This window comes from Dromaius novaehollandiae, chromosome 2, assembly GCF_036370855.1.
Source record: "Dromaius novaehollandiae isolate bDroNov1 chromosome 2, bDroNov1.hap1, whole genome shotgun sequence".
In the NCBI taxonomy this organism is placed as follows: domain Eukaryota; kingdom Metazoa; phylum Chordata; class Aves; order Casuariiformes; family Dromaiidae; genus Dromaius; species Dromaius novaehollandiae.
Window position 1 is genome coordinate 14,959,866 of NC_088099.1, and position 252,847 is coordinate 15,212,712.

Genomic DNA, 252,847 nt, shown 5'->3' on the forward strand with positions numbered 1-252,847 from the left:
CAAACTCCGACCACTGATTTCGAAAAATAAAACTCACAGGAATCCTATGAGCAAAACCCTTTTTCAAAAGCACCATTTAAAAACCTTAAAAATAATTGCTTATGTTCCACTCCAACCACACGATATTAAGCTCTGTCCATTAAGCAGTTTCTAAAGAGATTTTGATAGGAAGACTTATTATGAATACCTTGACTAATAAAAAAACCCTGTATATATTTATCTTTACATTAGTCTGTCTCTTTCAACAGGAAATGTTACACAAATATGATTACCAGGCACCGAGGTTTTTTAACTTCTAAAATACAAAAAGGAGGGGACAAGCTGTGGGGAGGAAAATGCAAGCATTGTAGAACTCAACAGACCTCCCGTCCCAGAGAGATTTATTTATTGGAAATTATGGTGAGAGGAAAAAGACTAAATAACTTTAAGTCCCTAGTTATTATGTCACATGTACAATATAGCCACAATCTGCTGTTTTGTAAACTGAGCTGTCACACACTTATTACTTTAAAGCTGCAGCTTTTCAGGGTCCTCTGACAGCCAGTGGTCCCAGCTCTCAGCCTGATTCATGACTGGCTCCGAGACAGAGGAAGTTCGCGTCTGCTATAATCTAAACACTTTGCAAATGGAGCATTGGAACAGTGGTGAAAGAAGAAAATAGCCTAAACCCTATAACCCAGACAAGAATCCTACAGAGCTTCTGGGGAGAAGAGAAAGGAAATAAGTACAACAGCAGAGACTGCAACATCAGCAAATGTATTCATTTGATTTTATTTCAAACTATCAGACTTTCAGGCAGAGGGAAGAAGTTGGTTTTAAGCCACTTAGCTGAAAGGCAGTGAAAATTAGTCTTTGTCAAAATATGGAAAATATGTCCCAGACGTGTACTTCTGCAACATCTGTATTTTCCATTTCAAGTGTAAAGACAACAAGGTGGGTTCTGGGAGAATTTCTCCTTCTCCCCCTCCTCCTATCCCTAAGTATTGTGTCTAGTCCTTAAATTCAAACCAGTGGATAGTTATAAAGCATTACAATTGCACTGGGCTGAATATCTGCTGTTTCAGAGGCATCATGCAGGCAGCAAAAGGAAGGTATATTCCTGGGCTGTGATAATGTACAGCTATAATGAGAAAATGAAATCAAGACATCTACTGCTTATTCTTTCTTAAAGGAGACAGATATTGAAATCCAGGAGAAAAATGTTAAAAAAAAAAGGCCTCTAATTAATTAAATAAGGCTAATACACTATTACCTTGGAATTCAACTCCCATTTTGCGCTAATTACAATCCTCCCACAGTGCAAATCTTCCCTGTCCCCAGTACACGTGTGGTACCTGTGCTCCGTTCTCTCTTCCCCCTCCTAAACTATTTGCACAGAGCAGCTGTCATCAAAAGACTCTGCTAGGGTATAAAGGAGGCCTTCAATCCATCCCTTCACCTCCTAGTCTGACCAAGTATAGAACATGCTTATTTTAATTATTTATATGTGCTTTAACTTAGGATTATATGTAGCCTCAAGATAGCATTCCAGCTACAAGTTTCTCTCAAATGTCAGGAAAAAATACATTTCTAGATAAAAGCTTGGTAAATCTGGCCTACCAGTCCTCATGGCAATATAAATCAAATGTATTTTTGTAGTTTGTGTCCAGTGAGTTATGGCTCACTTCTTCTTTAGCATTCATTATATAGACAGTAACACAATACAACAGGAATCGTTGTCAAAGGGAAGAATTTGTGAGAAAAAGTAGTAGTATAATTTGCACACATTCTGTGCAGAAACGTACAATGGTGAAGATTTTGGCAACTTACTTCAAATGCTTATAGCATCCATAATATTTGCCTTTCAGTAATGATTTATGGACAGCTAGAATTAACATGCATTACTTGGAATCTGCAGAAGAATCTATATCATGGTTCACAGTCTTCAGAAGGCTGGATGCCTTAAAGCAGAGCTAGGGAGAATATGGAGAGCAGGCTCAGAAAGTATCTACAAACTTGTGCCAGCATTGTTGCCTTTGTCATCAAGCGATGGAAAGGCTTTTCTAGTTAAACTGCAGTAATTAAATCTCCCTGCTCTCATTAAAAAAATACAACTGTCTCCTGTTGGTCTGAGGAATTGCACCAAGTGAATGTAAATTTTAATTTCATGGTGCAAGTGTTAAATTATTGCCATCTAAGCTGTCTGCCAATGTTACATGAAATCCCACCACATTTTAATAACTCTCCTTTTGTTTTGGATGGAAATACCATATGTGTTATGATTTGGATGTTTTTTTATGTGCAATTAGAGCCCTGAGAACCACAACAACGTAACCACATTCAATTCACCTAATTGGACTGAAACTATCATTTCTGAAATAGTTTGTGTTCCTTTGTGTGCCTGTGTGTGTGCGCACACATGCATATAAAATGAAACTTATTTTCTCCTCCATTCTTTGTTAAAATATAAGAGAAACTCCTGCCAATTTAAATGTAACATATAGCTGCGTATTATATATTCATCTCAGAATCAACTGTTGGAACATGCATTAATAAAAATCAGTCCTTCTAAGCCCCATATTTCCTTCCTTCTAATTTCTTCATTATATCCTTAGTGCTAAAACTATACTAGCATGGATTTGTTATTCATCTCCTCTCTTTGCATTGCATTGGGTGACATTTTTCAGATTGCCAGATTGTATAGTTACACAGAATAGAACCACTCTCTTCCATGTAGAAAAAAACCACTGATTTTTCTTTCAGGAGTTCAGAATTAAAGACAAACTTGACATTGTTCACAAGATCACATGACTGTAACTTGCATTAACAAAGAGCTGATATATTCACAGAAATAGAGTTAATAGATTTCATTCTAAAATGACCTTTGTGATCAACATTTCTGCATTACTGAGATACTTCCCATATTTGTATCATTTCAACTAACAAGTAAGACATGGAGCATCCTAAAGAGCAAACTGAAACCATTTTAGCTGGCTTAGCTCAGCATTTTTAATAGCATTACTATGAATGCTGTATATACCAGTTTCTCATCCTGAGCTGAATGAGCCAGTTCTTGCAGCAAAGACTTATTTCACTCCCTCTGTCTACTCAGTAAGTGGCCTGTGCTAACACTCCAAACAATGACAATAGCTAATGCTATGCTTATGGTTATGTATCAGTATGGAAATTATCTTCTCACAATTAGTAGCCTGAGTCCTTCCATATGAACTCAGGAATAATTTTTAGCTGGTAGATTTTTCTAGCATTTTATCAGAAACTCTGTCCATTAAACTGTGACTAGAAGTGGTAGACAGTTTTCAAAGAGAAATTTTTACTCAACAAAACTGTCTTTTTTGCTAAACAAGTGTTCTTAAGAGAAACACCAATAAAATCAGATCTCAGCACCTTGTTTTTACTTATAAATCCAGTAAAAACAATTAAAAGTGGTAACCACACTGAGATGCTTTTAATATAAATGTTTTTAAGATACTTATAAGTTTATATAAAGAAACTGAACAATCTGGGAAAAGTGATCAGGTACATCTCAAATGCTTATGAAACCAGCAATTTCTGTTTAGACATTTTCTGCAAAAGGAGGTTTTCATTTCTCTCCTTATCCATAGTGCTCCAGAGTAAGTCCACTAAGGTACATTAGATAATGCAAGACTAACCGTACTCCTATGTGGCCAGAGACATGATCCCTTCTCTGTGGTGGCACCAGCCACCACTGGTCAAGAAGGTACTCGATGTATTTGTGTCATACTGTGCCTGAATAAGTAGGCCTATTCTCTTAGCTGTGCAGAGATGCTCTGACTCCACAAAATAAGCACTGACCCAAGAGCCACTGAGGTAAAAACTAGAAAAGGCAGAGAAATGTCTTTAAGAATGTTGTTAAGAAACCATTAATGTCATTAATGTCGTTAAGCAACAAACTTCTTGAAGTTTGTGAATTGTGTTCAGTGAGCTAAGAATTGCAAAGCTAACCAAAATTATGTTCCCAAATCCTGTTTCAGCACCTGAACTTCCATCAGAATCTGTGTATTAGGCACACTGATGAGATTTGATGATCAAAAATTAGCACGTAAAAGAAATGCAGCTTTGACACTCATTGGCAGGGCCTTATTGATCCTGCAATGAGGTGAAATTAAGCCCAAGTACCTTCCTATTGTCTTCAGTGGAAAAACAATGCTAATGATATTAATACATTCTATTAATACATTCTTCATTCTTTTCCTTCAGTATTTCCCATGTAAACTCAAGCATATTCTACCACCACTATTTATTGTCTTGCTCTTTATTTGCAGTGCTTTGTGACAGTTTTCCAAATCTTTTGATTCAACCTTATTGGGAGAGTAGATATTAATGTGCATTACAATGCCAGCCCACAGTGACCAGAACAATTTCTTTACCAAAGAGACTGAGGGCATTTCTAGGAAATTTTAATCATGCGCATTGCAGTAACTAAAGGAAACTAGATTCTGCATTTACTTTTTGCTTCAGTCTGGCAGAAAATATTATCTCTATCTATATATCACAGTATACCAACTGGAATTTGTAAAGGGAAACTATCAATTTTAGAAATATATATCCTATTTATAGTATATATTTAAAAATACAAAGAAAATTTTTAAGTTTTTACATTAAACAAACTAGCTTCTTAGGTTAAATGGCTCAGAACCAGCAATAACTGTGAACTCTCATGTATAGCCTGAGAACTTGTGTGATCATAACACATATTACAAAAAAGTTTACAGTTGAAGGCCTAATCTTGTAAACAAGCCTTGTTTATACAAGAAGACAATAGGACTCTTCTTTTGTTTAATGATTTACATGGTCAGAGGCTGAGATCATTATTTTTGAAAAGTGATGATGGGAATACACAGTAAGTACTCTTGTGAAGTTTTTACAATGAAACCTGTAAATAAAGCCCATGACTGAAATACATCATGTCTCCAAAGAAACAATTATGATGTATTGTTCTTGAACAACAACGTTGAATGTTTTATCATCAGCTGTTTACATAAGTCATAATAATGTATCAAAATATAGTATGCACATTTTTATGATTGTTTTAAGTGCATAGAGGGGAATTGCCACAGTCTAGCATCATAAACTTTGTAAACCTTTCTTGAAGATTACTTTTTTATCCCCATCCTCTTCTGCTCAAACAAAAATGTGAAGGAAACAGAAAACACAAATAAAACTGAATTAAAATGGTCCCATGTGTCCAGCTAAAACAAAAGACAGGAAATTCTTAAAAGTGTCGTTATAAAGTGAAAGATGCCTTTAAATATGGCTTCCTAGTGTCCCAGGTTTATTTAGTCACAATTATTTCCCTATCAATATTTTCTTAGTTTATGCACACAAAAGGCATTGATCTAAGTGCCAAGACACATTCTGAATCTAAAATTTGGAAGACAAGCCATGTCAGCGTGAGCTTCTACTTCAACATTAGAGGCAGGAATGGATGCAATCCTTAGACTTCAGTTCCTGGAAGGTTCATTATTTAATTTCTAATCTTTAGCAATATTCCACTGTGGAGATTGAGGTCCAGATTCAGCTTTCAGGAATTATGAGGGAACTCTAGCGGTGCCAGGAGGACAAATGGCACTGTAGCTCCACGGAGTGTGCTGAGCACTTTCCAACAGGTATGCAGGACTCTGGACCTTGTTACCCATAGTGAGATCCAAAAAGCAGCCAAGGTGCTTACAGACCCAGGCAACGCAACATCAACCAAATTTCAGGCATCTGGCCCACAAAGTAGAATCCAAGCCCAAGATCAGATATTTATTACCTACATAGAACATATCATAGCTTAAGTATCTCAGAGGACTGACTCCAAGAAAACAGACATTAAGTGTACGAGTATCTAGCTCTAACTCACTAAACTAAAGCTGGAATGATGCCACTTTATGGAGTTTAGGCACTCAGTGTCACAGCTGAAAACCACGTCTGCTTCTGTCCATTCAGAATCCACAGGCCGTTCAGCAGCTTTCCTTCAAACATGACCACTGACGAAGTTAAGAGGTGCTAATGCTAATTTGGATTATTCCTAGTTCTACCAGTTTATGGAAAATAGATATAAAAGCTGTGTGGGGCAAAGATAAATGTCAGAATCCAGCTTGCTCCATACAGATTCTTTCTTTCATTTCTTTATCCCCATGAATCTTATATTCACTTTTGTAGCTGGAGTGACACAACTCCAATACAGGTGTGTAGGCTAGCCTGGGATCCAGTGGGTAAGAGACGCCAGCTCAGAAACGAGAGTTTTAAATACCTGAGGTCAAAGAAAAGTAAAAAGAAGTTTTCTACTTCCTAAATGATTGCACTAATCATGAGGCCACTAAAACATCTTCACCTGACTTTACCTGTGTTTCAAAAATAAAATATCCACGATCCCATTCTGAGGGGATACCAGTTTTACTGGCAAGTACTATGTGGGTCTGAACACACTTTCCAGGTCTGAGCTATAAGGGAGCCACATCACTTATCTTCAGGATTTCCAGGGTGCTTATGTCAGGCTGAGGTACCTATCTGGTTAGCCTTGGACATTTCTGAGAATGGCCAGACACAGAACATCAGGTGTCTTGGAAGGGCTTCAGAGAAAATAGGGAAGCCCATGACATTTAAATGACAGCACACTGACAGGCAGTCAATGAATACAAGTTTTTGGAGTCACAATTTCAACATAGGCACCTTAAACCTTTCTGTGTCCAGTTTTAGGTAAGTGTTTTAGATAGGTATTTTTCTTGACCCTAATCTGTTGCTGATTTTTGAGATGGAAAAGTGTAAAGATACATCTCCCACTTCTGATGTTGCTTCTGTATTGCTAATGAAGAGGTAAGTAATTACAATTAAATTCTGCGCTAAATGAACGCAGCTACAGCTCAAAATCTGTTCCAGTGCCAAAAAGGTACAATTTTTTACATGGAACACATCTGATTCCTTGATAAAGAAAGATTTTCTGACATGCATCATTCGCTTTAAAGTTTATTAATTTATTTCTCATGCAGTTGCATTCTTAAGGCAAAAAGATCAAAAGCATAGATAGGTTCAGAGCACAAGCCGTAAAATAGTTAGATTTCAAGATGATTGACAATATTTGAATCATGTTCTGACAAACTATATAAAAAAGAAGGATTCTTCAGCTGACTCTTTTAAAATAATTTCTACCACAGGACTAGACATATCCTATGGCAAAGTTGAGGGTGTGAGCTCTATGCAGCTATTCAGCTACCATCGTGTCTCATACAGCAGGAGCACACAGCCCACACTAAATATAGCTTCTTTTTCTCCCCTCCACTAAATCCAGTTCCATGGGCCTACAACTACTCTTTCATCCCAGTTCAGTTCCTATCCACTCTACCTCTTGTGGATGCCTTTCCCCAGCCATACAATTTCCTGATAGTTCACCAGAAAGGTTATTGGGCAACAGAAATCCCACTCAAAAGAGTGAAGTCTGCATACTGTGTTAAACTGCATACCATATGGTTCCTACATGACGGCAGCTTTCTTGATCTAGAACTTCCTTCTTAATTATTAAAAGCTGTATAATCTGTCAAGACATGTAACAGATAATGAGCAAAACTGTTTTTCCTGTGCCCAGCACTTGGTGGGATGCTTGCAGAGCATGTTATTTCCACATAAAAAAGAATTAGTTTGTCATCTTAGATGAACCAGTTGATCACTCTGCCTGCTGAGATCTTTCACAATTGTATACTTTATTTTCTTGTGGGGAAAAAAAACCTTTCATGATAAACTAGAATTCGTCATTAATTTAGTGATGAGTGCATCATATTGTTCTATAGAATTTTATAGGATCGTTCAAAAGGTTACACGGTTCTTAACATTCTATATCAAAACCTATCGTGTTTTTTAATAATTTCTATAAGACCCTTTTGGTGTTATGTGTCTTACAAGATATAAATCTTCCCTTTTGGCTTCTCTCCTTTTACAGCATATAAGTCTTTCCTAGCAACACCAAAGCAAGACAATATCAAACTTAATGTCAGAACATTTCCCTCATTTAAATTTACCCAGATATTAATTTCCTCTCTATTCTTGGTGTTTACATGCACCAAATATTTGAAGACGGTTATCATGTTCCTTCTTATGCATCACTTAGTTAACCTACAGTATACATATTTTACTCCTTTAATCTTTCTTCATAAATCAGTTTCTCTATCCCCCTTAATTATGCATGTTAGTCCTCTCTGAACTCACTCCAATATAAAAACTTTTGTTTAGTCTTTCATTTTGACTATTTAAACTGTTTTGCTTTCAAAAGTCTATAATTTTAAATGTATTTAGGCTGACAATGATGATGCCAAAAGTAATACAATAAAATATGATACAATAATAATAATAATTCCTGAATTCCATAAGATTAAGGATATAGCAAATATACCCCACTAAAGCTAATGTACATTGCAAGTTACTCCCCTTTTTCCCTTGCATTTTATGTTGGTGTCTACTATTCTTCCTAAGCTCAATGCTTAGAGCACAACTGGCCTATTTTAGGTTGCTGCTTCAGGATGAGATGAATCACATTGACTATACTGACTGACAATGAAGAGAGTCCATGATATCCAGAACCTAAGAGCTCAGATGAACCTACACCATTTGATGTCTACGTATGTAGACATTTATATTTAGTCAGATGAATCTCACCCTCATGTCTTCATACATCACATTACTTGAAAAGCTGTAGGAGAACAAAAGCAGGCCTACTATTCCATAACAGAAAATAGTTCTTCATCCAAATCAGACTAGCCAGAGTACTGCATTTATCTGGGGAACCTCCAAGGCTTTCAGTGTAAGGTGTAGCTTTGTGTCTGACTCTGCAGTCTAGACAATGCCGAGATGTGAAAGTTCTCAGTAACTGGAGATCAAGACCCCCTAGGCATTAGATCATTCTCTCAAGGAACAGGGTACTTGAAAAGTTAGCATCAGAGTCAAAATTTACACAGAGACACATATACACAATATAATTAGAAGATTAAGGTAAAATTAAGACACTGCCTTTGGGAAAGTCTGTCTCTTAATTGGCAGAAAGATGATTAAACCTGCCACGTCAGATACTTTTGCTAAATTGAAGATCCTAGGAAAACAAACTCCTGTTTATAATTCTCATCATCTTAGCTCATAAAGAAGAGCCTGTAAACTGGTGAATATCTTGTCAAAAACACTGTGATCAAAAAGCATGTGGCTTTTAATCAGTTCCTCCAAAAATCTGAAGGTAGGTTTTCCGTCTTAAGTTAACATACTGTTTCTTAGGGAAATATTTATTTCCCACTAGCTTATGTCAAATATTTTATTCCTAACCAATGAGTATAGGACTTCTAATTGGAAGTGAACTACAAACCACTTACAGATGTGTTGTAATGAGTGAATATCCATTACTTGCAGTTAGCAGAGCTGCCTCATTCTGACCTCAGCTGTTTGAAAGCTCGTTTTCTGGGTTACGCTTCCTGGAAGCACAGGCAAACTGCAGAAGTTGCCAAACAACCATAAGACTAGAAATAATACTACCACTTTCTTGGAGTTCTGGGTCAATATCATGCTTTCTTGCTGGAGCTTTTGAAATAACACAATGAATTTCTGAGGCAACTTCAGCAACATAGTGGAATATGTGTGGGACATGCCTACAAACAGCAGGGAGTCAGCCCAGCAAGGGGTGGTGGGCCATATTTTGCTGGTAAGATATCCTGACATTCAGATTTCCTTGTTATTTCTTTTGTTGGACTTAAGATTAGTCCACTATTCTAACAGTAGTGATTCAGTCAGCTGCCTGACTGACATGTGAGCTACTGCCTCTATCTTCTTTCTTTTCATTTTTAACATATGAAGATGTTTATTACATAAATGACAGCAAGTCAGACCATTGAAATAAAATAAAATAAAGTAAAATAAAATAAAATAAAATACCAGTAACTACATACATTATTTTCAGTGTTATAAGAACTTTTGTAAATAGAATTTGTTTGGAAAAAAATAATATATTTTGAATTATTTTCTTGTGTTTCTTTTCCATTTCCCCACTTTAAATCTGAAACAGAAGGGGAAAAAAAGGCAGCAGGATTGAAAGAGACAGACGAAAATAAAAATCATAACCGTCAAGTATTCACAAGACCCTGAAAGTTTCAAAAAATTTCACGAAAACATTCTAGCTGTAAGTTAGCTTTGCAATATTCTTTCTCCCACATTTTCAGAACTGAACGATTTTCGATCATCTCAGTTGTTTTCAGCTGAGTTCCCAGTTTCAAATACTTTAAAGATGCTCAGTTTCCCTCCTGCATTCCTTTATCTACAGTTAGATTCTTCATTCTAGTGTCACAGTGAGAGTCATGCTCTGCCCCAGTGTCAACACCATCCTAAAGGATGGGTCTGTGGCCACATTTGAAGTGTCCCCACTGCCAACACACAAAACACCCTACACTGTACATTTTACACCATGCGGGGAATCTGACTACGTAGAGAAAACCTGGAGACCACAATCCTTTTCAGCAACCCTACTGCAAACTATTTGGTTTCCTCTGCACTGGGAAGATGTCTATCACCACTTGAAAAAAACACCACTTGGGATTCTAGGTATGGTGGGGACAAACCAATGAATTGGGTCAAATACATTCAGTGAATATGAGAGGACAGCAAACAAAGTTTGCAAAAACTTCTGTATTTCCCATTATCTGCTGTGACAACACACAGCAATTAAAAAAACCAGCATGTCTGTATGGCATTCAGGTAGAGGTTTAAAAAGAAAATAAACTGACCTTCAGAGTCAGGCAGTGGTTTTCTTTGCTTACTTTTCTACAAAAGCATAAGCAGCTGTGTATATGTAAAAAATGAAGCTTTTAAAGAGTTACTAATTATCTTCATAAAATTTGTACTTTGGAGTGAAAAGGTAGTAAAAGTAAAAGCAGGCTTTGGTTTTGAACAGGGCAAAGCTAGCAGCTTACAGCTTGAGCTTGTAGTGAGCAATGACAGTGTGTATTAGGGAGAATAAGATGAGGTAAAAATACATGTTGAGCATACATTAAGTACACTCAGGACTGCCTTCCAACTAATTCTAAGTGTTTAAGAATAGTAAATGGTTTGTAGTGATGCAGAAAGAAGTATTAGAAGAACAAGACTCTTAAAAGAATAAAACAAAGAAAAAACAGGTAAGGAGGAAGGCTAAGAATCAGGTAGGGAGAGAGAAATAAGGAAAGATTTCACAAAAGATTATGACAATTACAAAAAATGCTTTCAAAAAAACAAGGACAAAGGTCACTGAAGAACACAGTAGGACCACAAGAGGATTTCTTTAAGAAACAAGGCAGAAATTGCTGGAAAATTTAAACAAATTCTTTGCATAGCTATTCAAAAAGAAGAATTACACGCAGCTAACACAGCTGTATGCACACAGGTATAGCCTTCCTGCGGCAGAGAGAAGAAGGAAACACCGAAGTAAACAGAGATTGTACCTGAAATATTATAGATGGCAATTTTAGCATATCTCAGATGAAACAGAGCCTCAGTATTAAGGTATAGGCACTTCACAAGTCACAGAAAGGGACAAAAACAGCACCACTTGTCACCAGAGTAATTTACATCACTTCAGCACTCAGGTAACTTTTCTCCTATGCAAAAAGTTACTTTGAAATACACTGGTCTGCTCACAGAAGAGACAGCAATAGGATTAGGCCCATAACAATCTGGAGGAAAGGAAGGTTTAGCGGATTTAAAGGAAAGCTGGAGGAATGCTTACATGAGGGAGCTCTGCAAGGAGGGGCCCGTGTAACCCTTCTCACAGTATGTCTCTAAAGAAACTGTGTTGGACTTACAGAATACTGTGCATTTCTGACCATAATTTATAGAAATACATACTTATAAGAATGATGTATTATGAAAGCAATAAAGCATCCCTAATTCAGTAAATTATGGAGTAATGGATATTGCAACAAGAGTGAGAGAATCTTCTAATGAAAACCAGAACTTTCAGCTCTGAACAAAAATAATGAGCTCTTCTGGACTACATTCTTATTTAAACTCCTACAAGTAACCACCATTCTACATTAAAGGTCTGTCATATTTTAAGCTAAATCTTTGAAGAACTTCAGTAACTTCAGTCTAAAAAATTCAAAACACAGACACATATTTTCAGCCAAAACAAAGCCAGAGACAGCAGTAATTTTAATTCTCTTTATTAAGTATTGTTTTGGTCATGAGAGTATGTGTAAAATGGATGTGGTTGTAGCCACAAAGGCCTAGGGATATATGGGGTTTACAGGGTGAACAAGGGCTGACAAAGGGTTCACATGTCTAAAAGTTTGTGTTTTCTTCCAGCAGCACATGAGCTTTGGATACCCCTCCCTCCTCTGCACCTCCGCAGAAGGGCCAGTCTCCGTAGTCCTGGGCAAGAGAAGTCAGCTCTGCGCTCTGGACTAAGACAGGCCAGAAGCAGCACGTGCATATTTGCCTTCCGTTTGTTCCCTGAGCATCTGATCATTGTCTCTTCTGGGAGAGGACAGCCAGGCTGGCTGGACTTATCTCCCAGACTGGAGGTGACGTACAAGCTACACATTGGTGCACACAGCCAAAAGAAGCTCTATTTATGGAGTGAGATGGCAAGGCGCTGTCTGGAAAGTACCTGCAATCTGGGAGGTGGGAAACTGGCTCAGGTTGTTTGATTTCACCTCTGTTCAAAGAAACAGGGCTTTGAACTTTCTTATGAATAGAGTTGCTTCAAAGATAGATGACTCCACCATCAATCTTTCCAACAGAGGAATAATCCAAACTTCCAAACTTTTGACCAGATTTTTTTATTAGGAGCTGTCAGAAAACAAAGGATAAAGTAGTGATTACGAAGAACTGCCAGAATATTAAGTGATATGAGGTCTACTGGCCTATGTGTATTATATGGATCAGTTTTAAGACCTGTTTCTCTTGACACTTGTTAAATTCTTGATGTTGACCAATATAACTTGCAAACACAATAGCGGCAAAGCAAATACATACGTTGGCATAACTCTGTATCTTATGTACACTCAGATACCAAAAGTATGCATGTCTATTCTACAAAATAAAATAGTGATAAATACAGTCAGTGTGTGTCTACAAACAGGCATTATTAAGAGGAAACATTGTCAAAGCAATCAGAATATTTATAAAAAGCCATTACCAACAAAAAAAAGTCAACACTTCTACCACCAGAGCCAGCTGATAGAAGGTAACAAAATATCAAAAGAGCACACCAAATTAGCATTTCCCTTTTCAGCCTTTTGGCAAGTTAGTCAATCTGTAAAGGATGGCTGTATATCTAAAAACTACAGCAACAAGAACTAACAAGACAGGGGTCTGACATCAGACTAAGCACACGTAAAGCTGGCCAAAATATTCAGGTGAAGCATTTCTTACTGAGAAACTGTCTGAAACAAAATTAAATTAAAAACTAAAGCTATCAAATGATCCATTTTGGTATTTCTGATGCACTTTATTTTTTCAAGACAGATTCACAAATGGTCTTAAACAACATTTTAGAAAATTAAGAAGAAAAAGTGGTTCCCTCCTTCACTTAGTATATCCCAGGAGGACTCATTCAACAGGCCAAATGCCCACATATTGCTTGGAGGTAAATCTTGTAGTCATTTCCTTCATCCTAAGACTACGCTGTTCTCAAGAGTAAATTTTTCTGTACCTCACCCACTGAAGCTGATCCTTTTCATACAAATAACTAATGGAGCTAGGAGATAATATATGTACAATAGCTTGAATACTCACCTGACTGAGACTTGGCTTTCTTCCACAGTACAACTAGTATTTTCTTTTCTATAGAGTGTTACAACTTCCGCACAAGGACTGAAGGACATCCTCAGGACTCACTGTCTATTGCAGGAACAATGAGAAAGAAAGAAGATCTCAGTATAACTCACCCAAACCCTATGTGAATGGCCTCATTAGCAGACTGAGACACTATTAGCTCTTACTTCTCTTCTGGTTAGTGAACTTTGCTTTACCCTTCCCACCACCCCCTTAAACATCACCACTGTTGTGAAATTGTCTTTGCTTTTACGTAGAATTTCACTTGCAGGTTTTTTTTTAATTTGAAAAAAAAAAAGGAGAGGAAAAGGCATTCTGATTTAACATGTAAATAGTTTATGCAACTGTCAATGAAAAGAAAAAAAAGGTATTTATGGAGGACTGAGGTCTTTATCTTGTGTCTCATGTCCGTTTCTTCATCTTTTTTATTCTTCTTGTTCTATTAAAGGTTTTAGTGGAGACACTATGAACATAAAATGTATATGTTGCATAAGAGCAGAGACAAAGATTTGTTCAATTAGAAAGCTGCTTCTTAACTCACATGTTAACTGAGGTGTTCCAAGTACCTCTTCACAAACTGTCTACTGAAAGGGAAAGCTGAAACTGCAAGACGGTTTGCACCAGTTAGTGGGATTTTTTTTTTTCCATTAGTTTAAAAGCTTTCTACCTGCCTAATTGTGGTAATTACTACCACTTGTGGGACACAGCAGAGAAGCCATGATTTCCTCTGTCACCCAGTGGTCACCAAATGCGTGTGGGAGAGCAAAGACTAGAAGGATATCTGTGATCCTGACCCATTCTCATTATCTGTTTCCATTTTAAGTAACATCAGTACAGATTTTTATATTATGTGAATGAATATTTAAAGTGAAATTATAGTATTCAGTGGCAAATTACAACTGGATGTGACCAAGAGAAGATTAAGCCCATCATTTTGCTTAAGAGCTCAGATGTTTGGAGTAATTGGATGATAGCTGTAGGGCATCCTTTTGGTCTATAATTAGGTCATTTCTTTCTCCCCTCACGGTGTGTATAATTACAAATTAATTTGAAATCCCACTGTGAGTAAAGAAAATCAGTTTAATATAATAGAAGTGAAAGAGCCACAGGATATTATTTTTTAAAAGATTTTTAGTGTTTATGCCAAAATACTCAGCTTGGCCCAAAGTCATATCCCTATGGACTGACTGCAAGGCTCACATTTGGTTTCTTTCTTAACTTTTATACATGCATGGATAAATTTTCTCACTTAAATGACACTTCATAGCACCACACTTTTGACATTGTTCTAGTATCTGTCAGCAGGTGTCAACAGCACAAGAAGCTAGGGCAAAAAATGAAAACCAATTGTGAGGACACATAGGCAGATCTAAATAATCTGATCTAGTCAACCATTTTATTTTTAGTTCTGCCACTATTTGGTTATTATTAAAATACATCTTTCTGCTTTTACCCTGAAAGTGTTAAACGTTGCGCAGCCCTAGCTAGCATAACATACCTGCTCCTGTGCGCTACGGGAGCTCAGCCTTTTCATCTCCTCATGGAGATATGCTGTGGGCAAGTTCTGCTTCCCTTCCCTTATCACAACACTGTGGTTGGATGCATCAGACCTCCGGCCTGCCTCAATGCTGATACAGGTAAAGACATGCACTTCTGACAAATGGATAACCCCAACCAAAGCTTTAGAGACGGTGTTTTGACTTGCTGAACTTCCTGTTCCACTCAAGGGACATGCATGTTTTCATTTCTCCCCAGGAATCTTTAAAGAGGTCGGTGAGAGGGTCCCAGGTGTGATCTAAGCCCCGGTGATGTCAACAGCGAGCTGAGGCGCTGTGCTGGGCGGGCAGACAGGGAGAAGAGCAGAAGAAAAGACTGTCAGTACAGAAAACAAGGTTATCGAGATGTGATCATATTTGTAGGTGTATTGTAAAAAACTGTAGAACATCCCGTGCCATTAACATGGTAAGATTAGATTTCTGGGGAAAAAACAAAAAAAAAGAAAAGAAAGAAAGAAAAAAAGAGAAAAGAAAAAAAGGAACTGCTTAGATATAAGTTCCAAAGTTCATGCTTGATGGCATAGCTGTAAAGCTAAGATGTGCTGGGACATGTAGAAAAATGAGGAGGTGTTAAAAATCTACCAAGCTTCTGAGTTTTAAAAAGCAGTTCAAAGTTCTAGTCTTAGATTATTCACATCATGACCTCCAGGCCTATTTGTGATGCCATAAAAACTGAATTCAGGAAGGAAGGAAGAGATTATCAAAAAGGAAAGAACTTCTTTTTAATCTAATAATGTCTTGATAGCAATAATCTTTTTAATGTCTTGATAGCAATAATCTTTTACATAAAAAAAATTCATTTGAGGATCTCAAAGTGGTTTTTAGATAAAATAAAGTCTTGGCAATGTAGTAAAAAGCTGGAGCAATTAGCTAGAAATAAAGGCAGAGAAAGAGACCTGGATGTATTTATTGCTCTCAGGAGAGCTATCAGTCAATCAGGTAGCCTAGTCCTCTAGTCCTGAAAAAAAGTAGCCATGATGACAGCATACATCAATCAAAATATTTCCAGAGTAGTAATGTCATTGGATAATTTTTGAAACCAGAAGTAATTTAAAATTTCCACATGAAACTGAATAAATAAAACACTTGATTTTGATGTTTTCATCAGAAAATATAGAAATATCAAAAAAATACCATTTAAAACTCTGGGTTTTTTCAACTAAATCCAATTCACTGCTTGGAAAATATTTCATTAGAAAATTTTCAACCTCCTCTACTTAACTCCTAGGCCAGAAGGTACGCATGAAAGTTATATGGAAAGCATATATACAGGTGGATAAAAGACTTTTTTCTTGCTGCAATAATAAATACATCATCTTAGTAAAAATAAGATTTTATGTCTACCATACAAATAATACACTTCAGTGCTTAATCATGTATAAAGAACAGTTAAAACTGTACAGATCTAATACCTATAGATATCCACTTAGGCTGATAAGACTTAGTTGTAAATCATTCTGATCGGCGGAGGCTGGAGGCTGTCACTGAGAATTCTTATCCAAAAATAAATACAAGTCCCAAAGTAGAATAATTATTGGATAGTTTAAACTTAATTTCTTAAGAATTTTTTAATCTCTATAAACCACAATTTTAAAAAATGGGTGGTCTCAAATTAGCTGGTAGACAATAGAGTTTAAATTATGTGAGTAGTGAGTTAACTCATTTCCCTCTAAGCCTTTACAATTCTTTGTTTGGTATGTAAATAATTCACAACATTTTATTTACACCAGATCAGTGGGAAATAGAAACCCATAATATATTTTTATTTCTTTTCTTACAATTCTCTGTGCCGCAATGCTAACAACAATAAATATTCTATTGACATATGCATTTATAAGACAGCAAAACATTTATTCCTACTGTAAAGTTGGCCTATAATCACACTCTTGTTCCGGAATATACTAGTGCACTTAGAGCAACTAAATCCCACTCACAGCTTACCCACACTCCGCCCCTCAGGATGCTACTAGAGCAGTGCAACACATTCACCTCAAACCTCAAAACCACTTGAATAAAGTTTTGGTTTGATGTGTTCCTGACCCTCAGGCCATGCTTGCAACAGTTCGTGAATACAACTTGAGGTTTTGTATGCATCTGGGAAGTCTGCGGTCTCTCAACTCTTAAAGTTTCCCAGGTGGTATTTTTTCCACTTCCTTCCACCTTTGCTTGGTTCAGATGCCTGGGGAAAAAGGATGACGATGGTAATTTAGAAATATAGGCCCTAAAAATGTTCTCATGTGGTAAGGAGTGAGAGGACGTTAGGAAAAAAAAAGAGTTGAATGGAGATGGCAATTCCACTCACATAAAATGTGAAATACGTTACATTTCCGTGTCCCACATTAGAGTTAAAAACTCTTATGAACATTTTTCCTGAAACAGAGTATTGTGGTGGATAGCTATTTTCTTTTCAAGATCAGATAGTCAGTGAATGGAGGTGGTCTAAAAGTGTGGGAGGCCAGCTACTAGTCCCTGATCTGCTTGAGATGAATGAGTATCTTTAGTGCACATTAATCTGAATCAGGACTTCTTTCATTCAGGGCACTACCCTAACCACCACCTACAAAGACTGGGCATTGGTCCTTGTTTCACTGGAATCTGCGCTGTTCTGAGGCAGATTTTCTATGGCATTTCAGAATTTCCAGTTCAATAAACTACTCACAGAATTAAACCAGATTTTAAGAGAGTGACCGTGATTTTCTAACTTATAAGTCAAGAGAGTCACCTATATCATGGAATCCTGAAACCTCAGTAAATGTTTGACTCCGTATTCAGGAGCAGAACAGGACTTATTAGTCTAGCACCAAACATGCTAGAGGTCATAACACTTTCCTAGGACATAGAAAATGTGAGTTTAAACCCTTATCAGCAGGACTAACTGAATCCAGCACTCCTCGATCCTAGCACCAGCAGGTAAAGCAAGAGCATTTGTTCCTCTCTTGGCATTCTGACATTTTTCCCTTCTGCTTTTCCTTCTAGTGCCTGAATTTAAATATTTTTCATTGAGCTACATGGTTAGTTCCTAGAGCACTTTATTTTCAGTTTTACATTTCATTAAGGAAATGTTATTCTTTTTCAGTAACATGCCATTCAGTTTTGCCACAGGCCCCTTGGTGCAATGCCTCACTACTCCTTACACACAGAAGAATCCTTGCATGTTTCAGTATCTGGTCTACTCGTAAGGATACTGAAGGTAGATAATCCAGAAGAGTTGTGTGTATGAGGGCAGTGTAGCCTCAGAATTGAGGCATTTTTGATAGAGTAAATTTCAGATAACATAAATCTAATTTCAGATAAAGCTACCATTCTTGACCATGTTGCATAAAATTAATACTCAGTCTTTGCCCTGAGGTAAAATTGCAGGTGTATTTTGCCAAGACCTACCACCCTAGCTTTATTTATTAAAGTGTGAATCAAAATTGACACCCACCCTGAACTCTGCCACCTTCCTCCAGGCTTAGAACTATCAGAGTAGTTTTCATAAGCAGAGAAATGGCATTCGAGTATTTGCCAAGAGGAACACTTCCCTGTCTTATATATATATGACGTAATTATTTTACAGACAACAGCTTCTATGCTCCTTGCTTCACTGTAGAAAGGAGTAGTAGAGTATCTAGACATTCTTGCCTTTCAACTATAATAATCAGGTTTTGACTTCAAGCAGAACTGAGTTTAGTTTCCAGATCTTGTGGCTGCAAATGAACGTACATCAGCTGTCATCCTGGGATTAGGCAGGGTTTGGGATGCAGCTAAAACTTAATGAAAATTTGTCTGCAGACTTGCTGAAAAATAAGCATGTTCTTAAGCTCTGTAAAGAAGAAAACACACACACACACACACAAAAAAGCTTACTAGAAAGCAGGCTGGACTGAGTTGACCACTGCTGTTTAATGAGGTCACATTCATAGCCTTAAACTCAGAAGTGACCGTCCTGTCTGACCTCAAATATAACAGAGACCATAGAATTTCACCCAGGAATTTCTGTCTCTCGCTCAGTAGCTCAGAGCTGAGTTGACATGGATCTTTTGCAAAAGCTTGCAGTCTCTATTGAAGGCTATGGGTAGTTTATTCCTCTTCACTGGCAACCTTACAGGTAATATTGCATATAAGAGGGTGTCACATTTCCAAGGTTACTCAATCACTGACAAGAAAATCCATTTAAGGGACAAAACTATCTTGAACAAACAGGCCTTTAATCTCTTGCATTAGCTTCACTGACGGTGATTTTATTCTGGGTTCCTGAGGAAAAGAGGCTTCTATAATAGCACTGTCTGCATACAAATGTCTGTTTAATGACTTTTGAACCCATTAGCTGACCATAGGATGGCAATCCCAAAGAAATGTGTTTCCCAGAAATGGGTAGCTAGATATAAAGAGTCTACTAGTGTCCTCACTGAGGACTCAAATATTAGACACTATAAAATTGACAAAGATGCCATAAATGTTCCAACCACCAAAAATCTTCATCTAAAGACTGCAATTTAGTTGGCATCACAGAACCACTAACCTACCAAATGTGTCAAGAGAGAATTTATCACCTTCCTTCTGAAGAACCTAGGAAAAGTGGATCACCACCCAAGGATGCTGATGATCCAGCTCATCTTGGCTGAGTCCTTTGGTCACTGAGCTACTAGACAGGTTGGCTTTGTTTTCCTTCCAGCTTTGTGAATCTGATCCTTCTTTTCCTTTATTTTTCCTCCAACTCTCCAAAAAATGTTTCACTTTTCAGTAAATGGAAGTATCCTGCTGAACAAAATATTTTTTTCAGTATTTTGTTTTGGTGCAGAAAAGATAAAAAACTGTAAGCTTGATTCCATCTCAACTGTCTTTTGTCTTTATGGTTCAGCCACTGGCCCAAAAACAATCATTAGCTGTACGGCTGTAGCTCACTAAAGGTACATTCTCATGTCCCCTGTGAAGCTGAACACTAAACAAGTGTCATGGAGTGACAATCCCTTCCTGAAAAAGTTTCAGAGAATAAAGAAAATTTATCATATGCAGAAATGAAAGCATATAGAGGTAAACTGGTGAATGAAAGGCCAGTTATGGAAGAACAGGAGTAAGGAGAGGGTCTTCTAAGTCCAGCTGCACCCTATGACCCTATAACTTGCATGCTTAGTGGTGGTATAGTGTGATACACTCCATAAGGGTTTATTTCAGCTAAACCAGACAGTGTGTGGCTCTAACGGGCAAAATTCATTCTGCAACAGCAGGAATGGATTTGGAAGATGAAAGGCCAAATGCTTGAAAGTCAGCGGTGTGGAAACCAAACACTAGGAGGAATTGTGCTGTTTACAAGGACAGACTGTATACTGAACTGTAGAGAATTATAAGTAGGATAGTAAAAATATCAAAAGGATTCTGACTAAATAAAAATCATCAAGATAAGACTCTTCCACATTTATTCACACTTCGTGAAAGAAAGTCAAACCTATAGAGCCCAAGTAGGTGGCATCATGGGGCTTGCCCTCCATGTCCCCTCTCTCCCAATGCAAAACTTGTAGATATAATGGAAACTGGAAATAGTACTCTTTTTTCATGTGAGATGATCCATTCTATAGGCCTATATCAAAGGTTTGAGATTTTAATGGGTAATCAGCCAGCCTAAGACATTCCCTCGAGGTGCCTGCATATTTTGATTATAGAGGAACTCAAAACTACAGCTCTGCTGCTCAGGTTGAGCTATCTGTGTCTACTACATTATATTATTAGACATATATTTTATATTAATTTATACCTTGGGGAATAACATAACATTATTTCCAACCTTGAAGAAATCACCTGTCTCTTTATATTGACATCAGGTGAGGATCCTACAGCCACATACTAAAAGTTTCCCCACATGCACACACTCACCATAAGAAAAGGTCTTGTTTAGGGAACACGTAAATGGTGACAAGAATGGTCACATGGAGGCCTTCCACAGCTGCAGTATTGCCAGCTCTTGGCATTCATGATTAAAATTTTAAAAAGATCATGAAAATAGACATCATTCTTATTTGTCTTCTGTTGGACTCTTTTTTTTCAATTTTTCCTCTGTCACTATGAGAACTATGTGACTTTGAATTGTTTAAAAGTGAACACAGTGATTTTCGCTCAATCACATTACTCCAGTATACGATGTTTTAAAAAAACCATCAAATACTGCAAGCCTCACAAACAAGATTGTACCAGCTGGCAACACGGGTGAATGAACCATTCTCCTTAGTTTCCTTGGGTAGACCAAACACAGTGACATGAGCAACTATTCCACTGAAACTCTATCTAGAGGCAGAGTCAAAAGGAATGACTATAAAGCGTAACCTGTGGCCTGTCCTGACTAAGCTTCTTTAGATATCTGGTTTTGTCAGTTGATATCTTCCTCTTCTGTGAACATAGTCCGTATACAGGCGACCTTCTGCAAAGACAGGCCTATCTGTATTATATATCTTCACAGATAGTCAGATAGCCAAACACAAACCAGCTGCAAAACAAATAGCTATTGCAATATTATGCTCAAGCTAGTAAGTCTGGTTCAGAAGAAGGACATAACAGCTCAGGCTCAGCACCTGCCTTACATGTCTATTTGGTTTTAGATCATCCAACTCACTGAGAATGCAGAAAAGGGGGCATGTGTCCATCCATGAATGACCACTGATGAGTAGCCCAGGGTACCACTTCCTGGCCACCTTCCCCGGCCATCTTCAGAATTTCATGGCTGATTTGCTCACTTTTCTTGTGCTTTTCTTGTGTCCTCACTCTTGCTGGCCTATGTGCCTGCCCTGCTTTCTCATCCATTCCCTCAGAAATGGAGTCCAGCCCTGTGCTGTTGTGTACCATTCTATCTTCTAGTTCAACCTGCACCACTTCCTTAACATTGTTAAAATGATCTATTTTAACATAGATCTGTCCTAGCCCAAAGAGCCTTGGTCATCATCCAAGAAAGGTGCACAGGCTCCATAAAAAACACATACAGTTCAAGATCTCAAGTACACTATGGCTGAGATCCAAACAAGGGATTAGAGCAGGACTTCCATGAAATCTAAGAGGCTATTTCCAACACTGAAGTTGTCACAGCTCCTAGATACTTGCTGTACTTAAATTAGGAGGTATGTAGACTTTTACCATAAAAATTCCCCAGATGCCTAGAATTCTGATTTTCTATGTGCATATAACCTCCTAAGCCCTCACAGCCAAAGGAGCCAAGGTCAGAGTGCTGCCTAAGCCCTTAATCCACAAACTAGGAATTCCTCTGCTTATGACCTAAAACACACTGGAGCATGTTTGGCAGACAATGAAGTAAATGAAGTAATTTTTTTTTTTGAATATGACCAGAGCAAAAGTGCACACACACACACACACCTTCTTATTCACTATTTCAGGGGTACAAATGCTTATCATAGAAAACCAGCTTCAGTTTATCTGAGGACACTCAGCTCCACATTTCCCCTTTCTAAAAGTCTGTCCTAACTTTCAAGCTATATAGGCAGAGAGAAGCACACCCAAAGCCCTCCTGCTGAAGATTTCCCATCTTCCCATCTCTTCTATTCCCATCTCCTCTATTTTATTCTTAAAAAGAAGCAGCATGATCTCAGTTGCATCTTCAAAAGAAAATTTACAGAAGCTCACCTGCAGGAAATGTTTCCTGGCTGTGAACTCTTCACAAGAGAAAACACTTTTTCATAGTACTAAGCAAAAGTCCTAAAATTCAGATAGCGCTGGTATGTAAAACACTCATTACTATTTCTTTGTTACTAAATTAAGTGTTCTTGATTCATAGTTCTTTTTTTAGGCATATATTTCTCCCATTTGGAGGAGCCCAGCTGCAGATGCTAGGCTTTGCAACAGTCAGCATTTTGGTGCCCACATCCTTGGCCAGAGGCTATAAACTCAAGCTTTCAGAAGTGAAATGGCTGTCCCCATTTCTTGGAAGCCTTTTGAAACACTGTAAAGGGGCCCAATTTCTCAAAAACCTACATTCAGTCCCTAGATTTGAGCTTCTTTCTCAGTTTAAATGTTTTGAAATGGATGCTGATAAATTTAAAAATACAGGCCTTATGTCCACACATATTCTTATAGCATTTGTTTGACCCTGATCAATCCATTTCTTTAAGGCAAATATTTTTTTTTCCTTTGGTTAAAGGAAAAATTAATCTTGTGTAAAACAGGTATCCCATTATTAGTAGAATACCCAGAAATGATGTGTGTGTGCATTTGCTAAACATTATGTGTTGATTCCTGGTCTGAAGTTAAAAGTATCATGGAAGACTTTGGATCTAAATATTAGAAAAAAATCTTATTTCACAGGTGTAGTAGACATTGAACTTAGTAATTTGGGAAACAATTCTAGTATAAGCTTTTCCTGTTTTAAATGAAAGCTTTATTTACTGAGCATCTTGTGGTGAGCTTGGCTATTTTGTGTCATCACCTCTAGAAAGATCATTCCATACTTATTAAATCACATGTGATGGTTTGAAACTTTAGACCTCTGAAGAGTGGAAAATTTTAAGCACACTGGGTCCTGAAGGCAGTTTTTCCTACAGGAAAGGCAAAAAAAATACAGAGGTGAAAACAAGTCATGACAGGCTATGCATGGACAATGCTAATAGACTCTGCCTTTGACTCCATACATTTTCTGGAATTAGTTTCGCCTTCATTTCCCAGTCTCTTTTATTTTTTTTTTTTTTTTTTGGGGGGGGGGTATTTGCAAGTGGTATATTTTTTTCTACATTATTAAAACTCTGCCAAAATTATCTGATATCTGACTTTTTAAAAATGTTTTCTGGGCAGTTGTTAATACCTGTGTACATATAAATCCTATCCAAAAGCTGCCAGAGTGTCTCTGCAGATACATCTGACAAGGGCTAGCCCATACAGTAAATAGTCTGTTGTTGATTTGAGAAAGTAGGCACACTTAAGATTAGATATTTTGCCTTCCTCTCAGAACTCCCATATAGGCATATGCACAATTATGCTTCAAAGTCCTTAGTCACAGGGCCCCATTGACTCCAGAGAGGATGCTGATGGTGGGTGGTGCATATCGACATGCTTCTCGAGCTGCAGCAAGTCCACTGAAGACGTTACTGCATCAAGCCCACAGCTGCTGCTCTTCCCCAGCATACTGAGGGAAATGAAATCTCCCAGTATAGTCACTTCCTAACCTGCCAAAATGATCTTGCTTAGCCTAGCCGTTTTTAAAAGTGGTAGTGCTATTTCTAGAACCACCTTAGAGCACAAATATGCTAGCCAAAGCTGAAGAGACGGTATCCTCAGGTATAGAGATGATGATGCTTGAAAGACATGGAGGCATTAACATCTTAAAGCAGTTGAGCTGTAGTGAGAACAACATATTGGACTGCAGCTGGAGAGTCTGCAACCACACTGATAAATAGCTGCACCTCCTTATGGAAATATTTAAAACCACTCAATTTTAAAATAATCCTAATGACCTGTGATTCCTCCTGGGGACTGCTGTGCAATTTAATTGTGGTTATATGCGACTGGCACTGATTAGGGCTGCTGGTGTGTGGTAATATCTGTTTGTTTGTGAGGTGGTGTGGAGTGGTGGTGGTAATTCAGCCTGATGTCTAGCCAAAATAACATTAATCCCACAAATATGGAAGAAAAACAACATTTGGAGAATAGTTTTAAAATAGACAAGATAGCCATTTTCTGGAGGGAGCGCAATAAACAGGAGAAGATCTGGAAGAGTGGAATATGAAAAAAGGCAATCTGGTCAAGCCATTTAATTCATAGAAGAATATAGTCTCAGTTGGCTGAGAGAAGCCAGAGAAGGGAGAAAACACAGCAGATTTAGGAGGAAATAGAAGTGAAACAGGTGACAGAAGCAGAAGTCTTGGGAACAGTGTGATCAAGCAAGCCTGCTGTCCTCCAACTTACAGTGCACTGACCAGAGAGGTTACTGTCTCCAGTGCCTTCCCACAACTGCTTGTTAGCCCTACAGACCTGCTGGCTGAAATGACTTTATCACCACACCCTAACCTATCTCAGTCAAAATGAATAAAATCAGCAAAAATAGTTCTTTGCTAATTGGACTTCTTTTGACTATTTCAGTCCTGTTCACAAAAGCAGTTCACCTTCTAATTTGGAAAAGGCTAACATTCCAGAAATAGTAAGATAATAAGGGCAGTTACCTTGTTATTTGGTGTAAATGCAACCACACAATGACATGTGCCTAATCACAACTAACATCACTGAGCAGATATCCAGCTGAACCTACCTAGTGAGATGTGGCTGTGCAGTGCCTTCCAGAAGCATAGCCAGGTGGTTACACCGAATTGGCCAGGGACACAGTTCTTCATGCAACTGCTCAAAAGCAAAGGCAGATGGGTCTGGAACACAAGTCATTTTGCTAATATCCACTTCTGTAAAGGAAGGCATATGCAGAGAAAGAAGAGTGGTCCAGAAATCCTGACAGGTCTTCAGGGAGGATGAGAAAAAGGAAAAGTCACATTATGTAAATCTTCCTTCCCATACTCCTCTTTAAGCATTCATTACAGACCACTTTTGCAGATGGGATTTGAGGCTAGACAGACCTTTCACATGAGCAGGATGGCAGGCTTTGATGTTCTTTAGGGTCTGTATGCACACATACAAAAATGATCAGCCATAGCAAAGTGGGCAACATCCGCAGGCTCCTCATAACTACATGACCATAAGTGCTTCCACTGAGTTTCCACGCTATTTTCCTGATAACATAAAAAAATACTTTGCTTTTATAATGATTTCTGAGAATGCTTTTAACAATGAAAACCAGACTTTAACAATCGTTTGGGCAGCCAGAAGAGGATCAAAAACCTGGACAGCTGGATGAAGCTCCAAAAATTAATAAAACCATGTATGTATTCCAACATTGTCAGACAAGCAGAGGCAGTGGGAAGACACCAAAACTATCCGTGATACACAATACAATTCATAAGGGAAGTTAACATGGTAACACCTTTGAGCAGGTGAGGGTGACATACTTCCTAGCATTGCTTTTACTGCCTGCACCTCTGAATTCTGTAGCTATGGCCATTCCTCCTAAAGACTGGCAGTGTCATCAGCCATCAACACACATAACTCATATAGGCATAGAGCAGCAATGCATTAGCTATCTTCTTTCTCCACCAAGGTATTCTATGGAATAGGTGTGAGCTTTGGCTTTCACAGATCACAAAACAGTAATTTTTCAATTAGAGTCCCCTGTTTACCCTTTCCCAGCTTACTAATTCTTCAACATTTCAGTTGAGATCCACCAAAGTGTTTGTAGCTAAATATATTTCGACTCTTTGGAGGAGTAAGGATTTACACCAAACAAGCAAACACTCAGCTGCTCTCCAAATGTTACTTTCACTGGCATTATAAAGAAGTAAAAGAACAGTAGCAAGAGAATGCAAACATAAGAATACAATTAAATCAGCAGAAATCACTGCTGAAAGAGGGATACAAGTGTTGCCTATAAATATATCAGAGTGTAAAGCTCCAGAAAAGGAGACCAGTATCAGGTCTCTCCAAGTGCTGACAGATATCAGCTGGTGGGCTGTTCTGGGATGGTTTAAAACATTACCAAATCCAGCTGTCCACACACTCCTCCCACCACCCTCCATGTTACCTGCAGGGTCACCCTGTCTGTGTCCACCCTTCGGCAGTTCCAGTTCGGAGCCTAGCACAGTAGCATTAATACACTTCCAGCATGCAGTTCACACTGTACACTAGCCTGTGTACCGGAGTGGCCAAGGCACAAGTATGCTTTCTACAACATAAGGTGTGTGTACAGGGCTCACCTGGAAAGAGTGAGGCGGACATCTAGCTGCAGCTGTCTAAACCATAGCAGCAAACTCCAGATATTTGTCACTTCCACCAAAGCCTTTTGTTATGAGCACAAGGGGAAAAAGAAGCCCTGTTTGCACCCGTTAGTTTTCATTTTCTTGAGGCTTCATGCACAGGTCACATTCTTCCTCTGTTTTACTTTTGTTGGGCTGAGCAGGAGGAGCCTATCCCCATTAACACCTACTTGGCCTCATGAGCATCAGGCTTCTTGTTGAGAGGAGATTAGAAGAAAGTATTTAGGGAACTGTAGCCTCCACACTAAAGAATGTAAAACTAGGTACTTAAGATTCATTGAGTCTAACTATATGGACATCAAAGGAGTAAAGGTCTTTAGCTAATAAAAGTTAGCAACCTCTAAACATGATTTAAAAGCTCAGTTTAATGACTTTGGGTTATATCCCATGACAGAGTTAGGTCCCAAAAGTTTTAGGTGACTGGTCTCCAGAGTGGACTCTGCAGGTCTGAGTTAGGTGCCACAGCTTCAAAACGGGACCCAAAAGAGCAGGTCAGTGGGAAACAACCTGGAGCAGCTGCACCCCAGGAGGAACTGAGGGGTGGATTTCTCTGTGCTGGAGGTGCAGAGTCCAGAGTTATCCTCTCCTAAACCGAGTATTTTTCTTGGAAGGAACAGAGCAAGATTACTCTTGTCCTTTTAAAATCATAACAGAAGCATAAACATTTCCTATTTAAAAGTTTAGTGGTTGCCATCTTCACATAAGAGGTGAGGGTCAAAGCCTGTGTGAGGGTGCTAGATTACAGCACACAGATGCTAAGAGAATGCTTAGACCCCAAGGTAGTGGAGGAAGATGGAAATGTTTTTGATAGAAGATTTTTTTTTATAGTGGTTCATGTTAGAAGCAGCTAAAAGTCTGACTGCTAAGTAATTGGTTCTGGTGGAGACATACTAGTGAGAAAGTGCAATTCAGGCAGTCAAAGGTGAATGATATGTCTCTGCAATATATTACATGGCTCTCATCACTTTATGTGATATATGTGTGAATAATTACTAAACTTGAGGGTGCTATGTTTAGGTTATAAACAGGGGATTTGATTTCTGTTATATAATATCTAAGTGCAGATACATATCAGTTGCACCAAAAATCACTAGTGTATGATAAAATGGTGTACTGCTGTACAAAAATACATAAATTGGAAAAATTAAGAATGCAACATGTAGCATCCCAAAGTGAAAGGCAAGTGGGTCAAGTCAGCTCTTTTTTTCCTCTCTTTGTCAGTGTAGCTGAGAATACAGTTAAATCAGTCAAGAATCTTCTTTTTCCTCCTCTTTTTCTGACAGAGGCTTTCACTCTCCCCTCTGAAGGAAACTAAACTCAGAGAACTTTACAGGCTTTTCTATTGACTCTGTAAATAATCTTGACTCTACGGATTATGCTCAAGCAGCTGTGGGGAACACAAAAGCTTTCCCTAGAACACAGGAAAAAGAATACTGATGCAGCCTGGGGCAGATTTTTTTCTTCCCAGCTCTCAAGTGATTTTTAAGAGCCAGCCTGTCTGGAAAACGATGAATTTGTTTGTAGGAAAGGTAAACACTGCCAAAATCAACAAGTTCCTTCCTTAGGGGGCTGTAGAGCAAATTGGTCTGCAGATTAAGACAGTTCAGTCAAGTCATGTTCGGGATGACACGAACCCTTCCGGCTGCCTAGCTTTTACCCTAGAAAATATGAAGAGAAGTGATAAATCTCTTCTGGAGGAATTATACAGTGTAAGCTCAAAAAAATGAAGTAAATTAAAATTGATCTCCCCTGTAAATATCCTGGTACAGGGTTGGGATTTTTTTTTTTTTTTTAATTGAGAAGGCTGGTAGGTTTACTAGTGGTTTCCTTTGCACTGGGTCAGATAGGCTCTGTCTTGACTTGCTAGACTGGTATTGGTGAAGGATTTAATGGTGATTAAAGCTGTGTAAAATGATCTCATATGTTGTCACCTGCCAAAGAGATTTCAGTGGGTGAAGCTTAACCCTATTCACAAGTCATTTTTCCAACCTAAGCCAGGAAATGTGTTAAGCAAGCAGAGCCACAGTGTCTTAGAGAGTTGTATCTTGTCTTCATCAATGTATTTGTGCGCAGAACAAAGTAAGATGGGAGAAACACAGCATTTTACAGTCTGCTTTGCACTTTCCCAGCACTTTTTCTATTAAAAGCATTAAAGAATTAAGAATAACTTTTTCTTAATCATGATGAAAACATGAAAGCATTCATCATTCTCATCTCATAGATCAAGAAACAGAGGGAAATAGAAACTCAGTGCTGGTACCAATCCTGATGCCGTAAGTCACAAGAAAATTTTATCTGAAACAGTAAAATGGGAAGGTAAGACAAAGTTTTCAAATTTATCTACTAAACTGAGGTGCCTAAAACTTCAGCAAGCAGTTCTGAACACTTTGGCTTGCTGTAGCTGACATGGCCAGGTCATGCACAGTTCAGTTGGACTTTATTGGCATGACAACATCTTCACACACAGCTACAGGAAATCAGCAATACAGCTGGGAGGGAACCCAGGTCTCCTGACTAGCAATTCTGTGTATTAATGACAATGCTCTGCTTCCTAGTCCTTACATCCTCACAGCATTTTTCAACCATTAACTAATGTGTCAGTTAGGTTTGTTTGAGATGGAGATGCAACAAGCAAGCTCAAAATGGAAAGCATTTAGGGCCACCATTTCAGTGGGAAAAGGTTAACTAACTCTAATTAAATCCCACAGAGCCTATCTGCTCAGAAACCACCACATTTTAAAAGCTACGAGGGTTAGCATCTCATTAATGGGGAGGTTGGTTGCTATAAGGTTTCTATGTAAAGATTTTTTTGATACATATTTGTGCTGGAAATGAGCATAGGGAATATTTTATTTAAAAGTCTTTGTCAGAAAGGCTGATAAACTGCTGTGTATACGAAACCTGAATCACAGCACTTACCCTCTCACTATGACCTAAATTAATGTGGCTCTGCAAACCCTTTTTCTTTTTTTTGGCTGGATCAGTGCATGAGACCCTACAAGCTGAGTCACATAACTGGAGGGAACACGCAGGTACATCAGGTCATAAGACAGATATGTTCTGTCTTATGACAAAGCTGTTGCCCTTGCTAGTACTAGGAGTGAAACTTCAGTCCTGCTTTCAGTGAAGGCAGTGATACACTACAGCAGAGCCCCTTGCCATAGGTCTCCTGCTGCCCCAACTCTCCAACCTGCGCCAGGAGCCTGACATAGCTGCTGAGCACCAGCAAGAAGACATACCAGGGAAATGCCTTGATTGCATGAGACATGGATGCCACAGCCTCAGCTCGGTGAGGATGGACTTTGCCTGTCCCAGCCTTGCTTGCCAGGGGTGCCAAATGTGGACCTGTCTTATAACAATGATCATGAGTTATTCTGCCTTTTTGCTGAGCATAAACTTCTTGATATTAAACCATCACAGGACCTCTGCCGACAATGTTTTCCATTTAGCACTGGCAGAGAGAAAAGAGTTTTCACATGCCTGCTATACACAGAGCTGGTAAAACCTTGCCTATTCTTGGAAATATCCAATAATCATCTCTTTGTCAGTGGACAACAACAATGGAGTGCTATTTAGGCAGTGAGTGACTGAATAAAAAGCATTAATCAGTTAAATAGAGGCCAAGGGAAATATATACCTTGTACATGACTCCAAGCCAAGGAAGAGAAAAAACTTATGTCAGATGGAAGGAAAAAAACAAGCAATGTATGTGTTCTTAGCAATTCAGAAATATAACTCACTACTCTACCCACTGAAGGGTAAATTTATAGAATCTCTTGTGGACAGATAAGGATTCATTTCTAATATAGCCATGGGTTAATAACTTCAGTTTGCTTCTCATGTAACTTAAGAGCAGCAATAGGCATCATTGTTGTTATCACCACAGGGTGGTAACACAATTCAGTGAATACCAAAGAAAAATATTTAAAATGTCAAAACATAAGCCTAACTGAATAAAAAGTCAAAGTGTAAGCCCAGCCCAGAGAATGGAAAAGTACTGGATAAAACATTGGAAAATATACTGCAGGGAACAATCCCACTTTGGCAGTGGGATAGATTAAATGACCTAATACAACTTTTCCATCCCTAATTTATATGATTCCATGATTCAACAAAAACAAACTGTGAAAGTAAAAGCTAAAGCCAACTATAACCTGGCTACCATATTTTATAAATGTATATATACACATTTCTATAGGTATTTAAAATAGTGACTCTCTTGGCACTAGTACTACGGGAGATATATGCAGACTGTCAAATTTCCTCTTAAAACATTCATCTGCCTGCCAGGCTGAAAAGATGCCAGCAGCCTAAAAGATAGACCTAAGAATAACCCTGAAGAAACTCTGAAAAGAAGTAATCACTAAAACTAAAAATGTCAATTATGTTGACTGCTATGGGCTAAAACTACAGTTTCACTGTGAAAATGAAGTCGAAGACAAAAAAAAAAAAAAAAAGAAAACAGGAACAGCAGTAAGGCTGGGTCCTCTATTTGAATGGCTCTGTTAGAAAATGGATGCTCTTAGGCACTTAGCATTCTTTAATAGCTCATGCTTCTCCTCTGTGTGGAAATGGGAACACTGCTCAGTATTGTAGGAAAGTCCTTACACTGCATTGTTTATAAATACACAGTTTGAACTGCTACAAATAAATATCAACATCCAAACTCACACTGAATGAATAGGCTGAACAGAAGAAATAGTATTCAATTCTTCCGTTTATTGGGTATATACAAATCACCAAAAAATTAATAAAAGAATGGAATGTATCCAAGGCCCCTCTTCCCTCTTTTTTTTAATGATCTTCCTGAAAGGAAATCACTACTCACAAAAGACTGGAAAGTGAGATCTATATATTTAGGTTCTCTTAGCTTAGTATAAAAGTAGCCCAAATGCGAATGTGCAGTAACAAAGATCATCCTGTTTTCTGAGGAGAAAAATACTAAGACTTTCAAATGTGCTTCCATATGCAGATAATCCTGTGACCACAGAGGTTCCCATGGTTGTAAATAATTTGAGACCACCTGGACATCTGTCTAATAGTGGCAGCAGCCCCAGGAAATAAGTTTTTTTTAAAAAAAAAAACAAAAAAAACTACCTCTCTTACTTGAGTCCCCTGGTACACATCTGTAGCTCTGAGGCTAATCAGTTAGCCTCCAAAGAAGAATGGATGGCTCTGTTCTGGAGTACCAGTTTCAGTGCCTTTCCAAACAGTGGAAGAGCCTTGTCATCCTGCCTTAAATGAGGAACAAGCCTCACCGCCGAGGAGGACAAAAAATATGGTTTATACGAATAAGTTATTAAAGGAACAATTGTAAAAGAAAAGATCCATCCCTATTTTAGGAATATTTGTTCCAGCTGAGAAAAAAATAGCTACTGTGAATTTTTTTCCACAACTGTGAGCTTCCTATTATTAATGATAGGTTTTTTTCCTCAAAGGAAAAAAAAAAACTTAAAGTGTTGAGAAAAGTAAGTGCTGGACAGACCATATCCAAGGCGATGATTACCACTGAAGCTGGATAAAACTAATTTACCTGGCAAGACTGCTCAGCAGTTTCCTTTTGGTAGAACAGAAACACTGGGTCCATAAAACTGCAGGCTTCTTCATCTGCTTTTAAACCCTTTTAAAACTACTTTATTCATTACCCTCCCACTTCTCACATCTGCTCTAGCCTTTATTTTACAGCAGATGTTAACATCACAGCAGTCAAATTCTGACAGAATCTCACGACACAACTTGTGACTTAAGAATGTTTTCGAAAGCCTGTGAGAGATTTAGGAACCAATATTACTGATTTGGAGTGAGATTTGGGCTCTCAGGACAAGATCTGCGAGTTGTTTTAGAGAATGTCTGTTCTGAAATTCAGAGTTCCTACTGTTCTCCCCTGGCTAGCAGCTGCACTGGAGACCACCGTCCCAGGTAGCACAGGATGCAGTAGTGGCCCACAAGACCAACAGAAGTCCTGGGTAGGAATTTGATGCTGGAGATAGCAAAGTTCTAGCTAGTCTCATAATTTACAGTTAGTCTGGTTTGTCTGTCTCCAACCTGCTGCATTTATCTAGTTGTGGTAACAGTTTTGGGTTGCAAATATGTCAATACTACAAGTTATTCCCAGCTTTGCAAGTTCAGACTTCTACTTGACATTCACAGACCCCAGATAGTATTTAACTTGTGCAGTTCCTTTGTACACATCATGAATCAGTGTGTAACAAAGGCACCTCCCCAACGAGTCGGCAGCCATTTAGGAGAGAAATGCCCCACAAGGCTGAGTCAGAGGACATTTGTGGTGTTTAGCTCTAACTCACAAGGTGAGCAAAGCCCCAAGCTCCATTTGGGATTCAGAAATATGAACTTTTCAGAGCTAGGGACCTAAGCCTTCCACACAAAAATGGAGAGAAAGAAAAGAAAGGTAGAATAAAAAATCCTCCCATATAGTGTTATGGTTAGAGAACTTAAAGATCCACACTCATACCCTTCCTTTGCCTGCTTGAGTCTGAGCCCAAACTTCTTTAAGCATGTTCTGTTAAGTATCTGGGGACAATGTTTCTCAATTCCTTAGATCTTTCACTTTCTGTTAATTAAACAGCCTGCACTTTAGGGCAGAGAGAGAAAACAAGGATTTAAGTGAAGGAAGGAGCTGAAGGGAAAAAACACCTTCTAAATTGCTAAGCAGTTAAAACATTTTTTCCTGAGAAGCAGGAGACCTGGAGTCAAAATAAAAGTTGGATGCACCTAGCTTTCCAGGACAAAGCTCTCTAACCAGGGCATTCTCCTCCACCTGACAGATACTAAAAAATGTGTGGGAAGTTAGAGCTTGGACTGAGCACATCTACCAAGCAGGCAAAAAAGGATGCATTTAAAGATGAGCTACATGGACCGAAGTACTACTGCAAGGATTTAAATGCATCTATACACCAGAAGCAAAACCACAGGGGATTTTACTAGTGACGCACAATCAAGAGGGCATTTGGTCTTTGGATCTGAGAAGAAAGGGACTGGTGACAAGGATCTATATTTTAGTCACAAGTGTTCAGGGCTTCTTTGCAAAATGAGCCTTCAAGTACCCAGGTTCTTTTCAAGTAAGACACGGTGCTTCTGAACATATCTTCGCTATGCAGCAAAATATTGTACAGGCACATCCCAATGAGCACTAGACCTGTAAGTGCTATAGTTGTGTTAACTGAGTCTGAGGGTTTTCAGCCCCAAGAGCACTGGACTCTGTGGATGTTCCAGCCTGGGTCAACATGACCCAAATTCTGATTTCTGTTTACGGCAGCTAATTGCTACTTTTGTTGCCTAAATCTAAAATTTAACCCTCAGGCACCTCTTGATTACATCTCACTCCATGGTTTTTACATTCATATTGAAAATTTTGTCTGCAGTCCTTCTTCAGTCTCCGATAACCATCTTTCCTTTAAGTTGATTATGGTTATTCGGTGCAGTACAAAGCTAGTCCGAGTAACTTCCACAGGAAATTTGGAGGAATATGCAACTCTTGCAAAGAAGAGATTTGGTGAAAATGGAGAAAGCTGTCAGTGTTGTAATATCTTGTCTCAAACAAAATGTTTTCATTTTTTAATCCTTAAACTTAATTTCTTAAAAAATATTAATAAAAAAAATACCAACACTGAAGTGATTTTTTACCTTAAGAAAAAGGGGAGAGTTTGGTTCCAAATTTTTGAAATTATGAAATATTCTAAAGAATGGAATGTCAACTTTCCCCTAACTTATGGTAATATGTAATTTAGGCCCCTAACTGCAGTGTACTATCTGGTTTTATGGGGTCTGCCCAGATAGCCTAGATTCCTTGGTCTGAATCTGCAAATGTTTTTTACCCATGCTCAACTTTCCTACTGTGTGTGGTCCCACTGAAATCAATAGGACCCCTCACAGTAGTTAAATTAAACACGAGTGCGAGTGTTTGCAAGGTCATAGCCTGAGACTGCATATTCCCAAGGAAAGACACATGTCGCTTGGGAAGGGGAAGGTTCTCTAAACCACCACACACACCTATCTTTCTGTGTAAGTAATGCAAATAAAAATAACAGTGTCACATTTTCAAGGTGAAACTCAAGGTTTGGAGGCTTCCTTACATGATGCCAAGAATCATAATAAGTCAAGAACTTTCGAATAGGCAATGAGTGTTTCAAATTATTCTCTTATTTTCTTAAGTTGACTGTACAGGCATATTTTACATGGCTCTTAATTTATTATCCTTCATCATAAGGAATGTTACTGGAGAAATATAGCATTATGGAATATTGCTGAACTTATTATTAAATCTAATCATGGTAAATGGGTTTCCTTTCTGAAATTGTATGGTCCTGGCTGTCTTTCTCCAAGGTACTTGGATAACTAGCAGTTTCATTCTTCATAGATTGCAAGCTCTAGTAATTATGTTACAAAAGGATCTTTAAAATACGGGGCCTCCAGTGTGTTAGCACTGCTTCTCCTGGGGAGGGAATAACGAGTGAAGTGAGAGAGCACACTGCTGCTAAGAAATTCCAATATTTCAACCTTTTATGTTCATCTGAAGTGAGACAAAAGATAGCAATAGCAGAGCACTTTTATAGAATGATTGGTATAAAAAATTCTGTCCCTTTCTTTTATTGTTTGGGTTTAAAATAGCATCAATTTTAAAGCATTCATCCATTTAATTTTACCACTGGAAAGAAAAATCACACAATCACTCAAAATCAACTTTAATGCGAAGTAATGACTGGTCCCAAACCTCATATTATACCGAGGAAAATTCTGCAGTCCAGTAACAGCTGCCAGATGCGATTTAGAGCCAGAACAACAGCTTTTCCTCAGCAATGTACATGGAGATATCGCCAAAGTGTGTGGGATAGTGCACAGTGCTCGACAGGAGCAGACTGCACGTCACTTCAGCAGTGAGCTGCATGCAGCTAGAGAACGGGAAAGCAGGAGGATAAGGACAAAAATAAATACCTGTGCCCTAGCTTGCCTCAGTACAATCCTGAGAACGTAAATCAACTGCATTGCAGCCATTTTTTAGGATTTTTGCTTCCTTCCGCCACCAGGCTAGAGCAGCAGCTTATGCAAGTGTGTCTTAGGTCCGCACTGAGGGAGAAGGGAGAGCAGGGACAGCCATAAGGGCCAGCCACTAACAAAAGCACTTCCAAAAGTCCCCATGAAATATTATCTCTCCCAGGCAGCTGTTCAATACCCCATGATGTGTGTAAGGCACTGCTTTCCTGCCAGCCTCCTCGACTTTACAGCACACTCACCTCAGCTTACTTTACTTTATTAGATTGTGAATTAAAAAGCATTATTCTCTTTGCTGAGCAGACAGCCTCCCTTACCAGTGACTCACTGCTGCTCTCGCAACCGTTAGGTACCCTCAGCAACACCCAGGCCAGAATTTGTCTCAATATACCAAGTAGTGTCAAGAGCCTGGGAATGTAGTCTGATCTGCTAAATCCAAGCATAATTCTTCTTCTTATGTGTATATAGGTACTAAATAGATAGCAGATCACTTCTGGAGATGGCAAAGCTATATTGTCCCCCACTTTGGTTGGAAATTTCTTTAGCCTGCTTGCATGGAAGGTTGCTGTTTCGTGATGTTGTGACTGTCAGGGGTTTAAAGACAAAAGAAAAAAAAAATCTTAGATGTCCCTCCTGGTCAAGAGCAAGCCCCTCGCACCAGACCAGAGCCCCTCATCTGATCATGAACTGATATACCTGAGCACAGCACGCAGAAAATCGTAAGTTCTGCAGGAAACAAATTGCATCAACAGTTGTCAATCTGCTGCTCTTTTAACAAAATAATTAAAGCGAAACAAACTCTTCCATGTGAGTAAGATGAATATACAATTAAGATCCATGAGGAATAATTTAAATAAAGTTTGCAATAATTTTCTGGTGTTTGGATTAGTCAGTCCAAATAAAACTTCCTTATTCACAGCCTTAAATCTAGGAAGGAACTGAAGGCCTTTTCCACAAGGCTCACTCTCCCATCTAACTGGAGTTTAGAGAATGGGTTCAACAGATCTCAGAGAAAATTTTATTGCTAACCTTTTTGCATAGGAAGTGTCATTAAAAGGCCAAAACTACAAACTTTCCTGTAAGTAGCCTTTCTTTTATTGACTTTAATGCAGATCGAGTTCATTCACAGAGCTGAAAATAGAAGGCAATTCCCTGATTAGTCAAGCTAAAACTCTCTGAATTATTAAACAATTGTTTAGCCAAGATCCAAGACCACCTATGAGTCCAGCAGAAGCTCACAAATTGCTTGGAGGAAGAGCATATCATGGAGATCTGTGACCTCCTTCGACATTTACAGTACAGTAACAATCATATGGTAATACTTACTGGTAATGGGGAAAATGAGTCTCCTGAAAAACAGAGGCAGTACAGCAACTTCTCTTGCCTCAGCTTCAGCTGCCTGCCATCTCATGGGGTCAGAAAGGAGTCCTCATTTCTGCCACAGCCCAGATGAGTATAGAGAGATACATACCAACTTCACCACACAAGTCAAATCGTTAACCAAAAGATGACTGTAATGAATGTCAGGAAGAACAAATCTGGGTCAAGATAGCTGGATCTCACACTTGCTGGCTACCTACTCAGAAATAATTTTCTCTGTATGTTAGTTATTTGCTCAAATGGGGCTTGTAAGAGCCTTGATTTGACTCAGCCTCCCCGCAATGATGTCTCGCTTGCTAGGTCAAATCATGTAGCCGCTGAAATCAATGGGAACACAGTCTGTGATTTCAAATGGGAGCAAAGTCTGAGTTACTGTATACTATACTATATATATATATAAAAATATATAGTTACTATGTAGGAGACTATTCCCTACAAATGAAAAAAGTCTTACCATTAATAAAAATGAAAACAACTAAAATGAGCTACAACTGTTATTTTCTTTGTGAAATGACTATTTTTTCCTCTGAAGAACAGCCTACCATACAATTACCTTCACCTGTTTTTTACAAGTTAAATGTTACTCTATTTCCCCATTAAAGTTAAGACCAAACATTACACCAGCTCCTGAAAAACCTACATCAAGGTCTTGATGAGTTAGCATATTAGGTGAGTTGATTTAGGTTTCCAAAGAGTTTCTGCTGAGTCTTCAGGCTCTTTTAGGGTTGCATTTACCGAAAAGTTATTCCTTTCCTGTTTGGGTTTGGAACCCCATGCAGTAAGACAGAAGGAATGCTGTATTTGCCATGATATATGACATATAAATGTACCTTCATTTATATCTTAAACTCAGAGTGCCTTTCTCTTCCATTACCCTCAAAAATGTTTATAGATTCATTTGTTTACATATGTCTTCCCCTTCTTTTGAAAAAGTGTGCCTTTCTTTCTCCATTCCACTACTTGATGGGTTCTCCATTAGCTTTCACACATGAATTCTAAGTGTCTTACCTATTTTTATAAGACTATGGAACATCACGTGAACTTTTTATTTTTATGTATACCATTTTCATTCGTTAGTAGATATTGGTTATATGTTCATTATCTTCTTATGAAACCTAAGTTGTTTTACCTCACTTTGCTCACATAAAAGCACTGCAATTTCTGCAATAAGCTTCACTGAAGCAAAAGATTGTGTCTGTGCCACCCCAAATAAGTCTGCAGAAGAGTTCCAGCAGAGTACCCTATTTTCTAGCTTCAATCTTCATTAACAAATTTATTTTGCTTCCTTGCTTTCCCTCTCCCATTCTCGACGCATGCCTTGCTTGCCTCCACAAACAAACCTAGCTCACATCAGGTTCACTTGTAGTTTTTGCCTCCTGAGCACGCTTCATGGATTTCATGCTGTTTTCTCCTGCTCTGTCTGAAATCTTTTCCCATTTCATGTTTTAATAGTGCCTGGCTCTTACAGAAGTTCTGCATGGCGGAGTCCTTCTCTCAGAGGGATTGTACCTCTGGATCTTTAAAAGCACAACAGTGGAAAGGAAAGCTGCAAGTCCTGCTATTGAGAAGCTGCATACAAAGTGCAACCTAAATAAGAATCACCCTCCTCTGGTAGAGTTCTGCATTTCTGCCAAGGCAGAGATATCAGTACAGCCCATTTCACCTAGTCTAACCAACCTGCTGTGCCTGGTCATTAGGCTGTTCGATCCAGCCCACTCCACTCATACCTAAATGTTTCATGGTAGACTGTTTCTTCACACAGAGATATAAATAATGATCAACTGTCCAGCTATTAGCATCTCAGTCCCCATAGTGTTAATATAGAATAGATACCACAGAAAAAAGGTTGTTCTTTTTCTTTTCATTCAACAACAAACCATCACTGCAGGAACACCCCAATTCCTTTTAGCCTCAGAACTTAATTTCTTATTCACCCCATGTTCCTCAATAAATATGTTCATTTGGAGTGCTAGTTTCATCCAACTAATGCCCAACTGCTGCTGAGTTAATCAAACAGAAGCAGCAAGGAGGCAAAGACAGAGAACAGAACTGCCACTTACATGCTTTCCAGCCAGCAATGGGCAGGCACCCAGAAAGTTCACAGCCTTGCTTCAGAAAAACAGCCCAAAATTAGATCTTTATCCAGACCATGTTTCTGCCGCTCTGCCTGAAAAATTTAGAGAGGGTAAAACTCTTGAGTAATGAGACTTTATATCAGTATTTTGGAAAAAGAGAAACAAAACAAACAAAAAAAACCAGCTACCCCCAACAAGGGGATACAGAGAAGCATGTTTTTATAGGCTTCTCCCTTGTGCCTCCCTTCCTTCCCGTCATCTCCACCAAAGTTTCAAATGATTCTGTTAGACGTAGAACAAGGAGAACAGGCATTTTCCACAGAAATGGAATGGTTCTTAGGGAACTGATGATTCACTGACCCAAAATGTGTCACAGAAGCATCTCTTGCTGGTTGAAATTCTGTCAGACTGTGAACACATTTCTTCTGGAAGGACTGAGGCTTCCTGGGGCTCTGCTGGGGCCCTCAGGGCCTCGAGGGTTACAGTGTTCAAGCAGCCCTTTCAAACTCATGACAGAGCTTTCATATTCCCAGCTGATTCTCCATCCTGCCCAATTTCTAGCACTGTTTAGAGCAGAAATGAAATGGGCAAGATTTCATTCAACAATTGCCAGAGTCAGATGCAGCTTAAAGAGGCAACCTCAAATAGTGTTGCTGTCAGTGCTGTGGAAAGTGCCTCCTTCACAAGAATCTTTTTTTGTTTTAATTATGTGTCTTCCAAAGAGACCTTGAATGAAATTTCCAGCTTCCTCTGAACCATAAATTCCAATTTATAGTCATCTCTGGCTAAAGTTGATTCATAGACAAATGAAAAATCAGTCTGTTCTAATTAAGTGATCAAGGCTGACCCTCCCCATTTCTCACCCATTTCTATTCAGTCCTATGCAAGACAGAGCAGAAAATTTAATTCTAGATGTTGGAGACCAGCAAACTGAATAGCTGTTAAAGAAATCAAGCAGACCTCTTAAAGTAATACATTTTCCTTCCATCATACAAAATCCTATGCAATGGAGACCTGTTAAACAAATACATGAGGAAGTTAGTCTCCAGAGCACCCAGCACAATGGATGAAAGAACACTGCTAAATGAATCTATTTTCAGTATATCAAACCAAAACATATTTCATATAACATGAGAGCCTGCTTAAATGAATATCACTCACTCAGAGAGCTGCTAAAGTATTTTGGTGCAATGTGGATACATATTTAACAGATTTATACCTCAGATGTAATAACCCTTCAGAGATTTACCATGTTTATAGCTTCAAAATCAGGCCATAAGACTACTGACTACTAATAGGGACTTTATTGATGTCTTTTCCTGTGCAGAAGAAAAACTGTATAATACACTGATATTGACTTTCACAGCTCTGTCTACTCTATGTAAGTGCTTCTTTTTTTTTTCTTTTTTTTTTAAGGGGACTTTTGACTTCATTGTATTTCCTGTACAAAGTCAGCAGAGCTGTCACCAAAGGGACTTTGAAAAGTCAAAAGGTTATTTGAAAAAGAAACCAAAACTCCATTCAAGAAGTTCATTTTCCTCCTTTTTTCTGAATGAAATTGTCTAGGATAAAAGCATGATTCTAGTGTGGGCAGGACCTTGCTCTCCAAGTAGTCACAATTGTCAAAATTTCATTTAAGAAATACTATTTATTTTCTCAAAAGCACATTTCCACCTGAAACATATTTAGTGGGTTTGGGTTACCTCTACAATAGAGCTTACTAGTTTTATAAAATGTGAGATTTACAATTTCCCTAAACATCCCTACCATGTGCAAAATACTTTGTATCAGTCAGGGACCAATATATCAGTTAACATACCATCCTCTCCAAATTATGTGCATATCTTTTCTGAAAAAGGTTCTTGAAAATAGAGATTCCCTGAGGAGGTGCCCTCTCAGACCTGTTGGAGGACTAAATTCAGATCCTCTCCTGGAAATTCCCCATCACAATCGTTTGTGGAACCAGTCATACGAATTAAAAAAATGTGTATGTCAGGTCAACTGACCTCTACTGTTGAGAAAGAATGAAAGGGAAAAGCAGCCTCTTAATTAGTAAGGCTCCAAATCATTTACAAGTTCATAAATCAATGGCAATCATCCAGAAGTCAATAGGGAACCAGGCACTATAAGAGAATTAGCAAACTTGCTCCCTTCAGCTGCCAGTCTTAAACAGCTCCTATCACACATTTTGCACCAGCATTCAGGTATGAAGCATATTGCATGATCCAGTTTGGAAATCCCAGGGGTGTGGATAACTATAACATTAGAGATGCCTTTAATATATTCATATTAATCATTATTTCACCTAATTTTGCCACAATTAGAGGACACAGAAGTCTTCAAAAGGGACATCTCTCCCATACAAAAATTCATATCCTGAAAAAAAGAACACAAACACAATTTACGTCAGAAAGCAAAAATGGAAATATTCTCACAGGAAGGAATTCCCTTGGGGGGGAAACAAGGAAAAAAACCCTCTACTTCCTGGTTTTTATCTGAAGTTTGTAGTCTAGTCTTCCTCACCCCCCACCTCTGGCCTTTCTATGTGCAGAAAATGAAACAGAGAAGATTCTTCCATCCTGGTGGTAAAAACATAAACAACAAAGTTAAACGTTTTCCATAGCAAGTGAAATAGCAAGGCTTGTTCATATGGGCAGTTAAAGAATTCTTTTTTGTTTGTTTGTTTACAAATACTGATTTTGAAAAAAAAAAAAGAATTTTCTTTCAGAAAATCACTTCCACAGAAAATTCCTGCTCAGCCCTGTTAAGTACAACTTACCCGGATTCTTTAAAAAGATTATATAAATTGCATGAGAAGGTGCCACAAATTACTTTGTCCATGACATTGGAATACAAAATGTCTTACTATCTCTCTGTAGTGTCTAGAAGTACATTCTTGACATAGAGGGGAGATGGAATTGAAAATAAGAAGAGAATTCCTTGTAAAGATCTTTGGGAACTACTGATACCATGAGACAATGTTTCCTGGATGTACTGACATAAAATTTTCTAGAAGGGTGAAATATCCTATTTTGGCACTGTCATAACTTTTTCCTCACAAAATGTTGAATTTTCAGAAAAATACATGGGATTTTATAGCATGTTTGAATTTTACTGAAAAAGAAAATGGGTGGGGTGAGTGTTTCCAGAGCAGCTCTTTAAAGAGTAAAAATGGTTGGCAGAAGTTCAATTCTAAAAGACTATTGCTTGTCCCTTTGGGACACGCATCTACCACTACAGAAGCAAACACTTTCCAGATCTGATCTGGGAAAGCAGTAAAAGCTCATCACAGTGAGAATAATCTGACTTTGCTCCCAAAGAGAGAAAACACAGATTCACCAAGCTATACACCACCTGGAAGGGCTTTACAGGTCACACTTCAAATACATTCAAGGGAAGAAGAGTTTACTTTCTTTTTGCCTCCAAGAAACTCATTATTAAAACTAGCTCTGTTTGCGGGATTCATTGTACCTATACCAGTCAACAGAGTCTAGACAAAGCGACTTTTGTGTTGTGAAGGTATTAGGTATGCTGTTAGAGGAGGGTACTAAGCAGACGCCATCCGTGCAACAGAGCTCTTCACCCAGCTGATGGCATTTCATTGTTTTCCCCTCTGGGCACAAAAGCAATACACCAGCACCCTAGGCAACAACTCTATGAGATGAGATATAAGGGAGCTTTAGAAGGTGTGGTGAGATTTTCCAGCTGGAAGTCGCTTTTTCTGCCTCTTGCATGTGCACTTATAGCCAACGTGTGAATTTGTCATCAAGCTCTAACAAATTGCTATTTGTTTTGCAGAGTGCCTATGTCATCCCCTGAAGGAATGAGCAGAGTGCAGAGCAGGAGGCATTGCAGCTGGCCATGGCAACCCCCACTGACAGACATGAGACAACTGCTAGGATTTAACACCCCTTCTCTCCCCCCACAAGCTGATCTTGCATTAAAAAGTTGCAGCCTGCTCTCTCCCCGTGCTCTGGTCCCCTCATTCAGTTTTGCACATATTGTAACCTCACTTTCAGGATTATGCAGGAGAGACTCCATGTTTACAGAAAATGCAGTCGCTCAGTCCCGGCAGACAGTCTAGCAGTATACTCTACTCAGAAAGAGTCTAAGAGGTTGTATAAATTCTCTCAGGTAGGATCATCCTGCATGTGATAGAACTGCACTACTGTCCCAACAGCCACACTAATAAATGCCAGTTATTTTTTCTTTATAAGGCAGTATTAAGAGATTGTATTACATACGTGGCAGGGAAGTTACCATTTTTTCAGTGTCTCAAACTATGATAGGAGTAATCTCCATAGGTGCAGCGAATGATGATATACAAGTAACTTAAAACAGGAAATTTCCATGTTGTTTCAGAAAGATCACTGGAAATGCTTTCCCTAGCTAAAAGAGTACAGGCTGCTCAAGATATATACATATATATATATGTGTATGTTTGCCTTCTATATTCCAGAAGCATGCACCATAGGTAGGAACTCATTCTGTCCTCTGCTTTTTACCATTCAGCTGGCAGCCAGCTCAATAACCCTCCTCTCCTTTTACTCCTCCCCTTCCCCTTCCCCTTCCCGTTCTCCTCCTTCTCCTTCTCCCTCCTACTGTCCACTTTTTTGTTTGTCTGAAATCCAATTCAGAACACATATTTCCCTAAGAAACCTCACCATCTTTTCAGCTGAAGGAGAAGTTTATCATGGAGAAGTGGACAACTTGAGGGACTGGTAAGCAGGCTATCTTTCCATTTTTGAATCACCAACTGCTAGCCTGTTTATATGAGCTATGGTTGAGAAATTTCTCTGGTGACTCTTTTATGTCCCAGTCCAGTTTATAATGGCCAGATCTCCAGATCTCAATGCCTCATATGCTATAAATTTTCCACCAGATTCAAAATATATACCAAAAATGAAGTAAGTGGTGCTTTTCCCTCTCATTTCTCATCAGAACTGCAGACCAAGCACTTACATTACAGGGGCCATGGGTCAAAATGCTCTGAAAGGGCCCTCCTTAATATTGCAAGTTCTGGGGAAAAAAAAGTAGAGGGTGGTCTTTGCTACTTAGCATTTTAGAAAAGGGAAAAATTCATTGGTAAAAATAAAAATTTTTCAGTGTGAGTTTCCTAGTGCTCAGTATAAGCTGAAATTAGTGAATGACACTATAAATAGTAACTTATGTTTACCAACTGTGATTACCACTGAAAAGGTAAAGGAATAAGTCATTTTCTGCTGCACAAGAAAAAGTCCCATATATGCTTTACATTAAGATTTTATCAGCCAAAATAATGCAGCAGCTCATTTCAATGATTTTCTTAGTGATCCTGAAATATAACAGTGGCTCTGTATAACAAAATTTAAATCTTATGTACTGCCCTAAGTCTCTAATAACAGCCTCCCTTCTCCCAAGGTGCCACATCATCAAGTCTCAGGATAGAGAACATGTCCTACCTCAGCTTTTTGGATCACTAGGAAGTTGTACAAGTAGATACAGGAATTCTGAATCTCAGCTCTCGGTTACATTTGTGCAAAATGGATATATTATGGGCAAACTCAGCCACATATTTTGAGAATATTCTTCATGGCAGTTTTTATCCAGAAAGATTTCCAGCAATGGGGAAATCTTATCTGAGCAACAAAAATGATCCAAAAGAAACCACAAGGTAAATAAGCAGCTTTCTTCCTGTTGTCCAGGAACATCTGTGACTCCTTCGAGATGGGCAGCATTCTCAGCAGTGAGTAGCTAACTGACCTAGCAGTGTAAATACTCTGGGTACCGGTAAGCTGAACCTCATGATTAAGGAACAGACAAGCGTAATACATAGCCTGTCTTCTCCTCTGATTAAGCTCTCTACTACAGCTCTGTTTCATATTCCACACTAGAAGAAGGGAGAAGAAAAATGTCATTCTGCCAGGTAAATATTTTTCATGTTTCTCCTGAGAAGAAACTAACTGCTAAAATGCACAGAGGTGTAATTGAGTTCTGTCATCTGCCTTTAACGTGGCTATTTTTCTCTCCTAATCTTGGCCGTCTTTTTTTCTTCACAGCAGACAGTGAGAACTTGCCTTGGGACAAGATCAGCTTCAAGTCTCTGCGTTTTTGGAGGATAAGAATGAGCAATAAGGCAGAGTTTAGATCACTGGCTACTGTGGGCTAAATCTTCCAGTTGAAAACCAGAGCAGGGCTTTGTCTGGTTGTAGGACTCAAAGGGAAGAGGAATAAACAAGTGGATGTGCTACATAGGTTAAGAGACAGGACTACCCTCAGATGAGAGCCGGAGTACTGACCAGCTGCACCGGCAGCCAAAGGGCATCACTGCCGCCACTGGAGTGCACCCCTTTGGAGGCAGGGGAGAGAGCAGAGGAGGGCTTCAAGTTCACTTCCTATAAGGTCAGGTGAGAGACAGCAAAGATCTTGAGGCTATACCCAAGATCTCCTCCTAATGAACCAGGGCATCTGGTTTGCATCTTGCATTTTACAGATTCTCCAAACGAAGGAGAAAGATTTCTGCCTTAGGGCTCCTTCCTCAGTTATACAAAATGAATCATGGTTTTATGCAAGAAAAAAGTTACTTCTTGTCAGAAAAAAAAAATAATAAATTTCAGAGATTCAACACATGCAATGTGTGGACTTTGTGACTATTAAAATAAAATAAAAATCCAGAGAGCACATTGTTTCTTGAGTCATTTAAATTCAGTGCCATTTGCTGGATCTTTGCTCTTAAACCTCCATGAAGCATTGTAAAGATGGAAAGTGTTCTACCTTCCCACCTTTGTGCCTTCAGGTTCATCCTCCTTCCCTCACTATTATTACTCTTTGGTTTGGAGCCTTTTTTTTCTCCTCTCCTCCTTCTTCAGCTCCCCACCTCGCCACTCGCTTTCAGCCCTGTGCACTGATCTCTATTCCTCTCAACCCTTCATATGTACTTCCATTTGTTTCCCCGCTTTCCTGCCTTCTCTGTTCCACTCCATGTATCTCACCTGTGCTCCCTTGCTCCAGCAGTTTTACCTGCTGGATTAGAACATTAGCTAACAGAGCTATATTTCATGCTGGGTGTAGCAAATATTATGTCTTCAGAGAGCCCAGGGCTTCGGCTATATGTACAGGCTTGAACTGTCTGTGTACACTTTTGTTCTGGTATACAGTAAGTGGAAAATAAATTAAAAAGGAGTAATTATAATGTGTTGAGGAAACAATTAGATGTGAAATGAAGACAAAGTATGGAAGGAACAGACAGGAATGGAAGATCTGGACATCAGAAAGGAAAATAAAAATACATTTTAGAAGACTGTCTTCAGACAGTGGTAAAAGGAGAGCAAAAAAACCAAATTGGTCATAAGGAAGAAAAAAGAGACAGAAAAAAAGGTTATAATGGAAAACAATCTTTTGAGAACAAGAGAAAAATGAACAAAGGAGAGGTGTCTCAGAAAAGTGCTCCAAATAATATCACTGTAATACCATAGGAATACTCAGCCACCTCAAATTAAGCAACCTGGCACAGACCCGGGTGTCAAAATGACAGTACCTAGAGAAAAATGCTGGGAATCTTTGGTGTACAGGATTAGACCAAATGGAGATGGGGGATGGAAGGATAAAAATATTTGTACACGAATAAGAAGGCAGAAAGGGAAGCCCATATCTCTGAGTCAGCATAGAGATCCAGGCCTGGGATTGATTTTATGAGACAATAAATCTTGAATTTGTCAGAAGTGATTCTAAGAAAGTGACAGGTTTTCTTCCTGTTAGTGACTTTTGGGGGCAAACTGCTGCAAAATTAGTTTCAGAAGAGCTGTCCTAGCAGCCACTGTACAACAGTAGCTGCTTAACCAACACTCATTGAAATCAGATGTTTTTCCACTGGCTTTCACAGGAACTGTATTGGACCCTATAAGAAAGTAATTTGTGGTAATGGTAGTACTGCTGATTGAGTATTTTGCAGGGAAACTGCTTTTTTAGAAAATGGTGATTCATCAGAACAGACTCTTTCTGCAGCAACATTGAATATTGAAAACATGGAGTTTCCTGGATGAAAAAGAGAAAAATCTTAATAGGTCATCGGTTAAGACAAGTGACCACTCATGTCACTTATCCAGGCTCAAATTTTGCCCAAACCATTTAAAACAAGTCATGTACATCCTCTTACTCACCGGATCAGGAACTTGAACCTTCATTTCCTACATTTACGTATGCCCAGCTGACAGTGCCTAGAATACACAAATATGCATATGTGAAAGAACAGCCAACTTTTTTGTCAGCTGCAGGTCAGGAAGAGTGAATGAAGAAAAAGGAAAAGAGATAGATAACCTATGGCTGTATCTGGGCAGATTTCAGGGGTTAGTACAGCAGGAAACTCTTGCTGCGCTGGAATTGCCTGAATTGTCAGTGTGGCTGAAGTTTTTGGGTATTAACAACTTTCTCAAATGTTGTGCTGTTCCTGTTTCAAACCATATGCTTATATGGTCACATCTTTGTCATGAGAGGTAATGCTCTCAAGACGCTTTGTGTTTCTTCCCTTCTCTGATTTATCTTGGCAGGAATACCAAAACCACCTCATTACGAATATTTTGCTAATTCTCATTTTCCATTGAACATATATCTTTGGACTTTTTCCTATCATATGAAAGCATGCATGCAAACTAACAGCATTTCTTGCTGGAGAGAAGAATATCACAAAACAAGATAATCTTCTCTAATGACTAAGCTGCCCGACCTTGTGATTGCAGTAGTGCCAGGAGCAGGGCTGTTTTTTAAAGATACATTTACTCATCTTTTCACTGGAGTGTTATGGAGGAGGACAGAAGTAACAACCTAGAGGAGGAAGCTCTCTGTTTACCTACCATCAAGAAGGCACAGCAGGCTTTCCCACAATGTTTTGTAATCCTGACCTTGGAGGATCACCTCTAGATACAGTAGGTCAGTTCAGTCTCAGTGCTCATTAACTCCATGACCTCTTGGCTCCGACAATACTTACAGAGGACTTATTGTAACAACATGCAAAACAGATCAAAAGCCCCCTTCACTTCTCCAGCTTCAGCTGAACTGTCACCAAAAGGCTGCCATTTCTCAGTAGACCAGGCGAGACAAAATATGAAAGGTAAGAGATTTAAGGCTCTTTAACTCGTATAAGGCTGGTGCTGTGAGTACTTCCCGTGGGGGACTGAGCCCTCAGGTGCTCACTGGTCTGAGTGTGAAAGGACTGCACTATTCACCAGTAGGGTCACTCCTAAATGTAAATGTACCTCTTGGAGCTGAGGGCACCTCTGCAGCTTATCTCTAGCCAAAGCTCCTTTCCAAGGCTTGAGAATGTCATGAAGCCCTTCTTGAGAGGACCCATTAGTTAAAATTTACACATTTTTAACTGCAAAATATCCTCTCATTACATAACTTGGTAACATTTGACTTGCTCATTTGCCCTCTTTGAAAGAATGGGAAGGTGCGAAGCGTGCGGACGCTCTGACTACAGCAAAGAGAGAGTCCTTGACAAGCATACAGTGGCTTATCCCATCCCCATCATAAAAAAATCTGTAAATCAAATCGTGTGCCTTAGCTCGGAAAAGCTATCCTCATTTTTTTTTTTTAATGACTGATATTTGACCAATGCTGTTGTCCTGCCAACCCACTTCTCCTTATTCAGTAATAAACTCTTCACAGCATTTTCATTTAGCAGGAATACAGTCTGGATAAAATTTAGGAGTTCATTTTGAATGGAAATGCTTGTGAACACATCACTTAATTTTTTTCCTTTTTTAAATACACACACCTACAATTATGACAAGTAAAAGATGAGAATTATCAACCTCAACCTCATTTTGAATTAAATTGGCTTTAGTTTGGGTAAAAACAGTTTGGGCTTCAGGTTTATTATATGACACAGATGATGGTGTCACTGGGGGGAAGTGACAGAATTGGGGGGGGGAATACAACACCCTCTCAGCTCCAATGTTAAATACATTCTTGATGAGTCAGTTAAATTCTTTTGATTTATATCCATCATATACATCCATGCTGGACCACCCAAACTTAAATTAGTTTATATAATACTGTATGTGCATGAACATGGGTTTGCAAAAAAAACATGCCATGGACTGCGGATATTTTTCCTAATCCACATCCAAGATTTTCTATGGGTGACATATTCTGTCTTCCATTGACTGAAACCAAATATGGAACCTAAGCTTTCCAAAACTCTTAATGTGGTCTGAATTTCAAGACTCAAGCCAGTTCTGATATTGACTGATCTTGAGGGAAACTCACCTCCCTTTAAAGAATTATGTCAAATTTTGTCAAATTATTGACAAATTGTCAAAGAGCAAGGAATGGCACTGAAGTTCGGATGCAGATATATCACCTCCTCCCCACCAAAAGCAATAATTTCTGGAAAATTTTACAAACCAATTCTCCAAAAGTACTACATGTTCCCTATAACTGTTCTCCAAAAAGACATACATATATATATATATAGGAGAATGATGATATTTCCTTTACCACTTGACATGGTTCGTGCACTATGGTTCAAGTTTTGCACTACTAGAAATTAGTGCTACTGTACCAAGTTCATTTTACACCAGCAAAGAACTTTGGCCAAGCCCATCTCAGAATCTTGAGTCCTGATCAAACCTTCTCCTGCTGTTAGAGAAATATATTTTTCTACATAAGTACACACACATGGTGCCATATAAAAATAGCATTGCTTGTTATCCAGTACAGAAGGAGTTAAGCCAGGATAAAAATATACTATTTGAATCAGAGAAGTATTTTTGGAGACAAGACAACTTTGGAAAGGGGAAAACTTGCTTGGTTTTTGTTTAAACTAAAACCAGTGTTGTATTGACATGTCTGGATTAGGTTTTCAGTGCATTTTCCAACCTGTTGGACACTTTCCACAAATTATAAAAAGACACCACAAACAGAAGTGAGGAGAAAGAGAATGTTACTTTTGTGCACAAATTTCTCCCCAGAGTTTTATAAAGAGGGTCTGTGTGCGTTTTTGTGTAAAGATACAGGACAAATTTATTACAACAGAAAGGAGCAGTAAAAGTAAATTTATTATCATTTTTATCATTCCTGGCAGTTCTTCCAGCAGACAGCCTGGATCCTTGAATTGTGTAAGCCTTTTCTGTGGCTCAGAGCTTCCACATCTGAGCAGGTTTGGAAACTGAAATTTACTGCTCTTGTCAAAGTGGTCTAAAAGAATCAGTCACCTCCTCTAGAACACGCCATGTTCCTGCACACAAAACCTTAGCAAGAGAGGGCTGGGAGGGATTCTTTTCCAGAGCAAAATAAATTTCTTTTCCTGATGAGTTTAACTGAAAATGAGTAAGTTGGTGTGATTTTTTTTTCAAATACCAATTGCGTTTCCTTGGATCGAAGATTCTTTTCCTATCTGTTATTATCCCTAGAACATATTCACTCAGTGTCACTGACATAACAGCTCAATGCTTGAGAACATGTGCTGGGAGATAACAGAATCTGCACAGAGAGCAGAATCCTCTGAGTCAGTCGTTGCTCCAGAAGCAGCAAGCCCAGCGATGCACACTGTGGTCACACAGCATTCCTACAATATCTTCTTCACTCTTGAAACAAGCCAGTCACCCACTAAGAGCTGAAGAAACAGCTTCAGTTGTTGGTATGAGAAAGTTCAGGAAAAAAAAATAGTATTTTTCCATTTCAGTTAGAATTCCTCATCTGATTTGCAGGCATTTTTAGGTCTAATCCTGACAGGTCTAATGCCAACCATGTAACAGTGGGTACAGCAGCTCATACAACTGCGTTTTTATGGAGTTCAGGAGAAAGAAGCTTCAGTAATAGGGCTAAAGCATATTCTTATTAGAAGAGAATATCTGTCTAAAATCAGAATGTTATTCTGTCACATACCTTAGGCTTCAGCGTGCTTTTCCATTGACTTCAGTTATGACTGGGTGGTGCACAAACCTAGCATCCTGACAGTTCATCCAATTATTATCATTCATATTGACCAGATTGTGCCCTTTCATTTGGAATATAAGATTTACTTGCTTCTTACTGTTAAGCAACATGGTTCCTTATCAGCTTCAGTGTTCCTGAATAATCACAAAGGTTTGTCCAGCAGAGCCTGAACAATCCCATCTCACAGCTTCTCGGAATGACATAAGACATTTATTGCCATTGACATTCCCTCCAGTCTGTGCCCCTCTGAGCCGCAGTCAATGAATACTGCCACCTGGGACTTCAGTCACCTCACAGAGTAACTTTAGAGGAGATAAAAAAGTACCCAAAAAGATCAGTCAGTTACTCCAACCCTTCCAAATGAAACAGGAGCCCTCATTTTGCCTTTTGTAATTATGCCCAGCATTGTAACACCCCAAGCTGGTTGCCTATTTGCCCTAGATGTTATGTAAACACCATAAATAGCAACCCCATGCCCAAAAGTTCATACAATCTCTCCTTCCCCTGCACACACACCTGGGACCTTAGCTCTGGGGATGCTTTCTCTAGAGCTTTCCCTGCTGTTTCAAGTGATCACCACTTTTCTGACATCAGGCTCTGTGCAATCCCTTATTAGACTCACTGGTCATCATAGCTTACAAGGTGTCTGATAAGGTATTTTTACATTACTGGTTTCAGTAACTCTGTTACGGCCAAAATGGCCTGCATTCCTCCCTAGATGGGGAGGCAGGCCTCTGTGCTTGGAGGCTGCCAGTGGATTTCCCTTGCTGCTCAGATTCGAGATTCAGTCCATAGCTGAGAACAGAGATGTCAGATGATGCTTCAAAAAGGTGAATTCTCAGACAAGGGGTTCTGCAAGGAAGAAAATGAGCATAAGTAATGTCTGACAATTCCAGAATTTACCGTAAACTCCTGAGCTCAAGCAGTGCCTTTCCATTGGCTTCAATGATCTTTGAATTTGGCTATTTACAAAATGTATTAATGCAAGTTTCATTATGGTATTCTGCAGATTTCTTACAAAAAAGAAATGTATAGAAATGAATTGCTTCTTGATTCTTGACCAATACTATTTCTTTGCAGTCTGTGAATGCAACCATAATTTTACACTCTTTTTTCAAGTTCTCTCTGAAGTCAGAAACCATTAGTTTTGCAGATGTCCTAAATCACCAAGAATTAATTAAACTCTAAATTTTCAAAACAAACACTACCAGAGCTGACTGAGCAACACAAGTAAAACACTTAGCAAGATGACACTGAAACTACTCTACTCATGCAATAGAGAGATGAGGCTTGCAAGAAGATAGAAATGCATCAGGGAAGCCTAGATATTAACATCGTTCCTATTCACAGTATTTTGATTCCAGCCACGGAGCCACTAAGGTCACAGTGACCTTCTGGATTCATAGCAATCACCAGCTTCAGAAAGCATTGGTTTGATTTTTCTCGCTTCTAGTCACTGATTCACTTTCCCTGGGGATGAAAATGAAGACATAGTGCAGTACTTATCTGCAGTGTAATACTTAACTACAACAAATTAGACCTCCATTCATTTCCCTGCACCTGATAAGAATCCTGGGTTTGGTGGGCCTTGGGATGAAGTTTTGGGGCAACAGGGCACTCCCCTGACAGGAGTGTGAGACTCAGACTGAGGCTGAGCTTGACAATTTTGACGCACTTTTTACTGCTTCTTCAGCATACATCCTTTGGTAACAAATTCTGTGCCCGTGAAGAAAGAAAAAAATCAAAAAGCAACAATGTCTGAATCAAAGATTAAGAAAGTTCACGCGCAATTTCATGACATTCCGTCATACCTGTCACCACAGTTGCATGCTAATGGGTGCACTAGCTGGCAAATAATTCATTCTAATAATTTTATGTGAGCATTTGTAAGGTCTTTAGAACAACTTAAAGTCTCGACCAAATTCGGGCAACAGACAAAATTGCCAAATTTGAAGGATTTTTACTAGCACTTCATGCATGGAAGGAAAGAAATCCCCCCTTCCTCCAACTTGCTGAAAACATTCAGGGAGAATCCTCATTCCTCTAACTAATTGCTATTTTTGTCAGAAATGTAAGCGTTTGTCATGGCACATCATAAATTACTGATAACATATCACCAGTGAACATTTGTAAGTGAGATAAATGCAAAAAGTATTTATACTGCTTCCAGACCAATTAACACCCTGCCACCCTTCACCACCCAAGTTTGCTGGTATTTGAGTTATTTACAAACTGAAGCTGCTTGTCTTTAAATAATCTTTGCTTTTGTATGGTATTATTATCCCAGGCATATCGCAGAATTCAAAATCTCAGTCAGTTATGAAATTCTCCCCTTGGCTCCCTCAAAAGGGGCCCTTGTTGATCTGCAAAGTACATCAGCAGCCAGCGCCCACAGTTGCTCTGTGGAAAGACGTGACTCATGCCCAATTCATTCATTTAAAATTCTCTCCAGCTCAATAACTCCTGGCAGTCATTTCAGCCCATTCTCTGGGTGACAGAAACACACACTGTTTTAGCTGGATGTTCTCTCTCCCTCATTAAATGGAGGAGCTGGATTATCATTACATTCCTATCAATCAGGTACCTTTCACCAAAGTTTATAAATGAGCCAAGAAAGAAATGTGGGTTTATTTATTTAACACTGAAAAGCAATACATTGTTTTTACTGGAGTAATGTTGTTTTATACCAGCTGACCACTCAGCCCTTATATAGTAATTTATTGGAAATGAGGGTATTTTAAGGCACAGTTTCAGTAAGTTCCTATAACTCAATTTCTGAACTGTTCTAACCTGGAGTAACTGAAATCAATCCTTGAAACTGTGTTCCAAGAGATCGTCATTCCCTAGCAACCCACCAATCGAGGTTGCCTGATACTGCTTTTTAGAAAGCTACATCTGCCTTCTCCAGCAGCCATACTGCCTCTTACAATTTCTTTAATTAAAAATTAATTAAAAATAAAAATTAATTAAAAGCCTTCTTTCACAGTATTCTCCTGCGAAATGCCACTTTTTCTTGATGGGCTTTACTGTTGTAGCACAGCTGATCTTTGGCTCTGGAAGAATTGAATCCATGTCCATAAGATTACATATTCGATTGTCCTGAAAAGTCCCCTGGAGATAAAGGCAGCGTGGACTAGCCAGGAACGGGAGATGGAATGAACCATGTTTCCCTTATCCCCACTCACGTTCTGTCACTACCAGCCTGCAAAATTGCACACTGGTCCAAGGGACATCTGAATCTGGCATCTGAAGATGGGGGGGACATCTGACTAGAGAGAGAAGGGTAAGCTAGAGCCTTTAGATCTGATCCAGCTCCCGGTGTAACCATTTTTCTATTGTGCTCACAATTCATATTTAATTAATTCAAAACCATTCTACCACCTACCTTCTACTGTAGTGAAATGCCTTAACTTACCATCACTTTGTAGATAGAGAAATATATAAAGATAGCATTCGTCCAAATGGCATGCCTTTAAATTTTCACAGCCTTTGAGAGAGTGTGTCCTAAAGTACCTTCTCAGATCCAGGGACAGAGAATGTTTTGACACTAATTTGAATATATTAATAACAACATTACTAAGGCCATGGAAAAAATACATAAGCTGCAGTTTTATTGTGCATGCTATTTTCCAATGCATCTGCTCATCAGTCTGCTAAAATATTTTAATGGCCCAGGCAAATGTCAAGTCCAAGACTTGAAACGTAAGACTTTTTTTTTTTTGGTAAGACCTGCATATTTTTACATTAAAAATAATAGAAATGGATATTTAGACAGAGTAATGGGTAGCTTTGTCCTTTTTTTAAAACTATTTTTCAGAGCCAGCTAATGACTCAATCCTGTTTCAGTTATAGTGAAATTAGCCAATTCTACCTACAGGTAATTTAGCAGAATTTGTCCCTTCCAATTTGTTTCCAACATTACACAAAAGCATTCCATCTTTATTTACTTGGGCAAACTTGAATGTATCATGAACTGTTTTTAAACTCCCTCTCCAGCATATCATTTGAATTTGAGGCCCACTAGCACATCAAGTTCCTCAGCCTTAATGTCACAGGACTTTCTGTACGGAAACCAGTAAAGAAAGAGGAAGATCATTGCTCATGCATATCATATGCTGCACAACTTCTAGCAACATCTCACAGGTCTGAGTAGTGCTTCTGCAGGTTACAGATTTACAAATTAGAAAGTGACAGAGGGAAACTTCAGACATCTAGTGTGAAGATTCACACAAAGAACCACCTCCTATTCTTTCTCCTTAGACTGAAACTTTCACGCCTCCCATCCATTGCAGACTGAGCAATGAAAATCTGTCTTCATCCACTGTATTTTTAGTCGTAATCTGTCTTCACCCACTGCATTTTTATGCACTAACAGAGAAATACATTATCCTGTAGTATCGAGTCAGGAACAAAAAATCAAATTAGAAAATATATACATGATATAGAGAACACCAGCTTTTTGCCAGATTAGTTTTGTGGTCTTCAGTAGAGAATTGAAGATTTCTAATATCAAGCACTCTTTTCATTCAAAGAGATTTAAATTTCAGATCCTGCTTTGCTAAATCACTTCCAGCCGTTACACCAAGGGAGGTGGCTATGTCTTTTGCTCTTGCACAGATTCTTTCAGTGCTGTGAACGCTTACTGCATAGTGCAGCAGTACATCTGACCCAAAGTACTTTCGGTATATGGACACTACATTGCTGCCTTTGGGCTGATTTCTCCTTAAGAGATAAGCAAGGCAAGCAAAGATCTCTCCACTGTCATCTCCTAAACTGTCAGACAGACTGAAAATATACAGCATTTACAATTGTCTCTTATATTTTATCATTTTGCTTTCATAGCATACATCTATGCCTTTATGATGAAACAAAATCATCACTTTTTTTCACTTCACTTTTCTCTCTGTCGCTCATTTTCTTATCAGAAATGCCAGATCCAACTCATTATAAATATTTTGCTAATAAACTTTCCACAGAATATTTATCTCATCCTGTTTTGATTCCTCATTCACAACACAGTCATGGTGAAAGAGTTGGTCAAAATCCTTGTAATTACAATGCGTCCCAGCCACTCAGGATGGACCTATATCCCTACAAATTACTAACCACCACAGCTAGCAGAACACGCATCTCACCTGCAGCCACATTTAGCGTAGCCAACTGCTTGAACATGATTTTGACAATTTGTCAGCCACAAGTTTTTTGTTTGTTTGTTTGTTTGTTTGTTTTGATTTGATTTGAGGCAATATTTGGAAACAACTAACTAAGGTAGGCTCAAGTGAGAGCAGAATTCACACAAAATTTTTGCAAAACTACTTTTTCAAAATTTGGGTATCAGCCCTCTCAGTACATTTTAGCAGGGATTCAGCACACACACTTATAACCACCCAGGAGCTGGATGTTTCACCTAAGCTAGTCATCTCTTCTCACTGGGTTTCCTATGAAAACATAGTCAGTCTACCTTAGACCTACAGTTCAATACCAGATTTTGCATTCTTCCTGAGACTTACAGCAAAATCAGGGGAGATATCTGGTGGCTTACACGGCACCTATAGTTCAAACTCCCAATAAAGTAAATGTGAGCTGGAACTCAGCCCTGTTTACTGGTGAAGGGAAATAGGCATTTAAATTCCAGGGCTGCCTTTTAAAAGGGCCATTTTCTGTGTACTCTGGTTTTCACATTGTCATATCGGAAACCACACTGCTAAAAGACACATCTTTAAAAGAAAAGTCTTTTCTTAATAGATACTTTTAAAAGATACACAGCAATGCACCTTCAGAGTGCAAGAAATCCGTGCTCTGGATACAACCCAATAACATTACATAGCAACAGCATTATCTGAGTCATGCAGTTGTCTACAGCTACCCAGTTCAGCCAGAACAGTTTCCCATCTACGCAAGAGTCACCCTGGAGATCCATTCATGACATTCACATGGTGACAATAGTATTACACATCAGGGTATGGTTCAGGTAGAAGTAATACAGAATCAGTAATTCACTCTGGAAGTGTTTTCCATTAAGCCCTGGCTTCCTAATTGTTTCTCAAAAATATATATCATTCATTGCTCAGATAAGTGTGTAGATTTTTGCTTGGTATTGCACAGGTGTTAACACTGACTGAGAATCAGAGCATTTCTAATTAGGAAATCCTAATCTGTGGGGTGATTTCAATTCTTATTGATTTGAGTTTAATTTGCCTTCTTTTAGCACAAGACCGGCATGCAGCTTGGGTGCTGGTGCGTTCTGAAAGACAGGGAAGAAAAATCAGTAGTGAGTGTGTATTGTTCCTCTGTACTTTCTCAAGGATGAACTCACATAGATTGTTTGGAGGAAGGTTAATGAATTTAGATCAGTGTTTACAGCAGCTGCCAGCAGATGGGGAGAGGCTGGGGGGAGCAATCTGCCCGAGGTCCTTAGAGGAGCAGGAAAGCACACGCTGAGAATTCTGCCTTTTTGACAGGTCAAGCAAAGTGCAATTTATGAGATCAATAAACAGACCTGCCATTATTATGGATTAACCAGGCTTTTCTTCATTTAGAGACTTCTACAGTAATGGAGGAAATACATAGGATTCTTGGACCTTCTGAAATAGGTAGTCTTAGGGGGAAATAGAGAAAGGGAGAAAAATGGAGACAGTCAACATAGGGAATTACATGACTGTTTTTCAAACATGACAAATACCTAAAAGAGGATTTATTTAGATCCTCTCTTAAATTCTCTGTAAATTTCCATTTATAAGTGTCAATTAAGCTTGGAGACCTAGTCCTGAGAATTAGAATTTTTTAGCCAAAATGCTTTATGTATGCTCTACTACATCTTTCCCAAGTGTCAGCGAATGGTCCGAGTGCTGATAACTCATTAGTGCTCTTGCAGCAAGTGTTTGAAGACCAGATACAAGAGACAGCATAGCAAGATTCTTAAACTTTCCTGGAAATGTTTGTTTAAGCAGTGGAGTGTGATATCACAGACATGCACATAAAACATTAAAGACATTAAATATGCTCATAAGCATATTTAACTTTGTGACTGCTATATTTAAAGGAGTATAGAGTTCACAGATACCCAGTGCAAAGAGCCACATGATTGCTTCCTTGACCTGTGAGAAAGTGTGAATAGAAGACAATGAGAAGTTTCAGGTGCTCAAGGCCAAAATGCATCCAGCAATAGATTTCTGTGCATTTGTCCTCTGAATCAAATATGTCAGCATAGATACCCCAAAAAGACCCAGAATGTCCCCTTTCAATGCATGACACTTCAGTGATATCTACCAATACCTCCAGAAATAAGCAAACAACCAAAAAGTGGAGGGCAGTAGAGCCTCTTCAGAGAGCTATATAAACATATAAATATGAAGTTTCACCATTTTTCCGATATTAAACTCATTCATCACCACAAAGTTGCTAATATGACCAGCCCACAAAAAAATTAATGGAAGCTCTGTTTTTTTATGCTTGGAGAAACAAACTTTTCCTGTTTTCTCACAGCCTCTCCATTAAGATCTCTCCTACCTAAAACTTTGACACGTTTCAGCCTATACAGCTCTGCACTGCAATGAATGAGTAGGCCTTCATGCATCTTTATTTTTTATGGTGCAGTGCCCTTCCTCAGGCCTCCTGTTGTCTGTTTGGGACCTGGCTGCAAACAGCACACCCAGTCAGAGGTGAAATCAGGCTACTTGGCAAGCACAGGATATGGTAGCACTGAAATTAAGGGGTCTGAAGCAATAGCAGTGTTGAGCAGCCAAATGATGAACACATAGCAAAATCTGCTATAGTATGTGATAGCATGATGATAATATTCACAGTAATAGAGAGGTTATCTTCCCTGAGAAGTAGCATATAGCCTGGTGAAACCACTTACCACTGAAACTGTAAACTTAACGACCTATCTTTTGCTCTGTTTGTGTAACACTAAGCATCACAGAGCACCAGCTCTGTGTGAGGTTTCTAAGTGCTACCATAATACCAACAATAAAGAATCCTATTACTTAACCTCTTATTTCCACATGAGAAACATATTCCCATACGAAAAAAATAATGCTGTCTTGTTTGGAGCAAAGCAAAACAATTTAGATTTGGAGAATAGGTATTATCAGCACAAGCAGAATAAAACAAAAGCAATGTTAAGAAAAGCAATTTTTCACAGCTCTTTCATCAGACCAGAATCCAAAACATCATTGCTTTTAAAATGGTTGCTAGATTGTACAAGGCATGAAACTCATGGAATTATTTGATTAAAAATGTGACAAAAAGGGAAGTATTTTCTTGTGACGATTTTGATTCAAGCAAAAAAAAAACCTTTTTGTCAAAAAAAACTTGAAATCTTCTAAATCATATCCTAGGACTAAATAGTGTGTGTATGTATAAATATAGAAGTGTGTGTGTGTGTGTGCGTGTGCGTGTGTGCGTATAAAAATAAAATAAACTATATTCCTCACTTTAATAACCTCTAAAAGTTAAAACCCCAAATTTGAATGTTTGTCCATGCATTCTGTGTTCCAAGGTTCTTGTCTATGTGTATTTATGGGGGGAATCCTACTACCTGAAAAATAAGAGAAAGAGAGAAAAACAACATGTAAATATCAGTAAACATTTTGAGACCTATTTTAACTAACTATTTTGTGTGGCCAAAATGCTAATTATTTGTTTGTCGTTTGTCTGAAAATGAAAATTAATACGTTACTTAATGAAATAAATTGCAGTTTCAAAAAAGACTAAGATCACACACACCATCTGGCTTATCTTGTTCAGGTATACTATTCATCCAGTTTTATCCAGATTTCAGTGGGAGATCAGATGCTATCATAACCTGAGAGAGTTCAAATAAGAGTATATAAGCATTTATGCATTTGCATCCTTGCACAGGTATGGTAGCTATCTTGTGGCCTATGCATTTTTTTTATTTTTGCCCCTTCTCCTGTGGTAGGGCTTCCACAAATAAAAAAACAAGAAAATACATATGCAGCCAGATGATTTTAAGATGTGTTTTGTTTAGTTTCCTTGCTATGTTCACTACACTAGGCATGTGGACTACTACAAACATCAGTAGATGTTGGAAGGAGGTTTCCAAGGTTTCAGCCAGGTGTCCTACTTTTATACTTCCTACTCAAGTACAATCCACAGGTCCCTACCTTCACACACTCCTATTCCCATACCTGAAATTTCAGGTAACTAGCTCCCTTGTCTACTGCAATATCCATGTGTCCCATTTTTCCCCATAGAAAACCTCTACTTCAGTGCCCAGTCTCATGTTCTTTAACTCCCCATCACAACACACATTCTTCTACTCTCTCAGTCCCAACCACAGTATCCTAGTCTTCATAACTCCTCTGGGAAGGACAAATCTGGTTCAAGATTGACCATGCAGAACAAAGGAGACTGAGGAGGACTGTATCCCCAAATCAGGTAGAGTTCATCCTTATTTAGACAGTCATCCAGTGTTGGAGGTGTGATGGCAGTACACCTAGGCAGATTTGTGGTATCTTTAATCTTACATTGATATTGTAGTGATGATATGGTGGCATGAGTCTGAGGGTAAGCTGATCACCAAGTAAAGGTGTACATTCCCAGAGGCTACCACATGTTCGTTTTGATTATCAAGCAACACTACAGCCGGCTCCTATGTATTCTACATCATACTATGTTTGTGATGTGTTACACACTTTGCAAAGTCTAGTTTACAGACACAGGGTGGCTTTAAGTCAGCTCATCTTCCTTCACCTCAGCTGAAAATTCTGTGTTACACCACTTAGGGTCTGCCCATAATACATTCACAGCAACGATATACCTGTACAGATATTTAAAGTAACTTTGGTCTTGGCACAAAATTAATATGGTAAAATAGTACTCAGCTGTGTTGCCATAATTAGTAATGGAATAGGTGGCTAGTAATAAAAGCCACCTACAAAACTGGTAGGTACTTGAGCTATTTGCCTAGCATGAGTCCCAGGTCACTACACCTGCTGCAAGTATCTAAGCCAGCTATTCACTACAAGGGAGACAGATCCTACATGATGCACAGTCTGGAAGCTTACTATACCATAGAAAAATGTGGGACATGTTCTACTCTGCAAGATACTCCTGGGGAAAAAGATATTAAGAGGAGTGTAATAAGAAAAAAAAATGTCATCACAATTAGCATCAGTCTCATTATAAGCATAGAAGACTTACTTAGCTTGCAGTTACAAAAGCTCAACTTTAAAGGTATTTTCTATAAATTCTACCTGTCAGTTCACTCAACAGTAGGCTCAAGTGTAGCTACAGCAAGTTACAGTGTTACTTTAAAGGCAGGAAGGGGATGTGAGGAAGAAACCTGAAGCCTTTTTTAAAAAGTGATGTAGGCTAAATTATGCCATATTTGTGATGGTACATTATATCTTTCTGGTTTGTTGGGAGTTTTTTCCCCATCTCTTCTATAGAGTTATTTTTAACGTTGAGTCACTTGCACATCACGTTGCTTCAAGTGCAGAAATATGATCTCCCAATTATAAGTGTTTTCCCAAGTGGTAGATATCATTGCTATTAGTTATTCATGCATGTGTTTTACAAGGTTTTGTCAGAGGCCAAGGGCTACAGGCCTATTTGTTCCTTACAGTATAAAGCCAAAATTCTTCTATGAATGAGCTTATAACATAATTTAAAGGGCTTGTGAATGGTGAAGAGACAGTGGTTGGTGTGAAAGGAATTTGCCTAGCCTTCATCTATTTGTTTCAAAGAACAGCACTGCCTGTCTAATAGACTCTTTTATTACCTATTTATGCTGTTACTTCAAACTACCTTCCAAAATTCATTTCAACGGTGTACTTTCACCAGTTTGCATATTTTGGAAGGGAAGAAATATGAGAAGAAGAATCTGTGGGACCTTAAGGCAGCCAGGAATCTTGTCAGATCCAAAATTTGCTGGTCCAAGTAGTCTTGCAGCATTTAGATGCTAATGAACAGGAAATACCTAGTTGTCACAGACTGCTGTGCTACTAGAGCAGCCATCATGAAAAAAGTCTAGTTACTATCTAGTTAGATAGCAAAAAGGTCTGACAGTTAGAAGACTAGAGTCCTATTCCTTGCTTTTCCACTATTCTTTCACTCAACACTTTGTTTCAGCATTTTGAAAATGAAATGTTTCAGCTTCAGCATTTGAAATGCCTTTTTGTTTTATAATTAAGCTACATTTTTAAAAGGATTGAAAAAGCATGGGGAAAAACTGTCAGAGTGTTTCATTTAATCCAAAATACTTTTCTCCAGCTGAAGTTTCTTCATTTTAGTGAAGAGGTATAAAAATTTATTATCCAAACAAAAAATCAGTTTTTAATTAATATAAATAAATGTGGAACTGGTATTAACTAAATGAAGAGGAATGCAAGTAGGCAACAATTTCTTTGAGTTAAAGAATAAAACCAAAATATATTTTTTTTAAGTTTGTTACATAATTCATACTCTACGACACCTGCAGATACTATGCCTGCAGTCTACTACATCTGCAGATAAACATACATACATTTACATGGATAAAGAGGCTGAGGACTGCACTCATTGCTCTACTTTTATGCACTTATAGAAGCTATTATGAATGAAGTTTTCCATCTCATGAGTTTTTTTTTCAATGTTTTCCCATTAGTATTGCAATCTACAACTATGGATGGTCTGCTTCTTTAATACTTACAATCTTTCTACCATGAAAAAAAAAATATGAGATTAAAAGGAGTTCATCACCAGCAGAGGAGGATATTCCTCCTGGTTTCCTCTTTTTTAGGCATAGAAAAGTTAGCCTTTCAGTTTAAAAAGCTGCATGATAAGACTCCTTGATACCAATATAAGCATCTCTGGAGTGAGATTCTCCTATCTGAGGAAAGGTACCCAAATCAGGTCATCTGAATTAGCTTCCACTGACTATAGAGAAGCCTAGATAATAAACTGTGAACTCTTGGAAAGCAAAGCTGAGATTAAATTAATTGTTTCTCTTGCTGTGTAATGTTTGTCTTCAGCACAATGAAAATAATCATGAGATTTAGGCAGCAAAATCCTGTCATTTTCTCCAGATGTTTGACTTCCTGGGCTAAAAGGTGTTGCCAAAAGTTAATCAAAGTATTTATTACTGAAGCTCTGGGCTTTTTTTTTTATTTACACAGTTATTGTCAACAACTGGTTTCCTAGGCTGTAAATTTATATTAAACTATTCCTTTTATTGTTATGTTTGATTCTTAAGTGTAATATTTTTCTACGGCTTCAAGAATTCAAGAAGTAATACCAACTCTCTTGTCACAAACATAAAAGTTTGTCTCCTTTTACAAATTCTCCGTGAGATGCTCTGTATGATGCAGCTTCCAAGGGCAAAGAAATAAACAAAAAACATTCTCTTAACACACCACCTTAAACCATAAACATTTCCCTCATACTTTCTTTTAAAGGCTGAATATTCCTAGTCTTACTTAGATCAGCTGTCCTGTTCTGCATTACCTCTCTGTCTTACTCCACTTAGAAAAAACTGCTGCACTCATTGAATTATTTAGAATTCCATCCAGATCTGTCCTCTATACCTACAACATTATTACATAATTAGAAAATGATTTAGCAACAGGCTGTGAGTAGAAAAAAATCAATAGACCTTGATAATAAGATCTGTCCTACATGTTCCTAATCAATTATTCAAAAACAATGTATATTACAGTAGGTGCTGCACATATTACTAGTCTTGCAAGCCTATGTTTTGTATTACTATTTTACTAATAAGGTCTTGTGAGGAAGGGTGAACTCGGTTTAGACTATCGTTCATCTTAATTTCATATCCTGCCACGTTCCTAAGCAGGGCCAGAAGGGCATGAAGCTTTTGTGAAATAATAAACTATTCCTTACTCTGAATGTTGATAATATTATCTCTAATTCACTGATAGAGCATCTGCTTTCTGCCTCATTAATCACAAACATTAAAATGCTATAAGCCCTGTTCTTTAATCTTAAAGAAACAATATTTAGCTTATATTGGTTTTATGTTTCTAACAGGCTCTGCTCTGCCTACCATAATGGCAGAATTTTTTTTCCCTTCATGTCCTCATAATTCAGTATATCTATGTACAGTTCAGTGATCTATACAAAGTAATTTCTCACTCTTCTTTTGATACGTTGCCTTGTGATCAGATTATTTCACTTTTGAAGAAACAAATTCCATTGCCATGCAGATAAGACAGATTCTCTGTGATAATCATTTTCCTTTTGTTTTGGTTTGTTAAATCTTTTAATATACAAAAAAGAGAACACCTGAGGTAACAATATGCCATTTAGATCTTGACCTGTGCTGGGTGCACCGTGACTGCATTGCCTCAAGAGAAACAACAGCAGGAGGTAGTTCTGAAACCTCAGCCTGAAAGTCACGTTTGGTTCTGTTTTGCTCTGGTCAACCCAGTAATGAAGATTTTACAATTAGAGGTTGATTAGCAATTTTTGTGAGCCCCAAGATAATTCATCTTCCTCTGTTAAATCAAAAGAAAGTAAAGGAATGTAATCAGCAGGGCAGACAGATGCTATCATGAGTAGGAAGAGAAGAGACTCTGTTAACTGTTCAGTACCTTTTTCTCTCCATTCTTCTCTATTAATGCATTTTTTTCAGTTACACTCGAACAATATAGAACTTCATGTTAAATAAATCATGTGTGATATCTGATAAAGAAATAACAGAGAGCATGACATGGATCTGAATAAATGGTAGTGCTTATTTAGGTGCTTAATTTGCTTTACAAAGATTTTAGTATGCGGAATCTGAAGCTGATATTCCTTTTCAGAACAATATTTTTAAAGCTTCCTTAGAAGGTCAGTGATAGGAATTTTGAAATGCCATCAAATATCCATTAATTTAAGTTGTAATCCAATATGCAGAAGTATTTGATTACTTAACTGAAAGCTCTAACTACCATGAGAGTCATGCTGTCAGTGATCACCTCCTACTTCTATGAGGCCTATGTCTTTTACAAGGAAAGACAAATTATGAAAAAGGTGAGCAGCTGGAGAATGAAACTACTCCATTTTTTGTCTTTTCTTAAACTATGTTTTTTCACGTTTGTTTTGATGTCAATGCTTTGGTTGCAAAGATACACCATAAAGATATGGGTTTTCTGGAGTGATTTTGCAAATAATGGCACCCAGAAGAAATGGCATGAAACAGGGGGCAAGGTTAACTCTGAGAACCAATGAAAGACTGAATAAGTTGCCTACAGAAATAGCCCTATCATCATAGATGCCAATATCAAGCAATTAGAAAATCTTGTGATTAACAATGCATGTTTTGGGGTGGTTTAATAGCAATCACATTTTATTTGTGTTCTCAGTCATTAGCACAGATTTGAATGAATCTTTCAAACTTTCTCCGCAAGAGAGCTGGCAATGATGGCTAGAAACAGGCTTTGCTAATGAGATCTGCAATTCAGCATCTGGCACAGGGGTTTATGAAAAACACCAAATACTGAGCATCTGGCAATAAAAACCATACGAATATACAACCCAACCTGCATAAAGCTGTTCTGCAACTGACCAAAGTTGATGCCTTAACAAAAAAGAACACCACGATCAGAACGATCATTCTCATGGAGTCATTCTCACATGCTCCAAGTTTTATAGTTAACTGTTAATTTGTCTGAATCAACTCTGTTCTGTCGTTTTGGCTGAAATAAAAAACTGACCTCATTCTTTATGATCATCAGTGTTCATATCACAGCTTGCAAAGTTCACAGCAGCACGGATGTCAATAACTACAGCTGATTAACAACTTTTAGAGGCCATCTTCCTTGAGCTCTAATCTTTCATTTTGAATTCTGGTCCTCCTGATGAAGTAATTAGGAACTTTCTATAGTCAGTGATTTACTAGCCAGCAACAAGCTCCTAAAGTAATTAAAGATGACTGGGGAAGGCTAAGTCATTTTTTCAATGCAAACTGTTCTGCTCCTGAGAGTTGATTCAATCTCAGGAGCTGAATCAGAGGAAGAATTCAGACTGAGTTAAATGCATATTTATTTGGCCATATAATGTATTAGACATGACCACAGTCATACATATATGGAATATTGCATCAAATATGAATTCAAAATAATGCTCACACAATCCACAGAGTGATAAACAAGCTTTGTTTCTGTAGTATAACGGTAACCAGGACCTGACACGCCATTGATGGTAAAGGAAATTCTGTTTAAGTTCAGATTTTTGTCCTGTGGCCAGTACCGAGCTTTATATGATGCTGAGATAAACTGCTATAGTATAGCCTCTCATGTGTGCTGTAACTTCAGAATTGCTGTTTCCATGCGTGGACAGACTGAACAGGCTTTCAAATGGGCTTGATAGCATTCCTGAAGCTTTTCAGCAGTGAGCATACAAATGACATAGCAGTGCACTGCGGCAAACAGTCTAAATTTAGATGGGCTAGCTAAAACAGATAGCACATTATTGTATAGCACTACGTGGCCAAATGAGTTGTCTCGTAATGAGGCTCTTTTTTCCTTTCCTTTTCCTTTGCTTTTTCCTTTTCTTTTTTGTGGAACGCAAATAAGGAAGATTAGTTTTACCCCAAGTACAGAAGTTAGAGTTTGATTCATTCTGTTGGACAAAAGAAGTTCCTTGGACACATGGTCTAAACTAATTTTAAGTTGCAGCACTACCAAGCATGCAGCTGATGCTCATTTCAACCTCAGATTCTTTAAGCCAGGCACCAGGCATCTTGTTATATCTTTGGTCTTTCTGTCTTCTGTTTACATCTCTGTCTTTATAGCTTGGCATTTGAACCTCACAGTGTCATTTGTGCTTGGAGGAGGATGACAGTAACACCTGTCCACAAGCTGAGAGATCCTGGTCTAGTTGACAATTCCCACCCTATTTTGGCACTCTCATCCCTGAGTTACACCCAAAAAGAATTAGTACATGAACAACTGCAGGGATCTTGAACAGATTTTGATTCACTGCTTAAACATTAATCTGGATCTGGAGCCCACAGCACAACTGAGATAACACTTTTAAAATTGCTGAGTGCTTTAACCTTGGCCAGTGATATGGAAAAGATAGTGGAAATAACTTTTGTTGATAACTGATTTTGATTATCATTCTCTCCAGCCAAGTACCTAAACTGCTGGGGACAAGAATGGTTTGCAACATGGGGAAATCATTTTTCAATTAATTATAAGGCCAAAGATTAAAGGAGTTGATGTAAATATTTGACTGAGGCCATTTAGAAAACCCCAAGGTATCTCTGAAACCAATAGCTGCATATCACAAAATCAAAACTGTGGAGTGCAATTGATTTGCTTCTGGAACAATTCCCAGCCCTGCCTTGCATAACAAATAGGTGTAGTTAATAGTTCCATGTTTGCAAAATGCTTTATAGTTTAGGATTGCAAAGTAAAAATGAATTAGCCTTTCCAGTAACCCAAAAAAGTGAGTGATTGTCAGGCCTATAGGTACTGAGAGATTGAGTGGCTTACCCAAAAGAATTTATAAGGAATGGAAGAAGAGCCTGAAGAAAAGTCTGATTTGTGGCAATCAAGCATGGACTTTTAATGTACGGTCTTTCTCCTCCAGTAAATGTAAAGACATACTCTTTTAAAAATTGTAATGTAGTCTAAAACTATTTCCACTCCTTTAGGCCTTCCGTTAGCCAACATTTGGGAATGCCTCTAAAAGCACTGGCTTCAACTGTAAAATGTAGGAACAGGAAGGCAGGATTACATGTCCAGAGTTTTCTTCTAGAGTTGTTTGGCCACATTATCCTCGTGCCACCTGCAGCAAGTCGCTCCTTTCTCACACAATAAAGTTGTCTTTTGCAGACAGAGACACTGCCAGTACTCCACACTGGAGGAGTGCAAACGAGCTCTGACCCAAATCCTGTTCATCCACACCAGTATGCTCAAGCTAATCAACACATCCCCTCGGCACTGCTTTAGGAGTAAGGCTTAACTCTGTGCAAATGTGAGCACATAGTTTCTAGTTCAGAGATGAGCAAGAAGCAGGGTCTGCATAGCTGTGTGGTACCTCCACATTGGATGACCACATGAGGCGGCATTAACAGGAGGAGGGACAAGAGTCCCCATATCATCCTTTTAAGTCTTCAGCAGGACATACCCAAAGTTTGCTCTGTCCTTTAACCAGTGCTTTTTGCATCTCAAACCTTTCTTCTCTCCCTTTCATTTTCTTTTCAAACAGTAAACCAACGGACCATCAAAGAACTGCTTAAGACCCAGAACCAGTATCTTTGGAATCATAATTACTTTCAAATTCTTTATTAAGTAATGCTGAATTGTACATGTCTATAAATGTAAGATCATGAAGAGAGAAGCTCCTGCTGCAATTTGTATTTCCAGATTTCTGCAAAGCTATCATTATCTCACAGAACATTTCATATTGCAACAAATATTTCTGGCTCATTGATGTTTCTGGAACAAGAACGAACACGTAGGTGTTGTGAAAGTCTCTCTGTGTTTTGTTCAACTAACAAAGAAATGTGTCCTCTTACTGAAATCTCTGTCTCACGGCTGGACAAATAGTGCTTGTGCTCCAAACATTGCAACAGCTGGAATCCTGCATTATTTTTGTCTCCACCAGCCCTGCAAACCAAAACCAAACCAACACTGAGGCTCCTCCTGGCTAAACTACCTAGGGTTATGCTAAGCTATTCTCAATACAGAGCTGACAATCAGTAGTTCCCAAATGCCGATAATACCAGCAATAAAAAGAGTGACAGTAACAGTAATAATAATAATTATAGTAATAATGATATAGCTACATACCTCAAGCTGCATTTAGAATAGCTTAAATACAATAAAACTGATTAAACCAGATTCAGCATGTCATAGTGATGCATCCGCCCAGGAAATTCAGAAACACTTAGCTCACTGCAAAGCAAAGAGAAAACAATGAAAACACTTGCAACAGATTCTTATTAATGTGATATTTATGGGACAGTTGCTTAAACTGGAAAAAAAGAAGCCAGAAAGTGGTGATTATTTTTCTTTAAAAAAAATGCTGTTTTTCAGTAAGTACAAATTCTGACACTGAAAAGTTCAGCAAAAGCTATAATCCTGTAATAATCACAGAAATGGGACATGGAAATAAATTGGCCAAGCTAAGGGAAAGCCTCAGCCAGTGTAAATCAGCAAAGTTACATTGTCTTCAATGGTATTATATCAAATTACACTTACCAAGCATTTGGCCAAAAGAGAGCAAGAAGGAAAGAAAATGCAGTTATATTTACAGGGAAGGCAGAAAGCTAAAGCAAGACAATTAAAAAATACTGAATAGGATATATAAAGCCAGAAAAGTCATAATTATTTCAGACTGGAGGAGGATAATATTCTAGGATAAAAGTTATGAAAACAGATTTTAATTATGTATGATACCTAGGACTGGTGGGCAGAATTCAGATTCTCATTTTGGCTATCAAAGTGTGAGTGAAGACATTCACTGAGAAAAGTCGTCTGGTCCTTTCACTTGTATATACATAGATTATTAACCAAATGAATCAATTGATCTATTTCTTTACCTTTCTGCATTCAAGCCTGTGCTTCTGGCCCCCATGAATCTCAGGTTCTATTCTTGCCAACAAAGGTTCAGTAGTAACAAAAATACAAGAAAAACAAACTCTACTATTAAGCTACTTACTCAAACACTATCAAGACGTAATATCTCTTAAGCTCGAAAGACAGCTGGCTTCCTGAGAATGTTTTTGTCAACAACAATTTTCAAAAGATTGCACATTCATTTAATTATTTTATTACAACACTTTCAGAGTGAGATTTATGTCATCTGACCTTCAATATCTAACATGTAAATACTACCAGTTTATACATCTAGCTTCCAGAGTGTCCCACCCAGCTTCTGTCAGTCCAGAAGATTGTGGGTCTTCTACAAATCCTTTGCAATATCAGTCAGCCTAATGTGGAAGTCTCAGATACCCTAGGGCATCTAAAACAGCACTTGAAGCCTGCGTTTAGCAAACCAAACTAGTCAAACCTATGGTCAGATCCAGCTTGAGGATTCAGCCACATACAGGCAGGGTTGTGTATGTGAGCTGGGTATTGAAGCCTCTGTGTTGGCCTGGGGAAGGGAAGAGGGAGACATCTAGTACTGTTTGATATGCCAGAGGATACCCAAAGATTTCCATAGAGGCATGTCAGAGTGTCTCCTCAAGGAAACCAGCCTCATTTTTGGAGAAGCACCTGGAAGTCAGGCAGAACATCTCATTTCTCTGAAAGGCCCTAAGATGCCAGTCACTGGTGCCTAAATCCCGACTTGAGCCCATACAGTTACTGGACACGTGAGAGCACTTCAGCTGACAAAGTATAGGTGTCTACCTTGTGGTGTGACAAATAGTCCGCAACAGTCCATTCACATTACAGGTAAACACACACAGACACCTAAATTTAAGTGTCTGAACCTACAAGATTATTCTCATCCTACACTCAATGGAGAAAACCTATATAGCAAATGGAGAAAAACAGGCACTACTCAATAGCAGTTATCTGATCTCCCTTAGACCATAAAGTAGCATTAAAATGAACATTTTTCAAGCAGAAACATTTTTATGGGAAATTCTACTCAGTGAAAAAACAGTATTTTCTTTTCAATTCAGAATGGAGCCACATTTCAAATTCTCAAGCCCCTTTCCAAAATGGACCTCCTATCTTAAATGTTCAATGCTGAATACATTATTTGATCAGTCCTCTTTTGTCTTCAATTTCCCTTTGATAAAGATGAGGGCCTTACCTCCTCAAAGGTCTGTACTGGTCGAGAAGGAACAGACTCAAAGGGAGCAGAGCAGAAATGACTAGATATATACTACTCTTCACAAAATGTTTATAAATATTCTTTGATTTGAAGCCTAAAAGAACTGTTGTTCCTGTTGTTTCCTTGTGCGCCTCCACAAACATTAGACATAGGTTTCATTTTCCTGGACACATCTTTCAATTCTCCTAGTATCTGTAAGAAAGAAAGAATGTGTTTTCATAGGTAATGGGCTGGTACTGTGAGAGCGAAGTCACTAAGGAAGATTGAAGAGCACAAACACTATGGCTCAGGAAAATATATTTCCACTTAGATGTGACTGGATAGCCTATTTGTCTGGTTTTTTTCCTCCTAAGATATCAGATTCTTTACTGTGTCTGAATGCTTTGGATCACAATACGTTTTAGCATTAAAAATGAAGAGTCTCTGCATCTGACTTTTCCTCTGTGACTTTCCCTGCCCTCTGTTCACTTCTCTCATCTCCGTTCCACATCTTCCCCCAGACCAAACCCTACCTAATGGAGCCTCATTTTTCAAACACTGCCTGCAGAAATATGTTTCTCGCTGAAGGTGAACGGGAGCCAAGTGCAAGTCCTGTACACAAACAATGGCATAAAGGCAAAATTCACCCATTTTGTGATGCACATGCCTCTCACACAACCCTAGCAGCAGCAAGTGGCAGTTCCCCATCCTCCTTATGCTGACATGAACATTTGAACAACACAAAGCTGGTGGGAGTTTTTCAGCACTGCGGAAGACTGGTGCCCAAGGCTTGTTTCCGTTTCACTCTCCTGGTCAGTGCCGCAGACACTCATCCTGCCTTTCACAGCAGTGGCACTCGATTCTGCTTTTACACCACTGATCTGCTTGGCCCCTTTTGCCTGTTCTCCTCCAGACCAGCACTCCTCCGCACAGAAGCCAGTACCACCGCCTGAGAACTGAGCTTGCCTGAGACTCTGATGGGCGGCTGGACCCGAGCATGGCAGGGGACCCCTGCACCTTCCCTAACAGAGTCTGGGGGAGACTCCCAAGTCTGCTCTTGTCTCATGGTTCCTTTGCATCACACTATAGGACTTAAAGATTTTATTGCATAATAAGCAATCAGGCCATTGAACAAGCTTCATCCTGAGTCTAACTCTGTATGATTCTGCAAGGCTAGTTAAGACTACAGGTGGTTTGCCTAAGCAAAAGAAAGAGAATAAAAAGAGAAAAAGATTCACTCCTTTCTTATTTTTTAATCTGCTTTGAATTGCTGTTATACCTTGTACCCTGCATATTTTTTCCTCCTGTCACCACTTCTTCCTAGTACTTTGTATCCCTCATAAAATGTAGAGGCTTAGTACCTGCACCCTCCAGGCTGTTAAGGTGAGCGGAGCTGACTCCTGTTGTTGTGGTTACGCACTTGAATAGAAAATCATGAGTAAGGCTTTCTTGTAAATTTATTTGTACTTCCTGCTTTCAGCCTTGGCTGATACCCAGAAATACAGAGATGTACGAGAAAATGAAAAAAAAAAAGTCATGTTTAAGGAAAAGGAAAAGTTCCTTTTCTGTATTAAAAAAAAAAAGCTGTCTGGCATTATTATCATATTTTATTTCCTTTTCAAAATGTTAAGGATCTACTTTTTGGCAGTTAGCTTGTTTTTCTCCCAGGACACACCACAAACCAGGAGTAATGAAATGAATGATTTGGAGCGCAGTGGTACTGAGAAGTGGCAGCCCCAGACCAGAACCCATTTGGGCAAGATAATGTAGAAACTGTTTCAAACACTCCTCACCTCAAAGAGCATATAATCTAAGGACTATCAAGGAGCAATGTAGCCAGATCTATTTCAGCTGCTGTTTTAGCCCATCCAGCCCAGAGTAGCACAGTACATCTTTCTGACAATAATTGCCAATTTTTAATCATTTAAAAGTTGCGGAGAAGACCTGAGGTGCCAGGACCATTCCCAGTCTGAAGCCAGCTGCACTGTGAAGGGCAACACACATCAGAAGAGCCACTCTCCATCTCATGGCACAGAGTACACACGAGACCGGATGGTGGTAATGGATGGAGCTTAATAGAGAGCCAGACTGATTAAATCCAACTGCTGCTCTTCTGCTTTAATTTATACCCCAAGCAAATTAAGTATGTGGCCTATTATCTTTGATAGGAGCTTCATACAATTTGACCATCAGGTAGTTAGTTTATCCTTTTAAAAAGTGGACAACTACAGAATTTATCAGCACTTAACCTCAGAGTTGCGGAGGATGCAAGGAGAGCTGAGCAGAAGGCAGTGCAAACAGCCTGAATGTCCTCTTGTACCGGAAATATTACTGCCAACGTCCAGAGAAACTTTTTCCTGGCCTAGTGTAAGGACTAATATTTCTTTCTCATTGCAGAGCTCACTGGCAGTAAAACCAAGAAGAGACAAACTGACTGGGCTCTGCTGAAGAGTCATCTAACAAGACACTACAGGCTAGAAAGAGAAGCTCTGCCAAACTTTTACTAAACTATAGGCATTTCATTTTCCATCATTCATCTAATGGTCTGTGTCATCATTCTTAAAGCTATTTCTTTTCTTTTTATATTTTTATTTTTTATTGTTTATTTTTATTACTTTTACTGTCTTCTTACTAATGAGAACTTTATTAATCATATTTTCAGTCACATTGTTTTCCTTCTGGGACTAGCCTGAGATAAGCTATTTCTTCTTAGTCTCAGGAGACTGTTTGTGTACTTCTCATTAATTTAATATATAGGAGCAAAACCAATTTTTGTCATTTTCGTAATTTTGTCTTTTCTGATTAGCAGCTTCTGTGTTCCTGTGTATTTCCTATGCCACTCACACCTTCTTCTATAACTGCCTAAGTCCTTCTTTTAAAATCCATTAATCTAAATTTATTATATAAAAAAATACACTGGAGCCCACTGGATACTTCATTTTTCTCTGTTAGTCTGATTTTTTTGCTAAATTGATATTGAATAAAGACAAGAGGAAGCATGAGATAGTTAGACTCAGTCCCAAATAACACATTATGGCATGCATTATGGGACTTATACTTGAAAAAGTTTCTTCACTACATTAATAGAACTCATTATCTCTCTAGGAATTCAGTGTGCTTTATTGCACTAAGAAGAACAAAGTGCATAGAAATAAACATGAATAGTGAAAGAACTGCAACAATAAATATAGACAAAACATACACTTGTCTAAAAACTGAGACCTTACGTCATCATAGGACTGGTCAAGAAGCAACAAACTCAAAAAGAGCAGAGCGGTTAAGGACAGAGTTGACTTGATACATATTATCTTTTACAAAATGTTTATAAATAGTCTGCAGTTTCAAGTCTAGAACTGTTGTGGTTATGGCGTCTGACACTTGCATATCAAGGGAACAGCCCTCCACCTGGTAATTCTTGCACCAACTCCACAATGTCTGTCTGACTTCAAGCATTTTTAGAACACCTACTCTTAATTTTAAAACACTTCTATTGACAGATAATCTGTCACAACTCACTCACCGTTGGCCCAATGTTTACTTACTCTCACTGTCAAAATTTGCAGTTCATTCCTTGTTGTTTCATCCATCTTTGAATTTAATGAAAATTTCTTACCTTTATCTTTCTTCTCACCACTGGGATTAGATTAGGCCTTTTTTTTCTGTACTGAAGTCTACCACTGGATTTCTCCTCCTTCATGAAGATATTGGTTGAATGTGATCAAATCAGAGGCCACCTCTGTTGAACACCCCAAGCAATTCACAGACCTAATCCTTCAGGCAGATGATTGTTCCTGTAGCACTTTTAATTCCATCTTGCTAATATCCTTTCTAAAACATAGATACAGGAACAGGATTCAGTATTATGGCAGTGATGCTACACATTGTATTTGCAGAATACCATTCCTTGCTCCTGCCTAACTTTCCCTAGTCTCATCCAGGGATAATTTTTTCCTCATAGCATCATGGTAAAAACTCATGTTCAGACAGCTCTTACCATAGTCTGGAAGGCCTTTCTTACATTCCAGAGCATTGTCTGACATACTGTAAAACTGACCTGTGTTTCTTCTTCCCAGATGTGTGGCTTTCCATTTGGCAGTATTTAAAGGAATTTTTTCAGTGTTTCTTTGCCAAATAATCCACACTGATCTGCATTATTTATTTATCCTATTAATAACTTTTCTACTAGTCTTTGTGATATATACATCCTACCAGCATTTATTTTACACTTCCTTTCATATCACTGACAGAAGTATTAAATAATATTTGGCCAAGAAGCACACCTCAGAATAATGAATTCCCATACGTAACACTTGGAGATCTATCAGCAAATCACTTTTTTATTTCATTTGCAGAGTACTGTATTATGCTATTCATTCTTTTCTTCTTGACAGTTTCCATACTTCTGTGTACTTTCTACGTCACTTTCACCTTCTTTTGTAGTTGGATGAACCTATAAATAATTTTTATTGGAAAGCCAGGAGTCGAAAAATATAGTGGGGTGCAGTGAATATTTTAGGATGCTATGCACTTTGTTATTTTGTTAAAGGGATGGGTAGGAGTACCTATCTAATATATATTTTTACAGTTTCTCAAAACTTCCAGACTTAAAATAGATCTGAAAGTCTTGTAGGACTCGTGAAATATCTGTCAAGATAAAGTGTGTCCAATCTACTTAACATAAGACCCTAATCTGTGCCTAGTAACCACTATTTCTAATAAGCCTTCAGAATCAATGCACAGATAGTACCTATGAGGGGAGGGAGATCCTGACTAAATTAGGAGCTGGATTTCTCTGAAGCTTTGTATCTAGATTAAACTAGCTGTCCAGGCTCCCTAGGCAAGGAAGGAGAGATGTGTCCCTTCAGACCATTTGAGATATCCTACTTTAGATAATAATTTTAGGACAGCATTAACCATCTACTGAAGGCAACTATGTCCCTCTGTAGAAGAAGCCTAGATGACTAGCTTATATTAAATACATAATTGCTTTAAAAGTGGAGAGAGGAATGCAGGTGTAAGTGCTTGAACTTCGAGGGATGGAAACTGCTAATGACTTTCAAAGGATTCCATCTCTTTATTATATAAAGGATACATATATGTACATAGGTGCTCACAGGCTCCACTAAGCACTTCACTAGAACATACATGCAAGTGAGACGCTTATGTTAGACATGACATTTGCTTTAATCAGATATCCCTGCAATCTGATGAAATAGATTTTGCAATGTCCTACTTTTCATAAAATCTTGTTAATTACATTAATTTTGTTATCACATTTTAATACTACGTATATTATTTTCCAGAATAGCCTTTCTCCAGTTTTGCCAACGACCAGTGACTTGTCTCTCATTACTCATCTCTGAAGAGCAGCATGTTTTATCAGTTTCTGAGGGATTCCTGAAGTTCCCTAGTATTCCAAGATCTGTGAACAAATGAAACAAAATGTTCAGAGACAGAGAACCTCCTCAGTCTGACTCCTTTGGCACTCAAGGGTGCCAGTCCTGTTAATTTTAGAAAAATATTTAACTTCCATGGTTTATGTTTATGATCCTCCCTATCTGCTGGCTCAATAGAAAGTATTTCCTTAATGCTTTATCATAGGAATACATCATCCTGCTTTTCTCCAGGAACAGATCAAAAAATATTTGTTGAACACTTCCTTTGCTGTGTTGTGATTACTACTCTTATCTCGTGTCAGACTGATACCATTGTTGAACTGCTGTTTGTTCCTGACACATTTAAGGAATTCTTTACTTCTTTTAACCCTTCCAGCCACAGGTTTTCATTGATACCTTAAGCATCCCTGATTAGTTGTCTGCACCTACAGTGATATTTATTAGCCTTTACTAATAAGTACACATATTTTTTTAACCTGCCCTCTAAACTAGAATATTTTGACCTGTTGGATCTCTTTAACTGAAGAGATCTTATTGGATGGGCAGATAAATGACAATTTGGGGAACCCCTACTACCAGGAGAAGCAAGAGCAGAAAGCAGTAGAATGGCCAAAACCACTGAAATGGGCAGGAGGGGCCTGTGCTGTAATTCCACTCCTGTGCAATTTTGTGTAAGACCCAGACTGGCTGGGGTCTCTGTTGCCTTTCTGACAGAAGTTCTTTGTGGCTAGGATTCTCCCTCCAACTTTATAGCATACCTAGTATAACAACAGTTTAAGTTTCATTGCAATAGAAAACATAAATAGTGCAAAAATACAGGAGTCTTGCTCCTGAGTCTCCCTTAGTTTCTTCCTGCAGCTTTATACCATCTCTTTCCTGCAGTCCTGTATACTACATCCCTGTTGTCCTTTTATTTTTCAATCAGAATTTATTTATTTATTTTCTTTCTTTCTTCTTCTTTTTTTTCTTTTTGCCATGGCTGAAGCAGGTCAGAACATTCACTTTCTATTCACAACACTGAATCAGAAGTTTGTAAAGCTCCTACTGTTTATTTTTCTTAAATCAGGTTTCACTGTTATAACAAGCTGGTGCAACGCTGAGAAACACAACCAGTCAGCAGTTGCCATTTCAGTTTCTCCCTTTCAGTTTCTCACAGCTGCTTGGATGTCAATCAAAAACACTTGTTATGAATAGATTTGATGCCTGCAGAGGTTAACAAATCCAGAGCCCAGGATGTAAGCCTAAGATCCAAGTGGAAGGATATAATACATGGACGCCAGTTTGACAAAACACGATAAGGAGTAGACATCCACCAACCACCTCTGCCCCCTCCCCCAACCATAAATTTGGGGAGAAACCACATATGTCGCACTCTTCCATATCTCAGCATATCACCATTGTCAAACAGAAAAATGAATCCTCTATGAGAGTCCCATATGTCTGTAACCTTTCTGAAGCCAGAAAATGCCAAGAAGACCAAGATTTACAGCCCAGTTTCTAATACAAATACAGATGAGTCCCCCATTCTTTCTACTGTGTAGGATTGCAGGAGACTCTAACTTGCATATCCCAAAGGTGAAAGAAAATGTAGATCTATTTTATAGGACTGAATTATAAACAACAAATTCTAACCTTTCCCAAGGATTTGTTTCTCCTGCTAACACTCTTAGTCTGGCTTAAAAATTATATCACTTTTTGAAAACTCCCATATTCAGTGGACCAAACAGAGCAAGAAACCCAGTGTAGGTGGATTACAGAGGAGGACTAAGAGGTTTTTCATGTTTCTAAAACTTAAAAAAATATACTATTTTCTAAAAATCCTGAATACTTTGAAGTTTCAAATATATTAAGAATAAGCTAAATCAAGTGAAATTATTGTACATCCATCTCTGAGGGGAGCAGCCCACACTTCCTTTAGTTAATGGAGACAAAAAAAACACCTCTAGAGAGTAATTCGGGTTATCCTGAAAGGGAAGTCAAAGACCATGTTTGCCTCCAGTGAGTACTAAGGCAGTTCAGGACACTTCCTTTAGTTAATGGAGACAAAAAAAACACCTCTAGAGAGTAATTCGGGTTATCCTGAAAGGGAAGTCAAAGACCATGTTTGCCTCCAGTGAGTACTAAGGCAGTTCAGGATAACTAACTCAGAGAGGTACATCTACATCCATGCAAGCAGATGCATCTAGCATTAGCATTGGCATTAGCATTACCCTACCCTGTTTTTCCAACTTTCCACAACTGTCATCCTCTTTGTTTCCCTATCTTCCCTCTTCCACATTTCTAGCTACCTTACGAATAAGCCAGGTCCCAAAACAAAACCATACGGTTTAGCTTCAGCCTCTTCTCTGGGTGGTGCCCCTTCCATCCCACAGCTTTCCCCAGCTTTTCATCCCTCGTGTCATCCCCCCACCTAAGCTGGAGTCACCTCCACCAGCTATTGTCTACGGTGAGGAGGAGGACAATACAGAGCAGTAGCCCCATAAGCAGCAGTTGGTGTCACACAGATATTCTTCTTCCCATCCACAGCACAAATGTGTTCACACCTGCTTGCTGAACTGTTTTTACTGAACTGAATTCAGTAAACTACTGTACAAGCAATTTGTTCTAGCAATTGCAAGGGACTAGAGGGGGGTAAAAACAGCCAAAAAATTGTCTTGTACCATTTTAAATGAAAAACACGTATAGAGAGAATTTCTCAATCCAGTCAGGAAAAGTTAGCATTTGCCATCATTAAGGCCTCAAAAAGATGAAAAAATAGAAACCAGTCCTTAACAAAAAGGTACTTTTAAAGTATTAGACCAGGAGCTGTCTAGGTTGAATGTAGGTACAGACTCCCAAGGACACTTCCCCAACTTCTATGACTGCTTATTTAATAAGCTTCTCTTTAACACACGTCCTGTTTTATTTGACTGTAAAAGTGTCTGAAGAGTTGGCACTAATTTTGGCTAAAATGACCTCACTTTCTCTGTATAAGAAACTTCTTCACTGCTTATAACTTTCCTGAACTTCAACACATCACCCAATATTTTCCATGCTAGCACTATTCATTCATATGCATTTTGAGGGGAGAGGAGGGAGAGCAAGAGAGGAGGAGGGAGGGAAAAGCGAAGACCTCTCAGCCAGAGCTATGTAGCAATTTCCTTGAATGAAGTTAAGAGAAAAACAAATTATTTTTCCCAAGTCAAAATGCTCATACAACTGTTTCCTTGACAAATGTTTGTGCTTCTGTACTTTGAAGCAGTGCCTGGAAGTTTGCAAGAGGAGGAGGGACGCAAATGTCATGCAGACCTGCTATCCCTGTGAATATGTGGCAATATTAGGTGTCTTTCTAAAAACACAGTAGTCACACACTCAAAAATGCTTTTTTTAAACCATAGAAGAAAGAATATTATAAAGTTCTGCTCGATTCTGTCCTGCACTACAGTCTAGGGCTTGAGGTAAAAGCAGGGCTGCTCCTACAGCTGCTATTCCGTCTGTGGATGCTGCTGTTACTCTTTGCAGGGAAGTAGTCTGCCCCAGACTCCTGCTTCTCACCTCCATCATACCCACACAGACACCCAGGCGACATGGAACTCTTCAGAACGGTTGTTGTTAACTAAGCAGCAATGGAGTGCTAGAAGAAGATGAAAGGATGATGACTTAGGACTGGATGGAGGTGTACTCAAAAAAAGCAACTGTTAAATGTTGCTGCTGATCATGATTTTGAACCCAAGACCAAAGCAAAAATGTTGTTATTGGTAGTAATCACATAGAAACCTCCTGCTATGGGTACATCTTATTCCCACATGATGCCTGGTCCAGATGATAATAAACTCCTGGTAGGCCAATTGCTGGTGAAAGGTTTACCAGTTTGATCTGTGTTGCCAAACTGTATGTCCCAGACCTTCCAGTGACCAACAGACTAGTTATGGAATTTCTATTTCAGGTTGCCTATTCAATCTCAATTAGCTGCCCTGCATATATGTCTGAGGACATAGTCTTGAATGATATGCTTTCATAACTTATTTTCCATTCAGTGGATGAATCAGCACTATAAATGAGGCAATATTTTCTTTTTCTTCTCAGCATTCGTGCTGCAGTTCTAAGCCTCATTTACTGGGAACTACCCAAACCTTGCACTGAAGATAAAGTTAGTCATTATCTTATGAGCTTTTCTACGGGCATGTCCGCACCACACAGTGAAGGGTGGTGTAAAGACTCTTCAGAGAGTGCTACCTGAGCCAGTTCTGGAACGAGAAGCTGTGTTGCCACATCAGCAGGATGCTGCAACTGAACTAATTAACTTCGCTGGAGCCACAGCTAATTAGTATGGGTGCAGCACTGTGTCAACATGGCTTTTTTACTTTTTGATACCTGCATGGCTACACAGTGTGGACATTTCGGCCTGCTCACAGCTAGCTGGAGGAGCTTTGCGCCACACTCCATTGTGGTATAAACATGCCCAGTGACACTCATCACCAAAATATCCAAGTGAGACATTAATGCACACAGTGGCAAAGCACTGTTGAGCCTGTATCCACCACACTTTTAACTAAATTTTTAGAAACACTGGCTAACTTTTTGTGATTGCTCCTTTGCTCCCACAAATAAACCTAAAGGCACTTCTTTAAAAAAAACAGGACAAATTTCAAGTGCCTACCCTAAGCCATTCTGGAGACCAAAGAACAAATTAAAACATTTTCAGAAGTGACAAAGCAAATTTTTAATGGACTACACTTTCACTAAAAAAAAAAAGCTCTCTGTTTCCACAAGTTTTTTTTTTCTTTTTTTCCCCCAGGGAGATTAATTTAGCATCCAAAAACTTTAAATATATTTCCTTCTGGAGGGAAGTTGGGGTTTCGAGGACTGGAGTGAATGATGCTAGCTTTAACTATAACCCTATAATTTGTGACAACACAATAAAAGCAAATATATGAGAATATCAATCACCAGAGAGAATGCCTGCACTTTGGAATTTAGTTTTTATATGGCAGATATAGTGTGAATAACAGATAGACTGTGTCTATTCCATATACTACCAAAACATATAAGAGTTTTTCTATTAGAGACACAGATTAGTCATGAGCCAGCAGGTTTGAGAAACACAAAGAGGTAAATTACAAAGCAACGTGCAGGGATTTAGCTGCACGACTCCCATTAACATCAATGGGATTTAACTGTGTGACTCCCTGTGCACCACTTTGCAAATTTATCCTAAATTGACTAGCGTGGTAATTCCTGGACAGCATGCAGTGGGGAAGTGACTGCTTCTGTAAACACAAGGGAACAGTCGACGCTCAAACGTCTCCATGTTACAGTAAACAAAGAACATTCAAAGAAACATTTTGCTCCCTACATCACAGGAGGATGGGATATAAAGACACTCACTCAGAACTCCAGCTCCATTGGGGAATCCAGTTCCAGAAATGCAATTTTGGGGAAAAAAAAAAAAAAAAAAAAAGGTCTATTAATGTGCTCTCTTGCTGCCAGATTTCAGACCTGCCAAGCCTAAAAAGTCTGATCCACTGGTACCACATAATAAATTAGGTAGCAAACAAGAGCAGTTTCATATTCCCTCTACTACGATGGGCTGAGAGATGTAAAAGAACATCTGATTTAACTTTGACATTGCCTTTCCTGAAAAATGATTTTGGATTTGAGGATAAGTTTTTTCTTATTTGTTTTCTTCTAAAAAAGGTTTACCCCTTTGCTTCCCTCTGCTTTCATAAACATTCTTTCATTCTTTCATTTTTAGGTAGCTAGAGGTCTTGCTCACATTTTATTATCTTTGTATATTAGTTTGAACTGTGGTGTTCCTGGCTGAACAAAAGAGCACAGATCTCATTCGTACTGTGTATTTCCCAGAGCAGAGCACATACGTTAAATGGATACATGGATCATAGTATGCAGGACAGCAAATACAAGCATGCAGGTGCTGTTCATTCATGGGAGGAAGGAGACAGTTCAGGGACTATTCGGAGAAACGTTTTGTAAGAAGTCACGATAGAAACAAAAATTATATGTCTCTTTCTTCTAACTAAACAGTTACTTTTAGATTTTCAGAACTACCTTTAGTTTTCTGTTCTAGAGAAACAAAACCGTATGTCCTTGTCTTTTCCTTCACCTGCAGTGATGATCGGGACAAAAGTCTTCCAGCTGTTTCATTTCTCAAGTTTTATGTTCTCCAAGTGTTCAACACTAGCTGGATTTTTCAGGTATTGTCCTGTCTGGCTGTGGGAGAGGCCCAATAGCTTTCAAAACTGTGGAAGGCCTATTGACACGATGAGTGCTGTCATGCAGGTAGATGCCCAAAGTGTCATAGGAATGTTTTCATATCCATCTGTGCAAAATCAAAGTTCATATGAAGATCCCGCCTCTGCAACTGTAAGTAGGACGTGACCATAGCAGCCACTCAGTTTAGTCCCAGTCCATAGAAGACAGTTCCTGCTGCAAGATGGTCTTTTCCCTTAGGTGAAAGTGGGAACTGAGGGTCAAAGTCTGAGCTGTTATAAGTCAGCATAGATTCACTAATGCTAAACCAGTCACTATCACCCACATAGCTGGTCCTGTCTCTTTCAGAGGCATCCATGACCTGTGCCTTTGTGCCACCAGAGTGCAGTTCTGAACTGCCATCCTGGAAATGTTCCCATCAGCCCCATGTTTGACTTGCAGCTTATGTCAACTCACTGTGATGAAATCCACCCAAACACCGTTGTCAGCCTGACTATATCACCTTTTGAAACCATCCCTCTAGTTTAAACTCCTTTGGGCAAATCTTGGTCCCAGTTAACTCTAGCACATACAGCTCTTAAAAGCTACTTCCTCAAGAAAGGAAAACCTTGGTAACTGAGGAGTCAAGAAGCCAAAATTACTCAGTATGGAAAAAGCCCTCCTTTGCACTGAAATTGTGGAAAAAAAGGAAAAAGTAGATTTTGTTCCATTTTTTCAAATAGATTTTAAGGGGTTTTAAGTTATATTTTTGAGTATATGCCATTTTGTTTCAATATGTACCCCGTTAATTTGTTGCTAGGCAGCACCCAGGCATTTCAAATAAAAATCAAGTCAGCACCTACTTTCTCTGAGGGAATCTGGATTCCTCTTTTCTCTCTCCAGCCTTTCTCTGTCTTTGTTGTGGTACAGAAAGAATATGAAGGAAATAAAGAAGGCTGAGGGAGGCGGATATTCATCTCTTTCATGTGCATTTCTGACTACTCCACTTGACTTGTCAGAGCTTTTCAATGGATCTAACTCGCTTCCAATTCAAACCCATTTTTCTGGTCACCAATACAATGTACAGTAAAGCTGCCTCATTCCCCCTGTCTCACAGAGCTTTCATCACCAGGTCAATCAGACCATCACCATCGGGCAATACCATTTCTGCCTCTTCCAGCTGTTTCCTTCTCCCACAGAAAAAAATATTTGATGGGATATTGTCCTTTCTAAGCAACTGCTTTGCCTGGAAGTATTTAACTGCCTCTACCATAGTCAGGATGTGAAAAGGAACATTTAGGGCACATAAAAACAAATTGTTCCAAAAATTAAAGAGGAAGAGAAATGAATCGTTCTGGGCTGAGAGTCTGAATGAGGCAGGTGACAAAATAGAGCTTTTCAGCTGTCAAACTCTAATGTATTAATCTCTACAGCATCATGATATTTGGTATATGCTACAGTTCTGCACTGCGTAGGAAGTCAGATTAAATAGCTATAATACCCTTAAAATGTAAAAACTAAAAGGGAGAAAAAGGTATTAAAAAGACTTTGAATATCAAAATGATTGCTGCATACTTTGTGGTATGCAAATATTCTTTTCTTCTGAGGAAGGAAAAGAGAATGTGAAGTAGCTGACATCTACCCATCCTTTAAAATACAACTGGGCTGATTTCTGGCAAGGACATGTTTTACACAATGTGATCCAGTTGTGCTGTTCTACTGTATATGTAAATACTGTTGCTGCCAGTGACTATGCTTCTGAATAGGTAATCTGACAAAAGTTAGTTGGAAGAGATATTTCTGTTTTTGGAGAGAGAATACTGTAAATAAACAACAGGAGCGTATCCAGTACTCTACAATGTTTATTATAAGACAGCAGATTCAATTTTGTTACTTCCCAAAGGCAGGATTCTTAAGGTCAAACCTTCCTGAAGAAAGTAGCTGAAGATTTTTTTTCAAATTTCTTTCCCTCTACTTACGCAGCATCAATATCACTGGCATAAATTTCATTTTATACAGAGCTTGATGAGCACTTCTGAACTATGCTGGGTACTTTCTAACATCCTTAGTGTCAAGCAGTACGCCTGCATGAGAGGAGAAGAGGAACCTCACAAGACAATGTTGTAGACCTGTTGTACAAATTTGACAACAAAAGGAGAAGATATGGAGAGATTAGAAGCAAAGCTAAGTTATTCTTCTTGGCTTATTCTTTTTGGTAATTTATTATTATTACCATTTGTATTACGCTAGTCTCTAAAAGCCCCAGTAAGGACCTGGCCTATCCTGCAATATTGCATCTTGGGTGCAATATTAAGACAGGTGAAGCCATAAACCCCCAAAAGATGGGGCTGGAATTGTGAGATAAAACATATAGTTATCAAAAGCCACAAACAGTCACACACATGTAAGTCATGTCTAAGTATGCCTCATTACTAGCCTGTTACATAAATTTTATAGACCTCTCCACTATCATTCAGTCTATTAAATTAATTGTTTGAACAAGAAGCTCCCATTTGAACAAGAAGCTTCCAATCCCATACCAGATTTTTCTAGTCCTTAAATATTCGCTGAGTTCCGGTCCACTGGAATGAGTGAAAAAAGCTGGTAAAGGACAGTCATGGATGGCATCAGCTTCCTTCCATACTCTCCATTCAGTCTCTCTCTGAGTCTGGGGGAAGATCAGCAGGTATATATTTCCTCCCTGTATTATCTAAGGATTCTCATTTTCATCTTCCCATTTGAGGAGTAATGAATACTTTTGTATCACTTAGCTCCTCTATTAGCACTGAATCTCCTGAGCCCCTTTAAAGTGGATTCTCAGATTAAAATCAGCTGTCCTCATGGTCTCTTCATTCAAAATGCACTGAAAAGCTCTGAGAGGGAACTGTATGTTGGGTAATTATCCTGATATCTCAGCATGGTGAAAGGATACACACATCTCTTTCATGTCTGTGTTGTTCTAAGGGGTTAGCAGTTCAAGACTGCTAGCTCTGATTCAGATACTAAAAGCAAATCTGTCCCAGACCTGCTGTTTTTCAAAAATGCTCTGAAAAAGATCAGTGTATTTTTGTTATTACAGCATCACTGGGAAAAATAAATAGAAACAAAAGCAGTCCATCCACCACTCAAAGTACTACTCCTGCTGGCAGAATACTCCTTTGCCCCAAGCGTTTTCCTTCCCCAATGAAAACACTCCCGCTGATACTGGAATGACCTGTACAAATCTCTGCAGTGACTTCTGCTGATGAACCATAATTGTCTCTGTGTGTGTGTGTGTGTGTGTGTGTGTGTGTGTGTGTGTGTGTGTGTGTGTACACTCGTGTGTGTGTACATACGTACGCACTTTGACCTTATTTTCCAGTCTGAAATTCATGGCGCGAGAGGTGGATATTTAATCATTCCCACGATTTTCTAGAAATCCATGCTGATTTCTGCTGGCAGCAAGCCCCTCTACAGGCACTTCATCTGGCCCAGAACATATAGGCAAGTATACTGAATGGCAAGCTCCATTATAATCAGCTTTTTAATTAAAGCCCTGGTTCCCACATTCATGTGGTTATAAAAGACATTGGTTTATTTATCCATTTATTCTTCTATGTTGGCTATTTCTAGTCTTCATGCAAAGAAAAAATAGCAGGAAAAAACTGAAAATGTGATTACAAGAGGTTCAAAAACATAAATATGAAAATCACCTACATAATTCTGCTGGAAGTATTCTTTGAAATGTTTGAATTAGTTTTTTTATACTGAAACAATTAGCTAGTTATACTGAAGAGGTCATTCAGCAGCCAGTCTATGATGTCTTAATGCTTGGGGCTGGAAGCTATGTAGAAAACTTTATGGAGGTGACAGCAACCTGGAACATCTTATACTCAATTGTCTACAAGTGAGAGAATTCCTGAATCTCATCTGTGTTCAGCATCTCATTAAATAATGGTATTTATTATTTGCACCTATATTTATCTCAAACAGCCCCCTTTCTTCTTTGTCTTGACTTAGTAAACCTTTCCTGTGTAAGAAATACAGCTAAGACTAGTCCCAGAAGAACAAGACATACAAAAAATTAGTCTATCATGCTATCAGATTCATGTTTTGTTCCTTGATCCGTATGGCAGAGAACTCGCACTTTTTGTCTGTAGAGGTGGTTTATAGTTAATGAGTCCTTTCTCACTATCTGACTGGCATCGGCTAAAAGAGAAACTGGTTTCCAACAGCTTCCTCCTCTCTAAGTCCTCTCTTTTTTCCCCATTCCCTCCACCAGCGCTTATTGTCACAATTAATTGAATCATTTCCAAAAAAAGCAAAGCCAAAAGGCCCCAGCAGGAACTGAATTCAAAACAGCAGCGAGTGCTCAGGTCCCTGAGGCCTCACCGCTGTCCCAGCAGCTTCCCAGCCTTGCAGGTCCTGCTACCATGGGAGAGCGCCTGGGACCTTCCCATCATACCTGCAGCAGAGAGGCCAGCGCTGGGCTGGCACAAGGGAAATATTATGCATTTGGGCACCTTTTCTGTACTCTAGCATTTATATACAAGAGTGTGTCAATATTACCCTTTTTAGGTCAGGGTCTTCCACTTTGATACGTTCTCAATAAGATGATCTGAAATAAAAACAAACAAAAACCCAACATTTCTTCGACCTTCAAATCAGCATGGCATACAGACCCATTTCACTGCTTCATCATTCTCTCAGTGTCCTGACCAAGGAATTTGAGGTGGTTAGGCAAAACCATTGAATTCAAAACTTAGACGTCTGTGGCTGTAACAAATGTCTTACCTGACAGAAGGATTCAGTCACAAAGTTTTCTTCATTTTGTCTAAGATGGTATCAAAATAGAGCACCTAAGTAATGCAAGAGCAATTTTAGCCCATTAAGTCTGAAAACAAGTTAGCATGTAGACCTGAAACTTTTGTAAATAGAAATGGTGTCCACAAATGTGCCCAACAGCAGGACCTCATTCCCACTCATTAATCCTTCCTTAAATTAACATCACTCAGCAATGTCAAATCTAGGTCTGAATGTGATTGACAGGAACCAAGACCAAATATTATTTTCCAGACTTCCAGAAGTTTCATTCTTTGGGAAGGAATGCTTCCTGGAATGATAATATCTAAAAATCTTAAATGTCTAAATTAACTAGCATTCATCAGAGTGCTGCCAGTAATGAGGATGGATAAGAGGCACATACATAGACACATGCACACAAGAGACACATGCAATGCTCACTTCTTACAGATTTCAGCTGTCTTTTCCTTGTAATTGGGAGCTGGAGATTGAAAGCTTCTTTACCCTTCACCTTAAAAAGAAAGCAACCCAGAAAAAAAAAAAAAAAAAAAGAGGAGGAAATTTCCAGTAAAAATGAAGAGAAAACATTCTTCACCTCAACACCAGCCTTGTTCGTTTGCCAAAACTTGTTCCCTTTGCAATGTAGAGTGCTGATCAGAGAGAAGCAGAGGATGGACAATGACTGAACTTTTCATTTAGATTTGTTAGGGGTTTTATATACTGAACTAATTGGGTTATTAAAAATACTATTACTGTCCAAAACATCTACAAGTAATAAATATTAATTCAGTTAATGAAATATGGCTGCATAGAATGAGGGGAAGTATTTCACAGAAAGGAGATTATTTTCTGAACCTGCCACTTTGCTTTGAATATGGTGGTATAAAACTCTTGCTGTTTATGGACATATAAACTGAATACTTAGTTAACACTTCTTTGAGCTGGTTTAGCAATAAAAGTACACAGAGATACCTTCTTACACTTCTTCTCATAGGTATCTAATCCACTGGCCTATTTTTTCAAAAATACTGGCATCTAAAAACAGCATTTATTTTTAAAATATAATTTCAAAAACCAGAACTGAAGTTCTACAGCCAGACACAGAAGAGATACAGCATGGCATAACCCCATCTTTGCACTGTTTAATCTTATGAATTTGTTTAAGGATGTATCTGCTTTCAAAAGTGAGGAGGACAGCCTGTTATAAAACTGAGAAACTATTTTATCTCTTACATAATAAGACTACCGTGAAATATTGTACACCATGTGTGATGACAGTTTTTGGTGAGACATAGAGATTTGTTGAACTGAAATTCAGATAAAACATTATAAATTTGCCAGTTTGTAAATTTGCGATAAGAACAAGAACTAAGGATTAAAAACAGTGGTCATTATTGTCGATAGATTCTAATCTTCCATCATTGATTTAAACATTCTTTTATCATAATTATGGTGATCTCTCACCAAGGACTTAGAAAATTTCCTCTTTTTCAGTTCCTGGAGTCTTTCAGTAGTACCATGAGACTCCAAAACAAGGAATTCTGTATGTAGTTTGTAAAAACTTATTTGGCAAGCATCTTTCAGTAGCAGGAAATAACTGTTAGCCGATAGCAGATAATCAAAATGCCTAGTGTTCTGGTCACAGAAATTACTATGGTATTCATCAGGTAGGAGAAAAATAACTGATTTGTTTTAGTAACTATGCCAAAACAGTTGATACTGTAAAGTCTGAAGGAGCATACACTGTATGCATAGCTTTTATTTTCCTGGAAAAGTTACAATCAGATAAAATACATTCATTGGCTTTAAATCTCAGAGAAAGCTATCCAAGACAGTCATTGTAAATCTATCATTCAGTGATGTCTGTTATATTTCACTGAGCCTTTGATTTTCATTTCTGTATACAGCTTCAGGTGGAGACATTTTGGCTAGCATTAATGTGATAACATTAATAGCCTCCTTGCACCATTTTCTGACTTCCTAACAAAGTAATTTATTACTTAACTTCAGGAAGTTATAACACGAAGAACAAACTTGTAGGCTACAATCCATTAAAGCTGTGTACAATTGTTTGGATTTCTCAAATCATGGGTTGAGTATCCAAACTAAGGGAAAAAGATGACATCCTAGCTGCCTGAAACAAAAGAACTTTTGTAATTAGAATGAGGTTGGAATTCTCAGCATTGAAATTGCAGATCCGTGTGCTCTTCATGGAATTTCAATGCAGTAAAATAATAGAGGATACAGTAGGAGGATAAGCCAGGAAGGAATGTGACTGACTGACGCCCATAATAATAAAATGATAAATAATAATGCACTGAATATGCTGACATATTCCTATGTGCCCTCTTCAGTGCCCTCTATGCTACCTCCAGCAGAAAAGATGGCCAAAAGCTATGATGTACAGGATACTAGTAGCCAAGTATTTACGTCCTGTGCTGTTGATGGAACTTTTGAGCTGCCTCCACTGCTTTGAGACAAGCTTTGACAGATGCAAGCCACAGCTGTACACAGAAGTGCTGCTACTGAGCTTGGAAATTTTTCTAACACAGTTTCTGCCAGCTTCAAAAAAACAAGGTTCATTTATGGAAAAGAAAAATCATCTGTGCCTCACAACATACTCGTGCTGGACTGTCAAGTTTTCTTCCATCAGCTTTCTCTATATTCTACCAGTTGCAAACTAGTATCTAGAAAACCTAACCTCCCTGCCAGGGTTACACCACCAAGCTTCATAAGAGAAAGACAGATTCCTTGCACTGCAAACTGTCATATTTTGCAATTGCTAATTTATGACTCTCTTGGGTATGTTGCGGCAATTCTTCCAGCCCATATTTACCTAATTTAGCACTCCTTACTTAAGCAAATGCTCAGTTCTACTCCCACTAGGACTCCTGCCTGAGAAAAGAGGTCTGAACAGGTCCTAGCAGAAAAGAATTAATAATAAGGTAAATCCCACAATGGTGGAAAGGCTACATTCCATATACACTAAAACTAAATCAGCTGAAAACTACTTCAGCATATTACACTTGAGGGGGTTTCATGTGTGAACTTGAAAAGCTGCCTTACAGTGGTCAGAAATATGTTTTGAGATGTCAACTTTATGAAGTAACAGAATTATGTGAAATCATGGCTGGAACACTAAAGCAGATAAGAATACCCTTGAACTTGGCTAACTTCATCCCAAACAATCCCAGCTGGTTTTACTGCTCCAGAACTATTGTAAAATGTATATTTTCAAAAGTCTTCAATTAGGGAAAATTCCAGCTAGAAAATGAGTTTTGCATTTCAAGAAGTTTAAATCTTCTTGTGGTGATCCTGGTCTCTTCAAATGAAGAAATGCTCAGCATATTTAAATCTAAGAGAGAAGATAATCATGGAACTGCTAAATTTTAAGTTCATTTTTAGCTAGTCGACAGTTTTCAAAGCTCATTTTTACTAGGACATTTGTAAAAAAAAAAAAAAAGGACTTTCAAAAGAAAGCCAAGGAAGACTAATTGTATTTTAATTAACTTAGTTCTGCCCCTTTGAGAAAGTTATAAATAGAGAAAGTTATGGATTTATTTTTTAATTATAAGATTGAAGTCAAAAATTTGGTCAATTCTGCAGAAATACTGGAAAGTTTAAGCAAACAGAATTTCCATGAAATAGTCACCCTTTATTATAATCTTAAATCTCAACAGGTTATAAACAGACAACAGATACAGACTTCGCCAAAAAAAACTTAAAAGGTGTGCCATCAAATTTCAAATCTAACAAAGGTGTCTTTTGCAAGGAACTCTTCCTATAGTAGCCTCTATCATGAGGCAAGTGGCATAGGCTGCAAAACTATGTAGTGGCTTGTTTTACATGATTTTGATTTAAAAGACCGCACTGTCTCAGACCCCCAGACTCTGAATGATTTCACATGGACTCAAGGCTGCCTGGTCCTCTAATAACTAGCAGGTGCCTGCAAAAGGCTAGAAAATTATTTCTCACGCTTGTGTTACCATTAACTCCATCTCAGGATATGAGTAAGACAGTAACATGGAGGCAAACTAAAGAGAGGTAAGAGGAACGATGCAGAGCAAACAGCCCTGGAGAAACAGGTTCCTGGTTTTGAAGACAAAACATCTAGGCTACAGTTTACATTTTATTGCCACTTAAATCAACTTCTCTGAGCAAAAGGCTAGAAAGTATCCCACTGTGACATTGGTATAAAGTGAAAGGACGTTCCTGAGGAAAATGACAGACACTCAAGCTTTCTCAGAGGCTTTGCTTTCATCTTATTATCCTCCTAATTTTAAAATAAATCTTTATAATGAGAAAAATTAAAGAAGGAGTATCACAGCCGATTTGAGCTGCATGGTAAATGCTTTTGATCATAGGACTAATGGCATTTGGCACAGGTTAAAGAAGTGATGTCTCTCCTGGATCCAAATAGTAGCGTCCCACCCTGGATACAACTAGAAGTGGATCACACTCCAACTGTTTATGATAGCTCATCACAGTCTCAGGAAGTCAGACTGAAAAAGAAATCTCCTCCCTTCAAAACTTCTCCTCTAAATATATTGGCTATTGTCTTCAAACAGAAGCAAAGATTTGACTTAAAATGAACAAATGCTGCCAGTTACTTTTATGATGAAAAATGAATGTTGAAAACCACCTGTATATCTATAGCCACTATCTACATAGGTTCAAATTATGCAATGCTTATTTTTTGTGAGTTTTCTTCTCAGGGAATGAAGTAAGTTGCCATTCAGTTAACTAAGGCAGAATCACAACCACTTAGTGTTAAATGACAGAGCTGGCTAGGGTCTTCTCCACATTTTACTAGCCTTTCCTTGCTCTTCCTCTCAATTCCACTCGTGGCCTTTTTGCTCTTATATAAAAAGCAGCCAGAATGAAGCCCCACCAAAATCCATATTTTTGCATGATTCTTTTCTAAGGAATTGGGTTTCAGCAATTTTCCACAGGGACAAGGTTTTAATACTGCCTGTCTTTCTGAGGATGGACACTCTGACAGGAGGGTCGATAATGAGCTGGCTGCATGCCCACCCTCTCTGGGTGGCGAGAGGCAGGAATGCTAAGTAAACATACACCCTGCAGTGTGATGAATGTGATATAAAGATAAGCCCAGCCAGTCAAGTAAGCAGAAACTTGGGTTTGCAGGATTTAAGTTGGTGTCAGAATCTTGTCCTTGCTCAAAAGTACTCAAATGTCAATCCACTAAAAACAGACTAACACTGAGTGCAGCAGTGTGAGCTGTCTGCTTAAGAATACAAAACTGTAGAATTTCAAAATGTATTTTAATCTCATAGGCATAGAGACAACTCATTTATTAAAAGCAGAGCTGTCATGATTACCTGCCAACAAATCCAAATTTTTACTTTCCTAAGGGGTCCAGCAGCTTTTGGCATATACGGAAAGAGCCATTTTAAATCCTGCTTCCAGTGACTGCCAGACATCCCCTGTCCCAGGTGTTAATTCCACCCTTTGGTATTAGAAGGCGTCGGTTATCAGCATGTGCCAGTGGTTCTGTCCTCTGTGCTTCACCCCAAAGCTGCAAGACCACTGTGGCTCCTCTATCAATAGCATAAAACTGCAGGCATGAAGTATCCAAACAGTATGACCATCAGTGACAACAGTATCAAGGAACATATTTATATTGTGATTCTAATGTGGAAGCCCTAGTTACATGACCACGTTACTGCCTATCGGTAGCAACTGTCTCTACACATATTCTTAATACATAAGAATAATGAAATTTAGCATAGGTCCTGGCAAGTTAGGCTAAGCCAAATCATCTCACATATACCAGAGGTTCAAATTGTACAGACTGTTTAGACTGTATTAATGTCAGCTAATGCATAAGTTTGTTAAGCCACATCAACTTCATCATGAGCCTTAAAACCTCAAATAATGATCATGTGAAGAACGCTACTCCCTCACAATATTTAACACTATATTCATAAAGGCCTCATTCAGATACATTTCATAATGGTAACCAGAAGCTTGTTCTCTGATTACTCCCAGACTTTTTCAAGGCTCTTCAAGGTGTGAGATATGATAGGCAGCAACGGATGGCAGAATCAGTCTCGGTTTGATAGATAAACTGACCACATACACCAACATTACAGGTCTGCTCCAAAGCTATTGTAAAAAGAGAGCTGGATTTGCCTGCAGTGTGACAGACCTTAGCTTTTATACCTGTGAGCATGAAACTTTCTGCTCCATGCATCACTGTCCCTGTGTTTCTCCCTCTCATCAGAAGCTGCTGAGAGCACTGCCAATCCGCACTGTTAGTCAATGTTCATCAAGCAGCGGTCTGACCTTTTTTACCTTTTCCCTCCCTCAGGGAGCGTCCTCTGCCCCCATATAAAGAAATACAGGAGCCCAAAGGACATAAAAAACGAAAAGATCTTTATTGCCCACAGAAGAGCAGACATCAGCCTCACAAAGTGATCACCTCACTTTGATCAAGTTTCATGCACCACTTACAGATCCCTAAAGCCAGAGTGTGTTTCTGACCCTGATCTCTTTACGATTACTCAGCAGCACACAGTTTTATCCAGCAATGGTCAAGAGGACAACACGTTTGCCCATTTTCCCCAGCTTGGGCTTGCTGCCTTTATTGATTATTATCAGCTGTAAAGCCTGTGAATTGTGGGTGCTCCGGGGGTTTTCTTGACAGCTAACTAAGCCTGAGGCAAACACAGACTCATGCAGCTCCAAACAATCCTACCTGGGTTTCCTCCTCCTCCCCCTCTCCACCATGCACTGCATTTAATGGTAATTGTTTATGATAAGGAGATTGTAATTAGGAACATGCACCAGCACAAGTGTCCAGCATTTCATATGCCAAGCATGTGCCACCAGAGCAGTCAAGATACCTCCAAAGATTCTTTTAAAATTTATGATTTTCTTACAGCAGATAAAGAATCCCTTCCCCCTATGCACACATACATTTATGCAGCTTAACTCCATTTTCTTGTGACAGCTGATTCAAACACAGCCCAAGTTACTAACGCTGCATTAACAGAGTTGTTGGTTCTTTCTAGGAAAGTAGGAGACAAATCTCACAAAAACCAGCACAGTGGGCTTTTAAAATGGCAGTCAAGCAGAGAAATTTGGTGCTAAGCATACACATAGACAGCTAGCCAATGTCTCATTCCCAGCCCAACGTTCATCTGTAGAGAGAGCGTGAGAAGCTTGCTTTTCCTGTGTATTTGCTGTTCGCGCTGTACAGATTTCAGAATATAAGAGAATATAATATCCTGTACAAAGGATTTCACAATATAAGAGGAAGGTGTGTAGATTGTATAGCTCCCTCACAAGTACACACAGCTCCTGCGCAATCCACATAGACCCAGAGAAGACACCACTCCAGTGAGAATGGGCGGTTTGGGTTTGTAAAAGACAGCAGTGGGAATGGCAGTTTGAGTCTTACATTAACACTCTTTCTTTAAAAGTTGCTTATTCATTCAAGCAATCAACATGTTGATTCATTTCTGTTTGGCTAGAGGTAACGTCTGTACTCTCCCATGCATTCAAGTTTCAACCAAACTGGAGTGCAAGTTAGGATTCTTCACCTCTGGCTGACTGTCTTACACAGCTGTCAAGACAGCAGCAGGCTTACTCTTCAGGTAAATGAGAGATCTGTATTGCTATGGCACAGTTCCTGCTAATCATCTTATCTGATACGCCCATAATTAAGACCCACCAAAGAAGAAATATATACCATGCCCACAATTAACATACTCTGCTAATTGAGTTTCCTTGCAAAACAATGAGCTTCTAGGAAAAATGGGGGGGGAAAATCCTGTATGTACTTAATGGAATTAATGCCTCAACCTTTTTGGATATAACTACATACATAAAGAACAAAACCATTCCAGTCACATATTTTTACTAGATTTAGAGACTATTCCTGAGCTACATGCACTTGTATAAACATTTTTTACAGTGAAGATTGATCTGAGAGATGAATAGTCATCCAAATTAATCCTCTTCCTGAAATGGAGATACAACCGCCATTCAGAATATGATGGATTTCACAACAAATTATTACATAGTTACAACTTTAAAGTTTTTTCATTCTACTTAACTAAATGGAGCTCAGTAAATGGAAGTGACTGAGAACCTCAGACAGGCTATGCATTACCCAGCCTCTATCTACCAATGTATTCCATATCATAAAGAGCAGCCTACTCCTAAGAGTCTAAAAATGCCAAGAAACCTTTCAGCATGCCCTTAAGATCAAGAAGCTTTCGATAAGTCAGGTCCAAAATAAAAGACGTAGAGCCTGGGAAGGTTTCTGGGTAGTGTTACCCCTTGTGACTGCAGTGGCTTCCAAAAACTCAGGGTCGTGCATATGACAGTTAAGAGACAAGGCTAGTGTTGCAGGCTTTAAACTTCGAAGCATTTCTATTCCATTACAAAATCTGTAAAATCAAGCTGTGAACTCTTTGTCTTTCTCTACGTACACAGTCAGCATATACAATCTGAGATGGTGAACACCTGCCCCTCACATGCTAGACCAGGAGACTGCTACTATTTTTGTTGCTTGCTTCCATAAAGGAACTCTGATTTTCGCCAGAAGAGGTGAAAAACAGATTTGTTCCCCCAGAACAAGAACAAAATTACATCCACTTTCTTGCCCTCACTTTCCTCTTCCACAGAGCATAGTCTCAGAGCCTTTATTTCCCATCAAGAACCAGTAAAGCTGTCGCAGATAATGAGATCAGCCCTGAGATGTGAAAATGCTTTACCATTTTGTGAATGATTTGACCAGAGTCCTAACGGCAATATCTGAAAGACTTGGTGAGCACTGTTCTATATATTATTATCTTTCCACCTTCTTCTCCAGCAGTGAGACATGACAGAAGAGAAGAATTTGCAATGAGGCTTCAGATGATATGCTGTAGTAGGCAAGCAGCTGCTATTCAGCTGACTTTTCACCACACAAAGCTTGTGAGTTTGGAAAAATGCTGAATCTACAGAAATACATCAGGACTATATTTATTAATTTCATGATGATCACTTTTTCCTGTCTAGAAATACTACTTATTTCATCAACCAATTACTCTGCTCCAATAACATATTCATTTATCAGGATATCAGAAAATACATGAACTTGATGAAAGTTGTGAAAAAAAATTTATTTCACTTAGATACCACTCAAAACAGTGGTAAGAGGTATATTAAACTTACACTGCAATTCATCAGAATAACAGCTGTTGGAATCAACACAAAAGTTCTCTCCAATTTGCATGCAGAACGTATGCTTAAAGCACAGAGTGAATTGATCATCTTGCAGTGGAGGGTTTAAGGACTGAATTGAAGTACATCAAGTATATCATGATGGAGGAAAACAAAGAGCACCTAGGCACAGATTTGTCCCACCCAATTTTAGACACTTAAATGATATATCTAAAATAAAAGCTCAATTACCCACAACTTGCTTTTCTAAGCAAGGAAAAAGCCAGAAACCAATTCTGTCCCAATCTGAGTTCACTTCGGCTGCTAAAGGCACCTGTGTTTTGCAAGGACCAGATCTCTAATTTAGACACGTTGTTAAGTGTTTGGAAACTAGCAGGATGAATCTGGGCTACAATGAACCTCATGTACAAACTTTACAAAACTACTCCATTCACTATGGCTTTTCTGCTGTGCAGATCACAAAAGAAAGATTGAGTCCACATCACCCCTGCTCCAGTCTCTGTCTTTTTTTCAACTTCCTAGGCATTAGCAGCAATTAGCCCTTACCTCTTCACAGAGTAGAGCTATGGTTCCCTGTTTCTTCCCTCTTTGCACTAAGATAAGAGTGATGACCAATCCAGCTCTTCCAACAGATTATGTTTCATCTGGTCAGTCAATACAGGTTTGCCTTTCTTAGGAGAAAAAATCAATCTTAGCTATTACGAGAAGTACTGTTCTAAGGCATGATCAACAGCATTAAATATGAGAAGCAACCCTAATGTTTAGATTGCTTTTCAATTATGAAAGATTATGACCTTTTCCTGAGATACCTTTGCAATGGAAGCATTTGCAGCAGACCTTTGAAATTCAGCAGAGAAAGCCCTTGAGCTAAAGTAGTGCTTTCCCCGTCTTATGAAATTCCATTCAGTTTTAGCTGCAATCTCAACTGTTAAAAAATAAAAAAATCACATTTCCTTTCTTTCTCTTACATTCCCCAGAACATAAGAACAGCTGCACTGAGTCAGACTAAAGGTCCCCCTAGCTCAGTTTCCTGTCTCTGACTGTGGCCAGTAGCAGATGTTTAGGGAGAATGTATAAAATATAGGGCATACATACAATGATACTTCCCTGTAAACCTCCCAGCTTCTGGCAGTCAGCAGTTTAGGGACTTCCTGAGCCTAATTTATAGCCCACCATTCTGTATATATGATTAGATTATATATTCCCTATGTGCATTACTTTGCATTTATCAATATGAATTTTGTCTGCCCAGTCATTCAGTATCATCAGAGCAGTCTTTAGACTCCATTTTAGCTTTTTATGACTCTGAACGATTCTGTATTGTCACCAGTCTTTTTCACCTAACACTTCATCCCTTTTTCCACATTGTTTAGGAATATCCTGAATGGCACAAGTTCCAGAACAAGTCCTGTGATACCCCAGCAGTAATCCCATTCCATTCTGAAAAAAGACCATTTACTTCTGCTCTTAACTTTTTTGATACTTTTCATCCCATGACAGCTTTATTCCCTTAAGAACCTTTAGTGAGGACTCCTGATAAAGCTTTTTGGACACCTAAGTACACAATATCAACCAGGGCAACTCTATCCACATGACCCTTTACTGCCTCAACAAACTAATGGATATGGGAGGAGACACTTTTCTCTTCAAAAGCTGTGGTGACTCTTTCCCATTGGATCATATGCATCTGTTTGTGTACTCATTCTCTTATATATTATTGTTCATATCAGTTTTTCCTAGCAAGGAAAACAGACTTACTGGAACTCTGGAATCTATTTTAGACACTGCTGTCATGTTTGCACCCTCCATTCCGCTAGCACAGAGGTCAAGGTAGAGATAGCTTATATACTACTGTAGTGTCCACACATTCCTTATTTAACTTCTTAAGAAGTTGTGGGTGAACAGTTCTGAAAGTTTGCTACTATTCTTTGTATTGCTGTATACTAAAACATTTCCTATTAATACATGATTTTGAGATAGTTCCTCCAAGTCATCCCACATAAAAAAGCCATTGCTGTAAAAGAATCTCCCTACCTTGTCCCAAAGATAACCCTAATGCAAAAAAATTTTCCTAGCTGGGATTTCTGCTACTAGTCTGATTTTCTTCTGTTATTGAAGTGTGCCAAGGTTGTTAGGGTCACAAAGATGACTAAGGGATTGGACCATCTCTCACACGAGGAGAGGCTGAGATAGCTGGGATTGTTTAGCCTGGACAGGAGGAGGCTCAGAGGGATCTTAACCATGTGTATAAATACCTGATGGGAGCAAGTAAAGAGGATGGGGCCAGACTCTTCTCAGTGGTGCCCAGTGATAGGATGAGAGGCAATGGGCACAAACTGAAACACAGGAAGTTCTGTCTGAACATAAGAAAAAACCTCTTCCTGTGAGGGTGGTTGAACACTAGAACAAATTGTCTGGAGAGGCTGTGGAGTCTCCATCTTTGGAGACTGGGCAATCTGCTCTAGATGATCCTGCTTGAGCAGGGGGATTGGACCAGATGATCTGCAGAGGTCCGTTCTGACCCTAGCTATTCTGTGATTCTATGTAGTTCTTTTTGTTTCTTTTCAAGTCTTTTTTGGTAGATGAGATACGTTTATTCTAAGTATGTAAAGTTATCTTTTATGTAAGCAGTCTATTTATCCTTTCGGCTGTCCCTTTTTATAAGCTGCCCTAATTTTATGTAGTTTTCCTTTTGGAATTTATATGATACTGGATTTTTTTAATTTTTCACTACTAATAATTTATTGAATTTTAGTACATTAGAGTAGTGTTACAGTTTTGCTCTTTAGAATACTATTTTGTAGTAGATCCCCAAGCCTGCACAAGACTAAATCAGGAATTACCTATTCTCATAATCACTCTCAAGTTTTGGGTTAGATAGTTAATATAAGAGCCCCAAAGTATATTTTTCTCACTTCAAGTTAGGATTTTTTAATGCATGGGAATTCTGCATCACTTGTTGATAGTTAGATTATTTATTTTGTTTGATTCTAAGCTTTCCAACAAACATCAAAAACAAAATTCAATGAGTCTGTTCTCTTTTTGTTGCTTCCAAGTATGATTTTCTCAATTTCTGTTATATCTTTTTCCTTAAGAACTGAGAGTTTTAATCACTTTACATTAGATTAAAAATCTTCTTGAACTCTGTGCTTATCTATTCTATCAGCTTTTCCCCAGTTCTTAAATTGAAAGCTCCCCTGTAACTCTTTTAATATATATTATTAGAAACATTAAAAATAGACTAAGGAGAATTCTTAGTCATCAGGTTATTCCCTCTGCTCTAGGATATTTCTGTTTGTCTAACCTGTTCTTGAAGATTTCCAACAATGGAGAGCTAACGTTTCTTCCCAGGAAGTCTATTCAAGTCTATTCACCTCTTTTATCAGCAGAAAACATCTCTTAATATCTAACTAGAAACTTCCTTGCTGAAACTTTCTTCTTGCTTAACTACTATGGACTTGGAGAAAGGAGAAAAGATAGTATGAAAAGAAAAGTATGTCTTTCAAATACTTGAAGACTGTTACCATGTATCCAGCCGCAGTCTATTCCTTTTAACACCCATAATCCATTTTTTTCCACAGGCAATGTCTGTCTTGTGCATAGTCAGTCTCCTGCTCTCCTCTGGATCCTCAACAGTTGGTCCAAAGTGAGCAGGACAGCAGACTGCACTCACGCCTCCACCTGAAGATTTACCTAGGCGAAGTAAAGCCAAGACTCTGCGTGCCCTATAAACTTCTATGGTATATCTCGCTCCCAAAATTACCACTGGATTTAGGAGCACTAACTCTGAAGGGAATTTAGAAGCTTTTCAACATCATTCTGAAACATACACTCTGCACTTTCTAAGTCAATTACAAATTGAACAGAACTTTTTCAAATTCTGCTTAATTAGGGGATCAAAAAACAGGGATGTCAGTTCTTTCAGCTACAAATAATGTTCATAAACTAACAGCTGCTGCTTATACCCCTTTCACACTACAAAATGACCCCAGCCATAGGATTCAAGAAATACCTGCACAACTGTTTTGTGTTAGAAAGCAGCTGGAGGATGAAAGCATCTTTGGTTTAAGCATGGCTGGCCTGTTTAATTCTGCTGCCTGATCAGTCTGCAAAGGACTATAAATTCTCTCTTTTCACCGATACAACCTCTGGACACTGATGATAAGGTATCTGCCAAACAAAGAGACCCCCTTTGGCATCTCTTGCAGTGGAGACAAGACTTCAGTATAATAAATAAAGGGGATCTCTTTATTCAGACTACTGAGCAGAGGCACTACCTGCAGTCCTCCCAGGATCTTTCATTTCTAGACCAAACAGTGCAGACAGCACTGTAGCTAGCAAGCTCACGCTTAATCTCCACTTTCATGCGTTAGCATTCCACCTTTTAAAATGGAATTCAAGCACCCTTGTGCACAATACACCCATGACTGCAGTCAGCACAGGAGAAGAAATGAATATTTAGAACCATGTCAGTAAGTCCCATTAAAATTCTTCATCTATCATTCAATATTTTCAGCTTAGTATATATCCTCGTATTGGAAAGTGTCTTTGTATGCAGAAATTGTCTAGGCAAAGCTGGATGTTTCAGAAAATTAACAGAGATATGAAGCAGCTGAAAATCTTGATTTAAGGAGCACATGATTAGTTTTGGCAACGAAAACAAATGAAGGTTTCTGGCAGAAATAGGGGCAGCTGTGACTGGCTTTAGATTTAGAAGAGGAAGACCTCCCCATGCACACATACCCACATGTTCTACATCTCATATCTGAAAAGAGATATATTAGCCTGAGAGCGCTACTAAAATGAGTAACTGTTGAATTTATAAAGTCTAAATGTACACAAAAGCAATCAGGCACTTATTTACTAAAGTAACATCAATGCAGATAAGTCAACAAATAAGCACTTTCCACCAGTAGGCATGCTGAAAACTATGCGAGTCCTTGCAACATTAAGCTCAGAGCAGAAATAATTTGCACCTAAGGCCTGCGTTTTATTCAGCTACCATCTCTGACCCAGACCCTCAGTCTTGGCTGATGCCAATCAGCTCTCAGCTTTGTACAGCAGACATATAGCTGGTTATGAATTTTATTTTGTTCTGCACCAGCATTTTCTGTCACAGAAGGAAGACAACGTCAACACTTAGGCAGGGATAGGCAAGAGAAAAGACTTTTTTCTTGAGAAGGGGCTGGCCTGCCCTAAGTCCTTAAATTTACCAGAGTATGGGGAGGTTAAAGCTGCAATCCTAAATGGAGGTAGGATCAGGAAACCCATGGGTTCACTTGGAAGCCAAATAACACTTTGTAACAAAACCGTTGTTGTTAGCTAGAAGTTATTTCTGCAACTAGAAATTTCCTAGGTACAGATTTCACTGGCAAGCAAGGGAGAGGTTAGCTGTATAATCCATTTGTCAATGATTCCTTATGCCCAGGCGTCTGACTGGAGCTGTTGGGCAGTTTGTTTCCTGGTGTTCAAAAATTACAGAAGAGTCTTCAAAAATTCAGAGAAGCATTCAAAATGCAAGCTGCATGAAGAGCTGCCCAAACTTTCCCTTACTAGGCACTGCAAAATCAGAATTGACAAATAAGTTTTGACTATAGAATTAAGAATATAGTTCTCTGTGTTTAGCTTTATCCTCTTCACCTGACTGAAATAAAAAATCTTGGCCACCTAAATCTTCATCCATAATATCTGAGTTAATCATATGGCACAAATTATCCTTCCAACCCAACCCCAGCTCTGTGCAAAAGAAAACAGGATGGGAAACAGAAACTGCATTGTTCCTGATTTTGGTGTGTTTGAGAGCTGTGAAGGAAGATCAGCTTTTGCATGCACAATCTAAACCACATATTTTTTTCTCAAAATATTAATTAAAAAATAAAATTATTATGTGAGTTGCTGAGGCTCCTAAAGTTTTGTCAGCGTGATAACCCTACCTGAGCATACAGCGTAAAAATGTCAGAAACATTGTTGCTCCAAATGATGATCGGCTCAGAAATTCCCATGTTTATATATTATCTGCTGCAACTGTCAAAACACTGGGTTACTGAAGGTTTTGACAAAAGTTTGCAGATGATTGTTTTGCGTTTACTACTCACCTATGTTTAGCTATTTGAGAGAGAGGCTTCAGCAACAGCCAGCAGTGAGCCATTCGTGAGCAGTCCACCTGTGCAATACATACACTCCACGCACTTCAGACACGTTAGATTAGTGTGTGTACCAAACACACCTCAGCTCCACGGTTCATGCACCAAGCCCATCCTGCACCAGTGAGCTCCTGGGCTGCGGCATCGTGTGCTGCCGCTGCAGCACTTACCCCCTCCCCACCCCACCAGTGCTGGTGGCCCCGTAGCCTGTCACCCCTGAGCTGGACACTAGCTGAAATATAGCTACTATGTGCATGTGCCTCTTCTTGACGTTTTTAGTGGCTGTCTTAGGCAACATCACAGCTTCTGTAGGTCCCATACCAAATCACACAGCCTCCCTTGTATAGGCATGGGCATGTATATGGGGAATCCAGGTACCTAATTAGAAGCTGGGAATTCATACAGTGCAGCGAGAGAAATATTGCAGGATGCTTACGGATTTAGCTTAGTGTCAACATTCAGAGTAATTCTATAGGGCTTAACATTTCATCTATCTTTGATATTAAATGTGCAGTAATCTGATTGTCTAATTGCTCAAACAGGTGGCACAGAACAACTGCACCGTTCATTAAAATCACTTCAGAGCCCCGAGCTTAGAAAATATTCCACTCAACACTGCTTCTTCTTCAGTGAAATCCAAGTAGCTGAGACACAAATACACTGCAAATTCAAAAGTACAATACGTGTTAATGTGTATTTGATACATTGATTTCTTTTAACCTTAACCATTACCAAACAAACACTAGAGTTAATTATTTATATTATAATATTTTCAGAACAGTAGAGACAAAAACTTAACTATTCATACATTCCATCCCCTTTTTTCTATGAAAAACTTCCAATCTGAATTTTCATTTCTTATACAATATTGTCAAGGAGAAATTAATTGCATTAATTCCATAGTTCTTGAACTAAGAAATCTAACTTTGATTTCTAAGATATAGCAGCTTCCTGATTAATTTCATTTGAGAACTTTCTTCCCTGAAAAAGAACCTCAGGCAAAGTTATATGTAACTACATATTTTGCCTTTTTTTTTGATAAATTTCTCAGGAAAGTCTGCATCCTTATAGCACTATTTTTTTTAGCACTTTCAAAGTAATTAATGAAGTCAAAAAGTCTCTCATGACATCACATTCCAGCCATGTTAAAACCTCCTGCTTTAATGTCCACTTTCTGAGCCTGGAGTAAATAAATGAAACTTAGTTTAGTTCAGTGAAATAAATTAGTGCAAGAAAAATAAGGTCTATCATGTGCTTCATTCTCTAGTCTTACACATTTTAATGAAACATCATGCTGGTGGTGTATCTCTCCCAAGATAAATATAACACTGTTTTATACAACTGCAAAAACATTAAAATAAAGTGAGAAGGGAAAATCTGGCTTTTTGCCAATTTCAAACAGAGCAGAAATATGTTATTCTCATACACTGCAGGTTTACAAATTTTGCTGTGAGCAAAACACATTTTTGCTGCATCCTTCCCTAAGTAATTTTCCCAGGATAGAATATGGTTCTTCCTTGAAGAATCTTTCTTTGCAAAAAAATGCTAGGACTTTTTTTTCTTATTAAAAGCAGTTTTGTGGATTACATTACAATGAAATACCCTCTCCTAACCACCTAATTATTCCAGCATCTATAGAAATCAGAGACAGGTAGTGGCAGAGTAACAGTTCTAAATTCTTCCCTAAAGGTTTCTTTCCGCCGTGCTTCCTGAGCCTGCTGGAGCGCATGCTAGCCAAGTTGCTCAGAGACATTCACCTGAGGAAGCCAGAAGACTCTTCCTTTTGAACTAAAAATCAGTGAACAAATCATCATTCATTTTAATGGAATATAAAAAATCCCTGAAACATCTTTCTCAAGTAGAAGATATTTATTTGCAGCGCCTTGTCCAAACTGTTATGTTATTCTTTAGCAATGCTGAGACTAGCTCCACGGTATGGAAAAAGAAAAGAAAAACAAAAACTTCTGTCACACAACAGTTCATCCACTGCAACTGGAGCACATCGTGAAGCAGGCCAGCTCTGCACCATTCCTTATACAAAGTAAGGAGCAGATGTTTTTCTCCAGTCCTATGTGAGGGACAGGAGAAAAGAGCTTCATGCTACGGTGGGATGTCTGTACTGCAGGTAGTTGTCATCTTCCAGCTAGCTACTTCAGAGAGCTCTAGCAGCACAGGCCTGGCAGCACAGAGCTCAGCATGGGCTGCAAAACCCCACAAAAACAAAATGGAAGTGCTAAGAAATAAAGCAAATACTCAGTTAATTAGCCCAAACAGAGCTTTCTCAGCTGGCATGGCCAAAGTGCTACTGGTCCTTGAGCTATGTCCCTTAAAGCTGCTAAGGAATGTCTTAATTTATAGACCATGTCCTTAGCGGCCTTCAAAAGCCCTTTTTCTTTTCTGTTCCCCCCTAATTGGATGCAGACCAACAAGGCACTGCTTTTGATTTATTTTTGTGTATGAAGCTGGCAAAATCATGTATGTCCAGCAAGCAGATTATTCCTATATAGCTCTTTCATTCCAGGGCAATGGGAGGTTTTTCTGTTTCTTCATCCACATGCTGGAAGAATTGTTTCCTTTGCTTTTTGTTTAGACCATATGAATTAAAAGCAATCAGGTCTCATGCCTGTGGGTTAAAAAGTTCACCAATATACCATATTTTGCTGTGCATAAAGCACTTCTCAGGTGCAGAGAGAGAGCAGGGAGGGAAAGGGGGCACCTTCCTCTGAAATAGCTTCTATGGAGGCTGAATCCAAGGCCTGGTAAATCTGTGGCTTAATCTGTTATAGTAAATCAGATGCTTTTATATTTAGTCCTTCTCAGTGCACAGACAAAAATAAAGGAAAAATCTAATACAGTAGAGGTAAATAAAGCTTTTAAATTGTTCTCAGCAGAGCCAAGATGATAAACCTGCTGCATTAAAAAAAAAAAAAAAAAAAAAAAAAATCAGTGATGCTTCCCCAAGTGGTCACTAAAAAATAGTGCATGTTAATGTATTTCATCAGATGAATAAACATAAGGAAAGTGTGGCTAAAGAAAGTGTTGAAGCCCCAGGGCTCCAAAGCTAACATTAATTCATGGTTGTCCCAAAACTAATCAGTGCTAGTACAGGAGGATGGAACTTGTAACAGCATTGAAAGGTGAGCTATGACTTCTGCTTGGGCACTGAAGGCGCACGCCCCTCAGCGGAGGATGTGTTAGGGATATTTAAGTGTCCTTTTTCTGATTTGTGACCCCTCTGAGGGTTATTTTTACCTAATTCTACCACCAATACCTGATTTCAAAGGCCTGATCTCAGCCGAACACAGCTGGATGTGCCTAGGCATTCACAAATATGATGATCTTAAATTCACACTGAGACCACCAGAACTGCAGGCATTCATCTATACAGTCAGAGGAGCTGGCAAAGTTATAAGTAGAGGCCATAACAGACTCATACACGCTGTACAGTCAGCTCAGAGGGGGATATTTAACACACCCACATCAGTGGGTTACACATGTCCTGGTGACTTCAGTCTGACTCTGCACTTACCTGGGAGGTCACCCACGTAGGTCCAATAGTATCAGAACTAATGTTTAAAACCCATGATTGGCCAGGACTTTTTTTTACCTTTTATATGGCAGAAAACTAGACATGCTTCATGCGCATATTCAATCCCAGAAGTAAATCCTTTAAGATGTAGTGTTGCTGAAAATTTCTGTTAAATATACTTTGGCAGACTGGATGTGCAGTCTCTATGTATTCTATGAACTTCCCCCACCAAACAAATCATGCTTTCCAACTAATGGAGAAGTGACAATATGTCACACAGAGTGCATTGAAATATGTGAAAAACTATAAGATGTGTACATGGTCAAATGCAAAATCTAGTATCAAATGTAGCATTTAGGTTGCTCAATCAACCACTCAGGTCAGGAAATTCCAGGAGTTAATGGGCCATAGTCCTCTCTTCTGTAACTCTATTGAAGCTGTTTTGCATTCCCAGAACTCACTGACATAACACATATGAAGGATTTCTATTCAATTTAATTTGTTAATGTTTGTGTTATTTAATCCATGCTTGAGACTACTAGGAGGTTCCATAAGGATACATTGACATGGTGGTAAAACTGAACTAAATTCATCCTGGGTATATAACCTTTGTGTGAAATAATCTTTGAACCTGAAATCAAGACAGAGTGGTCCAAAGACCAGTGAAATACCTGACAGCTCAGGAATTAAGTTAATTTTCTCTCTCTCCAACAGATTTCTGTGTGTGACCTTTGGCAAGTCACCTAAACTTGCAAGTAATATTCACATATTCATATAGTCATATATTTAATACACAACCACTTCATTTCAGCTTGAGCTGTTTTATTTCCTTCTGTTAGGACAATGAAACAAGCCAGGTTTGAAGTTGGCATCAGTCATTTTTTATTTATTTGAACACTTATTTTTAAATCACATCAAAAGGAGCATACATTTTTCACTGTCATAACAGAAGTAGCCACTATAATGCTTAATGAAAATTCAAAACAGACTCACTAGTCATGGAAAATGTCAACTTGAAAGGACTTTTAGGGAGGCAAGACTGACTTAAATAGGATTAGAACAGAAGTTTGAACTCGTGAAGGAAATTTGGACGATTATCCTATTGACTTCACTGTTGTCAGGGTGTCACCTAGCACTAGTGTTGTGTTAGTTGTGATTGCTATATTGCATTTTCAGCTTGGTCAGGAATAAATACATTTAAATTTTATGAAAAATATTGAAAGAAATGAAAATTTTCCTATCAGTCTTTTTCACTGATTTCTTTTCAGGAAATAAGACAAGAAGAACTTTGCTGCTTTTTTTTCTCCTCCATTGCAAAAGGTGAGCAGGGAGTGCTTAACTGTTTTTAGAGTTTTTGAATTTAAAATGTATTTAAATGAAAAAAATATAAAATATGTACTTATTTATTTGTAAAACACTTTATAGTTTTCTCTTTCGTTCCCTAGTGAAAAAAGCTGAGTGAGCTCTATTTAAACTAGTCCGTGTCTGCACCACTTAAAGACACTCCTCTAAAATTGCAAATACTTTGGTGCTGAAAGATACTGGCAGGGCTAGAAAGTTATAGGCACCACAGCACAATTCCAAGCTGAGTTATATCACAAATACATTTGTCCTAACATTTTTTTAATTTTTATGTTCATGTTTCTTGGTGGTAAAGCATGGCATATTCCTCCATATGCAGACCTTGGATGAGGTCTTCTAGGAGGTAAAACATATGTGTGGATTTCTTAGTGTAGGCTCTCACTTCCCTAAAATACAGAATACACTTTTTAGGCTTAGAGCTTACATAATGCCTTTGATATGTACTCACAGCTCCCTTGAGTTTTGCTGTAATGTTATGAAATGCATGTCTTTACAGAGGGGGGGAAGTTACAGGGGTTTAAAAATGTGCCACACAACCATCTCCTGAAATACGGCAAAACTTTGACATCCTATTTATTTTGTATACTGGGATAGCCAAAATATGCATATACCACCCCTCTTATACATGTGTATATCATAGATCTAATTATAGATACTCCCTCTTCCTTTTTATAGGCTATTTCTATTGTACTGTAAACACAGAATTAAAAATGGTGTATAATAAATGGAAAAATATCACCTATGTTTCTCAGCCCTGAAGTATGAAGTTTCAGAGATGTCAGATTTCACATTCTGTTTGTGCTTAGAGAGATACTCTCATCTTTAGAATTGTCAACATCTGGCTAAATAAATATGAAGAGCATTTGCAAGGCTGTCATGCATAAAAATAGCTGGTTAAACTCTGTCTTGCAAGAAAGTAACTGGTGAAATACTCTGTCCCCCCATTTTATTAGTAAAACAGGACTGTCTTCACTGGAAATTTCATGTACACTCTGTAACTGAGAAAAAAAGCAGGAAGGAAGGCTCTTTGTTGCTCTGCAGATCCAAGTCACCGCAACAAAGTGCCACAAATCCAAACAATGCTCCTGAGTGCTACATTTTATATAGGAATCTCTAATTTAGCTGACAGATGTGAAAAAGTACATGTAGCCAGAAAGCTCCCTAGTGACGATACGAGCGGATGAAAAAGAGCACATGTATTCCAGCATAGGTCAGCATTCATTTGTGCTTGAAATTAAAAACTATATTCCAGGAAAAAAATGTATGCCATCATTAATCAAATGAACTTGATAAGCATCGAGAAGAGGCCCTTGCTCATCCATAAAAGATGAGCTGTAAATAAAATTGTTGTAATCAAGTTTTGGAATCATTTGGTACATGAAGCAACTTGAACTTGACCTTTTACCTCTCCCTTTACTTTTTTATTTCTTTCTAGGAACATGTGCTATGCTGTGGGTTCACTGAAGATGTCCCCGGACTGCCCCGCTCGCAGGTACCTTCGTTAGCTGCTACTGCTGCTCCTTCTGCAGACACTGACAGCCGTGATGAAGCAAGTCCTCCCGGCTCAGAGGCACGCTGTTGCCCACTCGTTCCCCATGTCTGACTTGCAGTGGTCTCAGAAAAGGCTGTCTTCTGTAGCCACAAAGGAAAAGGCTAAGTCACAGCATTGGGAATAGGGACCAGAACACAGGATTTCTTCTTCCGCAAGGAAGCCACCTCCTCTGTGGCTGGCAGAGGTAAATAGCCATTGTACGCAGATCTCCACGGAAAGGATGTGGGGTCCCTGGAAATTCCTCTTAAAGCACTGGGATATAAAAGCTTATACCACGTGTAAATCACAAATAAGAAAGCTCCAAATTGCCTGGATATATGGAGAAGTGATAAGTGTCAAGCTATTCCTGACAGATTCAGACATATCAATGTCAGAGAAAAACTTCAGCTTCTCAAATTTTCTGTAGCTAAAACTACAGTCAAACCAGAAATAAGTATGCATAGTTACCAAGATGAGAGTTGACTTATTTAGTCCCCCAAATTGTCTTGCTTTGAATTAAAAATGCTTTCGGAGAAATAAAAAGAGCTAACATATTTCTGTATTTTTAATTTAATAAAATAACAGTATTCACATATTGTGACATTCTTGTAGACTGGCTTTTCATTTGCTCTTTTTTGGTTCTTTAATTATAAGATACATGGCAGGCTCTGAGACTTTCACTATAATACACCACCTCTCAGAGACAAACATGTTAATTGGCACACATTTCTAGCTTGTGCAATGTGTCTAGCCAGCTCCCAAAGCAGATGAATGCAATTTCACACACCTCAGGTTTGAGTAAAAATACGAAAGCCATAGTGGAGGGTATTCACAAAGGCCATCTTTGGCCTCAGGGGCTAATGTCCTTATGCAATGTCTCCTGGCTACTGCTTTGAAATACCCGCTGCTGGAGCCTCTCTCTCTGCCAAGCACAGGGACAGCTTAGGAATCAAAAACCCCAAGGCTAAATTGGCTGTTGTGAATACCCCACTTCTAAACCTGCAGGACTTTTTCATTAAGAGATTAAAGTGCAGGTGGGCTGTGCACTTATCATATGCTCACAGACTGATCTGCTGATGTTGCCTCCAAACCCTTCCCTTCTGCTGCCAGTGCTCCTCTCGCCAGGCTCCGTGCAAGTAGCTACAAAATCCACGTGAAACTAGCCTGAGATGCTACCTGGGTTCAAATGGGAGTACCCAACAACCCACAGCCCTACTTAAGGTCTGCAGGATTAGCAAATACCACAAATCTAAAACTATTCATAGAAAATGTCATGCATAATGTATACATAGATCCAGTGAATGCTCTAACAGATTGTGCCTGGGTTGCACACAGAGGACAGACCCAGGCTAGTACTTCCGGCAGTGTGTTTCAGCATTGACATTTTGCATATACATACAGTGACTCCACAGTGATAGGCATACTCTCTGTAGCATGAATATGAAATAAAGCAGTTTTTGGTGGAAAATGCCTATGTTTCCAAAAGTATTCATGTACTGAAATACTCTTGCCAACTAAGCAGAGCTAATTCAGAATATAAATTTATGCTTCTCCTGGATCTCAGTTCATGAGTTCTGCAAAGAAAGGGTTATGGCTTCCATAGAAAGCAGCAGTCCAGAAATTGTTCCACGTAGGGAAAACCCTGACTTTCCTTCTCACTCCCAGTTGAATTAAGGGAGTTTTATAACTATGGGTATCTTAAAATGTGAGGGCGATAGAGGCTGAAAGTAAAGATATTTAGTTAACAGATTACTCTCTCCAGAGGATCCCAGTCTTTTACTATTTCCATCCATCTCCACCAGAAAGGAGTTTCACATCCAGTGAAGAGCAATAAATCTTATGATCATAACAAGAACAAAGGGAATGAACTTAGTCTAAAAGCCATCCAAAGCAATACGCAAAATGCATTCTTCAGAGACAACAGGAATATCCGTATGGACATAATCCACAATTCACTGTGCCAGAAGTCTGACAACTAAGGATAGGAGGAAAAGACATGTGCAAGAGTTCAGACCACATTTATGAAGAAAAGTTCTGAAAATGTGACAGCAATGACTCTTATGCAATATCTCCATTCCCTTATTTTCTGTCATATAGGCCAGTACTATTTGCAGCAAAATGGACAAAAACAGTCTTATCTCATTCAGCATCTGTTTGATGGTTGCATAATAAAGAGTCACTTCAGTCCATATGTTATTCTAACATCCAGGTGAGCAACACTATTAATTGTTTAGCACCTAAATAAAATCTGGAAGAGGAAAAATCTAATTTTTTAGACCTACTTTGTGAAAGCTAATGTGAATAGAAGTATTTCATACCACCTTCTACTTTCTCTGAAAAGATTAAGAAAATATAAAATTCCCCAGAAATGCCCAGAGATATAAGACCAGCTCTGACAACCTTACCCATTGGACAGCCATGGACTAAGGGACTACTCAACACAAGTACATATTGCAGGTTCTACCTTTATAAAAAGTTAATGGAAAATTGGATCATTTTATTCACACTTTGTGAAATGCAGAAATGGTAAATAGTAAAAGCAAAAATTTTTTTAAACATGTCTGTGTTTCACACTGTTGGTTAACACCAGAAGAAGTTAACACTGGTAAAATTATTTATTTTTATAAGAGTATGGCGTCCTAGGCTCATTTGAGCTGTGACTTTTGGCTTAAGTTGATTAACCTTCTTATTTCTATTGCATTCCTTCTCACTGCCACATCCAAATCCAGTTTTCAAGAGGATGCCAAGTCCTTGTTGAAAACAGTCTTTTATAATACACTAGCCAATAGACTGGAAATAGACTGGGTTCATATGGGAATAATCAATCGCAGTTTACATTTAGGCCATTCAGCACATTTAATACTCACACACACACACACATCACATATAAAAAGATATATGCTATTAAAAGCATTGTTTTGACACAATACAAGAAGTTATAGATTTGAAGTATTCTAGGTCATTTGGACACATCTTTCTTCCATTAATTTTAATGGAAGAGATGGACCAGATTCATAGTTGGCTCACAGTGATACAACTTCACAGAAGTCAGTTGAACTGTATTGATTTACTTCTAGTAGAAATCAGGGTGTATATCTCCCAGAAGAGAATTGATTTGTGAATAAAAATGATACTATGCTGGAAAAATTCAAAAGTACTATTTTTTGGTGAAAACATATTTGTCAGAAACTCTGAGTTACATCCTTTCTTTTAAATGTCACATTCTTACTGGGTCTCATCATGCATGATCACTAACTTACTTAATTCCCTTTCAAACAGAAGAAGTTTCACAAATAGGGGCTGCTAAATAAGCACACAATTAGCAAGCTAACTTTTTTAAAAGATTTCTGAGAACATTTATATCCTCAGAAAAAGTTGCTGTTGCAAACCAAACTTTCCTCAGAAATGAGTTAATTTATCAAAACAAGCATGTTTCAGTAACATCAAATTACACTAACATTGTAAGTGTTAAATGACTTTTAATGCACTTTATATTTTATACTTTATAAAATATACTACAGCATAAAATAAAGACATCAAAATCAAAATGAAAGGTCTTTGCTTCACTAAAAGAGATTCTTTTCTAAATACATCGTTCCACATGCATAAACATGCTGGAGCATAAGGTATTTCTTAAGATATATAGCTCTTAACATAAATAGCTGGTGTAAATTTCAAAGAATTTCACTAGGAATGACTTAGGACTAGCTACCCAGATAATGTGTTTTACTGTGCTCCATATTTATGCTAATGAGTTTTAAATTCAAGAAATGATGCAAGCCATCAACAAGTCTATACTCTAGTATTGGCTGTAAATTTTTGTCCTAAGAGAAGATGATGCGTAACCACACAAAGCTACGCTAAATGAAATGTAAATGCCAAATCTAACATGGGAATATAAACAAGAGTTAAATGATCCACCATTGTCACCCTTTTTCTTGTTTTCTTCTTTACATAGCATGCTTAATAAAAAGTGATCAGTTAAAAATTAAAAAAAAAAAAAATCTGATCTTCACACTGTGAGGACAGTTTGTTAAATCACATGAGTCTCCGAGAATGACCTACACATTCTTTCTGGATTCAAGGCAAACCAATTTTTACAAATCCCTCCTGCACCAAATCAAGAATGTAACATGAAGATTTTTGAGCAAAGGGAGAAAACTACATTCTTGTAGTCCCAACTTTGGGACTGGCTGAGGTGGAAGATAAAGAACTAATCCATCTATGGTGCCCTCTAGGCATGTACCTATGACAACAGCCCCAGACACATGTATACTGAAAACATAGTACAACATACACAAAGAACAGTGCTTAAGATACAACCCCTTCACAGTCAAGGTTTAAAAATATTCCTAATGAACCTCCCTACTCAAAAATCCCTAATCTCATCCATGGAACTATTTTACCCCACTGTATCTAAATCTGCCCTAAGACTTACCAAGACCTGGATGTGTCTTCTTCTCCAGGCTTTAATATCACCTCTGGTCTCCTCTCATAATATAACAATACAGGATTGATGGCTAAAAACTAAGAATGTAAAGACTTATGGCAGCACGTGCAACGATACAGTATATATTAGTATTGTAGTAAGCTAGTATGATTTTAGGAAACAGAATGTAAGTGCATAGCTTTTTATTTCCTTCTGAAAACGAAGTAATACGAATTGGAAAGAATTACAGGCTTTTACAAGGTTAAATGCAACATAGTTTGAAAAGAAGTCATATTTCTATCCCTTTTCTGTTACTGGAGATTCCCCTCTCTCCTACCGTGTTTATCAGACCTATCCACTAGATTACCTTTGACAACGCTCTCTTTCTAGTTACTCACTCTGGTTACTCCAGTCAGGTTGTATCTTCATCCTGATAATCCCTTTTGCTCCTCATTTGCAGGGTGTTAAAGTATGCAAATGCTCAACTCTCCTGTCCATATAGCTGATCCCATCAACCAGCAGTTACTCATTTCCATTCTGTGCTCACTAATCCTTGGGTTTGACCTTCAGGTTCCTTGTAGCACTTCTGACCCAGTCTAGAGTATTTCAATTGCAAAATTTGTTTTTTGTGAGACAACTAATAGTCCTGCCAGTGGAAGTTTTTTAGCACACCACAGAGTGTAGCTTTGCCACCTTTTTATACTGCTCATTTTCTGCATTTATACTTGTGGACAGGCTATGAAATTAATACATGAACTACCCCTGATGCATTTCAACTGTTTACTATATAGGCCAATTTTTCTGTGGCATGCTGGGCACCTTTCAGACACTCTAGGAACATCCAAAGGCATTGGTCAACAACAGGTAGGGAGAATCGCAACTGAAAGGTATAATGAATGCTGTGACTGAGGCCCTGTTGTGTATGCAAGTAGGAAAATACAGCAAGCAGTTCACCAAAAATGTCATGCAGTGGCACTAGACCATTCACGTAAGGCCCACTCACATGCGTTCAAACCTACACGAATAGCTGGTCTCAACTATCAGGCACCACAATATGCAGTGGAAGGTGCTCTCACCAGACAGCCTACCACTGCTGTATGAATGCTTCCCCACGCTTGTCAAGTGGGCTGGGTTCTTGGGTAAGTATTTTGGCACTGACAGACAATCCTCCAACTGCTGGTGCTAGCTGTGATCTTCCTATGAAATCCAGCACACCCAACACGGCCAGAAAAAAAAAGAAAGAGTTTAAGACAATGGGATTTCCAAATTCTGATTTACCTGTACCTGTAGTTTACCACCAGAGAGAACCAGCACATATATTAACTGCACAGAGTAATACCGTCCAGTTCTGAAGAGCTTCTTGAACATGGAATCGAGTTCACCTGTGACAATACAGGGAGTATGTGCACAAAACTTCAGCCATTTACGTGCTTTGTTCACATATGATCGTGTTATAGTCACAATTCTATTATATTAATATTAATCTATTATACAAATATTACTATACTAAAGATATGTCTCATCTTTTTTACTGACCTGCTGCAATAATAAGCTACTATTTTGGAAGACCATGAATGTCTTTTTTTTGCCATAGCCTATGAATTTTAACGCCGAAAATAGAGAGATGCACCAAAAATTTCAGTGACTTCCTAGCAACAACATTACAGTGGTTCATCTGGCATGCCAATGGCAAAACATTGCTGATTTCAAAATTATTTGCATGGAAATATAGGATCATAGAAGAAATAAGTTGTAAGGGACCTCTGAAGGTCATCTGGTCCAATCCCTGCTCAAAACAGAGCGAACTTTGAAGTTATACTCAAAGTCATTATTAGATTAGATTGCATTGTAAATGCCATCCACGGGACTGTGTCTTATTGCACAATACGCAATGCCTATGTAGCTAGAGGCAATTTTTAAAAAATGAAACAGACCCTGGGCACTGATGAACTATTAGACAATCCACACATTCAAGAAAGCACTCTTGTGAGTACTACAGGCCGAACATCAATGAAATTAAGGGAAACAGGAATGCTTAAAATGGTCACCCCCATATCCCACGTGTCAGTTTTAATAAGTAGTCAGCCTTTTGTATTTGCTGTTTTGTCGACCTTGAAATTCTACAGACATATTGTGCCAATGTGTTGAAGGTTTCCAAAATGTCTAGGTGTGAGATTGTCTTTTTCTTTTTTTTTTTTTTTTTTTTTTTTAATGCTTCCAGCAACAGTAGGTGGGAAATCTTTCTGGAATATCATGCCTGATTATATTGGGTAAAGACTGATTTCTTTGCCAGATAAAATATAAATGTAAATATAAATCTGTGTGTAAGCTGATCTGGAGACAAGAGGTATTACTTAATTGGCTTGTGCTGATGACTTGCATTTGTGATATTTTAATAAAACATCATAGCACAGTTCTGACTTTTCATCTCCTTAGTTAAGTGGAGAATAGCACATGCTTTAACAAACATAGACTTTTTTTTACTTACAAATCTATCCATGTAAGAATTTGCAAACAACACAGTAAGATATTTTGACTGCTAATAACATGTTGGAGAGCTTTGCAAGCTGTAAAATAAAAGGGGCAAAGAAAGGGGAAAAAAAGCCTGAAGGCTGCCTCAGCAAGAGTACTTTTAGCCTATAGTTGTGGTCTTCTTATTTTCCTTTCCTTTCCTACATTTTACTGTATGTTCTGGCAGTGAGCAGTGATTGTCTTCTGCAGTGGCTGGAGCCATCTCTTTCCCTGTTTCAGAGGACCTTTGTTATCTTTTGCACTGTGAAGAAGGTCCCTCTGGGGAAAAGGGCATTGAGAGGTTATGAATTTGGCACTGAAAAAACATCGTAGAGCAAAGTCGCAATATTGGGATACTGCTAGGACACTCATTAATCTCATCTCATTATAACTGCTTGCGATATTTCATATTCACCCAGCCTTGCAACCATTTCCTGAATTATTTGCTTTTAACACCTTGCTCCTTTCTTTGTGTACCTCCAGCACTCCCACTTCTTAGCTCATCAGCCATGAACTCCTCACCTTTGCCTTTAAGAGCCATCTCCTACTAGCTCCCATGGACTATCAAAATGTTGCCTGCATCTTAAATTCACAAACAAGCATTTTCATGTTTCAGGCCCCTGACGGGCGAGGCAGCTGATGCACTGAGATCACTGGCACACACGCGGCTCTGCATTGCCTTGTTGTTTCCTTGTGCTTCCTCTGGCTGTGAAGGACCTACCTACCTGTTGTGTCTGCTCATATTTAAAAGTTGCAAGCTGCATGATGAAGGATTTTCTTCCTTCCAGCTTGTACAGCACATAGCACCATCGGGTCAGAGACCATTGCTAATGTAATAATAACATACAACCAAGGGGTAACGGGTAAATATATGCTCACAAGAAGTCAATAAATTTAATGCCTATTGCCTATGCTCTTCCGTATAAATAATGAAAATCACTTAAGACAGTAAAACTCACCTTCAATATTTATCAATAAAATTTAAAGAACTGATAGGATTGTCACTTGGTTGTTCACATTCCCCTGAATCAAAAATAACTACTCGTTATGAACACTTTGATGAAACCAACCAATTGTTAATTTATAGGGTTGTCTGACTTTGAATGAATTGGTGTACAGGAATGCTTAAAAAATAGAAGTGTTGCAGAAATACTGTACATAAAATCTTTATTTACATAACTGTGTCCTTTATAGGGGATGTGTAATATATTTTGGTATTCTCTGATTTATTGCTGTTCATTTAAATGAACACTTGCTGAATTCTGAAGAACCTTCTTCTGACATACAGCATTTCTTTCCTAGTCCTTAAATACATGCACATTCACACAAAAATGCATTGAACAAGACAGATGTATTAACATTTGTTAGCAGGTCAAAATAAGACATTATCAAGGATACAGTGTTGTCTCTGACCTGCTAACACTTAAGCAAGCTGCAGCAGCCTTGTATAATTCAGACTGTAATATGCTTTACTTAACCTTTGTTAACTAACATGAATAAACAGCTTTCCCTTTTAGTAAGGACAAAGGATGGTATTTCAAAAGGGTTTATGTGAGCTGAGAGTAAGGATGTGTACACAGTCAAATCCTACATTTGACTACTGAACTCATTCTTTCCCTTTTCCACCCAAATCCTTGTGGAAACAACAACAAAACAGAAAAAAAAATGTCTGAACAGAAACTAAGTTAAAATATTTTCTGCAATAAAAACAAAAAAATGGAAAGCATCTTTTCCCATTTGTACAACGTGTTCCCTGGGAGACAAAATGAAACACCTAAATGCACTTTGTCAAGAAAGACCAAGGAAATGAGCGACTAGGCTCACCAGTCCATTGCAAGATAATTTCCACTGCCTTATCCACTGGAACCAACCACTGCAGCATACGCTATGATAGCCAAACTACAGCTTCTGCTTATGGGATTTGAAGCCAGACTTTCCTGAAGAGTCCTCAGCAGAGAATGCTCCTGCCATAGGGCGATCAAGTACTCCGGGTTACTTCTCAGAGTACTCTGAAATCCAGGTACCTGTCCTCGTCGCTGTGCTACAGTATAATTCATCTTCTAGGTCTGTTTCAGTGATGATTTAAGCACATTGCGAGCAGTGAAGCACCTTCCTTGGGAGGGGCTGTCAGAGCTCAGCCCCACGGGGGCCAAGTCATTCATTTTAGAGGAAATATCACTCGGTTCAAACCCACTATTTGCCTAGCGCAGGTCTCTTCCCCTCTGGATTCAGTAGCCCAGTCACCATTTCAGTACCTTCTGCTAAGCCCTTGGAGCCCTCTCAGCCTTTTTGCCATGGTCTGTGATTGCACTTGACCTCTGTAGAGGAAACACAAAAAGAGTGAGGGAAGGAAAGGGTCCTGCCAGACACAGTCTGGCCCCAACAAAAATATCAGTAAAAACAAAGTTACCTTTACCCTCCCAGCATTGTTCTCTTATTTTCAGGAAACAGAGTTTTGCTGGAAGGCTGCAGAAGTGAGCTGCAGGTGTGAGGGTTAAATAAACCTGTGAAAAGGATTTATGAAGTGACTGATATTCTATACACAAAAGCTCTGTAAGCATCTAAATCCCTTCTGCAATGTTGCAAAAGCAGTGTTTCCAAAATTTCTAATTATGCATATCTTATCAACACAGAAATGAGAAAATTCATAAATAGATTTTAATTTTCAAATCAACTCAGACACAAGCAGGCCAGTCCCACATTTCTGCTGAAGTTATCTGATTTTTCTATGATCTCAGATAAAGTCAACTTCCCCAAAATCATCCCTATTTTAAAAAGACATTTCAGTCTGGATAAAGGATGTGGCTGGCTTATTCAAGATCATCTGAGTTTAGGCAACCTGGCAATTAGGCCCAGGCCTAGAGCAATTAATGATCTGTCATCCTGCTGAGTTGGGAAGCCTTCAGGAAGCATCTCAGCATTTATGACCAAGGACTGACCAGCCAGAGCAGAACTTACTTGCTGAAGTCCTTAAGCAGACAAAGACTTCAGCTCATAAGCATTTCTGTGCAGAAATATTTTAATGCTGAAGAGCTAGTGAACAAACTCAATGTGTCCCCCGGTTTCAAGTGTCAATCAAGCTCTTCAAACACGGCTCTGAACGATGCGGCTGCAGCCACACTGCATGGCATGGGAGCTCACAGCCAGCACTAGCCGAGGGCTAACCCACAGCTGATCAAAGACCCTCACGCAGCCTCTGAGAGGCAAGAAGACAACTATTATCTAAATTAAAATCTGACATTTACACGAGTCAGTGAACAGCTAGGGACAGCTCTGTGCCCTGAGGTGAGAGGGCACGGCCCCAGCTCATGTCCATACATGAATCCAGCACAGTCCAGCTCTTGCTTCCAGCCTGCCACTGGGAATCGTCCCCGGACCAGGCCAGGCCCTGAGTGCACCCGGGTGTTGCTGGCTGTCGCTGGTTAGTGAGGCAGAAGGACAGTCGGCAGCTGTGCTAGAAGCATAACCCTACTGAGAATGACATGCCAGCCTTGAACCCAAGCTGTGGCACTCTAAAATTCCTAATAAAACAGGCATAGCCACAGAGATTAAACAAACTACCAAACACCCAGGGATACGTCCAATCATAAAGACAGCTTAGAGCATGGATAAGTTTGACTCCTGCATGACTTTCACTTACTTGACTACCCCTCACATCCAAATCACTCGACTGCATCCTTCTTTCTGGAAAATCAGTATACGAAGGCTAACGAAAGGAAACATTCCCAGCAAATCTCATGCTAAATATTTTCTTTAGGCAAACAGGCTGACCCCCTCCCTGCTGCTGAAAAGTATCATCCTGGTGAGTCAGGCAGATCTTGGGGAACATCAAAGATAAAAAGCTGTTATCACAAGGCCCTGTGTCCCGTTCTTCTCAGACGGTCTGGAGGACTTTCTTCCAATCCCTCACTGCAGTCTCTCAGCATGAAGAGTACAGATGTGGCTTTGAATTCAGTTCCACAGGCTATTAGTTTCCCAACCCATTCCCTCCTTGCACTCAGAAGTGAATCAATCTCCCCCCTCACCCAATATTCAAATCCCCATGTGCAGAAAGACAGCTTTCTACAGAGTATAATTTTGAAATGTAAAATAAAGAAGAGAGAGTTAAAATGAACAGGTTGACCTATTTAAATGAATTGGTAAAAGATTAACCCTCTCCCCCCTCCTTTTTTCACAATACAGTTAATTGCAGGATTTGCAGTCCTGAATGGCTCATGACATTGGGCAAGAGGGCATTTGAAGATATATCTGTCTTAGATGTCTCTGACCTTTGGATCTTGTCTTAGCTCATTCCTGGACCTCATACAATATTTGCCAAGTTGGACAGCAATTTTGGGGATGACTGATATTATGATCTATACCTAGTTCGAAGCATTCCAGCCCTGGGGGCAAATTTGATTTTGCAGCATCAGTAAAATGGATTCCATGGGGGGAGAACCTCAGAGAAGCACTGAGATTTCTGGGGGGAGCCTCTGAATTCAGATCCTGGGATTTTAGGATGAAGGCAGGAATGAGTGCCTGGGAGGGGGCCTGCAGTTTGAAGGGGCTCAGGAAGACGTGGTCATGACCTTCCTCTCCTGCCACTTCTCACTGCTCCCCCTTGAAGCTAGTCTTTCCTACCTTTTTTTTTTTCATGCAGTCAAACCACTGAAAAGTTAATCAAAAAAATGCTCTAGTACAGATCAAAATTGTGAAATAGCCTGAGAAACCACCATCTTCTGTTTATTTTCGTTTCTTTTCCAGCATTAATCCCCAGGAGGGCTACAGCACAATCTTACTTTGTGATGCAACCTGTCAATGGCTTGAAAGCAGGCAAAATGAGGAAGGAGGGGGAAGTAAGACTTACTGTAAAAAATGAAGCGATTTCTCAAGAGCCTCCCCTGGAGGCCCTGGAAGATGTTAACATAAGGTCTCATAGTGGCTAAGGCCAGTGCTGGAGGCAGATTAGATATATTAAAATAATCTTAGAATAATAAAAGCTGAGAGAGCTTGTGTAACTCAACATGTTCCCATTTTCAAAAGGGCCAGTATGAAAGAGCTAGTAAAAAAAAGACCTTCAGTTTCCTTACTTAAATAAATGACTTACAAAAGATATTACTTGACAATACTAAAGGGATAACTGATTTATTGCCCAAAAGCAACGCTTTTTTAAAGGACTTGCTAAAGTGCATATGGCTGTCAGAAAATGTACATTATTGTTCTATGTGTGAAAATTCTGGCTCATGATGGGCTCAAAACACTGTCAAACACAACTATTGTTTCCTTCCTCAGGGTTTTCGGAACAATGGCAGCTGCATGCGAGGGACGAGGCTGCAGTGTCTGAAATGCATTCTGTGTTCACAATGTAAATAGTTTTCTTAGCATCTAATATCTCTCCTTCCCAATTCTCTTGGCTTACTAAGGAAATAATTGACAAAGCTAAGCTAAATGAGGAATACTTAAAGGAGAGAAGACAGACCATCTAAAAGCACAGCCTAGGAAGCAAGGTAAAGACTGAAATCATGGACAGATCCCTGTTATTCAACACAGCCAGAATTTCCTCCATGACTTTCAGCCTTTCTTCACTATATGTGGTGTTTTATCAAATAACACTAAAAAAATTGCTTAATTTATTGGCCAGAGCTCCTTCTATGTGACATGGGGACAATAACAATATCCACTCTTTGCTGTTTCTACACGTTCCTGGTGCTTCATATATTAACATCTGTACACGTTTAGTCATCATTGGACCCCTTAGTTTACATTCCAAATTTATGTGTATTTTTCATTGACTTTGTGAGGAACTACTATCCATTAATAAAAATATAATTCAGAATAAAATTCTTTTACATCAACATTTCATACTATTTATCTCAAAAAAAGCTAATAACTTGCTTCTTTATTGCTTTGTTGCAATAGCTATTTGATATTCCCACTTTTAGGTACAAGTTGCAATTCTATCGGGAAGTTATAACATATCATTAATATTTTCAGCCCAAACAAAAGCACATATTTAAAAATACCTTGTGTACATTAATACTCATACGATAGTTTGTCTGGCTGTTTAGGTCATGGGTTTTTTGGTGTCATGCTCTTTACTGTGTCACTAAATAGTCAGTATCCAAATTTTTTAAAGGAAGGTGTTATCCCTAGTTGCCTCTCTGCCACCTTCTCCACAACTGAGAATGCGATGGATGATATGTTATCTGGTGTTTTACATTACGGCCATTCTCTTAAAGTCACTACACCTCATATATGCAAATACCTGGGAAATCAACTCAACCTCCAAAGCCTGTCCAATGGGGAGCCTGAAAGAGGTTGGAAGATATATTTCTAACTCTTCCACCTTCCTCTTTTCAAATGCATGTGTAAGTAGTTCCTCTGCTTTCAAGACATGCACCATGAATTTTATTTGTGTCTTATTTCCCCAGCAAATCTACCCTAGGATAAACAGACCAAAGCCTAGTGCTCCAAGGTTGCTCCTCTATTAACAGCTCCATGCAACTGTCTCAGTACTGGCTTTTTCATTTCTCCTTGCTGTGCAGGGGAAGGAGCCAAGGCGATAGGAGTGTGCCTTTATTTTACAACTTCACCTGTCATGGGTTTGGCACTGACAGCTAGAACATGTCCAGCCCAAACCTAGTATTTTCAAGAGGGCTTTGAACAGCACATGTCAATAACATGTTCCCCTGAGAAGAAATACAATTTTTTTCTTCCACGGGGAGTTCCTTTATATTTAAAATATTGCTATAGTAAAGTTAGACTATTGCACAATTTTGATTACACTGTGCCTGTTTTAATCAGCAGCTTCACTCTTTGATATTATTCATAAAAAAAAGGAGTATCATATTCTCCTTAAATCTGTCATCAAGAGCACTGACTACTGTCTTCATAAACTTTTGTTGAAAACTCAAGTTTTCCCGATCTCAAAGGCATCCCGATCTCTGAGGTATATTGAACTAATTAGTAATTTAGCAGGAGTTGAGGGAAAAAAGTTCACTTCAGGCACTTTGGTAGACAGAGACAAAGAACAAAGTTCCTTCATATGTATTAATGCATTAGAAAATAGAATTAAAGACCTGAAGCTAAGACAGTACCTGGGATGATTTTATGGAATCAGTGTTTAATTTGAAAACATTTACACACTGAAAACATTTAATTAAGCTAACTAGGAACCAAATCCCTTTGCTTTCAATGGAAGGAAAACAATATTCATAAATAAGTAATTTGAAAGCAGGTATTATTAGCAAAACCAGTAGTAGACTCACTGAGATCCCAGGCAGAGGCTAAAGCAGAGCAGTATTTGCCTCTCACCAGTGTAATGGGTGATTTGCACTGGTACCTATCTCGGCCAAATCTCTCTCCATCCCCACTCCAACTGTAGGCAGTCACTATGCTTGTTTGCCCCAAAGACCATTTCACTACTTTATTTCACTAGTTGCTCTCTTATTGGTGGGGGTCCTGCTTACTTTCCTAGAGAAAGCTGATGATCTCGCAATCAGAGTATTTTGTTTTCAAATGCATAACACAACTCCATGCCATTCCCGAAGCTGGGGTGGGCAATCCGTTGTGTCGTTCTCAAGCAGAACTAAACAGAAGCAACTATTTCATGTGTACTCAAGAGAAGAAAGCAAAAAACCTCATTTCATAGTTATCCACCTCGCTGGTCAATTCGGGCTAGTAGCCCTGAATTGTGAGAATCCGTACGCTCTAAATCAAAGCTGTATCAAATTAAATGTCTGTACTACAACCCAGAATTGTACAACAGGCATTGCCATCTCCTAGCACACTGCTGGTCCACCTGGCTTGAACTTCTTGCCTCCAGTAGTCATGTATCAGGGAAGTATGATATTTTCTATAGCAGTAGTAATGTGAGATCATTTTTTATTATTTTACACATATAATGATAAATTAGACATCAAAAATCAGTAACCAAGTAGTCATCATTGCCCATAATGTGTTAACAGCTACAGGCATAAAATCAAAGGAATAAATAGATAGAAAGGTTTTTATATGTGATTAGAAAGGAGGAAAAAGCACCCCAAGAGTGATTAAATGTATCCAATTGTCCTTTATTTTTTATATTTAGTCCTTCAAACAAGCAGTTTGCTTGAGATCTTTGAAGTCTTCTGCAAAATTCTGGAGAATTAAAAAATGATTCTGTAAGCTGATAAAAATCCTTTACTGCCTGATTTTGGGCATCTATAAATCCACTGGTTGAACGTCATTACTTTCAAGCGCAATGCAATGAATTTTTAAATGGAATGAAGTGATAAGTATTGGTATATTAGTGATACATAGTGAAAAGACTGGTATTACAGGTGCATCTTCCCTTGTATGGCTCAATCTTTTTTTTCTTTTACATATAAAAACCAAACATAATAACATTGCATAGCTCCCCCAGTTATACAGTACAGTTCATTTACTCTTTTTAAGGTATTTTTCTCAGGTTGGTGTCATAACCCTATTGTCGCCTCTTCTAGGAACAAAAGGTCAATGGTAAATTGTATATGAATGCAGCAGAAGGTTCACAGCTTTTTTCATACTTATATGAGGTTACTGTTACCTATATATCCACAGTCAGTAGAATCTATTAAGCTCTTATTTGATAGGTGACTAGTAGAAAATGAGTAGAATCAGAATGGAATCTTTACTACAGAAAGAGATTCTTACTACATAGCAAAACTGATCGTCTTTTCAGCTGGGGAATGAAGGTACCATAGGACTGAGGCCCAGATCCTTTCAAGTAGCCTGGATCTCCTCATTAGGCGTCTAAGACCCCTCGTTTAGGTGTCACTGGCAATTTTGAAGCCATTCTCAGCATACAACTAACCACATGTAAATCCTCTAGGTGATTAAGGTCTTCCTTCTCACACAGCTAACAAGCTAGTATAAAGTCTAGTTCAACCTGCAGTCCTGAAGTAGGATTCAACACTATAAGGAAAAAACTAATATCTTTCAGCACAGTTGCATCTTGTACACTTAATCTGGGTATACCTATACCTTTTCAAGTCTGCTATCACCTGAGGAAGGCCACTTAGGAAAACAATAGGGGAGGGATTTGAAAAAGCCACCAGAAAGATACAGATACATGTGGGCACATGGAAATTTAGAAGAGAGATACAAAAGCAACTGGGAGACAGAGATTGATCCACCTGCTAGGATGAATGCATACATGCCTGAGCCTCATCAAACGCATGTTTCCAGGAGATCATCTCTAGTTAATAGAATTACTTCTTTCTAGAACTTCACTCAGTTGCTTCAAGTCAGTTCCTTACATGCCTAGGCTGTTCTTCTCTCTCAGCTTAAACCTTCAGGGTTTTACTCTGAGCTTGATAAGAAGACTTCCCACTCAGCCAGGCAACTCCTGAAGTCCTTCGTTAGTTTTCCATTGTTGTCAAAACTCACCATGTATGCTGGAACTGTCACCTTCCTTGTGGCTGGGAGTTCATCTGGGTGGCAGACCATCGTGACCAGGGCAATGCAGGTAGAGATCAAGCTATAGGGGCCAATGACGACATAAAGGAGAAGCACTTAGTGGGATTTTTCAAAAGCACCTGCATTTCTAAATGCCTTTTGCAAAACCGTAGTGCCAAGACACCTGTCTAAAATGACATAAGAACTTTTCAGAAGAAGAGGGGGTTCTCTGAGTCTCAGAAGAATGTTTTAATTACCTCAACATCCTTCTTTACTGAGCTATAAGATAATAGAATAATTGCATAATAAGAGTGCTTAAAACCTCATCATTTGGACCATGCAAAGTGAAGTGAGGAACTGTAAACTAATATATGGAAAGCTGACCTGAATGGAAAGCAGAAATTTTTTTAGTCACTTATTTTCTGAGCTGGAAAATTTGAATTCCAAACTACAGATAAATGTACCAACAGGCAACTATTATTTTTAATATAACTTTAATAAGATGAATAAATAAGCTTTCTGCAGGTTGGAGATTCTAATACTAAAATGGGATGATATAATTTAAAAACAATCTAAAACAAGCAAAGTCACTTCTTAAATCAATTCCTTAATTTTACTTGTAAATTTTTACCAATGTGCCATAAGTAAACTGCTTACAGGATACTTTAATCATTTGCCAGTCACAGTCAAGTGACTGAGATTCTTGTTAGGCCATTTGCCTTGGATTTGAATCCAAATGACAGAATTATTTGGATGTAACGCAATTAAGTCTGTCCAGTCATGATGGCCATTTAATGAGCTTCAGTAAGGCAGAAGGGAGTTAGCTCTACCTGTCTAAGCAGGGATTTAATATGCCATAAAGCTAACATAATAAATAATTTAAGTGCTGAAATATTACAAAGCTAAGACTTTCCCACTGACTTGGTAATACGGATTGTCATGCATAGAGACAGCCATTAGAAATCCAACAGATAACAAAGTGAAAAAGAGTAGATCACAATATTTGACTGCTAAATAGTTAAAAACGTGCTGTCTCTCTTCATAGGAATGTGTTACAGTTTGAGATAGTTGTAACTTGCACTTGACAGACATTTATGTGGCCCTGCCTATAGGTCTGCTCTCCTGTGTCATGTTGCTAGAAGGCATGGTCCTGGGAAAGAATGAATGAATGAATGAATGAAGACAGGGAGCATTGCATAAAGTTGTATGAGAAATCATACGCTGCCCTGTATTAAACAGAAAACCCAAATGATTTCTATCAGACACTAAATTAATCCAGTGGGGATTTCTGACTGTTCCAGGCAGAAGACTACTTTATTCATAAGAATAATTGGATATTGGAGAAATCATCATGTTTCATATCGTGAGTTGTAAATGTCGGCTCATACATAAAGGATTATCATGGGGTCTGTGTGTCTTTGCCAAGGCAATTACCCAGTTGATTAAGTTCAGCAATGCCCTGAAACCTAGCTTTAGGACAGAGCCAAGGTCCTAAACCAACAGAGGTTCGCCTCTTCGGTGTCAAGCAGGAATGAAGTTGGCAGCATTGTTCTAGGAGCCTCCCCTGTCACTTATGACACTGACCAGCTAAAATGAAATGGAAATGATGCTATCAGGAGAGACGTATGGAGGGGAGGGATAAAAGGACCGTCCACCTTTAAGAAGGAAACATGAAAATTAGCCTTGAGTTATGGTCCTCTAGGAATTAAGGAGGGTGTGATTTTTACATCTGCTGAATTTTTCAAGTCTTCTTTTCTTTTTGGTGACAAAAATATATGATTCAAAGACAAAACATTTTTTTCCACCACTGAAAAAAGTTCACAAGTTATGAGGTAATTGCATTAGCATGCTGAGAAAAAAGAAAAGCATGCAAGAAATCCTGATTGGCGTTTCTCTGTTTAAAAGGAATTATTTTCCAATACCTGAGCATGCCCAGAGGAGCTAGTCTCTGAGCAGCTGCGAAACAGAACCTTTTTACTTCAGGGTTAGTGCAGGGAGCTCATTAGCACAGCCTCAACCCTCAGCTAAACAGCCTTGTTTGCATATCGAAGCAATAGAATGTGAAGGTGTTAAAAAGGAAGAATTGCAGCCCCTACTCCTGACTGACATGTCTATCTGGGCTCTTGTGTTTACAAGAGAATAACGAAGCTGCCCCAAAGCCCCTACTGGGCCTGATTATTATGCAGAGGCTTCTTAGATTATGTATAATTGATATCCATTTTCCCTCCAGCTAACCAATGGCAGCTCTCAGGAGTAATGCTCACTCTCCTGCATCTTACCAACCAAGCAAACACTGGAAATTGCTATCTTTTACCAGGCTTAATAATTTTTAAAGACCAAAAATTGACATTTACATTTTTCAGAAGCACAGATGACTGTACTGTTGGTATAGTTTTCCTGCTAATAACAATCACTAAATCAAACAGCGGAAATTTAAGGGTGATGTTGATCTGGGAATATGTTTGTGTATCATTTCTATATATTTATATGCACACATTCTATGGTCTGTGTGTGTATATAATGTGTGTCTGCGTCCCAGTTTTTCCATATATTAACAATATGGTAGCAAAAAGCAAGGACAAGTTCTGAAAGCTCATTTTCTACCATTTTTGTAAAAGATTTGCAAGGTGAATTATGCAGGCAAGGACATTCCTTCAATTACTTTTACTTGTCCTCTTTCTGTACTTAAATAGTTATCTTCATTCTTACCACTTAGGCCAAATTTTCAATTCCTAAACCTGACACGGGCATGAAATTGAATAGTGCAGTGCTCATTTTTTATTACTCAAACAGTCCTCTGCTCATCTAAGAGAAAATCCCATTGAAGTTTTTTCTCAAAAATGAGTCACTAAATTTTGCCTTTAAATTACAAAGCAGTTACGAGACAGGTTTTTTTTTTATTTTGTTCGTCAGTTTTGCAGGGGTCTGATTTAGAGCTGTTGAAACAATATTTGTGGGGGAGGATTGTTCAGGATAATTTTTAAAATTTTGTTGGTGAAGAGCTGATCTTGAAAATGAAATGCTAATAGCTGGAGATAAACAAGCAAAGTCTGTATAACCCGCTTGATATACTGTACTTCAGTGCTGACCTTCAGCCTGTTTGCTGTTTTGGTCCTGGATATCTCTTCAGCACAGTCAATTGCATAGAGATTTTTTTATATCCGTACAAATAGTTGCCAGAATAAGGATGTGTCCAGTCCAATCATTTGCATGTCACCTCTCTCTCCAGAGGTGAAGACGTAGTTCACTAATCCTTTCTGCTACCTAACCTTGGCAGAATTTTAATTTTAATCTGCTCTCTGAGGAGATGCACAAGAAAATGCAAGGAATATTAATACATGGGCTTAACTGGGTTGAATGTGAAAAGGTGATAGTTCCTTCAGTTGCTTAGATATAAACCTATTCAAAATCATAGCCATTGTGAGTGCACTAAATCCACTTTCTCTGCAAATAGCAAGTCAGACTGGCTGAAAGGAAGATGCCAAATTAATTGAACCACTTATACCACCTGAACCACTACCAAAAATCTACCTACTGTTTCTGTACACTGAAGATCCTGACCAAAACTAGGTAAAAATAAGAAAGGAGTGTACTACCTTTACAGGGGATTTTTGTTCCAGCAACTTTTCAGAAACCATCGGATTGTCACAAAAAGCTGAAAAGTTTGCAAGCGTCCTTACCTCTAATGGAGCGTAATAGACAGACTGCAACAAAAAAAAAATCTGCCTTCAGAAAATGCAAGTCCCAACAGGCAGTCATTCATATAATGATCTCTTGACCTGTGTTTAACAAAAGCTACACATCAGTACTAAAAAAAATTGAAGTCAAATAGTCATTTCAGAGTTACCCCTTTGGCCAGTGGACCACAGACCTGCAGTTTGCACTATCATGCAAGGATTTCAGGCTATATAATTACATTCCAAGCAGTTTTAATCCTGCACTATGTAGCTGACTTAAGAGATGCCGTAGGTCTTTCTGCTTTACAATGTAAGCTTTTACTTTCTGCATAAGCCTCTGTAAAGTGATCACTGCTGTTCTGCAGGGAGCTAACTGGTCACATAGCTCTGTCTCCCCACCTCCTTTCAGGTGCTAACATTCATTAAAAGAAGCTTTAATTAAATATTAATTTATTACTTATTTATTACTCACTGATTTTCCATGCCAAGAACTGCTGAGCTTGCCATACGGATACTATTTGATCTCTGAGGGGAAAGGAGTCTGTGTGCCCATGAATGGGAGGGGACATGATCTATATTAAGATGCAACCCAAATTGCAAAAGAGCTAGGAAACGGCCAGTATTTACTCTAAAGCTTAGGGGTGTCTCTGTTATCAAGCATATTTGTGATCTTCACACCTTCAATATGCTATTTTGAGATGTTACTTGAAAGTATTTGTGGCATTTTCTCTACCGCCTTCCCTTGGAAAAAAGGTAGCAGGAGAAGAATTACACCTTTTTCTCTCTCTTCACATTCACTCTCACATGCGCTGAAGCACAAGTCTTCTCTGAATTCCATCAGTGTCCAAAAAAGCTATGACACTTTCATTTTTCTTAGAAAGGTAAAACTATCCCACTGCTTTGGGTTTGGGATCATTTCTTGTAGGTCTCCACCATGAGATCTGTCAAGCAACTGCAAGCTATCGCCTTGTGTGTGGAGAACATCAGCTGCAGAGGAAAAAGACCCAATAGGAATTTGAGGCTGAACCATAAAAGCTGACTTTAGTAGAGGCAGAGACTGGCTTTAATTACATGGAATCTGGACTCTCTCTTAGAGAGATGTTACTCTTCTCTGTAGTTCTTTCCACTATAAGCATAAAATAAAGACATAAAGCTACCATTGCCCAGACTCCTTCTGGAGAATGGTCTGTGATTGTCTCTCAGAACAGAACCTGTTTCTCAGGATAAATTTCCTGTGGAGTGATATAATGCATACCGAGTGTTTTTCTTTCATAATATAAAATACTTTCTGAAGTCTATTTACTATAATCACCAGGAGAAAATTTGTGATAATTATCTGACAGAGGTAATAATAAGTATATATGCAAGGTGATGTACAGATTGGAGTTCTGGTCCAGTTTAGTAGGTGACCCATCAATATTAATTAAGAAACAATCAGCAAGGTTCCTCAAGGAAAACATTTAAGTATTCGCTTATATGTATAGAGATCTTCAGTTTAAAATGCTGATTGGGACCCTTGCAAGAGGTTTTCTTTTTATTTCCATTTGCTTGAAGTTTAAACCAGATTTTTCTCACCATATCTTGGTGATTCCACTTCCAGATCCAGTTGAAATCAAGACATGCAGACACGCATGAAAATCTGTATTTTAAATCAGCTCTGCAACACATTTCTATATTTATTCTGTGCTTATCATTTTCCTTGGTAGTAACAGGGGTCTTTTGAATCACAGCTTCCATGCCACATTGGTGGCACATGGCACACAAATGAAGCCACAGCATGAAAAAGACTGCAGGACATGATTATAGCAAAGAATAATTGAAGGCCTAGGAACCTGTGGTCCAGAATAAATTTTAGTCTGCCACTCAGCATGTTCTGCATTCATTACTATTCAGTAGAAGCCCAATACACAAAAAACCAAAGTTTACTCCTAGAACTAGGAATTCTTACCAGCAAAAAGGCAAAACAGTCCAAACTGGAGACAGAATAACTGTTGGAATTAATATTTAATGACTGCTTCGAGAGGTTAGCACAGGGAGGGAGGAGAACAAAGTCTGCCCTTCAAAGACTGCTCTTGTGTAAGGTCAGTGCAATTTGTTTTACAACTCGATTGAAATACAATATAAACTCTTTCTTTATTAGATAGATAGGTTTTCTTTGCTTTAATTCGTTGCTGCTACCAGACTGACATTGTGATATACCTGATATTTCCTGTGTCCTGAAGAAACAGACTGTATATTGACATAAACACAGAAGTACTGGTAGTCTCTTTATTATCCAAACTATTTGTTCCACATTGTTTCCTATCTTCAAAAGGGGAACTTAACACAATCAGTTTGCACAAGTCAAACAACGCCCAGGAATTACTGTAGCTTTTCATTTTCTCTCTGCTTCACTGGGCTATGGCTACTGTACATTGATCTGAATAATCACTGATCTCAGGGCTTTCAGTTATATTCTTGTGAAAATAAATGCCTCAGAATTGTAACAACTTCATGTAAGAGAATCTCAAAGATAATACCGGGAGAAAAAGCAATGATCTTTGGAGAGACAATAAAAGCACCATTATTCAAGACCATCACCTCTCCCAGCTCAATATGCTAAAATTTCAGGGGCTAAGAATCTGATTGTGTCAATAAAGACTCAAGTCTGAAAGTTTTCTGGGCATTATAATGAGTGGTCTTATATCTATTTATATGTCTATAGTTTCAAAAAATCTTTGGATATCTTTGATGTCCATCATTGGATTTCTGTTAATTTCATGCCAGAATAGCTATATGCATATAGTATGCATAGAGACAAAAGAAAACTTCCACAGCTGAGCACGGTTCACTCTGGCTGTCTTGTTCCTCAGGAGCCCTTTTTCAGGCAGCACCTCATTGCTCCAACATATTAATCACCAAAGGCCTGGTCTCATAATGAAGTGCTATGGATTTGCAAAAGCTCTAAAGGCATTACATCTATTACCTGAAAGAAAAATGAGGTGAATGCTCAGCACAGGAAAATTAGCGCAGCAGTGCTGTCAGAGGCCAGGCTTCCTCTGGCGAGGTTATTAGTGAAGCTTAGAAAATTTCCAAAACTCTGGTGGTTCAATTTTGCCTGGACCAAATAGTCATCTCCAAAATTGTGCTTGAAATCTATCACAACAGATGTCAAGGCTGTGCACCAGAGCATCATGGAGCTTGGGTTCCTAATGTTCCATGGGTTTGGTGAAATAAATAATTCTCAAAGACTGGCATCAGCCTGATCTTTATCAGTGATCACAGAGGCTTAGATTCAAATATCTATGTCATTATCATTAGCTTGTTTTTGTCCTCTCTCCTTCCCTATGATAACTTTTATCATGTTCAGAAGGAACAATTGTTATGACGTTTATGCTATTATTCAGGTGAGCAAATTAATTACATTCCACCTTATTGCAAAACATTTTTGCAGTTTGCCACTGATGACAGTTATGTAAAATAAGACAGACCGCATCTTCCAGCAATAGGATGGGCAGATGCCTTTGGCTTTAAGCTGTAACAAGAGGAATAAGTAAACATGGCATTTCCTGAGTCACACTGAAAAGAGCTGCAGCATACACCTCCTTGGGCACTTAAGGCTTCATCCAAGCCTGTTCTAAAAATCAGGCTCTTAATGCTATGCTGAGAGGCCTCCTCCTCTCAAGCTCCACAGCCCTTTGCAGAGGGAGAGCCAGCACCACTCAGCACTGCACTGTTGATCTGAGCTCTTATTCATGAAGATGGATCAGGCACAAGAAACCATCCACCAAATATACCTCAGTCCTTCCAGAATGAGTACTTTGAGACTGAGCCAGAGCTGCCCTACAGCCCACTCAGCACCTTGCAGTGTCAGAACAGCCACAGTCATGAACATGTTGTTCTGAATCCACTGAAGTCACTGTAGTTACTCTGATTTTTCCTCCGTTGCAACTACTGCAGCTGAAAACAAAATCCAGTGCCAAGCAGATTGTATTTCCCACACACAGGGTTTGGGAGCTCAACAACAAAAAATGCATCCCTTGACCTTTAATTGGAAATGCACCTCTTTTGGCAATAAACAGGGGAGAAAAGAAGGGTGTGTGGTGAGGTTTGCTGTTAAAGACTCACCAAGCATGCCGAGTGCTAAACGAGTCTTGTACACAAACACATACAAAGACACTCTCTGACCCTCAATTTTTTCTAATTCAAGAGACAGCTTGCTATCTCTACAAGCAACATAGTGTCTTTCTTTCATTGTGGTGGAATTACCTATAGCTCATGGCCTTGTCACATGACCATAGTATAAGCCATGAAGCAAAACATATCCTCTCAAGATTTACCACTTAAAAATGATTTATAACAGTACCAAAATTACACTGCTGCATGATTACAGGATATCGTATGACAAGTTTTAGATGAATAAGCAAGGGATTTATTTCTCTTGATTTCCTTCACATTTCAGATACCTGTAAATACTCATACAAAATAGCATGACATATAACTATTCATCACACCTAATTTTTACCATCTAAAAACACAGACTCTGAACTTAAGGCAGCCCAAAAGACAGCACAGATCATCCAAACCTAGGTGTCTAGAACAAGTGTAATGAAGCTGAGATGGCTTAGACTAGATGTCTAAGCTTAGTGTCTGAAATTAGATAAGATGAACACTCTCTGAAGTCACTAGGACCAGACCAAGGCTGTAAAGAACTGAGGCCCCTGTGGGAGCATCGGAACCACCTATGCAAACCAATTTTTATTACAGACTTTGAAGAAGATATAATTCTGCCTGTAACTTATGCAGAATGAAGTTCTCCAATCAGTAGGTGACAAACGATAGTTGTAGCAGGTGCATAAATCCAGTGTTGTACATTCACTAAGTAATTCATCCGGGAGACCTTGTACCTCCAGTGTGCTCATTCCTCTTCTTGCAACAGATAAGCTACTGTACGACATTTAGAAATGGGTATCTATTACATCTAAGTGCAGCACAAAGGAAAACTTGTAGGTGTGCAGGGCAGCAGCAGACATTCAGTAACAGATTAAACCCATTACCCAAGTGTGAGAACTTTCCTTTATCAGAATCGCCTTTGCATGTGATACCTTCACCCAAGCACCACCACGCTGTCCTCAGTTTCTCTCATTTTGGTGGTTAGGATTTATTCATGAATGTTAAATCATAAATCTATAAACTTTCAATACCAAAAAGGCTGAGCTGGACATTCATTAAGGCTTTTGGTGGCTGTCATTGAGAGAAATAGCCATAATAATTAAACAGCTGTGACAGCCACTTAAAATGAAACAGCACAGCTGCACATTTTTTACATTGATTGTCAGAAAACCTTGTGTATTTTTAAAAGGCAAGTTTCACCAGAAGATGAATTTTTTTAAAAAAAAAGCTCAGATTATCTTCCAGAAATGAAGAGTCCGGGCATAGTCAAGGATCTAATAGTTGTGAAAGACTCCATGAAAACTAATAAGCAGCCTAAAAAAAAAAAATTAGCAAGGTCCCCCTGAATTGAAGTAACAAAACACCTTTATGTAGGGAACTGGCAATCCTTTTAACCATCAGTCATCAGTTCATTCATAGTTGCCATAGCAGAAAGCAACTGAAGTATTTCAAAGAGTGTCGTTTCAGAATTGCTGCCAGAAATTGGAGGTGAAGGCTTTGCATTATCAGAATGGAAGAAACGAATCTGGCATGGATGTAGTGTAAACTAACAGTAGCAAGGAAAGTGAGAGGCTGAAGTTCAAATCTTCCTTTGTGCCATTCCACCCTCTTTGATATTATAGTTCCAAAGTTTGAATCATGGGAACAAAAAATTGGTCCCTTGCCTCTAAGTCAGTGCTTTTATGGCATCTAGCAAAATGAGGGTTTGGCCTATGCTTACAGTTCCTTCGCATTACAATACAAATCAGAAAATATTAAACATAATCATTCATTAAGGGTGTAATCTTTCCCATACATCTCTTCCCATGGAATAGGTCTTTCTGTCCATCAACTACTCCACATGTGATAGCTAAGAACTACATTAAGAATACAAAATCTATGAGGAAGCCTAAATATGTTTATGATCATCTTACATACTAAAAAGAATAATTTACAACCAACTCTAATAGGACCTTCCATCTGGAAAATCTGTACTTGCAATGCTGGAAGTTAGACATTTTCCACATTAATAAACAAAAGCAGGAGCAGGATTAGTGGTGCTGAAGTTAGGATGGTTTACAGATACAGAAAGGCAAGGTGTCTAGGAGAAAGTGGCATTCTTTTATTAGACCAATTTTTTTAGTTAGTAAAAAACAGATGACCTTTCAGACATAGAAAACTTTCTTCAAGGTTTTCAGGCTACAGCGTTATTTGTTGGGACTACAAATCACAGTCCGTTATTGCCTTCTGTTCTTGGTTACTTCCACACAGCATAAATATTTATCCCATTGACCGTTACAGGCTCCCTGAGAATGGATGTCATTTATCATGTAAAAGTCCCCTTTATAAAATATACTTCTACCTCTAATAGCAGAGGTCTTTTTATCAGCTCTGTTACAGTAGGTGTATTATGTCTTATTTGCATTACTGTTGCCTAATGAAACCCTGCCCAGAACTGTGCCATATACACTCTAAAACTACAGTGGGAAATATTCTTGCACTAAAAGGTCTGTCATCTAAATAAAGAAAACAAAGAGAGAATGAAAACAAGGGCATGTTACAGATAGGGAACTGAGACAGACAGATTTGCTCAAAAATATTTTCCAAAGGTATACAACAAGTCAGCAGAAGAAGGTCTGATCCCTTCAGATGCCTGTTCCCTAATCGGTCCCTCAAATCTTCCCTTCTTTTGTTATTTCCCTCTTTCATATGATAGCACATAAAAAATATCTACCCACATATATGAACAAGATAACTATCACAACTATGATCCTATGCTATTATATCCCACTAAGGATGAATAAAAATGCAAACTATGGAGTATATCAGTTTTATACTGTGCTTTTGAATGTCACAGATCTCCACCCATAACAAAACTGCATCACTGTTTCCATAGTAACAAGATAACATGCACCACTTTGGTGCCCATTACTGTCTCTGAAAAAGTCCAAGCTTGAGATGAGAATACCATATTGGACTGTGTAAATGAATTCTGATTTCTGCTTTTTATACAAAATATATCCCCAAATGATGTACCAACTTGAATAGTGCAGTTATTTGATTGGGTGATAGCAAAGACAGTGTTATAGAGAGAGAAGAAAACAAGTTTTCAGCTGTGACAATGAGCTGGAAATGCTTTTCTTTTTAGATAACAGGAGCTATAAGGCAACAGATTCCTATATGAAAAATATTTATATTAAATTGACAAGAAGGAATTACGGGATGGTAGTAACATTAAAGACGAGCAAAAGACTGTAGAGAATTTTAAAAATAGAGTAGTCCCTGAAATGCATCTGATGATTTGGGGAAAAGGTGTGATATGAGTAGATGCATAACAGTAGCAAGCTAGGAATCTGCATATCCCAGTAGCCGAGATGTAGGAGACGGTAGATATGGGAAGTACAAGAGGCCAGCGAGAGGTTAGCAAGTTACAGTGGAGCTGGAAAACAGCAGGAGGAAAAACAGACAAGGAGGTCCCACCTCTCCCAAAAATTTGACCTGAGGTAGAGCAGTCCCACACAATCCACTTCCCCGTACTGAGCTGCAAAGCCCACTCCATGAGCTCACTTTCTTTTCCTATTTTGAGGGTGTTTTTAGGACATCAACTGATTTATAGAATAGTTTGAAATGCAAAATGTATATAATGAGTTATAAAACATAGGGAGTTTTGCGACTGGCTCCCTGTGTAGCAGGAATGTGATTGAAATACTGTAACGTGATGCATTCTTACAATTCAGTTATTACTTTCTTCATGTATTTTGTCTGTCTATATATTTTTTATACCTTTTGATGTCTAAAAGTTAAATTAATTCAAAAGGCCTGTGCAGTTAGAAGAGCCTCCCTCTGACTTCTAGAGACGTGCAAGGCTGGGCTTGTAGTCTCCTACCATATGCATCCCTTTTAGTGGTTCAGACTTCAAGGAGCTGACGGCATTTCGTCATTTGATCAATAGCCTGAGCACTTGCTCTGTGCTCCAGCATGTACGATGGAAGGGGCCCGGCAGTGCTACCTCTCTCAAAAAAAGAATTAAGACAAAGGCACTTTCCCCGGCAGTCTTACCTGCCTGCTCTTCATTTATGTTGAATGTCGCTGCACGCAGACGAAGGATCCACGCAGCTGCTCTGAAGCAGCAGCAATCCTGCCCAGACGAGGTCAGCAGCCATGGGAGAGCGCAGAGGGGTGCTTTAATCAGGCAGTCCCGCAGCTGCTGAGGAGAGATTAAATTGCCTCTTCTAAAACACTGGCCAACTCTCACTGCAAGGAAAGTCTTCAGTTAAATGTTCTTTTCTTCTCTCAAAACTTTGCCTCGCATCGTTTGTGAGAGGGACCTGGGGAAACCTTTGTGCAATTATGAGCGCCTTGTGTTAAAGTATGAACATGCAGTTCTGTGGTCTACTGCGCAGTAGTTTTCCTCATAAAATATCCTGTTCTCCTATTCCTGTTTCATCCAGGCTGGTGGGGACTTCAAGTGGCTCTAATGAGACAAGCACATGTGAGAGAAACACACATAGAACGTGAACTGAGTTTTTGCAACAATATTCCTCAGGGCTAGGCACGCTCCCGAGTTCAAAATGCCACTCACTTACTGCAAGGAGATAACTGAAGCGAAGATGAGTATAAACATGTATCTGAACATGAGTGAGATTTGCACTGAGGCACCCGGTGATCTCACTCCTCACTCTCAGTGAATCGGTCCTGCCACCTGCCCCGGGGAGCTTTTCCCCTTCCTCCCTCACTGCTAACAGTGGTGCTCCTTTTTGTCCAGAGGTCTCTACCACTTCAGGGCACATGAAGTGGGCACATTTCAGGTCTGATGCTGACTTCTGCTCTGGCACTGCTCATATTTCTAGGGAGTTCAGAAATTATCTTGTGTGTCACATAACTCATTGAAGCATTCAAGCACAGCAAAAAATGCAGCACCTATTGTGTGACAGGAGAGTAAAAAATAAAGAAGTCCTATATATTGTTTGTATATGGTACCTAACATGGTGTACTAAAAAGCTTGGCACCCTATCTACAGAATATACAGCTGAAATGTATTTAACCCTCAGCACACAGAGAAGCAGTAAACAGCTAGAAGATTGCTTCATAACAGGGACATGACAAATGGGAAAATCTGGTCATTAATGAGGGAGAAAATCTTTAACAGTAGAAAAGCGAAACCTGCAGTCGTAATGGCGACTCTCACAGATATACCTACACTGTTACTGTAGGTGTTGCGACCAGTTATGGGACTGTTGCCCCTTTGCCTTAAAAAGGAGCATGCTGGAAGACACTAAATGGCTTCCAGCCTCTAAACTTAAGCTTTGTTAGGACCAATGACAATAAAATAGAACAATATTCTTTAAATGGAGAAACTCAGATTTGAGGAGTGAGACAGATAAAATAAAAGCTTTAAAAACAAATTTCCTTCTTCCCACGGAGAACTTGAAGGAGTTTGGGTGTGTTTTGCTTTGCTTTGATGTTTTTGGACAGTCCTGATTTGAAGTCTAAAAAGTTTCAGTGACTTCCTGGATTACACTGACTTCACATCATCTTTTTCTGAGAAAATTCTTCTCCTCTCCATCACCTCTGAAGGTTCATTTTGGGTCTGCTCCTTGTTGCAAACAAGACTTCTGTTCCTCTGAGAAGTCTCCCAATCTGCACTACTGCCCAGACTCCCAGCTTGCTTATTATCTATCTTTAAACCCTTTCCTTTCTCTTAGGGAAAGAAAAATTCTTCTTTTCTTCAAGTGCTCCAACTGCAGCCAGAATAACATAAAGAAGCTTTCCTTTTTAATATTACAAAATGTGATGTATACAGCAAACTGAAACAAACAAATCAAGCAGCTTTACCAGGGTCACTGGTATGGAACAAGATAATCTCTTCTTTCGTCAGGATTCCTACTTGTGACTTCCCATTACATATGAACTCTGGATGCAATGTTTGCACTATTTCTGCCATGCAGTGGTGGGAGGTGGATACAAATAGGTATTCTTAATAATTGGTTGGAAAGAGATAAGCATTTTCGAGTGCAATACATTTAACAAACTTTAAATGTTTATTTCAGGCTGAGATGAATCAATTCCTACGGGGGGGGGGGGGGCATTTTTGCATGGCTTTTGTTTTTTTGGAGCTGTTTAAACTTTATTTTCCCAAAGGAAATCAGATATGAGTGGACTGAAGGCGGACAAATACATGCAAGATATTTACCTCTAGAAGATCTATAAATATGGGGGTTTAGTTCCTCCTCTGCTTTTTGATCATGGCAGGGTGATAATAATTATCTAATAAGTTTGGGACACTGAGACCTCTAGAAGAAATATCTCTGTGTGATGAAAAATGCCATCAGTAAGAGAAGCACACCCTACAGAACACATTGATAAAAAAGAGGTTTTAGGACTGATTGTTTTAACCCCACCATCCATGGAAAACAAACTACTCAGAATTTTAAATGCTTCTTGCTTTTCTTCAATACTATCATCTTCGCTTCTTATCAAAACAAGCTAAAAATTTTCAACTAAAAGAGCAAACTAAAAATTCACCACTCAGCCCTCTTTCTTTACCCTTCCTGAAAATCTGCAAGTCCTTGTATTGGACTGCTGGATATTTCACACTCACTAGGGCGCTGAAACATCATGTGAATAATCATTTACAGCACTTCAGGAATATGGAATAATTCCTCACTGAGATTATGCCGGTCTTCAGGTTACCGAAAAGGCCATATGCATATTTTTCTGCAAGTCTGTTGGAAATTATTACTATAAGTGTGTTTATTGAATAAGAGTAGAGGGAACATTCTATTGAGTTCTTTGGAAGATTCTCCTGATATAGTTTATAACTGTTTGCAGATCTCCTCATTGTCTCCCACTGATGTTCCTAACTCATTCTGTAACATACAAAAGTTGTCATAAGCCTGAGGCTGTTAATATCATAACATTGCATTAAACTGCAAAGAGAGAAATACAAAGAAATATCTTAGATATTCACCCAATATTGCTACTCCTCCTGTCTCAAAAATTTCAGTTCCAAAAAGTTTACTTTCAGAAAATATCTCAAGCAGAACATGCTGTGCTGTGTTGATTAGGAAAGCTAGATTTAAACCTAGCCAGCTTGTTATCCAAACATTTTTTTAAAGACAAATGCTATCTCATTAATCTACCAGTTGTTTAGAAAATATGGTTGACTAACAATCAAGAGTGTACCTATATATCTATAAAAGAAGTATCCCAAAGTGCCAAAGTGCCAAAGGAGGCTGTCCTATCCAAAATTCACACTGGATATCACTTTTCCCCAAATCCTCCTTGACAAGATGGAGGAAAGCATTCACACGACCATTGGGAGCCCTGCGACACAAGCCAGGGAGAAGGCAGCTCAGGAGCAATTCACATTGCTCCGGTTACTTGTTCACTTCTCCCAAAGAATGGAATTCCCTGCATATATCAGCTCACTCAAAGACCACCCTTATTACTAGGTAAGACTGAGAAAAAAGAATGAGTCCTATTTGTACTATCAAGGTAAAATATTAAAGGCAAAGAATACAATATTGGAAAAAAATTAACACAGAAAAGTAACTTTGAGGATCTTCCCTAGCTTTGGCATTGTACTAGTTTTGTTGGCAGGCTAGAAACCAAGTTACTTTGCTCTTAAAAGCTTTCTATGATTTCTTTACTAAAAGCAGAGTTTCTCTTCAGCTATTGCAAATAACTGCTTGAAGTGCTCTTCAGCTCAGCCCCAGTCCCTGCAGACTCAGTCCTGCTTAATGCCCACTGAATTTGTGGATTTCCTGTGTCTTAGCTAAAGACAGCTCCTCGCAATACTGGTTGGAGCAGTCTGTGCTACCTTCTTCTCCCAGTGCCCCACTATGCTGAACCTGGAACCTGCTGTTACGTGACTCAGTTTTCTGCACAGTGGATGGGGGAGAATGAAAGGTTGCTAAGAAAAATTACCTGCTTAGGGAATGAATATTAGAAACATATCAAGTATAAGAGTAAGATTTTGATGTATGTTCTCAGCTTTTGGCAACTAGAGGTTTAGAAATTTCCACTACTGGAGACTGAAGCAGGAAAATCATATGTAATAGCTATCTACATATATACTGAGGAGAGAGTAGGTGTACATATACACACACATATATATAATATAAAATCCACTCATATTTTTGGTCTCCTTAACACTTTATAGCAAAGAGTTCCATGTATGGCTTTGTCTGGTTCCTGATATGTGATAATTTTCCATAGTTTTACAGGTTCTTTTATTCTGAAAAATAATGGAAGATGATTCCCCATCACCTTCTCTGTTCATGACTTTCTAGGCCTCTCTCATATCCCTACAGCCTCTAATAAAATGTTTCTTCTCTAAAATGAAGAGTCCTAGTCTATTTAGTTTATCTTCACATGAAAACTGTTTCATATCTATTAGTATACTTCTTGTTCTCTCTAAATATTCTTGCTGTAGTATACATTTTTTCAGAAGGAATACCAAAACTGTGGACAGTTTTAAAGATGTGGGTGCACCACTGATTTATAAAAAGACGTAAAGGCTCTGTTTGGATGCTCTGGTCTCCATTCCTTCCTGACAGTGGGAAATGATCACAAACACAGCATGCTGTATAGGATCTGCTTAGAGCTAGCTGATAGAAATAATTGGAATGAGGACATGCCACCACAAAATCCCACCCCTCTCTGGGGTTCAGCAAGCTCCAGACTGGGATTAAAAAACATGGAACTTTCTCCTGAGTAATTCAAACCCACAACCACAGGAGACTCCATGGCCTCATACACAAAATATCACATTGTTTATTCACTGTGGGTCTGGGAAAGCTCTGGTTCAGTTTACCTCTTTCTGCTTGTGAAGATTGAAAGCTATCCTTCTCAGCTCCAGAAGTGACAAGGAAAGACCAAAAGTGACTGTCCAGGGGAAGCGTCCGACCCTCCTCTGGAAGGTTTTTGTAAGTGGAACAGCTTCAAAAGATGGAATAGAAAGTATTTTCTCTTTAGACTACAGCAGTAATAGGGCACTGTCTGCAAAGGTAAGAAACGTGGATTTAAATCCACAGAACTAAGGAACAAACTATGGTCTTCCACATGCTGGTGAAATGCTCTAACTAGTGAGCTCTGTACAAAGGGAAAAGAGTGCTCGCACTATCCAGGTTTGTGGAAATAAAAAGCCAAAACTAGAGATAGTTGTTCCATTTTTACAGTCCCTGATCAATTAGGCTCTTTCTGATAATAGGGACTTTGTAAGATGTCTTAAGCTCAAAGGCTGAGGTACCCAGAAGTTATTCATCACCTCTGAAATTCTCAGCTTAAAAGCCTAGTTTTTGTAATTGCAAGAATAAAAATGGACAATAGTACACTAATGCAATGACACTCTTTCAAGAGCAGGAAAGCAAGGCTTTCTTTTCTGTTTTTCCTGACATACATCGGCCTCAGAACTGAGACTTCTACCACAGTATAGTGGCAATAAAATACGGTAGTTTTATCCAATCTGACAAATTGCAAAGCTTACCAACAGTGAAAGACAGGAAATTTCTTTTGCCTCTTTCCTTTGCTTTGTTGGTAAATTTTTCCTCACTGGAAATGAACTTGGGCTTGAATTCAGAAGAAATGAGGCTTTGATCTTAAAGAAGGTAAAAATCAGTGCACAAAGAGTACAAATATCTCACTAGGTCAGGGGAAGTGATGTCACACCACTAATGAGTAACAATGATACTTCTGAAAAAATTAACTTCAAAAACTGCCTCCTAGATATTAAATCAAGGGGTGCATTTGCATGTTAACTGCCTCCAAGCAATCTATTATATTGAACTACTTTACATGCAAGACTTCCAGATCATTCTCAGGGTAAGTGCTTAGAAAAATAGGGGCTTTCCAAGTCCCTGAAAAGATTGTCTGACTGATTGTCTGTCTACAGGTTTTCTTCTAAAGCTATTTTAAGTATATGATCCCATCCCAGCTATTTAACTCAGGAACCTGTCAATTACGCACTGCCTAATTGAACTCTCGGATACTGTAGGATTGCAAGCCACAAAGCATATGAACAAAAATGCAAAGAAAGGGTTTTCTGCTGTGATTTCATTCTTCAAACCCAATTTGAAAAGGTCAGATTTCAGATTGCACAACCCCATTGAGACTTAGGGACTAAACTGGGACAATCACAAAAAAAACGCTTAACTTTTTCTTCCCCGTTGAAAGGCAGGAGGAGGTCTTTAATACCAGCTACTTGCTGAGGCTGATAGCAAGGGCTGAGGGTGGGGAGAGGACAATGAAAACTGAAAAAGGGAAACATATGAGTCAGTTTTTGTACTGCTGAGCTAGTAAATGGATGAATGACTGCCTGTGTGACATCTCCTTCAGAGACACTTTGCAGCCCTGCTTACTCTTGTTCAGTTTTTTTTCTTCAAAGAGAAAGTATGGGAGACAAAACAGAGTTAGGGGCTAAATAAGGGGAAAATACCACTGAAAGATATTTTAACAAAGGCTAGAAATAAATTGTGTATTTCATAAAGATTTGACTAAAGCCTGAGCCAAACCCCCCTGATGTTAATTGAAAACCTCCTTGATCGCAACAGGCTTTGTGTCAGAACCTAAAACAGTGTTTTACTGAAATAAGAATAGCAGTATCTACCTCAATATATATTAAATAAATGTAAACTATGTATTTAATGAACATGCAAAAGGATTTACATGGTCTCCATGTGTATTGATGCATAAACCAGAACAACCTCAGCTGATGTAAATCCTTAGGACTCCACCAACTCTAGCGGAGCAATGACAGTTTATGTCAGCAGGGAGATTTGAACCAAAAAGAAGGACTAGGAACTTTACACAGCGTAGGGCTGAGTGTGCTCTTAGACACTATGACATATGACTGAGCGAGCTCATAACGTCAAGCTGATGAGTGGTTATTTTAAGGAAGAAAAAGCTTCTAAGAACATATGCTCCTGTAGCAGGTGGCTTGCAATTATGATCATCTCCAAATGTTAACAGAACTATGCCTGGCACCGTCTTTGATATTTAAGGGGTAATTGAGTGTTAATTCTATTGACCTTATTTGCAGAACCTCTTCCATCCCGGGAGCATCAGTGACTGTCAGGCAGCACACTTTACATAGCTGTCTACTGAACGTTTTTCTTTTTAGTGATTTTTTTTTACCTGAGGCATTTCAGTCATGTAACTTCAGAAATCAATTTTGGCCCAAAGCAGCACAGGCCTCTGTCACAGAGAAGCAAGTATTTGCATGCAAGCTTGCTATTAAAGCAGCAAGGGAGAAAAGCAAGTCCACAAAAGCTTAAGAAACAGGAATCTGAGTTAAATCATCACACAGTCAGCTAAATTATTGGCCATGTAATTAGCCTTTTTGGAGGTCTGTTAAATTGTTAATCCCTTTGCTGGAAGTAATTACTTTATTGAATCTAAATTAATTCAATGTTTTAAGAAATAATCATGCAATTCTAATGGCTACATAAAATTCAAAAAAATAGAAACTACTTTGAGACCTAATTTATATTAGACTTCTGAAACAATTAGTCTTCTGGAATGGTATTTTGTGCAAAATTTTGCTGTGGGTGGGTTACGTTTGAGGCTGGGGGGGTTAATACTATATTTACACAGTGTATGAAAAGCAGCTTGTATTTAAAAATTCACTAGACTGGGAGTATTCACTGCATATGGGGAGTGAATCAGTGCCAAATCATAGCTGGATCCATGCCAAGAGAGAGAGACGGGCGGTTAGACATCTGTAAAGTGTTGGATGGGATGGAAGACAAACCTGAAATACTTCTGTTAGTTATACAGCTAGGGTATTTCCTAGCCATTCATCTAGATCTGAATTTTCAAACCAAAATCCCTGTGTCTAAAGATGGACATTTACATATTTTGCAGTGCACAGAAACTGCATCAGATCCTAGAAAAATAACTTAACCTGAACAGATACTACTGAAAAACCCAAGGGTAATCAGGTCTTCTTTGACCCAGTCTGGGATAGGAACACATATATATGTGTGTATATATATAAATATATATATATATATATATGTATGTATGTATATCTCATCCAGGTGTCTGGGACTTCCAGCACTACCAGGAATTATCTCATTATCCCACAGCACTAGCCTCATCAGATAAAGGTAAAGGTAGTTGGAAGGCCATGGAAACACAAGAAAGAGAGAGAGAAGAAAAAATGTGTTGAGTCTTAATTGAGCTTGGAGAGGAAGCAGAAGGAGGAAAACATAGTTGGCTAGGTTATGATTTATTCCCTCTAGTGATCTATGTTTGCAGTGGATTGAAACATGCTCTTGTTCCTAATGTATATTTTATACCTTGTTTATCAAGTGTGAAGTCAAGGATGAATAAGTTTAAGCTATGGGCAAAGTATGGCACCCCTTTAGAGCCAATCTCATCATACATTACTTGTTAACATGCTCACTGGATTTTACAATTTTTTGATTTGTGTGCATGCCAGTTCTACTCTGAGCCCAAGGAATATGCTGTCTTCAGTGTGTTACAATAAACACTGGAATGCATTACGCTTCATATAATTCCTTATATGCATAAGGTGTAACCTTGGCCCCAGTGCTCATCACTGAGTGGAAGAAAAGAATCTGAGGTGAATTTTGGAGAGAGAAAAAAAAAAAAAAAACAGAGCCAGATAGACACACCAGTGGAAGTACAACCTTCTTTCATTTGCCCCATCGCCCTGTAAAAGTAAAGAGAGGTGACCAGACTGGAAGAGTAGCAGGAGGCAACTAACGCAATGAACAGAGATCACTGGTAGCAAGTCTGCAAGGATTCAGAAATAATGGTAACTGTTGACACTTAGTTTTGTTTGGCTTCCTATTTGTAGAATATTTTGCTACCTTTAAAAAAAAAGCCTAAACGTTCCATGTTTATACACACATTTAAAATTCTATATTAATATGAGCAGATAGGTAGGGTCATTTCTTTTATAAACTACTTCTTGGACTCTTAAGGCTCCAGCAGTATACATGAAAGAATACTGCACAATTAGCCCTGATAAAAATGAAGGGAGGTTTGAAACTAGTCTGACGTACTTAAGTGTCCAGTTACCCTTGGGAAAGCAAGTGTGTAAGAAAATGACATCTTTGAAATATGGCTCTGTATCTCTTACACACAGCTGAAAACTGCCGCTTCAGCAACGAAGCATGACAGCTGCTCAAAAGCATACTGTGACTCTAAATGCTATTCTCTTGATTTGCTTACGTTATCCTTAGTAGCTCTGTACTTATGAGCGCTTTTAGCCAAACATGTTTTAATTAGTGCACAGAAGAGAGTTTTATGATACATAGTTCTCAAATGATCCACTGCAGTAGCACACTTTTTTTTTTTCTCCATGATCACCAAACTCAAAGTTCTATAGACAAAAAAAAAGCAGTCAGATTCGTCTGGTTAAAATCCATGTATCTACAACATCTGATGCCATTAACTTGTTCAGGCCAGCTTTTTTAGTCCTTCTTCACCATTTACACAGAGAAAAACACTTAATCAATAGATTGGCTAAAAGCAACTTCAGACATTTAGCAATATGCTTCTCTAGTATTTTAGCATTACTCGGCAGGGAACCAAAGGTAAGTATTAAAATAGCAATCATCAGCAATGTTCTTTTTCCTTTCAGAAGGTCAGTCCTCACTTCTCATTTGGCTGAAGTTCTTGTTTTAACTGCAAGCACTTCTTCACTCTTTGCTTCAGCTGAGGAACTCATCCTGCACTCATACCAGCATCTGTACCATGCCAGCTACCTCAGAAGGAAGGAAAGGAAGGAAGTGCTGTGGGACACCAGTTTGCCCTGATCATGCATTCCTCAAAGACCAGTATTCAATAAAGAACCATGAAAAAAGCATGGTTAAAAAGAAAGAAAGAAAACTATATGAATTATGACAAATTATTAAAGGCCAGTGTAAAAGGATAGAACAAACATGTAGGGAAAAAAAATCATATACGCCCAGACACGTAATCATGATAGAATTTGCAAGGGACACAAAGCATCATGAGAAGAGACTTTCAAGTGCATTATTAACAAGAGAAAAATCAAAGAATCCAATAGCTAACCACAATATGAAGTTAATTACAATCAAGTGGCAAGTGTTGAATTTGAGGCAAGGGTTGTGGAGAGAGGTAATATTTTTTATTAGATCAACTAATTAAGTATAAAAAATACATAAGCCTTCAGGAACACAAACCCAGCTCCTGAGGAACATATTTTTCTTTATTTTCCAGCTAAATCAGTTGGTCTAATAAAGGACATTGCCTTTTCCCACAATCTTTCCTTGCTTATATTCTTAGACTATCATGGTTACAGTACTACCACTGTAACTTGAAAGTGCTGAATGATTTTTTCACTCCCGCCTCTGCTTAAAAGATCAGTTTTGATGTCAGAGACAACCCCATTAAAATTGTAGATAAAGAGGTGAAAATCAGGCTAGAGAAAGGAAAGCATAAGGCTAGAATCTACATAGATAATGTAATAGCGTTCAAATTAACCAGGCCTTATGTAATTTAGCACTGAGAACACAGGAAATAGTTTCAGAGCCATCATCAATTATCTTTAGCAACTTTAGGAATATAGACTCCAGAATATTAGAAAAAACAAACATTTACTTACATCTAAAATGCCGAAAAGGAGGAAAAACCCTAACTTCAATCACCAGGAAAATATTGGATCAAATAATGAAAAAATCTATTTGTAAGAACCTGGAATATAACAAGGATGTGAATAAGAGCCAAGAAGGTTTTTTCATAAACAAATCTCATCAGGACAAACTTATTCCTGTCTAAGGCAGATAGCAAGCTTTAAGGATAGAGAAGAATCAATATTGTCATGCATCTGGATTTGGGCTTTTGACATCATCTCACAGGAGTTTCCCATAAACAAGCTAATTCAAGGTAGGTACAGTAACTTGGGAAACCCCTTTCAAAGAACAGTTATCAATTAGAAAGATTAATCCAGTCAGGTTTTGTGAGAATCTGTCTGTATGACATACAATTCATTATAGTCATTAATGAACTGGAAGACAGATTAAGATGCTTTTTTGCATTTGAAAATGACACAAAGCTAGAAAGGCTTCAAACCCTTCAGAACACAGGATGCACATTTGAAATGATCTTCATGAACTGGAGAAATCAACAAGACAGAATTAAATAAATTCACATGTATGTGATCAAAAAAAATTATCCACACAAGTACAAGCTGGAGAACAACTGGCAAGACAAGCACTGTGTAGAAGAGAATCTAGCAGTTAGAAGGGATCACAACCAAGCAATAAAGTCATACCATTGCATAAGAAGTAATCATACTGGATGAGAGAAAATGAGAACATTATATGTTGAACACACAAAACATTCCTTCTGCTCTATTCAGCATTGGTAATCCTTCACCTGGAGTCCTGTGACCAGCACAGGTTATCACATGCCAAGGAATACATCGACCAATTGGAGAAAGTCACAAGAACAGAAATAAGAGTGAACTTCCAGAAAAGGTGATCTAGCAGGAGACCTTGAAAGAATGTGCTTAATCTAGGAGGAAGAAGACTAGGAAGAGATTTGAAACAGTTTTCAAATTTTCAGAAAGATTCTTTGTGAAAGAAGATAATAAATTGTTTTCCAAAACCTCTAGAAAAGAGAAAAGATCGCAATAAGGGAGAATTAGTTTAGAGGTGAGAGAAATCTTTCTGTGTGTAAGGGCAACTAAGCAATGAGTAACAGGCCTACAGAGATTTTCCTGCTTGTTGGAAATTTTAAGGAGGAGTTAGCCAAGCGTCAGTGAGGATTGATTTGCTATATTGATTCTGCTTGGGACACAGTTTTGAATTAGTGGGTCTCAAATATATTGCACAGTAAGTTTTATTAACAACTAATATTCAACTTTCTACACCTTGCTCTATTGTACAGACTATGATGCTACTCTATGTGTATATCTCTATATGTATATCTCTACTAAGGCTATTATAATGTAAATCAAATATGAAAATTGAAAATACAATGTTTGCCACAAACAAGGATTCAAAACTCCTTTAACTAAGCAGCATGCCTATTGAATACAGCAGAGAAATAAAAACTGCAGCTATATATGCTCTTCCCAGATTTCTTACAGTAGACCTTCACTTTCTGTCCAGAAATTTTGTTGTTCCAAAGAGATCAAAGTTTAGTTACTAATTACACCCGCCAAATGTGAATGTCTTTGTAGTAGTTCATATTACATTGGCTTCTAAGGTTACTGCACACTCAAGAGTTTTCTGTTTCTTCACATTAAAAAAAAAACAAACAAAACAAAACAAAAAAACCAATTCCTGTGTCCTGCAGCTTTTAGCTCTAGCTTGTCGATTGTTTTGATAATCTCAGCTCTTATCACTTTCATTCCCACTCCAAAGTTCTCAGTGGATCATTATTTATGTAGAGTTCTTGATGGTACCTACATCACACAGTCGTGTGGCACGGTTATGGACAAAACCTATAGCCTTAGTATGTGTATCAGCATACCGTATGGAGACAGATCCTTTAAGCAGTCTGGATATGATATTCCTCTAAGTTTCTCAAAGAGCTGAAATAATGAAAATTAGATCTCGGGCCATTAACAAGCAAGGTGGGCCCCCCATCTCACTGATATAACCAGCTCCAAGTGTTCTCTACTTAGTTGTAGCCTCCAAGTCTTTGTCACTTCCTACCCTAATGCTTGTAAGATAAATAATGCAAGGATTTTTAATTAAGCCTCTGATGTCCTTTACCTCCAGTTCTTTATAGTGCCTTAATAGCACACATGCACTGTTAGGCAGAACTGTACATCTAGGTGGAAAAGTATCACAGAAATCAATAGAAATTCTGCACGCAGAGCTGAGAGGAGGACAAAGTCTAAGAACAATTAGAAGGAAATGCACTGAGCTCACCCTCTCTACTGAAAACTCTGCCTGGAAGTCCTTTATTTTTATAGCATGTCTTAGTCTTGAAAATAATTGGGCAAAGCATAACTGTTGTTAAAAGCAACTGATATGTTTTCTTTCCCTGGTGCTGTGCATTCATAAAACTCACAGACGTCACTCACAAAACTTCACTCACATTGTAGATTTATACTAGAAAAATAAGAGTTTATGAGACCACATTGTCAGCATGGATTCTTGTACTTGCCTTAGAACAAAACTACGTACGTACATCTCTTCTAAAGAAAGCGAGCTATTACAGACACATCGTTTCTCTTCACAGAAAATAATATTTTAGAAAGTTTCTTTACTTCTCTCACAGAATTTCTCCAAAATCAGTGTCATCAAAAATAGGATCGGAGAGAGGTTTTAAAGTTATTTTCAAAAACAAACACATATACTTTCTGACAGGAAAGAGAAGGCTTGTGGTGAGCAGTACAAAACCACAACCTACTGCTGTTCAGGTCATTGTTCCCTGTTCCCAGTTGCTGGACCACATGCCAACGCAGCTAAGACAACAGGGTCCAAGAATAATTGCGTTGGCAGCTTTTGAGCTGTGTCTGGGCCTGTTGCATTGTTAGACTGCCATGTGCTGCCTTGTCTTCCTTGTCCTCCTGAATGCCTTTCCCTTTTCTTTCAGCATTTCTTCATACAACTTGTCTATATTTTATCCATTCATGAATAACATCCCAGTGAAACCCTGTACACCATACCTCCTGCAATATTTGGGGTGTATATAGCAGACCTCCAAGCTATGAGCGACCAGTTTGCTCAGATAGGTAGATGGATTTATGAAATGCCTGCTGGCTGGGCTCAGAAATGCACACATGGAACCTCTGTTGAAATGCAGCCTGACTTGACCACACACCAACCTGCTCAGCTTTCAGTCTGACACCTCTGCAAATACCTGCTACACCCCTTTAACCAAGTACCCATTTCTTATTATAAATGCTATGTTTTTCTTCTAGATAGATCCTGGCTCAATCTTCAAAGTTCAGACTTGGATTCAGATTTCATGTGCCCTGTTCGTCCCAGGAAAGTTTGGTCTGCTGTATTTTGCAGCAGGAAGCAAATTATGGATATTCAGAGGTGGATTGGTTTGAATTTCATATTCCACCATTGAGATAAAAATGGAATTGTATTTTTTTTTCTTAGCTATGTCTTTGCTGCTCAACCAGAAAGCTCCTGAGGGTGTCCAGAATATCCTGTGTGCCTCTACACAGAAGGCACCCCTGCATATCTAGGCTGTAACTCCTAGGAGCATGCACAAACAAAAAACCTTGGCCACGGGTCTTGTTGCAAGCACCAAGTCTTTCTATCACTCAGCCTCATCTCCTCTTTCTGTGCTAGGCATATGCTCTGAGCCCATCATGTAGTCCAACACACACCACAGCACCTGGTTTTCCAGGGTCTTATAGCACATGGGTGGGGAGGAAGGGGAGAAACCAGGGAAGCAGCTGGGTGCAGACCCCACGGTTACCAGCCCTCCCCATGGACCCCCCTCAGGCTAGCAGTGCCTGTGCCTGGCAGCACACGAGCCTGCACCTTTGCATGGAGGAAGGATAAGCTGGTCTGGAGCTCCTCCTTGGTGCAGGGATCCCCTGCTAGGCAAACTGCCAAGAGTCACAAAGCTACAGCACTAGGGTCCCTGAGCAGCAGTGACACAGTACCCTGTAGGTGCAGAGCACTTCTGGGGCACTTTTGGGAGAAGCACCCTGGAATGTAATTTCCCCTCGCAGGGAGTTTTCACAGCACCTCAGAGGCTGCTGCAAGACATAGGAGCCTGGACAGTCAGGGGATTTAGCCTTGACGACGCTTTCAAGAGTGGTGCAAGGGTAGTGGGTTTTGAGGTCCAGTTATCTTGCCAACTATTTCAGTCACCCTGTTTGTACAACAGGCTTGCAACATCCTGTATAAATAAACGCTTGTCATAAAGAAAAAGATCTTTCAGGGCAAAGCTGCAGCTAGCTCTTGCACGATGTGCTGCAAACAAGGGGCTAGGGCTCCTTCTCCCCCTTTTCTTGCATGGTGCCTTGTCAAAATGGGCATTGCCACTCCAGTCAAGTTTTACACTGTAAGCTCCTTAAGGCCCAGTTTTTGCACTGAGAAAAAGACAGTGCCTTTTTAGGAATACTATAAAATGCCATGTACGTACTAATAGATAAGAAAACAGTAATAAATTATCTCTTAAAAAATATTAATTAAGCTCTATAACACCATTAAAAATGCCAGGACACATTAGATACTATTAAGAAAAGACAGTAATATGGCAAAGTGCAGATGACATCTTCACCTCCAGAACTTCCTGACTTGAAAGTATTATTCAATACTTTCATGAAGATGGTGTAATTTCTGAGGCCTTCTCTCAGCACAAAGAGGCAAAGTGATGTGTCAACAGTATATAAAACCCTTATTTGGGAGAGTCTTTCCCCAGCCCATTACTACATCTGCTATGCAATATTTCTTTCCTTTATTAACAGTCTAAGAGATCATGTTAATTAATCACCATGATTAATTGTGTTTATTCACAAAATGTGTATCAACAGATTGAGTTTATTATGTCTGGGTCTTATGAGAAATCATATATTGCACTGACTGACCATGTCAGTTCTGCTATTACTGTATTTTTCATTGCTGAGCTATAAATAGTGTACGCAACACATGTGAAAAGGATCATGCTCCACTCCAAGGTGGGAAATAACCAAAGAAAACTGTTCTAGTAAACAAGCCTTTCCTGAAGAATGTCGGAATAATTGGCAGTGAGAGCAGCTCCTGGATCACTCTACTGACAAAAACTGCCTCTCTCCTCCCAGCTAGTAAAGCAATGCTGCATCTCAAGGAAACCAGAGACCACTAATATGGAAACTAAGAAGTCTTGGTGCTGCCCTTAGAAAAACTCAACCAAAACTGCATTAACAAATCATCTCCTTAACATGGTTCAGGTGTTCATTCCAGGTACTGCCTCAACTGTTCATGCCTCCATCTTCCTACTAACACTCATGACATGCTCAGGGGCTGTTCAGTACTGTATGTCAGATCTGACACATATGTTTCTCCATCACAAAAGATTTTCGGTGATGATGACTTTATAGCCTCTGCACACAACCTCTTTCAGGAGAAAGGTTTTTCTTATGTCTCACTTGAGTCTTCTCTGCTTCAGTTTAAGCGCATTTTGCTGCGCTGTGCACCAAGAATGTGGAGAACAAATAACACACTTCTCATGCTTTAAACATACTAGACAAGGTTGCTATACCTGCTAGCAGTATTTTACATATTTCAAGACTGTTAAGTGTTTGTATAAAATCATCCTGTTGCAGACAGCAAATGGGATGAAGAAGGACCAGCGCATCCTAGTTACTCAATGGAAAGTGTATTTATGGGGTCACACACCTCGGCTCTGTTGAACACTGCCATGCACTATCTGCAGTTTCTGCACCATATTGCATTTAATAGTCACTTATTTTCCCCTTTCACCAGTCACAAGCACAGCACTAACTGCAAATACATCTCATGTCCAAGGGAGGACCTGTGTCAGGAAGCTTGGGAATTTTTTCTATTTGGTGATGAAGCCATATTTATGTGAGCATAAAATATGTCAGCTGACTTGCTATTAGTAAACATACCGAGAAACTAAGAGAAATAGTGTTTGGTCAGACATATTTAGGCTGCAGACAAATACAACAGAGGTATTCATACCATCTAACTTGACAGTTTGTGCAAGTCACTCTTCAGAGGTGCCCACCCCTTTCTATCAACTCTATGAAAACACCTAAATTTTGGCGTGCTTGATTGTATCTTAGTCTGATATCTGAAGTAGACGGTGAGGCAATCCTGCATCAGCACCAACACAGGTTGTTATCCCAGCATAGTCCTTTTAGCATGTGCAATATTTGAATGAAAACATGCACAACAAAATGCCCATAAGTGTTCAGGCTGGCAAAACTCAATGGCTCAAATATCTCCAAAAGAAGCAGCACAGTCCTGACCGAAATTAATTTGTTTTTAAATGTAGGTGAAAGCAGAGGAAATATATTGCCACCTTCACTCTGATAATTATGATGCAACATCTAAATCCCGAGATACCATTTTGAATCAATAGTCAACACCCTGTATCCATTATATAGCTAACGCTGAGTTTCACAGTACAGATAATTTATTCCAAACTCCTCTGGAGATATACATAGCTTTACAGAGAGAGTCTGTTTAGTTAATATTAACATTTAAAATACGCTGTTTGTTTTCCTTCTCCTTCATATTTGATGGTTACTGCTTAAGAGAACAAGTGTTGGAAAGAGGGACTTTGCTATAGTCTGTGACATGCATGAGGATATTTTTCAAGAGCAGATTTGGGGGAGGAGGAGGAGGAGAATGAATACACAAAAATAATGCCTCAAATTAGTGAATTACGTGCTCCCAGATGTTTCTTTCTTGAGGCCTCGTACAGAGCAGCAGCATCAGAACACCTATAGTTTAAGGTTTTCAGTTGTCGCTAAATCTTCTCTCCTCTTTCCTAAGCCGATCTCATATTTTCCAGAGCGGTGATGTTTTCACTTCACATCTTCTGTACAAACAAATGAGGTGTTCCCTCCCCCACAGGCACCAGCACGCGCGCACACACACACACCCCCATCTGCATCCCTTTGGTCTGTGCACAGCAGCTCAGCACAAGAAAGATATGTGATTAAGTTTTAGCAAGTGTCAAAGCCAAGTGGCTCACAGACACGTACCTGAAGATCAGAATGTGGTTTAGGTGTTTTCTGAAATTCAAATCAGCAAGTGACATTCCTCCTGCTTCTACCACCATTCAGGGAATGTTTGATCTGCAGAGAGAGAATGAGAGGAAAAAAAATGAGAAAAGAGACAAACCCCCAAATCCAAGGGCTGAGACTTCCCACACCCAGACGCCAGGGCTGGAAGCATGCAAATAACCAAGTTCATGCTTGGTTACATGGCCAGATTGCAGGGCACCAGTGTCAGATATTGTACAACAGATTCCCTCATAAATATTTAGGTCAAGAATTTCAGCACAGAACAACAGTACAATTAACAATTCAAAACACTACCACTGAAAGTACGTTTGACACCTAGCGTATCAGCTGGAAGCGCGCAGACATGCCTTTGTAATGTTACAACGTAGTCTATCATTTGTTACCCACTATCAATGCAAAAACAGTCCCTCAGAGCACTGATCAGAAATTTCATACTCTCTTTTTTTTTGTTCACTAAAGAACACATTTTATAAAGGCTGTCATGGTCTCATGTTACTGCCATGTTGCTCAGAAATGAAAGGCATTGCAAGGGAAGGAGATCTAACATCCAGTGACCTACATGGGTTCTTTATCATTAAAAACACTAGACTTAGGTAGCTTCTGTATGGGGGACAAAATGAAATAGATTGGTATACTGAAAAGGTATTGTTCATATCAAAGTCAATATAAATTTTGCACTGTATATAGTGGTCAGGATTAAAATACCAATATTTACCTGTAAGTAGTACTGCCTCAACACCTCTCTAAAGATATTATTACTCCAGCACTTGAAAAAGTGTGCCAACAATCAGGAACACAACCAAGCTGCAATATAAGAATGCAGGGTATGAGCAAAAATGATTTCTTTTATGAAAGCTCTTAAGAATTGGGTCCTGTGAACTGCAAGGACCTGCATCCCATGTCCATCTGAATATCCCATTAAACTCCAGACGAAATAAGGCAAAGTGGGGGGACGAACAAGCAGCAGGAAAACAGGAACTATCCAAGAAGCCAGTTTCTCCTGTCGTATGTGCTTAGTCAGTCCTGATGAGTCGTGATGAGCCTTCTTCTGGCTTTGCAGTTTCTGTGAGAAGTTCGCACACAGCTGAGCTGCCTGTCCTCCAGCCTCACACCGAGCAGGGGGCTTTTAACCTAACTGCATATACTATCCATTTATGCACACTTTAAATACCAACTCCCTTCTGCTGAAGAAAACAAAAAGAATGACATCTTCTGGTTTTACACTGACTCATAAATGTTCTCTACAAATTAAAAAATCTCAAAGATGCACTTCCCTGGATATTGAAGTCATTTTTGATATTGATAGCAGCAGAGTACAGGACCCAAGGTAAGAAAAAACTGTAAGACTGAGGCACCATGAAATCTTTATCTTTCCCAAGTGCTTTTTCTCAGCTTCACCTCTACTTTTCACCCAACACCAAATTGCACAAGGACCTGCTACACGGGATATGCACATGGCACATGGTAAAGGAACCACTTTGTAGCAAAATTTCCTAGGTTGGGATAGGATAAAGCTAAACGCAGCCCCATCAGAGCTCTCTCGACTGGAGCTAATCCTCAAGCCATCAGTTTCCCTGCTCACAGTGAGCAGCACAAGGCCAGGGCAAAGGGGAATTAATATATTTGAAATATATATAGGCCTTTAAGCAGGCCTCTCACATTGCTAGTGATGCAGTCCGCTTATTTGTACAGACAAGGTATAATTGCTAATGAAAAAATTAGATTGTCCTACACTGACCTGCTGCTCTTTTTTACAAATACTTATGAGTACAGGATGTGCAATGCTGCATACCTTAAAACCTTGGTGATGATCCTCTAAGTTGTCTTTGAGTGCTGCTAATTTTGATGTGGCTATTTTTTGTTGACAGTAGATAAAATCTAAGAGCTTTCTGAAAATGCAGGAGGATTTAAATGGATGGAAGGTTCAGATCTAAAGACATTCTTTTGACTTTATTTTATTTTTGTTCTTTGGTATATCTGACAATTTATTCTTTCAGACTGATGCAACCGGTTCAGAAAAGATCATAGCAACAAGCTTGAATTGCAATGAAAAAAGCAACAAAGAAATCACTCTGTTCACCTTGTAGCAAAGGACTTTTCCATATATTTATTTTATATATATATAATATATAAATACCTTTTTATTCACTTTTATAGTTTGAGATGTGTAAATAAAGAAAAGCATTGAATAATTCATCAAATTTTCTTCCTTTATCACTCAAGTTAAATCTTTCCTCATAAACATATAAAGCCAAACTGAATTCCATCAGATTATTGACATAAAATAAGCAAATGCAGAATTTATCCTAAAAAGAAAAAAATGCCTTCCTGGTCAGCATTGGTAGGATTTATGTGACTTGAGCTGGTTACCCTAGGCTGTGTGCATAGTCAGTCCCTGGACTCTATTGCCTACACTAAGTCATCTCATCCTAAACAGACACAACACATCCATTATGTCCTGACCCTGACAAAACTTTAAAGGAACCCACACAAGCTGAATTATGATTACTGGAATCATCACACAAATACCCCACATACCAATATCCCAAAATATTCCAAATATACTGCGACCTTCAAGGAACTGTAGGTAACTCCAGTTAAAATGGGAACTTTCCAGGAATACCCAACTGGATCCATTGCAAAGCTTACACTTCTATAAAACATTCTCCAGTGGCAACAGAGCTTTGATATCGACTTCAGTGAAATCTGGGCCTTACGTAGAGAATATTTTTTCTATAATGTTTACTAATTCAGCTTGCAAGGCTATGTTTGGAGGGATATTAAGCATTAACTACAAGTTCTCTTCTGTATTTGTGGAATATGTGTATAAATCCCCACATTGAAAGATGAGTATATACATCTAAAAATAAAGCTCTATACACAGTTTCCCAGTAGGCAATTGCTTACTCATTTAAAATGTATGTTTACTTAAAATTTTGCTCCCTGGGATAGCCTTATGAAATATACATTTCATTTTAGCAGGGATTCCCAAAGGAGTCAGCTGCCAGGCAGCCTTCTTCTAGCTCCTTCAGTACAAACAATGTAAAGCAGGACACTAAATCTGCCGGAGCAGGCAACACTCAGGAATTACAGTTGCAGTTCACAGCTGCTGCTGACAGCGTGCCTCAGGAGCACCCAGTTCTGAACCATCCTGTTAATGCAATGGATAAGTTGTTCCTAGCAGTGTATTATCTGGCATTAATTTTCTACAAAGACCATGGCATCTGAACACCCTCCACCTTAAAATCATTTTGGGGAAGGTTAGGGGCCAAATAAGAAATGAATGACTGATATTTCCCTAGTCATAAGTGTTTTACATATTTTTTCATCCCAAACTCCTGCCAGATCCTCCCAGAGTAATTTTAGCTGCTTTTGTGTTGAGGAACGGGTGTATTCACTCTCCCAGCTGGGAATCTACCTTAAATTCTGTCCCACATTTTGAAAACAGGTAAAGAATAAAGAGAGGAGTTAAGAAAAGAAAAAGTAAGATTCACACTATCACATAATGTCTCTATCAAGCTACCAATGAATTCCATCAAAAGACTTAATACTATATATTACATCCAACTTTTCAAAGCAGAGCCCACAGATAAATAGAAATTGTGCCAAAGAACATTGTTACTAACATTCATGATCACATAGACAATCTCTATTGCTGGTCAGAGTCAAATCCTATCTGTACACCAATGAAAGGATAAGTTCACAAAGAAAAGCTTATTCAAGAAGTGTTTTGTGCTTTGAATGAGCATAGTGTTTTATTGTATTTTTCAAATCCTTCAAAACCAACATAACAATTATTCATAACAATGAAATTACACTAAAGTTTTGGCTGAAATAAAGGACAGGAAAATAGTCATATACTACTTGGCAGGAGTCCTGAAAAAAATGTATCAGGTGTTGTTTAAAACTGAACCTAAAGGGATTCAGGCACCTAAGGCTACAATAAAGCCAGCTGGAGAAAGTAATCTGTATGAAATCATGCTGAGAAAAACCTCTTAAAATATATTTGCTTGCACCAAAACTTTTCATAGGGTAAATTTCTGGAAAGCAAGGTATGTATTAAGGTGACATGACCATCAGAAAAAGCAGTCCCTATCTTCTCAGTCCTTTCCCTGGTTCCTGTTTCCAGCCCCACACTACCCCGAGCTGTGCCAGTGCAAACACTGGGTATTTTCCAGCTGTATCAGTGCTTCAATCCAATTTACCAGAAAGCCACAGCAGGTCAGAGGCTGCAGCGCTGACTCCCCTGCCCAAAGGAGGGGGCAATCAGGGCAGGGTTGCTCTTCGTGGTAGCCATGACAGTCCAAATTCCCCACAAACTGCAGCTGAAAGCTACTTTCAGTAATAGCTTGTTTTGGCTGGATTATGCTATTCCATAAGAAGCGTCACTAATTAGAGAAACAGGATTTAGAGTTGCATAAACTAATCCCATCATAAAAATACAGGTGACAAAACCACAATGGATGCATTTAGAAGTTTCTTACATTTATGACTCGACATTTCACTGGAGGAGCAGAGAACAAGAAAAGGTTAAAAGAATGATGCAGATAGCTTTATTAAGTAAATGTACGTATCTGTCATAACTAATTTACTGTAACTGCTGTGGTACTGTTATACTGTCATATAAAAAAAATAATCCATACCACTAATATTGTTGCTTATCTTAATAGATGTATAAACACCTAAATTCAATTTGTCCATTAAATCGCTGATAGGAAAGAAAAAAAAGCTTACACCATTAAGCTTTATCCTTAATAAGCTTTTCTGGATTGCTGAGTTACTCTTCAATATTATTGTCTCTCAAAATACCACCTTCGCTTCAGCTGTAAATAGCCCAGGAAAATAGTTCAAACCTTAAAGGGAAACTTCCAAAGAAAAGATTTTTTTTCCCCCCCCTCGTAGCTGAGACTTTTCCCAAGGGAACAGACCACTTTTGGAGGTGTTAGTGCTTCATGTTTGTAGCATTGGAAAAAGTATATAGAAATAATGGGTTGACTGAGTATATTATGAAAGGCTTGCTCCTATTAGGGGATGCAGGGCAAATAAGAGTCAAGATGAAACAAAGTTGTGGTGGAAAGCTCAGAGAATTTGTACTAGTTTCAATATCTTTGCTTCCATCTTCTGAATTGCCAGTTGTCAAACGTCATTACTGGTCAGGCTGTTAGCTGGTTATTTGATTACACTTTCACCCTCTTTCTGGAGCGTGCGTAAAATCATAAAATGTGCTCATGCAAGTGCAAATGCTCAGGAAAGCATGAAGATGATAATTAAAGATATTTTATTGTCTTTTTTTATACATAGATAAACTGTACATATACATTTTTACAAAGAAGCAAGAGAAATACTAAGCTGTTTGCTTCTGCTTCTCCTGGCAGAATTTGTGGCTGCATGTACTCCAGTAGTTACTAACCATTCTTGCACAGTTGTAATACTAATTTATGATGAAGCATACCAAATGAACCACAAGTTATTTAAGAAAATGAAATAAGGAAACTTTTGAGGTTTTAGCAGGGAAACAGACTGAAGTGAATGTAGTCTGATGTAAATGAATAGACGGCTTCAATGAAAATGAAAGAGAAGAAAACTCCCTCCTGGGGTTCATTATGCCTCTTGAGCTGTTGGTAGTAAAGTTAATTTTTAAATGCTTTGAGCTGATTAAGAACTCAGGCATCACTCTAAATGTAAATAAGTCCTGTTTCATTTCCTTGCAGTTAACTGATTGCACCAGTCACCAGCTACTTAGCTTGCCGATATATTTGAGATCCATAGTCTAGTTCATAATTAACCCTCTTCATATGAAGGGAAAATGCTAGCAAGCCTGTTTTTAAACATATATAATCAGGACATGACAAATTCACTCACTAGAAAAAAAAAAACAATGCTTATATTTGTAAATAATGGGTGCTATTTGAAGCAAAAGTACCACAAAATAAAAGTCAACATACACAGGAAAAGTTTGCTTCCACTCACACTGAACGCAGCTCAAAAGCACAACCACAACAGACACGATCCTGAAATTTCAGCTTAAATAGATGAATTATTTATAGTAAAATTTGGAAAATCATTACAGTTGGACTTCTTCCTCTTCACCAGGCTTATTTGATAGCAAATTTCAATGAGTTATACATACATATCACATACAACTGAAAAATGTCTGTGAAAGTCCACTCTTGTAATGTATACATATATGCAACTGAGATTTCACAGCAATAAACTTGTTGCTCTAGGCACTGACTTTGGACCCATGAAATCTGTATTCTGATTCTAAATCTATCTCAAGATTTTTGCATGACTAGGCAAAAGTCTCAAAAGCAAGTACTGATGTGCATTGGTTTGTAATTATCCAACATAGGACATGCTAAGTTATAATCAAGATATTGCCGTTGGGTGCTAAAATACTAAAGCAACCAAACCTCACTGCCAAAAATGCTGGTCTTAAAGTTCCTCACACAAACAAAAAAAACAACTTTTTCTCTTTCTTAGAAGACTGAAGCTAACAATTCATGATTCTGAAATATTTTAGTAATTTGTTTTCAGCATAACTTCTTTATGTCTGTCCTGCTCCAATCTTGATCTTTCTTTTGATATAAGCTAAAAAAATACATAACCATAAGAGCTGAATTCAGGCCTCCTCCACTCCCAGATTTATGAATGAAATGAAATGACAGATAAACAGCACCTTTATTTCCTCACACATGTCAGTCTGTCAGGGTCTTTCCAAATCCCAACTGGGAGGTGGAGGCCGCTATTTGGTCCGAAGATCTGCTTGCTCTGCATCAGCCCAAGGGAGATTCAATGTCAAAGATGAGAAGCTCTCAAGGCAATATGCTGAAGGTGGACATCCTTCCTTCTAAGAATCAAAAAGATGCCTGATTACATGCCCCACTGTCTGTAGTTCTGATATGGTGGCAGGAAAAGATGCAGTTTCTTGAGAAAATAGGTTTAAATTATTCAGAGACTTAAATCTACACCAATGCCTCCAACTCCACCCAGAAAGCAGTAGGCAGCTCATTTGGCATATAGAGAGGCTGCACACCCTGCACACCCGGCAACCTGTCCTGTCTAATAGGAGCCTCCATATTCCACATAAATTGTCTCAAGATGGTAAGGTGAAGTCCCATACATAGCCCACTGCAATGGTAGTATATTCTAGGAAGAGCAAAGGTATAGACTTTAACAACGAGAGTGGTGTCCAAGACAAAATCCAAGGATCATAGCTTCAGTTCCTACCCCAAACTCTTGCAAGAAAACATTGCTCTTGCCTAGCATCAAGCTTCATTTTGACCCGCAAAGTCACCCGAAGTTTGTCCAAAGGTCCCATGGATACTGCAAATTTTTCAAGGCAGTTGATATCCTACAGATTTGCATGTTTTGTCAAAGTGAAGTTAAACTTGGCCTCCCCACCCACCCCATTTTCCTTTGGGTTCTCATTCATTTGAATTCCAGAGGGATTGTAGAAGGAAAAAGTACACAAAATAGACAAAGTCTTCATAGGCTTCTCTAAACTAAAAAGCCAAAAGTATCTCGCCACCGTTGGGTACACCTTTGCCTTGCACAGAAAGGGAGATTGTGCATCTAACCAAGGCAAATCTGGAAGGACGGAAGAAGGAAAGCAAGATTCAACAGGCAAGAAACTGGCAAGAAACTGGTATTTTCCAAATGAATAACAAAATGCTAAAGTCATTGGAAATAACCTCTACGAATATGAATTTGCTCTTTTCCCAGCCTTGATATTCAACCCCTTTAGTCCCTAGAGGATAAAAAAGGAGGAAAGAGAAATTTCCTAAACTCATCAAGACAAAGCCTTCCAAAAAGAGGCAGCGGTCTGAGTTAGGCTCGCTCAGCACAGCACCAGCCAGAATCCTATCCCAGCTCCCAGAGCATCACCATTTGTTAGTTCATTTTCTGAAATAAAATTGCCTCCACCCATTTTGGAAACAAAGGTCTTTCTTCCATCACAACTCCTTTTGATGACTTTTGCTCCCAATTTCCATTCTCTCACCAAAAGAATTTTTACTGCTTATTGTTGTTTTCAGTTTAAATATTTCATTACAGTTTAATCTCACAAACATCTTAAATACAAATGAACAGCTGGATTGCTAATGCTTTCCTTCCAGAAGAGAAAGTGTAATACAATAATATTTGGCTAATGAGTCAGTCTTTCACCACATTTTAACTCTTAGCTTTTACCCAAGTTAGCAGAGGAAGAGTTTCTCTTCTCCCCTGCTATTCTCCAACTTTTAAAGCAAATTGCAGCAAGTATTACTCATGCCTCACTTTCTAAACTTCACACTTGTAGCTAAAAAAAATATGGAGGTGAGAGAGGTTGATCTAGTCATTTATTAATGTCAGGGAGCTGCAGGCTACATCTATTCAGTGGGGGAGAAACATTGTTATAGCTGTCAGTAAATTGAAGCAAACAAAAGTTCCCCGGTTGTTCACATTTGCTAAATAACGGTTCTCTGGTCAGCTGCCTGCTGACAGCCACTGAAAGGGAGTAGCTGAATATCGTACATCTCAGAGGCACCTGCAGGGAAAGTGCTGCTGATCCAGAAGAAGGTTCACAGAATCTCCGACAAGCACACAAAAAGGCAGAGCAAATTCACCGGGAAGCACATATCCAAACAGGTGTCTGCCTTGTAAAATTATGTACATATATGATTTATATGGAAGAGCTGGCTGTAGCATCTTCAGCAGATAAGGTTTTTACCTTTTTTTGCCATATTCTAAATACGGTGGACTTCAGATTTCATTTAAAATGCATGTCAAGCTTTAAGAGGTAGGCTTGGGTATTCCTACATATAGATATGTGCATGCAAGGACTACAAAGAGGCAAATTAATCTATGATTATAACTAGAAAGTATTCCTTGAAAGTAACTCTTAAAGCAAGGTACTGCCTGCAAAACAGCACCTTTCAGTATTCATTTTTGTAAGTACAGCAGCTACATTCGTCTACATTTGAAACTCAGGCCCTCTGTGCAGTACTATAGCTATCATTTAAGAATTAGACATTAATGCCCTTATTTGAATTGCAGCCACATTATTAGCAGGCAGAAGTTCTCTCAAAGGCCACAACTATAAGACCATAACATTACCTATTGATAAATGTGGATTTAGAAAGATATTTCTATTATATCCTGCTTACCAGGGATCTGATAAAAACTCTCAGCAACTGTAGTATTAACAGCCTCCATAAGGAGGTATGTAGGCAAAGAAGCATATTTGATTTTGTTCCTTTTGTTGTTAATCTTTCATCATACTTCACTTCTGTGTACTGAGCCAGAACAGATTCTTGCTGAGCAGCTCCCTACCCGTCACGTCTCCTTCCTCCACTACTGCCCCCAGCTCTGCTCATGTAGGGCGGATGCCTCTGCCGTTCCCTTACCACCCGGGCAGGCAGCACGTGCTCTTCGATCGCTCCCCGGCAGACCAAAGGGGAGCTAAAAGACTATTATTATCCCCCTGACTGGCAACGGCAAAAGCACCAGGACTGCTGGCAGGACACTTCACCATCCTAACAGGCAGCCTGAAGCAGAGGAGGCCAGGGAGGCACAGGCAGAAGCATTGTATGGCACGTGGGTGAACAAGGAATGAGTCAGGGTATCTCAGGGGGTTGGGCTGGGTAAATGAAGTCTTGTGGCATGCACACTGCATGATTGGCTAGAGCTGAATTTCCAGCAGAAAATAATTAGATACAAAGTAGGAATAGGTGACTTCTCCCCACTACCTGCTAAAAGCAAACAGTCACCCTCAGAGGCAATATATTTATTTTAAGCTTTTAGCTTTTTAAGATGATCTCATTGTCTTTCACAGAGGTTAAAGAAAAAAAAAGTATACCAGTTCTGAAGGTTTGAAAATGGCAACCAAAGTAGATAAAAACACATTAAGCATTGGCACTTTGTTCAAGTTGAATGAGAGGATCTTTCACAGGAATACTTACATACAGATTATGGCTCTCTTCTTTATACCACTTCATTAATGTGACCTTTCCTGTGCCTTAGCTCTCTGGGACAATAATAAGTACTTCCTCAGAGGAGTACTGGAGAAATTAATTTTGAAATGTATACAACATTTTTCAAAATGTAAAGCATCATGTCTCATTAACAGGACAGAAGTGCGCAGTGTGACTTGATGTCCAAGTCTGGCCTCTCCAATGGAAAGTCTGCAAGAGGCTGGACCTTAGTAACTCTTCCTGAAATTCCCAGTATTAGCAGGTCCTCAGCACCTCACAGAGCATGAAGAGGACTGAGCAGTCCCAGCCCACCCTGGCAATCTGAGTGAGGAGTTTAGCATCTTATTCTCCTAGGACCTCTGTTAGGATCAGGGTTTAAAAGCTTGGAGACCTTTTAATTTTCATACTTCTGAAGCTCAATTTACTTAACTCGCCCTTCTCCCTCAAATCAAGCCAAAGAATCAGAGGGATTTGAGGAGAAATACAATCTTTTCTCATTAAAAGCAGGGCCTTATCATGGATCTTCTTGATTTGTATTATCCTGGCAGCAGGGGAGATCACATAACTAGAAGTGTTTATTTTCTATCAGGCAGTTAAAGTTCAGAGATATGATTGTAATTCTATGTGCTTAATTGCAAAACTATGTGCTCACTTACACCTGGGCTGGGTCTGGTCAGCCTGGCACCAGTTGCCAAACTTATTTGTGTATGAACATATCAAGAGCTTTCTGAGGTCAAAGAGAGACCATTCAACTGAGTCTTGAAAACCTTGTCGGTGTAAGCAAAATTCTTACCAATTGAAAATAGAATTTTTTTTTGTCACATTTCTCTTTTCCCAGCAAATCTAGAGACATAGCACAAAAAACTCTTGATTACATTTGAGCTGCTTTTTCCCACACTTTAAAAAGCAGACTTGCTTTTTGTTTGTTTTTTTTCCTTCCCCCCCCCAATTATTTTGTTTTCCACATGTTAAAAATTTATTCCTCTGAATTCATATCCCATTTTGTGCTTGATGATGCCAGGACCACAATTTTGGGCACCTTAATGATTCCAAATTAGGTTGGAATTGTTTCTCAGTGCTCAAGCTTACTATATATATTTTTTTCCATAGTTTGAGAAAACACACCTCTTATAGCTACTAGCAGAATACTAAAGTTTGTTTTAATATCTCCCAAGCAAACAGAGCCTTATAGGACAGAAAGAAGGTTGCCAGGAGAATGCTATGACGTGCCAAGTAAAGGCAGCCACAACTGCAGATTACAGAAACGCAGCCTTCTGTTGTGACTGGGGCCAAGACCTTCCAGGAAAAACATGATGCCAATTAGCATTTACCCTAGGCCAAAAAGGCTGGTCTTTAACCTTCCATGACATTGTAAAGAGGGGAGGATGCCTACATCAGTTGTCTTATATATAGGTACTCAGTTAATCAGCTGGTGTCACTGGCCTCCTTCTCGTGTAATCATCCAAGGACTACTAATTATGAGAAGAATAAATTATACTGCAAAAAAACATATTTTTAAACCCCTCTCCTGGGGAAGGTGATTTCTTCTCTTATCTCTCAAGCAAAGACTGAATATAATAAAAGTCAGTATTTTCTTCTACCCACATGCTTTTCTCAGCTACATCTAATCTCTCACACCTGTGCAGACTCATTAACCCTTCAAGTCTGGTAGCATGTTCACAGTGTCTCATGAAGAGTGATATATCCGTTAATTAACTTCACTGTTTGTAACTGGAGTCATAAACCAAGGAAGTATTTGTATAAATGTCTGGGTTCTAAATTGGTTTTATTTCAATTCAGTAAGAACTGATATAGATTGACCCATTTCCTTCCCAGTTAATGTCCAGTTCCCGCTTAGCTGAATTCTCCGTCTCTCACTAACTCATCCATACAGAACAGCTGGATGAAGGTGAACCTGAGGAAGACTGTGGTGACAAAAAGAAACAAAGCACCCTGAAGAGATTCTAGCCCTAGTGCATTCTCCTTAGACCATAATAAGTCCTATTCCCCTGCTGAATGATTATACCCTGAATTCTTCAGTGTCATTAAGCTCTAATTTAATAACTTCAAGGTAAGGAGACCATTTAGTCCTGACCAACCATGAACTGTCCTCAAGTCCTTTGGCATCAGGAATTTCTACAGAAGCTAAAAGCCTTGCACTACACCTTGCACTGTGTAGCAAGAAATGCCACACATACACCAGATTTTCCCACATTATATGATAGCATTCCAGAGAACACTGAATTAAGATAAAAATATTAAATCTTGCGTTCAAGGCTAATATCTAGGAGATTGATTAAAACTTCTGGATGAAGACTATGGTCAAAACAGTCAGTCATCTGGCACATTGGGACTTCTAACACAAGGACAAAGTTTGAGGGCTAATGCAAGGCTGCAAGGTAAAACTCTCACAAGCCTGACCACCTTGGTCTACCTTGTCTTCTCATGCAAATAGTTAGCAACATATGTGTATATGTGTGTGATGTTCATACACTCCCAAAAAAAGAATTCCAAAACTCTTTATTGCACTTGCTTATCCCACTTGGGAGAAAATGAATCCAGATGCAGCAGATGTTAGTTATATTGGTTAATGTGGATCTGGAAGGCGGGAGGCTGTGCGGTATAAGAACACATAGGATGCAAAGACTAAATGGAAATGAGATTAGTGGGGCCTGTCTCTAGAGGCAAAGTGATTATTCAGTCAGAATGATTATTCAAAAGGAGCAGAGTCTCTGACAAAGAAAAAAAAAGATGGAATAAGGGTCATAGGCAGATAGTATGCACTGTTTAAGTATTAATAAATAAGCAGCATGGAAGGGGATAGAGCCTAATATACCACTCACATAAACTTGAATTACCTATTTACCAGATGCTGAGAATTACTGAAGGTCAAATCTGCTGGGAATGGACAGGGCATAAGAATGCAGAAAGGCAAACAGACCCATGTAAAAAACTCAGAAAACTTCTGACAGGAGTGGAACAATAAATGCCATCTCCAAATTTATGGGCAGTAGGAGTGGAGTGTCATTGATCAGTCAGAATCTCATTATATGGATCAAAATATGATTTAACAGTGACGGGGAAGGACTTTAAAATGAAATAGGATTACATGAGGATTACTGTTCATTTCTTAAAATTAAAGAGTTAGGGGGTCCGTTCCTGTCCGAATTTCCCCAATTTTCCAGTGCACTGTTATCTACAATTACTGGTCTGTAACTACGTGTTTCAGACACTGGCCCAGTTACAGGAAGCCATGATTAAATGTTCCTGCTAAATTAGCGTCTTCTGTATCAGTCATCACTTTCATACAGGGGAGATGGAACTTGACTCTTCTCTCACATTTGCATCCATTCCGGATAGATGTTAAGTCCAGGGTCTCACTGTACATGAGTAGGAGAAGACTCCGACCTACTGTATTCAATAAACTGTTCAAAATACAGATTTTCCTCCAAATACTAATGAGATGCAGAACCTGAAAAATGACAAAGTGATGTTTGTAATGCAGTATTTCAAAAGAACAAATGATTTAACTAATGTAAACATAAGAATAAACTTTGGCTATTCACCATCGTGCAGTAAAAGAATTACGGAGTACTAGGGAACTTTCATGTATTTTTTTTATGTACATAGCACTACAGGTGTGAATTGACCTTGACAGTTTGGTAAACAATAAAACTACTCTTATAGCCACACAGGGGAAAAAAACAGAGCCAATAAAATACCATTTCTCCCCCCACCCCACCCCAATCTAATCCCAGTAAAGGTAGTAAATGGGAATGGGTGGAGGCCCTTATTCAAATAGATCAGGATACACACTTTTTTTATATGGTTGGCTTTTACTATAGAATTGCCATAAAACCTGTCAGCTGTACATGCACAAGACATGCAAAGTTCCCCTTTAGAGTGACATCATGAATTTTATTTGGAGGAGATTTGCTGATTTCTGCCTTTCTAAGGAATTTTCCTCCTTACATTGGAGCATTGTAGAAATGAACAGTGCCTATAGGAGAAGGCAGAAACAGTTGTGTCGGTTTTTCTCTACAGCACCGTGGGGTCACTAACACTGCAAAATGTCAGCAACCTTCAAGAGATGCTCTTTCCCCCTCGTAGCAAAATGATAGCAGATTTTCACCACCAGATTACATATTTCCATTGAATTAGACACTGAAACTTTTACTCAGCTGTTATCTATCACATATTCAAGATATTAAATGGTAAGACTGACTAAAAATATTTTAAAGCAGTAGGACTTTCTTAATGACAGCAAATCAGACTGAACTGTCATTCTGACACTGTAATATTAGTATATTTTTAAAACTGCTTATGTTAATTAGTTATGTCAATGAAGGAGGAAGAATATGCAGAGGACTACTAACTAAATCACCTGCAAAGGGTTTATATTCACATTTGATACTAATCCGAATCAAAGCTGTGAGCTGAGGGTCACCCCTTACTGATATCAACAACATAAGTATGGGCTCCCCCTCCTTGCGTGGAGCTGTAATGGTTTTTGGTGCTACTCCCCTTCTAGCATTACTAGAATTTCACTTTTTCCTGTTTCAGAGTAAATGGAGTTCATTAGTGCAACATCTTATGCTGTGATGTCAGATTAAAGAAGTACCCAGAAAACTGTTATAGCTTGAACAGGAAGGTATATAAAAACATCAAACTTCCTCCTGACTGTTCTCTCTCTTCTTCTCTGTGCTAAGGTAGTGATTCTGTCTGTGAAGAAAATTATTTATTTAAATAAACAAATATAGAAGAGGAACAGTTGGCCTTCTATGCAAACAAGTGGACTAGCAGATCAAGAAATGTTTCAAAGACCTTGAGCCCAAGTCTTTGTTTACTGAGAGTAATCGATAAGTCAGTGCACATAACAAGGCCTCATTCAATCAGTGGATGATGATGAGTGCCTCACTCAGACAGCTAAAACTGGACAAGTAAGCCTGACATTACCAGAAAAAAGGCAAAGTCAACAATATAAAAGTCACAGAATAAAGAGTTCGGTGAGGTCCCATGCACAGGAATTTTTAACATACATTCAAATGGACAGAAGGCTTTCTTGAGCTTTCACATAAATAAAATGCTTATTTTTTAAAATGATTGAAATTGGTCTTGGAAACTAATTTAAATAAATCTCTATGTTCAAAAACACTACAAGTTAAAATACACTTCTGTCAGATTAATTTTTCTGAGATTAACAATATCAAGACTGTTTTTTTCTTCCTGTATGTATTTGTATATGTTTTCCAGATTTCATTTACAGCAAGTGTCCTCATTCATAAGCTTCACTGAATGCTGGCCAAGTGGACTGAAGAGAAACAGTCCATATCATTAAGGAAAAGTTAATGAAAATCTAGTGCAAAACAAGGACTAATTATTCTGTGGAAAACATCTCTTTCCATTTCCCTTTCCAGCAGTTTTTCAAATATAGCTTTCTGTGTTTCAGATGAAATTCTAAGAACTCCCAAATTTTGCATCCAGTAGCTCCTGACAGTCTTCTGATTGCTCGGTGATGGATGAACTTGCACTGAACTTTACACAAGAACGGGGGGATGTCTGGTGAGGGGAGAGACCAGATATGCAGAATGATTTCACATCCTTGGGCTAATTAACAATAACAAGATGAGAATGTTATTGGCTTAATCAGCCTGCAAAGTACGTTTGAAAACAGAATTTGGTTCAACTTAAATTTACCATGGGTTTGCATTGCTAACTGCAAATCCTAACACATGTAGTCTTCATTCTCCTACTTTTTCCTGAAGTTAGTGGAAATCTTGAGATTAGCAAAACTATTCATGTGAGAGGATTTGCAAGACCATTAGACTACATCAGCTGTGGTTTAAGATGCCAGACATGGATTGATAACCCAGGCTGTCACTGCGAACCATTTCTGCGCAGCATGCCAACAGCCCACTCCTCAAGCCATTAGCTGGCTAGGTAAGTTGATTTGCCTTGAGCCTTTGCAGAACTTTTCTGTTAAAAATTTCTCTGTTATGTGGCTGCTGAAAATCACTTGTTTATCTCATTAAAAAAAAAAAGTCAGGCAAAAACTTAGTTATTGCCAATGGAAAATTTCTGAGGGAAAATTTGAAGACACTGTAATACACCCTTCATTTCTGATAAAACTGCACATTCCTGCAGCTAAAGAAATGGAGGGTATTACATCTCCATAAATAAGCATCATTCTTATCTCATTTATTTTTGCATGTGTAAGAGAGACAAATGCTGGAAATGGCAGGCCAAGATATATTTCACAGCAGACAGAACCAGGATGCACTTCCCTCTCCTGAGCCGCACTTGGACAAGAGCCCTCCAAGCCCTCAGCCTCTGCTGTGGCTATGAAACATTCATTTTGCACAGGTAAAAAGAAACTAAATTACACATTGACCACTGCATTCAAGTGTTCCCTTTGTCCAAGAGGGAAAACACTGAGCTGAATTTTAAATGAAGAGAATTTGGTAGTCTTTCAGAGTATGAACCGTTTGATGGCCTCTGCACCCCAAAGGCTGCAGAAAGGCAACAGCTTTTGGCACTTTGATATATCAGGGGGCAAAGGGACAAAAGGAAAGAAAACCAACTTCGTGCTTTGTTAATTTCCCTCCATTTAAAAAATAAATATGCATAAGTAAGTTACTGCATATAATAAAGACTAGGAAATTTCTTGTTACGTGTAAACTGTCCGTTGGGTTATTTTGAAGCATTCTTCAGACTAAAAGACAGAAACATATTCATGCAAAAACTAAGGTTACCAGTCTTTTCTTAAGAGACTTTTCTTAAGGACATTATTTTTTTATTTTAAGCTATTAGAGTAACTTTGGTGAGATTTTATTAATCTGATCCCTAATCACCTCTACAGGAGTTTTCCATTATGATGGAGGAAAACTTTAGCTAAAATATTTGACATTCCAGACCTCTCTCTTTCTCAGCTGGTTGTAGGGCTTTCCCAAAAGATTAACATGACACACGCTAGCAAGTAGGTGACCTACAACACTGTAGATGAAAAATTGGCTAGACTGTCCACCTCAAAGGTAGTGGTCAACAGTTCAAAGCCTAAGGAGGGCTAGTGATGAGTGGTTCTACTGAGGAGTCCATACAGGGGCTGATACTGTTTAGTGTCTTCATCAGTAAGCTGGGACAAAGGAACAGACAGCAACCTCAGCAGCCCTACAAATACCACCGAGCTGAGAGGAAGAGCTGGTACACTGGGGAGCAGCCTCGCCGTGCAAAGGGACTTCAGCAAGCCGGAGAGATGGGCCAGCAAGAAACTCGTGAAGTTCAGCCAACATAAATGCCAAGTCTGGGCAAATGGGGATGCAATAGCCCCATGAAGCAGTGCAGGCTGGGGACTGACTGGTTAGACAGCAGACCTGCAGGAGAGGTTGGGGATCCTGGCAGACAAGCTGAACATGAGCATGGCCTTGCTGGGGTGCAGGGTAACAGCATGCGGGGCGGCACTAGCAGGAGTGCAGCTGGCAAGACAGGGGGAATGGTTGCTCCTACCCAGCACTTGTGAGGCTGCCTCTGGAGTACTGGGTCCACTTTAGGGCTTACCAGTAGAAGAGAGATGTTATATTTTCAACATAGACAGAGTCCAGAGAAAGGCCATTTAGCTATGGGCTGGAGCAGATAACACATGAGGAGAGGCCGAGGGAATGTGTTTGTTCAGCCTGGAGAAAGGGCATGGAGGAACCTAACTGCAGTCTGCACCTACATGAAGAGAGGTTATAACAAAGGTGGAGCCAAACTCTTCTCAGAAGTGCTCAGCAAAAGACAACAGTCACAACTTGCAGCAAGACAAGCTGTAACTGGACATAATAGGAGAAAAAAATCAGACTGAGCAAGATTAAGCACTGGAAAAGGTTGCCCAGGGAGGTTGTGGAATCTCCATCTTGGGAGATCATCAAAACTTGACTGGACAAAGTCCTGACCAACCTGATTTAAATCTGAAGTTACGCTTGCTTTGAGTTGGACTAGATGACCTCCAGAGATCTCTTCCAACTTAAAGTATGCTATGATTCTACAGTTTGCTACATCTTTTTAACCCAAACTCATGCTTAAGGGCACAGCCATCTCAAGATGATAGAGGTGGAGTGAGATCCCTGTGTCATGTCAGTCCTCACCAGACCAGCAGCAGCAGCATGCAGCAATGCTTTCTGGAGATTCAGCTGAGCTAGAGTGCTTCCACACCTCTCCGTCCACTGCTGTGTCTGAACAGCACTGAACATTGCTAATCTGAGTTTGTGTAGAGCCCAGAAAAGTCTATCATCCTCCAGAGAGAAGAGGAGAGCCAGGACAGTGAAGCAGTCTGCCCAGAAGCAACCTGCGTTCTTGGAACCTGCTCTGCAATCGCAAGCACTGTTCAATAAAATGCACTGAATTTCATTGGCAAGCTAGAATGACACTGTCCTCATATTTACTCCAAGTGCAGCCTAGTGAGGTCCAAGTCCTTTGGACAGCTTTATAATATAAATATTTATTAATTGGAGTTACTATAATAGCATAAGTGTTTACTGTCTGTAAGAATTGCTTCCCTTTGGTCTCCTCCCTGCAATTCTCCGCAGCTGGAAGTTGTTCTTTCCCTCACATTGCCTGACTGCCCTCTGAACTCCCCCTCACCTCTCTCCATCCTTCCTGTGCAACCAGCTTTAGACTCTCATCTCAGTTCACTTTTCGACCCTGCTACTATTTCATCCACTCCCTCTTCAGCACAGCCAGTCTGGGAGAAAACTCACTTGCCATTTTTAGGGATTTCACATGTCTTCTTTCATTCCTTCCATTCCTGCTACCACTTTCTGCATTGTTTTGCTTTGTCTTTTTGGATCTTGCATCAGACCAGGTGCTCAGATACCCATGAGAATGGGTGCGGTGCATAAAAATTTGCAACATATGGTAACAGGAATTTCATAACAGCACTCTGAATAGCTGGGGGGGCGAGATTAGGTGAGTTTGAAAACTGCAAGAATTAACAAGGCAGACGACAATCCACAAAGGAGCAAAAGCAGTGAGATGTATTTGTATTTCCAAACATGTTGTCCCTCCTCTGAGTATGACCTCCTGCCGCCCCTCAGCTGCTGCGCGTCGGCACCAAGCAGCAGTGATGCACATCGGCTTGCAGAGGAATGAAGAAAACTCTCCCTTCTGCAAGCTGCAGGAGGACAGACACTGACACACAAGGTTTTTCATCCTTCCCATATCGTATGCTCCAGTAACACACAATCGAATGTCATTGTCATTGATCTCAGGATTTGTTTTCATTTTTGAAGAAAAGAGAAAGAATACATAGATGATTGATTACTCAACACCAAACTGTGTGTATGTGGCACTGGTTCTTCATTGGCCAAAAGATAAAAGTAGTTCTGTGATCCCCCAAACTAAAGCAGCCTGGTGGATCTGGGCATCACAGGCAGCTGTGACTGATGCTGTATGTTGGAGCAGGCATCAGCATCAGCTGGTTTTCTGCACGATGGAGACATTCATAAACTTTCTTTCTTCAATTTTTTCTCGTGTTCCATGAGAGGTGAGATTAGTGTGCTAAGGCACTACCACAGTCTGTCCCTTTCCTCTACCTCTTCCCACCAACTTTCACAAAACTTGTAGAAAATTGTTTGGTTTTGACATCCTATTCCACTGCCAAACTCAGCTGAAATTGGCTACCAGTTCAGACAGTATTGCAGGAGTACCCCAAGACAGCAGCACACGTGTACACACAGAGGAAGATTACATAAGCCTTGTCTTCTTAGAAAATCTGGCTAAAAAATGAAAGTAAAGGGATGGTGCAAAGAGGTATATTTAGTAACCTATCAGTCATTTTTCTTTAAATGAACAAACGAGTTTGGGACACTTTTGGGCAACTGGACATTTTCAGCACCTGTCCCTCTATTGTTTTTTTTTCTACCATTCTACAGCATACGTAGGTCACTACCAAAGCTCAGGCATTTCCCATTTTCACTCCAGGTTTCCAGTGAGCATGGCAATATACAGAGACAATAATTTAAACTGCTTTATATTGCCCGTGAATGTAATCAGTCATGGTTTGCACCAGTCAGTTTGTCAGTTGTTATAATTACAACCACTTTTGAACAATAAACCTCTAAAAACACCCATCTTGTAGATTTTGAAATAAATACAACAGGATGTTAATAAACTCTGGGAAAAAAAATCATGCTTTTACCTCCTACACATGTTCAGAGTATTATTTTTAGTTCACATATAATAGACAGTAATCTTTGTTTGGAAGCCAACACACACTTCCCCGGTGAACTGCAGGATACACATAAATAATCAGGGCTGGAGAAAGGTCATCACACGGCTACCACCGGGCTTAGCAGCAACAACATGCAAACCAATTGTTCAGAAAGCCCTAACAGAGCAAATCAAGCTAAGTACAACACGAATGACTGTGCTGAAAGCTGAGAAGACTTAATCTTAGAGACAAGCCAACCTCGAACCTTAAAGTTCAGCAAATTTTATTGACATGCAGTGAAAGAAGTTACACAGTTGAGCTCTAGCTCAAGGGAATAAGAGTGTGAACACAAGCTGCAGAGCATTTAATAAGGTCCAAGGACCCCCCAGCTGAGCTGGCAGGAATCAATAATTAAGATCTTGTTTCCAGAGTCTCCTTATTACTACAGCAGAGATCATATTAGTGGTGCATGTTGACTAGCAATTAGAGATTCTTGAAAATGCTTCCCTCTAAACTTTTATATCATAAAATTTAGTTCACAGCAAAAAAGAACATATTGAAAAGAATATATTGAACTGTGTCTGTTTCCCATCAGAAAAAAAAGTTTTTATCAAAAACTACATGTCTGAAAGCTCAATTTTTGTACATGAAAATTTAGTTATTTTCATTTCAATGCACTTACAACATTGTCTTGTGCTCATCTCATGATCTCCTTTGTTTCACTAGGCCAGGATACCTAGACAGATTCACCTGCACCATACTTCATGCCTAGGGACTCTCACGCTGCAAGCAAGAGAGTCTCTGCCCAAAACTGGGAATTGTCTCTGGAAGGCACAGCTATTTCTGTGAAAAATGAACAGCACCCTACAGCCTGAGCACAAGAGCATATGGCATGCAAAGAGGCACTGCTTGTCAGTGGAAAAGGTGCCCGATAAGGAGGAAGGAAATTCAAAAGTGCTGTACACTTTGCGGCTGAGTTGTTGTATGCTTTAGACACAGATTCACAATGCTCATTAGGAAACTAAGCCCCATGATTTTCTGGTAGGTTCCTAAATAGCTTAGCAAATTCCCTCAGGGAGAATTTTAAAATGCAGCAACTCTACAACTGGACTGCAACTACACAATCTTGAGTTTTGAATCCCACTGCAATCTGCTCATAAAGTCTGCTTCTTATCTGAATTTCTTTCTGTATGTTCCATATCAGGGAAATATATTTGCTTGTTTGTTTTTCTTTTCCCAAAAAAGTTTCTCGTAACCATGATAAGGCATCTTACTCTGCATTCTAAAGGCATTTAAAATTAATTACTGCATACTTAATCTTGTCTTAACATGCTTTTTTGATTTAGTTTTTTTTCTTCTGATCCACGAACTATATTTGATGGGAAGCAGCAATTCTACAATAATACTGATTAACTGAAGCTCACCATTTCAGGAATGTTACAAAGCTTAGTGAACTGAAGTTTATAAAAAGCATCTCAGAGCCTTCAATGGAAGTTGTTTTATTTTAAGTAAGACATATTTATTATTAAGAGTAGAAAATGGAAGAACATCTAATGAAACACTGTATAGGAAAACTACAAAACCAGAGGATCTGTGCAAATCTTAGCTGTATGAATACCCATTTGTAGCTCCCTTAAAACCATCACAGTGGTTGAATACCACATGCTGGAGCCTGATCTCATTTACCTGAACTGCATGGATGGGAGCTGAGTTACTCCTGATTTACACTAGCATAAACAAGACCAGAACGAAAGCTGTGCCGGAGCCTGAGGGGTTTGCTTGAGATGGGAAGAAAAAGAAAGACAAACCCACCAGCCCAAGGGGATTCCTGGTTTGAACTGCTTGCTGTACAACAATCACGAGTCCTCTGGCAAAGCTGCAGCCCAGTAAGTAGGAATCCCTCACAGTCATGAATAAGAGCATTTCTCTTCCACAAAGCATATATGAAGACCGTATTTGGGGAGGGGTTATTGTCATGGTCAGAAAAAAGACCTGGTATAAACAGCTTCTCCTTCCTCATCATATTCATTTCCTGTATGCCTGAAACAAATCTTCTTATTTTACTGATTTTATTTATTTAACAAGCAAAAGGGAGGCTTTTTTATTAGTGAGCTATAAGCTGATTGTTCTTTTGAGCCTAATCTGAAGGACAAGGTGAACCTTTTCTTACACCCCCAGCCACATTCTTGGTGAAATTTCATTTGCAGTTAGGTCTGTCACAACATGCAAGTTGTGATGGACCTAGAGCACTACTTCACGTAAAGAACACGACTGGGCTTAAAGATGCATGTACAGCTCTTAAGAGTAAAAATTCGATCTGCATGCAGAAGTCACCCAGAAATAGACAGGTATGTCTGCAACACCATTTCTGGAATACCATTAAGGCACATTCAGTGCCCCTCAGGACAGAAGCTGCCCACGTGCTGTGCAGAACAATAAGCCCAAACAAGGAGTGTTCACACTGAGGCCCACAGGACCAATGCAGACGTTTGCTAAAGGTATTATTGCTTGACACAGCTCCCTCTTAGCATTAAAGCTGCAATCTGCAAGTGAGTATTCTGCTAATTCTTATCACCTGTAGTAATTACCTGCCTCAAATTACAACAGCACCTAGCGAGATAGCATTCTTACACAGCTATTCTTCTCACTCCAGAACCCTGTTCTGGGGCTGCTCACTCTACCCTGCGTTGCTTGCTACAGGCATCTCCAAAATGACTTGTCCAAAAACCACGCCAGAAGTCTGGGGCAAAGCCAAGTACCAAAGCCAGATCTGCAAGGATCTGTTCAAGTACCTTTATTACAAGGCTGTTATTCTTATCCAAAGAGTGCCAAAAAATTGATGCTGTATTTCAGGTGCCTGACAATGAAGAGGATAAAATAGTGCTCTCTGCAATACATTTGTTCCCTCAATATCTGTATGGGAGTAGTATTTGCTAATTATGCTTATCGCACCTGCAACGCAGACTTAGATTATTCTGCCAGCAAAGTAACAAGTCAGCGAGGAATTCTTTAATAGCAAGGGAGTGCCATGAGCAGAGACTTAGTGATCATGCTAAAGACAAAGTAGGATTCTGTACCTGCTATGTGATTTTATTTTCTCCAGCTGAAGTTAAAACAAAATCCGTTTTCCTTTATCTCCCCATGTTTGGGATTTTCAAATGCAATGATTTTAGGTGTTTTGCTCCATTGGATGCTCCCCTAATTACCCTAAACCAGAAATGGAATAATTGGCACACAAGCAGCCCCAGCACTGAACAGTGTATGGAGACAGGAACTCCAGATCACTCCCCTGGGGTTAGAAAGTGAGTTTTTCAATTCTTTAAGCGTTTTGGTTTTCTTGTTTGCTTCTTTTTCCTAAAAGCTCCCCACTTTGACGATAGCCTCACTGAACTGTGAACACAACTGGGCATAATATTCCTGGAGCGATCATGCAAATGACAGTCATAGGGTCTATTTCCCTGCCTACATAAAGATCATGTCAGTCCTGTTTGCCAAAGAATCAACCTAGGACTTAATATGCAGCTTATAATCAGGGGGAAACTCCCTCACTTGTCTTCACAGTGACTGTTGCTGGAACAGCCTCTCATCTAGTGCCTTTGGCTCCTATGCTCTGCTCCAAGATATGTTTGCCTTCAACTTTTTGAGATTCCATTTGCACTGTTTCTCTTCCTTACTTGGCATTTTCCCAGTCTTTGAGCTATCTGCAAACTTTATTAGTGATCATTTAATTTTTTCTTTCAGGATGCATTGAAAAGGTAAGCAGAATGGGGCAGGAATTAATCCCTGCAGGAGGCCAATACAAGCACCTTCACTTGGGAATGAATCTTCACTTACAGTTGTAATTTGAAACCTACTATTCAACCATAATAACAGTGTACCTTTCTGTTTTCTTAATCAAAATGTCATAGGGTACTAAGTAACGTTCATTTCAGAACATTATCGATCAAAATTGTAATCTTGTTAAAAATAAAGTCTACTGAGTTTGAGAGGATTTCCTTGCTTCCAATCAATGCTGATTGCATCAATTATATTACTGTCTCTGTTTATTTGTTAATTGATGCACTCTAACAAGTCATCTGGGATTGAAGCCAGGCATTAAGTAACCTAGATTTTCAAATATTGAGAAATGGTACTTAAATATCATTTTAAAGTATTCTAAATCTTACAGTCCTTTGAAACTTTCCCAGCAGAGAAAGACATATTTATAAACATTTTTAGTGATTAAAAAAGTTCCTTAGCTAGGTCATTCCAAAACCTCAGATGTAAGTATGTGGAGTCATGAGTTTATATAAGCTAAACTTAGTAACTATCCTGCCTTACCATCTCCTAAATTGCTAAGGAAATGGAAAGTAATTTTTATTGCCACATGATACAAATTCATTAGCCTGTGTTTTCACCAGTATGGAACAAATACTTTTTTTTCCTCTCTTCTGCCACTTTTCTGTCATTGATATCATCTCACCTAATAACAGACCAAAAATACTTTTAGGATTCTTTTTATTATTAGATGAAAACTCTTTCTTGCAGTCTTGACTCTACCAGTCATTGATTTTTTTTTCTTTACTGATTTCTGCTTCCTTTCTCAATTTTCTAAACATCTAATTTGTATTCATTGCTATCAGCTTCTTCTTTAGTGTATATTATACTGTATTTAAAGCTATATACTTGCTTTCATGCCCCTCCACACCATGCTTTCATTTTTTACTTAAGAAACATAGTCTTCTTACTGAACTGTAGAAATGGCTTTTGGAGTATCTAATAGTTTTCTTAAATCTCTTACAGTTATTTTCTACATTAGCCGATTAGTGGCACTTTTTACACACGAAGGATATGCACAATTGCATGTCACAGTGTATATACTTCTACTCCTCTAATACATATCTAATACAGTATTAAAACTTCATTCTTTCTTTATACAATAAATGCAGGTGTCACAATCACATGAACTTAAGCAATCACAATCCCTCTTTATCTTTTAGGGTCAGGTCTAATAGAAGATTCATCTCCTTTGGTTTCAACATCTTTTAGGTTAAGAAATCGTGATTAAAGTTTTTTGAAAATCCAAAGGCATCTTACTCTTACAGTATAGTATTTCCAACACATTGCTCAGACTAAAGTCTGCCATGATAACACTGTATTTTCCTTCCTAAAAAGGTACTTTTGAGGGGCAGTATTCCTAGGTTTTTGTTACTATCATAGTAGATGCCAACCAAATTCTTTGTTGTGATTTTTTCTTTTAGGACTCTGACCAACAAATACTAGCTTCAATTTGCAAGTCCTTTGGAGACATTTATACTTTCTTTTTCTTTGACGTACAGCACTAATCCTTGTTTTGTTTTTCCTTAGCTGATCCTTCCTAAATTGTTTTTAATAATAAATTTTAACCCTCTCCGTTATGCAAATGTGTTTTTACAGAGATGGGAAACATCTGCAGTCCATTGCCTCCCCTCACCTTAGAAGGTGGGACAGCACTGCACGAACACTGCCACCACGTTGGTTAGTACATCTCTGCTCATCGCCTTCTGCCTCCTTCTCCTGCTGTGCACACAGTTCTCCCCTTCTCCTGCCTTGGGTGGTTCATAGCTGACTACTCTCATTCTGGTTTTCACTCTCGTTGGCCCCTTAGCAGCCAGGCCCCTTCACACATCCAGGGAAGTGTTGCCACTCATGGCAAGCTCTCCAAGAGCTCTTAGCCATCGCCGATATGGCACACTACCTTACTTATCCTTTCATTCCATTTCTGTTTTTTTTATCTAGTAGACCCATATACTGCTGCGTTACAACCAAGGTGGTAGCACAGAAGGAACAGTCTTTTATCTCACTCTCTTCTAATTTATCACAAGCCTCATACTTTCCACTTTTCCTTCTTTCTTTGTGGGGTTTTGTTTTGTTGAAGCAAATTTTTATCAGCATAAATATTCAGAGAATATTCGGAGACTATTCAGAGAAGGCCAGACATCTTATTGCTAGCTTTCTGTTCACAATTGTCTTTCTTTTGTATCTAAGCTGTGCTATTAACATGACTCTGATTACACTTGCACAGCTGTAAATCTGCTTGCTTGAATGGAGTTATTCCTGCCAGTATATAAATGTCAGAGTAGTCAGCCCCATAATTTCATAGCATAGCAGCTCACTTTAGCTAAAACAGGTCTTTATTATTATTATTTTGTAAAAATAAGATGCTTCATTCTGACCTAGATAAGAATCTCTTCCCCCGCCCTCCTTAAGACAACTATGAAAATGAGATTGTAAATCTCCTATGGAGAACAGACTTGGACAAATCAATAATTTATGTTATGATTGTGAGAGACTTTCACCTTGAGGAAGTGCCAGCCCTATTGTAATGCTGTAGATCCTGTTTGAAAATGTTTTCCATTACTAATCGAGAGAACCCTTTTTTCCTTATTATTTATACAAGGCTCCTTTGATTTCCAGTATGTGACACTTCAGAATGAAAATGGTGTCTGCATTAATTAAAAACAGAGATGAGGACTCTTACTTTCCCCCACACACTTAAAATCCAAGTAAAACGCTGGCAGGCAACGCTCAGCATGTAGTGCTCTACTTCCAACCATGAGCCCCTTTCATAGGAGTCTGTCATTCTAGCTGCTCCTGGCTAAAATCTGTGGTTGTAACAGTGAGTTGGAAAGAAAAATGAGCAGGCAGTTAAGAACAAAAAGGGGGACAGGTACGTGTGACAATTAAATAAGCCTTCTACAAATCTCAGGCAGACAGTATGTCAGTCATACGGTTCCTAAGCAAGACCCTGGCAGTGCAAGGTTCATGCTGAGCCCTTTGTGAGAAAAGCTTATGCGTTTATGCTCAACCATCCTTCTTTCAACATTCTCATGTGCAAACTGCCATGCCAATGACTCACTTCCCCAGATCTCCCATTGTTTCAAGAAATTTTCGTTATTACTCGTAGCAGCATGTTCCTACCGCTTGCTTGTTTCCTTCCACAGGATCTTTTAGAGATTAGATACAATTATTAATGGTCACTCTTTCTTGCCCATTGCAGCATAAGTAAACATACTCAAACCAGTTGTTAGTGTGCGGCAGCATGCCGAGGTATGCCCACATAAAGCATGTATATGCAAGCTCCTCGAATGGTTATCACCAACAGCAGCTCGAGGCCCAGATTCTTTGTAGAAGTTCCACATTTCCATTTTGGCCACTGGAAGCAGTTGTCTTGTTGCTGAACCTTTCCTAAAGATAACCGATTACTTTCAGGCCTGGATCCTGTTTCTGGCTGCTTTTTCCCCAAGTAGAAACTATTCCCTCACTTCTTGGTAGTGAATCAAATCTAAGGCATCTGGTGGAAGAGGACAGTATGCAGTAATTTTTTAAACAGGTGAAAGAAGATTTCTTTGGCCTAGCACTTGCAATGTTACTACCAATTTTCAATCTCAGTGGATTTAGCCTTTCTTTAAAATTAGCTAATTAACTTGCACCATAATTTTTACAGATTTGTGGGATTACATTATTTGGTTTGTTCAAATATTTGCTTACTACTCCAAATTTTTGTTCTCCTAATTCACTATCACCACAGTGCAAACAAACTTCTGAGTTACATGATGCTGTGTCTACTTCTCAAATAAATGACCTCTAAAGGTGGCTATGCATACATTACCCATGAAACAATAGCCCACAGGAGATGTTAGTACTCCCTAGCCTTGTCTATTCAAGTGATTACAGAGCACAAATATAAGAAATATCTTATCATGGGAATGTACTTATGGAAGAGGAATTAAGGAATGCTACGGAAGGAATTAATAGTTTCTATGACAAATGACATTCATTAATCCATGTTGGAAATGTTCATCTACTTTTGATCATAATCTCAAGAAATAAGCCAATGTTCTCTTTAAAGTGAAAGGAAATAACCTCATTCAACTTTCCCAAACTTCCCAAGGCTTGATTTATCCTTCTGTTAAGGTTTTACATTCCTAACATAACAGGATATCATCATGCAAGACAAAAAATTAAAAAAAAAAATCTAGAAACACAAAATTTCATTGTAACAAAAGTATTATTTTATTTAAATATTCTCATTTTTATCCTCAAAATAAACAATAATGTAGGGAATGGATGAACAGGTAGGATCACAAAGAACTGTACATCATACATACTCTCTTCATTACCTTGCACTGGAATATATTCACATCTGACACTAAATATGACAGCCGTACAGCTGGGCTACCCTGCGCTTTAAGACAGGAAGTGCAACTCTGCTCTCAGCAACAAAGTGCTTTTGCTTTCCTCTACATCATCTGTTTACTGCTTTTGCTACCAAGTGCCTCTGAATCCTTTGACACCCTGCCCATATCAATCACACTCTACTTTGCATGATCTCTGTCACAGCAGCAAAGATTACACTGTTTTACCCCTTCCATGAATTCTCTGCTCAATTTAAGATTATCTAACCCTTACCTCAAAGTGCAGAAGAATAACTGCAAACACCCAGTGATTAAAACACCCAGTGCATATGAGGCGTTATACAGGGGAGAAAACAATACAGCTCCTAATGATTCAGGTGTACAGACTGGGGACGTTAAAGCCCAGACACCCTTTTAAAGCCTAGTCTTACTCCATCCTCTTCCTCATATTAGACTTTTTTTCCCCTTTTTCTTAACATCCCTGCACAACCCCCCACCAAAGCAGCTGAGATTTTCACATTTTTACACCACATTCATGGTGGCAATTCTGTGATTCATACAAACTTACACATATGTAACATGCTCTTAAAAACCACATGTGAATTATGCAAAGGCATCAGCTTAACAAGTCCCCTTAAATTAAGCATCAATTTAATATTGTCCCTTTCCTGCCTTTGAGGGGTCAGTTTACCTAATAAAGGGCATCAGAACAAATCACTGGTATTCAGAAAGCTAGATAATTTATCTGGCTAAACACAGAGAATTATGTGAAATTAACCACAGCACTGGAATTCTACCTTAGGATGAGATGGGATGTGCCTTGTCCCTGGGCACCACTGACATGAATCTGGCATGGATAAGATCCCCCCAAGCCTTCTCTTCTCCAGGCTGAAGAGTCCCAGCTCTCTCAACCTCTCATATGAGAGCATCTGTCAATGCTCCAGTCATTAATCATCTTAATGGCCCTTTGCTGGACTCACTACAGTATGTCCATGCCTTCCTTGCACTGAGGAGCCCAGGATTTGCCACAGCACTCCTGATGTGTCCACACAGTGCTGAGTAGGAATCTGGCATGGATAAGATCCCCCCAAGCCTTCTCTTCTCCAGGCTGAAGAGTCCCAGCTCTCTCAACCTCTCATATGAGAGCATCTGTCAATGCTCCAGTCATTAATCATCTTAATGGCCCTTTGCTGGACTCACTACAGTATGTCCATGCCTTCCTTGCACTGAGGAGCCCAGGATTTGCCACAGCACTCCTGATGTGGCCACACAGTGCTGAGTAGAGGGGAAGGATCACCTCCCTCAACCTGCTGGTAACGGTCTACCTAATGCAGCCCAGGATACCATTGGCCTTCTTTGCCACAGGGGTGCTTTGCTGGCCCATGTTCAACTTACGTCCAAGAGGACCTCCAGGTCCTTCTCTGCAAAGTTGCTCTCCAGCTGGTCAGTCCCCAGCCTGTACTGGGGCATGGGGTTATTCCTCCCCAGGTGTAGGACTTTGCACTTCCCATTATTGAATTTGGTGAGGCTCTTTGCTGCCCATTTCTCCAGGCTGTTGAGATCCCTCTGAATAGCAGCACACCTCAGTTTTGTACGGTCTGCAAACCTGCTGAGGGTGCACTTGGTCCTATCATCCAGGTCACTAATGAAGACATTAAACAGTATTGGCCCCAGTATCAACCCTGGAGTACTCCAGTAGTGACTGGTGTTCAGCTAGACTTCATGTCGCTGATCACAACCCTGAGCCCGGCAGTTCAGCCTGCTTTCAATCCAGCTCACTGACTACTTATCTAGCCCATATTTCATCAGCTTGTCTACAAGGGTGTTATGGAAGACAGTGTCAAAAGTCTTACTAAATTCACTGCTCTCTCCTCATCCACCAAGCCACTCATCTCATCACAGAAGGCTATCAGGTTGGTTAAGCATGATTCCCCCTTCACAAATTCATGCTGACTACTCCCAGTCACCTTCCTGTCCTTCACGTGTCTGGAAACAGTATCCAGAATTAGTTGCTCCATCATATTCCCAAGGACTGACGTGAGGCTGACTGGCCTTTTTCATAAAAGTGATTTTTGTGCAGAGTCTTTCGGGGTGACAGAGATGAGCTTTTATTTGTGCAGTGGTGCATGATGAGTACTCCTATAGGAACCTAGAGGGATATTAGAAATGCTCGTTTAGAAACTCCCCAGACTGCTGCCTTTGGGTGTTGTTGCCTATCAGGTACAGCCATTAATTTTTTTAAAAAAAGAAGTAACTATATCCAATTCCATTCAGTCTGACAAGATGGAAAGTACTTGTATGGATGCCCATACAAGTTGGGCAGATATCTCAAAACTTCAGTATTTGCAGACATCGTGTTTCAGAAACAATACTCAGTGCAAAATCTATCATAAAACATGTTTTCATGGAACTCTTCAAATAATTTTGAATAGACCCATTCATAATAATTTCTAACCATGTTTGGTTGAAAACAATTAAACAAAATGGTTTAAAAGAACCAGTTAATGCTTTTTATCCATTCTTTCCAACACAGAATTCAACTCTAGAAGTTTCACTGCTGTCTTTAGAATTTATGCTTTTTTTCACCTGGGTCATTTCTTACCCATGTGAAAGTTCTGTCTCACTTTTTGTCTTCAGCAGTTTGAAAACTTTAGAGAAATCATTAATATTAAGAAGAATGCAAAGGATGAGAGTTTTCTCATCTTGTCTTTGTTTCTCTTTTCCTCTGGGCCACATAAGGATGCTCAAGTCAGCAGAGACTGTGTTGCTCTTTACAAAAAACTGCTGATTTAATATTTAGTAGGTGATGGATTCCACCTCAACAATCAGGCTCAGGAATAAAAATAGTCTGAATCCCACTCAGTGCCATGCACAGATCCATACATAGAAATCCAAAGTATTCTACAGCACAACATTGCCTGCTTGGTGAGATAGAGACAAGCTGCTGTGATTCCCTATATATACACATATATTCTGAGCTGATGCCTGTCAAACCAGCCCCTGGTTAAGTGGCAAGCATAATATAGCTTCCTTTCCCTAGAGGTAACTGTCCTCATTACTGAAGCGAATGAACCCCTAGGTGTGTAATAGAATCTTCTTTAAAATATTCATTGGATGACAGCTGATATTTCAGCCATACTTGGCTGGAATACTACTTTTGGGGGAATTTAGGACTCCATAGTCAATTAACTTAGTATTTTGCTCACCATCTAATTTTTTTTATCACAAATCATTAAACATTTATGGTACTATGTAACTTGTTAGTCTCCTATTAATTGCTGAGCAGGATGCACAAACAAAGGTTCCTCTACTGTAGTGATGTCCATTAAAACATCTGGACTAGCTAGGCTGAAACTTTCCACATTCACTCAGCCAGAAAACACCAACTTCTCCAAGGTGAGTCACATCATCCAGCATCGTTCAGCTTCCTTCACACTTCTCAGAATTAACACTGCAGGCTGTGAAACCCTCTCTCTGCCAGCAGGTCTCAGGAAGACCCCATGGAGGCATGGGGAAACAAAACAGGGGCCAGAATACTTCGTCAGAAATCAGGACAAAGAAGCTATGTAGAGAGAGAAAGAGAGGAAAAAATACAGTGGTGGCTTATTTAATCCAGGCACTTCCATTCTCAAACACAGCTGTCAGCTTAAAACAGATCATTCTTTTCCTTTTGCCTCTCCATTCTTATTTCTTTTTGTAAAAAATACTGCAAGCTTCTCTGCCTCTTTCTCCACCCATTTTTCCCTCTACAGGTTCTTAATTACAGCCACAAACTAAAGCAGATCCCAGTCCACCTGCCCTTCTACTATCCCTTTCCCTACACAAGTACTTGCTGCCTCTTCAATTTAACCTTCACCACCCCCCCAGTACTAGTTTCTTGAATGGCACATAAGGCAAGTTCAAAAACAATCTTCACCAGCGCCGAGGGAGTGGCATTACCGACATGCAGGGCTACGCAGGCAGTTTACACAGCACTTGCAAGCCTTCCTGGCATCAGGTAGATCAACATAGCATTCCTGACCACCAACATAAAGTGATTTCTCATGTGATTACAATCGTCTCTCCTTTCCCACATGCTATTCAAACACCAGTGGCAAAAACTTCATCCTTACTCTCATCAGTATTTGTTTGTCATCAGGATCACTCTTTAGTTTTAGTCGTTTGCTTAATCTTAATCTACTGATCTCATTATGCTGCTCTAATTAAAATCATCTGCTGATGAGGATTGTCAGTAGTGTTACAGTTGGCTATACTAACGCTGGCTTAGCCTTAGCTTTTTTATCAACTTAACTACGCAGCACTGACTGATGAGCATTTAAAAGCAGGAATTCCTTTCTTCAGGTCAAAGTCATAAAAGGAAAAGCTAGAGATTTGAATGTGATACATCAACAGGTATTACCAAAGAAAGTCGGATATAATCTTGCAGAAGGCAAACCAAACACACCTCTCTACAACTTACCTGCAAGGCAGGTCATAACAACAAAGATGCATTTGGCCCAGCCTGTCTAAGCAGCAGGAACAGATCTTAATATCTTGCTCTAAAATTGCTGTTATAAGCAATATATCTTGTTGTTTGACTCTTATTTACTTTTCTGGCATAAATTTGGTATTTCTAGACCACAAGTATTCCTACAGACAAAAATTAATTGCAATATTCATCACCGTATATGTCTAAATGATAGGGTTGCTGGAGTGTTTTACAGTGAAAACACATCCAATTTTAATGAAGTTCAAAAGAAGAAATGTTTATTTATGGATTAAAGTACACAAAGATCTGCTGTTCATAGTTTCTGAAATACTGACAGCTATTTTTTTGAGAGAGAGAGAGAGTGAGTGCAAGAGAAGGGAAGACTTCACATCTTGTACTTAGTTGTGGTGAGTGGATCAATGTTCCCAGCAGACAGGCAGAAAGCTCCTGGGTCTTTTGACACTAGTTGAGAATAGATGATATACAACTACAGTCTGAAGACAGTTTCCTCTGAGAGGTTGCCTCTGGTGAAAGGGTGGAGATGTTGTGCTGATAGCCCATCACAGCTGCAGGGGGATGTCTCAACATGTCTTGAGAAAGACTGCATATTTCTCTGTTTGGGGCTCAGCTTTGCTGCTGTTCAAATTCAGTGACATCATTTTAACACTCCTAAAATTATTCTGGAGAAAAGAGGTGGAATCCAAATTAGAATAATATCCTGAAGAAATGTCTTTTTTGTCTATTTAGTAGTTTTGTAGGAGAAAACAGCATAATTACATCTAAAATTAGACCCTCTACTTAAGACCTAAGTAAAAACAACTTTAGAAAATTTGAGGTGGCCTCAGACTGACAGGTAAATATAATAGAACTATGAAAAATTTAAATATGGGGAAAAAAAAGTGTTAGGAAAAGGGTCCCAGAACTCTCTTCCCTTCTTTAGAGATGTGCAACCATCACCTATTGAATTAGAGCTACTACCAGTGGTCTTCAGAAAACTCCATTAACTGATGGTGCTTCAAAACATTACTTGCAGGAGTACCAGACTCACTGAAATACAGATTAAGCCTGCTTGGGACAGAAGAAAATGCTACCACTAGAAAACTGTTGTTCTGAGTGGCCTCCATAGTACTCCACTGGATCAAGCAGAATCCAGATTTGCACAGGCTCCAGCATATTAACTAACTGGCTGGGTTAAAAGAAAGAGAGAGAGAGAGAGAGAGAGAGAGAGAGAGAGAGAGAGAATAGCATTTCTCTTGTAATTCTCTGTCCGGGCTATCTGCCTGGTTAGTTTGTTTTCTAGGTGGGGCATAAAGGGGAAAAGGAGGATATGACAGGCAGGTAATCCCTCCTGCTCTGAGAATCATTGATAACGCTGACCCACTGTCAGACCAACATGCAAAGACAAGAAAAGATATAGTCCGTTGCCATTATTCCAGCCCAAATGTTCACCAGAATCGGCCAAGAAAAAACAGTAAGTCCAGAGTTAGACCCTATCTTACACTATGTGGGGAGAAAGAAGGAAAAAAGAAAAAAAGCAGTAATTTTTGCTAAGCCAGCTAGCAGCATGCTATTGCAATACTCTGCCTCAGGCCACGCAGCCGGCGCTGCACTATCTGCCCTGGAAAGATGCCAGAGAGGAAGGAGCAGCCCAGAGTGCAACAAGTCGAGGATCCAGTATAAGGATGACTGCTCTCTGTTAGGAGTTCACCTGAAACCCCTCCTCCCCAGATCCTATTTTTTGTTCCCAGACACCTACTTTGTTAAACTGTTATTTCTGATGTGTCCTTCTCTGCTCAACTGTCGTAATTACTTATTTCCCCCTAGGTACTAGTTTCGCATGCCTTTCCCATGTGCGGCTTTCTCCCTGAGTTCAAAAGGGGCAGCATCATGGGTAGCGGGCCTTGCGAAACATCACTCACCATGGAGGTATTAGGCATCAAGAATAAAATACAAGACAACATTTTCATAAGTGGAGGAATAAAACCACTCCAAAATGACATCAATTATCAGAGACACTAGGAAAATGCCTATTGACATCAACATTGAGGGGTATGCCCCTGTGCACTGGGACAAATCATCTGTATACGAATGGGCGACAGGAGGAACCAGCCTCCAGCAGAGCAAATTTTTATCTTTCGGTTCTGAGAAGAGCAAAAAAGTCTCTCCCTTCAATCTGTATTTCAGTGAAGCCACTCCCAAAGAGATGTAACGTTCTGGATCACACACTTTTGTTTTCCCTTCCTTGACATCTTACCATGCTTCCCATTCTGTTTATACATTTCCTCTTTATTCCTGACATGCAAAAGCGTCTGACTTCGTACGAGGCCATAATGCAAAGATACAGTATTCGCGCCTTCTGAGGGTACACAGTGTGCGTGAAGTAAAGAATAAAATCCAGCAGTCCCCCACAGGGAAGGAAGAAGGCAGCAGTATGAATCATCTGCAGATACAGGTATGATAACCTCCATTTTAGCTAACAGATCGGGGTGTGGGTTGGGGATATCTAGGTTGTAATGTATAAGGCTACAAATCCAGCCAAAACATCTGACTATCTAGCCGGCAATGCAACACACACACCCTTTGTGATTCCAGGGCGCAGGAGGAGGAATAAGGAAGAGCAACTCATGACCTGTGCTGCCTTATCCAGCAGAACAGAGGAGCAGCCGCTATCCCTCAAACAAATGCCCGTACGTCCTGAGCCCCCCTGTTTTCCTCCTTTCCCTTCTGCTGCCTGCAGAGGCGGCCCGGGGACCACTTCCCACAGGGGCATGGCCCCACGAGGCCAGAGCGCAGCACTGGCAGCGCAGAGGCACAGCCCGCAGTGCTGGTGCTGCTGCAGGCAGGCCCCACCGTCAGCTCTGAGTGCATACTATGAATTTTACTATTTTACTCCTCTCTTCACAACGTCAATGTCAAATTTTACATTGCCTTCAGCGGGAGCAGGGCAGGAAGCTTACATGGTATAAGATGACTTGCTGAATAGAAAATGCACATTACCTGAAAACTGTCTTCAAAATCCATTTTAAAGGGAGACTTCAGAAAAATCTGCCATCATTTTTATCTTTACAGATGGAATAAAATAAAGACACCTGCAAATAATTTAGAAAGCTGCCTGTTTTCTTAACATGCAAGAAATGATTTTTTGTGTATGCTTTTCAATACCTGAATTCTGCTTATTTCCATTGGCCTTAATGCTACAAGAGAAACCACTGCTTCTCTGGTGCAAGCTCTTCACACCCCTGAGGTAAGGACAGGACTTGTTCTTACTTGTTGAAAATGACTCTGTTGTCTCAGAGCACAGAGCAGAATCTAACGATCAGAAAAGTACATATTACACAGGCAGTTACAAACAGTTCAGTGCTCAGGATTTTGAAGGAGGTTGTTTCTATGGCACAGTTAGGTGGAATGCTTTCTGAAATACTCACATATATATTTGAATCCATCCTTGGGGCCTGGATGTACAGCAGCTGGATTACAAAATCTGACTTGCAACTGTTTTATTATCACTGCTTACTGCTGCCAAAGTAATTTCCTTTGATATCTCTGACATAATCCCATCATCACTTCAGGGAATATGAAGTGAAACCCAGCAGACCAGAAAAGGGTGGAGGTGTTCAAAAATAACAGAGGAGGAAATCAAACTTGTCATAGGGCAGAGAAGAATATAAGGAGAGTTGAAGGAGAAAGAACAAGCCAAACACTGTCCTCTTCACTGCAGTGGTGTATGTTTGTGCATCTCTCCTCAGCATTTGCTTTCTCTTCTCCAAGTTCAGCCTTCATTATCTTCCCCCTTCTACCCATGGAGAGAGAGGTGCATGCAGCTGCATGTGACCTCTGTCAATGAAAGCCAAACATGCTGTAGGGCTCAAACAGTTAGTTGCAGAAAACAGGAGAAGGAAAAGGCAGGTCAGAAATAACCTCCAGGGACTGAATGGGTCGGAAGACTGGTCACAGGATGCAGACTCAGCTAGCAGTTGTCAGTTCTTATCCAGTGACAATCAGTGATCATTACTACCTGAAGGCAGGTTGACAGCTTAGGTGAAGTAAACTGTTGCAGTCCATAACCAGTGAGCATCCATCAATGCCACATTACCATGACACTGGCATCAGCTGTCACTGTTTCAGCTGTCCAGTAAGACAGGACAATCAACCGAAAGGCAGGGAGATTTAATTTCTATTTCTGAAATGGAAAGGACTAAGGATGCATTAGGAGGACAGAAAGGAAAGGCTATTTGCAAAGCCTCTGTCTTTAGCATAAAGGGAGGGGCTTACAAGTCTTTCACTTTCTATAAACACAGCATTTACAGGGAGAAAGCTACCTACTTCACAGCACATCTCCCAGCTGTGTGCCCTGTTTATATTCCACTGTATTTCCACAAGTGCAAATGTGCAAAAGGCACATCTAAATAAAGAAAGTGAGACACAGCTCTCCTGTGACACTCCAGGATATTCCTTGGCAGAACCTACTGACAGAGGCTCAGAGGCCACAAGGATCAGCCACCCATGTCCGCAGTAGGCTTGCTTACCTCCCCCTCGGCCAGAGCAGAGCACCGCAGACTGCGTCTGCGCTCTGATGCACTGATTGTCCTTTCACACACAGAAAAAAGAAAGTCAAGGAATCTGTTAAGGTAACAGTCTCTCTTATCGTTACACTTGTGAGCTTAATGAAGATCAGCTTTCATGAATCAAGTGGAAGAGCTCTGGACAGGATCTGAAACAGGATGTTGGGAAGCAAATTGCTGCACTGATGAGAAGCTGGGATTCCACCTCCAAATTTGAAAGTATTTCACTGTATTGAATTAGGTGGCTCTGCAATAGGCAGGAGAGATAAGGTCCTTTGGACAGAAATTATCTACACATACAAAGAACAAAACCCAGTCATTTATTAATACATACCCAATGTTTTTTAACTCATCTAGTCACCTTAAATATACAGCATTACTCCATGACCACCTAGTCACCTGGTAGCAAAAAAATGCTACTACTCATGAAAAAAATGGGAGAATCAGGATTATGACAGGCACCACAATTTGTGGCCCAAGCTTCCAAGTTCTTGCATGTGGAGATCAAGGGGGTCAGCCAGACACAGCATGGAGTTGCACAGAATATACCAGCTGCAGGATCGAGAACCTCTTTTTAAATAACCTCTTACATTTGTGTATCCCTTTAGGATCTACTGCTTTTAAGGGCCAACACTGTCCTGCTTTAGGGACAAACTATCCTAATGGGATAATTTGCAGCAACCACTTGTCACCTTTTCAGGAGTTGCCCATTCAAAGGCATGCTTCAGAGACTAATGTTAATCATATGAAAAAATATGTTCTGTAGTGAGCTGTGACATATTGCAAATGCTCTGAATGCTTGACATTTTTATGATTATGCTAATATAGTGACATTTGATGTGCTTGTTTTTGAGAAAAACAGTGCAATTAAGTTCTCCGAAAGAAAACCAGAAAGAAACAACTCAATGACTAGGAAGGCAGGAAGAATGAAAACTGCTTCCACCAGCTTTGGAAACAACTGCCTACTAGTCAGTAGCAAACTACATATTTGAACTAGGTATTTCAGGAGCCTTGTGAAGTTTTACTCTGAAAGTAGAAAGCATTGATATGGTGACTTTCAGTTTTAGCACAAGCACTGGCTTGACTTTAACCTGTTCCTGTAACTTTGAAGTATATTAGCATTTATCATCCAATGAACCCCTCCACCACTGAAGGAATTAAAATCTAGTTCCTTTTAGTCAACTTCAAACTATGAATAGCCCAGTTAGGTTGTAGAACACTGGTTTTAACTTAATCCCCATTTAAAACAGATGTTGCCTGCTTCAGTTAGACCCCAAATTAGAAAAGGAGAGGATGAGATTTATAAATACCAATATAAATAATTTTGTAATTCCTCTCCCCTACCTATAGACCAGGGAAAGGAAAGTTAATGGGGAGAATCAGAGAACTGAATGAGGCACTACTGGAACAGTATAATGCTTGATAGCAGAAAGTCAAAACGGATTAGCGGTGTGGAGTCAAGAAGAAACACAGAAGAGCACCTTTGGCAAAGGATTCAGAGAACAGATGATCAGAAAAGTATCTGAGGGAGTTACAATGGGAAATCCCCAAATGCCTGGAGAATGTTCTATTCATCTTATGAAATACCCTATCACAGAAGTGTGGATGGGGAACTCTGCACAGCTTTAACACAGTCTTCAAAGGAGCCAGCAGTGATACTTTGTGATAAACAAATCACAAGAATGACATCTACATCAGAGGTGACTAGAGACCCACCAACTTCTGATCTTTTCAGTGCAGTAGATGCTAGAAGAGAACCAAAGAGGTAGCAGACTATACGTTTTTTGTAGAAAAGCTACAGGAGGCTGAAGAAATTGCTATAGCTTGACTACAGCAATGCTAAGAAGCAACTTCCCCTGCCAGTTCCTTGGAGGGACCATATCATTGAAAACACTGAAGTAATTATGCAGTAACTTTGGAAGCAAATTGAAAGAGCATTCACAACCTCAAGGACTATGCATCCTTGAGGTATATGTACATGGTGACAGATGGAAATCTCTTGTGAAAAGATAAATACTAGCCATGCTCTGCGTTTAGTAAGTCCAATGTAATGGAGACTTAATATTGATGAAGTCAAGAACAAGCTTCTTTTCCAGAGATCCAATTCCTTACTTAATGCATAGTCAAGGCTGCAATAACAAGTTTAGAACACTGCAGAAAGTGTGGCTATACACCTCGGTCAAAAAGATGAGTTCATAGTCAATTATTGAAGAATCCCAAGTTAAATTCTGAAAATAAAGCTAAAGAGGAAGAAGCTGGAAAAAGACAGGACCAGTTTCAATTCTGACACAGTAAAAGATTGAAGATTAAGTTAAAGGGTTAGTCTGGAATTCAAGGAAAGAAAAAAAAGATAATTCTGAAGTCAGAAGGAATGAACTAAGACAACACAAAGCCTATGAGAATACAAGTCAGAAATAATCCTTTCCATACACACACACAGATTCTGCTGACCTTTTCTGATCCTAATAAAAAATGTACACCTAACCTTTGTTAATGTTCTCAGTATTTGGCTTTTGCTAAGTACATGCTCTCTGGAGTTAGTAATGTGGAGCCACTTTACCCAAAGAACAAGCTTCTTATATAATTGACTTGGTAACAGATGCAACATCTCTTTAACAGAGGTGATTTTTAGCAGGTACCCTTTCTGCCCCCTATCCAATATGACTCTAACCCTTTCCAAATTACTTTCCTACTTTGGAAACCTAAAACCAAAGCTTCCCAGATCAAACATCCTTCTCTTGAGATGTTTTTCTTTGGGACAGCTCTACGTCCCATATACTTTATTTTCTTAGACTTAATTTCTAATAAACACCGTCTCCTTTTACTGGCTGCAAAGCCTTTGAGAAACTTGGCCCAATGGTCAAGAGTGAGCAGAAGGGAGGCAGATTCTGGAGGGAGATAATTTTTTTTCCCTTTGCTTCCTTTGGGTCTATGCTAACATTTAAGCCCAAGTATAAGCACACTGCTTACCTGCAGGCATGCACTTAGACATAAATTTATCCCCAAAATCTTAAGCCTTTATCTTAAAGATGGCAACTGGCTTTTCAGTATTGACCAGTCTCTCAACCATGTGGCCTGGGAAGGCTGAGACTGAGCAGAATCAGACCAGACATACTACAGCCTACTTTATCAACCCAGGATCAGCTGCTATTTCTAAGCTGTGAATATTTTGGGTGGGCTTCATCTCATCTAATTTTGATCACCTCAAGCGTAGATATCTATATCTGAGCTAGTAAACCTAGGCTTTCTTTGTAGTTAAGGAAGAAAAAATAAGCATTTTAAGTTAATTCATATGACCTATTTTGGTTGATCTACATTAGGATGAGACTGATCACACCTTCAATTTTTTTTGACTATAATGATTCAACCTGTCTGACATAAACAAAGGACAGTGATTAGCTCAGATATATCTCTGCATACTCAGATAAATCCCATGTTTTGAATACACAACACACCCTTCTGCTGACAATGCAGATAGGACCCACGTAGGTTATTTTTCTCAATATGCCTAAATTCTTCTTGACCTAGCACTGCAAAAATATCCTGCAAGTAAGGCATAAATCCCCTACCTTGCTTTGGCTTCCATCAGCAAACCAGACCTTTAGCTTTCTCTGTCTTAGCTCCTGGTATGATTTCTGTAATGTAGAGGAAAGAAATAATTTTTTGCTTTGTTATTTTTCTTACTTCTGGGGAATCCAAATCAGAGAAGGAAGTGTATCTAAGTCATTCATTGCTGAATATCTGGAAGTCCCAGATTTTATTAAACATAGAGAAATGTCATATGCTGAATCTTATATTGGATTCATTTTTCTAGCCACACTCTTCTGGTAGAAATAAAATGGGGACTAACGCAATGGTATACCAGTCTTTAGGCCCACCATGAACTGATGTGGGTTTTCAAAATACAAACCTGACTGACAAGGTTTTTTTCAAAACCCAAACTCATTGTAATTAAATGTAATTACAACCCCCACAGCTTTAAATCAAGGTTTGCTCAGAGTGAAAACAGCTTCTGTTAAATTAAATTATTTTTCCCTGTAGGTGGCACGGTAGAAGTTGAACTAAATAAGGGAAGCATATAAAAATACCAAACAAACAAACAAGCTGATGGGTGTGTATGTATGTATGTATATATATATATATATATATATATATATATAATATACACACACACACACTTTTTAATCTAATGGCATTGCAAATATTAATTAATGAAGTAGATATAATTATTACAGTAAACTCAGATAACTAGAAGTAAAAATAAAAACAGTTTCAAAAATGGTCAGTGATTTTGGTTACATCTACTTTTGCCTAGCCAGGTGTGAAAGACCAGTTCCCTCATTTCAAACCGCATTTCAAATTCATTACCATCAGAATTAGTGACAGATGGGGTTATCTGGTATCTCTAAACATCAGATTTGGAACTATATAGCTTTTTCCAAATTTACAAACTCCTTTTGACAATATTTGCCTAAATAATTTGAAAAAAGCCATACGCTAATTTTGCAAAGGAACCAACTAATAAAATCCGAGAAAAACGAGAAAAACAAATCACCCTCACTTGATTCCACTCTTTCTCTTAACAATAAAGGCATGTTTTCTCTCTGGTAGGTTCCTGTTAAAATACACAATCTCTCACACTACTAACAAAGCAGTATTTAGGCCAAAAAGATCAAAACTTGGTTCCATGGAATGCAGGGGAAGTTCTGACACTAATTTCAATGAGGTAAAATTTAGCCTCTGGTGCAGAAATAAATAGTGCGTGTATATGATGTTATATTTGTTGGATTTCTTATAAGGAGTCAGCCTTACCTTAGAGTCATTCTGTAACAAATACCGTATCGTTCTTCAGTTGAATGGAAATAGCGATTAGTGGTTCTGCAAATGTTTTGTTTGGGATTTGCATTTTCTCATCAAAGGATACTTTCTGCCTTCATATGCTGTCAGCCTCTTTCGGATGTGACAGCTGAGTCTAGAGATGCCTTAGCTATAATCAGGAAGAGAAGGAAATGTATTAAACCACAAAAACCTACAAGCTAAAGACAAAGATTTTGACTTCAGCCACAAGGGCTGGAAATGGAGGGAGCTGTGGCAAAATATTCTGGGTTGATTAAATACCATGCCCCAAAATTAAAGCTACTGGCAGTTCTCAATGAAGAAAAAAAAAATCCCAGAGTAAGGCAGAGTGAAAGCCAGCAAGGAATTTTAGCTTTTACTCCCAATTGCTGGCTTTAAAATATTTCACTCAAAAATATTTCATGGTTCAAACTTTGGGGTTTTGGTATAGTTTAAACTGCTGTCAAAGACCTTAGCTATGAGGGAGTGCTCAATAATGGGGAAGGTTCACTAGAGTGCGGCCACCATCCGCTTTAGAGCTCCTGAGACACTCCTGTTTTCAGTAGGTCTCTCCCACCAGGCCAAAATAGTCAAGGAGCTTCAAATGGATTCGCGCTGCCAAGACTATGTTGACCAGAACTCGCTGCAGCATTTTTCTAGGATAGACTTTGCAGACCAGGTTTGTTTGTTTTGTTTTGTTTTTTCTTTGGGGGGGAGGAAAGAAAGGGGAGATGTTTTTCTCTAGCCACCTTTTTATTGAGATGTAAAGTAAATCTAAGCAGTTCTGAATTCATTAGGCAACCACAACTAAGAGATGTTTCTTTGGGTTGCATTGCTTTTGCTAAAAGGGATTTCACACAGATTTACTGCTGACTATCACCACAATGCTATGATACAAATACCCATTTATAAAGCTTGTTAGCTTTATAAAAGATAACAAAACTAGCTGCTGCTGCTGTTTGTCCAGCATGTGTAAATCTGTTATAATCCATCACATCCTTTGTATAAGCAATTACTCAAAGTACTTTTAAATATGTATTGTGTAGCCTGCAGATCATAACTGCAGTTTGAAATTAATGGACCTTAACTGCCATTAATTCTGCATGGATGTTATTGTGAGTGTTAGGAATGTGAAAGAGACATTAAAGTTGAGGAAGCAGGTGTGCGTATGGGACAGAAAGAGGAGTGAGTCACAAATTCTGGCAATGGGACATTCCTGATCTGAACAAGGCCACTTAGGACCCATAGCTTATTTAGATATACAGCATAACAACAAAAAATTATTGGAAAAACATAATTTTACCTTTGTAGAAGCCAGGGCTTCAGTTTCATTATTTATGATGTATATGAATTTTTCAGAGACTCTAATAATTAAATAAGATTATGGATTGCTTTTCAACGTGAAAGGATGGCTCTGAACTGATGACTCCAGAGAATGACATCCCATATACAAAATACCACATAAGCAACCGGTGTGCCTCTACCAGTGGTCTTTAAATATGGAGGACAGGTAAAAATCCTCAATTTTCTAATGCTAGATCTAAGTCCAAGAGCACCAGAAAGGGTGTCATTTGAAGCCAAACGAGATTTCAATTTATGATGTGGGGATACCTGCCCATTAGCGGTGATGTGAGCCTGCGAACTAATTCCACTGCACGACATGAACCACTAACATCCATAACCGCTAACATAGTCTAGTTTGATCTAAGCCAAACTAGAATAGCAACCCAGCAGCTATGAGTCCCATATATTCTCCTGCTTAAGGTTTTCATCTCCTCTCAAGACTTGGGCCACTACTTTATTTCACACCTGTCAAGAAATGGCTGCTCAAGTGACATTCTTTACTGATGTGGTCTATCTGTGTACAGGTACTGGATCCACTGCCTACCAAAGCCTGGAGAATAAACACAGCACCCACTGAGAAGATAAGCGCGTGTCAGGTGTAGCACATGGGACAGCTTCCTCACCATTCTTCTAGGATCTACATCTATCAGTCTCAGGGCTGGTCTTCAGGATGAAGCACCAGACCTCTCCTTCCTGGGGGGAGCACGCAACACCCAGCTGCAGTAGGTACATCCACTTGGTTCTGCTCCAACAGAACAAGGGTCACTTCATTTTACAGATAAGCTTTTAATCAGGCAAATTGTATTCCTCGTATATCCAACCCCTTGAATGCCATCTTTAAGGCACTGAAGTGAAAGAGGATTGCACCTAGCACTATCTGGTTGATAGTAATTTCTGTTTTATCAAAATATGTCTTATAAAGGTAGACTTCTTTCCTAAACTTTCCAGCAGTTTTTATCAGAAAGCAAAAAAACTAATATTTGAACAGGAAAAAAAGTAGATTCACAGGAAAAGTGAGGATTTTTTTCCTTTGGAAAAAGATTAGTGTCACAAGTTTCAGGTAGTTAAAAATATTAAATTCACTGTCTGACTGAAATTCGCTATAAAAACTTGTTATTCAAGGGAACTGATGAGATCCTTGCCAAAGAATAACATAAAAAATAAAGCCTTTATTTTTGCTAGTAAAATGAAAAAATTGTGGCTTAACACTACTCAGAGGCTCATTCCATCTCTTTTTTACAGGTTTTCATTAAATTCCATGAACTTAAGATCAAATCCTGAGGTACTTTTACATTTATTGACTTCAGGAATGATTCCAACAGCACCACAGTAATGAGAGATTCAGGCTCTAAAAGTTGCTTGTATAAATACTGTCACATCTTTACATAGTAACATTTTTTTAAGGATGATTATGTTTTAGTGGGCTCCTGCAGGCTACATAGTCCTCACTCATCACTACCACTTTGTAAGGCATGTGTTTAACGAGGCTGTGATAAAAATCAATTTTTCATGTTTGCCCAAGTATTGTAAGCAAGGAGCTTTTGCACTGCAGTAGTGTTAATGACTACAATGTATCAGTCTGCAAATAGGGCTCTGAAAATAGAAGACCGAATATTCAAAGGGGAGTTAACTTTACAGTGCCCCAAAGGGGAGCCTTTATAAGCTCTCGAGGAGACATCATATCAAGGTAAATTGAATTTGTCAAAACTTTATTTAACAAGATTGAACTAATGTGATAAATCTACAGTTTACTGCACAGTTATTAATCACTAAATATGTTTTAGATAATCATCTGATATTCATTTTACATGCAATAACATTTTTATTGAAGCTAACATAATTGCACATTTTAAGAACTTTGCTTGAAATGTTCTCCCGGGAACAAGACTATCTGCAAAGTAATGCCATGAGTTGTGCGCAAACATTTTCCTAAACCTGAGTTGGCCAATTTGGCAAGTACCAAATAAAGTGAACACATATCATTAAGAAATTATTCTGATGCCATACATATCTCCTGTTTTAATATGCATGGTAAAAAACTTGCTTGCTTTTCTGAGTATCATTGATGTACTCATTCTGCAGAGTTTGAGAGAGGAAACACATACATGTTAGACTACTGTTTTACAGTTGTGTGTCTTCTCCTTTTCTGTTTTGAGAATCTTTTCACACTAGACTTTTGTTCTGGTTCCCTGAGATCTTTCTCTTAACTTCAAGGAAACTCCTCCCAGAAAAATGACTTTGGCCCTAATCCTGGAAGCTGATCTGTGTCAATGGACATACACAATATCCCATTGAACTCAGTGGAGCTCAATATGAATGTGAAGGTTTTGTGGATTTTGTATGAAGACCAAAGTAAAATTCAAAGAAAGGTTTTCCAAGCTAAAGTCTACAGTTATATCTACAGTGATTAACTGGTTAGTATGTAGTTTCAAGTTACTCTAGCCTACTTTCCTATTGAAATGTAACAGGAAACCAGTGAGAACAATGAAAGTGTTGCAAATTCTCACAGATAATTTTCTGTACTGGAATTGTATTATTTTCAATGGTTTTCTTATTATTTTATTTCTAAAAACTCTCCAAAATAATCTTTTGAAAATAGGTATTTTTGCAAACTTTATATTTTTCTCCAAATCATACAATTTTAAGTCATGCAAAAAGAAATGCTGTTAATTAATTCTTTGCAGGAAAAAATCTGGGTTTGAACTTTAGGAAGTGGAAGCTTCTGGTGAATAACCTTAAAGGTAGCCTCAGTCATTAATCAGAACTGCAGTGAAGGTGAATTGCGTGCATCTGCCCAGAGATGGTTTTTCACAAATTCTTATCCCCAGTTCTAAAGCTTCTTTAAGTAGAAATCTAATAAACCTGCAATAGAAGTAGCCACAAGAAGTCTGAAGTTTTTCAAAGACTTTAACAAGCTGCTTGTACTTTTTACTGACTTATTGAAGAAAACAGAGTCAAGAGAAAAATTCCAATAAGACTGTATGTAAGCCAAAGGCTTGTTTATGTTTGTATGGATTAGCATTTGCACGTTTCCTGTTACTAGACTTCCTATTAGCGATGTTTAACTTTAACCACGAATCCTGGGTTAAGGAATAACTCCTACACTCAATTTCCTGATTAGGCTGAGAAAGGTCAAAGGTTAATTTTGCAGCCACGTGGTTAAGCTACCAACAGCTACTGCATAGCCTTGTTTTAACATATAAAGTTACTGCAAATATTAGCTAAAGGAGGTGTCACGCTCTAGTGATTACACAAAAGTGTTGGGAAAAAATGAGCCCAGAGGCTTACTCACTCTCTGTGAATGTATTTTCACATGCACACCCAAAGTATAGATCAGCAGAGACATCTCTCAAGCATGGCGAGGCAAGCCCAGCAACTACCAATGTCTACAGCCTTTTACACGTGGCACTCTCATGTTATCGTTTACAAGTGAAGGCCTCTACATAAGATACAAGATAGTGGAGAGAATCAATTATCAGTCTTTTCTCAGGATTTCCTGGCTTCATCTGAACAATAACAAAATCTGTTTTTGTGTAAAAAATAATGCATTTGAATATACAGAGAAATAGAGAACATCTGTTTCTTACACTTAGATCTGGTTAAATTCCAATCACAAGGAACTGGCTCAATTTGCAGTTTTAGGCTGTTTACAAGCAAGATATAATCTTCCTGAGCCATTCATAGTTATTTAGCATTCCCTGCTTCTAAGCAAAGAAAATATAATTGGATGTACATGAACTGTTAATTATAACTATGCACTTGTGGACTTAATTCTTGGAATTCACTTTTCCAGCTATGTGACTGGTTCTACAAGTCAAACAGTACACATGCTGTTCCCTGATTAGATTGCTTAAACTTTGTAAACAGATATAACACTTGAAGAACACGTTCAACCATCCAGTAAAAACACTGAAGATTACCTTAGGAATTGCAACTTTGAACACAACAAAGTCCAATGAAATTTATTATATTTTAAGAAATTGTCTTTTATTCTTTTGTGCTGAAGGATAGTTCTGCATGGCTAAAGGTATCAAATTCATATTTAAAAATACTCTGTTTCTTTCCTAAGGCAGAGTAGGGCAGTGGAGAAGGAGAGAAGACATCAGCTGAACTGGATTCTCTTGTCACATTCACACCACCTCATCACCACAAATGCAGCTCTCCTGCCTGCACCAAAGCTGCCATTTTATTGACTTCTTTCCCTTCCTCCTCACTTCTTCCCTGATTTAGTTTAGCTTAGCGATTCTTTTTAGTCAGCAGCTTTGACATTTTATCAGCTGATTTTGATTAGTTATCCCAAAACATGAAGTTCTAGGATCATCTGCATTTTACACTGGAAACCCTTTTGTAGAACACGTGATGATGGTTCAATAAAACAAGCACCTTTGATGTCAATCTTCCTGTGCCAATATTTGACTGCACTGCAGATACAAATCCTCCATACTCTAGAGCTGGGATACAGCCAGGTCTACTGCCAAAGTATCTTGCTTTCTGTACTGCCTTTGCCCTCGCTCCTCTTTCTTACTATTGTGAATGACCACACTATTGCACCTTGGAAAATCACTGTATTTTTCCGTCCTTTGTTTCCCTACTGCCTATATTACCTTCATACACATACCCGGCAAATACAGAATTACTGGGTAAATGACTGTGTTACAAATACAGCCTTTGGCAGCCAGACTCACTAACTGTGAGTTCTGCCTTATGTGTGTATTAGGTATCCCACAAAGAGGACAGCTGCCGCTGCATTCTGCTAGCATTATTCCCGGAAGCCCAAGAACGGACATAAAAATACTGATCATGAAGTTTCTACTTCACTGCTCTGTTTTGTGAGGGAGAGTTGAGGGACTAGTTCATTCTTGTATAATAAATATTTCATCTCTCCCCAACGTTATTGCTTTGAAATCCCAGATGGACACTGCTCATGAATGGTGGGACTCTCCACCACATGGGCAGTGAGACAGACTATCTATTTCTCTTGTGCAAGACACACATTTTATGCTTTTCACATTGAAGGAAAATTTGCCAGTGCTCTTGTCTTAAATAACAGTAGAGCAACTAAAGCATATAACCAGAACCTGGGAGACCTGGCTAATATGTTCTCCTCGGACAAAAAGTGTTCATGTCCCACTTTCAAGGAAAGCACCCTAACCACTAAATTAAAGCTTGCTTAAAGAGCCCTAGCATGGCATTGCACTGTATGATAATGCAATACATGTACTTCCACCAAATGCACCTAAAACCTACGTAAGTCCTACTTTAAGTCCCTATACGGGGATGAAGGGAGAAATCCGACTCATGGTTAGATCATATCACTATTCACAATTTTCCAGAGTATATACTAACTGGTTTCCTCATTAATCACTGTCTACTTCTATCAAGATAATCCCACAGTAACTCCAATGAAGTTACAACACATTTACAGTAGTACAGCTGATAGCAAAACTTGGCTCAATATCCTCCAACATAAATGGATATTTTATCTTTTTAGTGCATGCTGTCTCTTTTTATTGAAGCCAAAACAGTAAAACAAAAATCATCCTGAAGAGACCAAAAGAAACTTAAATATGTATTTTTTTTCTAAGCATATGAATATTTTATGATCTATGGTTTCCATAGTGCTTATTTACTTTGTTTGTTCAATATTTTCAGTTGTCAGAACAGGCATTAAACAGAGCAACAACAGAAAAATGAAAAATAAGTCAGTAGCAAACAGAGCTCTTGTATTTTTCCTTGTGACACAGACACAAGATACCCACTATCCATTCATTCCAAATAACATATTAGTTGTTCATTCAGACCAAACTTAAACCAAGACTTCAATAATCCTGGAAAGTAACTAAAATATAATTGGAAATGAATTCTTATCATATTAAAAAGTAGAGAAGTTGGAGCAAAAAAGATCAAGGAAAGTGAAGACAAATCAGGTATATTTTGAAAAGAAAATAGTCCGTATTCAGTAAATTCAGTTTGTCAGATTAGTAAATTTCTTACCAATACCTACTGTGAAACATTTTTAAGTCTCCCATTTGCAGTTTCAGAAAAGATTAAGGTTATCAAGGATGTTTTAAAACTCCATATTATTATATTATAAATGTGATTTCCTCCAGTTATTATTCTTGCTTCATCAGAATTAAATCTCTGTTTGCACTTCACATTTTGATATTGGTTTTAAATGTATCAGCATTTGCTTCTTCCTTTCAGGTAATGACAAACTAGGAAATAGTGAAGACATATTTGCCTAGGAAATATTAAGTATTCTTGACTGTGTCTTTTCCAAACTTTGTGTTGTCTTTCAGTGAAAAACAAACAGAAACATAAATTATTTAATTGCCCCCCAAGGCTCTGCCCAAACTCTTCCTTCAGTCCCACTCTCCGGGGTTTTAGTGAGCCTCAACAGTAAGGCAAACTGAAAGCTTTCTTTGTTACCCTGGTCTATGGCATCTGATGGTGCCAAACAAAACTCAGTCATTAATTCAGAGTTCTTAGGGAATGGACTTTTTTCTCTGACTCCTCCCTGATACCCAATAATGAAACAAACAAACCATTTTTTTGACAGTATTAATTAATAGCAAAGACAATAAAAATATCACCTCCCTAACTTGATGATTTACATATAGTCAGCTTCCTCTTTTATATATATATGATTTCTTCTACATCTCCACTTGATTTCCCATGGTTATTATTTGTCTACAGAAAGGTGTTACCTCTTACAGCATGAACTGGTTTTACGTGGAATCCTTGTAATGCAGCAACTCATAATATAGTTTAGCCTAGATTATGGTTATCTAAATTGCTGTGGTTTCAAAATTTACAAAAATGTATTTCCTAGAGCAATATAACTTCTCTTTTTACTGCAACAACAAAGTAAGCCCATTAGGAAGACTGAGAGTTGGTGCAATTAATTACACATTTAATAATATTTTATAGTTTTCTAAAGACTTTAAACTTCCTTCCAAACATTATGATTCAGATCCTGCTACCACTTCTCAAATAGAATAGGAAAATAAATGGAACTACTCCCAAAGCAGATTATATTTAAGTTAGGGGAAAAATCAGGTTCTGAATCAATATTTTTTCCACAGTTCAGTGAACAGTTTTCACTGTACGCATTTTGCACAATTGGACATGTAAACACAGACTTTAAACAACTTCACTCAACAAAATGGTAGAAAGCCAGTTTTTTTCCGTTTAAGAAAAAGCTTTGACTCTAAGTATCTGACACAAGATTTTCAAAGGCACAAAAGATGATCAGCTACATAATCACTACAGAAAGCATAAGAGCTAGATTCTAATTCACATTTTCTTTCAGTAAATCCTCCTTTGCTGTGTTAGTGCACACTAAGAACATAAAGAAATAATATCTAAGTATTGCTTACAGTGAAAGATTTTATGTTTATCACATAACTAATGCCATAACCATATCAAGAAGATAAATTGAACTAGTTTAATCGTAACATCCAAAAATTTCGGACATTTTAAGTGTACCACTGACATGACAAAGACCTCAGCAGCTACTCAAATTACATACTTTGCAAAGGCATCCTTTGTCATACAGGATAATTAGACTTTAGGTTCAAACTTAATGAAAAGACAAGATCAGACACTGCATCTGGTATACCTAAATCAGGATTTTAAAAATATTAGGCAAAAATTAGTGACTTAAAGATGTTGATTCAGGGAGTGTTAATTATTTACAAAATGTTTACACTCTACCAAAGTAAGGCGCAAATAAAAAAGCTTGATATATATTTCTTAAATCTACACAGAAAGCCTTGATTTGGTTGTTGGAACCATGTCAAATCAAATTTTTAACTAGGTTTGAAAAAACTGCATATATTCACGGTTTCCACAGACTAGTCAAGATCTTGAAATATTGGTCTCGACTACCCAGTCAAGACCAATTCTTTCCACCGAAAAGTAATTCTCAGAGGAAATTATTTGTCACGTTACTTCCAATCTGAAGATCTAAACACAATCTTTCCTCTAGCCTTTGGCACAACCCATAATAATTGGACCATAGGAGAGCACAGCAAAAAAAAAAAAAACTGGATCCACAAGATGCATGCCAAACATCACTACTGGCTCAATCACTTGCTTTATCACCCTCCCTCCCATCAGGAATAATCAGTAGCTGAAATATTAAATGACACGTCGTATTCATTCACTGATGGAAGAGCAAGACAAAATGACATGTTCTGCTGATCATTTATAGCTATTGGTTGTTATAGGTTATTAAGCTGCAATACACAGCCCTATTTGAATTTCAGATGAGCAGATGGCCAGGTGGATTAGCCTGTAAAATTAATATTCCAACCCATACACTGCAGGACTTTGTATGGCTACTGACTGCTTCAGAATCTGTGAAGTTGGTTTGGTGGATTTTACTCTTCAGGCCCTGCTTATTATTCCTCCCTCAAACGCTGAAACCTGCAACTCCAAAAGACAGTTCTGGAATACGTCTGTATTTTGGTGCCATAAATTCCTTAAATATTTCCTGCACAATATCAGGAGCACTCAGCATACCTGCTGAAAAGACTAAATTCACTCATTTCAGCTTACCTGTAATATTCGTATATCTTTATCGTACAGTGACACGTATGGTGCATGGGTATTAGGTGCCTACTTTTGGCAACAGGTTTTAGCAACATGATTGAAATCATTCCCCAGTGGGCTTCTCAATTCTTTTCAGAATGATTCATGACCTCCCCCATATTTAGCCTCCATCTGACTTGTACATGGATAGATAACTGACAGATGTCATCCGTGGTTCCTGAATTAACCAGAATAGTAACACGGATGCACTGAAATGGGGAGGAGCAACCCCCTTGCTCGTATTCACTACGATACAGCCTGCAGTTAGCAACCACAGTCTTGGAGAAGATGACAGGCTCCAGCTATTAATACATGGAAAACACATCATGTTACCTTGAACTCTTCAGAACAGCTTACCTCAGCGGCAGTCAGCCTGCCTTGGCCTCTGAACCACTGTAGGTGAATACAAGGTCTGGAGGGAAACTGCTGCATTTTAGAGCCACCAGCTTGATTACTATTGATTATCTACTTGCCTCTATGGTAATTTCCCTTTGACAGTAGCATTTCTGTCTGACTGCTCCTTCTGGGATTTGGGCTTTCTTTTTTTCTGTTTTTTTTTTCTTTTTTTCCAGATTGGTTCCAAGAAATGTATTCAGATTACTGTTTCGGGCAGAACAAGAGAGGTAACAGAAGGGAAGATCTCGGCTCTAATATTAGTAGGAACTCATTAAAAAACCCTGCATAGTTCCAGGGTACCTGAGAAGGCAACTCTACTTTTGAAAATTAGACTGTCTCATGAGGCAACTTTTCCTTTTGTCCCTTTGAGGGGAAAAAAATCATTTAAAATAAATAATACATGATATATTAACATACTCCCATATAGTTATAATCTTGCTAGATAATACGAGGATTGAACGGATTCCTATGGTTATTGTGTGCTAGAAAACGAAGTTGAGCACCGTACCGTAACAAGCTGACTCTCAGATATGATGACCCAGCTGAGCAGTCCAACAACAATGAAGTTGGGCTTCCAAATGGCAGATGAGGCTTTTGTTTTACTTGTTTGACAGTAAATATCTGGCCTGTTGCTTAGCAGCCATACCCAGAAACAAAGGCGTCTCCAGACAAAATAAACTACATTACAGCAGGTAAATCTTTCACAGCAATTACCAAATGGAAATGAGAACTGAACTGATCATTTCGAAACAACTGAATACATTTGTTTCCTGAAGGTGTTTTAAGCACAAAAATGGCAATTTGGGATTGCCTGATAGCACTGTGAGAGGACTTCATATACAAAAAATGAGTGCAGTGATATTGAAAAATGATATGCTGAAAGTCCTAAAAAATGAAGACCAAAGTTTTCAGACTTCTGTCAGCTGTTAAATCCATATGTAAGTACATTAAATAACTAGCCCTTCTCTCAGAGACAATAAGCATTTACAACTCTTCCAGACTTCTGCGGAATTTGCACATGCTTGAAGAGCATTCCACTTTTTTAGGAACCAAAGTATAATAATAGAGCATCAAAGACTGAAACGATTTTGTGGATATTTTAATAATTTGTTATATATTCTGTCGAGCCTTATTTCTACCACTGCTGTGACTGCTAGCAAATGCTGCAGGTTCTCAGGCCACACCAGCGCATGACACTTACCTTTGCATACTTCATTTTCATGCAAAAGTCTTCAGCTTTTGCAGGGCCCACCTCCTGTACCGGAAAAAAGGAAATGCCAAAGCTACTCTTGCACATCACAGCTGTACAGCTCTAAGGCAGGTTTTTCACTGAGAAAGTAGCAGTTAGCCTCACTGAGCAATCAGAAAGGGCCAAATGCTGCTGTTATCCTGAGGCATTTCACCACCAACAACAAATCTGCATGTGAGTAACTTAGAGAAGAAATTTGTTTCCAGATACTCGAGCTAAAACATGCGAATTTGAGTTCAGTCATCTTATATTTTCATTTTGGGGGGGGGGGGGGTTTTGGAGGGTTTTTGGTTTGGGTGTTTTTTCTTTTCTTTTCTTTTCTTTTTTTTTTTTTTTACCCTCAGAGCTGATCCACGGGCATTGTCATTCTGCTGCTGTCTCACCTTTCAGTTGACAGACAGACTTCCTGCTGGAGAGCCATTATTATTTAACCGGATCCACTCATCCTGCCCCTGATTTGTTTTACTTTTGTTCTTAGCAAAGAACAGCAACTCTAGGTAATGTTTCTTTTCTCATTTGGCTAATTCCTTCAGAACACTTTAGTAAATTAACCCCATGTAGTTCACTTAGTAAACACAGGATCTGCTGAAAGGATTTATAAAACTAAATCACCTTAGATTTTCCAGACAATCTTTGTTTTTCTTTCGTTTTGTCCTGCACAAGCTTAAGAAAAGACTCAGGAAGCAAACGTGAACCTTTAATTCCTCATCAAATTGGAGCTGTAAGCACAACATGAGAGGGTCAAAGCAAAGAGGAAGGTTTTCAAATAAACAAAATAGGTAAAGACTTGCTAACTCTGTTTCTAGAGAATGTAATAGAAATATTAGCAGTTTATCTGCAGTAATATGTTTTTATTCACACCAATCTTTTGTAGTAAGGAGTACCCTTTAGTAACTGTAATCCCTTTGGGAATTCACATCTTCAATTTGACCAGGACAAAATTTTCATCCTAAAGTAAGTTTAAGCCTCTTGTATACATGTATATTTAGTTTTATGATGCATCCTGCACAGTAAGTCACTGCTCAAAGAAAAGAAATAGGCTTTCTTAAAAATTTACTGAATGAAATTTTTTCATCTCAATAAGGTCAGAACAGACAATAAAAAAGTCCTTTACATGAATCTATGAATCTGCTAATAGAATATATTCAACATAACTGTGTACAGTGGAGTATTCTCCCTCCTGCCTTGACAGATTTTAAAAAAGCTTTAAAATATTGGGCTGTAGATAGCAGTGGTAAGAGTATCAAACCTTCGTTGAGGATACCAACGCAGCCTCTCTAGTAGAGAATGAAAATACTTCTATTAACCTTAATGACTCTTGGTCTGAACTGTACAGCAACTAGCTACTCATCACTTCTTAAATGCTTATTTTCTTCTTTCTAACTGCAACATAGTTTGCTCAGTGGTGTCTGCACGTGAACAAAAGATTTCTCTCAACAGTTACTACAGCGAGGCAAACGGATCTCAGAGATATGAAGGAATCACAGCGCAATGAAGTCGCAGCGTGATAAAATTGGCTCTGCAGGATACCAGCATATTCAACACCACATCCTCCCACTGGCACGTATGTCAGACTACCACAGCAATGACACCACTGTTCCCTGACAAAAACGTACACGTACTAGCTGGACTGCAATTCTTTTGTAATCATTCTTGTACTTCTGCTTGCAAGCAAGTTAACATGACTGCGAGTTCTGTGAATGCTTTTCAGAAAAATACATCCACACGTGCTGAATACTCCTGCCCAGCCATTTTGAACTGTCTTTGATTTACCTCCTGCACTTGATGGAGGATTCATGTATTTTGTCAGGGAGAAGAAATAATAGTGTTTGTTCTTGTGTAATTAACAGCAAGTAACCAGACAAAATAACTTGCGAATGAGCTGCAGATTAAAATCTGTTTGTAAAATAGCCTTCATACAATTCAGGTAATTGTTCAAAAAATCAGGACCTACTGGAAGACAGTAAGTGAGCACAATAAAGTGCGAGATAAACTGAATACATGACAGCCCCGAATCCTTTGCACAGACAGTATTCAGCCTAGACCTGAAGACCTGACAACTGACCTTCCAGGTAAGTTTTTGTTACCGTGTGATCCTGAACAACTCACAATCACATTATAAATATTACGTAGTCATAGATTCACATTTTGGCACACAATTGAGTGTGATGTTTTTGTGCTAAATCTAATATGTGCTTATTATGGTGGGTGCTGAAACCAGCTGGCTCAAAATGGCTCTGTCCTTTGGAAATTAAGAGCAGCATAAAGAGGTAGGGACCTTACCTGGCAGCAAGCACTCTGTCCACAACGGTTACATAACGGAGAGAGGATTTCTCAAGCAGAGTTAACATGTTACTGTCAAAAAAGCATTAGCAAAAATCATCTACTGAAGGCTAAGCAGATGGGAACAAGTACTGCTGGCACAAAAGACCACCCCGCTCCGAAGGAGCCACGAAGCATGGGGCAGATGGCTAGATGTGATTAGGAAATGATGTTTTTCATAGAAACTTTCAGAGACCAGTTGGCCGGTGCTGCCTCTGTATCAGTTTCCTCTAAGTGAAGACCTTCAGCAGATTGACCAAAAATGCAAATAAAAGCATAGACACTGGTCACGGTAGCCACCCGGGCTCACTGCCCACACCACGTATACTGTGCCATGACCTCCCAGAAATTGCTCAGCATGGGCCAGAAACTTGCTTCTTGCCCTTTCTTGCCACCATGGATATTTCTTTCACTGAGCTGAGCTTCTTTGCACTGATCACTCCAGAGTTGAACATCATCATTTTGGCAATGATTGGGATGTGGCAAATCTAAGCCAATAATGCATAGTACTAAAACTAATGTAAACTCCTGGCCAAAACTGGTGTACAGGTAAAACTGGCTTACAGGTAAAACTCAGCAGCTGATGCTCCCTAAACTTCACAATTAAATGCTCCTAAACTTCACAATTAAATGCTGTGTATGGATATCCAAAGAAATTCAGACAATGAAATCCAGCACCAGTAAGTCCTCCCTGTATACAGCAGTAAATCCATACAGACATTCTTTTTTTCTCATAAATACTCTGCCTCAGTATACTAAAACTGTGAATACTTGAAGTGAATAACTAGTAACTTCAATCCAAAGACAATACAGGATCAATTTCCTAATTACAAATATATAAAATCAGTTTCTCAGGAAAAAAAAAAAAGATTAATGAGCTGAGTACAGCCATAATAATGCAACCAGCTCACAGACATTTGTTTATAATGAAGCCAGGACAGCAGAATAAGAGAGGTTTGCAGCAACAGTTTTTGTTAAGTATAAACTCCAGCTTCCTTCACTTTCAGATTTCTTGCCATGGTTAACAATTATTATACTTAAAGCCAAAGCTGCTCTGAAAGAGAACAAGAGCTGGAACTGCCAGCACAGAGGCTTAGATATCCAGTGAATAATTTGGTAGCAGGAACCTATCAGGATATATCAGTTCACATTCCTGCTTTTCCCCACAGAAATGTCTTCTTCGTGAAGGAATTTCTCTGGGAGGTTGCTGCTGGAGTAAAGAGTGGACAGGTCTGTCTGCAAGCAAATGCAAATTCCAGGCTCCAAGAATTAATCTGGATAACTGGCATGGATTTTTTAAAATAATGGTAGTTACATTTTTTAAGAATATTAAATCTTCTATACAGTACCTCTGTGCCATGCTGTAACATTTTATAATCTCATTTGAAAATAAACTTGTGCTTGCCCTTGTGCAGGCTTATCAAGGGATCCATGTAAAACACACAAATGAAAAAAGCATAATTAAGTTCTTTGCAATCTAAATTTTAAGTTTAGATAGAACAAGATAGAGAGTGAGTAAAGTATATCCAAAACCTAATTTCAAATTTTGGGCTGCTGAAAATTAGAAAATACTGGCTCTTCTTGTTGTAAGAATGTTTATAACTTATCAAAAACTTATCAAAATAAGTTTTAGTGACCAATTCCCCAAATTAAAAATACAACTTTCTGTTATGCTTAAATGCTACTGTATTCTCCTAGCTTTTTTTTTTTTTTTTTTTTTTTTTTCTATATACAGGAGAGTAAATTGAAAATGTTTTGTTTTGCTGAGATCCAAATTCATCTCATTAACTTCAAGAATTTCTCGGGGATGCCTAATCAGAAGCCCCATCAACAAAGGCTCTCTATATAACTCAATGGTGACAAACAGGCACCTCCAAAGGACAATTCATATCTTACATGCATTGAGTCACGCTCTAAAACTGCCTCTTCTCATGGACTATAGAACAAGGTTCCTAATCTTAATTGGGTATTACAATTAACCAAAATTAATTCAGGCTCCAGACTACCAGGTTCTTCCAGTAAAAGAATTTTCCTTTTCCTTCTTAATCCTCAGAAAACATTTCTACTCATGAACCCAGGGAACACATAAGACAGAAGCTCCTGTCTTCCATTTGACCCTGCAGGCTTCTGGCAACCTACAAAAAATATCATCATCCTGGTGCTGTGGCTTCACAGAGTCATAACCATTTCCACAGCCTTAGACTGTGTGCAGTTTTCTTGGCAGGCTCCAGTGGGATTTCAAGGGGAGGAGCCAGCCAGACATTTCGAATTTGAAATTCACCCCATTTTTAAGTCACTGCCATCCACAGCAAGGAGCTTGAAAAGGCCACAGTGGAAAAAAAAGAGCAGACCACAATGACATGGCACTTCAAACCTGCAGTGTTTTGAACACAGGTGGAAAAGCAAAACAGAGTCCACCTGTACAGCCATGAGCCAGGAATCAGTCTATATCTGTGGACTGACTGTCTGTCATTATAGGCACATGAGTCCTGAGGACATCCATGGCACACGACTCAGATAAACACATACTCCACACCTTCAATAACCTGACTGTGATTTTGACACAGAGCAATGAAACATAAAAAATATCAGATGCAAGTATTTGTATAACTGCTCAGAACACACTTTCTCACAAACAAAGAACACCAACACAATGGCAACCTTCCAGAATCCCCTCCATGAACTCGGCCAAGTCCACTATTCTTTCATAAAACAGGTAAAGACTACATGGGCTAGCAGTGATATGTCAATAAAGTGAAGGTCATTTAGGAATGCTGAATTAGTATTTTCAGATTTTCCTCATGCTTCTTTCCTTGAAAGAATATTTTTTTCCCCCAAAGAATACTTGCAAAGGAAGAAACAAAGATATTCTCATCCTTTTTCATCCTGCTCTATGTGATATATGAAAAACAAAAGGGAAATGTCAAAAGGGTGGTTTAGCTTGGTTTTAAAGTCAAAATTCAGGTCTGTGTACTCTGGAAGGACTGCAGTGACTGATACATTTATGCAATTATGATGTGAGAAAAAAGAAATGGAAAATGCTACAGAAACAGAGATTGTGTTGTCTAATATTCTTCAGCCAAGATTTTCAAGAATGACTAATGATTTTGGCTGTAATGATGCCCAAATCACCTTTCTGGGAATTCATTTCCAGAAAATGCTGAGCATCCTTCCTCCAAAAATCAAGCCTCTTAAAACTGTATATAGCTGGGAAACCAAAAATAGAGGCATGGAAAACTTTCTTTAAATTTAGAATATTTTGTTAAACACCTACTTACCTAAAATGTCCCAAAACACACTTGGAAAAAATAATGTCATCATTAAGGTCAGATTATCTGCGATATAGCTGCAGTGTAGCAATATATACCCCAGAGATACTCAAGCAGCTCATGAGGAAAACTAGGGAAAATAATATATCTGACATATGTGGGTTTTAAAAATAGGCAAAAACAATGCCTCCAGACCTTTTTCCTTTCCATACAAAGACTGATACTTTTAAAATATTTTGTAGATTTACTACATTGAATTTACCACATTAGTGACTATCCATAATTTATACTATTTCATAATAATGTTTTTGCAGAAATCAATGTTTTTTTCCAAATACAGATGCTCTCCTGTAGTTACAGATACACTCTTTGAAAGCATATATGTGAACCCTATGGAAACCGATAGATCTGATTTGCATTTGTTTTAAGGGCTTATATATATAAGCACTTTAAAATATGCCACAGCACATGCAGTTCATATATGCTACAATTACTTAGTTTCCAAGTTCACTGGGAATTTGAAAATCCTCAGCAAATTACAAGACACAAACAGCTCCATGCAGGATTAATCCTCTACCTCAAGCAGTTTTACAAAAGTTTTGCATGATATATGTTCATCACACAAAGCTAAGTGCCCACCAATCAAACTGCTATGAATGCCCCCAAACTATTTATCTCTTTAGAAGATAAAGTGTGCTGTTTATATAACTTATTAAAAATTGCACCCTTGCATTCCTGTTTCAGATAAAAAGTGTGAGGGCACTGCTTTATCACTTTAACTATGTGTTTCTTTGAACATATTTGTGCTTTAAAGTAAACACCAATGCTAGTTTTTTTATGACTACTAAAATCAAAACACATCTTTCCAAACTAATCTGCGTAATGGTTGGAAATAGCCTTTGATTCAGTACCGTAATTATAAACCGGCATTTAAGTTCAGAAATACTAAAAGAGCATCAGTCATTTAAAATCAAATTAACAGTTTGATTAATCAAACACCAGACCGTCAGTCAGACAACATACTGGTGGCTTTGTTCAGTTACCAAAGAGGGTTTCCACTTTAAGCACCACAGATTTCATCAGCAAAACAAAATTTACTTGAGCAGAAAATTTTGGTTTTCTTTAGATGTGCTCTCTAGTATTACAAGGAAAATTCTCACTACAAGCCAAATTTTGCTTCACTTTTATGTGGTCACACAGCAGGAATAAAGAGACTTCATGGATGTATTTGCTGTCCCTTTGAGGCCCACTTCTCAGGCAGAAAAGTGCAGTGGGATTCTTGCCTTAGGAGGATGTGCATTAGTAGAATCAGGTCATGCTTCTGAAGCATACCCAAAGTGGTGGAAAAACAGTTTATTGACTTGTTTTTCAAAGGTGTTGATTATTTACTAAAATTTGAGAGGCTGGCACATGATAGATCATACATTCCACACAACCCTGAATCCTCCTCCCCTCTTTTAGAGTATTTTCTGTTCCTAGAACATGGCATGGAGTCTGAAGATCAGTCTTCTTCATGAAAATTCTTTGCATTATACCATATCTTTAATATAAAAACTTCTGTAAACAAGTCATTCAGCCTCACAGAACCTCTGTGAAGTATATTTAGTGTAGCTGAACCCCATTTGCCTTGGGGTAAAATTAGGGAGAGTAAGATTAAAAGGCTTGAGCAACTTAAGAGTCTATGGAGTCAACTTAGGTATACGGAAGAGCAAGAAATCTTACCTGACCCTAAACCTTCTATTTAAAACATTAAACCACACTAGAGAAAATATAATTGCTGTTAGGATATTAAAACCAAAAATGGAAATGGTAATGTCATAAAACTGTTCCACAGTAATAAAATGCAGACTGTAATATATCGTGCTAAAACAGCCATACAGCCCTGTGTCACAACACATTTTTTTCTCTGTGCTAGTGAGATCAACCAAAATTGAGAAACTGTGACTAAAGAACTGTCTTTTAAAACAAAGTACTTCAGCATCAATCCAGTGCAAGAAAAACACATACCAGCATGTCTGGCAGGAGATGTCTTCAGATATGTTGTATTTGACTTGTGAAGAAAAATGATGCTAGTCACCAAGAAACAGAAAAGACACACACTTCAGTTGACCACAAAGGTCACAAATAAAAACTCAAAGAGAGAGGGGGGATTCTCTTTATTCTGCAGTATCCAAATGCTCTTGGTTAAAGGCAATCAGGCAAAGATTCTGCATGCTTCAGAATCAAAGTTTTCAATCTTTTGGTCTTCACATATAGCTGGAAAACATCTATCAAAGTGAAGCTAGAGAGAGAGATTCTCACTGTACCAGTTCACCCGTTATTATTAGACAACTATGACAACCCTTCTGAGTTGTGAAACAATGTCAAGACGCAGATGTGTGCTTCTGGGGATAGGCCCATTTTCAAAAGAATGATTCTAAATGCATGTCCTCCACAATGTCTGATCTGGAGCCCACTTCCAGCATGGTAAGGAAGGATAAAATGGAATTATGCCAAGTATACCAACATAAAACCTCTAAATTCATAGCAGACGATTAAAATGAATGGGAAGAGGGACCAATTCCAGATTAAACAGCAGCAAAGGAAAAGCTTGAAGAAACAAAACCCACCACCTCGTATACCAAAGATCCTTCTGTCATGATTCAGTATGCAGCCTGCATAATATCTATGGATGTGTAACCAAAGAAAAATCAAAAATGCCTCTTGTAAATGGTGTTTTGAAAAACTGATAAATTATTGGCTTCATTCCACTACTGTTTTTGATACTCGTTCATTTATGATTACAATTCAAACATTTAGTGCCTTCAGATGTGAAACGCTTTCAGCCTAAAATACATATTATTTATTAGTAGCATTTTCAACAACAGTACTTTCAGGAATGCTTCTGCCTATGGGCCCATGAGGGGGCTGAAGAGTCTAATTCAACTTCATGCATTTTAATGTCTAATGCTGCCCATCTATATGCTATGACTGCTGAAAGTGAGAGACCTAAAGATGTGCAGCAAATGATTTGGCCAGTGGGATATTCCCACACACATTACAAGAAAACCCCACAAAACTGCACAAAAATGTAAAAAATAAAGCAATGCAATAAAAAAAAATAACCCACTACTTAAGTGTGTTAAGAATGAAGCAAAAATCACGGATTATAGGAAAGCTAAATACTTACGGTAAAAGCATTTTTTTTTTGCTTACATTGGCATAAAGACAAAAGGTTTCAAAGAAAATGTATATGGTTTTAGCCAATTCATTACAGTATTTCTGATTCTAAAAGAATTTCCAGCACAGGTCAAAATCTAATGACAGATGAACCATAATGTTTTCTGAGGTCTGGAGCAAGTATGTTCTGAAAATTATGGCTGCTTATCTAATCGCAGAAAGCTTCCTTTCTTCCTTTTCCTTCCACAGCCTTAGTCTCTCCATCCACAGCCTCATCACAGTTTACCATTACTTTTACCAATCCTTCTCACTATTTTTAAAATATCGTGTGTAAATTCCACCTGCTAACCACAAATACTGGTCAGATGGCTGTTTCAGTTATCAGGTCTCGGGAAAACAGAAGTGGTCATGTATTGCAATAGTGAGATTCAAATCCTGTATCTGCTAGATTGAGATCTTCTTTCCTCAGTATCCTCAGGATTGAATTGACTAGAACTTACTCCCTCCATCCCACAACCCCACTGCAAAGAAATGCCCTAGATTTTTATTCATATACTCTATAAAATATTCAGCTACACATCTGCACAACCGTATAAACAATTTGGACTTCAAATTTTGATTCAGACCCATTACACTCAGAATTAATACAGTCTGCAGTTGATGTTCCTTAATCTGAAGAAGTGACTTCTTTTGTTTAATTTTCAGGGTAGATGGATCATGAGATAACATCTAATGATGACTATTTACTGTTTTATCTTTAATCCTCAATGATATTAAAGGCTGGCCAGTTTTCAAATGGGGCAGCTAATAGCAGATAACTTAATCTGTTCACTTCCTGTTTAACATATCTACCATACTGATTTAAGAATACTTCAGATCAAAGAAAATTTGACCAAGTACTTTTCTCTGGAAAAAGTAGTATTAACAAAATCTAAAGTTTTCATCCATTTTTAAGAAATTTTACATGCTACAGTTTCTAGTGAACAGTTTCTGTTGTATTTGCTTAATTTGCTTGTAGCAAAAACATTTTATTTCTACTTCCTCACTTCAAATCATTTATTTTATACCTTTGCATTAAAATCTTGATATGTATCACGTTTCAACACCAACAAAGCAAAATCACTTGATTCTCAGGTTACCATGATTCAAAATTTCAAAAATAAAATTTCTCAGAATTCATGTCTCATGCAAAACTTCAACTTTCGTTACAAGCTGGAAAAAGAAGAGAAGGCTTCAACATATCAAGATGTGTTGAACAGCGGAACAATGTCATTTCTCAACCAGCTATACAATGCCTAATTTAGGAATCTGAATGGCTCTAAATCATAGTGAAAGTGTTTAAAATAGATATGGGCTTCATTTTTAGAAAAACTCAGAAACACGAATAATGACCAATGCTCAGGACTGAACTTTTAAACTCTTGGCTTCCTTACTTTCCTTCTCTCTTATTATAAGAAAAAGAAACACTACCACCACCACCACCCCAACAATACAGTCCCAACTGCAGGCAGTGAGGAAGTTTGGAAATCATTCTCTTCCAAATCCTAATGGACTTTTGGCTCTGTCACAGACACCCTGTCAGTCTTGGCATTCATATAGGAAATCTCACTATAAAGGCAGAGTGGGGACGAACTACCCCCTTTGACCTTAACATCTCGTCCACATGAAAAATAAGACCAGCCTATTTAGTTATTGCTATTCCAGAATAGTTTCCTGTGCAGACACAATACCCAGGAACAACAAAAGTCTATATCGTAACATAACAATTTTGCTCATAAACTAACTAATTTTATTCTATAACAGAATCTGCACATAGGAAGCTATGCTGGAATAGCTGCAATAAAATAGGTTATTCTTCTATACTTCGGTCAGCCAGTTTACCCAAGCAAGGTATTCCTGAGAGAAGGTCCCTTCTACGTAGAGTCCAGGCAAATCATTACAGCAGTAACACTTGGATGGCCATTAATGAATAAATCATATTAGCTTAAAGTATAAGCATCTGAAGTGAACAACAAAAGGGAGCAGTTCAGACAATTCAGCAGACTCAGTTCCCTCATTGTTGTCGACAAAATCTATCCTCTTAGAGTTTGTTAAAAGTATCTGAATTAGTTCAGTCTATTTCTTGCTCCCAAAGCATTTGATTAATAAAACATTTTTTAAAATATGCCCCAAGGACAATGAATATCTCCACAAGGTCATCATAGATGAAATCTACACTAAAAGCTCACTTGCTTTAATCTTGCACACTAAAATATATAATCCCCACTATTCACAAAAAAATTGTAGGAGTCTGGACCATTTCCTTGATAAATCTTAAGGGTGTAATAAAAAATCTTTCACAGTGTGTCACTGTGATTCTAATATCATTAGCAACTTTATTTCAACAGAAACTGTCACCCTCCAGATACGTGCTCCTGAGATTGCAGGATTTTCTTTTCCCCTTTGCATTAGTTTTAAATACATGCTCATACAACTGTACAGAACAATAGCACTCAGAGGAAAAAACTGCTATGGAAGGAGTTGTAATCAGCAAAATTCCAGAAAAAGAGGAGAAACAGGATTATTTTAATAGCTTTTTCATATTGGTACTTGCTGTATCTTTAGAACAAACATTTAAGGAAATTAAATCAAGATTTTTTCAGACTTCCTGCTTCCCTTGCAGCATTCTCTTCTTTTTTGGTCTATGCACTGTAGAATAGATTTAGCTCCCTGTTCATTTTCCACTTCAGATCACGCTATCCAAAGGGCATTTGAAGGACAACTGCACCCAATTAGCTCAGCCCGGGAGCACCAAATTGCATGGGATAAGAAGCTCTTCCCACAGCAGATAAACTGTGACATGCTATTCTTTATATTTTTAATTATAGCCAGTATTTCCAGGCAATAATCAAAGGACAATTGGGTCATCCACATAAAATGAAATTATACTATTGTAACATTGTTTTAAATGATGGAAAGGTCAATATCAATAAAAATGTGTGCTCACAGTTTAAAGTTCCTTTATCTGACATTAGCTGTTGAACATTATCTTCCTTCTGTTCAAACACTTAGAGCCAGAAAGTGAACCCAGCTTAGAGCCAGAAAGTGAAAACAGTTTACCTGTTGGGTCAAAAAACAGAATGGTATTCGCCCCCGTTTTTCCACTTTTTGCTTACTACAATGTGGGCAGCTGCAGTTAAGGTAGCACCTGACTGTGTTCTCTTGGAATCAGATCTGAATTCACTTGGCTTCTCCCATGGCAGAGCTTTCCCTGACCGTGACCTGACAAATAGTGTCAAATTCAGGTCTCTTGTCTAATATAGTCACAAAGACAAAAATCCAGGGCCAAGCCTACTTTCCTAATGGTAGTGATTCATAAAAGAGGGTATATTATTTAAACAAAAGTATTAACTATTTCTTCCATTGCTAGAGAAGATCTGAATCTAACTTACACTTTTACAAGTAATATCACCAGTCATGTTAATGCAGCCTAATATACATGTCTGTGATATGGCAAGAGAAAGTGCATCTCAAGTGGATTACATAAACCTCTCTGAAAAACTGGCTCCTACCATCTGAGCTTAAAACACTGTTCCTGTGTGCAATGTAGCAGTATCTAAAGGCCCCGAACTTGGGAATCCTTGTATTAGGTATGTTAGCCATCTTAAGGGATATTGCTACAAAGAACGTATTAGCCAAACAAACAGAGAAGGAGAATGAGAAAGATATGTTCATTTAGAGACTAATGATGTAAAACTAAGGCACAGAAATATCAGGCTACACTGGAAGGCTGTAGAGTTGAGCATCGCACCCATCAATGTATCTCATGTTGCTGAACCACAAGGTCACAATTCCTCTCTATAACTCCAAATTCATTTTGAATATTTGAACATATATAATTTACTTTTTCTGAGAAGGACTTTATATACAGCAGATTTTCATATTTTTGGAGCAACATAAAATTCCTTGAAATGAATCCAAACCTGAATAACAGTGTTTTAAAATTAACTCCAGTCATAGTTTAATTCATCCTTAGTCGTAATCCAGCTCTGGAAGGGGCTGAAGATCAAAACCACCGGTGATCACATGTATTCTTATTATAAGAGTGGCCATGCTGGGTCAGACCAAAGGTCTATCTAGTTGGATATCCTGCCCCTGACAGTGGCCAGTAGCAGATGCCTAAGGAAAAGCATCAGAGCAAGGAAAGCATACAGTGATCCTTCCCCAGCTACACTTCCAGCCTTCTGTGGTTTAAAGGCTTCCTGAGCCGGATGCTCTGACAGTAGTTTCATATGCTGAATTACCAGATTCAAATTCCCAGGCCTTTACTTTGTGTAACAACAGGAGAAAAATGTTCTGCAGTTAATTAATTCATGTGATAAGCAAGATATGTTTTTTAGCTTCAACACAATTTGAGTGCTCCTGCTGCAAAATTACATTTGTTTAGGCACATTTTCATGTCACACATCTAGACAAGAATTTCATCAATCTTCTCATTTCATTTGCTGTTTGAAGCAGCAAAGAATCCACAGTTTGTCCATAACAGATGCCAAAAGCCTAGAAACTTATTACACACTGCTCACAGTGTGGGTTCAGATACATTATCAGCATAAAAAGAAAAAGGCAAATTAGGCCACAGTAGGAGAACGCATTTTTAATATTAGAGTGTGTAGCTTGCATCTCTAATTTAATGCTGCTGTTTCCCAAAGTTATGCTGCATCATTCTAGGTTGTTGAAATGAAGAGACAACAGTGAGCTAAATTTTTACAAGCAATGCAGATGATCTGTGCACTTGATGAATTTCAGAGAAAGCGTCAGGGCCAAAGTGAATGAGACATTTTCAAAGAATTCTTCAGGCATTCATATTGACCAAAATTAGGTATGAATGTGTGCAATGTATCAGACTTGGGGGAAAGGGAAATTTTAGTGTATTGTTCCCAAAGAATAGAAAGGGAAAACCCTCAGCACTTGTAAGCAAAATCCATATACCCTCATTAAACTGTAAATGCTCTGTCTTGTTGGTTAAATACACAAATACAGACACATACCACAAAAACTATTCTCTCAAAAAAATCACTGCTTACCAAGAGGATTATCTGTGCCATTAAGGAACAGAGCATTTGTCACTTAAGACCAGCAGTGGAGTGGAATTCAGATTTTAAACCACACACCTCTCTCTGGAGCTGATGAAGAGTTATCTTATACATCATATCTACTGTCTTCTCCAGTTATACCAGAAACCTGGAAAGTCTATACAGAAGAATAGAAAAGAAATACAGCTGGTAGGAAAAAGTAAGTTGCAGAACTCGTAGTTTCAAGATGCATCTTTTCAAGATGCTGGCCTTGTGGGGCAAATATGTTTTGCCTAAATTTAAAGTTTTCTTTTAGGAAGAATCTCTTGACTAAGGATTAAGTAACTGATACTGCAGATGCAAAGGATACCTCAGAGGCAATGAAATTTTAAGTTATATTATTTTATTTTTATGAAGTTAGACTTTCTTCTGTTTAGGGGAAGGGAAAAAAAGAACATACTGTTCATATACATGGGAAGTTTTGACCTAGATAGGTGGAACCAGAAAAGCAAAAGCCTAGCCCCATTGACTTTAGGCTAAATAGAGGTCTTTACTATTGACAAGTTCAATTTCAGCAGTTTCAGTACCCTGACATTTTGCAATACTATTCAGAGAAGACAAGCTTTTCATAGCTTACCTGCTAAAATTACTGCCTCAGGATGATGAGTTCCTGCCTTGAGTGTTTACTTTCATAATATTCAAAGGATTCACATGCCTGCACCACAAGACCAGCCACCAATGAATATCATGTCTGCTCTGGCTGCTGGCTACCAAGAGGCAGACACAGTAGCATATGATTCAGAATTGTAATTAATCTCCTGATTATTCAGCCAACATTTCATTTAAGATGCTTAAAGCAAGTCATTTTAAGTTGTCCAAAGTAGGCAGTCTGCCAGCATTAGATATTTCCCTCATGCAAACTAAAGAATTCACACTACAGAAGGATTTCAAAAGCCTTACATAATAGTTAATTTAAAAATCAGCAAATTGTTACTAAAAAAGTAAAAAAGCTAGCTGCTCTTCATGATGGATATTCAACATGTTTGGGTCTCTTCTGCATTTCTTGGCTTGTTTTGGGGAATGAACTGTTTGAGACCTTTTGGTCTCTACTATAATCCAAAGTATTGTGTTACACGAACAAACAAATTAAACACAGCAATTAAGTGGGAAGAAGGTGTCTGTGATTCTTGATATCCTGAAGTGGAATTAAGTTAGCAGTGGCACTCATGTACTGAACATATTACTACTGTTAGATGTTTATTCAGCACCACTCCAGGGCCTCAGAGCCTTTAAATTTAATGTCCATGGCCAGTTTTTAAATAGAAAATCAGTAGTGCATATGTTTGTACTGTTTGAAATATGTACAGTTTGCTGAACTGAATCATTAGGCAAGCTTTCAACTGCCATTTTTATCACGATTAGTTCAGTAAAATATATAAACATAACAAGATAGGAAATATTTAAAGATATGTGAATGAGACATTTTGAAAGAATTCTTCAGGCATTCATATTGACAGAAATTAGATATGAATGTGTTCAATGTATCCCCATTTGTCTCTCTCTCTCTCAGGAAGAAATCAGGATCAATTCTGAGAAATAGGAGATATGTGAAATCAAGGCAAGAAAAGAGAAAATCAGGCCCAAAACTACTCTATGAAAATACTTTCCAAAGAAGTATAATTTAGAGACACCAAATTGAATAATAGCAAAATCTGTGAGCTGTGAGTGACAGAGGAAATAATAGAACAGTGAATTGATAGGGTTCAGCAATCACTGTCAGCAAAAGAACAACCTGTAAATTAAATCATATAAGTACTAAACCTTCTACATAATCTGACTCCAGACTGAAACAATTGCAGCAACTAATGGACTTTTTTTTTTTTTTTTTTTTTTTTTTTGCATTTCTGTTGTCTGACAAGTCAACAAAATAGGCAAGAGCATACTTGACTCATAAGAGTATAAGACTGGCTGAACAAGGTCAGACTGAAAGCGTCTGAAGGTGGCCAGCCAGCAACAGATACTTAGGGAAAGACTACAAAAAAGGAACAAGCACGGGGTGATGCTTCTTCTACCCTTCAGCTTTTGGCAACTTGCAGCTCAGGTATCTCTTGACCCAAAAGCTATATCCACTCCTTTGTGTTTAGCAGTACCTCATAGACTTTTCCTAGATCATTTATAAATACGTGGAACAATGCAGGTCCTCCCATAGACTCTATGGGAGAACACACTAACAGTCCCTCTATGAAAACTGGTAATTTATTCTTATCCCTTGTTTTTTTTTACCTCTGAGTAGCTATTAGTTCATAAGAAGGCTTTCCATCTTAAAACAGTAGGAAGCTTTTCAAAAGCTTTTAGAAAATCCCAGTGCATCATATTTATTACACATGTAAGCACATACAGAAGAACATGAGAATGCTCACAGCAGTTCAAATTACAGATCTACCCAGTCCAATCTCCTGTTTCCAGCAGTGACCATAAGCACATTAAGACTAAGAGGGTAACCATATATGATACTTCCATCTAAATATTCTCCAAGCTTCCAGCTGTTTTCAGCTCAGGGGTGTTCCTGTGCTTGATGTGTTTTGTCTATTTAGTAATCTCCAGAGGATCTCTCTTTCACATTGTCCTATTCCCTTGTGAACTCATGAAAACATCTTGTATCCACAACACCCTTTGACAAGAAACTCAACAAGTCCACACAAGTTTCATCATTTCCATAAATAAACACCTCATTTCAACTGTTCTGAACCAAGAACACACCAACTTCATTTGATGGTCCCTTATTCTCATATTGGAAGAAACAATGAAGAATTGATCTTTATCCACCCTTTTCATATCAGTCATGATTTTGTAGACAAAGTTATTTATTCTCAACCTAAAGCATCCTATCTTACTCAGTATAGAAGTTGTTCCATATCTTTGATCATCCTCACTGCCCTTCTCTGAACGTTTTTAATTTCTAATATATCCTTGATGAAACAAGAGGAGTAGAACTGCAGGTACTATTCAAGGCATGCGTAAATGTTGAATACAAATATTGCCATAATCACACCTTCTGATTTGTTCTCTATTCCTTTCCTAATAATTGCTAATATTCTATTTGCTCTCTAAACTGTACTGAGCACTGAGCTGATGTTTTCATGGAACTTTTATCATAACACCAAAGTCTCACTGCTGAAAGGTAATGGTCACTCAAATTCTACTATTTCACACATGAAGCTAGGATAGTTTTTTCCCAGGTGCAACACTTTTCATTTATTTATGCTGCATTTCATTTACTATTTTATTACCTAGTCAATCAGTCTCCTAAGGCCTTTTTGCAGTTCTTCCGAGTCTGCCCTCATCCATGCTACTCTAACCAATTTTATCATTGGTGTTTACTAATTATCATCCTTCATTATATTTCTTACATTTCACCCAATACAGAAGCCAGATTGCCTGAAGCTCCTTATATGCCATCTGGAGCTTTTTCAAAAATTGGCAATACATTTTAACCCTGTTCATTTCTTTAATAATGAGGCTGATTTGAACACAAACTCCACACCGTAGCTAATAATTTAAATAAATCCATATTTGAGTTCTTCTAGAACTCCTGCAATTGAACTATGAATCCTGCAATAGAATTCATCTTGTCCTGCTGATTTTTAATTGCACTGGTGAGCACTATCTTGTTGCTGTGCAGCTGGCCAAGCTAGTTTTAGGGAAAAAATCTTTTTTTTTTAATTTGCTTTTGATAGGTGGTATACTTTCACTCTGAGCCTCTACTGTATGGTCTTCAATCATTTTACCCTATTGGCTGCTCTTTTAAATTTCTCTTCAATAAGCTATTCCATTTTTATATGTTTTCCCCTTTTGAAGTTAAATATTACCACAGAGACTTTTTTTTCCACAAGATGCTAACTTTGAATTTGTTCTAATCTTTTCAGACTGACAAGTAGTAACATCTTCAACTACACTGTGTGCAGTGTTCTGGATTTATTCAAACATCACGTCTCCATTTTTGGATATTTGATTCATCACTAAAAGAGGAAAATTTTCTAGAGAATATCAAAGATGGTATTACTTAGTGGCAAAATTGCAAGCCTAAACTACTTCTGATGCATTAAAGCAATTCCCAAGCCACTGAGACATCCTCTACAAGTATGAATTGTCACAAACCAGGAACTCTAGGTTACAGATGAATAATGTTGTCAAACATCTTTCATATTATGGGACAATAAATTTTTATATAGAAAGAACAAGAGCTGTTTAAACTGCTTGCTTGCAATTGTAATTTTGCTACATAATACTAAGATTTCCCTATTTTTAATATAAACCTGCCATAAAAGTTATTCGATGGTGCTTGCATTTTGAATAACTGTGTAAGGATAGTAAAGTTAAATGGAGCCCCATATTTGGCTTCCAAGATGGTCCTCAACATTCTGGTTATTTTAGAAGTGAGCAAGAAAACAGAAGCCTCATAAACAACCTACAGTTATAATGGTGATTTCAGACCTCTCCTACATCTAAAAGTTTCACTGCCATAGCTTTGTTAAAAGTATGAAAAAATTATGGGAGACCAGTAAAAAACCTAGTGCAACCAAAGCTGTACCACCAAAAAATCCCTTCTTCATGAATTCAACAGTCAAAATTAACTCTAGCAGTATGGTTCTCTTTTGCAGCTGTAAAGTATGTCTTAATTACAGAAATTGGTAAGCATGATACCATCAGCAAACCTTGCATAGATAAATACAGTCTTAGCCACATCCATAAAATAGCACAGCTAGCAGTATAGCGTCTCCTAAATGCAAGTAGCGCAAAGGCTACTAACAGTTTAGTACCAGATTCAAGGTCCTATCCATGAAAACAAAGCTGATGTATCTGTATTGCAATGACTACTACTGCAAATTGATTTGAGACATTCTGGAAAAATCGAAGGCAACTTCATTTTCAGAAATGTGTGGGGTTTTAATTTAATTAAATGCTAGACCTTACACTGTTTGGAATGGCCCTGATTTGTGTGTCTAAAACCACAAAAAAAAAATCTACGGTAGCCCATGTGTTATTTAGTTTATGTGAAATCTCCCATCTTAGGATGTGCAAAAGGTGTTTAGAACTGGAATAAAAATACTGACTGCATGTCTCTGCTAAAATGGTCATCAGTGCAAATTACTGAGGTTGATATTTAAAGGCTAGATTTTCAGAAAAACTCAGCGTTCAACATATAGACACCTAGCTTGGTGGACGAGTTTTCAAAAGAACTTTGTCCCCATTTTGGCACTGAAATGTATTAATTAGATTTCCAAGGACTCAGTCCTATAAGGTACCAGGCATTCTGGCTCTGCACCAGTGAAGCACTTAAGCACATGTTTAATTCAAGCATATAAATAGTCCCACTGAAGTCACAGGGCTATTTCCACATTTAAAATCACTCACACAATCCATCCTGCTGCTGGCTCGGGGCCGGAATTTTCAGCACCTCACAGGAGTGGCTCCAAAGCAACGATGAGGGCTGGGCACATTTGAAAACCTGCCATAGGTACTGAGGCTTGTTAAATTAAGGAAAGTTTGTTTCCCCTTTGGCTGCCAGTTTGCCAGTAACTGGGGCCTTGCTCGCTTGCATCTATTAGGAGGAGGAATTGATAATACAAATCAGATATTTCTTTTTACTGCCCTGCTTATTTACAAAGAATGTATACAAAGTCTTACTTTATTAAACAAAAAGAAAAAAACAAAAATAATACCAAAGGTGAATACAGTTATTTCAAAATCTAAGTCTGCCCTCCCAGTAAGTGCGGTAGCTATCAGCTCTGCAAACACCTCTCCGTCCCACGGTACCACCTCTGCTTTCCTCTATTCACTTAACTTTCTGCCCACCGGTGTCCCTCCTGCAGTCAGCTACAGCTCAGCCGAGCTGGCAAGCACGCCCCGGGCACCTCCTCACCCCACGGGGTTAGCTCCTGTTTGGCTCTTCCGCAGCCTTGGACACTGGCTTCCTATTGTTTCTGCCACCACCACATAAAGGCAGAGGTCACTGTTCTCCCCTTTAGCCTGAGCGGAAAATGATTATCGCTGGTGAACAGCAGCTGGGCAAATGCCATCTTTAATAAACACTGAATAAAATGTTGCACAGAAATTGCCCTAAGGGCTGCCCATAACACCAATGTAAACTAGCAGTTGTAAGCAGGTCTGCGATCAGCTTGCAGATTAGAGAGGAGCTAGATGGCAGCCAGTATTGCCAACAGGAGTTGTCTGCTCCTATGCTGCACGATTTTTTTTTTTTTTAAGTCTCCCTGGCCACAGTAATTCAATGACAATGGGACTACTCCTGTGTTGCTCGCTCATATGAGTCAGAAGTTCACCATCTGGCTTTACAGGTTACATTAGCAGTACTGTAACAGCATTTGCAACTGCTTCTGCGGTACATTCACTTTTACTTTATTAAGCTTGACAGCCTCCCAACTGCAGCTCCTCTCTGATGTGCAGCGAGCACTGGGTCAGGGATGCCAAGACAATAATGTTAGTTCCAGCCTTGCATCCGATGGCATCTCTCTGCCACCACGTGCAAAACTTCCCATGGCCTTTTCATGCCCTCTCTGCAGTCTTACACACATACATACAAACACACACTGAGACCTGTTAAAACTGCCAGTGTTCTTCACTGAAAGGATGTTAACTTCTATAAATTTAGCACTTCTACAGAAAGCTCTGGGTAAAGGAAATTAAAACTGTTCTTTAAAATGATGCACATTCATATTATGTGTAGTAAACATCACACTGAAACTTAGAAAAAAATGCATACCAGGCAGCCAGCAGCTGTCAAGCATCAAAGATTTCATTTCAGTGTTATGTCAAAAACCACAGTGCTTTAAGGCTCGTCAAAACATGAGTACATCTCCAAAGCAGATGTCTTGACTCCTGAAGCTGTGGAATGGCTAGATCATGGAAAACTTTAAAAAAATGCTCACACATCTAACATTTTTAGGAAAGAAAAAGCATCTATACAAACACAGCAATAACCCAGTTACTCTTATGCCTGGCTACATTGGCTAATTTGGCATCTGTAGTTATCATAGATCCCCCTTCCCCAGCTGCTAGGCCCTTACGAAGTGTCTTTGTACCAGCTATTGTCTCAGTGTACTCTCTTGGTTTTGATCCTGATTGCTTTCCAGTTTTAAATGATTATGATACTGCTTGTTAGTGACCTTTTTTCTCATTTGTCTTGGTACAGCTCATACGGGTTTTTTTAATATATGTTAAAATATACCCTAATAGACTCTGCAAGAATATATCAGCCTAAGGATAAAAAAAATACATAAACATCTTACAAAAAAGAAAAACAACTTGTGTTTAATATAACCTTGGTCTAAGCTAACATGTTACAAAGTATATTGCTGTATGGATTCTGCTAATATACCTGTGCTAATATCTCTAAAACTAAATAGCGGAAAGGTACGGTTCTCCAGAACTCACTGAGATCACTTGGTGATTTCTTCAACTTCAGTGGTTTTAATTCGGCCTCAGCTCCACTTGAAATGGCTAAAAATCAGTAGAAGAAAAGTTAAAGAAATAAAAGATCTATTAATTGCATAAAGATGTACAAAACCATATCATGACAGATTTATGAACTGAAATACATCAAACTACTCTTACTAACTTCAAGGTTCTAGGGGAAATAACCATTGACATGAACTATAGCAGCACAGATATCTGGACTCTCAGAAAGCCTTTGACAATATTTCACTTGATGGATTATTGCATATAGTATTAAATATAAGCTGCCCTCAGGAAAATTATGAAACTGGATAAGGAAAATTACGAAACTAAATAATTGGTTTATAGGCAGAAAGCAGAAGATCAGACTTTAAAGTGTCTATTCACTGTAACATAGCAAGAATTGTTTTGCATAGGATTTTGTATCAGATAGACATTCTTCAATATTTTGAAAAAGAATTTACAGAAAAAATTTAAAAGATAAGATCTACCTACTGACATCAGCATCCAAGGTCTGGAGCTGGTTAAAATACAAAGAAATATTTACATTTTGATTGACTAAAATATAAGCTCAAGGTGATATAGGAATTTTAAATTCTATATGTAGAATGACGCACCCAGAAGTGATAATTTCTTAGTTAAGTACAGGTTAAATAACAGGAAAACAGTGTAATGGAGAATGCGATTTAATTAGGTATGGTCACAGCTGTACATTCATTGTCTAACATAAATCCAAACCTTAAATGTATTTTGCTTTTATCAGAAGGTTTCTTTTGTAGCACACAGAAATCCTCATGAGAATCCACAGCAGTTTCCCTACTAATTTCAATGGGCCAGAATTTCACCGAAAGTGTGTAGCATTACCAGATCTATCCGAATAAAGGAGGGCCAGCAGTAAGGTTAAATGCAACAGAGAAGCTTTTCCATATGAGACAGAATGGGAATATTTGTAACAAGTGTTGATTGCAGTGGGTAAATTTACACTGATGAATTTAGTCTGTTAATTTAAGGACTTTCTTTCTGTGAATTATCCAGTCAGATACATCAGATGCAAATATGCCTGTCTGAAACTACTTAACAAATGGTTCATGTAAATATACTTTGCATTCTAGGAAAGTTCACTTTCCTACCAGCATACTTCTGGCTCGCACCCACCTCAGATGTTCCTTTCATGTGTAGAAATGAACGGCCATCACCATCTGGATTGTTTCCAGGCAGTAACTAATTTAGATCAGTCTCACAGTTTCTGTAATGAAGATGCACACTAGTGTTTCAAAAGTCCTCTCTCCCTGAGTCTCAATGATGGAAATACACAGAAGGTTATTAAATGATATGTATGACTGGGTTCTTTAATTGCAGTGGAGCTGCTGATGGAAGCCATACCCTTACTTATTTTTGTCTTTGAAGGATATTACCTTGAGGTATATCCTCACAGGCAAAGAAAGATGTGGTTCAAAAAGACAACAGATTTTCTCAGAAGACACAGTTCACTGATACTTTCCATTATAGCATTCCAGAGTTAAAGTAGGAATAGTAATACAGTCCCAAAGCAGATGACTACTACTCATCTTCATGCCAAGTTAGAGCATTTTGTCTGAATCAGGTTTCCAGCTTGCAAATGCTGTCAGATTTCAGTGTGAAATCAAAAGAAATTGCTGCCCCAACTTCCATCCCACCTACCAGGAACAGAAGTTTCATGAGGTCGTTCCTCAGCCACCACAAATCATGGTCCAGCATATTTATATAAGCTGTCATCAACATCAGGGCACTATCTTTACCTTTTGCTTTTCTTTTCTGATGAACCAACTTTCTCGATTTCCTCTTTCCTGCTTGTGCCTTAGGTTCTTTCCTCTGAAAGAGGAATTATCATACTGAATTATTTTTAAAAAATCTTAAAAATTACAACAAGAAGAACTGTAGAAGATAAAACTAAATTAGGAGACCTGGACAATTCCATTGTGTCCTACAGGCTACATAAATATATCAACCTGAACACCCTCTCCTGCAGATGGAGGACTTACTGACCCTAGTCCTGATTCCTCCCACAGAACACTGTCATTTACCTGAGGTGCTTAAATAAGCACCCTACTATCTCTGGAGCTTTCTGTTATCAAAGAAGAGACACTGACACCTCCAGAAAACAACTTCCACATTAGACGTGCTGATTGGCTTTCTGGGGAAGCCTTATCCACATGTGCCCGACTGCAAAGAGAGCTCAAAATACAATATCCTTAGCAGTGATGTCTCAGTCTAGGGCTGGAATTAGGTGTGATAAATCCAGGTCATAGTGTTTTGCCTAAAACAACTATTAGCAAGCACTTTGACATCAGGAAAAGATTAATGTTAACATTATTGACTCTCTGACAATCTGTTTACGCTTCAACTGGGATTAAGAGGGCGTGTGAATTTTAAGTGTAATAGCTGTTCCTGAATAACCAGGAATAACAGAGTGTGTGGGGAAATTCAGTTGGAATAAATACATTGGCACATGTGATTATTCAGTAATAATTCTGGAATGGCTATTCACGACTAGCTCAACATGTAGTCAAGTCCCCCATCAAAATGATTTGCTAGGCCAATGGGTCATAAAACAAGATGAAATCCCATGCTGCAGGCTATCAGCTTTGGTCAGTTGAATTGCCCTCTAGAGGTGTTTATCTAACATTAGGAGTAAAATACCCTCCGATCATGTGTTCTTCAGCAAAATATACAAATTACATGAAATAAATTGTGGGTCATGTCAGCCTCAAAAGAGTCTGGAACAGTTGGGAAGAAAAAAATTTATGAGTTCATCTCAAAGTTGCATTTATCCTTCACATAGATTTGGGAAGAAAAAGTCTCACTTCAGCAGAAACTGCAGTTGCTCCACGTATAACTCAACCTATTCTTGCCATCCCACCCAATAGTATGGGCAGGTCACTGAGCAGGCTCACTTCGAAGAGAAAAAATCATACAGGCATGGGAGGAGGTTTCCTTGATATTTCTAAAACATATAGGGACCTCTGAAAAAAAGGGCAAAATTGGGAATATTCTCACAGGTGAACTACTCAAAGATTACAAAAAGGGAAAAGCATAGGGAAATGGTTTAAAAGAAACTGGAAGAATAAAGGATAATATAATAAGCAGAGGAATGATGATTTTCCAGGGATAAGTGGCAAAATCAAGTGTTATTAGCATATGTAAGCACAAAGTGGATAATGTGGTGGTCAGTAAGTTTGATGAGTATTCATCAATTTTGCATCCACAAAAGCCAGTTCACCTTTCTGAGGCTCACCAGGAATATTGGCTTGGTCAGATATTTCCTGTCCAACACTGGCTATGGACATTTTTGGTGTTACAGGGAGTTGTTCTTTCATTCTTCTCCACAAGAGCTGTATCATTCACGCTGCTTTGAGCAGGGGTTAAGACTAGATGATCGCCAAAAGTTCCTTCTAGCCTAAATTATTCTAAGATTCTAAAATGATTTTAACACTCACAATTTTACAAATTGATCAGGTCCAGAATGGAAACTTGTCTAACTTTCCCAGAAATTAAAAGCTCTTTGAACAACTATATTCTAGATCGGTTTAGTATAATGCACTGCTCCACTGAAGCCAATGTTTTCAAGAAAGGACAACTGCCCTTATACATCCATTGCCCAAGAGCTACAATCAGACCGATAGGGACGCTAATCATGGCTGTGAAAAGAAAAAGCCACTGATACACATGGAGTTCTGCACAGGAGGAAGCCTCCTACCTAAAGGGCTCAATCACAATTTGTAAATGAAGTTTTGTCTGTTTCTCAGTAAATGCTGGATAACCCCATATGTGATACTGCATTATTACATTTTGGTGAAGAAACGCCTCCAGTAATCAATTCCAGATCATCTAGTCTTCTCCAGAAAAACGGCTTGCTATGACCTGAAAAATAGTTGCTACTACCTGAAAACAGCCAATGATCATTATTAAGCATTAATCATAATTAAAATCTATTAATTTGTGTGTAATTTTTATGCTCTTTTTCACTTTTGATACCAGACATTTTATGTAAAATGTATTCATGCTGGCATAAATCAGCCTCTATTTTGCAAGAAAGAATAAAAGACTAACTAAACCAGTAAAAATGTTTTGAAAAACATATATTTTCTTTTTAATGTTGATACCATTATGTAACAGTTCTTACAATGTGTTCCTAGGATCATCTAGGTTAGGAAAAATCTCAGCCATTTATTCTTGTTGTTTTATTATTAAGCAGTACGGATAATTGATTAGAGTAATCCACAGACATAATCAGGTTTTTTTCATTATCTTTAGATTTCGGCATACAGTGAAAGTATCTATAACATTTTATTAGCCCAGTGCATACGACTTCATTTTCTACCATCAAAACAGTAAGCACTCCTCAGATTAGAAAAGGACAGTGCCACCAACAGCAAATTTCATACTCCATACACTCATTCAGATTAAACGACAGTGCACAACTTATGAGTAGTTGGAACTAATAATACTCTCAGGGGGCAAAAGAAGCTACTGCCCCCTAGAAACTGTCTTCCTACTATGAAATGTATTGCATTTTAACTCAAAACTTAGAGTTGTTTACTTTTATTGCTGGATACTGGGCATTAGTGTTAGGAATATTTGAATTCCAAGGTTGACAGAAATATTTTTTACCCCTTTGGAATATTCAAAAGCCCCAGTGAAGGCTCAGCTGCTTTTTGTAACTTATAGACTATGACAGAGAATAAACATTTCAGAGTATTTTATTGGTGATCTTCAGTCAGCATTGTTAAGAAGGAGCAATGCGTAAAGATCAAAAAAAACCTAAAAAGAACCCAAAAAGTTGTTGCTCCGAGCCAACATTTTTTCTGCCCATAAATACAGGGGAAAAACCACCTACACAATATGGAGGGGGGATGGCAGACACCAGTCTTTGTTGATTCTTAAAACTTTCTCTTGTGTTTTCTAATAAAGCAAGTTGTCAATGTTCACTTCAATGCTTAGATCAGCTCTGGAAATATATGGTGAATTAGCAAGAAGAATTCAAAGGCATTTATCACAATAAATATTATATACACCCCCACATTCTTAAATCTGTTTCAATGTTCATATAACAAAACACTTGCAAATGTAATCATTCAATCAAAACAAATGTTTTTTGAAATGATGTCTGCTCCACTATAAGGGAAATCAAACAGACAAGTTAAAGTTCAAGGCATTGTTTCAGTGATTGGGGTTTTTTCCTCCCTCGTTTGATCAAATCCTTGGTCAAGGAGCTTACTTTCTAAGTTAAAAAGCAGCACAGAGCTTGCAAGCAGACACACTATGTTAATAGCTAACTTGGACTGGCAGAGCGAAGTATTCCCTGTGTGTTGGCGGAATCAATGCACAGTGACTAGAAGAGCTTGGCACTGACAGTAGATCTACTTAGGAAAAGGCCTCAGAGAACTTTTTTGCAGTGCCTGTGCAGCATATTGTAATTAAAGCTTCTGGTTATCCAGTTTAAACTAAATAATACTCCCGGCAACTGAGCAAAACTGAAGCGTGGCTAGTAAATGCTGTTCATTTTTTGCATGCTTTTTAATACTCACAGGCATTTAAGAAATTAATTTTCATTTGATAAGACCATGAACTTCTCTCAGCTGCTTGTCCACTTAATGCATAGTCATGTTGTTCTAATGCTGTAAGACCTATATAATAAGATGTCCATATTAATGTCAAGTACCTAGGAAGAAAACAAAAGCAGAAGTAAAAACAAAATGTGATGAGCATTACCTGAAACTTTACCAGGATGACCCAGTTCTCTGTTCTACTGTCAGTAAACATGACTTGTTCCAAACCACAGTGCAAAGATAAGTGTCATTCTCCTTTTTCAAGTCAGTCAAAGATGTTCCTACTCTCAATGAAATCAACAGAAGTTTTGCTATTCATAGCAAGGAACAGAATCAGGCCCTACACCACCATGCTTCAACATACCTATCTATAAATAAACATCTAGCTAGCTAAAGAATTCAGTTGAGTTTTCATTTCGTTCAGTCAACTGCAGATCACAGAGGAAGCTCCAAAGACAGCAAAGACAGATGATGAAAACCTGATCAATTGCTATCACTTCAATTTAGATAAAAAGTCACTCACTTTTCAGCTCTGCTTGGTGCCTAGAAGAGATTAGATTAAAACTAAATCAAGAGGAAAAAAATCTAAACAACAGCCAAAGAAAACCTTCCAGCCCTCGTAAGTTAATCCTCCCATGCAAGGCAGACTACCACCAATGGATAAAAGCAAATTCCAGAAAGCCTTTCAAAGTTATCTGTGCTACTGAGCCTTCAGAGAAAACCAGCATGAAAAGTTAACTACCTGTTCACTAAAGTTGGCCCTCTCTACATGGGATTTTGGAGCTATAGTAAAGAACTTTCTAGAATACAGCTGGGGGCAAACATTATAAATTCTTGTGTCCATGTTATTCATTACCATGCACAGCAGACCTGTGTGCAATTTCAATAGGTTCTGGCACAAATAACTTGCTGAAAAGTCACCACAGAAATTTGCTACCATTTGTCTATCACACCAAGGATTCCCTCAGTTTGTGGGTTAGCCACCTGGAAACAATGGAGATAAAGCGGGGAGATTATGTTGGACCACAAACTGATACTTTAATTTGTGCTGGATAACAGTTTTGCACCTGGTTTCATAAAGCAAAATGGAAGGAATGTGAATTTAGTTCATTGTTACCTACAGAGCACAGGGAGAGGGACGAGACACCTATCTCACCACTGTGGTGTTGTCACACACAAGAGTCTCCAAAGCAACAGAAGTCAAAAATCTTGATTGCTTTCTTTTACGGCTGAGAAATTAAATTTGGTTCATTCTACAAAATCCTGTGTACGGAACACCAAAGTCAGCAATTCAAACACGAACAGCATACCTCAGCAGGCAGGGCTGGCACCAAAGCAAACAGTTTAAAGAGAACAGCATTAATGCTAGATTTCTTCTTTCTTCTGTCAACATTTGTCACTAGAGCAAATCATACAGTCCCTTAATCCATTGCCTCCTGATGCTCACGTTTTCTGGAAACAACGTGATGCCACGTTGTCTGGAAACACATCAAGGCCACCCACTATAGCCTTTGCCCCACCCTGGCCCCATGCACACCGCTGATGCATGACAACGTATGGGCACCCTATGGCGAGACCCCTGTAGAAATACGTATCTCATCACATGACCGACTATATTCCTCTCACACAGCTGGGTTTACAGGTCGCATCTTGGGATTTAATGCACATACCCTGCACCAACAGTAAGGAGTGCTGCAAGAGGGGCGCTTCAGGCAGCCAGAACAAACTGGCACCCTGAACTGCAGAGAAGCCCAAGGAGTGAGTTGTAGTCTGTGCTAAATATTCTGCTGGCCTATACTGGGACTATTATTGCTACATCTACATGATATAAATAATCCTTTGGCTTAAGTTCTCTTTTCTAGCAGTCAATGATCAGCAAAGTACAAAATAAATAGAATTTTGCAGTGACCAAAATGAACAAAATTCTTAAAGTACCATAAAACATCTTTCTTCTTTGAAATGTCTTGTGTAGTATGACTTGGCCAAATTACCTCATGATACCTCATGCTGGCTCAAAGCTGAGGGCACTAATGAAACTGTAAGCCAGAAAAATAATTCTAATGCCTTTCCTTTTCTGCCTCTGCTGCTACAGTAAAACTGTTTTTCCTTCAAGCCTGCTATTATTTAGTTCAAGCAGTGTCACCATCTCAGTCAGCTGGATTTTTTGAAAGTATGTAAAGAGAGAGAGCCATGAACACACAGGCATAGGGACAGCACACAACCAGCATAAGTGTTCTTGCATGCTTCAAGGGAAGAAAAAAAGGGGCAGAGAATTTATAGCAGACTAGGTGAGCAAAGCAGTGGAAGCCTCAAAATCCAGCAGGCAGAAAGGGCATACAAATCTGAATGGCAGAAGCTTTCACGCCTCACGGTGCCACACACCTTACAACCAATTCCAGAGGTCCTAAAGCTGGCCTGAGTCTTCAGGCAGCCCATTCAGCATCCCTCTCCCCTCCTTCACACTGGCTGTGCCCACTTTTCTTAACTATTTCTCTCTCCAGTTCCATAATAACTGTTAATTAATATTAACATTGTTAACAAGACTTCATGCAAAAATAAAAGGCTTGACAGCATAGTAACTGGGGCTTACATCACCCTCCATACCACCATTTACACTCAGAGGTTATCTGGTCGTAAGGCCTTGGGAACACTGGGGGGACACACAAGTAAACAGTAAATAAGCCCAACAAATTTTTGCAGGATATCCTTGGGAAGGCTGGATAGATGCACAAACAGTGCTTTAAGGAAGAATACCTTTATACCTAGTCTGTTTAACTCAGCCCACATCTCCACACTCACAAAACTGTATACCATTTGACAGGATTCACAAAAAAAAGTTAGCTTGGCTGACACACACCACACTAGTAAAAAGGGATTGAAGTCAACCAGCTACAAGTATGGATAAGCCTTAAGTTTAGCAATGGTAGAGACACTTGCAAAAACATTTTTTTTTAAATGTTCCTGGACACCTTATTGTCAACCACAAGAAGAACACAAAAATGGCAGAATGAGTAGCATTTCTCCAATAAGGAAGGAAAAGGGGATGTAGGTCCCAATGATTAATTTTGATTGAAATATTTTATGCTAGAAAATATCATTTTAGAAAACTGATATTTTTTCAGGAAATTATATTTACTTAACAATATTTCTCATTTAAAAATGCAGGAACTGATTCTTCTGCTGTTGTTCAGTTTTAGAAACAGATTCCAAAAATGGCTGGCATTATGTTTTGAGACTTATTTTAATTTTTATACTGCTGTTATTATTCTTACATTGATTCATAAAGGCACTGCACACTGCCACTGCTACTATGGACAAGTTAAGAAATAATCAGAAAATAAAAAACAAAATACATCAGTATGTGGAAATATGTTTCATTTGGAAATGAAATTACAAATTATTATTCTGTTATTATCAAAAAAAATAACTCCACACTCTTCAACTGCATTCTTATTGTTTCCACTCCAGAGGAAATTTGGTAATTTTTCCTTTTCTTCCACAAAACAAATTTACAGTTTTAACCAACCCTACACCTGTGGTATCCCACCCTCAGACTATATTTTCTCCCTTCATCTTCCTCCCTCTTCATAGACAAATGGAAGGTACTAAACTTATCTGCAGACTGACTTCACCATAACAAAAAACTTCCATATTTATGAAAACCCAGCCGCTAATGTGAGATTATTGCTGGGATGATAGTTGCTTCTGAAAAGTGAAAAGTCCAGGAAAAAGATAGGAAAGGGATGAAACAAAACCCTTGAAGTAGAAAGACTAGCTCAATACTAGCTTGTTAGATTTTCCAAAAAGAGCAACTGAAGACAGAGCATGGGTTGACTAAGCCTTGTCTAAAATAAGGCTGCTCAGAGGATATGGTAGCAGATATATGAAGCCCTGCTTTTTACAGCAGTGAAAAAAAAGGCATCACAGTGCAGTTTTGCATTAGGAGGAACATTAAAACAGTTCCACTCGGCTGTGTGATTATATGTGGAATTCTGGGAATTGTTCAGCTTCTACATAGTTTTGCTATGACTTTACTGATGTATTTTTTTCAGAGACACCTATTTTCCTAGATGCCCACAGTCAGCATTTGATTGATCAGTGTGGTTTTTCTGGTTTACCCACTAAGTTGATTTGAACAATTCATTTGTTAATATAGTGAAACACATGTTCAAGATTACAAATTGTTTAACAAGTCTTGACAAACAAGCCCCTTGGTGGTCTTGAAGTTTCGCAGAAGCAGATGGACGAGGTACAATTTTATAGATTCTTCTTCCTATTTATGCAAAGCTGCTAAGGTCTGAAATAAGCTTTAGTGCAAACAAGGGGCATTGTCAGACAATAAAGAGACAATTGCCTGTGTTAGCACAACAATTAATTTATTTGCAGAGAACCACTCAGTCTATTTGTTACCAGAAATGTGCTAATTATTCCTGCTAATTACATGCAAAACCTTCATTATCACCTATATGAGGAAGAGGACCCCTCAGGTTTCAGTGACAAATTAATTACTGTGTTTGCCTTCTAAATGTACTTCTAGACAGTCCCTGTTATCAAAAAAAATAAATTGGCTAGCAGGAAGCTTGTCTCTTAAAGACATTCTGCAAACTCAAAGCAAACATACACATATCATATCAAGTTACCATTGCTATTTTTTCAGGCAGGTATTTCCTGAAACTCTAAGTACTACTATATTATTTTACAAGCTCTTAATCCTAATAAAATATACCAGGCACTGCTAAATTGCATAATGTAACTGCTTTCAGAGCCCTTCATACATCTATATAACAATGGATGAGAGAGCAGGCATTAAGTTTAGAAAAACATAGCAAATAAGCCCAATGGTAAACTACATAGTCAATAAAATGCAGGCATAATTTCAGTGCCCAAATATAATTTAAAATCCATAATAATTGAAGTAAAAGGAGAGAAAAGCAGCTGGATTACCCAGTCTTTCCTTATCACCATTCTAATTCAACTTGTAAAACACTTGCCCCGAAGTCCTGGTAATATATGTCTCTGGTAGGAGAAGTTCTATGCAGAAAGGTGAGGAAGACAAGGCGTGTAGGACTGAAAACTTGGTTTGGAAAACTAGGCAAGATATGTGGTGAGTGAAGCAGCTATAGCACAAGGAATCTGGCAGAGGGATGAATGTCGAAGCTGCAATGAATTCTCAGCAGACAGGCAATTTATAGCCAATTTATCACTGGCTATTTTGGAAAACCTGTTTTTAAACCTCTTAAATCTTGCTTATAAATCCATTAGCTAAGGTCAGCTTCAGCCATTCCTGTATGCCACCTTGCCAAATGCCTCCCTTTACTTCCATAAAAATGTGACCTAGAGTATAGCATCCACTGTCTGTCCACCTTATAGTTCTACCCAATTTGTTTGTTTGGCACAGCAGAACACCAACCCCTTAATAATTCAGAGCATCAGCAGCATCTATTAATGGGCACATGAATATCATAGCATAATTCCAAGATATCAACTAAAACCACAACTTTAACAGCACCAAGAACACTACATTGTACAAAGCAGCAGCTAGTCCGTAAATTGTGCAGTCTTCACAATACAGCAGGGACGGGGTAGAGTAGCTCAGATTGGGCAACGGAAATGCCAAAAATACAGTTTCATAGTTAACCAGATGATGATTAACAACCACATAAAGTCATATTTCAAAAGCCACCCCACCTTATGAATATGAAGGAGGAGTGGATTCAGAATCTGGATGCCTACAAGGCACCATCCCACCTCTCCAGACCATTAGCACAGAAAGGCACTGCTGAAGAACACTGAACTTAGCCTCAGAGACTAGTTCATCCATGACTCACTGTGCCAATGCCTCTCCAGCACTTCAATCAGGCTATTATTTGCCATACAGCCCTCTCTACCACATAAAACATTAGATAATTGTCTTCATCTTTATTTGCATTTGCAGCCCATTCTTCAGACCCTCATATGTATTTTGTGTATCAAGAGATGACCCAAAGCCCCTAATTCACCCATGATACCTCCCATGCCTACTTGTTTCTATTTTTAAGTAACTGTGTTGGTGCTTTCTGCAATGATCTCCCTCAGAGGCAAGAAACCCCCCAAAACAACTACAAAGCAACTTGATTATCCTTCTTCAAACCTACCTTCACTCTCTCTCCTTTACCCTGAGGCCTTCAAAAACCTCAACGACAATAACGCCAATGATATGCTCAGCTTCCATCTATTATGATGCTGAATACAGAGTTTCACTGCGATTTCCATCTTTATCTCATTTTGTCTCTTGTGTCAGAGAGTAAGTTCTCCAAAGCAAGAACTGTCTCCTTTGTGTATTTTTGTATAGCATTTAGCACTGGGGGTCATGGTCCATGGCTTTAAACACTACTATACTACAAATAATAGGGAAGCACAGTGGAAGTTTTCCTAACCAGAAATGCAGGGAAAAATTCAACATTTGGGGGCCAATACCACTTCTCTCATTATTATGAAAAATATTCTAAAATGTTAATGGCAAACCATCAGAAAAAACATGCCAACTGTCAGCTTACGACAGCCGCATGTTGTTAGAATTTTTATTTTAATTTAAGCCTATAATCCTACCTGAGGTTCTGATATATATGCATTGTTTATGTTTGTCCATTCTAGCTCAACACCAACTTCCATTCAAATACAACAAAATAAAAACAAGAGGAAGAAAAAGATGAGTACTGTACTGCATCTAAGTGTAGTAGCTTTTTTGTTTATTTTTAAATCAGAGGCATTCAAAAGTTAGAAGGTGTATGGCTTTATTTCCACACAAAATAGAAACTGTCATAAAATAACATCTAAAGGCACTTTGTGTCCTCCCATGCTCAGATCCTGCCACTAGTGCAGCAGCTACTTTATCGATGTAATATTAGTCCATTCCAGGAGGATAAAACATGCTTCTTACATTTGAAAAATTCTCACTTCCAAATCTTGTCCAGTCAGTTATCAGTTTTTCTGTTCCAAAGCATGCAAATACTTCCCTGGCATAAGAAGGAAATCCCATCCCAGAAATTAGAATAACTACTTTTTTTCCACCAGTATATCAACCTGTAAAACTAAAAGCTTGAAAACAGACCAGAATAATCACTATCGGTGCTAGGTTTCTAACAACAGCACTCAAACCTATTCCATCCAAAAGTTGTTCAGATCCAGAATATGTAAAATTAACCCATGGTCAATCCCTTGAAAATTGATCTCAACAAGCAAGAATTTATTAGCAGAATGCAAAAGCAGGGAATAACTTTAGTATAAAGACCTTTTTCCATGTATTATAGCCAAGTAGCCCAGCAGATTCTTTCATCTGTTTGTCAGTAACAAGTACAGCAACATTTGACTGACTTGGGAGACAGCTAGCAACCAGGAGACCATACGACAACAAGAATAGCAGGATTCAAAATTTGAGGGAAAACTGATAGAGGAGAGGGTTGATTTGAAAATGGAGATGCATTGAGAGCTGCAGGCCATCAAAAAGTATTGAGAGCTGGAAGGGAATGGAAAGACGGAAGAAAACCTGACTTCAGACTATTTTTGCTGTGACACTGAGAGAGGAGGAGAAAGACATGGCTTTCACAGTGAAACATCTGAGTGATGCAATCATGAGTTTGCCTAGAAGGCAAACCCTTTCAGCATGGGCCTTAATATCTTCTAATTTGCCTGGACTGAATTATGAAGACATATTTTTGGCCTAGACTACACCACAAAATATGAATAGGATTAAGAGCATTAAAATTAGTTGACAAGACGCTGAAACGGAAGAGAACCTGCCCACAGAGACTATAAAGTAGGGGTCAGCAGCCAATTAGCTGACATACACTGCATCTTGTGTTCCAAGGGCTTAATCACTTCAGTTTAACCTATACGCATGTAAAAGCAACAACAGAAAAAAAGAATACAATCTCTCTGTCACAGCTGGAGACATCAACTACATGACACAATGATTCAGTAATATTTCTGTTTCTCTCCCATGCATGAACTTTTTAGTGATTACCTCCTCCCTTCTTATTCTTTCATAATATCAAGCTAAGAATTTCAGTAGTCAGAATTATTACAATTATAACCGTTTAACAGTATGGGCAAATTTCCACACATAAAAGTGTGGAGACCTGCATATTTACAGCTGCAAAGGTTATTCTGGCTGATACCAACATTGGCCTATAAAGATGTCCAAGTGCCAATACCAAAGTAAGAAAGAACTGCCCCAACTCAGCAGCATAATATTACTAGAATTTGTTCTATGAACATCAGTACTGTCTTATACACAGGCAGAGTAATTAAATATCACTTTATCAATGTACACTAGAACACCAAGTAATTTTAGACTCCTTTGCATTACATGTTTATGGGGAAAGGTGTGGGATAGGTTGGTTGGTGTGTGTGTTTTGGGGAGGTTGTTTTGTTTTGTTTTTTTAAGATCTACGCTTTCCTTCAGGTATACACATGCTCCTGCATGCACATTTCCTGGCTCAATATTGTGTTTGCTCACACTATAGTTCTTCCACAGAGACATTTACTTCCTGCTGCAAGGAGGAGGGAGGGAGGCAGTGCGTGGTGTCACACCATTTATCCTTTTCAAACCAGGTTTGATTTAGAAAGGAACCAGCCACAACTTGTTGGGTACCAGGAGCCAAATAAATGATTTTATCATTTGATTATCCACTTCATTTAAAAACAGTGCAAGTGGCTTATTTCCTGTCATACTATGACTTTGATTGCACAAGTTTGTCTTACACAGAAACACTAGGTTTCTAGAGTTGAAAGGCTCCTGGAACTATTAGTTTTCATCTATTTTGTCTTGCACTTACTTCGTTACTGCCTTAACTCCTTCCTGTTCTCTAGCAGAGCAGCTAAAGCGGAGCCATCCTGCTGGAGCTTGCACAGCCAGCAGCCTCCCTAGAGACCCCCCACACACCCTTCCCCTCACATAAATGAGTGGTTAACCAACAGAGTAAATAAATGAACTAAATTAGCAAATGACTTAACCAGGTAGATGTCAAGGAAGAAGCAAGTCTCCAAGAGGAATTTAAACAGGAAAATAGATGTTGTAGCTCTACGGTTCAGCTCAGGAATGAGCACTTGCATAGGATACTGCATGTAAGAAAGTAAGAAAATAGTTGTGAAGAAAAGAGAAAATAAGTCTCAAATGCTTGCACCATTAATGGAACTGAGAGGAGGGAAGAAAAATGTTAGTATTATCTCTGGCTCAGGAAGTCCCAAAGCCATGATTCAGTAGAAGGTAGGAGAGTACACCAAGAAAGGATCATTACATGCTTGACATTTTCTCATACTCTCCCCCAGGCTGCTGTCAGAAACAGGATACCCGGCTAGACAGATGTTTAGTCTGATCCTGTATGACTGTTCTTACATTGTGATAGTAAGACATAAATGTGGATAGGAAGAAAGTTATGTGAAACTCAGGGGGATCACAAGAAACTTGAAGCTGACACAGAAATAGCAGACAGTGAAGAGATGCACACTGAGGTGCATCAACTCTTGGCTAATTCCTGTCGCTATGGACTTTACTCCTGGGAGAAGTTCATGCTGTCCAAAATCACTTTCATACATTTCCTAACTTCTCTTTAGGGCATGGGGCACCACTATAGTCAATCCACTTCTTCCACCCTCCTCTGGTCCTTCAGTTAAGTATTTCACACTTAAAAAAAAAAAGTTTCTTTCCTCTCCTTCTGTGAATTAATATATGTCATCATGCTATTGCCAATGCTTTCCACTCTTTATTTCCCAGGTCTTTGCAAGAAAACTAGTCATTCTTACATACAATTCAAAAGATATTCACTAAGTACAGTGTCCATTACTACTCCAACAGGGGTTTGGGTAGCAAAAGCAGATATGCAGGAGTATTTTTGCAATATAGTAACAAAGTCATGATGTCAGCCACAATCTTTAAGTTGTGTATAGATGCCCAAAATCATCACAGGTCAAAATTGCTAGAATGATAGGTCAGAAAGGATTTTATCTCCTCCTTTAATATAGTGAATTAATCCTTTAATATAGTGAAGTGAGGAGCAAAAGTCGCACAACGTGCCCTTTCAGTACTGCCCTCCAGAAGGACTACCTTTTCTTGCTTCTGGCCATTTTGATTTATGCTCTTGTTACAGTCAGGCTGACTTTTCACTGAAGATGTATATAGAAAATGTTATATAACAGTTACAGCACATAATGTATACAGCAGCTTATTTCCTATGACAAACCGCAAACAGTATGCCACACACTCAATATTCTCTTCTGGGCGACTGAATTGATTCTGGTTCAAATTTCAGACAAGCTTTTTTACATGCAAAGCCATTAAAAGGCTAGAACCATCTTCTTTTGCTAGCTTAGACTAGCTTCTACTGTAGGAGTCAGAGTACTCCACCAGGCAACTGGGAACATGGATACAAACCCACTCAGACGTTTCTTGGATGACTGTCTAACCACTAGAAGGTTATATAAAATGGAGCTGCACCATCCTTGTCCCAGCGGTAGCAGCTATCACCGCATTTTATGAGGAGATAAACCTGTCCATGGATACTGGGTGTGCTCTGAGAACATTTACCAGATCAGCTCTCCCAGGTAACTCTCATCCCAGAACACCATGATTTCTGGATCCCAGCCAAGCCTAAGGAGGAGCAGGGCAACAAGCTCCACTCAGCTCTGCCAAAACTGGGGCTTTGGGCCAACATTGTAACGACACTCCAGGCACCATGGAACTTTAAAGTCTCTTTTGGAGTTTAGGTGTATCCTGGGCTAGACTGCATTTAAGGAGGCACTCCTGTAGTCACTATTTTGGACTTAAATAGCTTATTCTTCCTAAGTCCCAACTTAGGCTTATATTCAAAAAAAAGAAGGGAGAACTTCAGTGATCCATTTTTATCAGCATTACTGTACATCCTACAAATTCATTCCTCCACTAACTAAGAAAATGACTTACTAGTTCGGCACCCCAGTTCTATACCCTAAACTGAGTTTTCAGGATGGAAATGCTATACAAACAATACATGAAATAGTTTTAATGGAATGAATTTCACTATGAAGGGATTCATCTCACCTCATTTCAGCCATCTTTTAAAATCAGGTATTTTCTTAGCTAGTCATCTAGGTTCTCTTTTATAACAGGAGGGGGATTTGGTGATAGTACTAGCTTAAGCAGCAACAGCATTAACAAGGTCAGCACTGCCACTTAAAGAAATACTCATGAACAAAGTTTAAAACAGATGGGATGAATAGCCAGTGATAGTCTCTCTGTTCTCACAGTAGACAAAGCATAGACAACTAGCTTAAATTAGACAGTAACTTCCATATATTTATATGTTATGACAATTACATGTTGTACCAGAAGAAACAGGGTATCTACAGCAGGCTTTCTTTAAAGCTAATGCAACTTAAAATATAGTGACATTACATTTTTAGTCAGCATCTGTAAACTTTTTCTACTTTGTGATTCATATGGAGTCAAGAATTGTGCAACATGCCAGGTACACTCGATAAGAATCGCACTACATTCCGAAGGAGAAAAAGAGAAATTCTCAAAGCAGCAAGAGAGTTTTTAAATTGCGGTCTAACCTACTTTGCCCTACACTACCCATCAGAGTTACACTAGTTCTTATTGCTTAGTAAAAATATATGTGTGTGTCTGTGTATAGAGAGATACCGAGATGAATATTTTGTTAATTTAAGAGAAGGTTAAAGACCTTTAATCTATCTTTACATGTTAAGGAACACTTGCACATTTTTATCATAACACACATTCCAGTCATAACATCATGGTCTTGTGGAAGACCACAATTAATCTGCCACCTCCCCAACCAATATTTCAGTGACTTCGGAATTATTCAAGACCCTTTCCAGGTCAATAGCCTCACATGACTGAACTTACATTTCAACAGGGAAAACAATACTGGAAAAAAAGGGTAGTATCTGTTAAACCTCTAATGTTTATCAGTGATACCGAGTGGCAACTTTTTTGACACTGTCAGACACCAGATAAGAAATCACTTTCTGATTAAATGGGAAAGGAATGTATATGTGAGGTAAGAGTCACGTTCTGAGTGTGGAAATAGTGCTATCTTCTCAATTTGCCGGGTAGGTCAGTCCTGTTTTCTGAAAGAAGGCACAGTAAAGGGAAATGTGACCTTGGAAAGATTTCCTATGTATGGCATATGAAAACTGTTATTCCCAAGATTCCCCAGCCCCTAAATGTTTCAAAACCACGTACAGAAGTATGAAAAACAAATGGATGACAATGATGGCATCAGCAAAATACCTTATACCTCACTCAGGTATTTTATATTCAAGGCACAAGTTATATATTTCATTAAATCTACCTAATTTATACCATAATACATTGCTTCTTTGTATTTCAAGGGAACAGAAATACATGAGATATTGTGGACAAAACTGATATTGCTCATGGGAATAAAATCCAAACAGAAAAGGAGAGAGACAGACTTAGGCTTAATCTTCCTTATTATTTGATAAGAAGCATTTTCTGAGTAAAGGTACAAGTCATTTATGGTTCTGATCAGTCCAGTATGCTGTTCCATACCTCAGAGTAGAAAATGTTTCAAATATTTAACAAATCAGGGCTAATTATATAGAATAATTGAATCCTTAATATAAAGCCAGAGAGGCTTTATTCTTCTAACGTTACTTGCTGCTGATGTGAATACCATGAGAAGAGATAAAGCTACAGACCTGTTAATACAAAGACAGTAAAAAATTACTTCTGGTTTTGAGAAAAACATTAGGCTCAGGATATAAGTTAATTATTAAAGTTCAATTCCCCTTTTTTCCCCAAAAAAGTTATTTTAATTACTGCTTTTTTATGTCAAGTGTCTGTTTTACTTAAGAGAAAAAATGACTTTCTATTTGAAGCAATGCTGACTAGAAATAAGAGTTACTCAAGGGCAGTGTTTTATTGATAAGGTATTTTTCTTTATAAACATCATATGTCATAACATTTCACAGGATTGATGAGGTTTATGTTTTTTCGAAAGACGAAACAATTGGAAGTTCTGATCTGGAGCTAACGAAAACCCCCAAAATGCTGTCTAGAGCTGGAGTAATTTTTGCATTTTAAACCCTAGGTGATACAGTAAAAGACAGGGGCTTCATAAAAGCGGGAAAGATTGTTACTGTAAGAGCTACCATTTTTAAACTATTATGACTATTTGCATACATTTACATCCACTGAAAGCACAGCCATTCAGAACAAACAAGGTTCATTATGAAGACAAACATGCAGAGTATGACTGACTGACAATCAGCACAATGGCTGGTTTAAACTTTATTGCTCTCCTTCATTCATTGACCATTTTCTGATGACAGAGAAACAGCCAAGGATGTCTTACATCTCTTTGGCCCTTTTTATTTTTTTGATAAGCCCTGTGGCTGCCTCTGTTAAGGTGAGAGAATATACTAAGCAACCTGTTCAGCCTATCAAAACCTCAGCTATGGTCTCTGACTTTTAATAGTTAACCTTAAATGAATCTTTCTTAAGTAGTGGAATAGGCAGGAAAACTGGTTTAGCAAAAAGACATACAGAGTTCCCTTAAACAGTTCAACTTTAAGGCATGTCTGCACGCATTCCTACTGCCTGTGACAATAGTAACACTTCCTTTCAGCCTAATAGGTCCTGAGCCCCATCCTTTGTCTGCTGATTAACTGCTCTATTCATTGACCAGACCACTAATTGCATGCTCCTTATAGTTACCCTACATTACTGTAAGAATTAATGAGACACAATTACAGCTCCCAGAAATCTCAGGCCTAGCCAACTGCAAAGCACTCCAACTGAATAAGAACTCCCCAAGAATAAAGAGAAAAATTCAGCCCATTGTTCACAGGAAGCCGAATGTTTTTTGTTAAAAAATTGTATTTATTTGAAGCTGTTTCATAATTAGGCCCTAGAGAAAAAAAAATGAGAGAGAGAGAATAGAGAAGGAAGTTGGGAACGAGCATTTACTGAGAAATCACAGTGGATGCAAGAAGACATACAGACAGTTCAGATATGAGGAGAAAAAACACAAGGAATGGAGTGCATGAAAAATTAGTGCTATGAATAATACAAACATCTATAACCAATCAGTTGTTTAAACAGACCATGTCCCCCTGTATGGGAATAACCACTAACACAATCCCACATTTGGCTACTATAGCTGCAATTTTAAACAATTTAAAATAAGCATATGGCATGCCACCACACACGTCTCTATTACGGATGGAAGGCAAAGGATTTCATTTTCCACTCCTAGAATTCACTATGCATTAGAACCCAGTGTCTGTGGCCATGAAAGTCAAATGGAAGGACAGAAAGCGCTGGCTCATTCTCCCAAACACTGCCAGTTTTTGGAAAGTCAGCCATATTGAAAACTGCACTCACTTTTAATCTGTGTAATCAACAGCCACAGCTATTCAAAGTCTTAGTGACTACAGTCACCACCTATTAGCCTATAAGTAGTTCAATAGCTATTATTTTCACATGAACAATTTTACGATACTAAGAGACAGCATTAAGTTAATGAAGTTAATATGCAAAGTCAATATTCTTTGTTAGGAAGTTCTCTTCTTCCATTGGTTCATTTTCAACATGTTTTTTTTCATATTAAATTAATTTAAATTATATGTATTGTTTGGCAAAGCCCTGGTACTTAAAGCAGAGCTTGAAATGTAGCACTATGCTTTAGAGCCTCAGTAACCATTTTGCCACGTACAATTTCTAGCAGCACTTAGACCCCAAACTCAGAATGTCACAGACTGGCACTGCTGCATTCCAGAACCAACATCATTGCACAGAGACAACATTTTTGTATGACTCTACAGGGATGCTCAATAATTACACCTACACACAGTAATAGTTTAAATGCATGGAAAATGGATGTTCTTCTCATACTACCACTCACTGATATCACAGCAGAACACTTTCCTGCATGAAGCAGACAGTTACCACCATGTAGTGCTGAATCCCAAGTAGGAAACAAGGCACGAATATGGATCAGAGACCTTTGTGTTCAGTGTACAATAAGTACAGTATTCCTGTCATAGAACAGCAATCATTAACTCAGAGGTCTTTTGTTAAATGGCCCCTGTGAATGGACCAGTAACTGCAGGGAGTGAACTGCAATTTCTCCATCTCAAAATATCTCCCTTTTATGATTATGACTGCATCCAATTCCATGGTTATATCTCTACTTGCCATCCTTGACTAGATTCATCTACCGAAGAGACTGGAAGCGTACAAATTCAAGCACTTCCAAGGTAAGTCTCTAGGACTTCAAATGAAAATACCAATTTCTATTAACCTTAGCTGGTTCATCAACCTCTGTGCAGGACCACAGAGCTTACATGTGCAGCTTTGGTTCTGGCAGCATTATTTGAAATGAGCTTTCAGCATCCCTTGAAAAAAACTTTGAGGAAAAAGGAAAGCTTTGTTTCAAATAAAACATCACCTAGTTCATTCAAGTCATTTGTATTTCAGTCCCAAAAATAGAAGAATAAGCCCAAATTCCCTCAGCAGAGAGTTTTTTAAGTGACGTGAAATTAATTCTGCTAGTGCAAGTAATGTTCTGGTATCTGGTCCCGCCTTCATTTCTGATGTTACTTTCATACGTTATAAAATAACTTGAACAAATACCAAAATAGATAGCCTAGAGGCTAGCTGTAGTTTTCAGTTAGGATCTATCTCTCTGTGTAATAGAAGAGGGAGTCCTTCCTGCAGAAAGCCACTAAGAGCCCACTCTTTAGATCATTACTTCCTACTGAGAGAGAATATCTAGAAGAAAGATAATTAAAGAGACAGGCAGGTACTGCATCTTAAGAAACCAGAAAAAGCTTTCAAGAGCCAATTCTTATTCACTTACACTATTTATAATCTGGTCTCTGCTGTTTCACTACTAATTTTAGAACCACCTGTGGTTTATGGCACTGCACGTAGGTTCAGCAAAGGACAATCCTGATCCCTCATGTGCTTAGAAACACTTATTCTTCCTTGGATGGAGTCACCCAAGGAAGCTTCCACTTTTATACTTCTCACACTGTAGTTTATTTGCGGTATGTCACAAGACGGAAGAAGCTTCCCTACTGCAGAGCTTCCTGCCTTACCATTCACTGTCATATCTGCATCCAGCCTCCTTTCTTTCCACAGGTATTTCAATTAACCAATGGTTACTTCTGTATTGTGTCCTAAGAGTGCCCCAAAACTATTTTCAGGACTAGAATCACCAACAGTACAAGTGATAAACTTGAAAATTTATGCAATGCCAGGTGCTATTCACACAATTTACAACTGTAAGATAACCATGCAGAGGATGAATAGGAGACAGAGACCACATACTACTCTTAGAACGGCTCTAGAGGTCACTCTTAGAGTAACATAAGCAAAGCCTATGATATTATCTGTGCATGTAGTGATAAGCTTCCATATGAGTCCCTGCAGGATGAGACCTATAGCTGATTTGCACTAGAAAGGTTAGGATGGAAATTATACTAACAAAACTCCTCTTCCTATGCAACTTATACCCATTGCTCAAGAGAAGTAAAATGTACAGGTAAAAAAGGACTTCTTACACAGCATCTGCACTAGGGCTTATGCTGGCAGGGCTATGTCAGCAAAAAAAATCGTATCTCTCCCTGATAGTCCTATTCAATAACACTTTTAAGTATAAACCAGGTGTCAGCATTTCAGTTATGACAGGAAAAGAGTTCTATGCTAGTCATGAGCTAAATATGCAGCCTTTCATGACCTGGAAAAACCTTTGCTTCCAAGGAGGTCAAATCCAGTGATCATGTTTTCCACCAGCTTAATCTCTCAGAAGCTCTGACATTAATATGGTACTACAGTAATAGATACAGAGCAAGTGGAAATACCACATCCATCAACAAGCCATTCCTGTTCTGCATTTCCATCATTAAAAATGCTTATTCACACTGCATTAAAGCAACAAAAAAATCCACTGCATGGGAAACATGAGCATTTCCTTGTAAAAATATACAGTAAATTTTAGATTAGACTAAAAA

The 252,847-nt window shown here is 38.6% G+C and overlaps 4 long non-coding RNA genes across 5 annotated transcripts; all 4 read right to left on the reverse strand.

Moving 5' to 3' along the window:
• Nucleotides 1-12,160: 12,160 nt before the first annotated feature.
• On the reverse strand, nucleotides 12,161-16,357 carry LOC112984051 (uncharacterized). 2 transcript variants are annotated; one of them, XR_010387374.1, is made up of 4 exons: nucleotides 15,278-16,357; nucleotides 14,321-14,382; nucleotides 13,741-13,845; nucleotides 12,161-12,792 (listed from the first exon to the last, which is right to left on the reverse strand). It is a non-coding gene; the product is annotated as an uncharacterized LOC112984051 (long non-coding RNA). The 2 variants fall into 2 exon arrangements; XR_003259387.2 differs by lacking the exon at nucleotides 14,321-14,382.
• A 709-nt stretch (nucleotides 16,358-17,066) lies between these two features.
• On the reverse strand, nucleotides 17,067-20,064 carry LOC135327274 (uncharacterized). The gene is made up of 2 exons (XR_010387376.1): nucleotides 19,871-20,064; nucleotides 17,067-17,514 (listed from the first exon to the last, which is right to left on the reverse strand). It is a non-coding gene; the product is annotated as an uncharacterized LOC135327274 (long non-coding RNA).
• A 30,476-nt stretch (nucleotides 20,065-50,540) lies between these two features.
• On the reverse strand, nucleotides 50,541-71,477 carry LOC112984053 (uncharacterized). Its single transcript, XR_010387555.1, has 3 exons — nucleotides 71,266-71,477; nucleotides 69,291-69,395; nucleotides 50,541-52,389 (listed from the first exon to the last, which is right to left on the reverse strand). It is a non-coding gene; the product is annotated as an uncharacterized LOC112984053 (long non-coding RNA).
• Nucleotides 71,478-76,315: 4,838 nt separating this feature from the next.
• Nucleotides 76,316-231,448, reverse strand: LOC112984052 (uncharacterized). The gene is made up of 9 exons (XR_003259388.2): nucleotides 231,393-231,448; nucleotides 230,217-230,282; nucleotides 197,356-197,530; nucleotides 196,113-196,178; nucleotides 155,177-155,269; nucleotides 137,599-137,746; nucleotides 125,723-125,813; nucleotides 87,399-87,447; nucleotides 76,316-76,687 (listed from the first exon to the last, which is right to left on the reverse strand). It is a non-coding gene; the product is annotated as an uncharacterized LOC112984052 (long non-coding RNA).
• Nucleotides 231,449-252,847: the final 21,399 nt, after the last annotated feature.